This window comes from Atractosteus spatula, chromosome 6, assembly GCF_055471065.1.
Source record: "Atractosteus spatula isolate fAtrSpa1 chromosome 6, fAtrSpa1.hap1, whole genome shotgun sequence".
In the NCBI taxonomy this organism is placed as follows: Eukaryota; Metazoa; Chordata; class Actinopteri; order Semionotiformes; family Lepisosteidae; genus Atractosteus; species Atractosteus spatula.
In genome coordinates this window covers 46,982,399-47,270,756 of record NC_142711.1, presented here as the reverse complement: position 1 = coordinate 47,270,756, position 288,358 = coordinate 46,982,399, and the positions used below count along the sequence as shown (strand labels likewise).

The 288,358-nt window shown below is 38.6% G+C and overlaps 4 protein-coding genes across 13 annotated transcripts; 2 read left to right on the top strand and 2 right to left on the bottom strand.

The window, feature by feature from the left end:
- Nucleotides 1–45,898: 45,898 nt before the first annotated feature.
- Nucleotides 45,899–164,788, top strand: nebl (nebulette). 8 transcript variants are annotated; one of them, XM_088918315.1, is made up of 36 exons: nucleotides 45,899–46,200; nucleotides 49,252–49,346; nucleotides 87,969–88,053; nucleotides 104,032–105,899; nucleotides 116,331–116,433; nucleotides 117,356–117,418; nucleotides 117,547–117,618; nucleotides 122,074–122,178; nucleotides 126,446–126,556; nucleotides 127,831–127,941; nucleotides 128,192–128,302; nucleotides 129,030–129,140; nucleotides 130,114–130,224; nucleotides 131,447–131,557; nucleotides 133,033–133,134; nucleotides 133,726–133,830; nucleotides 134,534–134,647; nucleotides 136,990–137,094; nucleotides 138,111–138,215; nucleotides 138,310–138,417; nucleotides 139,561–139,671; nucleotides 142,194–142,304; nucleotides 142,416–142,526; nucleotides 143,386–143,496; nucleotides 144,345–144,443; nucleotides 144,657–144,761; nucleotides 145,072–145,176; nucleotides 149,195–149,287; nucleotides 151,640–151,732; nucleotides 152,178–152,270; nucleotides 152,681–152,785; nucleotides 153,435–153,606; nucleotides 154,976–155,068; nucleotides 155,555–155,689; nucleotides 158,409–158,527; nucleotides 160,087–164,788. In XM_088918315.1, the coding sequence occupies exons 6-36, from the start codon at nucleotides 117,377–117,379 to the stop codon at nucleotides 160,264–160,266; spliced, it is 3,360 nt and encodes a 1,119-aa protein (XP_088774441.1). In that variant the 5' UTR covers nucleotides 45,899–46,200; nucleotides 49,252–49,346; nucleotides 87,969–88,053; nucleotides 104,032–105,899; nucleotides 116,331–116,433; nucleotides 117,356–117,376; the 3' UTR covers nucleotides 160,267–164,788. The 8 variants fall into 8 exon arrangements, with proteins under 8 accessions (XP_088774441.1, XP_088774448.1, XP_088774445.1 ...); XM_088918316.1 differs by lacking the exons at nucleotides 45,899–46,200; nucleotides 49,252–49,346; nucleotides 87,969–88,053; nucleotides 104,032–105,899; nucleotides 116,331–116,433 and having other exon boundaries at nucleotides 117,272–117,418; nucleotides 160,090–164,788; XM_088918314.1 differs by lacking the exons at nucleotides 45,899–46,200; nucleotides 49,252–49,346; nucleotides 87,969–88,053; nucleotides 104,032–105,899; nucleotides 116,331–116,433 and having other exon boundaries at nucleotides 117,272–117,418.
- A 1,128-nt stretch (nucleotides 164,789–165,916) lies between these two features.
- Nucleotides 165,917–195,427, bottom strand: riok1 (RIO kinase 1 (yeast)). The gene is made up of 17 exons (XM_088918323.1): nucleotides 195,254–195,427; nucleotides 193,552–193,753; nucleotides 193,193–193,283; nucleotides 192,524–192,593; nucleotides 191,536–191,578; nucleotides 190,606–190,698; nucleotides 189,947–190,059; nucleotides 178,806–178,886; nucleotides 178,331–178,417; nucleotides 176,368–176,505; nucleotides 175,192–175,295; nucleotides 174,038–174,144; nucleotides 171,973–172,038; nucleotides 171,091–171,210; nucleotides 170,238–170,291; nucleotides 169,455–169,589; nucleotides 165,917–167,630 (listed from the first exon to the last, which is right to left on the bottom strand). The coding sequence occupies exons 1-17, from the start codon at nucleotides 195,322–195,324 to the stop codon at nucleotides 167,520–167,522; spliced, it is 1,686 nt and encodes a 561-aa protein (XP_088774449.1). The 5' UTR covers nucleotides 195,325–195,427; the 3' UTR covers nucleotides 165,917–167,519.
- Nucleotides 195,428–197,771: 2,344 nt separating this feature from the next.
- Nucleotides 197,772–210,861, top strand: ssr1 (signal sequence receptor, alpha). Its single transcript, XM_088918313.1, has 8 exons — nucleotides 197,772–198,089; nucleotides 199,437–199,549; nucleotides 200,292–200,388; nucleotides 201,359–201,621; nucleotides 202,500–202,576; nucleotides 203,200–203,278; nucleotides 204,611–204,704; nucleotides 209,061–210,861. The coding sequence occupies exons 1-8, from the start codon at nucleotides 198,014–198,016 to the stop codon at nucleotides 209,126–209,128; spliced, it is 867 nt and encodes a 288-aa protein (XP_088774439.1). The 5' UTR covers nucleotides 197,772–198,013; the 3' UTR covers nucleotides 209,129–210,861.
- Nucleotides 210,862–212,959: 2,098 nt separating this feature from the next.
- On the bottom strand, nucleotides 212,960–286,854 carry LOC148832965 (ras-responsive element-binding protein 1-like). Of its 3 annotated transcripts, XM_088918311.1 has the most exons (13): nucleotides 286,584–286,847; nucleotides 262,094–262,165; nucleotides 247,327–247,455; nucleotides 246,028–246,227; nucleotides 242,947–243,036; nucleotides 241,124–241,287; nucleotides 232,457–232,601; nucleotides 231,477–231,616; nucleotides 224,053–224,242; nucleotides 220,763–223,376; nucleotides 218,676–218,840; nucleotides 216,794–217,546; nucleotides 212,960–215,905 (listed from the first exon to the last, which is right to left on the bottom strand). In XM_088918311.1, the coding sequence occupies exons 3-13, from the start codon at nucleotides 247,451–247,453 to the stop codon at nucleotides 215,517–215,519; spliced, it is 4,977 nt and encodes a 1,658-aa protein (XP_088774437.1). In that variant the 5' UTR covers nucleotides 247,454–247,455; nucleotides 262,094–262,165; nucleotides 286,584–286,847; the 3' UTR covers nucleotides 212,960–215,516. The 3 variants fall into 3 exon arrangements, with proteins under 3 accessions (XP_088774437.1, XP_088774436.1, XP_088774438.1); XM_088918310.1 differs by lacking the exon at nucleotides 262,094–262,165 and having other exon boundaries at nucleotides 286,584–286,854; XM_088918312.1 differs by lacking the exons at nucleotides 262,094–262,165; nucleotides 286,584–286,847 and adding an exon at nucleotides 285,614–285,667.
- Between the last annotated feature and the right edge of the window lie 1,504 nt (nucleotides 286,855–288,358).

Below are 288,358 nucleotides of genomic sequence, written 5' to 3'. Positions count from 1 at the left end.
GCATGCGTGTCCGTGACCTGTTTTTCTTCCACCACCACACCCCCGCTCCAGAAAATAACTAGGCGCTTTTCGCCATCATTCCCAACCTCATATTGCTGCGCCTTTCCTAACTGTATAAATAAAAGATAATAGAAGGTTGACGTGGGCTCTTTCGGACCTTGTGTGTAAACAAGATAAACACAGTTCAGAATTCATCTCCAAGAGAATGGCTTTGGATTTTGCCTAAATACACACTTACACACGTACACACACACACGTGCAAGCATAATGAAAGGGAGTTGTGCAACACGTAAAAGGAAAATAACATCTTCTCAGGGCAGCGTGCCATCTAAAATCATTCACGAATTTCACTCTTTTCTCGTCTTGAACAGTCTTCAAAATGCGTGTGCTTTCTCGCACACATGGAGCCTAGTCGTGTTTCCTAGGCTTAATCGTATGACCGCGTCCTACATTTTCACTTTTATTCACCAGATTGAGGGAATTAAGATTGTTCGTGATTCAACAGGAACAAACACGTACATTCCGTCAATGCATTTGGTTGAGACTGAATTAAGCTAAGGTAATCATTCTTAAAACCCCACAAAACCTTGACAGTTTAGGTTATAACCCTAAAAATTACGGTGTTTTAAAGTGCTTTCTCTACCAAAAGGAACGAAAACTACGTCCCTCTGACCAAAAGAAGTTTAATTATGGGCTACAAATATAGGATGAAAATAAACAACGGCAACTTTAGGAGAAGCTTTACACAATTATTCACCCTTTGTTTTGATTCTCTTACCGAGCAGATGCTCCGTGCAATCTAGTTTCCTTTTTCCTGCCTCAAATAGCATTTTAGGCTCGGCAGATGAAAAACAAAACTGCACGGACTAGTTCATCTATCTTTTAGATACAGACTACGTTTTATCCTTGTAAATGTACATCTTGGTGGACATACATTCTTCAAAATAGTTTGATTTAACTTTTGGCCAATATTACCCGTTCGAAAACAAGCGGCTTGGACTTGGTACGGCCATTCATTATCGATCAGCTGAATCCCCAGAAAGAGCAACGTGATTATTGTCAGATTTACCAGCTCTTCAGACATCACAAAATCTCACTGAATACTAAATACAATATATACTGAATACTATATACAATCATTCTGAGACTGTCCTCTGTTTTTGTTATACAGCCCACGTAAAAGGCATCTTAAGCTTATTATTTATTTGTTGTGTCTGCAATGCATCGCATTATGCAGTATCCATATTAACAAATCTGTTAACCTGCTGTTAAATACCAAATCCATTCATGCCACGGATTGAACAAGGACGCAAGGAATATATTTTACTTCTAGGTTTTTGTTCTATTAACATTTCATTGTACATATTTTAGCAGTACGTTAATATGAAATTTATGTTAAGAGAGAAAAAACGTTACACATAGAGCCAGTATCCTGTCACAGAGTCCTTATCCTTTATGTTTGGTTACAATATACCATATAAACTATTCACTAAAGACAGGTGCAATTTAGCGGTAGGTCTAACCTTATTTAAGATGGCCAAAACGGTATTTATTCTTATTAATATAAAAGAAAACAACCAAAAAACAGCATTTCTAACATAAATATTTACATAAATGGTTAAAATGGCAAGATTTATGTATGAAAAGGACAACATTAAAAACAAAGCTTTGTCATAACACAAGTTAGAGAGATCGTATTCAAAGAGTGCACCCTGTTGTGGCTTGCCTATTGATGCAGACACAAAATTTGTGTTTTCTATGTCTGAACACAAACGTCTGTTCTTGACATTATTTTCTTCTTCACTATATAATGAGAGACATTTACTGCGATATCTTAAATCTTGTTAAATGCATTAATGCACGTTCTGCTCTCATTTGCATTCTTAAAATAACAGGCCATGTACTGTATACAGGACTAAATTGTAGAGCTAAAAACAGTCACTGTAAAATATTTTAAAGAAGATTCAGGGATTAATGATTCCTGTTTTATTTTTGTTTGATTTGGCTGACGGTAGCCTATTGCTCCTGATACGTATGTTTCACATTTTAAATGCAATAAATATTTACTTAATTAGCTCTGTTTCAACAGCACATCGTATGCTGTCTGTAATGAGCAATGCATTTCCTCGCTTATGATCACCGACAACATTCTAACTGGCACCTTAACTATTGGTAAATTTGTTACCTTTGTCTCTAAAACCAATTCGCCCTGTCTTTCAATTCAAACGAGAACGTCAAGCGAAGAAAAGCTGTACCATATCGACACAAACTATAATGCCTAAAGATGAATAAAGTTACTCAGTCTGAAGCTGTGAATAACGCAGACCTGCGCATTCACTATCCTTTGGCGGTGCCTTATGTGCATTGGAAAAAAAAAACATAACTTGAATAACTTTAGGGAATGTCCAGGTTGCTAAAGGATAGTAAACCGTGTGGACCTTTTATAGGAGTTTTTTAAAGAAATGGAGCAAGAGGGAGTCTTTGTGTCTATTTTATGCATTTTCTAACTTTGGCGCTAGAGAATCCCACATAAAATAAATATTTTTATTTGTTTATATGTTAACTATAAAACTAAATTGACCTTTACAGGAATGCAACGACCTACAACACTGAAGAATTATATTTTCCTTTAGCTAATAACTTAGCTGTGTCCTCGGCACACAAGTATATTTCCTCCAAAGTAACTCTCTTCCCTGCTTCTAACCCAACCTACAGTATGGAACGGGCCAACAGCGTAGGTTAGTGTACATGATGGTGTTAAAAATGAAATAACTGAAAGTGACCTAAGACGTTTGCTGTACACAATTGTGTTTCTTAGTTTGTTCATTATTGTTATAAAGCAGTAGATTTAGTTTGATGACACATACGCTTCAGTATTTCAAAAATACACCCAAAAACGTTTCATCAGGCTTTTCTTGTAACTGTGCCTCGACGGGTTCAAATTTCCATAGAAAAATGCCATTTCTATTCAGATATGTTGCCTGCTACTATTGCTACTATTGTTGGTTATGTTGAGAACAATTCCATTCTTGGCTCCGCAGGTTTAATCCTTTATGACGGGTATAAATCTTCTATATATATATAGACTGCATATTTGACCACCTTTACACTTCTTTAGGCAAATAGTTCGTCCGATCACTTCCCCCGTGCACAATATCTGTTTAAGGCCTTTTCGACAATGTTTTCCTTTGCAGTCAAGAGGAAAGCGCAAGGCCGATGACAAATGTTTATATTTAAGAAATGAAAAGGGTGCTTCTGGTTCACCGATTTTTTACTTGTACTTATGAAAAATTCAAAAGGTGCATTCAGTCCTCAGGTTTATGGAGATCAAAGCCCAAATCCGAGCCCTTTCGTTAGCTCCAAACAATAGCCTAACGTGCGAATCTAAACAGTCTTGATTATACAGTAGTTGCAAGATGTAACAAAACAGGGGGTCGCACACCTTACAATTTAAAGCAAACCTAGATAGAAGTTAGCAACACTGCGTCCTAAGTCTTTGCCCGTCAAAGTGTAAACTGTATATGCAATAGCATTTGCGCGCTCTGAGCCCGATTCTCCTCTTTTCTTCCAGTACCATCCTAAAAAGATATAGTGTTATTGTTTGGGAAAACAGATATCAGTTTTCTTCTTTTTTAACAAACACGTCTTTTACTACTATTTCTTTTTTTACAAAGGGGTGGGGGGTGGTATTTCAACATGTTCATTTGTTATCTTTATTTCACAGCCGAAAGCCCATTTAGCATTTAGGGTCTTCAGTAAGCATCTCCTCATTATCGATTACTTCAACTCGTGGTAACACAAGTATATGCAAGGCTGTGGTTAGTGGAAAACCGGTCTGATTACGATTTTTTTTTATCTGCGTGGATCAGTTGACCCGTGTCTCACAATTCTGTCATTTAGCGTCCTTTAGAGTATAAGACTGTATCCAAGCATCTTGATAAGTAATCCGTATTGTTTAATTTAAACACGTACAATTGGTAAATTACATTTCAGTTTAATTTCAATAGAAGACCCCCCTATATTCATTAACGATACTGAAATGCATTTTTTGCTAACTTATTTTTTACAGATTTGAACGTAGACTTTCTATGAGCACAATCGCAGAATTTCTATTGACGTTTAGATGGCTGCTGCGAGAATAGGTGCAGTTAAAAAAGTAATCCAAAGTAAATCAGTTGGTTTTACAGCACAGACCTTTGTAGAGAAAGCTGACAGTATTATCACCGAAAGGATGTTCAACGGTAAGGGCACAAATCTAGGGAAACTTACTTTATTAAAATGTGATTAAGCTTACTTGTTAATCGTGTTTTTAGAGCAGCTTATTAGTAACGTAATGCTTCTACTGATAATAATAGAAAGAAGAAAAGTGAAAACTTAGCTAAATAGCCTGTAAACAGTTTAATTCAATCCTTGCTTTCTCCTTCTTAATAAATTCTAATTTCAGATTTTTAGGATGTTGTATTTTCTGTTCTCGAAATTTGTGAACAGAAAACTCACAAAGGGGATGTTGTGTAGCATTTTAAGGCATTAACATTTTTAAATAAAATGTGTGTTTTACATTTTTGCCTCTCGATACGGGATTATTTAAAATACTTTCAGGTGGGGTAAAAAAGGCAAGACAATTTTATGAAAAAAAAACATTTAACTGTTTTATGAATGTAACTGTAAGAAAGTAGATGTAGGCCTATATATATATGATACACATTCCCAATATCCCTAATGCTCGTCTTGGGCTGTATGTTTTACTGGAAATCCCGTACAGCCTTGCTTGTTTTAAGGTAAAATGTTCAACTTTACAAAAAAAATAGTATTTTCTACATGTTCGGCTGGATAATGCTCATATTCCGAATGAGTGATCAGAGGAATTGGTATTGTTAGTGAAAATAAGAGCAAAGCTACTGACGTGATTCTTAACAATGGCATTTCTGAATCAGCTCCTTTTGATTGACGTTAGGGGGCTGTCTGACCTCAGGGGGAAAAGATTCATTACAGAGAATAAACCGAAACATCAACGCGGATTAAAGAATCCCAAACCCGGGACTCGAAAAAGAGGCAAGCGGTCAGCATCCGCACAAATTAAGCGATAGCTGGTGGAGTAAAATCGGCCTAAATTCTAAACCTTTGCGAAGAACCGTATACAGACGTAACATAAACCGATATTGTGGTATTGGAAACCATACTTGTCAATTGTAAAAGGTTAAACTTTTTTGAATTTCTGATTCTTGTTGTTCTATCCTAAGAATAAATCGTATTTTATTATCCATTAATTTTACCCCTCCAGTGTGACTGCAACCTGACAGAATATCTCTCTACGTACATCTCCCAGGCTATAAATGTAATATATTATAAATGTAAATATTTGTACATATACAAAGGTACATATGTTAAGGTTGTATTTATGCGTGTAGTCCATATTCTTTAAAGTATAAAAAGGCTGAGTGAAAGACATGGTCCTCGTAATAAAAATGCGTTTTAGGTGGACAAATTAAAAAATAACGTAGTGGGAAACGCAGATGTGGAAATCAAAAGGGGACACAAGTCTCTGGAAAAGTGCTAAAAATTATTGCGTTAAACACTCGTTTAAACCGGCAAACCTCGAGTCTTCGTTGGCTTCGGAACGTTTCTATGTAAATTATAACATAAAACTTACAATAAACTGTTAGTAAATACAGAAAAAAATAAATTCCCTTTATGTTTGGAATGCCTAATCCAAATATATTAGAAGATTCGACTAATTCGACTAAGCTCAATTGTCTTTGCAAAATCTGCAAGGAGAGCTGTTTTCTTATACGCAATAGCTAAAAGTTCATTCCTGCAAACAAGTCGGGTGAATCCCAATACATCAAATATAAATGACTATCACGACAACCATTAAGCTGATTATAGAGGTGGTTGTTATATAATTATAAAGATAAAAGGTCTAAACACTAAAATGACACAGGTATTTACTGCCTGTGTTGGTGCACACTAATAACAGTGGCAAATCAAATTCTTAACTCCCTCTATATCCAGGGTAGTGTGTAATTTGAAAAGTGTGTAATGTCTTAACAGCGCTTCGGCCATTTACAAATCTGTCTCTACGCGTCTTCAAAGATAGCATAGGTTAGAGTGTGAAGTTGTGTCAGCCTCAGAGCCGCACAGGAACAAACAGGGGTTAATTCCTCGCTGAAAAGTAAACCAAAAAAAGAAAAATCACATCACGTATCCACAGCCCATTCAGTGAGAAATTAACCTCCGCTAGTTGTTTAGCACAAAAAATAGGTTTACTTTAAGAAGACATAAAAACCTGCCTGTATTTAACAACAGCATCGTGTTGCCCCCATTTCAACATAATCACAGTATTCTACAAACACGTTGAACCTGGATGTTTGAGTTAAAAGAAAACAATAACAAAGTAAAGTGTTTATAATCAGATTTGTCTAAACTCATGAGGCCTAGATTTTGTTTATTGTTCCGTTTTTTTGTTTCTCTTGTATTAGTGGCACCAAATTGTGTAAGGTAGTTTATTTATTTTGCTTCCTAAGAATACATTCTCCCGAAATAATAAGACAACATATACACACAATGAAGCACTGGCTGAAAAGGGGGATGCTGGATTTGTGATGAAATCAACAAAAACACTCACAAAGATGTATTAAAGACGTAAAAGTCACAAAGATGTATTAAAGAGTACGTTTTTGAAAAAACAGTGACTAACACAAATAGGTTGAAAAGTGTAACGTAAATTACGTTCCAGTTACAGGAATGTAATTTATTTAGGGTTGTGCGTCAAATGAATTGAACTTTCAGGTTACCCATCGTCCACGTCATGTGCCCCCGTGTCTCTCGCACGCTTTTATTCCCGCGTTGTACAGTCAAGAATGGCTTCGTTTTTAACAAAGGATTTACCAGAGATATATACATACATTCCCACATACAAAAAAAAAGAACCGCCTCAGTACCCTTACTCTGTCTTACTATCTTACTGTGTGAGATGGTCATTGACTGTTAGTCTGACATTGCTGTAGTGCTTAGAGTTCCTTTTTAATTCTGTCTCTGACCTATTAAATCTGACAAAAATTCGGAAATTAAATGCTGAGCAAAAAAGGTTCATTTTGCGTGCCCCGCGGGAACTCGGGAGGAGAAGTATCAGAAGTGCGACTATCAGATAAAATTACTTGAAGGACCAGACTATACGGATGGTCCTCAGGTCCTCAAACCATAGCCCCACATATGTGGATATAAAATTACTCTTTCAAGCCTTTAGATTCATAGTCTCCCAACGCTTCAGTGGAAAACCTTTATTTAAAACAAATAATGCCAAGATGTTCTTTAGGATAAGACTGAAATGAGATTCACGGATCAATTAGTTACTATTGCGGGGTGAATCGGTAGAACGGAGTTCTCCCGTTTGTGCCCTTTCTCGTGTTTTTCATCTGCACGGGTTAGTTTGTCTTTCAAACAAACTGGGGTGTCACTATAGCTTTGTTTTCACCAGCATTACGGGACTAGGCCCGTCTTTGCCTCCATATAAATGCAATTTAATGTGTACATAACAGTGCGCAGAAGGCGATGAGAATATGTGTGATGGTACAATGTAGGTAACCCTTTTATGCTCTTCTAAAAACATCGACGTGCTATCCATGGCTACCTGATATTCATCTGAAGCGAATACAGTCTTATCCTAGCACAACATTAGCACATTAGAGTAATATTTTTGAACAAGCCCTTGCACGGTTGACCTTAGAAGACTACCATTTCACAGACTGACAGAATACGCAGCTGATTGCATTACAGAAGTCCAGTCCTTGGACAAACTCCAAAAGACCACATCCCAAAAAGTCTTTTATCATAGTCTATTAAGGCAGTGATAGCATCACATCTGGGACTATAGTGCTCTTTCGTATTCACCTGTCTTCATCACGGCAGGGTTGCGGGACTGCGGCGACACGTGGGAGGAAAAGAAGAAAAGTCTCAATAAGAGACTCTGGAAGATCGAAATTCCTAAGTTTTTTTTTGCCTGAGAAAAAAAGGCATCTGTTTTTCAGCTAGCAAAGAAACACGGAAACCCGTAAACATAGTTTCATTTTAAAAACGTCGCTATTCTCGTTATAAGCTATGCAAAGAACATTCGAGGAAACGAAACCTATGGTGCAAGTACATAACCCAAATGTACTCGTCACCCTGAGTATCGAAATTGGCTGGACTATTTAACAAATAAGAAAACACATCAGAAACATGAAAGCATTACTTTATACATTTTAACGACCTTCAAAATGAAAAAAAAATCCAATAAAATGGACATTTTTGTAGTCCTTCATTGGGTCAGCGATCATTATCGCTCTTAAAAAAATGACATCGTCTCAAGTTTTTCCATAAACCACGGTTTTATGACACTCCTGCTTTTGCTTTTGGTTTCTTTGTTTTAATCTAGAGAGTGGTCAGAGTGTAAAATAATATACTGACCCTATTATGTTAAAAGTAACACCAGACTAAGCCATGATATGAAACACACCCATTGTTAACACTAACAAATTACATCAATAAACATGTTCTTATTTTAACTGATGACAGTTATATCTAAAAAGTTTCTGGAAAAAATCTGAAACGCCTTAATTGCAAATCGAAACCTAATTCAGTCGCACATGAGATATTATTACTACCAATCACCAAATCTGACGATTGAATTGTTCAAATGAATGTTCTGTCCTTTCTTTTTCAACATAAAGAAATGTTTTTAAAGAACAGATATGGACTGTGACAAAACACACATGTGGTATAAAAAATAATTTTCTAAACCGGAATTCAGCTTGCTGGAAGCGGGGCCAGAGGACATCGAGTTTTGAAGCTACATCTTAATGCTTTAACCGGGTGATTGTAGTTTTCTTATTTTATTTGTTGCTGCTGTTTCAATCGAATACAATTTTTACTTTTATCTTTAAAACTTATTTTTTTATTATTAAATGATATATCTTTGCAAGATTAGACATAACCTATAAATATCTGTTGATCTGTTGAACTGCTTGTATATGCTGTTTTTCTTTCCCTTTCCTAAGACCTAAAATATTTGCAGAAGTACCCATATACAAAGACCTGTCTTCAATCAATGCAGGCCTTGAGAGGTTGTTTAAAATAAATCATTTCACAGAGCTGTATTTATGCTTACAAAAAATTAATCTGACGCATCACAGACAAAAAAGGATTGCCAATTGTGTAGCACCAGAAATAATATTTTTTAGTACTTACTATTATAGAAATCATCTACAAAACGATGTATGTTAGCCAGGAATCCAACTTTTCATTAACTAGAAAAAATGTATTCACACCAGCTGTTTCTGTTTCATTATAATTTTAAGTAATTGTCCCAAGCAGGTGAATTATAACCTGCAGCACATTATTATTAGAAAGACTTATTTTTATTATTTAAACGAGCAGACTTGTTTCTATTGTCTGAATGAACATGTAAATTATATGCTATGGAAATTCAGATTCCCTAAAGAGCTGCAACAGGGCGACAGAAAAATAGTGTTTTCTGGTTGTTACTGAAAGTGAAATGCTTTGCCACATTCATGGAATGCTGTGAAGAACTGAAAAACGTGATACGCCACAGCAGATTCCAGTAAAAATTGTAAAAATGTACCATAAATATGAAAAAGTAAATATGAAGAGATGAAGTGATCACACATTTTCATATGAAATGCTCCACTTGTAATTCAATTCCATTCAGATACACGTTTCAACGCAATAATAATAATAATAATAATAATAATAATAATAATAATAATAGATCTCGTTTTCTGTCAAGGAAAACAAATTGAATAATAAACAAAAATAAGACTTACATATAACTTTCCTGTAGTTTTGAGCATTACAACACAAAAGCTATGAACATTGTTTCCAAACAACAATGCAATTTTCAATGATTTTGACAATCATGGACTTCCCAGTAAATGTTAGGTGTTTGTTTAAAATGAAACTGCTCAAGCAAGGAAAACGTAATTTATATGTTAAAATCAGCCATTGATTTTAACACAATAAATCGTTCAGGGTTTCATAGCACAGCGATTTTTCCACTACAATGAATGCGTTATATGTTTAATTAACATTCATTTATTAATTGCAGGGTTTTTTACCCATGATTCACTCGTAAAAACTAGTGTTAGAAAAACTGCGCGAGTTTTCAGCACTTGTAAAACCCTAACGCAACGGTTTTACTTTATATGACGCGTTTTCATGTCAGTAAGCCCCATTAACACATTAAGCGTTACATTTTAGTTTAATCAACAAAATGTCAGCATCTCCAAAAAGAATATGGAGGATATATAGATGAGATCGAAAAGAAGATATTTTAAATCCGTTATAGTTTTGTGTAAACAACAGCAATAATTGTTTATTGAAACACACTTAGAATTTTACTGTCACTGAACTCTGAAATACATTTTATCATCGTGTTGGTTCATTTATTAAACCGCGATTTACGGTACAATAGAACTAGTTAGTTATAATATACGATAAATATTTGCACTGATAAAACTGACATTTAATGACATACCAGGTGAGTCGAGAATGCAGCTTGAGTGTTTAGTTGTTACATAAATTGGGCAAACTGTAGAGGTATATTAGTGACTAACACAATCTCTACGTATTTGTCTTGGATTTCCAGAAGGGGCTCTCGGTTTTGATATTCATTGAACATACTGTAAATAAACACTTAACAGAAAAAAGCCACTTTCCTACTTTCGGCTTCCTGTCAGCAGGAGTTTGTGAAGATTAAACGATTTTTTTGCGTTTCATCTTTAATTGTTTTATGTAATTCGATAAATATATGTATGCAGTGTATTTTCTACTTATTGTATAAGCACTCTGCATGAAGCGTTACAGTATGCAGTCAAACTATGAAACAAACGTGAAGTCAAAGCATTGCAAAGACAGCTATTGTTATTATTACGAATCAGAATTTCCGAAGGCGTATCATAGGTGCTTTAGCCGTATAAATTCAGGCAGCTGCGGTGAAGTGATCGGTTGGCGCCCCCTTTTGGCCATTTGAGGTTGTGAGCAAATCTCTTAAAGGGGAAGGTTGAAGACGCGGAAACAAAAATTTAAGGTGGAACTGAACTGTTTCGATCGTTCAGTTTCGATGTGTCGGGGTTTCATTTTAGTTTAATGTGCTCAGAAACTGATTAATATTCGAAAATAATACTTGTTCATTAAGACGTCAATGCAATTTTTTTCGGGATAAAATGCATGGGGATAATTACATTATAAAATTAGATTACATAGATAACTTAAAATAACTCAAATTAACGCAATTCAGATTGATTGAAAGCCGAACACACGATCTTTTACAATGAAAATATTATTGCCTCTGTTATTTTAAGTTTGCGGAAATGTCAGTGTTCCTGATGACATGACAGGTTTACTTCCTTCCCAGCTACTTTGGCTATCTTGTTTGAATTAGCATCGATTTAATCAGTTATTTATCGTGACCAACGGCGGCGATTGACCTATGACACTATAAATAATACGATTATTTTAATATAAAGGAACTGGATGCCTGCACTTACATCTTACAAAACAAAGTCAAGTTCCTTACAGACGCGCTGGAGATAACAGCTCACCTTGTTCCAAGTATCTGTGGAATATGATTCCATAGGCTGCAATATTGAATCCCAGGTCATAACCTACATTTAATACATTTACCTGCTTGTAAGTGAAACTCGTTAATCTCATCATAGTTGCGGTCACTACATTGAATTCAGTTAATGGTAAAAAAAGCAATAACATGGAGAACAAAAGAAACCGAGGATTGTGTTGAAGCGTGGGAATTAAAATGAAACGGGCCTACTGCTGCTTAGTAGTGTTTGTTTTGGTCCAGGTTAAATAAATTAAAAAAGCAGCTACTAGCGCCATTTGTCCTGGGAAACTCGGCATTAACACCAAAAAGGGAAAGCTTCATTCATCGATTTTGAACTTGACTGGTGGCAATAACTCAGTGCACACATACACACAATACAAAGAAAAGTTTTTTGTGTGCGATATGTCTTTCAAGTCCACCCAAAGTTTGGGCCATACGTATTTATATTTTGCTACGCGCAGATAAACCTCTTATTGTGTTTCATGGATGTCGAAGGAAATCAACTTTATTTTTTGTTCTGCTAATCAAGTCTTTTTTTTATTTCTTATACCACAGTCTGGATGTTTGATTCATACCCTTGCTACCTCATAATAATTATGAAAAATTATATCATGGTGGTTGAAAGCTGAAAGAAAATGTTGGCAAGAATCGGGAGAACATTTTTGTGTGAAAATCAACCGACAACAGGATGATGTTTTTGTTCGCGCACACACCGAATGGCGTTTGAGAAAGAAATGTTTTAGAATGTGTCAAAGGTACCACGACATTATTTATGGTGCTCTACACTATGTTTTAACCTTTTATTCATGTTGTGCTTGAGGTATTTAGCAGAGTTTTTCTTTCATGAAACAATGGACTGTAGAGGGAAAATGAGTACTGAATGTGCACTCTCCAATATTTTTAAAACTCACCTTTATGCTCGATTTTTTCCCAGTTTCTGACATTTTTACTGTATCGATGAAAGCTTTGTCATTTCGGGTCCATAATTATTTACCAAACTACATGCAAAGACAGGTTGAACGTTGGGAGAGAAGTCTAGAAAGAAGAGCAAGTCAGGTACAGAAACTACGTGAAGAGATGTGTACAGTTATTCTGTTACTGTTTTAAATACCTGGTTTCACGACAGAATTTGATCTCCCTTCTTTAATGTAACCAATCTGTCCGTTTTCTAAACCGCTCCGTGCAGTCCAGGGCCTGGGGGAACCGGAGACTCACCCAGCAAGCAACGGTCGCAGGGACGATACACCCTGGAAATGGGACGCCGTACACTCACTTCAGGGCCACTTTTACAGAAGCCAATTAATGTACCAATATGTCTCTGGACTGTGGGAGGAAACCCAAGCAAACACAGGGAGAACATACAAACGCCACGCAAATAGCACCCTAGGAACGGAGCCTCTACGACACCGTGCTGCGCTTAATACAACCTACAGAACATAAAATACGTTTTAAAGGAACAAGTAATAGGTTTATTCCATGCTGAAAAGCGAAGAAAGGAAACACAACGTTTCGGCCGTGAAGCCTTCTTCAGGTGTCAGGGACGGGTTGGTTACATTAAAGAAGGGAGACCAAAGTCTGTCGTGAAACCCGGTATTTAACACCTGAAGACGACTCCACGGCTGAAACGTTGTGTTCTCTTTCTTCTTTTTTTCAGCATGGAATAAACCTGTTACTTGCTCCTTTGCAGCCTACGCATGCTGACGCAGCTACCCACCTAAAATACGTTTTATATCTATAAGATAAAGATGACTGCAAACAGGTTTCATTGTCTGGTTTGTCTGGTTTGTTAATGGGTTCATGTGTTAGATGTATTGTGTATTTTGTGACGTCTTTTACCTGCCCAAGCAAATGTTTCCCTCTTGGACAATGAAGTAATTACGCTGAGAAGAAATTCAGTCGAACACCAGAAGACCCACCCTTGAAGTTTTCTTTTTCCACAGAAAAGCAAGCACAAATTCTTAAGAAGAAAAGATGTGTTAAACACCAGCACCGTGGCAGCAGCAGCAGCAGCAACAACAACAACAACAACAACAACAAGAATAATAATCGTTCTGTGAAAATGTTCCCAATTTTCTGTTCCACAGAAAAGTTTTATTCCGTTCAAAATGTCTTAGTTGATCTGAAAATAATTTTACATATGAGATTTACACGGGATATGCTTCAATTATCAAACCTATTAATCTACAAGGAGGTTGTGTTACTGTGCTGAAAACAGTGTATCTTATGTACAAGCCTTATGTCATATGGATAATGAAAAATTAAAATGATTCAGCTGAGTGCAAAATGTTGGTATGTTTTTTACAAAATGTCGTATATTTTTGGTATATTTTTTACTTACCCATGCCAAAATAAGATAGCTAATGATGCCAAAAAATACTCGTTTTTCAGTGTTAGGGCATGCTTTTCTTTGTCTAAGGCTGGAATTGATCAGATTAATGATGGCAGTTAGTTATCAGAGTCGCTTTCTTACTTCAAAACCCACATTTTCGCCTGTCACAGCTTTGCAACATGTTCAACACAGAAATACAGTTATCCGTAAAGCTTTTTATTGTGTATTGTGGCATTGTGTATTGTGTTTTCATGTAGTTGGTTCTTTAATGCTTAATCAGTAAGTCTTTTTATAGCCCTATACACAAATGAGTGTACGATTCTTAAAAATACTATAAAGAAATCCAAATTAAAAACAATAACCATATTTTTTAAATTAATTATATTAAGTTTATTGAATTTATGGAGTGTTAGGCCTATTGGCAACATAGTGTGTAAAAGTAACGGGAAAATGTTAACACCTACTCTCACAGCTCGCTGTTCTGTTTTTTGTTTCTAAAACCCGTCATTTTAAAGACGGTTAAAAGGGGAAAAAAACAACCGAACATCTCAAGACGTAAAGAAAAACTTCAGTTTTGTGTACTCAAATTTGTACGGTCGGTACAAGTTTAACACAGTGTTGCTTTGCAGTAGTCTTTTTTAAGGATACACGTCCATGTGAATACGTCGCTTTTTAGCTAGGCCGGCGATTTTCTGTTTTTCTCATTTTGTAACACAAGCGCCTAGGTCAGTGTGACGCCGTTTATAGTGAAGAAAAAATCTGAGTTAATAAACTAGTTATATCGGGAATTTGCTAAGTATGTTTTAAAGGTGGAGGTCATACTGCCAGAAGCTTTCGGCAATTGGAGACAATTACCCGGTTACACATGCTAATATAAGGGATAATGAAAAGCTAATAGATGCTATTTCAAAAATAGTTTGCAAATGTTTACATCTGCGCTTAACGCAAACCCTGACCAAAAGCCTTACATGTCTGAATTTACTATCCAGTAAGATGGCGCTCTTTCTATCTGATATTGGCCATTGACCATATTGCGGGCAGCTTTTCGGTCCGCAACACCTATCAGTGCCTACAGCTCAGATGCCACAAGGACTTAAAAGCCACTGAGTGCTTATTTTACGCAGAGTTGGCAAGTCGAGCATTGCCGTTGCTGGTTCATGTAATACTCTTGTTCTTTATTTCGACCATGCAGTTACTAAGCAACAGTCCTAATTTACCAGAGGTTTAATGCTCAGTTTACATGTTTTCTTTTTATAGCTTCGCAACCTCGCTATCCCTGACGTCAATGTGTTTGTTGTCCGAATGAGCCCTAGATTCCACAACTTACTAAGTCGTTTTCCTTTCCTAAAAGAAAAGCACATTTTCAGCTTACTTGCGCATTTATACCAATACATTGAGGTCTTTAGATAACTTACCGTTTTACATTTGAAAACAATTTAAAAAACCATTGACAGTTAATAGTTTAACAAGTTATTGTGGGTTCATCAACAGTAAATGCTCTAGAACTCAACAGAAAGCAGAAGAATTACAGAGACCAGGGTCAGTGTCTTATTGAGTGAAATCCACAGAAGTGGGAGAGATCAGCTAGAAACCATTTTAGTAATGCAATATTGTATCCTGCGCTTTTCTGAGGGAGGATAACTGACTGGGGATTAAATGGTGTTCTTTTCTTGGATCAACACACGGTTTTGGAAACTTTATCACAATCACAGCCCATATGGAACAAGCTGTTATTGTAATAGAAGGCAGTGCAGACCTTTTGTGTCATGTTTCTGTGTCGCCTGAAACTGTAAATCACAAATAAACATAGTAAATGCTAGCACAATACTCTCCATTTTCGAATGCATTTCTATTGCATCAGCTGAGTGTTATCAATTAGCCAATACAGTGATTCGGCCCCACTCCAGTCAATGTTACTTTGACCTAAATACTACCTTCAACTGCAATTATTTTGCATTACCATGGCAATGCTTTTTATTAGGCAAGGAAAGAAGCTTTATTGGGAACCCTGATTTTCCTTTCAAGACACTTATTAAATGTATTCAGGTTTACAATTGGTGACAAAAAAATGATTTGATATAACACAAATTAAAGGCTTAAACAACTACATTTTAAAAATTGATAAAATGCCAGGATTTTTTAAGCTCTGGATGGCAAATTCTTGTCTTTTCTTGAATGGTGAAAATAATCCCCATCTGCAGTTTCAAGGAAAAAAGTTGATCTAAAGAGGTGTTCTGTTTTGGCAGACTTGGCCTCTCAAATGATCTCGCAAAGATATATAAATATATGTATGTTGTATATACTGTATATCTGTCCACCCAATTAAAGCAACTGCTTTATCCTTGGAGTGCTGCTGTCAGCAAAAAAAGAAGACCTAATCCTGTATTAGACAGCAGTCCTTCTATATTCTATCTTCTATATTCAAGTCAATCAGGGAGCTACGCTAAAAAATGATTATTCATTTATTTGTATATTGTGTTGCAGGAAGAGGTAAAAATAAAACTGGTATGGATGACAAACACTTCAAACTGATGACTAGCTGCAGCCATGTGAAGTGTTTAACCAGCACTCTGTAGGAAGAAGTGGAGAAAACTAACTCAGTGGCTGAGAGAGGTCTTCAGATGACTTTAGTTAGATGGCTTTAGTTGCTGGTTTTTGGGATGACTCCTATCTCAAATAAAATATAATTACTCTGCATAGCATAACTGGAGTACCTCAAGAGCTAATACATTATGAAATAAAGCACAAGCTTTATCCACCAAATGTTAAAATTAACCTGAATTTGAGCAAGCTGTGATGTGATATATAATTAAAATGGCTCATTTTTTGGTACAAATTCTGTTGTTTACAGAAGTGTGGGAATTGGATTGGGACTTGTGAACTACATCATGGAGATGATGATAATTAGGTATAATTAATGAGCTGGGACAGGTAGTATGTCTCCATAACTTGGATTTTTCCAGTCCCTGAAAAGTTTGAGTAGCAACAGTATGATATCTTTCACAAACCCTTTAGCTGATGTTGAGGTGAAGCCCCTTTAAAAATAAACAGTTGTGCAAAAAAAAAACTGAACAGTCTTAAAATTAATCAAATGAAATCATGAATTGTCAATTATGTTTGATGTGACTCATATATAATTATATACCAAACCCTGTCACTTACATATAGTGGTTGACACGCTTCCTAAAATTAAAGTAACTCCTGAATAAGAATTGTAGCTTTTTAGAAATTAGAGTTAAATAATGAAACTTGACTGCTCAGTTAATTTTGAGAGCTGTTCTGGTAATAACAGCTGGTGCAACTAGTTATTGATAAAACAAGCACAGAGGCTGACCTGCTTTGATGATTAAATGACAGTTTACTTCTACTTACAGTTTGTAACTCTTGCATTTTTGAAAGAGTTTTAATGTTTCTCATACTAGTAAACTTTCAAATAGCTAATACATGATGAACGATGCATTTTGAATAAAATAATTATTATTTAATAAACATATAATAACTAAAGTGCCATTTAAATTCTTCTGGTGAATTTAGTGCAAGTTGTTTATAATTAAATATAGGTAAAACCTTTTATAACAAGAATGCTTACAGTAAACCATGAAAATCAGAGACTGGTGATATTTATTATCACATACATGTTGCAAACATTAATTGAAGTCCTCACATCTGCTTTCTGTTAAATCGCTGAAGGTCAGGTGGAAAAGTGTATAGGTCTCTTTTTTTCCTGAGCAAAATCCTTACACTGCCATGATTTTGCAGGGAGTGTTGTTGTAAGGGCAGATTAGAAAAAATCCAGACATTCAGCAGCCACTCCTGATAGAAAACATTGCTTTCAGTGAATACCAGGTATGAGACCACTGTTTTGGCTGCACTCACAACTCACAACTATAAATCCCATAAAACCCAATTTTCCTGTTTGTTTACACCTTCCATTTTGCTTGTGAGCTTTGTCTGCTTTTGAAGAGCCTTTGAGAATGAGTTGGAAATACAAATGCCCTTCTCTCCATTTCTCCAATGCATTTTATTTTGTCATAATGTTTCAGATTTGAGCACATGAATGAAAAATTAGTACCAGTTATGTTTTCACACACACCCAATTTGACACAGCTGCTGACCCCCCTGAATAATTACTGACTCCTCTTCAGTTCAATCATAATACCCACAGATTGTAGCTTTGTACCACTGCTCCTCAGACAGTCACTAACGTCTGAAACTGCAGTCCCTGTTGAACTGAGTAGGATTACCATTGCAACACCACATCAGAAGGGTAAATCTAATCTTGGCACAATTCTTCTTTTCATTTCTTAAGATCATGCAAATTTCCCAAATTTACCAATCAATCAACCAACTTCACAGTTGTACATCTCATATTTTAATATGTGCTAACATGGTGCATTTGCTTAAGGATCGCTATGCCAAAGTTTTAGAAACTCTACTAGAATGACTCTGCCACAAAAAAACAATACGACATGACAAGTGTCCCTTCACAAGCAATAAGATAAAATAAAGGCAAATATTTCAAATGAAACAAATAAAGCGTTTGTTTCATTTATTTCTAGGTTCTTCAGATCAAACATTTAAGAATAAAGCAATCCATTGACAGAAGTTTTAAAATGTACCTGAACATGTTTCACTGTGAAGCTTCTGGTTTCAGTCACAAGGAGTTCTCATGCAAGGAGTTGGCTTGGCAGCTCTAGATGCTGTGTAGCCTTAATTGAAACCAATTAGGATTAGCCAATGAAAACAACCTTAATGAACAGACTAGAATCAGATATGATATTTAGATCTTTTAACCAAACACATCTTTGTAGAGTACGTTCTATACCTCACCTGAGGTAAGCATAAACATATATCCTTAATCCTATATATAAAATATATATTAAAGGTAATAAACATATATGCTTTTCTATCTCTTGATAAAATCATTTACTATCACTCCGATTTTCAACTTTTTAACGTTTTAACAATCTCTTTAATACCCCCAAATGCAGTTTATTTGTTTTTTTAAATCTCACTGAGAAATCAGTCAAGATTTAACTGAAGACCTGCCTTGGAACTAATATTTTCAGCAGAGAAAGGTGTTAGGGTTTGGTTTGACTGAAATTGACATAAATGTGGGGTTTCTATAAAATATGTTAATATTATAAGACTGTTAGAAAGCCTGCAAATGAGAGGAAGTAATTCAGCACACCTAGTTTGTTTGATTGCTTGCAGCTAATTGATCTAATCCAAACATTTCTTGAAAAAAGCAAATGTATTGAGTAGCTTGTCCCAGATTACAGCATCCTGTAGTCCATAAAGTTAATATCTGTTAAATCATCTTTGAAATTTCTGAATACGTAAATTAGGAACCTTCAAGTCATAAAAGACTCAGTTCTTTCATCCTCTTGGAGTAGGTCATTCCTTTGAACCCATGAAGGTACCTGGTTGATCTTTGAGTTCAGGACTGGCTCCAGACCAGCTGTATCCTTTTGTAGTCTGGTGACCAAAACTGTAGAAAATTGTCTTATTAGTGCATGGTGTACTTTGAACATAACATTCTTTGTTTTATATTTACACTTTTAAGTATGTATACTAGCATTCCAGTTTCGTTTTTGTTGCTTTTTTCATGTCTAGAATTCATAAATATATCAACATAAACACCCAAGTGTCAGTGATCAAATGGAATTTGGAAGACCTTGCCTTTAATTACATTTGTCTGTGTTCACTCAGAGGAGTTTGAGTTTCATTACTCACTTTTTACAATTTGAAGACAACAAATTTAAATTCTAATTGTAGATACTAATACTATGGAGCACTCTGAAACAGGATGTCATAAACGGGATCAATTATTGGCAGGTCTAGGTAAAACAGACACACAAAACAGCCTTAAGGTAAAGAGATAACGCTCTCTTATAAATAGTGTGAGGCAACATAACCACAACTCCAGAACTCACAAAAGATAAACAAAGGCCAAAGCTCTTGTTTGAGCTTCTAACTAGAGTTCTCCAGGAGCCCCCTCTGAAAGCTCAGCCTGGCAGCTCCAAATGCTTAGAGACTCCCTTAGAGACTCTTCCAAAACCCATTTAGTCCACGTTCCATCAGTCACTCAATTAGTCAGGCTTTTCCCCTTCGCTCTCTCTGTCTCTCACACTCTCGCTCCCTCTCTTTGCCTGCCGAGGCCTCAGTTTTGTGTTTTTTAAACTGTTACCCAACCAGTTGTCTTACAACAATTGGTCAGGGGGCTGAAGATGGGAGGTCATGTCCCATAGCATTCTGGGGAATGGAGTTCAGACAAGAGCTGAAGTCTTGACAGAATCTCTCACATTACAGTTATGAAAATAATCTAAAGGTATGTATGGAAATAGCACAGTTCTCTGTAGAAAGCTATAAATGGCAATTGGCAACCAGCTGATGCTAAGCAGGTGTGAGCCTGGTCAGTACCTGGATGAAAGAGCTCCTGGGACAGCTAAGGTTGCTGCTGGAAGAGGTGTTAGTGGGGACCAGTACCAGTAGGCAGTGCTCAGTCTGTGTCTTTGTGGGTCCTTATGCCCCAGTATGGTGATGGGAACACCATACTGTAAAAAACCTTCAGATGAGATGTAAAACCGAGGTCCCAGCTCTCCATTGTCATTAACAATCCCATAGCTTTTCTGTAAAAGAGTAGGGGTGTAACCCCAGTATCCTGGTCAAATTTCCCCTGGCCTTTACCAGTCATGGGCTCTTAATAATCCCCATCTGTGACTTGGCTTCCCCACTTTCTCCTCCCCACTGATAGCAGATGTGTGGCGAGAGGGCTGGTGCACTTTTGCTGATGTCGCATCATGCAGGTGGGGCTACATACTGTATTAGTGGTGGTGGAGGGGAGTCCCCATTACCTGTAAAGTGTAACAGTGAATCATGTATGTCATTGAGCAAAAGCTGGTTGTTTTTGCAGCAGCTGGTCAGTACCCATTCCAATTGCGCACTATTGGTGTAAAGAAGATCTGATGATCACCATTCACCAGGCAGGTAAACCTCCATGAACTCTGTAAACAAACAAACAGCAACAAAGCTATACCTAATTCTTCAGAGTATCAGGTTATTAGGGGTTGTGGACTGGTTGAGTCTGTATATAGAGGTGTAAGCTGAAAAGAAATGCATGGGGTGATCGACTTGATTTTCTGATGTTTGGCAACATTGGACCATGGAAAAAGTACCTTCCAGTCCACATTTTAATAAAAACTTTCTAGAACCACAGATGGATTGTAGGGTTAGATGTGTAAAGCCTCTCCTTATGGGGGTGGTATAGTATTAAAAAAATATCTGTGGCATATTCAGGGAGCTACAACACAATACCAATTTTCCTAAATTATCCTGAACATTTTAACAGGCTCTACAAACAGCTAATTCATGTGCACCTTATTAAAGGGTTTCTGATTCCTGGAATATATTAAAATATTCATCACTTTAGAATTTGTATACTTCCAAAGTAATTGCACATAAAGAAGATATTATTTTTTACTAAGATTACCGTGATTGCATATTAGGGACTTAGGACATGCTGCCTTTTCAAAACTGGAACTGTAGTTTTTAAATAATATCTGTAGAGGACCACTCTATATCCACATAACACATAACAACAGATTTGCCTGTTAATGTAGAAATCCTCTTTTGCTTTAATTGTAAAATACTGTGCTGAGAGGCATTAAAACCACAAGTAATGTGAATTTATTTGTTTTTATGCCTCTCAGCATATTAACACTAATTTACTCAGTGTGTAGAAACAATGTATATTTTGGGGTGGGCAAGAGCCTACAGTCCATAAATATGTGCTAGACAGGTTAGTGCCATGCTGAAACACACTGTGCTTGTTTTTCTGAGACTCTAATTAAAAGCTGATGCAGCCATGAATGCCCTAACCTCTTTTTGAAATGGCACATTACTATTTGTTTCCTCTTTTATTTTTCACATCATCTAATTAACGAGGTTAGTGGAACCTGTAAGTACTTTTCACCAAAGGAGGCGATGATCTTTCTCGGTACACTTAGCAGCCCATTTTACTGCTGCTCAAAAGTGATTTTCCTTTTAATTTAATGTTCTAGCTGTGGACCCTTCATGCACATACATCAAAGTAATTTAATAGTGAGGTTACAGCACACTTTAAAGTTGTTATCCGTGCAGCGTATTAACAGTTTGACATATACAGCGTTATGGGTTATGTCTGCGGAATACTAGGTTGATATTGAAGGCTCTTTATTATGGTGTGGACCCCAGCTGTTCAAACTAAGCTGAAACAGATGGTGCTTGTAAGTTGAATTTGCTGCAATGATAAAATTATTTCTGTGAAATTGTTAAGAAAACATTCTTGGTAAATTGACCCCTGATAGCTAAGACAATGTGACCCTTCACAGGGCGCAGTGCCCCTGTTGTACTAAAATATCTCCAGAGATCGAAAAAGCAGAACGATTCATTATAATTTATGTGCTTACGTTCGCATGAAGGATTATCCAAGGAAATGCCAATGTTTTATAATAACACGAGAGTACAATTTGAAGAGTTTGGGTAGCTGGTTGACTTTTGGCTGGTTATGTGAAATGTTGAGCGTGTCCCTAGCAGGGCGATGCCAGGACGGCTCCTCTAGATGAAAAGCCTGCTGTTTGTGTTCGAGGTCTGCATTGAACATGCATAAGAAAGGTTACAAATGATTGGAGGCCATTGGGCCCACCTAGCTCATTTAGTTGCTATTAAAATCTGATCAGTGTGAAAACAATTGACGATGGCTTGATGATGCATGTTTTTGAGGATGTGTGTGCTTTTTCTTCATTCTCACTACTTCTGAGTGGGTAGTGCAGTACTCAGGCAAGACATATAAGAATGAGCTAATTCAGAAAAATGGATCCTTCGCAAAAGAATTGAACCCCCTTCAGGGGGTTTTTAAAATAAATTTAGAATCCCCAATTATTTTTGTTGGGTATTCACAGTATGGATTAGCCAATTGTGCATTCCATTATTCACATCACCAATAGCAAATACAGACTGTGGCACCGCAGACAGGTGAGAATGCATACGCAGATTCCTCTCATCCACCCACCTTCTAAGACACCAGCCATTTGACACGTCTTAGTCCCATAACTGAGGTTAAGTGCCGACAGGAAGAAAGCACTATAGTGGTAAAAAAGATGACACTCAGGACAACAGGAATACAGAACATATTCGGATTTATTTACTGCAGCTCAAGTGGTTTTCACCCCTCAGGCCTCTACTGGAGAGATTACTATACAGTAGAATTGTCTTCAAACCTCACAACTTTACAACCAGTTGGAGCCACTGGAGGAGACAGCTACTGAAGGCACATTTTCAGCAGCTTGTATGCACATATATTTACGTTTCTCAAAGTAGATATGGGAATGACGAGCACATTCAGTGATTTTCCTACTTCTCTGACCTTGGCTCTCAGACTAATATTTTGATAGCCAAGAACGTTTGTTCCTGCTGTCTGGCTTCTTGCAGTACTCCTTAAATCTTTCTTAGACAAATCCTATATTTGAACCACATACTCCAGTTTAACCCTCTGACTGCTAAACCTACCCAAAATCTTTCAAAACCCTTCAAGTACCTCCTGCCTGCAAGCGCCTGGGAGGCATCAGGGGTCTCTGTTCCACTGGGACCCTGGAAAGCCCAAGGTGACTGATCCCACCCTGCCCTCATTGTTCAATTGTTCAGACAATTGGTCATTGGGAATTCCTGGTAAGAGTTGGCTACTGACATAAGTGAGTCCTGAACCTGTCATCATAGAGTTCTGCCTGTGCTTGTCATACACAACAAAGCAGACAGCACTAGAATCAGCAGAACTGTCACTCAACCTGTTGCCAAAATGGCACAGAATCCGTTTGTAAATCACTCCGCAGTCTCTCATGTATCAGAGTTGTTCCTTAATTGTATGAAACTTTATTACGAGCTAGTGAATAATTATATATGAACAATTATAATTATATATGAACAACGAACATTTACTTTATTTAAATGTATGACCAGTGGACAGTTAACCAGGGTATTTAAGACCTGGTTTAAGACCTACGTCTACGACATGCCTATACTCGGTCTTTGTGATTTTAATACTAGTCTTGGCATCTTTGTGTGTTTATTTAAATCACTACTGACTTTGCTTGTTTTTGTTCCTGGATTTTTCCCTTTGGACTGTGTTTTCGTCGTTCCCTTGGTTCTAGGATCTTTGCCTGCTACAGCTTTGTTATGGGACTTCCCTGGTGCTCCTTTTTCAAGTCTCTCTGCTTTTGACCCATGCTTGTTTTTTCAATCACGGTTTGGAGTGTCTACAGTTCACTTGATTTTCACTTACCTGCACTTGGATCCAGCCTTCAGCTTCTGAACCAAGTGCAGCGATTACAGTTGTTCAGGCAATCACCTTGAAGTGTTGAGCTACTTGGGTGGCTCCAAAAATATCACTTTTTGATTAATTCCAAGTAAGTTATAAAACATTTTTAAATTTAACATTTTTTTATTCAAAACTGTAATGATCAAGATGAGCACTATATTAATAATTCCTTACACTACCTTACAGGTAATGGGGACTCCCCTCCACCACCACCAATGTGTAGCCCCTACCTGGATGATGCGACGATAGCCATAGTGCACCAGTACACTCGCCACACATCAGCTGTCTGTAGGAAGGAGAACAGAGTAATGGAGCCAATCCATAGATAGGGATTAATAAGAGGCCATGATTAGTAAAGGCCAGGGAGACATTTGGCCAGGGCACTGGGGTTAAGTATTTAGTCTCCTATGTACAGTATGTCCTTGATGAAAGCACCTCGGGCAGTAATTACTGCTATCTGTCACGATCATAATCCCTCCTCTTGAGGATGCTCCGGATCTTTCACATTTTAGTTGATTATGTGCACCTGCCTCCTATCTAGCCCCTCCTTATTTGAGCCAGACACTCTCACTATTCTGGGCTCAGCATTGGAAGATGGACACCTGGAAGCCTGCCTACCAGCGGGTCCTGGAGTGACCCAGTGGCATAGGCTTCACCACGGTGTCCTGACCATCTGGGTCCGGGGCTTGGAGCACCTGGCCTCGTTAACCCATTTTTATTCCCCGTCCCTGCACGGGATCCCGTTCAGGTTTTTAAGCCTTGTCTTGTTTTTGTCTTGGATGGATCACCCGGCTCTGGACTCTTGGACTTCGCCCTGGATTTTCCCTTTGGACTCTCTTGTACAAGTTCGCCGTGGCCACGCTCCCCCCGAGCACCAGTTCACTGTCATCATGCCTCCCTGTTTGTCAACCTGCCCAGTTCCTCGTCGTTTCCTCCCCGCTGTCCATTTCCACTTACTCCCGGATTATACTGTCTGCATAGGGTCCTGTACTACACATCGTTACACTGTCAGTATTTATTATTATAATTCTCCCATCACTGCACAGTGGGATGGTGTACATTTGTCCATTCTTTCTGGCAGTCTTGCTCCAATACTGACAAGCTTGTTGGGGATAGTTGTAATAGTAATAGTAACTGTAACTGTAACTGTAATAGTCAAGTTTTTTTTAGGACTCAAACAGCACCTTGTGTGGACCTCATTTCCCATGAAGCTGTTGGGAGTGAGCTGCTGCCTTCAGCAAACTATCCAGTAGCTATGCTGTCCGTGGTCACAGGTTTAAAAACCAGGAGCAGAAGCCTCCAGCTGGTGGTTATACTTGTTGCCTGGACGGAGAGCAGATTCTCTATGGTGCACAAGCACCAGAGGGAATGGAGAAGGACCAACTGTGGAGCTGTGAGTAACTTGTCAGTTCTGTTTTGGGATTTTTGAAGTGTTTTTGTTTTCCCTTGATTAGTCTCTGATAGAGGCAGAAGTTTTGAAGAACGTTTTTTTTTTTGAGGCTGGTAAGCAGCTTAGCTGCTTGGCACATTTAGGAGAGGGACTTTGTGAAAAAGTAAGCAAGGAGCTCAAAAGGGACCATAGGCTTTTGTGTTGTCTGGTACATTTTCCCTGTTCATTAAAAAAAGAGAACTGGTTTGTACGTGACAGCTGTGTTTGTCTGTTGTCCTATTTAAAGATTCCATTATGGAACGCCCAAGACAGTGTCACAGTAGTTTCAGCTTTTTTTAGCTTTATCAGTTTCATTCATTTTATCAGTGAGTTGTGAAGATTATATAAGATTCCTACATGTAACTGTCATGATGACAAGCTCTGACAGCAACATGAATAGTAATTTTGTGTGAATAATTTTGCTAGACACTGTGTATATATGTAAGGTTGTCTCTAAAATTATTTATAACTTGCTGTAACTGAAACTAAAAGCTAATTAAACATACATGTGTTTAAAATACATGCATTTTAGTGTTTTTTGACGAATTGTAAAAAATAAAAATATCTGTTGGTATCAATAACGTCATTTCTGTCAGAAACTAGTTAATTATATTACTAAATTTAGAAGTACGGCTCAGTCCACTCCATAGCAATCAATGCTTTGTAAACAATCACTTGACTTTCATAACCTCAAAAAATGCTACCCTGTAACCTTTCAATCATCTCCAGTCTTTCTCAGGAGGGATTTCTGACAGAGCCTCCACGGAGAAGCCCTCCACCTGCTCCGGATTGTGTGCCTGATCCTGGGATTTGCTTCCTTCAGATCCAGCAGCAGAATGGGCTCCTGGAATGAACGATGGTACCAGGTTTCCAGCCAAAATATGGTGGTACATTTGTTCAAGTCTACCACCACATTTTGGCTGTGAAAGGGAAGTGAAATGCCCTAGCTCAGACTTAATAGTGAAGTCTAGATTGGTGAATTTGACATTAAGTGGAAATAACTCTCATAGTGTGTCATTGTGCTTTTGAACAAAAAAGGCCTTTGTTTTGGGGGCTCCTGAGTAGCTCAGGAAGTAAAGGCACTTGTTCTTAGTGCGGGTTGAGCTCAACTGTCACATGTTGGAGCCTGAGCCATCAGATGTGAACAGGGTTCCCAAAGGGAGATCAACAGTTGGGAATACTCAACTGGAGGGGCCCCAACTTCCATATTGGGATTTTTAATGACCACAGAGGGTCAGGACCTCTGTTTTACATCTCAGCCCTTTTCATAGTATAATGTCCCATCACTATGCTGGGACATCAGGTCCCACACAGACCGTAGGGTGAGCACCCCCTACAGGTCCTGTTAACACATCTTCCAGCAGCAACCTTAGCTTTCCCAGGAGGTCTCCCATTCAGGTACTGACCAGGCTCACACTTGCAGAGCTTCAGTGGGCTTGTTGTGAGTTGCAGGGTGATATAGCTGCTGGCTAATTAATTACTTCATTGGTGAAGGGGCGAGAGTCATATTCTCACATGGATGTAATTTAGACTACGTTTGGTCTATAAAGGGTGGTTGGATGTGTGTTTTGCAGGACTTGGATAAAATAAAATGTTCTTGCAGATTATTTTTCATTCCATTGTGGTTTTTCCATGTGCTCAGGCCTAAGAGCCACCTGCTGAGAGGCAAGCCTGTCACAACAGGCTTTTGTTTTTAATGCTGGAGTCGCTAACTGCTTAATTAAAATAAGACTTCTGACTTCAAACCAATCATTTTGCTTGAAAGCTGGACATGTTTTATTATGTATGACCATACCCTATCTGTTTTACTAATGTGCATAAGTATGGCTTTAAAACTTTAATCTCCTTAGGTGCGGCAGGGATGTTATGGAAATTCGTAAGTATGAATAATTCAAAGAATAAGGCCATGAAACAGCTATAAAAAAGTCAGTGCTCTGCACATTTTTCTCTTCGAATAATTCTGTTTATGGAGTAGATTTACATTGAAATAATGTTGAATGATCCAGGAAAACACACAGATGAGATGTATCCTTTGGCATAAATAGGCTTTTCACATCTATAATGGCACAGAACTGATAAGTAGTAAGCATTTCCTATCAGCACAGTGGGGTTTTCTGTAACCCTTTAAACATAAAATGTTACATTTAGCAGTTTAGTCACAAGGGAAAACCTGCATTAAATGATATGAATAAAATCAGTCCTGGGGCTTAGATACAGTACACCTGAAAAGCACCTCATAATACTTTTCCTTGTGGTAAAGGACAGACATGTCTTTTAGATGGTGTTACTTCAAATGTTTTGAAAAGTCAACCACATTCACATGCTAACAGGTGCTTTAAAATACCATAGAAGCTGGACATGGAGGAAGTGATGTTGACTTACATAACTCCCCAGCACAACAGCAGCACCAGAGAACAAGTACTGATAGCAGAAACTGCTACAGGAGTAAGGAGAACATCTCATCATTTATCGTCACAAATGTGCGTTAACACAATTTTAAAAATAGACTAATCAGGACAAAAGGAAGGTGGGAGGATTTATTATATGATCTTAAACAGATCATCATTTGACTGTGTGCGTGCCTGTTACACATCAAGCTTCACGAGAAACTAATTTGTGTTAATTATGAATAAGTCAGCAAACAACTACTAAATTATCATAGAAATGCAAGAAATATCCCTCACCACATAAACACCCACTATCCCCTCCTATATATTACTAAGAATAATGTAATTTGAATGAACACACACTGTTTCTCTTCCTAGAACAGAAAGATTTGTTCTCATCTCAGCCCTGGTTCCTCTTAAGAGAAATGTTGTCATTAACAGGACTGGGAACATACTGTCTCTGCCCGTTGCTGAGAAAGCATGGTTTTCAAGTAAATGAAATTTACCTCACTAGTCGATGTAGGAAGTCCTGTTCTCCATCCAGTGTTTAACAAAGAAGCCCTAGTCACCCAGTCTCCAGGTTCATGTAACCCTGTCAATAGTTTTTTGATGAAGCCCTTTGAGAGGCCTATGGTGAGGTGACCAGAAAAGGCTAATTACCACATTTCTCTTTCAGGGAACCCGAATGAATGATGGGACAGATCATCAAAGGCTGGGTGTCATTCAAAGATTTTCTTTTGCTTTTTTTCTTCTTGGAAGCACCTGAAAAAAAAAACTCCCAAAGAATGGACAGACCCTGAACTGAAGTGACGTGGGCCCTGCAGAGAAATGGTGGCCCTCACCATATCTCCATCATGCATAAAAAAATCGTACACTTTTATAGCTCTTTTCTGGACACTCCACTCAAAGCGCTTAATGGAAACTCCCCTCCACCACCACCAATGCGCAGCCCCACCTGGATGATGTGACAGCAGCCATAATGCCCCAGTACGCTCACCACACATCAGCTATCAGTGAGGAGGAGAACAGAGTGATGAAGCCAATTCATAGAGGGGGATTATTGGAAGGCCATGACTGGTAAAGGCCAATGGGAAATTTGGCCAGGACAACTCTTTTCTCCTTTCAAAAAACGCCATGCAATTTTTCATGGCCACAGAGAGTCAGGACTTGGGTTTTACATTTCATCCCAAGGATGGGCAAGATAGACATAGGTTATGATGAGTTCAAGGCACATGATAAATTAGCATTTTAAAATAAAGGCAACGTTGAAGTTTTTAGAGCAAAGATTCCTTTAACAACTGGGATTCAACCTCCATGCTTGAGTGGGCTGCAGTCTACACTTTTGCTATGCTTTCCTCCTCAGCTTTGCCTTTTAATGACTTCTGATGCCAGCAGGTAGCCAAGCACAAAAACAACTCTGACAAGCTATCAATTTGCCCACAACAACAACCGAGCGACAGCTGCAAACAGCTGGTGATCAATGCATATTTTCTTTTTTTTTGTGTTCCACCAGTCCTCAAAGAGGGGGAGGTTAAACAAACAAAGGTTACTTTATCTCTCGGTGGATCACGGGTATATGTTATTTTAAACTGTGTTTTGCAAATGATTAAATGAAGGAGCTAGATTTATATTAATCAGTACCCATGCTGAAAATGTACCTGAAAAAAAAATCACTGGCTTAAGGAACAAAAATAGAGTATCTTGTTCACTCAAGTTTGAAATAGCAGACACATGTTTACTCTTCAGGTTACTGAAGCCATCCCCCATATGGTAGATTTTTTGTTTGCTTAAAGCTGTTCCCTGCTTATGTTTTCAATGTTATCTCAGTGTTTCTAGTTCACAATGTAATCCTCTGCTTGCATCATTTCTTACTGAGACAAGGAAGCCAAATTCATTGCAAACTGTATTAAGTATCGGGTTCACTCAACTGGGATTTTCAAATATTTCAGTCTCTTTTTTTTATTGGTTTGGGTACAGTCCTAAAATTGAAATATATTTACAACGTATTCTGAATATAAAACAAAATTCACTGCAACCAATTCATTCATTCATCCATCCATTTTCTAACTCCTTCATCTAATTCTGAGTTGTGGGGGAGCTGGAGTCTATCTTAGCAAGGAACCAGGACAAGGCAGAATATACAATGGATGGGTAACCAGACCATCACAGGCCAGACACAGACACACACTCACATCAGGGCCAATTTTTCCCAAAGCCAATGAACCTACCAGTACTGTATGTTTTCAGACTGTGGGAAGAAACAGGAGCACCCGAAGAAAACTCACGTAAACACAGGGAGAACATATAAACCACACAGGTAACACTCCAGGTTTGAGCACAGGGCCCCAAGTCTGAAAGGCAGCAATGCTAACTACTGCGCCAGCCACAACAAATTCAAGGACTAGTCATTAACAGGAAAATGAAAAAAAATAAATGCTTTTTTTGTTTGTCATTGAGTTGTCTACCATGAAAGCCACAGACTAGTAATGTGTATTCCCACCATCTGAAGTAATACAAACTGGTCATCTCTGACACTTTCTCTGCTCCAGGTTGCAAATGTTCTCTCATGAGATGCTCTCGCATGCATTTCATAGACCCTGGACAAGTTGTTCACTGGTCTCCAAACCCTATATGGTCTCCAAACCCACAATCCCAGTTCAGTTGTTCAATGAGGTTTGTTTTGATGAGTAGGACACCCACAGCATAAATGGCAAGTTACAATCTTACAAAAAAAGCTGTCGTCACGCTAGCAGAAGGTTGTACTGTTGGAATGTTGTCATATCAGGATGAAACCACAGTAAGTGAGGTACTTACCCAATGTATTACTATGTAGTTATGTAGCCATCAATCATCGTTGTGTCTTTGGAGATCTGTAGCAGTTGAACATTCCTGCTTACTCCTTCACACTTTAGTTTTCCCATTGATCTTAGCAAGGTGTGGCAACTCCCTGTCATCATTATGGCTGTGGTTGACTATAATACCAAGGCCTGTCTTGCCAGGTTAGGAATTGGTGGTTGAGAACACCCTACAGTGATGGTACAGCAGCAGCTGTTTCTGCAGGATTTCTGTGTTTTTTTAAATAGAAAGCGCCTGAAGAGTTGAGAGAAGCTGTTAAATTGGTCCAATTGAGCCACTAATGAGTTAAATTAAGGTCAGGGTGTAACAAGAGCTTGGACATACTGGCCGTCCAGCATCAAGATTGGACAGACCTGAAGCAATGTGAACTTAAGTTCTTTGGCAAACCAAAACCTAAGGAGGAGAACTATCTTAATGCACATTTAGGATAGGACATTTCCTAAGGTACAGGTTTATACAGTTAGAAACAAAACTAACATGTATAACAGGAGTTATGCAGCCCTAGCCAAAGATCTTGTACTTCTTTATTATTACTTTTTATTGGTTAATTGTATAATTCGTAGATGGAAATAATCTAATTAAGCTTTGAATGACTCAGAGGTATCTGCGATAACAAATGACAAAGTCAGCCTCACCCCTCTATGCACGATTTGTAAATCATTTATTTAAAGTAGTAGTCTTGCTATAATTTGCATGTAGCTCAGTCAGTGTCAATTCATGGGCTGACACAAGCAGAGCCTTAGATTATTTTGAATGGCAAAGCCTAGGAGCTGTGGTGGCTAATTAAGATCAGCTGTAGACTCCACCATGCACAGCAGAGGGAGCTGCAGCTGTATAAATAGATTGAAAGCAAAATTAATACAAATCTGGATTTTACCATAGTTAACAAATTACGAGCACTAGGGAACTGATCCTAAAGACAGTCCTGTTCTTTTATTTGGTGGGGATGCAAATTTGTCTCAGTGATACAGTGCATCTCGAAAGTCTATTGGAGTAAAAGGCAAATTTAAATGTACATTCATTGGACTAATTAACTTATTGATCTAAAAATGTTATCAAAGTGATTCCTTAAAATTCCACCAAATCACGGTTTAGCATTCACCTCTGAGGTGTATTTGTGCCAAGAATAGATTTATTGTATAGACGTGCAGCAGAGACTGCATGTAATCATTTATACATCAGGACAGGAGGCGTGTAAAAAAAATTAACATTACTCTAAAAATAAGCAGGTAGAGCCTGCGTAGCGCTAGAGTAGAAAACATGAGTACCAGGAAGCCACAGGGCTGCTGAGGGACAACTGACAGTTTCACAGGGTTGACTGAGTGCAGCTGTGTTTTGTTATCTCTGAGGTCCTGTGCGTGAGAGGTGTGGCAGATACAGATCCAGGTCTTTTGTCAGAGACCTGAAAGGGTGTGGTGGGAGCAAGACTATGGGAAAAGATCAAAAAGAGAGATAGTAGACATGTGAAAGGGATGTGTACAGCCCTAAGGAAAAAGAAAACTATCATAAGAAAGCATTGCCTTGCAGAGTCAGTGAAGGGATTGGAGCAGCTCATTGGCTGCTTAGATGAGCTTTTCAGAGCAGGTTAGTGAGGAACTCTAACGTGAGTGAAGCATTCAGGTTGGTTTTTTATTGACTGCTTTTCAATATGGGATTGGTGAATGAATTGCTGATGCAAATAGACACTAGAAATTCCAGTGCAAGGAAATCTTGAATCTTTGCTCTTCTTTTACGCATGAAGACACGTGAAAGTGGTGAACAGCCAACCCTAGAGGGTCACACCTCCTTTATGTCAAGCACATTAGGATTCTATGTGTATGAAGTGCTACTTGTATATAAACACAGCTGTTATATATCCAAAAATCAATAAAATGTATATTGGCCCACACTAGTCTTAAAAGAGGATGGCCCCACAATACTAATGGCGGTGCCACTTTGCTTTTGAGATCTAAACCAGTATAAAGTATATGCAAGAAAATTCTTATTGTATTGTTGTTGAAGACTCATTAAACAAGAAATAGCCACAATTCTTAAAACATAATGGCTAAACACAATCACATCATTTTCAATAACCATTTATTCAATTCAGGGTCATGGTGGTCCAGAGCCTATCCTGGGAGGTATTGGGCACAAGGTGGAATAAATCCTGGACAGGACACCTGTATGTCACAGGGCGCACTCACAGTGACACGTGCACACTCACATCAGAGCCAAGTCACAGAAACCAATTACCCTACCAGCATGTGTTTGGTCTGTGCGAGGAAACTGGAGCACCTGGTGGAAACCCACACGAAGACAGGGAGAACATTCAAACTCCACTCAGATAGCACCCCAGGAACTGAACTGGGGCCCTACACTGCAAAGCAGTGATGTTAAAAACTGTGTCACCATACCGTCCTGCTATTATGGATTAAAAAGTTTGCACATGACCCTATAAGACCACACATTATCACATGAGAGAAGTGTCCTACTTAACAGATCTGAGAAGCTACCATCGAGAGTAAATGTTGGAAGAGGGCCTTTTTAGTCAAGGAAGGAAGTCAGGAAGGAAAAACAAATCTCTCCGTGGTTATTGTAGATATGTAAATTCATACTAGAGAGGCCTCTGGGTAAGTGGAGGAAATCTAGCAGGAATCCTGCAAAGGCTGTGAATAAAAGGAAAAAAGGATTAAAGGAAGGGATTTGCATGGTACCTGGCTGTGACTCAGAAACAGCTTGTAAATATTCTTAATGTGAAGTCGGGACATCACAGCGGTCTGGTAGCACACAATAAGACTTACAAGCTTATAAGAAAACTGGGCTTCTTTTTTAAATGCACAAACCGAATTTTATATGGGTTTTAAATTTGTACAAGTTGACATTTACATTAAAATCTGTGAACTGACCCTGGCAGCGCAAATTGCTTATCATGCCAGCACTCTCACAGATGATCATCTGGGATACAGTCAAGGAAATTGCAATAAAAAAATAATTATACCTCAAAGAACAAAAAACGGTCAGCAAAGAAAGGAAAAACCACGTGATCAAGCTTCCTGTCTGTGACCCGCTTAGATTAAAGTGCAGGCCTGGGCATCTTTAACTGTGGAAAAAAATCATTGAGTTTGATATAAACAAGCAGTTCTTTGTGCTGTGAGAAAACGCGAATGCATATTAATCTCGACTGATTGTTGTTCTAATCGCACTAAAGGAGTATTTTTAAAATATAAACAAATCTCTGAGCAGTAAAAACATACAGATCATTCAACACATTCCTATAATCCAAAAGGAGGGGAAATAATACTGTACTTAGTTTTTGAAAGTCAAAACCCAAAAAATTAAGTTAACATTCCAAGTGTACTGCAGTTTCTATGCATCTACTATATCTTGATAAATTTCTCAAGCTGTGTGATAACGCAGACATACTTGTAGTTTATACCAATAAATGCAGATCATACTGCAGTCCCACAACCTATCTTAAGGCGCCGCAGAAGAGTCTGAAAGTTTCTGACAAGGTGACACTTGGGTTGAGTTCCCACTTGGTGTGAAGAGACAAAGTTGATTTGAAGAAATAAAAGTGCCACTGTAATTTAGTTTTGCAGATACATTCAGACCCTATCAATGGAACATGTCTTAAGCATTTTTTTTCTTAAAACAGTTCTCAAGAAGATTAACAGACAAAACAGTTTTAACTTTAATTCACCAGTTCCTATCGGCCATCATAAAATAAGGACTGATTTCCAATATTCATCAACTTGAGTCGCACAGGTTTACAGAAAGGCATATCTTGCAACGATTGCTTGTTCACCACACAGTGGAGATCTTAGCTCATATTTCAAAGCTGCAGTGGTGAGGCCTACACACTATTCCCTGGTTGGACACTGACACCAGACTAGTCAAAGACATTCGGGCTGAAGGTGTGAAGCTAATTGCTGTGGCTATTGAGGAAGATTACTCTGAATCTGGTCTTGTTCCCTTTACCCCATTTGTCAGGATATTCCTAGTGATTTTTCCTAATCTCTGTTTGGAAGCTTTAAATCATTCAACATCCAAATGCTCTTGGTTTCATTATAAAAAGTTATATTATAATTGAGATCTGAATTTGGTGGTCTGGTGCTTACTCCTTAAACTATACTCTTTGAATTCTTTCCCTGGGTCTGCCCATACAGAAGCCGAGACTTGTCTAGTTTGTGTTCTAGTGCGTGAATGTTCTTTCTGACAAAGAGTGCTACACCTTCTACACCTCCTCCATTGTTTCCTTCTCTCTGGAATGTTGTATATCTACAAATGTTAGATTCTTCACCATTATTCCTTGTTAGCCATGTTTCTGTATTTGCCATTGCATGATAATGACATGCCAGTGCATTCTGTGTAATCCCTGCATTTTGTTCCCAATACTTGTGGCATGTAGGTATGTGCACCTAATTTCATGACCCTTTGACATTTGTTTTTTTTTCACATTGTCTCTCTGAGTATTCTTCTGTGTATCGCCTGTAGATATTTTCTTTGAATTCCCAGCCCTATTATTATTCTTTAAGCTTTTTGAAATTTCTCTGTAGATATTTGTCCTAACCCCCCTAAGCTTCCTCCAGACATTATTCACTGCATCTGTTCAGAGAGTCTTTGCCATATAAAGGTTTCCTGTGGATTAAATTTAGCTGTAGTACAGCAAGATAGAGGTAGGATCCCTGGGATCATTTACTGTATGCCCATGCTGTTTGTCCTAGAATGAGCAACAACAAAAGGGTCTTCACATGCCTTTACTTGAGTTTGTTAAGGAGTAGTTAATTAGTGTTGGGATATGAAATGAGGTTATATGTCAAGGGGAACATGACTTAATTAGATTCATGTGATTTTTTTATGAAAGCTTCTGGGCTTCCATAATGGTTTGTTGTTAAAGATATAGTTTGCATATTAATTATTTGTTATAATTAATTATTGATTATTGATTATTGATGGCATCCTTTCTGATGAGAACTTTTAGTTGTTGTTTAATTATTAGGTTCAACCACAGAAACCTGGGCATTTTGTAGCGGAAGAACTCCTAGTATTCCTAGTTGATCATGGTAAAAAAGCTCTAGGGCTCTGGATATGTTGCCAGGGTGGTTTCTTTTGTAGGTATTGTCCAATTTGACTGGAGGTCATAATAATGTCTTCTGCTTCCCTCTTCATTTGAGTACCCTCTGACCATCTGAAACATTAGCTGTCCCCTCACAGCACTTCTCCAGTTCTCTATAGGGGAGATCTAGATGACAAAGAGTAGAGCGGCTGTGATATAATGTGGGATGTATTGTAAAAGCAATAAAATAGCTCCTTATTGTCAAAATCTTTAATGATATCCACACCCGTGGATCTCTTTCATCTTCATCACTGCGCACAGAACATGAGGGCCAGAATTTCAATCATTTATTGGCTGTGTGATGCGACATTGATCTAAATTTAGTGTGATTCAACCAGGCCTTGGTAAATTTGGTAAATCTTCTTGATTTTTTTCCAGTGTGCCCTTGTATTGCTTATCCTTGGCAGACAGAGCAAACAGGTGAAAAAGAAATATTCCTTAGGGCACTTCGGGCTTCACACATTTGTTATTATTTTCTGTTTGAACAAGCTGCCGCAATGTTAACACCAGCTTCTACAGCCTCCAAAGTGCTACCTGCTGCTTGACGTGAGCTAGATTTTTCATGTGTCTTATCACTTCTTTTCCAGTGTGAGAACCCCTCTTTGATGCACATCTCATAGGACTCACAGTCTCTTGAAGTAGATGGAAGTAGGAGATGCATTCCCAGTTACCAATCTACTGCTTTCACATTGTGTGAAACATTGAGGGAAACAATTTTTTTGCATCTACACTGATTAAAAACTGGCTATGCCGCTTTTTCCCATCTGTTGCCTCTCCTGCTGATGGTTCAGGGTTGTATAGCTGATCACAGCAGCATCAGGTGGTGACGTAGGCAGCACATCTTGTGGTCGTGCTCCGATTTTATCTCCTGTATACAATTCAGTTTGGAAGTCTGCTGGATTTCTTTTCTGTCTGCTTACAAATGTATCCGTTTGTGTGCCAAGCATACTAAATTATAGTTTTTTTCAAAACAAAAACTATTCAAATACCAGTTCAACTTATTTTGGGTCTTAGAATGGTTTTCGGGAGGGTGGGCGGGGGGCGGCATCTCCCACTGACTCGGCGCACATCTCCCACAGACATGGTCAAGGACAAGGTTCAATAACTGATGTCTGAGATTCCAGCCTCAGCCATTTCTTAGCTATCTAGACAAGGACAAATCATCTGAGCCCAGCCGGGCCCTGAAGTGTTGGTTTTCCTATTCATGATATTGCTGGAACTATATATAGGAGTTCACTCCTTCACAAGATAGTATTTCAGCTTTCAAAGCTTTCATTTGCTGTGGTGACACCATGCAGATTAAAGTAAGCCTTCTGAATGTCCCCTGATAAACAGGGGGGCCATAATGACAACACACAGGCTAAGTGTCAGGACTACAGTACACACTTCCAACTGGTTTGACCTTCATGATATATAGTTTTTCCAGTGCTATTGACAATTGGTTACTAAAACTATTTTTTTTTCTATAAATATTTTGATGTGAATTATATTCACTTTTAGAACCACAGTTAGAACCTAAACCTGAATATTACTTATGCAAGAGCAAATAAGAAAAAATTCAAAGGCTCAGGAGATTGTTAATTTACTATCTGAATCAAATAATATTCATTCTTCGATACTCTGTATTTTCTCACTGCTTTATCCTGTACAGGGTCATGGAGGATGCTGGAGTCTAACACAGCAAGCAACCGGTGCAAGGCAGGATACACCCTGGACAGGATTCCAATACGTAACAGGGCACACATGGACATGCTTACATTGGCAGCAGGGCCAATTCTTCCCAAAGCCAATTAGCTTACCTGCATGTGTTTGGACCATGGGAGGAAACTGGAGTACCCATGTTCAAACCTCTGTGAACATGAGGAGAACATACAAAGCCCTCACAGATAGCACCCAGTGAATTGAATCCAGGACCCCAGCACTGCCAGGCAGCAATAATAACCACTGTGCTACCATGCTGCCTTAACAAATAGCATAATATATCTAATTTAACTGTAATTGATTACAAATAACTATAATAGGAAATATATTCATATATTACAGAACCATTCACAGCACTGGCAAAAAAGCACTGGAGGCATGTATGATTTGTGGTAATGCCATTTGCCAAATTCAAAGTGTCCCCAGACTTACATATTATGTGAATGTAATTAGCAGCCTATTCCCAGTACAGAATCTGTATTTAGATGTTCCACTAAGATTCTGTTAAGTGCCTCTTTATCCATTATGAAATGTCCGTGTAATACACTAACATATAGCCAAAGACTGAAACTCCTGCCTCACTGGTTGAACGTGGACTAAAGACACTGGCATTGGGCATCTTCATTAGTATCTTCAATGAACAGCTGAAACATGGACTCAGTTGAAAGCCTTTGCAAAACTCAGGTGTCTTTGTCAAGATATCTCATACCTTTCAAATGCTTTTATCTTCACAAAAGAAAGGGACAATTCCTATGTTCTGTACTTTGAAACAGCAGCAATGACATCAGACCATTCTTGGATTAATTTCTGCTGTACTGGCAATGTCAGCTACAAGGCTCTAATATAGAATAGAGGCATTCATAGCCCTTCAGTGATATAGGATCACTAACTACCAAGTGGCTTTGTTACAGTTAAATCTGCAGTAATTTTGTCTACAAATGAAGAAAAATTGAGATCCTTGTTTTTGATATTTAGCGCACAGTGTGAAAGGCCCATAGTCCAATACAATTCAGATTTATCATTATATAGCAGGATATCCATCACTATAAACCGTTGTGAGGATAGTAATCTCCAGTCACAATGAAGTCACACAAAAGCACATTAATGACGATGATTTACTTAAAAGAGTGTCTTGCAATAATCTGCCATCTACAGGCAGATACAATGAGCAGAAGAGGGAAGCCTCTAGCCCCAGCTGATTACAATCAATGCTGTAGAAAGACCAACATATCTGCATATTGTGAACACATCTACCGGCAAATAAAACTTGAGAATATTTGGTAAATTAAAGTACCAAATGTGCCCAATTTCCCTTAGCATTTACTCGCTTATGGTTTGTTTTCTGCATGGTTGTCTGTGTGTCTATTAGGCCTTGCAAAGCTTGTATTAATTTCACTTTAAGGTTTAAATGCCTAAAAGCAAGGAATAGAAGAACCATGTCTGTTAACATGGTTGCTAGGCTGTTGTTGACAGCGAGACAGTGTGTGAGTTTGCCCTCACTTGAGGGTACAGGCTCTTGGGAGTTGTGCCCATGTGCAGACCAGTGTAACATCACATGAATGAGTCTGGAGTGTTTCATGGTCCCTGTGACCTGCTGTTAGACAGAGCTGCAAAACTAGCAGAGAACCCTTTGAAATAAAATAACAACAGCAATTAACTCTGCATCCTTTTTGTTCTGAGCCTACACAAGACACTTGTAGGTGTGACACCCGGTGTGAAGAAGCAGAAAGAATAGGATGAAAGCTTTGCTCATTTGCAGACACCAGAGCAGACACAACCAGGAACTGCAAGAGAGCACTGGAGACCTGTGGATATCATAAAATGGCAGCAGTGGGAGGATCATCCCAGCACCTACATTACCTGGAGCACAGCTGGTAGCAGGATGACACTAGTGCCGCATATTGGGAGCAGATGTGGTCTGTGCATGAAGGAAAGTGATTGTCAAAAGGGGTAGCAACATCAACTGCAGGCCTCCCTTCCAATGAGCAGCTGATGAATTGGCTCTGCAGGACTTAAGTGCAGCAGCAAGATTGTGCTTGCGTAGCAGCTAAGAGCCACAATGCTTCACCTTGCTTTTATTATAAATGAAATTATTTTGCAACTTGTATTTGTATATATTTACTGTACACAGCCCAGACTTTTACGGAAGCAATTTAAATGAAGTACGTTGCTTAAGGTTACAGCAGCAGTGATCCATCTACAATGTAAACCCACAACCATTAAGTTATGGTCCAGAACCCCCAACCAATACTCCACATTACTGCCTGGCTACTGACCCAGCTATGCTGCTGGGCGGATACTTCCATCGGTAACTGCTGATGCACCACTGCACTCAAGCCCTGTTTCTGGAGTCTAGTTCCCCCTGGGGAAAGCTGTTTAATCGAAGACCATTATTTCAGGAATTTACACTCAGCAACGATCAGGATGGCTGTGTTGGGGAAGAGGCAGGGCAGTTCCAGCGGATTGGCTGGACTGAATCCAGGGGACATTCAGGACAACAGTGCTAGAGGTGAGTGCAGAGGTGTGGTTTGACATCAGAAAGCCCCGATGTCAAGACAGCCTCTCACATCCTCCAAAGGGACACAAGTAAACCAGGTGACTTAACCCAGAGTAGGCTGTTGTGCGATAGCTCAAACACCACACAACCCCCCTCCCACCTTAAAATGTAAACTTTTTATATATCAGGATTTGTATTTTCCATATTTGTATTTAATTTTATGTAATACTTTAGCATGGGACTGCCTGTGGCTACAGTGCCCTTTTGGGGATGTAAGGAGAAGGAAATTTCAATAGGGCTCTCTAGGGATGGCCATGCAGGGGTTTCAGGCCATACCTAAAGCTGACAGGCTGCAGAGGCAGAGCTGTAGGGGCCACACTGTTGAGGAAACCACAGAGGCAGAGCTGTAGGGGCCACACTGTTGAGGAAACCACAGAGGCAGAGCTGTAGGGGTCACACTGTTGAGGAAACCAGTCTGCAGCCTTCACGTGTTACTGAGGATGATCCTTGCAAGACTCTCACCCACGGCTGCTCCATTATGTCCCCGAACCATCCACGGATTTCACCAGCTGCAGAATGGGACAGCAATCTGTTCTTGGCAGAGATGGGAACAAGGCTGTGCGCAGCGATGGGACAGGGGCATCTTTTGCTGGAGGGGTGGGCTACTGACATTTTAGGTCACCATCACGCACCAGCTATGGAGGGTGGAGACTTGTACATTCTCGACCTGGTCTTTCTAGAGTGGCTTTGGGCCTAGTTGGAGTGTCCCACAGCAAGGAAAAAAGATGACGGCCCTGCCACTGCCTGAGAACCCAACGTAGTCATGATGTGTAGTTTAGGACCCTATGCAGACGGTATAATCCAGAAGTGACTGGAATAAGACTTAAAGGGAAACACAGTAGGAGCAAGACGGGATGGCACGCAGGGGGGCGTGACTATGGTGATCTGGCACTTGGGGTGCATGGTGCAGGCGAACAAGTCCAAAACAGTCCAAAAGGGGGAATCTGGGGCGCAGTCCAAGGTACAAAACCAGGAGGTCCATCCAAGACAAAGACAAGAATAAAAACAGGGAACAGGGACATGGAACCAGGAACAAGGAAGTTAAAAATAGACTGACAAGGCCAGGTGCTCCGAGCCCCAGACTCAGTTTGGTCAGGATGCCGTTAGGAAGCCTGTGCCTTCAAGCAAAGGACATAGGGCGACTTGATGCTAGGCGGGCCTCCGGGCGTCCATCTTCTAATGCAGAGCCAGGAGTAGCGAGAGCATCAGGTTTAAATATGGAGGGACAAACAGAGGGCAGGTGCACATAATTGTCACGATCGTTACTCCTCCTCTTAAGGGCGCTCCAGCCCTTCCTCGTTCTGCCCCATTCCCCACACCTGTTCCTTAGTCCAGCCCCTCTTTAGTTCCACCTTTAAAGCCAGACGCAGGCGTTTGCCCGAGGCTTCTCATTGATTTCTGCATCGTGAGAGCCCGGGGTCCTGCCGCGTCTGGCTCCGTTATGGTTTTAGTTTCCTGTTCCTGATTCCCCGCCCCGCCGGTCCCGACCCGGTTCTGGTTTTAACTTCGGATGGATCCCCTGGTCTTGGACTAAACCTCCCGTCTTGAATTCCCCCTCTGGATTTACCCTTGGATTGTTCGCCTTGGATTCACTCCCCCTGGACACCTGCATTCCTCGGACACGCCCCCTGTCTCCTGACCCTTCTCCTGCATGACTATTTTCCCAATTGTATCCTCACATTCCGGATCGTGTCGTCCGCATAGGGCCCGGCAAGAACTGTTCATGACAATAATCAACTAAAGTACGAAAGGGCCAGGGTGCCCTTTAGAGGAGGAATTACAATCGTGACACCCTCCACCCAGAACAGATGATAGTGCCTGTCAGAAAGTCAGCAGGCAGAATGTCCGATGGCACAAAGGGAACTCTTCCTTAGGAGGCAGACAACAGTGCACACCTCAGATGCTCCCAGCACTGGGCACGCTGACCTCGATGATGACCTCTGGCCTGATTGAAAGCAGACTTTGTAAAATTGCAGTGAAAACCTCCCTGAAAAATGGGAATTCTCTTTGCAATCGAAGCAATGAGAACATCCACTACAGGAAGAGAAAAGGAGATGACAACACTCAAATACTAGAGAAGGTCAGCCAGGTGTGATTTAAAAGCCATTTTTTTCTCTTGGGCTGTGTTATTGATTTCTTCACCTTGGTTAACCTTTCAACAAAACCTTCACCAAACGTGAAACTTTCTCAGGTATGCTGCTGTGACATTACTGCCTGCAGCTCTTCTGGTTGTAATGCAGATCAGTGATACTGGATATTTTCCTACCTGAGAGGTTTTGCTTCATTTTATAAACTGGAACAAAAGAATTTATAATTCTTTATTCACACTGCTTGAAGTGCATTTGACTTTTTTATGCGTCCCAAAATTCAAGCAAAACGAAAAGGAAGCAGTTCACAATGTTGGAGGTTATGTGGAGAACAAGTAGCAATTCATTCTGGTCATGTCCGTAAATACAACAGTATTGGAAATTAATACATTTTGTATTAATACATTAATACATTTTGCACTTACTAATAGCGTAAACCTAGACATACCATTTGAATTCTCAATTATGTTTGGGTAATTTTACTTTTGACTACATGGAACTAATGGATAGATATGTGCTAGTAGCAGCTCTTTTAGCTGCTAGTAAGAAAAATATCACAAGAAAATGGTGTACTAAAGATCCCCCAACACCATAACAGTGGATCAATGTTGTGAAGGAGATTTATATAATGGAAAAGATCACCTTTTCACTTAGGTTACAATCAGAAAGCAAATACTGGCAAGCCTGGATTGGGCTTGTGACCCCATTGAGACCTGATTTTGTTCTTAGAAAGAGGTGGAAACAGTATTTTGTCTAGATTGTTGGTTATTTGTTGTGTTTCTGCTAATTATATTTCTAGTTGTAACCTCCTATTCATGCTGGCATAATGTAAATAGTTAATTATATAAAAATAATATAATAAAAAAATGGAAGATGAAAGCTGTAAATTATGTTACTTTGTATTGTATATGTTGTATTTGGACATTTTTTCATCATTAAATAAAAAGTTTTTTTGAAATAGAAATGCATTTGACTGCATAGTTTCTTTCTTTTCATATGGGGGTCTGTCTTGATGCACCCCAGTGCAGGTTTCTGTTCCTGTCCTATTGGATGACTGCACTTTGTGTCTTGAAAGCAGACTTTGTAGAACTGTAGTGATAATCACTTAGAAAAACAGGGATTCTCTTTGTAATAGAATTTAAGAGAACTTTGTCTTGCTTAGCTTGTTATAGCCAAAAAAATAAAAGTGATGGATGGAGACCACCATGTGGGGTGTAACTATATTCAACTGGATTAAGTCAGATGTTTCCTAAGCAAGGTATATTGGAATCTCATGTGATAATTTCCTAGCCATTAAAAAGGCCATCCATGCTGTGAGTCTGACAGACTAGGATCTTTCGTTATATAGAGATTCTGGAATTGATCAGGTATTAGTGACCAGAAAAACACAATCACTTAAATGACCTCGTATCATCTATAGCCTTTTGTTACAGTATGTTCTCTGTGACACAGGCTCAGCTCTAAATAGCAAGAAAACCCACCAGCTTTTACCACCGCTTACCGTGTCATGAATGTCAGCATCAAGCTGTTATGCCACGCCCCCGGAGGACTCGTCATTCCACCTCGAATTCCAACACGGTTCCCAATTAGCCAATTTACCCCAGACTAATGCTGCTTCACACTCTCCCCTGATCTCAATATTAGGGTTTTTCCTGTGTAGCACTACTTCCATTTTCGCTAAGCTCACTACTTTATTTTTGGCTTCCTAACCCAGGTTTGTTCTCCGACTACGTTTCCTGGTTTTGGTACTTTGGTTATCGTTCTGGTTTCGACTCACGGCTTACGGCTCCGCTTCTGGTTTTGTACTTTTGCACCGGCTTGTTTACCTACTGTTTTCGGACCTCGGATTGATTTATCGATTACGCTTCTGGAGATCGTCCTGGTTTTCTGCAAAGGGTCCTCACTACTGTTTTCTAACACAAGCTTGGACTGCAGGTTGAATCTGTGCGATAGCTCTAGGAAAAACCTAACGGCTTCTGAAGCGGAGAGGTCAGATCAGTTAAATGACAGGAGGTGGGGCCTTAAGTTGCTGCAGAAGCCAGTCAAGAGGACACAGGCCACACGCATACAGCCTTTGAGGAGGATTACCTGGTGGCCTCACAGACATGCATAATACCCCTGCAACAGCTGTCGCATGACTGAGGCATATGGGTTAACATCTTGTATGGCTGGATTGTTAGTATATTTAGTTTATGCTTGATAATATGATGGGCTCAATACCTTAAATATTATCTTCAGTATTGCAGACAATTCCTTGTCAAGGGTTGTTGTTCAAACAAATATCACTTATACTGACAAAAGTCAGTCCAACCTCTGTAATGATCTGAATCTACACATTCTCACATCGTTATAAAGACATTGGAAATTAAACCTTCCTATTGTTGATGACTGGAGTAGATTGCTTTAATTGTGAGTTGTTCAATCATAATTATTGTGGTGTAATTGTCTAAAATGCACCCCCCTGTGACATGATAGTTAACACGTACCTTTAGTCATGAAGCTGCATTGAAAAATACCTCCTTTTAGTATATTCAGGGATTAAGATACAGTGCAAACATTACATTGCACATAATCTGCATTTGTAATGTGGTTTTATATAATCACATTGCAATACAATTCAATGGTATTGATCTTATAGCCTGTATGTAATCAATACATATTAAAGTATTTCAAAGTGTATTATAAGTCATAGTGTATAATGGATATGTTATTAAACATATTACATTAAATATGTTTTGATGTGGTTTAGCAAAGCAAGGTGTACACAGGAGGTTTAAGAAAACAATCAGGAAGTTTATGTAAAATATATTTACATATGGAGTATTATTTATTTAATGTCTTCTACACAGGTGCAAGTAGGAATTAACAGAACAATTCATAATAAATAAATATACACGATTTCAAAATATAAACTCAAAATCCATAAGACTCATTGTTACTTTCTATCTAAGGAAGTTTATTTTTCTTCTTATGTTAACATTCAATGCACAATTTCTCCAGGGAATGAAGGAGGAATGATGTAGTATAAATAGTCCTTTCAGACTGAGGGGTACTGTTTTGAGAGTTAATCAGTAATCCAGAATTTGCAACTGATTTGTCCTATGAAATGTGTGGGTGTTAAATATTACTGTAACGTCTTAACTAAACGTTATTCCTGGTACACAACTCCACGATATGTGTTCAATATGTTGCTCGATTGCAGTTACTGTATATCTGCGGTATTTTCTTGAGTCCGGCCGGAGTAACATTGTAATTCGTAATTTTAGAATGGACTAATTTTTCCTGTCGGAGCTTGGAATTGTTCATTCGCGAAGTCACGCGGTATTATCCGAACACAAACGCAGGAATAAAAAACGGACTGTACTTGTTTAGTTCTGATTAGCTTCGTCTTGCTCTATTTTTCGCTTGGCCTATAATATACAGTACTGTATTACGTGCTCCCCAGCAGTTCTTCCAATGCAACGTTTAGTCGTGGGGGCTTGGCTTGGCGCTGTGGCGTAGCTGAGCTACAGCTCTGTACTGTGGATGCTGTTTGGTGAGTCACACAGCACATCTCTCGGAGCAAGTCTACACGTTCATTTGCGGCATCCAGAGATTGCAAGCATTGCAACTGCGTAAACTGTCAGAAAACTGTTGTTTTGCAGCGTGTTATATGAGGCTACGCGTCTGTAAAAGCAGCATCTCTGTAGTTTCGTCCTGTACTCGACATAAGGAAATTGAAAATGAACCCTCAGTGCGCGCGCTGTGGGAAAATTGTCTACCCAACCGAAAAAGTGAACTGCCTGGATAAGGTAAAACAGTATAAACGATACTTTATTGGTTTAATGAATTATGTTTTGGTGCAATATGAGCAGTTTTAGTGGTTTTCTAACTTCTTGTAAATAATGTTATTAGTTAGGGTGTGCGTTTCCTAATGCAGGAATGGGGCACTAACAATATCTGTTATATATCAGTGAGATGTAGTATTGAACGATTCAGTCGTTAAAATAGCTTAGTTATTTGCAGGGTTAATGGAACAATAATAAATATGCAGGGGCAAGTGTTCGGATAATGATGCTTCTGGTGTTAACGCCGTTCTTCTCTTTTGCCGACTTAAAATACACATCAATAAACCGAGAGAGAAAACACAAACTATCGCGTACCTTACAAACAAATTTGAGTTTCATCTATAGTACTGATCTTGGGTTATTTTACTGCTACGCTACAATCGGAATGTGCTTAGTAGCGCACTGTACCTTTGCATGCAAAACAGCATTGGTGTCACCTGGCTATGTGACAGCAAAAGATGACGAGCAGGTTTTCTTACAATGCATGCCCAAATTGTAAGCATTACAGTAGTCATGAAGCTAACTTGCACCTTTTGTTTTCAGACATACACAACACTTAAGCTATTGCCTTTGCGTTGCCATGTTATCTCCAGAGCTGGTAATTAAACATTATGTAATAAGGGATTTTGCATTATTGATGCTTTAAAGGAGCTGTAGCATGCGCTTAAAAAGATGTCATCCTGAAAAGGACTGAACAAACCGTCCCCATGTTCAGACACCTGTGGTTGCTTGTGAATGTGTGAAATATGAAATGATCAGAAAGGAACAAGGTAAGTATTAAAAAAACAACAGAGTGGTGCTTACGGTATTTTTCTCCCGATTTAAAAATGTCAGTAATTTTTGGGGCTCGTAAATCATCCTTATCGCTTATTACACAATACTCCCTTTCTCTACCTGACTGTGCTTTTCTTCTCCTTTTGCTGGTCATACCCGTTTCGTTCTGGCTACTCTCCTGACCTCTTCAGTTCTAATGTTTGTGAGTTTCGCTGCCCTGGAGAGAGATTTTAATTTAGTTGAGAAACCCTCCTCCAGTTTTCTGCCAAGCAGCAGTGCTTCAAATTATTCTGTAAATGAATAACACGATGGAGACATGGGTGACCTGAGCTTCTCTGCCCACATAAGCTGCTGACTTCCAGTAAAACTGGAAGCTAAATGAGATTTGTTGCCAACCTGCAGTGAGATAATCAGACTCTCTATTCTAACAGTATGCTTTTATTTAAAAAAAATAACATCTATCCAGGTGGCCATTGTGAAGTTCCTGTCTTGGAGTAACAGGACCTTGTTATAGAGTTGATGTGCCTGAGTCTCTTCCTCCAGGCAGTAGCCTCTGTTGAGCTAAGTTGCAAATGTCCTCTCGAGCAAAACACGCGCAGTGTGCCTAAAGAGACAGAGGCGTGCCTTATGGGCTCTTTGGCAACTGCATTTAGTCTGGTGAGTTCAGAATTGGAATGCTTCCAGAGAAGGAGACTACTTTTGTTAACAGGGACTTTAATTTGAACAGTTTGCATGCTGTCTCGCACATTAAGAGTTCCTTCAAGGTGTGGGAGTGCTTCGCCGTTTCTGGGACTGGAAAACATTGGGAGTGTTTAAAGCCAAGGAAGTACAAGGATGTGTTATTGACTGCAGCAATTCCCAGCAGTCATTAGTTAGTCAGATTCTGTGTCACATTTCGGAAGGTTACAATTCCGAAGCGCGCCCGGCCAGGTCAACAAAAGGATTTTCCTTCTGTTTTGCAGATTTTGTTTGTTACAGTTTCATGACAAGTATATGGAGGAAGGCTTAGGTGGATTCTTAGAAACCTTGGCAATCATGAATCCTTCCAAACTTCAGTGTAATCCAAGAAGGAAAAAGACAATAAACAGGAGATACATCAGCATCTTAGTCAAAGCATTATACTAACTGTAATGAAATCAGTGGGAAGATCTCTGCTACCTTTCTACAGTGCATTTTACTTTCCCAGAAGTAAACTAGTTCTGAAGCATATTATATTTTAGGTGTTGCTTAGGTCTTGCATTATTTTATTACACTGTCTAAGCAAAAGCCCTTCCTGATATTTTTGTTATATCAGAGGTGGAATCAGAGGTTTACCAAGATAATATTGTATCAAGTCAATAATGTCAAGTCAGTAAAACAGTACTATAAAGATCTGATTGAACATGAGCTAGAAAAACAGTTCTGGCTGACTTGGTCTCCTTTTGGATTAGTAAATCTCATTCCAAACTTGGCAGCTCAAAGCAATTAAATTGAGGCTCCTAATTTCTGCAGCCAATTATTATTTTGCATGTAATATAAGATTATTAAGATCTGTTTAGTGCATATGAAAAAGGAACGTCTGTGATTAGGACAACAATTGTAGTATCTTACATTTTGCATTGATGTACGAATAGAGTGGAGCTACTCCAACCCATATTCTAACATGGATGGAGTCAATACTGTGATTGTAGTAATAGTAAATACATAACTAATATGTATTCTGGACATTTATAAGGGGGCAGGGTGGGGTGGTGGCTCTGTGGCTAAGGATCTGAGCCTGTGGCTGGAAGGTTGTTGGTTCAAATCCTACAGCCAGCAGAGGAATCCTACTCCGTTGGGCCCCTGAGCAAGGCCCTTAACCCCAGCTCCTCCAGGGGCACTGTACAATGGCTGACCCTGCGCTCTGACCCCAAGCCTCTCTCCCTGTCTGTGTGTCTCATGGAACGCAAGCTGGGGTATGTGAAAAGATGAATTCCTAATGCAAGAAATTGTATATGACGAATAAAGTGATCTATCTATCATTTTCTGTATTCTTATTCTGTTTGTGTCTAGCTTTACAGAGTTAGATAAGGTGTATATTGCATGTTTTTCCTTTGCGTCTGTTGAGACAAAAGACCATAAACTACATTCGCAATTTAGAAAGTTGTTTAATAACCTCCTTCAAACTTTGCCGATCTATACTAAGTTGATGAATTTGTGTTATTTTTTTACGACTTGAATAGAAGCAAGCAGTTATTTCTTTTTTCTTTGTCACTTTTGCAGTACTGGCACAAAGGATGTTTTCACTGTGAGGTGTGCAAAATGACCCTTAACATGAAGAACTACAAGGGTTATGAGAAGAAACCATATTGCAATGCGTAAGTACTTATTTTCTTTAAACAGAAGTCTTGTTTAAGCTTTTTTGAGATGTCAAAGAAATGCCGGATTAGAGGCTGTTAGGGGTATGAGGTTTGTAATATCCAAAAACTCATCTAACTCATCTACCTTTAGTTACAAGCTGGGGAGAAATGATAATTTGAACTAAACATATTACAAGGACATCTAGGCACATGGTTTAGAATAGGCTGCAGTGGAAATATTTATCAAGATATTTTCTGACTGTACATAGAAAGTGAACACACCTTAACATGTCTTCATAATGAAAAGAATTTCAAGATGATGCACAGGTGTAGGACTCCAATGGGGATCAATAATGAGCTCTCCAAAGGGACTGATTTGTTTTGGTATTTTTTTATTTAAAAGGCGACTGATTAACTTCATTGTCATTTCTTACTTTTAACACTAGCAAATGACTTGGTTTTTACTTTCGCTGTGTGTGAACTTGGCACATTCCTATGGTCCTGTGACAGATTTGAAAGGCTTCCCTGACTTTCTGACCTGTAGCCAATTACAACAGTTACAATTCGTCTATAAGCTTAAGCAGCTCACATGATCAGTGCTTATTCCAGTTTCTGCAGTGTTTAGAAAACTCAGGCCTAAGTTCTACACCACAGTGTTGCTGAGTATAAAGAAACAACAATAAAAGTAGTTACAAAGGCATGCTTGGTACAACCATAAATTTTTACATCATATTTATTCTTAAAACAATAAAAATATGTGTTTTTCAAAACACATTAAGTCATCCTGTGGGTAGGTACATCATACTGCATATTTTGACAATGACTACAGTTGTAAGTCCTGACTCATGCTGAACATTAAAAATTATTTTCAGAATTTAATATTTGCCCTCTCTGAAGCCACTGCATTTGTAATTTATTTTGGGGATTAGGTACAGACCAGGAGGTAAATATGAAAGTGTTTCTGGGTTCTGTTAGAATTTTGAAATAATAAAGCTGCTTATCGGAATGATTTATTGTTCAGTGAGCCAGCAATGAGATTATTAAATATTGCTCTTATGAAAGTAAACTTTGAGCACTTTAAACAGGGTCAATCTGATCTTAAACATTTTGACAGCTGTTTCCTTTAGACTTCTGCTGGTTTAGAGATGCAAGGATTGTCACGTTTCTTTGCTGTAATTTGTTTCAGTTTCAGCCAGTGGTAGGAATAATTGGATAGCAGCCACTGACATCAATCACTAGTAGTTTATTCTTCAAAGAATGTATTTTATGAATGTGCTTTCATTTTAGGTTTACATCATAGTTTCTACTTCTGCTGTTGTATAGAACCTTTACTTTGATGGGCTATGTCTTACAGTGCCAAGAAAGTTTCTGAACTCCCTAGATACAATTGTACAATAATATACAATTATTGTACATTTTGGAGCTAAAGTGTACTGCAATTAGAGCTTCATGACCGTCATAATAAAAGATGTAGATCTTTAACCAGTTACTGTGGAATATCCTTGACCAGAAATTACTTCAACTAGATGTTTTCAGTAACTGTTTATCACTCTTGTATTGGTTTTTAGGACTTTTGGTCCGTTCATCCTTACAGAAGTGTTTCAGTTCTGCGAACATTTTTTTTATATTTATTTTTTTAAATATTTTATTATTTACAAAAATTCCAGTTTATCATTCTTATTCCACAAACCCCGCCCAATGCACGTACAGACAAATAACTTAAAGATATATTTTATTTAGTCAATGTACTGTATATGTAAAAGAGAGCTTAACATGTTTAGAGGTTCTTCACGTGTTACAGAGTTCATATATATCAGATGTCAATATGAATATACCTAATAATAGCCTCTCCAATATTATTTAATAATAAATAATTCTCTAACATCACCAATAAATTAAATAAATACTATAATACAACATTTCAATTATATACAGACTTACATAAAACATGACTGGGTAAGTAAAATATATTAATTAACTAATATATTACTGAGAACATTATTAGTCTTTACAGAGAACATTATTCCAGTAGTCTTATTGATTGTTAGGTACTTTTTTAATACATTTTGAAAAGGATGCCAATATTGATCTTTTTATATCTTATGTATATATCTTTTTAGAGAACAGTGGTATCTTTGCAGCTATCATCCAATGAAAACTGTTCCCATTTGGTATTTTTCTGATGGTTAAGGCGTTAACACTAACATTAGCTTGCATTCCAGATCCTTAGATTTTACTTTTGGGTTCTTTGTGACTTCTCAGGTGTTTTACTGCATTACTCTTGACAGGATAACCAGTCCTGAGCAACGTTCCTGTGGTACTGAATATTTTCCATTTATAGACTCTGATAGTGGGTGGATGGAGCCCCAAATGGTGTTTTAGAAATGTAGAAATGGTTTTGTAAGCCTCTCTGTTGAGGTTTTTGAAAAAATCGATTAACTTATTTCCGAGGTTCGCTGAAATCTCTTTTGATTCTAGTCTGACATCATCTTTGCACTAACACCTGCATGGTGAAGACCAGACACAAGGTATCTGATCTTTATATAGGACAGGGCTGCTGAAACTCAGTCCCTGTTTACTTGTTACCAATTAACTACCTGCTTTTAATTACCTCATTCATTGTGCTCAGTAAAGTGATTCACTTATCTCACATACACTGATTCTTAATTGTTCCGTTTTTGTGCTTCATGCTTCATTGCATCTCAGAAAACATCGAATTAGTAAATGAACCGTTTGGTTATTTAAGAAAAGGCTGGCTTTGATTTAATAAGAGTAACATAGAATAAAATATATTCTCCATGATTATATTAGTGATTCACAAACATCTTTTTGGCGCTGTATGGTATGACACTGGCAATCTTTGTCTAGATATTGATGTACTGTATATCTCAAGCATATTTGGCAAAGAAGTCTTGCTATAGTATAAACTTCTTAAATACACACCTGAAGAAGGCTCCACGGCCAAAACATTGTTTTCTTTCTTCTTTTTTTCAGCATAGAATAAACCTATTACTTGTTCCTTTGCTGTAGTATAGATCTTCATACTTAATGCACCCATGCTACACATATTGAAATAGAAGATACTGAGCCATCAGTCAGGCAAAAATGAAGATGGAAAGTAAAATATGAAGAACTGATTTGCATGGTTGTAAGGAGCTTTCTATTCTGAGTGAAACTGTATTATGAATTATGTGATGGGATCATTATCATTCCTCTTTTAACTGCAGCAAATCATAGCTTTTGCATGAACCAGGCACAAAACAACACTCATGATCAAAGCTACTCTATGCAAAAGGAACTTTATTTAACATTTCATCAGCATTTGAAGCATTATCTCACCCCACTCACAAATAATGACTATAATGTATGCACAAATTGTTCGCTTGTTAATTCAGCAAGATTATTGGTTTAATCTTGGAGACTCAAGGGGACCAAAATAATGTCCTCATAGAATGCTGTGCTTGATATTAACATACAGTAGTTGCAATGCATGTATAAAAACCTTCCGCCATTTGGGGTTAGCTGTATCATTACATTTTAAAAGCCTGTGTATTATAATTCATCTATACAACTGTTCCAGTTTATGCAAGAAACCATAGTGATTAACTCTGGAGGCCTGTCTATGCTTGGTATGTATACTTTATGTTGACTCAGAATTTATACATTTAGAAATTATCTCAGGATATACACAGGTTTTAGAAGTTAATTTTGGTGATCATTAGGCATAAGATGTACCATAGCCACTTACAAACAGATCCCAACAGCATCCAAATCAGACAAATACAGCCTGAAAAAGGCCACACCTGAGAAAACCACACTTGGGTCACAAATACTCTGTAAAGTGCAGCTAAATATGAGGGAACTATTCTATATTGAATAAATGTAACAAAATATAAAGGGGTATATAGGGGTAGCCTGTGGCTAGAAGGTTGCCGGTTCAAATCCTGCAGCCGGCAGAGGAATCCTACTCCGTTGGGCTCCTGAGCAAAGCCCTTAACCCCAACTGCTCCAGGGGCGCCGTACAATGGCTGACCCTGCGCTCTGACCCCAAGCTTCTCTCCCTGTCTGTGTGTCTCATGGAGACCAAGCTTGGGTATGCAAAAAGATAATTCCTAATGCAAGAAATTGTAAAAGGTTAATAAAGTAATGTTATATACTGTATATATATAAAGTTTTATTTTGCCTGGTAGAAGACAAAAATGATAAGACATTTTCTTAAGGGTAAGAACACACTCTCATTGTTAAATTTGAATCTGAAATTAAATTTGAGTTTCTAAAGTCTGTTCAGATCTCAAATAACTGCTTAATATCTATATGTGAAGGAAAAGGTGCAAAGCATTGGAAGTCTAGATTGGAAAGAGATGACACTCATAAATACAGTAACGATGCTTTCTTTGTCCAGGGAAGATAGAGAAAATGTGTTGATGGCCAAAGCGACATTAAATTGAGATGATCTGTTACATTAGACTGTTCAGTATCCATATATCAATATGGGAATTCCAAATACTCTTCTGTATAACACTATAAATAATTGTATTTTCTTAAAATATATTTAGGTTCTAGCTCATTTGACAGCTAATTTGTAGCTAATTGATCTGAGGATCTCATGCAGGTGTTACTTGAAGTAAGCCAAAAGTTTCACCTATATGGCTGGGTCGTTTTTGTTGAACCCTAACACTTTGTACAAGAATGTGCTTCCTGTTCTCCGTTTAGAAGGCACTTCCACATAGAATCCATGCATTCATTTGGTTGCTTACCTCTGAGCTGTTTCCAGGGCAGCGATATCTTTTTCTTGTATCATGTTGACCAATATTGTACGTTGAATTCTGTGTATGTGAGGTCTTAAACGTGTATTTTACAGTTTCTTTTTATTCTACACTCTTTTGACTGTGTTGAAATTGTCTATATTAAACACCTTCAAAAACAGTGTTTCTCATAAGTAACCTCTTCAAGCTCAGTGTTTCCTGTTTGATATCTGGATGTGTATGGTTGCTCTTCTCTGGCCTGACTGCAGAGCAGTAACACATTTTGTGTAACATGGTGATCAAAATTGTGCACAGTATTTTAAAAGTAGTCTGACTAGTACATTGCACAGGTTTGACTACTATAATATAACAACAATGAAAAACGGTGTCCTATTTACCGTTTAATCTCCTGATGATATAATATAGAAGTGACACATGTGATTCTATTTTATAGCCTCATTTTATCACAACTCAGAAGCCAAGCAAGGCAGGTCTTAGAGATCATACTGGGATGGGAGACCTCTAAGGAAAACTAACCTCCTACTGAAGAATCCATGCAAAGGAAATGATAGGTCTTGCCTGTCTGTAGGGGTTTTGGAAGTTCAGTGGAGGGAGCAAACGACTCCTGAAGCTAACACTGGAACCAGATAGTGAAGAAAATGCAGTAAGAACTCTGTTTGGCTCCAGTTTCCTCCCACAGCCAGGAGACGTGCTGGTAGGTTAATTGGCTTATGGGAAGACTGGCCCTGGTGTGGGTATGTGCATGTCAATGTCTGCGTGTGCTCTGTAATGGACTGGCATCCCGTCCAGGGTGTATCCTGTCTTAGGCAGATTGCTTGCTGGGTTGCGTTCTGGCTCCCCTGCGGCCTTGTATCGGGTAAAGTGGATAGAAAAAGGTTGGATGAATAGAACTCTGTTGACATAAGAAGAGAGTTCTATCAATGGGGCAATAATTAATGTGGCTTTTGTAGAAACAGCTGTCTGATGACTGTCAATGGAAATAAGTTCAACTTTTCTGTTTTTAGAAAACACCCTTTGGCCAGATCACAGTGTCAGAAGAAAAGGAGTGTCAATGCAGAACTCATTGCATCTGGAATCATCTGTATAATGCTAATAAGAAAAATAGATTTCAATACACGGACCTGCTAGCTAAATACAGAGGCTTTTTCCATGGTCTTTGGTGCATTTACAGTGGTGTGAAAAAGTGTTTGCCCCCTTCCTGATTTCTTATTTTTTTGCATGTTTGTCACACTGAAATGTTTCAGATCATCAAACAAATTGAAATATTAGACAAAGATAACATAAGTAAACACAAAATGCAGTTTTTAAATGAAGGTTTTTATTATTAAGGGAAAAAAAATCCAAACCTACATGGCCCTGTGTGAAAAAGTGATTGCCCCCTAAACCTAATAACTGGTTGGGCCACCCTTAGCAGCAACAACTGCAATCAAGCGTTTGCGATAACTGGCAATGAGTCTTTTACAGCGCTGTGGAGGAATTTTGGCCCACTCATCTTTGCAGAATTGTTGTAATTCAGCCACATTGGAGGGTTTTCGAGCCTTAACCCCTTTTTTAAGGTCATGCCACAACATCTCAATCGGATTCAGGTCAGGACTTTGATTAGGCCACTCCAAAGTCTTCATTTTGTTTTTCTTAAGCCATTCAGAGGTGGACTTGCTGGGGTGTTTTGTCCTGCTGCAGAACCCAAGTGCGCTTCAGCTTGAGGTCACGAACAGATGGCCGGACATTCTCCTTCAGGATTTTTTGGTAGACAGCAGAATTCATGGTTCCATTTACCACAGCAAGTCTTCCAGGTCCTGAAGCAGTGAAACAGCCCCAGACCATCACACTACCACCACCATATTTTACTGTTGGTATGATGTTCCTTTTCTGAAATGCTGTGTTACTTTTACGCCAGATGTAATGGGACACACACCTTCCAAAAAGTTCAACTTTTGTCTCATCAGTCCACAGAGTATTTTCCCAAAAGTCTTGGGGATCATCAAGATGTTTTCTGGCAAAACTGAGACGAGCCTTTATGTTCTTTTTGCTCAGCAGTGGTTTTCGTCTTGGAACTCTGCCATGCAGGCCATTTTTGCCCAGTCTCTTTCTTATGGTGGAGTCATGACCACTGACCTTAACTGAGGCAAGTGAAGCCTGCAGTTCTTTGGATGTTGTTGTGGGGTTTTTTCTGACCTCTTGGATGAGTCGTCGCTGCGCTCTTGGGGTAATTTTGGTCGGCCGGCCACTGCTGGGAAGGTTCACCAATGTTCCATGTTTTCGCCATTTGTGGATAATGGCTCTCACTGTGGTTTGCTGGAGTCCCAAAGCTTTAGAAATGGCTTTATAGCCTTTTCCAGACTGATAAATCTCAATTACTCTGTTTCTCATTTGTTCCTGAATTTCTTTGGATCGCAGCATGATGTCTAGCTTTTGAGGATCTTTTGGTCTACTTCACTTTGTCAGGCAGGTCCTATTTAAGTGATTTCTTGATTGAGAACAGGTGTGGCAGTAATCAGGCCTGGGTGTGGCTAGAGAAATTGAACTCAGCTTTCCAAAGATGTGATAAACCACAGTTGATTTATGTTTTAACAGGGGGGGCAATCACTTTTTCACACAGGGCCATGTAGGTTTGGATTTTTTTTTCCCTTAATAATAAAAACCTTCATTTAAAAACTGCATTTTGTGTTTACTTGTGTTATCTTTGTCTAATATTTCAATTTGTTTGATGATCTGAAACATTTCAGTGTGACAAACATGCAAAAAAATAAGAAATCAGGAAGGGGGCAAACACTTTTTCACACCACTGTATCTGGAAAACAAATATTCAGGGTTTGGTATGTTTAAACTGTAATCCCACAGTAATATTTTATACAATATAAATATCATATATCTGGTTTTCCCTATTAGCAACATGGTTTGCCAAGATACTGAGGGGGCAGTGTTTCATGTCAGGTATTTTGTTTAATAGTCTCAGGTAATCGTAAAATGTAATTCATGGCTTTTACAGGCATTAGAGGAGTGAATGAGTCCACTAATAAACTCTGGTTCTTGTGTGAGAAATGTAATAGACACCCCAGTATATACATTTAAAGTTCTAATAAAAATAGCTTTTGTTCACATACTGTAAGTCCTAAACTACCGTATATATACACTGAGAGTCATTAAAAACAATTAATGGTAATTTTATAACTCAGTTTATATCCCTAATTGAATGAAACTATTATAAAATTGTGAGGAAAAGAAGAGGTGTTTGCAGAATGTTAAAAATGAGTTTGTGTGCTGTATTTTATTATTGGCAACATATTGATCTCTTTCTCACAAGAAAATTCTAGGTTGTCTTTCTGTAAAAAAGCACACAGTGTTATGGTACAGGTCGGCGAACCACATAAGCTTTTTAAAAACAGCGGCATTTTCTGATGGGAAAATGAAAACCAAAAAAAAAGATTATTAAAAGAAAACAGCAAAAATGTTTCAGCTTCAAGCTGGAATTCTATGTGGCGCTGTGCCTGAACCTCAAGATGTGCTTTTCCTCTTTAAAATCCTGTTGAGAGCATGGTGCTGGAATCTTCTAGTGCCTGCTGGGCATTGAGGGGGCTGGTGTTAGAATAGAGGCCTGTGTCTCCCTGGATTATTACGGACAGCAACTCCCACACAGTTAACATTTGGATATGTACTAAATAGCTTACAACATTGAGCTTGTGTGGAAAAATAATACGGAATTGTATGTAATACTTTTCAAGTACTGGTACGTTAGATGGCCTGGAGTAAGAGTGGAAGGTACACTGTACTCCCAAACCTAATATAATGGCCTGTGCTTTTCAACAACCTTCTTGGTGTTTCTCAGGCAATAATGTTTTTATATTTTGCACTGTCATATCCCTTAGTACAGTATCACATATTCTGTTTTCAGCACTAGTGTGAGGTCTTCAATAAAACAATGTACTTAAAATTCTAATTACACCCTGGAAATATAACCGATTAAGGTCTAGCATCCTCACTGCGTTAAATCCCTGATGATTTTTGAACATTGTGGTTTATAAGCACTTTTTTCTGTAGTAATTTGAGCAAAGTGCACTTTAATTTCTCGGGTAGAAACCGAGAAATTGCATTGTTCTGTATACTTCTGTAGGATTTTCACATGAATCTAATGGTTTACCTTCTGCAGCAGTACAACCTTTTTTTGGGGGGGAGAATCTTTCCTTTTTAATCTTTGTGTTTTAAAGTGCACTTTCTTGATAAGAGTGGTGGTGTTCTCTCTTATACAGTTACAGTGGATATAAAAAGTCTACACACCCTTATTGGAATTGCAGGTTTTTGTGATGTAAAGCCAGAAATCAAGATAAATCATGTCAGATGTTTTTCCATCTTTAATGTGACCTTGCAACCCACAAAATTTAAGAGAAAAACAGAGATAATTAGTAGGAAAAATAAGTTAAATTAAAAAGCCTACAACACCCTGGTTGCATAAGTGTGCACACCCTTTTATAATGGGGGCTGTAGCTGTGTTAACCAATCCACTGTACATTATACAAAAGTGGTGGCTTTTAATGTGGTAGGTATTTTAATTAAAGGAAATGTATAATCTGAGCCTACAACTTATCGTACAATATATCCTGAGCACTACAACCTGTTTCATGCTTTAGCCTTGTTAATTAACCCAGTAATGGGTGGGAAAGGAAGGAAGTGGGTTAGAATCTTTAATTGGAATATGCTGTTGTACCCTTGAAGTTGCAATGAATGTTTATGTAGAATACACTATGTACTCCACAGAGTACAAAAAGATGATGTAAATAGATAATTAATTTGAAAGAAAAATGGAAAAGTCATAATCAAGGAGCCACACAATTAGTCGAGAGGCCTCTGTCTGTGTGTTATAATAGTGGTTCACATGATTTCAAAATAAATACACCTGTGTCTTTACGGTTCCTGTGTTAAGTTGTGAATTTCAATCAACGTTTCAGCCATGAAGACCAAAGAGCTTACAACACAATTCAGGGATACTGTTATATAAGGGCACAGATCAGGAGAAAAGTATAAAAACATTTCAAAGACCCTTTGTATATCTTTGACCATATTGAAGTCGATCATAAAGATGTGGTACGAACCTAGACACTGTCTCTCCAAATTAAGCAGCCCGGTAACGACATACTGTAATTGAAAAGGGATGCCACTGTGAGGCCAACAGCAACTTTAAATGGGCAACAGAGTTCCGTGACTCAGATGGGAGAGAATGTTCACAGGTTAACAATGTCCCAGTAACTCCAAAACGTAGCTCCATACAAGGGGGGCTTGCATGGAACTGAAAAAATGCATCTCAAGTTCCTCATGAGGTATGCAACAGCACCAGGGTTTACTTCAAAAATGTGGCTAAAGGCTTTGTGGTAAGGCAAGACAAATTTCAAACCTATTGGTCTGTACGTGCAAAGCGTTACATCTGATGCAAACTCAGTATAGTGTGCTCAGTTAACGCTATCTCTGCTGTCAAGCATGGTGGTGTCAGCACTGGTTGCTCTTCATCAGCAGGAACTGAACAGTTTATCTGGGCTGATGGGAACACGCTTCCACCAAATATTCACGTCTGAACAGTTGTGCAATCAACACCTTGTAGTTTTTTCTCTTCGTTTTTTTCTGAAATATACTGTAACTTATCTTTCCCTTAGTAAGTCTTCCATATGAGCTTTCAGGTTTCAAATAAAATATTAAATTTTCTATTTTGACAAAAGGGGACATCCTAGGAAGGGGACTGAATATGTGCACAAGGCACTTTATATGTGATAGCCGTAATATTCACCATATTATTCCTCCTGCTGGTCTTATTTTATATTTTGTTGGCCTGTGGTTACATCTCTCTTTTCATGTACATGATTAATGTAAATGTATTATGTAATGTACAATAACAAGTAAAATTGTATGTGTATTGTTAAGCTGTCCTAGATAGGGGTATTTGCTAAGTAAAAAAATAGTTATTATTAAGATTTTAATTATACAATTATATAACATGTAGTCTGGGAACATTCTCTTACTATTACTCTTACTATTGAGATAATGGGATAATAATAATACATTGCTTATACTTATATAGCGCTTTTCTGGACACTCCACTCAAAGCACTTTACAGGTAATGGGGGCTGCCTTCCACCACCACCAATGTGATGTGACGGTGGCTATAGTGCACCAGTACGCTCACCACACATCAGCTGTCAGTGGCGAGGAGAACAGAGTGATGAAGCCATTTCATAGATGAGGGATTATTAGGAGGCCATGATTGGTAAAGGCCAATGGGAATTTTGGGCAGGACACAGGGGTTACACCCCTACTCTTTTCGAGAAACGTTCTGGGATTTTTAATGACCACAGAGAGTCAGGACCAGGTTTTACATCTTATCCGAAGGATGGGCTAGTACGTAGGGGTGCTCCATAGACGCCACCATTTGCAGAACTATTCGCCTCGGGACGCATTGCAATCCCGGCGGTTTCTGGGCGGAGAGCTAGTGCCGGTTGGAGGAGGCGGGCAATTCTTAGTAACGTGTTTGTAAGTCATAGCGTTAGCTTGTTTGCTGAACTGAAAGCTCTGACTGACTCATGTCGGTCCTAGCCTGTGGGATCTGGGGACTCCCGCACACAGTAGTAGAAGATGACGGTGGTTGCCGTGGTGACACCTTGCAGGCTTGTACTGGCCACAACTGGATCTTAGAGCTCAGTGTGAGGGACTGTACTGGCTGAGCCCAGTCGAAATCTTTAATTTTATACCAAGAATTGTTTGTGGCTTCTTTCCATTTGCTTAGCTTTGTAAAACGGAAACAAATGGTCCTTAATTCCTATTTCCCATCAGGATGTAATGAGATTTAGATTTTTAAAACGCGACAACCACAAATAAAGTTTGAAATAAATGAAAAGATAATGTGCATGGGAAGGTCCTGAAGTGTTTTATTCAATAACCTGCGGTGCTAATATGTAATATATGTAATCTATAAAGATTCATTGCAGATTACTGTTTAAATAATTATTCTTCTATTGGTTTTATGTACTGGCATCTCTGGTTTATTTTTTGAGACCTTCCATAAAAGAAAACAATAACAGAGTTAGAAATTAAAGGGTGCTTGAAAATAATGCAAGAACCTTTCCACTTTATGTATATTTAATGTGTTTTTAAATATTAATATCTATTCTGTTAGACAGGTGTTAGCTTTGGTGGTACTGAGAATTTATATTCATAGCAGACACATTCCTAATAATGTGTGACCACAAATAAAGATCCAGCAATTACACAAGTTAAAATAGAGGTCTTTCATTGTTTTAATGCTTAAAGAGTTTTGCAAAACATAGATATAATCCTTCATTCAACAGTGTATGCAATGTTGTGAAGGCTGTGTTGGCTTTCATAGGTCCACTGCTCTAATATGTCCAGATCAAATAATATACAGGTTACAGTGGATGTTTGATGCTTAATTTTAAGGCTTAAAGACAGACAGGACACATTTTAAGCATGTAACATTAACTTCTTGAAGTATTAAAGTACCTGTACATTTTTAACTAAATTTTCAGATTAAATTTTCAGATTTTGCCATGTATCTGACAAAACGTGTGCAAGGTTAACTTGCTTGTAAAGGGCAGGGTGAGTTTTCTGGCTTTCCTTTGCAGGCAGCTGGAGAGAGAGGAAATCCTTATCCTTCACTAAAGTCAACACATGTGGTGAAAGACGACAGGCCTGGAAATGACTTCTAGCCTTAACATTATTAAAACTTCACACAGGAAAAGAAACAAGCCTAAAAAAAGAAAGTACAAGGAGTGCCTGTTATGAATATCGTAAATGTAAAACAATACTAGAGGCTATTTACAATGTACTAGAATCAAGGGACATTGTATGTTTGGTTATTTATGCTACAATTCATGATCTGTCTTAGTAAAATAAAAAAATAATTATATATAACTAACAAATAAATAAAGATGTGCTTTTAAACAACTCATTTATTTCATAGTCTTCACATTATAAAGGACAATGTTAGTGAAACCACTAAGCTGAAATACCTTCTCATAGGCAAAGAAGAGGTTTGCCAAGAATCCCTAAAGAATGACTGATAAGTATTTAGAGAAAAAAACACACAACCTTTATGTGTCCAAATAATGGATGGAGACTTTTCTACAAATTTTAGTCCCCTCATATACCCTCATGTATTTATGAGTACTCATAAATATTTATCATGTACTCCTGAGTGTTTAGTCCTGGGAGGATTGCAAGTTAGAATGGTGGAGGTGTCTTGTAGGGAGGTCCCAGGCAATAGTGTACAGCAGGTGAATTTCCATTGGGGCTGAATAGCTGTAAATTCATGATCCATGTCTTTGGTTGGGTGGTGCAAGCTAATAGAGTTAGCAATGAGAATTGCAAGAGACCTTCATTAGGCCCCGTATCTCTGGTGTTACCATTCTCGGAAAAGTGGGCAAGTCAGTGGTATCTAGGCACGTCTACACTTTTAATTGTGACCAGTTCCCATAAATCCCATTTTGGGTTTGGAAAAAGGCATGGTTTGTGGATGAAATCCCTCAGGTTCAGAAGTATGACAGCGACTTGTTGGTTTACAGGAAACAGTATGTGCATGACATGGACTGGGCTCTGTTCGTTGTGATACTAGACAATTGCTTCACACTTCTCTTGAGGTCTTTTCCATTTAATGTCTGGTGGGCAGAAGACTATTAGTAGAAGATGTCGTGTCATTGGTCATATCTAAATACCTTGTCAAAGATTTGAATTTTATACCATATGGTGTCGCGGGAAGCCGGAGCCTACCCAGCAAACAACGAGCACAAGGCAGGGTACACCCTGGACGGGGCGCCAGTCCATCGCAGGGCAAGTGTTAGCCAATCATACATGGGGACAATTTGGAGGCCACAGTAAAGGCCGAGGAGAGGAATTTGGCCAAGACACAGGGATAACTCCCTACTCTTATCGAGAAATCTTTAATGACCATTGAGAGTCAGGACCTCGGTTTAACGTCTCATCCGAAAGACAGCGCCCACTACAGCATAGTGTCCCAGCCACTATACCAGGGCATTACGACCCACACAGACTGCAGGGTGGGCGCCCCCTGTTGGTCCCACTAACATCACTTCCAGCTGCAACCATAGCTTCCCAGGAGGTCTCCCATCCAGGTACTGACCAGGCTCAACCATGCTGTGGGTAGCTAGTTGTGAGTTACAGGTTGATATGGCTACTGGCATTAGTAGAAGATGTATTCGTTTGCAATTTATAATACTCATTTAGTCCACAGCCAATTGTTGAGTCATGGTATTCAATTCAACAAAGCATCTCAAGCTTATTATCATTGTCTTTGATTACTTTAGAATGGCATTTTTTAAAAGTTAATTGGAAGAGATAAAATGAAACATTTTCAATTTTATTTTTAAAGCGCATTTATTTTTAATGTGCAGAAATCTATCGGTATACCTACATGTAGAAGTCCTAAATGACAAAGCATTATTCTTCTAAGCATTTCAGTTGAATTGTGTTCAGACAATTACTGTATATCAGCAAATACTGTTAGACTAAATACCTTGTCAAAGATTTGAACAAAAGTGGAACACATTTTTTACAGTTATCATACAAATTACTAAGTACTTTCCTACAGAACCTTTATTTTTAACAACGGTTATAAGAGTAACAAGTGTGTTTGTGTTTTGTGCCGGAGTGCTATTGTTTATTTTCCAATTTTTATGTTTTGAAAATTCTTTGCAAAGATCTTTCCCATTTCAGTGTTATTCTGATGCCTTCCAGCATACTTATTTTATCAGCTGCCTTGCTGTGAACCACATGGCCATATTCTAGCACAACTTCATGACACGTTCTAAATTGCTACTGTGCTTTGAAGAAAAATATTGCGATGAGCTTGAAATTGCATATATACAGTATACCTGACATCATTATTCTTTTACCTCTGTGTGCTCTTGTATTAATTAATCAATAACTTTATTTCACACCCATATTTATACACCTATGCCTCCGTGCGGTATAAGTATATTCTGCCAAATGTTTTTATGTTATATTTTTCTCTTGGTTGTTGATAAGTTAAGGACAAGAGTAAAGACATTCTTTCACTCCTTTTCTTTTGTAAGAAAGCAAATGAGAGATGGGGGAGAGAAGAAGAGATACCTAATAGACTGCTCATTATGTCTAGTCAGAGTCAGAGTGCTCATTATGTCAGAGTGAGTTAAAGTGATTTCTGGTGCCAAATGGCAATGATGCCTGATAATGATAAATCAAGTGATAAATTACAGTGGTATCTGATGTTTGATCATCGAAGTGGTGGATGACAAAGAGCTTGAGACCTACTGGGCTTGTGGGATGAGACTGTCCCACTACAGAGGCTAAAGATTCACATCTCTTTCACTCTTTCCTTTCTGCCAGCCTCCTGGGAGAGGGAGACTTGTTACTGGGATTTGCCAATTTGCCTTAGTTTCTTTAATAATCTTCCCTGTGTTTTAAGATGATAGCAGTCACTTCAAATAATAATAATTGCTTACACGTATATAGCGCTTTTCTGGACACTCCACTCAAAGCGCTTTAGAGGTAATGGGGACTCCTCTCCACCACCACCAATGTGCAGCATCCACCTGGTTTATGTGACGGCAGCCATAGTGCACCAGAACACTCACCACACATCAGCTATCAGTGGGGAGGAGAGCAGAGTAATGAAGCCAATTCATAGATGGGGATTTTTAGATTTTTTACAAGGCCATGATTGGTAAGGGCCAATGTTGGCCAATAGGACGCCGGGGTTATACCCCTACACTTTACGAGAAATGATCACAGAGAGTCAGGACTTCAGTTTTACGTCTCATCCGAAGGACGGCGCCTGTTTACAGTATAGTGTCCCCGTCACTATACTGGGGCATTAGAATCCACACAGACCGCAGGGTGAGCGCCCCCTGCTGGCCCCACTAACACCTCTTCCAGCAGCAACCTTTTTTCCCAGGAGGTCTCCCATCCAGGTACTGACCAGGCTCACACCTGCTTAGCTTCAGTGAGTTGCCAGTTGTGAGTTGCAGGGTGATTTGGCTGCTGGCCATATGGAAGGAACCTGTTTCCTTATTCATTGTGAGATGGGGTTTTTATTTTTTCAGTGCCTGTCAGTATCACTGACAAAGAATGTCTTCCGAGAATCTGACTGTACCAAATAATGCATTCCTGTATGAAGTATTAATTGAATCAATAGTAAAGACTAGCATGGAGGCGATTAAAAGAAAATGGATATGCAGTGAGCTCCCTTATTATAAGTACCTAACTTGGACCTTGTCAGCCTACACTGTTCAATTAGATGAAACTGAAAATAATGTGCCATCATGTCATTGAACGGTACTGAAAAACAAGTCCATTGATTGTAAAGGAAGCAGAAAGGCAGGGAATCTCAATCTAGTCTTAAATTTCTTAGAAGGTTCTTTTCTGTTTGAAGCAATACCTCATGGTTTAATATTGATACACAAGGATTACTGGAAAAATGTACCCTCAACAGTGCCCATATTTGCCACTAGTATTTCTTCTTTGATGCTCAGAAATATTCCAATATGACTAGCAGCAGGAGCCACAGGGCACACTCTCATATCAATGAGGATCTCAGCAGACAAGGGCTCAGGAGAAAGTAGATGGGGATTAAAAAAAAATTCCATTATCATTTCATTACGATCCTAGGGATCCCTTCAAGGAATGGTTGAATTTTGCTTTGCATCCTGCAGCTTTTTTTTTCTGTGACGAAGAACTTTCATCATTAGAAACAAGTTGGGACCACCTCTCTTATTGACGTTTGTGATGATTGGAAACAATCACAGCTGGAAGAAAATAGGAAAATTTTAAATGTTATATCATGATTACAGTGCCCTCCAAAAGCATTAAGGAAGCCAAGAGTGTTATTTTTGCTTTACTGTTAAACAATTTGTGTTTGTGATCACGAGTTTGATACGAGAGGTAAGTTCAATATAATATACATTTAATGTTCGGTTAATTCCATGTGCTGTATATATTGCATGGAATTATTTAAAAAGATTAGAATTTGATTGTATTAGAACAAAAACTTTATGTTCAACCCAGTGATTTCAAATGACCATAAATTGGGACACAGTCACCTGTTTTAGATTTCAGTGTGTAGGAATCTTTACTGTGAGGCAATAATTTCATGAATACCTGCATACCTGCACGACCAATTGAGCTAAACTCGTGGTGTTAACATTTGCAATACTTTATCAAGCCTTTGCTAGAGGCACATTGAACTATTTCCTTTCTTGTGGTGTTCATACTTCAGTTTCTTCTTTACAATGGAATATGCTGCTCAACCTCGACTGGGCTAATCTAATAATCTACATTCTGTCTTCCGATGAACTCCTTGGTTGTGTTTGCTACAGTACTGTAGATGTTTCTGAAGTAATTAAAGTTTTGAAAGCACTAATGTCCTCCAGTTCCTCTTTATATTTATTTCCAGCTCTGCTGTGGTGTGTTTTGGATGTTTTAGAAGAAACGCAAGCTTTATGCTAAAACCCATTAGAATGATGCAGGTTTAGGGGATTTTAATCCTTCATCATCATATTTCAGTAATCAGAATAAATACAGTGTATAAAAGACTTTTAAAGGTGGCAATATTTGTCTAACAATGTTTAGACCAAGAAGGAAGGTCCCAGTGTTCTAATATGTCAAGGTTATTTTGTGAAAGCAACACTTGTTCTTCTGTCACCATGAGTTACTCTGATTTCCCCAGACAAGTGCTTTAATTCAGCATTGTACATTTGGTGCAGTGCACAAAGCAGAAGTAACAACAGCTGCTTTGTTTGCGGTCCACTGCTGTATCTGGTTACTAATGAAGATACTGGGTTTATAATGCCATGGCATGTCTTTTCAGCACTCCTTGTCTTGTAAAGCCTTGTCTTTAATAAGTGCCCTCATTTAAAAATTTCGAAACTAATCAGATTAGATAGGATGAAATGTGTTTTAGACTAAGGTTGTGGGATAGTACTTGCAACTTGTTTGACAGTTCCATCTTAATAAACTAGTGATTTTCTTACTTATTTCAGTTATTTAATTTCTGATTAAGACAAATTGAGCAGCTTCCAGTCCTGGCGCTGTCACAGTGTCCATTCCTAGAAATAAATGATACCTAGTGTATCATCCCTTGTTATAGATATTGTTCTTTTCAGAAAAATCTGTTCCTAATGTCAAAATCCTCTGACTGGTGTAAAAATGTTTTTCATTGGGAGGAATTCTTTTGATTAATTCCACGTCTTCTCTGGTTTGCATTGCTTGAGTGACTGGCAGATTGTGCATTCAAGAGTAGTACTCGCGCACTGCAGACCAGAACAAAAAAGGTTCCTACTGATGTACAAGGCACGGATATTGACAATTCTGGCTCTAAACAAAAGATTCATTTGAATCTCAGAACACTCAAAACTTGTGCTCACAAAGTCAAATTTGATATGAAAACACATGTGGAAGCTAACTGATGAAAGGAGGTTCTGTTCTCCATAATGACAAGATATTAATCTCCATTTGATGTATGAAACTCACTTTCCCAGAGTAGCAATTTGTTAATGGAAATGTCTTGCTTGAAGTGTGAGTGGTTTCTGCTCGCTGGGATCAAACAAATCCAAAAATATTTATTGTCTGAATTTGAAAACTTAGGATGCCTGTTGGTGTACAAAAATAGTGTTCTGCAATGTGAACAGCTAGACAGTATAAAAAGAATGTGACTGTAATCTTGCTTAAGTTTCAAACCGATAAAAAATCTCTGATTACCATGTTGTCATCATTCCATAGTCATGGGGGCTAGACCAGCAATGTCATAATGCTTAGTGATGAAACTGGTAGTTCATTTGATGTAGGAAACCTAGGTTATTAACCTCAGGTCAGTGCTGTCAATGCTGTATTGCAACTTCTGAGATTTGCATATTTAAAAGCTTGACACGCATAAAGCATAATTGACAGTGAAAACTTTTACAAGTGACTGGACACATTGAAATACAGTCTGAGTCATGAATTGTGTTTGTTTTTGGTCATGTTTTCTCATGACCTTAAGACCAATATATCTGTGTATTCATCAAAATACGTTTGCAGCATAGTCCAGCAAGGAGCAATATTAAACTCATCGTCAATAACTAAGACTTTCAGGGTTTCTGTTTAGAAAAACTGCTAGCTGTTAAGAGTTAATCTGTGGCGATCAGACATATGCACAATCAATTAAGTAGGGAAAACATTCACATGCCATTTAAATCTGGTACAACCTTTTAAAGGGCAATTTAAAGGGGGAAATTATATTTAATATCATACTTAATACAGATTGTGATTATTATTTAATACTACAGTATGTAGATTTTGATTGTGGTTCTTTCCTAGAATACCAGGACTGAATGCAGTTATTTAAATGTTCCATGTTTTTGTGTTAAGACACATGTACTGCCTTTGTATTGAGAGGCTTTTAACCACTGTATTCCATTTATTTCTGTACAGTATTTTACATTCTTCTCCTTGTTTTCCATGATGATAAAATAATAATAAGTTTTATGTTTGAATTTTTATTCAACATTGTTAATCATCATGCTCTGCTGGAGACCCAAATAAGCCGTGATTTAGGAGATTTCACCTGTTACACTAATGCTAGAAAATAAGAAATTTCAAGTTGCAGGGCAGAGGTGTTTGAGAAACACAGACTGATATTTTTTGTGCTGCCTTGTTATACACATACTGTAGATGAGTATTCCGGTTCAGAGAAGTGTTTTTCCGTGAAGAATTGTCCCTTCAATGCCTTGTGGCTGGAAAAGAGTTTGTTTTAAAAGATAGACTCAAGTAGACACATTTTTAGGGTCTGATGTTGAGAATTATGTGTGGGCCGTCGCCATAGAAACTACAGGGCACTGGGAGGTAGATTTGTGCATTATGTACACGCTTAGTAACATTCTGGCATGTCAACAGTATCTGTGCAACAGGAGTGAAAAGAAAACCTAGAAGATTAACAGGGAAACAAATGTCAAAATGTTCTGCCATTTTAGCTGTTGAATGTTATATAGGGCAAAACAATGCCCTTATCAACAATTAAAAAATTCTCATGTACAGTATACATATTATGTTAGAAGTCTCCTGCGGTCGTTTTTGTTCTATTGTAAAACTGGGTGTTTTCTCTTACATCCTGGAGATCTGCTGGCTTGGTTAAGTGGGGTCTGTAAATTGTTTTTGTGTGTGGGCCCCAGGATGAACTAGTGTCTCATAAGCAGAAGGTTGTGGCATCTTTTATATATATATACTGTATGTGTGTGAAACATCTGGGCGGGATGCCAGTCCATCATAGACTGTGTCACACACAGACACAAACATGCACACACTCACATCAGGGCCAATATTTTTTTACCGAAGCCAATTAACGTGCCAGTATGTCTTTGGATGGGAGGAAACCAGAGCTGTGTGAAAAATAGGATAAAATATTCTTGTCAGTGAAACCCATTAATGTTTAATGTATCATTGATATGTTATCATAGTTCTTTGTGTTCATTTAAAGATTGCACTTTATTGCCACGTAAAGCTTGTAATGATTGTAATGCTGGGATGCTAGAAAGCTTTGATGCCGTGCTTGTGGATGTATTATTGTTTTAAAAACATATAAGACAACAAATAAGTCTCTGTACCAGGTTACTGCTCAGGGAAAAAAAATGAATAGCCTTAATCTTTATATAAACAGATCACTTCTAAAATACAGTATACTGTAGCTCAAATAAGATTCTTAAACAGCAAAGTAATGATTTGTCATATATTACTGAATACAATTATTAGGGAAATATTTTCCTAAATATTTTGCTAAAATATTAGCAAATATTTTCCCTACTTACTGCTTTTACTTTATTATGGTACAATACTCAATATTTCATACAGAAAAAAACAGCAGGGACTAACACCATTGGTTTTCCCCAGATTACACTTTTTTGTGTTAGTTTGATATTAGGGAGAAAATATCTGACAATGGTGTAGCTGTAAATGTTTCATGAATACTGACCCATAATATATGACCTTAGATAATTTATTTTACTGATAAAATGACCACTTGAAGCTGCCATTGGCTGCCTTTTGCAAGTGTAATCCTGGCAAATGCTTGGCTCTTTGTGTAAATTATGTTTTTGTTTAATTGTCCAACTGTCTAGTGTTAATTTCCAAGGGTCCTTGAGCTTTACTGCCATTGTGTTGTATGGCCAAACACCAATGACAATAGGTTTCGTATTAACAACAAATAGGCAATATAAAGAAATTACAATGTAATAAAACTGAGAATTACATATAATGTATTACTGTATCTTGCCATGGCAAAAATATTAACCTGCACTAGGATTGTAATGCAGGGATATTGGAAAACTCCTGTGCCTCCTTGTGGATATCGCTTTTTATAGTATATACTGTATGTAGAAACTGATGCCATGCACTGACAAACATGCATACTGTACAATAGCATGCTAATATAATAGCAATTATGAAGGCTAATAACTCAGTCAATTGTTGTATAAATAGTGATAAATTGTTATTGAATCTATATACATCCCAAGCAGACTCTGTGAAGATGAAACCAATTCTTTTTACAACAGGCAAGAGAAAAGAGCATGGTACAAAAATCAAATTATAAAGCCAAACTCAAAAGGTACACAAAACCGGCAGAAATGCAGCATTGGCTGAAGACGATCACTCTGAGCCATTAAGCAGCAATTAGCATTGATCATTAGCATATCATGCCAGGAAAAAGTGTCTCAGAACATTATGGAACCACCAGAATACTTTGCCCTCTTGATTACTGAAGCTCTTGCCAAAGGTTTCACAACAACCACCCTGCTTTCAAAGTCACTGTTTTTTTCCTTTTTCAGTTGTTCTAGCCATAGTTATAGGCAACCAGGCCTGTCCATTACTTTCATACATGACCTTAAGCATGCTGAGATGTTATTTGCTTTAGTAACACATGAGCCACATCTGTGCAGAAGCCCTTGCTGTTAATATAGTTGGTATCCCTTATTTATCCAGATTTTTCTATATGATCTGCTATAAGTATGCCTGACTATCTTGTAATTCCACGTCCAATATTAATTTCTGTACTTGCTTGATGAATCTCACCTTGCAGAGTTTCAAGCATTTTTTTAGCAGCTATCTGAAATGATCAATGAAGTGCTACCCACTGCATGTTCCTGCTATTTCATGTGACAGTGGATCATATTCCTACTTGCAATTCTCTGTCTGGTGTCACATGGCCCATCAGTGAATCATGCAGATCTTGAATTGTTCCTTTGGTCCTTAAACTTGCATTTTGTCAAACCAGCATAACCTAAACTCTGACATACTCCGTATTTACTAGCCAACATTAAACGTGGACATGTGGTGGCAAAGAATCTAGAATAAGCTTTTGCACTTGATTTAAAAGCACACTTATCGACAAATAAGTGTTTTGGCTTTATTTTAATCTGGGTACAGATCAGTACATGGTACTGAAACAGCTCCTGTTACTAGTGATTTCCTGATAACTGCTGATTCTGTTTTTTCCCCCACTCTTGTGCTGGAGTTCAGTGCTTCTTTTGACACTCTTGCACATATCGTTTTACAGAAGAGATTAGAGAGGGGTGTTGGTATGACTGGAAATACTTTGTTGTAGTTTAATTCTTATCTAACAAAACAAAACAGTTTTTGCAAATTGGGCTCACTCACCCTTGAAAAACTTGAAAAAATTAGGCCTTTTCGTCCTTGAAAAGCTGTCACATTTGGCATCCTGCAGTTTGCTTGCAGTCCTGTTCTTTTCAGTATCTAAGTGTTACCACTGGGTCATATTATTGCAGGTATAGTATCATTCTGTGCAATTGTGTCAACATTAGTTTGACTATTGATGGTGTTGGTATCGGTCCAAGGTCAGCAATTTTGGTATAATATTGTAACGCTAACTAGCCACTACATCTGAAGCATCTGATGCTAAAAAGATGCCCTTTTTAATCTTTGAAACATTACACATATCCATTCACAGATGCAGAAAAGTTTATGCATGCTTTTGTCTTTTACAGGCTTGATTTTCTAAATGCTATGCGTGCTGGTGTATATAGGTGCAGTAAATTCCTAACGAGTTGCAGCATATTTAGAACTCAGCTACGTGGATCTTTACTAAACATAAAATGCAGGAGGATCTATCACATGTTGTAGCTTCTTTGTTCTGGCTTCCTGTGGATTTCACAATTACATTTATAAATGGAGAGATTACAGTTCCAGTCCTGTTGCTCCAACGCTGTGAAGTGTTCACCTAGTCCATATTGGATTTTGCATATCTGTCAGCACTTTTTAATCCATAAAGCTGTCATAAAACTTGCTTTAATACTCCATCTTTTAAGCCAATTCAATTTCTAATCTATGCATATCTGAATTTTATTATTATACAGCAATCTGCAGGCTCAATTAAATATGTCTTTAAGGGTTACCTTTCATGAGGAGAATGATCTGCATGAATCTAGGTTTCTGAGGAGGAAAAGAATTATCTAGTGAAAAACACAATTAGCTATTGCATTCAAATGACGTTCATTTGCTTGGTGAAATAGAAAACTTTAATAAATATTTATGCATATTATCTGTTTTAAAAGAATAGTCATAAAGGATTATGCATGTTGTTATACTGTCATATTGCCTCAATGAAGGTGTTAAGCTGCCCACACAGTCACATTCTTTCTGAAAGTCCTTCTGGTAAGACATTATGTACAGCATCACACAGTGTTAAGAAATATTGAGTTTTTTAATCTAAATTTAGTATGAAATGTGATGCTTACACTTACTACACTAGATATGTGCTTTTATGTACTTTTCTGTGAAAGACAAGTACCTTTAACTGATATGTGCTTGATTAGTCAAGTTTGTCACTGTTTGAAATGGTTCCTTTCACTCCATCACACCTGTTGCAGCTCTTTATTTGCAGTCTGGAATGCATTAACCTCTGCTAGTACAGTAGCATGTTTTCTGCTGAATTTGTTAGGGTTGCCCCCGCGGCTAAGCTGCGAAGTGAGCTGGCCTTTGTCATGGTCACTGATCGCACCAGTCTCACAGTGCTGGTTACCAAGGAAACGTGTGCCAACAGGAAATCTGCACCACCTGTGAGCAATTCACATCCGTACCCCGTTTAGGGTAGGCAGTGTGACTGCTCTGACACTGCTCAGGGCTCCGCTATAGAGTTCCGACTCGGAGCCCCTTGAGATCCGATTCCTGTTTTCCCGAGCTTTGCCTGGTCCCTGTTTTTCCCAGTGACGCCTCTACTGTGGTCTGGATAATCGATCTTGGATTATGCTTTGGCTGGCTACCTGTCTATGTTTACCTGGCTTTGACCCTGCGTGAGATTCCAAAATGTCTTCTGGATTTGCCCTTTTGTGCTCTTGGTCTGTGTGCGTCTCATCTGCCCCGTACTCGACCACGGGCCTGAACTGCGCTCCCTGCCTGATTCACGACCATTTCTGCCTGCTACGCCCCCACGCAATAATTTATATATTATTTTATTGCTTATATATTTATAACTTATATAACTGACATGTTTTTAAAAGTAAGAAACTGATTACATTATGCATCAATTCGAATAACAACTTTAACTGATGTGTGGTGAGCATTCTGGCGCACTATGGCTGCTGACGCATCATCCAGGTGGATGCTGCAGATTGGTGGTGGTGGAGGGGAGTCCCCATTACCTGTAAAGTGCTTTGAGTGGAGTGTCCAGAAAAGTGCTATATAAGTGTAAGCAATTATTATTGTTTTATTATTATTACCTGTGTGCTCAGCACAGCTACCTATGCAGATCCCTGGGTGTCTTGTGTGCCGCCTGCGCAGTCCCGTTTACTGCATAGTTCTCCTGTTACTGTTTGCAGTCGTGCCCAGCTCTTGGGTTCATCCTCGCCTCTCAAGATCCACTTCCAGTCCCCATCAATAGCAGGATCTGACACAGTTACAGTGCATGGGATAGATGAACTGCTCTGAGTCATTTGCATTCATTCATTGAGGTTATTGGCTGTGCTTCAACTTTGATGTGTCATCTGAGTTTTTGAGAATGTAAACAGGTTTTGTTGTACTTTAACACACCTGTTTCCTAGAATGCCACGCAAAGAAATTCCACACATTGGTGGCATGTCTCTTGTGGGCCAAACCCCTGAGCTGTTTAATCTGGAATACCTATATCATGATTAACACCCTGAAAAATTCACAGGTGACCTCACAACCTGTTTTTTAGTCCAGAACCTCAAGCTTCACAAAAGCTTGTTTGATGTTATATCATGATTATCCAATAAGTGAACGAAAGGGAAAGAGAGAAAGGTGAGCAGAGAAAACGAGAAAGTCTTTTTGTTGTAAATTTTGATCTGTTGCATTTTCAGTGTGACAAGGACGAAATCCAAAAGGCATCCAAAATGAACACATCACAAAACTGAAAAAAGTGTAAACTGTGTTTCTTATTTCAGGAATAATCTCACATTTCACTGTAATGTTATAGCTGTATCAGGTTCCCTAAAAAAATAAAATAACCCTCAGGTCCCTTTCCTACTCATTTTCTGGTGATTTCAAGTTGCTTTTGGATTTTCAGATTATTTTAATTTTATATTTGATTGATACCTCGTTCTAATTAAAGCTGTTACTATTACTGTGGTGATAAAATAAAGCCAAAATTGTGATTGTGAAAATAACATTAAATAAATTGGTTAAATTAAGAGGAGCAGAATGATCACATTTAAAAAGCATTCAGTAAAGTGTAGAATTCACTGCACTTCATTCATAGTTACATCACAGTGATCCAGTCTTTTAGGCCACATAGTTACATATAATTTTGTAATATTTGTGACATGTTAGTAATGGAATGTGTTTATTATATCTGGACTTAACCTAAGCAAAAATTCCAATCTTTAGTTTATTATGAGTTATCATAAGCTATCCTGTTGCCTCGTATTGTTCTACATTGAAACCAATAACAACAAACAGGCCTGATTTTATCACTCTAGCTAAATGTTGCATTTTTTGGAGGAAAGTAAATGTGAAAGAATGATTAACCTGCACAAAACACACACAGGATCACCCAGGAAGTTACACAAATTCACAACCAGTTCAGATAGGAAGTTTGTCATTGTGACCTGACCAAAAAAAAACATGTGTGGGAATATCACTGATGAATGAATCCTTCTTACATGATTAGTAAAAGATCAATTAACAGAACCAGGCAATACTATGGCAGGCTGGGTGAAAGGGAGACTTTCAGAACTGCATGTGCCCTCAGACAGTGACTTTCACTGGTCAGGCAAGTTGTGCAGTTAGACAACTTGTTGTTTGCTTTCCAACAAAACAGGAATTGTTCAACCCACATCTATGGAATTGTCCACACTGAATTGGTCCTTTTTCATCCCTGTATATTTGCCTAAGTATTTTTAGTCACTTCAAGCTATGTTCCTCCTCCCACAGTATAGCCTATACCAAGCCTGCACTTGACAATAGATACTTATATATCTTTTCAAATCAACATCCAATACAGTTGTAACCTTACATATTAGCAAGATGAAGGAGTTGGTTGATTTTCATAAAGAAGGTATTTCTGCCCCAAACTAACAGAATTTTAAGGACTTCTGTTAGATTTTTAAAAATTCTGCAGAGATTTAGTTTTAAGCTATCAATATTGTTCTTTTTACATATTACCATGTGACCAAAAGACACAATAGGAATAAAAGAGAGTGGAACATGATTAGCTGGGATGCCACACAGCAGCTGTTTTATTACAATTGTTCTCCCAACTATTATTAGGCTATTAAAATTTTTTTTACAATGGACAGTGATTTCTCACATGTAATATCGCCTAATCTGTAATAGCTGTTATAGTCCATCATTACTCACTCAGCAGAAAAAACGTTCGTCAGAGCTGGATTGTTTCATACAGACCTGCGTGTACAGACCTCCAATGACGTGTTCATCATTAAGCAAGGTGAGACTGAAAAGGAAGCACAGTGGCTCTTACACATGGAGGAGTGGTACAGTCCTCACAGATAATACCAGAATCATCTATACCCTCATCTGTTAGCTGCCTCCACTCTACCCATGACTGCTGGCACAGGTCCACTTTCACACCACTGTCTTGGATTTCCTGACCACGGCTGGCTGGTGACATAGCTTGGATTTAATCCTGCAACCTGGCAGCTATGGGTCTCATCCTTAGAGTGGAGACTGTGTCTGCATAAGCCACTGAAAGACATCCTTTCATTTTACCGCAGTGAAGTGTGGTGACTTTCGGAACAGTCGCTGCACTGAGGCGCAAGGCTTCTCGCGTTCATTCCTCGGACCTGGGGGTTCATAGTGTTTTGGTTTTGTTTGCTGCGGAGCTCGCCGTAACATAACTAAACCAGCCATATCACTCTGCAACTCACAACTGGCAACCCACTGATCCTCGTTGATATGAGAGTGTGCCCTGTGGCTCCTGCTGCTAGTCATATTGGAATACTGAGCATCAAAGAAGAAATACTAGTGGCAAATGTGGGCACTGGTGAGGGTAAATTTTTCCACTAATCCTTGTGTATCAATATTAAACCATGAGGTATTGCTTCAAACAGAAAAGAACCTTCTATGAAGAAGGTCAGCAGCCATATCACCCTGCAACTCACAACTGGCAACCCACTGAAGCTAAGCAGGTGTGAGCCTAGTCAGTACCTGGATAGGAGACTTCCTGGGAAAAATGAAGGTTGCTGCTGGAAGAGGTGTTAGTGGGGCCAGCAGGGGGTGCTCACCCTGCGGTCCATGTGGATCCTAATGTCCCGGTATAGTGACGGGGACATACTGTAAACTTTTTACTGTATACTGTAAACAGGCGCCACCCTTCGGATGAGACATAAAAACCAAGGTCCTGACTCTCTGTGGTCATTAAAAATCCCAGGGCGTTTCTTGAAAAGAGTAGGGGTGTAACCCTGGCGTCCTGGCCAAATTTCCCATTGGCCCTTACCAATCATGGCCTCCAAATAATTGCCATCTATGAATTGGCTTCATTACTCTGCTCTCCTCCCCACTGATAGCTGATGTGTGGTGAGTGTTCTGGCGCACTATGGCTGCCGTCGCATCATCCCGGTGGATGCTGCACATTGGTGGTGATGGTGGGGATCCCCATTACCTGTAAAGCGCTTTGAGTGGAGTGTCCAGAAAAGTGCTATATACTGTAAGTGTAAGCAATTATTAATTAATTATTAAACCAATATATTTTATCAGTTTCCAGCTCAAAGAATTGTGCAGATTTCCAATTTGCTTGTGAAGTTCGAGATTTTCTAAATTTCTAAGGTCAAGTGTTCTGAGCTTTTGGAGAATTGGCTATTAGGTGTTTGGTTAATTACATGACCTATCCTAGAACAAAATCAAGTTTATTCCTGAGTTAAACTCCATCCTCCTTCCTGAAACATTGAGTTTACAGGGTTTTGAGAATTATACATATTCCCTGTCATTTGTAATTACAGTATTTAGTTTAACAATTGTAGCTGTTTCTCCAGCTTGGTCTCCAATGTCATCAGTGTGAACTAGACATGATGATTCAAGATGCAGAATTTTGGGATCCATATTTTAGTTTGAAAACAGTGATTGTTTCTCAATTTTAAATATATTGTAAATAACCTAAATTATTTTGGAATATATCTTTTCAGGAAGCTATATACATTTAATGGTATCTCTTTGGGCCTTCTTTATTTCTTTGAAGTTTTAAAATAAAATATATATGTAATCCTTAAAATTTTGTATCACTTGAATCACTAGGGATCAGAAAAATATAATATCCGCAGGACCCTAATAATACCTCATTTTACAAGGATTAGTTTTTGGAGGAAAGATTAAAAAAAGCAATCCTTTTTAATAAGGTCTTCATTACTTTTAAAAAGGCTTTCTCTGGTAAAATTCTGGAATTGATGTTGCCGAGTAACATGAATTTTAGTTTCTACTTCTTTGTGACAAAATAAATGAAAGAAACAATCTGTAGTGGTGTTTGCTGGATAAAATCTAGATTCATTTTTCCATCTCTTTCTGCCACCTTCTTGTGATTCCAGAGAAGGCAAAATGTATTCAGATGTGTTCATTCTAAAGTCCACCACACATTTCTTTTGGTAAGTGACGTGAAGTATAAATAAGCACAACCACAAAACCTTAAACAGAAAATTAACTGAAATAGGCCTGTTTTGTCGATCAAGGGTACACTGTATAAATGTGCTTTTGTTCTGAACTCAGAAGACGTGCCTTGGCTGCAACATACCCTAACTGTACTCCACAGAGGACCCCAGTGTTCACAATGGGTAAGTTGCTAGTGGAGACACTTTGTGGTTGAAGTGTAACTCTAAGCCTGTAGAGAAATATAGCCTCACAGTTTTCAATGGATGCCTGCTCATTTTCCATTTACTTTAGTCCTGGCTTTTTGTAGGAGTTGTCTTAAAAGAAAGCTCAGCGAACTGAACATGCGTATCATAGGTTTAGGAGGGGGACGCACATGTAATTTTTCATTTGTGAAAATTTAGTGCTCTTACTTAATTGAAGGTGTTGTTCATCAAATCAAATCTAAAGAGGGATTATTCCCCTGTGTTTCTGCATTAAAATCCTTAACAGTTCCAAGAGTCTACAGTTTGACACTGGTTAAATGTTGATTGGAGTACATCAGAGCATGTTTGAGAAAAGAATGACAGATCACTGACTAATTTTCCTGCCTTTAAAAATGCCATAGACTGAAATGCAGGGTCAAACTAACTGGCACAGGTAGTAAATAATTAACAAACTGACCTGACACAGTGTATGGCATTGCTGCCAGGCAGCGCTGGGGCCCCAAGTTCGATTCCTGGGGTGTTATCTGCGTGGAGTTTGTATGTTCTCCCTGTGTTTGTGTGGGTTTCCTCCGGGTGCTCTGGTCTCCTTCCACAGTCAGAAAACCTACTGGTAGGTTAATTGGCCTCTGGGACAACTGGCCCTTCATGTCTATCGTTTGTTGTGATAGGCTCTAGCTCCCCTGTATTAGATTATAATACTTAGATGGATCTGTAAGGGTCTGACTATGGAATAGCTGTTCTGGTATTTCTTGTAGCCACTCAAAAATGACTTTCAAAAAATGAAATATTGCAATCTTGGGGCCTTTTCACACTCTTTCACTCTTTGCTGTGTAAAACTTGTAAAGCAATAAATAAAATAATTGATTTGAATGGCTAATTATATTTAGGTTTTAATTATAATATTATAGCAGAGTAGATCTCTTTGCTCCACTGATCTCTGCCTGTGTGACTGATATGAATTCAGACTGGGCCAGTTGACTCCAGACTCTCCCTGTACTGTCCTTCGCGACTCTGATAGAATCCGACAGAACGTCTAACGTCATTTGCAAACGCAATCGATTACTCAGCTTGCTATAGCTCCGGTATGTGCATGTGCTGTATGTAACAATCTGGGTCAGATTAAATCAATGTTAAAGCCTTGCTCATTCCAGTTCATCGAGAATTACTAATGGAGTCAGAACCTGCTTTAGCTCATTGTTCTGACCAATTCAGTGTGGTTTTCAACACATCCCATCTTTGATTTAAAGGTTCCTGCCTGCTGTTTTTGCCTTTGCCTAGACTACATGATTCTTGAAAATAACATATCTCTTTGTACAATGTATTGAAAGTATTATTACTAGGTTTACATTTTAATGGTATGTGCCTTATTTATAGGTTTTTATAAGGGAAGTGGTTAAAGAAAATTATAATTAGCTCTATTTATTAACAAAAATGCTTTACACTGTATTGATCAACGTTGTAATACATGTTTATTTGCATATCTGTTTATTCATTCAACTGTTCATTTATATTCAGGCCTATTTATCTGTAGGTTTAAATTAATGGTTGGTTCCTCATCCACAATTTAAATAGGTCTGTGGCTGATCTGTTGAAAGTGGTACAAGGCAAGTGGTCCCCAAACAAATCAATGTTAATTCTATTCATTCAGTTTCCGTATTTTGTCTCTTTATTCTTTGTTTATCTCTGTGTTTATGCTGTCACAAACACAAAGATCTCCTCTGAGGACTATTTTCCCTTGGGAAACAGGCCTCTCACTCACTACAAAACAGTACACTAATGTCAGAAATGTTTATGCACTGTGTTCTTCAGCAGTCATGTTATATTGATAACCTCTAGAGAGGAAGGTTAACATTAAAGCACTCGGTAAAGTAATAAGAAATGACATGTTTTTAAGAGATGTGAAGTTATGAAGTCTTAACATTGCTGACTAAACCTTCCAGGAATCTAAATTGTAATCTAATTTATACATTGTAATTCAATTTATGCAGATAAATGGAACCGAATATTTGTTTATTGTAAGGAAGAAAGCAATTGTTTGTACAGCAGTGTGCATGTTATGACTATTCACAGAGTACTTAATGTCAGGTTATTAGAGCTGACTTTTGTAAAGAAAGTTAGTCCTTTACAGTCTTGATGACTGAGAGTTAGATTGGATGCTGTTTAGTTTCTTCAGTTTCTACCAGTTTTCCACATTTTTTCCAAGTTCAGCAGGTGGAGAATATGGACATAATGGAAACCAAAAAGTATATTCTGCAAAGAGAAAAAAACGTAGCAAAAAATCATATTCAAAACTCCCAAAATTCCCCAGCAACACCAAGATGTTAATGTATATGGTACAGCTAGTACAAAAAAACAACCGAGCGCTCTAGCACTCTAGCATTAGGGTCTCATTCACTAAAGCCTGGTAAATTTATGTAATTACTGCATAGTAGATGTAAGCCATTCTGTGTGCAACAATTAAGCACATTCTCTCATATTGGCAAAACAAATGTGTCCAACTGTCATTTGGCAAATGTATATTATAATGTTGTCATTGCAGAGACAAAAACACACAATTTGCAGACAGCAAAAGCACTCTAAGGCGATGAAAGATAATGTACACATGAATAAAGTGAAGAAACACTAAATACTGCAATCCATTGAGGACAGATAATATCACTGAGTGCCCCAAGAGAACTCCCACAAAATTATAGCATATCTTGGGATACTGATATTTTATTTAAACCCATAAATGTAAAGAAAGCACTGCTGATAAAAATAATACTCAGCATGACTGAAAGGCTTAGGTTCACGCTGAATCACCGGACGCACAATTGTGGTGTTTTAGGTAAATATTGAAAAACATCAAAGCAAAGCTACTATACGGCACAGTGGCGCAGTGCTTAGCATTGCTATCTCACAGCGTTGGGTTCAATTCCTGGGGTGCTATCTGCACGGAGATTGTATGTTCTCCCTATGCTCATGTGGGTTTCCTTGTTTCCTCCCTCAGTCTTAAGATGTGCAGGTAGGTTAATTGGCTATTGGGAAAATTGGCCCTGGTGTGAGTGTGCATGTCTGTGTTTGTCTGCCCTGTGATGGACTGGCGTTCTCTCCAGGGTCTAGCCTGCCTTACGTCCTTAGGGTTAGGCTCCAGCTCCCCACGTGACCAAGTACTGGATAAGTGGATTCGAAGTTGGATGAATAAAGAAGCTATGGGTAAATATGGCAGATTTACCATAAACTCTATCCACTTTGGTTGATCATCTGCTATAGTACTGGAATCATGGAAAATCTGCAATGAAAAACAATCTTATTACATAATTGTGTAATAAAACTAATAGTTTCAGTAAAGTTTCGGTAAACTAAGACTAGTGGCTGAGTGAGCTCTAGACAAGTGAATACTGTAAACCAAAGAGAAAATAAGGAATCCACTGCACAACAGTGCTCAGAGATGATCATTCCTTCTCCAGCAATAAGCCAGTGGAGTGGCTACACACTTACAGACTTACTGGGAGGAATATCACTGAAAATCACTGATTTAAAGACATCTACGTGAATATCTGGAAACATCTGAGCTGTTGTGAAAGAGGCCCAGAGTATACAGAGCATACCTGTTATCAAAGACACATGTTTTCTAATTTATGGAAGTTCCCTTTTATAAATTAGGTACAATAGTGCTCCACACATTTCCCAATGTGTGGAGGAGTATTGTATTGTGTTGTGTTTGCTAACTACAGACAGCATGGTCACCACCCCAGAAATAGATCCCGCAGTCTGGAAGAGGAGGGCCTTGCCTTAAATACACATTCTCCTGCAGCGCAAAGCAGAGGAAGTCATTGTTTTTGCAACCGTAACATAATCAGTAAACAATTTTTATTTATCAGCTTATTTTCCTCCGATAATTCTGTAATACCCACTCTTTCAGTAGTGATTAAGATCACTATATTATTTACCAACATTTTGCAAAACAGCACTTTTTAAATGGAGTTTATTATCATTTTATCGTTTGCAATTTCCACCACACCTCAGTGTTTATTCTGCATATTTTCAATTATTGAACCAATTTTTAAACCATTGTTACCCTCCTTTATATAACAAAAGTTCAATATTCCTTGAAAAACCCCCACACATAAATCAAGTTTTATATATAGGCTCTCTTAACTCATTAGGACATGAACTTATACCATCAGCTTACTGGTTATTTTTATTGTAGGATTTCAGTAGAGTTTTTCTCATTTTATGGACTAAAAACAGTATACTGTAATTTTAGACTTCAGTGAGATCAGCAGTGATCTGTTCATGGGCATACTGGGGTAAGAAAAAACAGTCTCATAGATATCCTTGGGAAGTTTCTTAAAAATTATTATTTGTAACTTTGTAGTAATAAATAAGTAATTCATGTATTTGCAATAAATGTCAGTAGACAGTACAGTGAGTTGATGATCTTTGACATTTTGGCATGATGCTGTAAACTGTTCTGAATTTCCTCGTAGAGTGTATAGCTGAGTAAACAAGATGCACCATTACAAAACCAAGTATGTAACCAAACTGATTTACTCTGTATAGACAGTATAATATAGTGTGTCCTGAATTTTAGTAAAGGGAACTTCTTTAAGATAAGATATAAGATCACTTTATTAGCCATATACAATTTCTTGTATTAGGAATTTGTCTTTTCAATTACCCAACTTGCTCTCCATGAGACAAACAGACAGGGAGAGAAGCTTGAGGTCAGAGCACAGGGTCAGCCATTTATACGGCGCCCCTGGGGCAGTTGGGGTTAAGGGCCTTGCTCAGGGGCCCAACGGAGTAGGATTCCTCTGCCTGCCGAGGGATTTGAACGGGAAACCTTCCAGCCACAGGCGCAGATCCTTAGCCACAGTGCCTTTAGCAGTAGATACCACTAGATATGAAAATAGAAGAAGATCTAATACAATTTAAACTACTGCCCGTGTAGGTTAGGTGTTTATACTGTAGTCACTAGCAAAAGGATTATACTAGGAATCTGTAATGAATTTCTTTTTCAGATGTGGAGTTATTACACAGTGGTTGACAAAGTGACTGTGGACTTTTTCTCTGAGAATGACTGTGAAGCTTCCTGCTGTTTCTTCAGCATCTGAGTCGAAGGTGTGAAGTCACTGAAGTCTGGCTGAGCTTTTTCATTTTGACCTTCATGGGGCAGCAGTTGTCAGTGCATCTTGGAAATTTCCATTGTTGGGTTGTTCAGCTAACTTTGAGATTCGCAGTGCCGATAAGATCCCTGAGAATAGAGAAAACTCATTAAGTGTATTGATACAGAAAGATATAGAAGTATATATATTTTTTATTAATCTAAATGTAGAACAGAAAAGGTTAAAAGAGTATTTTTATTAGAATATCACAATCTGCACAAATGAACCTCTTCCTTATTTTTAAGATGTTCATGGTTCATGTTTTTTAAATGTAAGTGGATTTTGTAAATGTCAGCCAGGGTAAACTGCTAAGCAGACTGCAGAGGCTGCTGAAAACTTTTTAAGGCCATTTCTGTGTCCTGTGAAACTGCTGTGCATCTTGTGAGATTTGCACAATCATGCACAGAAAGGTAGCTTGGTTGGAGATTTGGAACCTTCAGCTGGTTTGCTTTACACAATTCATGACAGAACACCTAAGTAAAAGACAATACACCATCATAATACTGTACATGCCTTCCCCTAGGGCTTGGTTGGGCTGTATGCAGTGTTTGCCCACAAAAGAAGGTACTAAAGCATAACTGACTATATATTAGCATTAAAAGATTAAACAACTGGTGAAAACAGTGCTGATTACAGTCATGTTCTTCCACACTAAATGTCAAGGGCATGCTGTTGATGAGAGAAGAACAGCACATCCGTTTTAACTCTTCACTCACAAGAAAGATTATTTTGTCTTAATCACATTTGAGCACTCTCATTTACTGTATGCCTATGGTATGAGAGAGTGAAGACAAGGAAGAGGAAGGACAGAAAATGTATATTAAACCAAGAACAATGTCTCCATATACCATATTTGTGGATCTGATTTGGTATACATTTTTTAGAACATTTATTAAGGAGACATATTGGCAGTAACAGACTGGTAGTGCCATTCCTGTACGTACACAGGCTGCAACAGTCCTGTGCTAAAAGTGTTTCTGGTGTCAAACAGACAGCTTGATGAAGGCTTTAATCGACAGGTTGTGGAATATAATGGGATCAAATGAATTGCTGTGATACGTCATCCATGTATTCCAGGCATTTAAATAGGTTGATAACGTGGAGATCAGAAGCCAGAGGCTTACAAAGGCCTTTTTCTTCAGAGCTAGGGAGGCAATTACATTTTTCACTGGAAATAATGGAGTCCTGTACTCTCTATCAGTTACTTGTCTCCCTGGGTGAAGTATGTGAAGAGATTACAACTTGATATTGTGTTGTAATGTTCTCAATGAGCGTTTTATGACTATGTAACAGTTTTTAAGGTTTTGCTGCACTTAATAATTTTTTATCACTCCTTTTGACTTTATGGCAATTTGATCACATCAGTTTATTTTTACGGCAGTGATAATCCATCCATCCATTTTCTCAACTGTTTAATCCAAGACAGGGTTGTGAGGGAGCTGGAGCCCATCGTGGAAAGCAGTGGGTGCAAGACAGGATACACCTTGAAAAGGACTCCAGTCCATTGCAGGATACACACAGATACAATACATCCAATGTATTACATTGGATGTATTTAAAGCTTGTAGGGATGTTAGAAGTGAAAGAGCAACTAAAGTTGGCCCAGGCTAGCAGCTATATCACCCTGCAGCTCTCAACTGGCTACCCACTGAAGCTCAGCAGGGTTGAGCCTGGTTGGTACCTGGATGGGAGATCTCCTGGGAAGCTATGGTTGCTGCTGAAAGTGGTGTTAGTGGGACCAGCAGGGGGCGCCCACCCTGCAGTCTGTGTGGGTCTTTATGCCCTGGTATAGTGGCAGGGACACTGTACTGTAGTTGGCGCTGTCTTTTGGATGAGACGTTAAACCGAGGTCCTGACTCTCAGTGATCATTAAAGATTTCTCGAAAAGAGTAGGGAGTTATGTGTCTTGGCCAAATTTCCCCCCTCAACCTTTACTTTGGCCTCCAAATTGTCCCCATGTATGATTAGCTTGCATTTGCCCTGCGATGGACTGGCGCCCCATCCAGGGTGTACCCTGCCTTGTGCTCGTTGCTTGCCGGGTAGGCTCCGCCTTCCCACGACACCATATGGTATAAAGCGGTTTGGCATATGACATGACATGTTCAGGCTCTTTTTTAGAGAGCAATGACAGAGATACAGAATGTATCTTCTCCTGCTACTGTATGCTCTTAAATACAATAATTCTCAAAGGCCTTTTTATAATGCAAGTGCAACCCGACCTATTTCATGTTTTGCCATAAATGTCAAGACAGAAAATAACTAAATATAAAAACTGTATATAAACACACATACTGTATACTGTACATACTGTAAATGGTATAGTTTGCAGTTACAGAATGCATATTCTAATGTCCTGGTGTCCAGGAAAAAGTCACAAACTGAGCTGAGCAGTTACAATGGTTACAGATGGATTCAAAGGACTGACCTGCCTGCCAGGGTCAAGCAACAGGCCTGTCTGCCTGAATTCTACAAGTTGCTTTTCATAGCTTTGATTAAACCGATTTCTGTCACATTCACAGTCAACTACAAGTACTAATTAAAAAAATTATATGGATGGACTTGCTTGTAGAGTTTTTCACTAAATCCAAGACATGTCAGTACTGTAGTTGTTTCAAATAAATTAAGGATTTCATAGAATGTGGAATGTAGGAATGGTAAAAGAATGATGTAAAATCCCATGAATAGAATGGTTGCAATTGTGAATCCTTTTTGATAGGGGAAGTCGGGATAAGGAACTCTAAGTGAGACCAAGAGGCTTCCCTGGAAGTAAATTAAGTCTTTTAATTTAAGCCGTGTTTAAGTAAATATTGATGTCTTCTGGTTGAGGACTTCAAAACAATGTATTGTTTCTGTTTTTATCAATATCAGACCCATGAAATTCATTGTGGAAGAACATGACTGCTGTCAACACAGCTTACAATACAATTTTCATCAGATTGCATATACTGTACAGTAGTTCTGTGCGAATAGTACTAATATGACATCAGTCTGAGCCTTATAGGATGGCCTGTTCCTGTTTACCCTTAAGAGGTCTGAATGTATTTGAAAAAGAAGCAAAGCCTTTGAAAATGACTGTCAGGTTTTGTTTCAGATAGAATTAGACAACACAGCTGAGGATCAGAAACAATCTCATCCAGTAGAAGATTGGTTTGGATTACGGCTGAAGGGCTTATGACAAAACCTTCATAACAATCAAGAGTTACAATATGTTTCTGTTGACTTGATAGTGGAGTGACGGGAGCTCTGCTGTTTAAGTTGTTAAAGTGCATATGGAAAAACACAAACATTGTGTTGCAAATTATTATCCTTTTGAATCAAACCTGTTTTTTTTTGTATTCATGTTTCTTACTACTCACTCTTTGGAATTACATATGAAAACGGGATGCCACTGTGGCGTTGTGTTTAACATTGCCCCATCAGTGCTGCATGTGATTCTAGTCTGGGGCACATTCTGTGTGGAGTTTGCATGATCTCTCCATATTATTATTGTGGGTTTTTTTCAAGTGCCCAGTTTTTCTTTAGCTTCCCAGAGACATGCTGGCTAGGCTAATTAGTGTCTCTAAATGACCCCCGTGCGTGTGCGGTGTGATAGATGTGAAGTGTCTTGTTAGGGCTGTAGTTCTGCCTTGATTCCTATAATTTGAAGATATATGTTGGGTTGCTGAGACCCTTAAGGAGAATAAGTGGATTTCTGATCATGGCTGGACAGATATATCAAAGCTGTATGGTAGCTGTTACCCAGGCTACAGTCATTTCACTTGGATCATTCGTTTTTAAGAGAAACTCACAAATGATTATTTTATTTAATATTATTTTCAAAGTATTGTCACAAAAATACATCTAGCATTTTATTCTTATCAAAACAATGCACTAACAAAAACAAATATAAATACAAAAAGGAGAGATACATGCTCAAATCAGTGTTATGTACTCTGAAAATCAGGTACAGTAGTGCTAATTTGGTTACTCAGTGTGCTTATTATTTCTTAATAGAGACAGACACTGCCCAGATCTTTTGGCTGCTGATGTCATCAGGTAAAGCTGTTGGGTGAAACTAGAGCTTTCAGAACTTAAATTAATTGTAGGTTTTAACAGAATGCCCTGGGTTTTCCAGCGATGCTTTTTCAGTCAATATCTTTAAAACCAAGAACAGAAATGGCTATTTGCTAATGTATGTACATGTTTCACATTTCTCTTTCTCCTTGTTCATTATGGCTTTTTCCTCATTGGTATGCTACCCATGATTTGTAATATGCAAGTTAATTATCTGTGACTCTATTAGACTTATTTGCCTTAAAAAATTAACTGCAATTAAAGGGAAGGGTCAGACTATAAGAGGGTGATTCGTTTTTCTAGATTCCAGTTTTTCTAGTAAATGTGCTTTATTATCATTAAAATATTATGAAATTTGTCATTGTGTTTGTTTTTTAGACACTACCCAAAGCAGTCTTTCACCATAGTGGCTGACACACCAGAGAACTTGCGTCTGAAGCAGCAGAGTGAATTGCAGAGTCAGGTACCTTTACCTTTATTGTTATTATATATTAGTATTAATTCTGTTGTTTGTACTGTTTTAATGGTGTTGATGTCATCACTGTTATGCGATATTAAACCATATTACACTGTATCATTATACATTAGTATCTTCATGGAGAATAATGTCTTATGTTCAGAAACACAATACATTTAGTTTAAGAAGCACATTATTGAAGTGTAATGAGCTTCCTAATAGAGTTATATATTTTAGTCTCAGGGTTTGGGTCTTTATATGACATGATTAAAAAAGTATATGTGATAGAAAAATTAAAGTGTTTGCAGTGTGGTATAGCTACAAGTATTGTAGGCTCAAAAGTGGGACGTTGTGGGTCAAAATCCTGGATAAGGCGCTATTTTATTATCCATCCAGGAAGGATTTCTTATTTGCCAGACAGTGTTAGGATAGCTAATAATGTTAGTGATCACCCTGGTCCCAGTGTCCTATCTGACACCACATTCGACTGTTATAGATGCTGTTGTCAGGCCAATTAGTGATAGAACTGCAATGTCTGGCACAAAGACTGCGGTTTGTGGAGTTTGAGGCCTTTCTGTGGCTAATTACTCACTCCTCAGCATCACGTCTACTTTGGGCAGCAAATGGAAGCATGTCACAGGTGAATTACACACACCTCCAAAAAGTGTTATCAAACTAAAGAGTGCAGGTTAAATGTAAATATACAGTAAATTTGTCTTTACACTTCTCTAGAAAATTGTTTTAATTATTACATCAAAAACATTAAGTTAAGAGTAAACATTTTGATAGGGAAAGAAACAGCAGTAAAGGCAACATTCGGTTTTTAGTGAATTTCGCCTGCAGTGAGTCAGGTCTTTGAATCAGTGAAAATAGGATTATCTGTTTCATTAGGTCCTGATCCACATCCTCTGTGACAAACATTGACTAATACATTATGTCAATGCTTCCACCTTTCCATTTTGTAACTGCTTACTCCTGGTGAGGGTCGGTGTGGCAACAGGCTGAGCAGGGCATCCCAGAATTCACTTTACCCAGAAACCCCCCCAGTTCCTTCCAAGAGGTTCCAGACTAGCCAAGAGAGATATAAACCCCCCAGCATGTCCTGGGTCTGCCTTGGTGTCTCTTCCCAGTGGCCTGTGCCCGACGGGCATCCTCAACAAATGTCACAGCCACTTCAACTGGCCCCTCTCGATCCAGAGGAGCAGCGACTATCACTCTATGGATGTACATAATACATAATTAATTATGTGTTTATTGTGATAGTAAAAGTGTATTTTTTGTACAAATCAGTTAAAGTCTGCAGGTAAATGAATTTTTCAACAAACGGAGCAATTCTTGGTCACAGAATATGGGATTTTCTCTGATAAATCAAAGTTTAATCTGAGCTGTTCTGATAGCCGGCTCCATGTTTATCAATACCAGGATGAGCGATTTGTATAGAACTTTGATTTGGAGTAGGAAGAGTGCTGGTGTTGCTCAGTTTCTTATGATACAGAGTACTCTTAATGCCCAATGCCTTGTGGACAATATCTTGTAACCAGTCGTCCTTCCACTTTAGTGCAGCCTAGTGGACACAGAAGCTCATTTTCCACACAAGCTATTTTGCAATAGTCCTTGAGCTGAATAATGTTTTGAGAATTCTGCAGTGATTCAAACTCCTCTTATTGTGTTTGTGAAACCTTTCCTGTGGGGTGTCAAGCGACTGTCTTGTATTTGTTTTGTGTTATTAGGAGAGATGAGATTTGCTGTAATTGCTCCACATAACGAGATAGAAAATGCTGTGGCAGATTTGGACTATTATGCACTGCTCTGAATGAGAGTGCATATGTGTTTGTACAGGGAAGGTTCTAATAAACTTCAGTCTAAACTCACTGCATTGCCGAATAAGAAGACACCCGTTTGAGCAAAGTTACAAATATACATAGATATGTGGTCTAATAATATATATTATATATTCTAGTAATATATTACTTAGCTGGTTAGAAGGTTTTCACTGATGTACAATTATTGGACAGAATTTTTAAAAGTTTAGTATATGAAATCAAACCACTGTAACTGATAAATCTCTAAAACAGCTAAAGGTAAAACCTGGTGTTGACTTTTAATGTTATTAATGATTTCTGTTCCCTGTGCATGTAATGAAGTTAACTTAAAATGAGAATATGGCCGAAGTTTTTTTTAGAATTTACATCTTCACAAAACAGATGAATGGATCACAAATGGTACTAGTAAATTCTGATTATTTGCTAGATTATAACTGAAGATAGGGACAGGTTTATATTTCCAATAAACCTTAGGCTTCTTCATGTTACATTAATGGAAATATAAATATACCGTAAATGCTGCTTTTGAATGTTTTATTTTTCTACTCCTAACCCTATCAAGCACCATTTCTAAAATGTTGTGCTTACTTAACACTGGTTACAATAGTAATCCAATTTATAAGCAAACGTGATTCAAAATCTTCAATTTTAAAATATAACTATCACCTGAAGAAATAGGTATTGAAGCTGTTTTATACCAGTTAAGAAATGACTGCTTCTAATGTATTTTAGCACTGAATTAAGTTCACCATATTTGGTAGGTTAGGGTTGGGGTTATACAATACTTCTCCTTAAACATAGTCTATGATAATGTTGCATCAGCTGCCCTGTCTTTCTTACAACCGAAGAAGGCTCCGCAGCTGAAACGTTGTGTTTACAATCTTCTCTTTTCATCCTGGAATAAACCTATTACTTGTTCCGTAGTCAGCATATGGCTGTCCCATGTGCAGAATCCCACTAATGCAAACATTTTAAGATACAGTAAGATATCACACAAGATCCCTACACCTAAAAATATGAAATCAAGGTACTATCACAGGTATTATTTCTAACCCTAAATGTTGTTCTCTTTTAACATGGTTACAATACTAATCCAAAATATAAGCAAAGGTAATAGAAAATGTTGAAAACCTTGTGAAAATATGACATTAGTAGCTCAAGAGCAATTTTTTCTTTAGTGGAATAACCTCATACTGACTATGTCCCCAACTGCAGCCTGCCTCAAAATTTGTACAACTATATTTTAGTAGACTGCTCTGCTGTTCTGTGGAATGAAATAGAAGAGGACTCATATCGCCAAAAGACAAGTGACTTAAAGCACACTTTCAAGAAATGCCAAAATATGCTTATCAAAACAGACATTGATATGTAATTTTATTCTGAAACAATTTTAATGCTGTTTAGAAGGTGGGATCGTATTGCGTTCATTTTTTCTAGCGAGAATGTAGACTTTGAGCCTGAAGTATTGAAGTATTAAGCAAAATGTTTTTATGCAGAAAATCTTACCCCAAACAAATAGTCCTTACAAGCTCTCTTTCGCATAGTCCTTAACATTTTTGGCCCAAAGCTTAATTGGTAATTGGTGCTTGAAGCATTTTTACTTGCACAGGGAACCTTTGTGCACCCAGCTAATCCAAGCTGCAGTCGACCAGCCAATAATGACCATCTGTCAAAAAGGCTACATGCTTTGGGGACACATGTTCCATACACAAGATTTGAACACTTGAGCACAGGGGGCAATAAAGTCTGGGAAAAACAACTAATAATTCAAATTCATATCTTCTTAAAAGATACAAAAGAACAAAGAAACAATCTGTATATTTGCATAACTGTCTACAGTGTTTAGAGTTGCACTCTATCCTGCAAATATAGTTATCCATTCTGAACAACTGCGCATTATCACTGTTGATCACTGACAGGGTATAAGCTAGTGCTGCCATATTAAGATACTCCTAAATACACAGGACTGCCTAATTTGCTTATAAAAACATCAAAAGCATTTACTGAATCCCAGTAACAAAGGGCACTAGGCAGGACAGGAAGCACATTATTACTCTCCATGTGGATGGAAAACCAGCTTGTCACTGGATCATGGAGAAATAGGCAGTACAGAATAGAATAACTACTTTCAATTAATACAAATGTATACTCCCCAATATGGAGTTTTTCAAACTTTCCTGTCCTTTCAAGCCTATTTAAAGAAAATAAAGGCACTCCCAAATAAATGTTATATTATATGTAAGTTTGCTATTATTATAATAACTACTGCTCAACAAATCTACTGCACTGTAAGCACTGTCAGAGCATATCAACAATGTGAGAATTCCGAGTTTATACACTAGTAGATTGAAAGTGAAATTTGTGTCTGGGTATCCTCTGGACAGCCTCTGAGAACTCCCAGGGGACCCCTGGTTGACATCACTCTTAATACATAATGTGGCAGAAGGGACCATAAAATGGGAAAAATGACAGAGAAATGAGGGAGATCATTTCCTCAGCCAAAACAGGAAATTCATTCTCACAAGGCAATTAAGGAAACCAGCCTCCACATGTGGAGTCCCCAGTATCAACCACAGTGGGTGAGGATCAAGAAAGCTGGAATAATAATAGATCTTGATTGATCCAAACTCCCAAACATGACACTCTGGACTCCCAACACTTTTTCTGATATGAAACGAGTCTCAACCAAAAATTCCCATTTAGTTGTGCCTGGTTTTAATGAGAGGTTTATTTTACAGACTGACACTTCAGAAAGATGGATCAGAGCAGAGTGATCCCAAATGAGGGATGGAACTAATTGCTAACTCCTGTATCTCAGCTGTTAGTTTCTGCTAAGACACCACAACTGTACCGAGGTGCAGAAAGAATGCCAGAGTGACGTGATAGGTTCTTGCCCTATAACCTTACAGGTACTTTGTAAAGCACAGGGCTGGGGTGTCCCCTGTGAAAGCAGATGTCTTATTTACAATTCAGTGATGGGTGGTCTAAGCTGTATATGGAGGAGATATGTGACTAGAAAACTGTGAAAATACCCAATGTTTTGTTATTAACAATACTGGCATTTTCCCAAGACAATGAAAGAAACAAGCCTCCATCTATGGTTGAGACCAAGGGCTGAAGATAAAATGGAGAACAAAAGCTAGGAACAGCGTCAGGTTGGCCCAGAGGTTTGGAGCTCAAAATGAGTAAGAGAGAAAGTGTGACCCACAGATATGATGCAGAAACTCCAGGAAGCCCTCCTGAAGAGTGTGAATCTAATACTCGGAGGAGACTTTGCATAATGTCATCAAAGTACAGTAAATGCATCGTACTGTACCTTTTGGACCAGAGATCATAAATCTGTGGTAGCTTAAAGAAAAAAAGGACACAGGTGAAAATGTAGGACAAAGTGAAAAAGTAAATAGATACTGTAACTATCTAGCCTACTCTGGTAACTGAACTAAAAAAAGTTTGAGTGTTCACAGTATGCATTTTCTACATATTGTGGAGAATTCTAGAAATTTTAGTGAAATCTTACTAAGAAGGGAATACCCACTTGAAAAGGAAATTAATATTAGATACACTACTGACATTATAGCTTAGTTACTATTAATATTAGTATAATCTCTTGTAAATAGAGTGTACATTTCACTTTCTGTCAGGAGATTGAAGGCAGCATTCACACAGACAAAACAGATGTCAAAATCTGAGAGAAGACAGCAGCCGTCTTCTCCCAGATTGCAATCAGACTGAAAAAGTGTAGAGGAGTAGCGTACAGTAAACAAGTTACCAAGGAAACAAGGAATGAGTTAATAAGATATGATCATCATATTTGCCCTTCACAAGGAATGGAATCCAGAGAAGAAAATTGTGAAAAAACGTTTACATCATAGAATGCAGATTCTTCATACTAAAGAAATTATGGTTAATAAGAACCAAAGTAGCTGACACTGTAAATGAGGAAAACAACTAAAACTTTCTAAACATCTAAGACTAATCACCTCTAGTTCAACACGCAGATAAGTGACGATCTCAATTCCACATTAAAGAACACCACAGAAGAATATTACAGACTGATCAGACATGTTTGAACAAAGAAAGCTAGGTAACAGGTGTACAAATGCTGTATAGTTCCTGCAATAATCCCTGTTGCTGACTTGAGGGTCTAGAATTGTTTTATTAATGCACAAGCTGGTTATAGAAGCAAAACAGAAGTTGCTTTCGAACAGAAGTACAAATAACAGGAGACTATTTAACCTATCTAGCTTGTTTTGTTTGTGAATGTCAATTTGTTATTCCATTATTCACTGTCGAGCTGCTGTGAGTCTAGATGACTTGTGGGTAAAGAGTTTGTTTTCAGTTTGATAATGATGGAGAACACAGCAAGATTCGATATTCGATATACATTACAAAATCTTGCATAAAAGAAGGATAAAAGGATTGAAACCAATGCACTACCTACACTCTTCAGACAATATGCCCATTGCTAACAAAATCAGGAACTGAGCAGTGCATTTAAAAATATAATATAACTGTCAGAGCAGATAACATTAACTAAATAACTAAAAATACAAAAAGATAATGCCATATGTTGCATAGAATATCTAGGATATGTGCAGAAGTGCATGTACAGTACATACAACCTCTTAATAAGAGTATAGTTTGATGAGAAATCATTTTAGTAAAAAGCAATCATCCTCTCGTGCTTTTAAAAATGCGGAGATTATAAACATTTTTTCATACAGATCAGATTCATAAAGATTATTTTTTCTAAGATTAATATTGGATTTGTATCGATTTTTAAAAGTTTGTTGTATTTATATAGTATTTTTCATTCTACTGGATCTCAAGGTTATGACTGAGGACCCACATCATTCACTACCAATAAGGTTCCACCTACGATTTATATTGTATGTTCAACCATCCATTTTCTAACCACTTTTCTGAGTCAGAGGAGCCTAATCGAGCACATATAGTATGTATCCTTTTAAAAACATTTCAGGTACAGTTAAATGCCATTTGCCTGTGTTTTACAAAATCTCTTCCTTTACCTTTTCTGAGCTGCATCAAACATATTATTAAGTTACAGTATGTATGCTTCAACTACCTAGTTTTAAAGTCTGACAGCAGGATTAATCCAGAAAGACTCCTTAGGCAGAGTTGAGGAAGCAGTAACTGTACTATTTATGTTAAAGCACCATTCTCTGACTCCACCGTAGCATATATTGACTTAAAATATTAAGGTGCAGATTAGTTACCAAAGACCCCAGAATCCACAGAGGTCTGGGAAGAACATCATAACATCTGTCCAGCAGAAGTCAGCAACACAATTTCAGTTTTTAATGAAATAAGATTTTTTTTTGTGTGTTTGTGAAGACAAAGCACTCAGTGAGCCTGCTGTTTTGTCCTGCACTGCGTGGACTGAGGCATCAGTTTTCATGTAATGTCAAGACAGCGATCTTCAGATAATTCAAGTTGAAATGGTTTTCTGTGCATTTTGGCTAATGAGTACAAAAAGATAAAATCTTTGACATGTCAATAGCTGGTGGTTAAATAATGAAGTTCACTTACTGTACTTCTCCTCAGAATTGATTCACACACAATAATGTACTTTCATTCTAATTCTATATAAATCTGAACCTAGTTGATGTCTTGCTCTCTGAGCCTGCATTCGAGCAAGTTTTATTTTACTCCACATCGATCTTATACTGTACATTGCTATTGAAACACTGCAGTGTGGAGAGATTTCATTAATAGATGCTACCTGCAGCCTTTTAACAATTTGAAGCCTTGTGCATTATGTAGGTTTGTGTATAAACAGTCAGAAAATAGACATTGTCAAAATATATCTATGGCCTCTTCTCATTTACTGTATAACCTGTCTTAAGTTCTTAAATAAATAAAAACAACACCATACATGAGTGCGTAACAGACTGTATGGTCAGTTGAGAAAGGCAGGCAGCTGTCAGCTCTGCAGTATTCACAGAGATCAAGCTGGTTTTAGCGCCTGATAAATGGAATTGGGCTGGTGTGTTAGTGTGAGATTCTTCCCTTGTAGTACAGCCAGGAACCGTGAGAGATCAAAACCTGGCAAAAAGGCCAAATTCTGAGCACATAAAACCTGCCTTGAACCAGTATTTTGCCCAGTCTTAAAAACTGTCTATGTGCAGCTCATTGTATAAAAAACCTGTGTTGCTCCAGGTGGAGTGGGTGTAGAAAGGTGTTTTGCGTGGTTTTTATCAAGAGATATCTCCAAAGCTTGTGACATAGTATATAATCAGAATACTTCAAACTATGGCAGGAGTTTGGAGTCTAGTGTTTAGTTCTGTAGGTGTGTAGCTGGAAGGTTGTGTTTTCAAATCCTGTGGCAACTCCTTTTGTTTTGGCCATGTGCATTGTACTCTAATTGGACGAGTAGCAAGGCCAGCTGCATAAAAACAGGATTAGAGTGTCCACTGATTTTTATATGCTTAATTCTTTTCTCTTCTTTTACATTTTCTGTAGTAAAAATAGGTATGATAGCTGCCGTAGCCTCTGGCATTAGTCTAGTGCTGTTTCAAATAAAAGCTGTTGAATTAAAGTTGTACCTCTGCGTTATTTTTAACTTAAATTATATTAAATATTGTGAAAAGGCTTAATGTGGCATATCTGTGTGGTTTATCTAATACCAGACTCAACTCGGAATGCAGGATGCGCCCTCTATCTTGGTGATTTTTGGATCTATTCTACTCCGTCATCTTGCAGTGGTACAGTACTACTTTAGCATTGTGTCAGTTCTCTATTTCTCATTCAAGTTGTGGTGTTTACATCGAAAACCCGACCTGCATGGTGGAATTGGCTTGCAGAGTAAAAAAAAAATAGAAAAAAGGCTTGGTGTCACTGCCAAATTTTGAATTTGAGTTTTAACATGTTCTATTCCAGTCTCATTCTTACATATTCATTCTTGGTGTTTTGAACTACCTCTGAATTTCAGTGTCATTATCAAAGGCGATTAATAACTAAGCTGCTGATTACTACGTTACAAAGCTAAAACTAATTTGACGTTTTCCGCAGTTGAAATAATATACAAATTTTATCGTCCTGTTTGGAAGAAAAAGATTACTTATAATACAAAATAAGAATGATGTGGTTAAACTGCCTCCATGCCTTAACTTGGAATGCTGAAGGCTTTCCATTGCATCTTTTGAGTTGTTTTCTTATTAGGAGCAAAACAGTATAACTCCAGCTTTTTTTTTTATTAATTTCTCCTTCTCAAATATGTTGTTCTATTTGCAGAATACTTTCTGAAAGCAGACCGTAGCAAACAGTTAAACATATATCCAAAATATACAGTAGGTGTTGTTTTCTTGTAGCCAAATATACAGGGTTGAACTGGAAAGACAATTAAGAATTAGTCATTGTTCTCCGAGTGAGTTTCTGACCCTGGGCTCTTCAGGCAACTCTTCTCAATAATTACCATTCGTAGGTTCTCTTTTCTTTTGCTCTCATCGATCCGTCGCACAGTCCCAGAGCTCTTTAGAATTTCATTTCCCTGTGGATTGATCGCCTTGGCCGAGGGGCCTGTTCAGTGAGTTTACATGAATGACTTCACTTGTTGTCTGGCTGTCATGGTCCAAGCATGGCCCTACTGCCCCACAACCACCATCTGTGCCTATACAGTCTGGATGGATTTGAGCAATCAGGAAATAAATGGCTGCATTATGCTATCGACTACAACAGTGACTGTTAAATGTTATCTTAATAACCCTCAATATTATGCTGAAATTTAATTCTTATTAGTTGTCTGACTTGAAACTTTCACAATTCATAGCTGTTTTTCTCTCAGTTTTAGACCTGAACCAGGCCTCTGCTGTGTTTTGTTGTAGAGATATAATAAAATGTTTAAGGGGTCGGAAATTCCAGGCAGAAATTGGCTCTGGAGGGCAGGACCAATAAGAGGTTAAACCCGATATGCTATGTTCCTATATATCTTGTCAGTGGTGAATCACAGTTACAGACGGTACACCAAAGTATTTTTCAAATGCTAAACAGAAACAGTAGCAAGGGGAGTCTTGAATGAAGCCTGAATACTTTCATCATCAAGATGTCAAACAGTTACGTTAGTCGCGAGTCATTAATTTAGTTAGCAGTGTATCGGGAACTGGGTGGTATGGTGGCACAGTTGTTAGCATTGCTTCCTTGCAGCGCTGGGGCCCTGGGTTCAATTCCAGACCCTTTGGTGTGGAGTTTGTATGTTCTTCTTGTGCTTGTGAGGATTTCCTTTAGATGCTCTGGATTCCTCCAGCAGTTATAATTTAATTTTATTTTTATTGGAGAAACAGAATGATATATTTAATCCTGCAGATAAAAATGAGGGGAAACCTGATTCCAGTTGAGCAGAATGTAAGGTATTGCCATCAGCGCAGTTAAATCCAATGTGCCTGGATGTCCCATGTGCTGTTAAAAAAAGTAATGTTAAGGGAAACTCATTAGATGGGTGGGATCCTTTAAAGAATCAATCAACAATACATTTAAAAAAGGAACCAGACAGCAAAAGAAATCATTATATTAAAGTTGGATCTGGTGTCTTTCCTGTTGACTGAGTCTTTTTAAGCCGTCTTGGATACCTTGGTAGTCATGCAAGAGTCCTATATTCTAATATCATGTTGAAATTATATTGTGAAGTACAGTACTTCTCCAGTATGTTTTTAAACAGGCGAGTGCTCATTTCTTTCATATTCCTGAAGCAAGAATTGGGACCGGGGGGAGTCTGACATTTCCTGTTCATTCTGTATTATCTTTGGTCTTTTCTCTTTGTGGAAAAAGGAAGCACTTCTGCAGATATAAAGGTTGTTACGATGGAGGAAATGGAGACCTTAAAAGTGTTAAATCTACTGCACACACTTCACTGCCAATATCCATTCATTCTGAAATTGGTATGAGGCTGAAAGGTTAAGAAAAAGACATAATAATCACCTTGCACTTTCAAAAAAATTATGCCCCTTGAGTACATTTTGAGCCTGCTGCTTTCAGAAAAGTGATGTGAAAATTACATGGTAAGGAGCCATTGTCCATCGTTTTCTGACAACCTTGGGTGTCTAAATAGGGTCTTTGTCTTTGAGCTTCGACATAAATTCATTTAATAGCAGAGTTATCTTTTGTTTAAAAGTGCTGAAAACTATGGGGCAAAATTAAAAAGAAATGGAGCATTAAGGTGGGATTTCAATTTTTAATATGGGTTTTATTGAACTTTTAATAATCTAGTCATCTTTGTAGTCTTTGTTACAGAATTGTTAACACAACTGCCTGTAGTACTAGGGGAATATTTTAAGGGAATTAATTCTGCAGGGTAAGTGATAATAGAAGAGAGTACTGTCCCTCAGTTATGTCCAACAGGAATAACTTCTATGTTTAAGACAATAAAGACTCGTTGAAGGATAACATCTTTCCCTAGCAAGGTCCTGTATGATTTTGTAAGAAACAGTTGCAGTAGGCTTCTGAAATTTAAATGAGTCCTGAACGGGAAAAGGCAGTAAAACTATTTGTACTGTATATTGTGCAGAAAAATCAAAATTGTGTCAGCAAACGTTTTACTACAGTTGGACACAGATAAAAAGTGGAGCCGCACATGTCTGATTTTGGTTGGCTCCAGAGACTTGAAGTTTTCTTTTCACTTAAGTCCTTCTTAATTTAAACAATTATTGGCTTGACTGGACCAGTTAACTGTCTGTTTCCAGTCCTTGCAACTCGAATACACCTGTAAAGTGTTGTGTGTTATAACCCTCCAGCAGCAAGTTGTGATGTCCTTTTATAGAGCATTAGAAATGTCAATTATTGGTAATGTATATTTAAAGTAGCTTTCCCTTTTTGGCCGTGCATTAAAGTATTCAAAGTTTTTAATATTGACTTAAAAGTCCACCATGAGATTAATTTGTTTTGTTCACTGTCTATAATCTCAAGGTCACTGAACATTTATCAAATATAAAAGATTTAAAGGTTTACAGTACAACTGTATGAGATAACGGGTAGGGCTCTGGATTTATAATCAGAAGGCTGGGGATTCAAATTTATTTGGGGGCACATCTGTTGTATCCTTGGGCAATGTTCTTTGATAGGATGTCTTTGATAAAATGTGCTCCTGTATTAATGTGAGTTAGTAATAATGAAGAGCTATTGTTCATTGGAATTAAATAACTCATAAATCACTGTCAGTGTAAAGTTTGCTAGCATCCGTTGACGTAGTAATGAAAGAGTTGATGTTTTTAATAACTTAGAAATCACTCACTAAATTTAGAATGGCCAGGGTTATCTTTTCATCTCGGCTCACAGGGATGACCGCTGTACCCAATGAGCTGCTCCACAGTGATGAACAGGAAGCTCAATTGATCAGCAATGTCTGGAACCCAACCTTGACTCAGAGTGAGTGCTTTTACCAATTGAGTCACTTAATAAGATGATCATCTAATATAGATAGGCACTTAGTTATTTAAAGAACATACTGTACATCACATGATATTTATAAAGCAACAAGTCATACAAATCAGGCAAGGCTATGAATTTTATTGTCTTTTTTAATACCTCATTAGGATTAAAGATTAGAATGTCCAATTCTTTTGGGAGTGTAGGGCGAACCTGAAAGTTAACAATTAATTGTTAAGTGTGTAAAGTGAACTTGGTATGGACTGAAAGTAGAAAATGGTTTCCACATAACATAAGCTAAGGATAATCACCCCCCCCCCCCCAGAAAATTGATCCAATAGGGAAGTACCTGCTGCATTGTATTGGTCACAATGGGTAGTATCAAAGGCTGCCGTCTAGCCCATTCATTCCCACAATATTCCGATGGAGTCCAGGATTTCAAATGTGCCTCTTAACCACAAGATCACTTGAAGTGTTTATAAAACAATAAATATAAAAATGCTCGTTTGTGAAGCAGACCTTACTGTATAATACAGTATAATCTGGTTTCCTGACCATACCATTCTTTGTTACAGCAGATTTACTTCAGACCTTCTTAGCAGCTAATGAATTGTTGGTCTGTGAATATTTGGGGTTTTGTTTGGAATCACCGGGTGGAGAAAGTGGGGATCAAATTGGCAACTATGTAAACAAATCTACGTTAAATTATTAGATTATAAGTATCCATCCATTCAACATCTCCTTATAATTGAAGGTTGCGGGGGAGCCAGAGCCTATCCCTGCAAGCAACGGGTGCAAAGCAGAGTCCACCCTGGATGGGACACCACTGTGGAAAAAACACAAGCACTGACATATCCAATTTTCCCAGAAGCCAATTAACCTATCAGTATGTCTTTGAACTGTGGGGGAAAATCGCTGCAAACCCATGTGAACACAGGGAGAACATACAAACTCCACACAGATAATTGAACCCAGCTGAAATTGAACTGAAGGTCCTAGCACTGCAAGGCAGCAATACTGGCCACTGCACCACCGTGCTGTTTGCATTAAAATTATATAATAACAGGATGGGGGAACAGAGATTGTTCCTCCAATGTGCCCACAGTCCAACCATCTGACTGCAGCTGGAGGGAGAGGAGTGTCGTCAGTGCTGCTATTGCCAGCTTGCAAGTTCCCAGCAGGCCTCTGTGAGTCCTGACATGTGATAAACTGAGGATAAACTGGCTGTTTCACACAAGCCCAACCCTGGTAGTTCTCAGTCATTTATGCACCTCTTTGGAAATCCCATCACAGTCACTTAAAGTCATGGCTCGAACCTGAACTGATAATATCTGGACTTTAGGTGGGAAAAAAAACACTTTAGATAAGCACATTTACTTGTTGAGCAACTGAGGACCTCTCAATGTAGTGGATTTTAGACACAACTAATAACTTTGGAGGAAAAAGGCACAAAAAAGGAGAGTGATCTTGAACCTTCAAAATCAAGAAGAAAAGGGTCCTGAGTTGTCTTAAGTAGTGCAAACTGGTTTTACTATGTGTCCATCAGAACTTGTACTTGTGTGGACAGTGGTTTTCAGGTTACACATTGCAACCTGGTGACTGTTTTCTCATGTCCTGCAAATTTCTATGGTAGTATTCTATTTTTTTAATTCGGTGTTCAAAATCAGCTATTCAGCGCTGATTCCCAGAGAAGGGCTTTGTGTCTTTGGTTTAAATTAGTGAGCCACCCAATTAATCAATTTCTATTAAGGACCATATATGCCTGCTTTTAGCAATTTAATGGAGAAAAAAATCAAGCACAACATTTCAGGACAAATATAGTTATGTTTTATAAAACTGTTACTGAATTAAACTGCAAATATGTGGTATGGTTAAGAAAAAAATATCTTTGAGTATTTTTGCTTCACAAGCCTGCAAAATCATTTTTCTTAGAACGTGTTTAGAACATGGCATATTAAAGAAAAACAGACTTACTCCATTTATTTATTCGTATGAGCTTAACATGCAGAGGTTACATAGTTATATTGTCACAGTCAGGTGCCTCAGCCAGTCGCGGCTGGCATCATCCAGATCGATAAAGTTGCCGGGGCATCTGAAGCGAGGGCAGGAGTATAGGATGTGGTCGGCCGTCTGCTCCTTGCCATTGCCGCATTCGAAAATTGGGTCATCAGTGAGACCCCACTTGTGTAGGGTGGCCCGGAGTCTTAGTCGGTTCAGCTTGACCCAGGCTTGTCTGGGTAGGTCATTTCCAGCGGGTTTGTTAGATACTTTGTCAATAAACTGTTTCAGTCTGTGGTTGTTATTCCACGCGTCTTGCCACTTTTTGTTAGCCCAATTGGTGCCATTGTCGTTGTTTGCTTCTTTCATAAGGCGCCTCATTGTGTTAGAAGGTGAGTGCCGGTTTTCTAGTTGACTTACTCCATTATATATACTAAAACATTTATGCTTCAATTGGATTTTGATGCTAGGGCCAGTAAGAAATACAGGATACAACAGCTTGTCCAGACTGAGTACTTTCATTGGTTCTTAGTATTTACAAGACAAATTTCTTTGCTGTACAGTCCTGGTTGGCTTTAAGCCTCAATTCAGTCATGATGTGCTTCTTATCAATTCCGTTGGCTTGAGCAGTGCGTTATGGTTCTTGAGCAGTAAGTTTCTACAAAGGAGAAAACTGATTTATTGCTTGGAGCCATTGGCTTTTGTTTTTCATTTGACATCAACACATTTAAAATATATTAATTGCAACAAATGTATTAATTTACTGATTGTTATACCATACAGCTGTACAGTATGTGTGACTGTATAAATCTACTAAACATTTTTGCAGAGAAATTCAAGTCTTATGATAGGAGGTTTGTAAATGTACCCATATTCTATAGGTGGGCAGCTGCCTGGGTAGCTGATATTTCGATTCATAATCAATCGTCACTGTTCTGTAAACAGATTTGCGCCCTGCTATCCTTCAGTATTACGCATACCAGTTTATAAATGTTTTAAATGCATTTTAATAAAGCATTAAGAAAAGTGAAAACATAATTACATATTGACCTCATCACACAAAATTTAAAATGTTGTGTAACATCTTTGAAGATGTGTAATATTTATAATAGCATTTTTATTACTCTTAGACATACTGTATAGCAGCAAGCTGCTTAAGAGCTTTAGAAATCAGAAGAATATGTAGATTTTTTTATTTTAAACAATTTTCTCCAAGTCTAAACCTTTTTTTAGTTTTTCGAAATATCCCCCTGAATATTAAAACAGATATATATATTTTAAAAATAATTTCCTAGCCAGTTCAACAGTTCAGTGGTTAATGTGTTGCACATCCTGTACAAAGCATGTACTGGTATGGTCAAACCCATTGAGATGTGAGCCATTCATTAGCATGACATTTAGGTCAGAACCTCTTAGGTTCTGAAAGAGAAAGCCGCATCGTGACAGGATTACTAAAGGCACAGAGGCTGTTGTTGCATGCCACCGCCAGTTTTCTTGAGAGGTGAGTAATAATCCACAGCTTTTAACTTGTTTTCCTTTGGCACATAATGGGACTTCCTCATACGTTACACATTTTAGTGGAAAAGTGGGCCTACTAAAGGAAACGTTCCCTTGAAATGAATGAGTGGTTCGTTTACTCACTGAAGATTAAAAGATGTGGCACATTTAGAGTTTGCGTTGCTGTTGATTTAATGTACATTTGTTCTTGCTTGTTTTATTACAGTAGCAAAAGAAAAAGAAGATGGCTCTGTAGATGTGTAATAGTTAATTGTTCTCTCCTTGTCAGGTGAAATATAAGAAAGACTTTGAAGAAAGCAAAGGGAGAGGATTCAGCATTGTCTCAGACACACCAGAGCTCCAAAGACTGCGAAGGACGCAGGAACAGATAAGTAATGTATGCACCGGTTTAATTTTTGCTTGTTTTCTGATTGTGACTGAGAGATATATTTGTTCATGAAGCAACCTGACCGAATATTGCGTGAAAATGGAGTAAATGCGTGAGTGAGACTGGGTGTCAGCTGAGAGGTGCGTTTGAAGTGGAGTGTAAATTGCATAAATGTGTGTCAAGGGTGCATTTTGATACCCATCTTAGACACACAGGCTCATCATTTACGTGATACAGAAAGGTGTTTCATTATTTTCTTCTCATAATTCACTTTCTCATACTTTCTTACCAATGTGTACTTCTCTAGCTTTACTGGTCTCTTGCATTTCTGTGTTTATGTATGCTGTGTGCAATTTTTTTTTTCCCCACTTGACACATGTTAAACGACACAACATTAAGCTAAAAGGGTGACGACCACTAATAAGTGTCAGAATCAATCAATTTCCCTTGGAACAAGAAGAAAAATAGAAGGTGAAGTTGGACCCCCATGAACTTTTTGGAACATAAATCTAAAATGAAATTTGCGGTATATTTAAAAAAAAATAAAATCGACCAGATCCTGCAGAGTGAAGCCAATGGCTGGACCATGTCTGAGCTGGCCTCCACAAGAAGACAATGAACATCTTCCAGAAATCCTGTTTTCCTAAAGAGTGCTTTGATACACTGGAGCCTATTTCAAGGGCACAGGGCATGAGGTATAACTGGGAGCACATAGCAGCTCCCAAATTTCACAATTAGCAAAATTCACTAAAGCAGGGTTTATTGATTGTTTACGAGGAAGATGATACAGTGCTTAAAGGTAACTCATTCTGCAAATACATCATACTATTATTACATAACAAAATAATAGAAATAAAGAGGCTTTCTATTTTTGATACATTTAGTCCTGTTTCAATCAAATGTTCCTCAATTGACACTTTTGTATGACAAATAAATTGTTTTCTGCCCTGGCCGTGTTTGAGCATGTTTTTAAAAAAATATTTCTAACCTGCTTCTAAAAGCTATTATTTATATTTTTAATTCAAGGGAAAGGGAAAAATAAACTCCCCAAAGGCTCTCTAATGGGACGTTTTACAACCAGAATTCTGCAGAAACTTTTGGCCATGATGAATGCAAATAAGGGAAAGCTACATTTCTCATTTACTGGTAACAGGAGGTAGTTCAAAACGCATTTTGAAAGAGCATTTCTAAGTATTTTTGTTTCTCATTTCATCACCTGACCTCTGAGGTCTGGAAGGCTGCTCAGACACTTTAGGCATGTATCATTTTTTAGAATTATAACAAATGTGTTAGCAATCAATATTTATAAAAGATAGAATATCGCTGAAAATGTTGGATTCTTTTTAATTAGTTTGAATTATTAATGATCATTCCCCAAAAAATGATAATAATTACCATTATTAAAGGGCACACAGGAGAGACCAATGGGAAACAGGAGAATTTATACTGTAAACAGTAGCTGTAGCATTGTATGCTTTTTATTTTAGTTTAATTATTATTTACAAACTTTTACCATATGGTACCCTGGACCTCATTTCCAAAGCAACACATGGATTTGGGAGAGATTTCTCAGACAGGAAGGTAAGACATTCCATAGTATCCTTATTAAAAAAAAATGTAATTTCTCTTTCTTTATGTGTACTGTATGTTTTAATTTCTTCAACTGCATCTGTTCCTAGTTGTTCAGCAAATAGTGACCTGCTAACCTTCTGGAGCCAGACAGATCCTTTACCTGCTGAATGAAATGAAATACCTGTCAATAGCAGGAGGTGAGTGAACCCAGAGAACCCCTTTTGTCTAGAACAGAATCGATCCCCCCTCCTCCCGTGTTAATAATGAGATCGGAGAGCCATTTCGGAGCAAATTCTATCCCGATATAGGAAATTAATTTGCAAGTCAACGGGCAGGAATTATTTTATTAAGTAATCTAGCATTTGACAAAACCGTCAGAGACGTAATTAACAGAAAAAAAAAATGGGCCACATGTCCAACATTGAAGTCAATAACAGCTCAGGTTTCTATGAATAAAATATTTCTGAAGTAATTACCCATTGCAGAGTGCAAGGCCGTGTCAATATCATGGTCTGACACTGTCTGGATGTAACATTAAATTTGCAATTCACAAACTGACTCAACAAATGCCCTCCAGAAAAGTATTTTTCAGACAGCTAATCAGTATCTAACTGTTTGGCAATGGGATAGCAGCAGGGATGTCTGCAAATGGCCAAGTAATAACTATGAAGCATGCAGCTATGTACTACGTTTGTGATCTAGGGCCCTTTACAGGAACTGTAGGTTAGCATATTGCGGATTATGATAACACTCAGATACTCTGGTGAATCTTGTATTGGCGCCTCAATCCCCATGTGCTAACTAGGTTTATGCTTGGTACAGTATAACCCTTCAGCGGTCATTTTCATCATGCTGTGCTCTGCCAGACAGACCTGTAAGATCACAACATGAAGAGAACTTTGGAACCAGTGCCGGATTTCCCATTAGGCCCATTTCTTTAGGGCCTACGAAGGAGGGAAACGCTGGTGACTAACGAAAAACGAGCTAAAACAACATGCTTATCGATCGGCTTTAGGTGCTCCAAATCAATGATCATACGCTATCTAGCAGCTGTTCTAGAAACTAGAAGTATCGAAGAGACGGTTGCTCGACTCACTCCATCAATCACGTGGTTTAGCATTAGAATAGTTTAAAGTGCATCACGTCAATCGAAGTAATTCAATTGGCGTTCACTGATGCCATTGTGGCTATCCTTATTTCACATGGACTATGGTTTTAAGAGTTTTGCATCATATGCTGTCTTGAGGTGCAGGATCACTAATTCAGGTTGAAAGAAATACTGTTTCATCCGAGATGTACTCCAGAATTCTGTGTTGGCAATAATGTGAAAACTCAAAAGCTAGTCAAGAAATAGAAAAACATTTTTGATAGTTCCGATCTGATAGTTTTGAGCCTTTTTAGTTTTCTTTGTAAGGTAAAAATGTTATTTAGTAGTGAAAATATACAAAAAACATAAATATGCATTTTTGTCTTTCACCATAACAGTGAATGTTATTTCATTTTGATTTAGGATATAAACTTTCCAGTTGAATTGACTCTCCTTTTCCACCATTAAAATACAAAGCTTACGGAGAGAGAAAACAAAATGCCTGAAATCAAATTAACTATAAGGCGAAAAGCTCTTGTTGTTTTACACAGCAGATTAGCATGGCACTGAGATCATTGCTGTAGATTTCCATTTGTGTTATCAATTGATTTTTATATTAAGTGTCGTGATGCTGTTTTGTTCTTCCTATTTACCACGGTTAGCTGAACAGAATGGACAGATGGTAGCTTTATTTAGCTAGCATCTTATATCCTAGCAGAGGCTGACAAAATTGCTTTTTATACACCGTACATACGCACATGTTAATAAGTAAGATATTTGTTCTAATATGCCATTTATAATTTATTTTGGCACATAGCTGATTCCTAATTGTCTTTTTCTTGCTGCTGGGATTGGGTTGTCATTTTACACAGTATGTGCTGTTTTGCTTCTTTCATTTATTGTGAGAGACAGAATGAACATAGTTCAGGTTTCTAATGCCCAGAACAATCATCGGCATTTTGGATGATGTTTCAGCTGTCACTAACAAATTGGGTCTCACCAATTTAATGGTGTGATGGTTATAACATCAAAATACAAAACGGGGAGCTGTTTGATTGGAGGTTTCCTTAAAGGTTATAAAAGCTAATAGACGGGAGGACAACATCCAGGTTGTGCTAATTGCACAGGTATCGGCAACTTGTTGATCCAATGTAGTCATGTAGTCTTTGAGATTCAAAATCTGTCATGACTGGATAAAGAGACTTAAAGAGATCTTCTTCCACACACCTGGCTCTCCGCCTGTGACAGGGATCCATGGGCTCAAAGGTGACCTGTCTCATTTCTTTAGAGCCCATTGACCTGCTATATCTGGTAGCTTTCCCTTCGTGAATCATGCAGAAAGCTGATATTACATCAGGGGCAAAAAAATTATATGGCAAACTGGACCATTAAACTATGTTTATTGGTGTTTATTTTAATAAGCAGAAATATGTAGCTTTTGTTGTATTTTGAGCTAATTTAATTTCTGCATAATATGTATAATCTGGATTTAGGGTACTTATAAGGTAACTTGACTTGTTCAAATAACCATTTCCTAAAAACCACTGTGACACACCCTGGAGCAGGGAGTCATTAATATACTGTGGGCACATTGATTGGTAGACAAAACAGACACACAAAGCATCCATGAGGTAAAGCGCAGGTGCTCTTTTTATTTACAGTGTGCAGAAAAATACTCAAAAACATAAACCAAACAAAAGCTCCATAATGAGTTATTGACTAGACTTCTTCAGTCCCTAGCTAACACTGCCCGGCCAGCTAAGCAGCTTACCAGCTCTAAACAAATGTTTCTTTATCTTTGGAACCTTTAAACACCTACAGTACAATTTGTTTCCTGTGGCTCAGTCAGTCAGTCCTTCCCTGTGGTGCCTGTTTGCAGAACAGAGGATCTACTGTCTTTTCTGACAGTAGATGTAGACTGACACTGAGAGCCTCCGTTTCCAGGTGGTTAAATTGTAACCAGAAATACTGTCTTCTGCCAGCTGGTCAGGTGGCTCAGGGTGGTAGTTCATTCTCCACAGCATGCTGGGAAATGAGCTTTAGGAAAGGTAGCTACTGCCCTCTAACAACCATGCACCATGAACCTCTCATTGATCTAATAACACATACAGATTGGACCTGGAGTTGGACAGCACACACCAGAGTGCACTTACAGTATATCACTCATGCCCTAGGAATACACCATGTGTGTGTTCTGGTGGACACCAGTGACATTAGTGCCTGCTGTTGTACTGCAGGTGCACTATCATTGTCCAGTTTGTGTGCATTACATATTTTATTACTCCACAGCTTGAGTTTGTCACAGTTATTTAGAACACGAAGCACCAAATATCCTAGCTTTCAGACTATAGTTTATTCTATGCTTATTTCGGCTTCAGTGTTTTTTATTTTAGACATAAAAGTTCAGACCGTTTTCATTACACAATGCACTTTGGTACTGTGACGCTAGGTTGTTAAACACATTCATCCATTTTTGAATCGCTTGATCCAATTCAGGGTCGCAGGTGGGGCTGGAATGGGTGCAGGGCAGGGTACACCCTGGACGGGACACCAGTCCATCGCAGGACACACAAAGACACAGGCATACACCCACCAGGGCCAACATTCATAAAAACAAGTTAACCTACTGTACCAATACGTCTTTGGGCTGTTTGATGAAACCCGAGCACCTGGCAAACATGGAGTATATACAAACTCAGCACAGACAGCACTCCAGATTTGGAATTGAAGCCAGGTCCCCAGTGCTGCAATGCTGCACCATCATTGCATGACGCCCTAAACACATTCCGAATTACCTAAAAATGAAATAAGCTGTTTCTGTAGATTGATAATTCTTTTGGTCTTTTTAAATATCATGTTGCCACTATATCACCCCTATACAGACATTTTGGGGCATGTTCAGTGGCTGATTGTAGAGCCTTCTGACTGTAGAGCATATCTGTGTATGACCAGAAAGCTCAAATGAATTGTTTACTTCTTTAACTTTAAAATTTGTGGGAGTACCAATGTGCCTTCAAAATGGCTTATTATTGTCTGCACAGGAAAACTAACTGGAGTTCAGTCAATTCCATGAGTTTCTGACTGAGGAGATCAGCATCAATGTTATGTTATTTCTGAACAATTTGTGTGGATAACACAACCAACAGTTCTGTTGTGCTATTGTAAAGAGATGTAAGGAATGTTTTTGAAAATGTATGAATATGTGAAAAGAAAAAGCCCAACACATTCAGACATTGGGAAATATATCCTCTTTTTTCAGATTATATTTTATATTTTTTCCTTTCTTGAAATGCTTTTAATGTATAACCTTAAACTTATAGAGTAATATTGACATTAATGTGCATACAGTATATACAATAGTCACATTATTATAATTATTAACCATACAGTAGATAGTATGGTAGAATCAGGCAGTTTTTTGAATTTTTTTAACATGGTCATTTGTATTTTCCATACATCAACCAATGAGTAATTAATTTTAGTGTAAGATCTTTGCTGTTCAAACTGCTTATATGATTTTCAAGTGGATTACAATCCATGCTTTTTGAAAGCTGTCCTTCCTTTCACTGAAAATATGCCACAGATCCTTTCAACTGGTGCATGAAATGGATGCATTGCTTCTTCATTTTCTATTTAATACTGTATGTGCAAGAAAAAAGTATTTTAGGCTCTTTTGTCCATTGATTCGGCTAATTTAGGTGCGGAAGTGCAGAAGAACATACTTTATCTATTTATGCAAGGTCACATTGAATTAATTCCAAATAATTTGCTGAACATGAGTTTGAATAGGATAACCAGGTTAATATTGCTTGAATCAAAGAAGTTTTTAATGTTTTTGTTTTTATCTTTCCTGACATGTTATGGCTAATATGTGTGTCTCAGATTCGTGTGTTAAGTTACTTTTTTGGAGGGAGGGATGTTAAATAGATTCTAGAAAAATGTCAGCATCATTTTACAATAGCGTGTTTTGCATTTAGTTTGTATAGACAGATATTGTTGAAGCACTCGAAAAGACTGCAAAAAAAAAGCTGGACTGAGAAATGGAAAACTATCTAATCCCTTATCTAGTCTATCTGAACTGTTTGTTTCCTGGCATTGTCACTGTGAAAAGCAGGAAAGCACTTTAAAGATTTCTATTCACTGTTAAACTGGGAGCTGTTCATCTCACGGTTTATTTTTGGATGAATACTGTACCTTCCGGATTTATCTGGAATCACTGTATGGATTCTGTGAAGTTAAACTACACTGCTGAAAGGTTCAAACCAAAAGAAATGTTCAGTATGTTTCACAAGTGGATAATTCTACTGTTTGCATAATTAAAGTGTAAAAACATCACATAATAACTGGAGCTCTAGATTTCTGATGGGGACTTACAGTGTAATTGATGCAGACAGTGAATCATTGGAACGATTATAAGAACTAAGGCATTGATTCACTTGATGGAATCAGTGCAGAGGCTTCCGGAGGTGTATTGTGATTTTTCTGCAGTAAAAAGAGTTTTGATTTGTGCATTTTTACCATTTTCCATTACTGCACCAAACCTAGAGTGAAGTACATTTGTCCATAATAATTATGGACATAAGTTTGGATAAACAAACTGATATTCTGAAGTTAAAAGTAAAATTTGTCAGCTTGATTTATTTAGTGTCTTAACCAACTACTCTTAGTAGTCTGGTGTATGATTACAGAAAAAAACAAATGTCTTACAGTATGTGAACCACTGAAATAAGAAATAATGCTGTGGATGCGATCCTCCTTTAAAAAGTATGCAAATATATGAATATATTTCACCTTTGCTATTTTCACACTTGAACCACAAAACATCCAAAGTTTTGTGTGAGCATGGTAATTATTTTTGTATAATGTTACATGTTTGATTTTACTACATTGCATAAATCTACAGTATGAATAGTTTGTGCCAAATTCTATTTAGTTATTATTTCTACGAAATGTTTGAGTGAATGAACAAGATAATTATGAATGAAAAAGATATTTAGGCCTTTGCTTTGTTCTGTGCTGTTATAAATCAGTTAAATAAAAACCTTTTTCTATGTGGTTTGATCACAAATATTTTTTTAGTTTTACTTTTAGTTTTATGAATGGAGCGCCACTGCCTAGTGTGATTTCCAAAGGTTTTTTCCTCCCATTGTGCACACAGCCATCCTCGTGTCTATCCTTGGCTTCACCAAGGTGCTAATCAGACTCCTGATGAGATGATCAAAGCCCGATAAATATTCCCCTCCTCATTCAATAGTGGTGTGAAGGGCAGTACAGAGCTCGCCTTCGGTGAAAAGCAAGGAGCGCTGTGTCAGGAAATGAATTACTAATGGAAAATTTGCATAATTCACGTCTCTCCCCCTAGAGTGCCGCTTAGACAAGGGAGAATAGCCTCATGCAGTAAAAAATACAGTTACTGTACTGAAGACAGTTTTCTCTTCAATCAAATTAATGTGCGAAAGCCCCGAGTAAGCATTATACGATCTCAATTTAAATTTAAATTGCAAAGCCATTCCAGATGTCTTTCAAAGCCGAATAGTTTTTGTATAACACTCACCGTGGCCTTACCTTACTCACCTTACTGAAATACAGTAGTAGGGTTTGGTGCAGAGAACTGTTGTCGTTGTGATTAACCAAATTCCCATATAATGAAGTCCACCCCTATACTTTGGCATAATGTATTATTGTATATAGTATATATGGTTAAAACATATAGGTAACTTATAATTAAAATACTAATGCATTGGCTTTATGTTAATTTAAATAACATTGATTAAGTAAAACAAACAACAGTAAGTACAAACTTAAAAACTCTGATTCCAGTGGATGCCTGCTACAGTATTTCCCTGCTCTGTCATTAGCACACCCCCACTGTAATAAAACTGTCAGAGAGCCTGTAAAGGCACCTAGAACTGGGAGCTCTTGTCACAATACCAAAACAAGACCATGTTGAGGTGCAGACACTGGGTCGTGGGTACTTGGGCAGGGGGCAGAGAGAGGCTTTCTCACTAGCTAGATTCATCGCATTATCCCAGTCTGTTGTGCAGCTAGTCTGAAAGTTGGACTTAACTACCTTCCGCCTGGATTCATCCTGCTCTGCTCTGCTTCCACCCGAAACCCCGTCGGCCAGGCAGAATCGCAAATTTGCGAATGTTAAAATTGCAGATGTCGAAACCGTGCTGTATTCAAAATGGTCAAAGGCGTTCACAAAACCAATCCCATAAAACTGCCTTCAAAATCAAAGGATAAATACGAACCAGAGGATACTACAGTATGTAACAGTGTATTTGAAACTGAGAAGAGGGGGTGCTTCATGTGAAGAGTTGTGGCAGTATGAAACGAGCTAACCAATCATGCTGTTGAAGCTAGTACCCTGGCTTCTTTGAATAAACAGCAGGATATGATGCTATGGTTAATTTGGGTGATGACATGGTTATGGTTAATTTGTTAATTTGGGTTATGTTTATGGTTAATTTGGGTGATGCACACTCGAAGAAGGCTCCACAGCCAAAATCTTGTGTTACCTTTCTTTTCTTTTCAGCATGAAATAAACCTTTCATTGTTTCTTTGTTATGGTTAGTTAACTACTAACTACCAAATGGACAAGATGGGCCAAATGATCTCCTCTCATTTGTAACGTTTCTTATGCTCATATGAATTTTTTTTCTGAAACATGATACTCCTCTTCGTGATTTGATAATGGAAACAACAGTCCCATTGTCTTTTTACTCGTAAAAGTCAGAATTAGTCAATTTGGGAGTAAATATCCTGTTTACTTTTCCCTTCTTCCTCAAACCCACAAATGAAGAAAAAGATGATCTAATCTTGTAAACTGTAGCTGAAAGAGGCTGAACCTGTCTTCATGGATACCAAGATAATTACAGAAAAATGTGGGTAAAAGGACAGTATTTGTTGTGTTAAAAAGATTAAGTGAGGCAGCCAGCTAGATGCAGTTAAAGTTTTTAAAAGGGTAATTCACTCCCGTTTTTTTCTTTTTCCCTAAATAGAAGATTCTTAAGCTTTCTTGTTTGAACTTCCCACTGTGCTGTTTCTGTAGTATCCCCCAGGACAGTTTTTTTCTTTATTTGTCCTCATGAAAACCCAGTTGAGTGACGAACGCTTCCTGTTACATCACTATTTAAAAAAAAATGGGATTTCTTGCTTTAACGATGTCATAAGGCACATATGTTTCCTTCCTACATGTTTTTAGAAGACATTTTAATGTCAATAAATTGTCAATAAAATGTCAAAGAAAGAAAAGGAATAGGGACTGTTCCGAGCGCAGCTGGCCCTAATTAACTCCCATTACCCATTTACCACACCACACCCCTTCCCTCACTACTTAAACCCACTGCTCACTTTGTTCACTGCTCGGCATTAGGAAACCAGCCCGCCTCCTGAGCTCCTGTTGTTTTCAGCTAGCTCTCGATCGACCTCTGCACTTTGACCCAGCTACAGCCCTTTGACCTGCCTTTTGCCTGCTCCTTCAGATTTGTTCGCCTCGGCCTTCATAAACACTAACCTGCACAGGGTCCTGAAGATTCTGTCTAACAGGGACAAAATATACAGATGAGGGAATAGATCGCAGTATTTCAGAAAAAGGACATTTTTGTTGTTACAGGACAGTTTGAGGGCAGCATGAGGGTGCAGTCAGTGGTTAGCATTGCTGCTTCGCAGTGCTGGGCTTCTGGGTTCAGTTCTGGTCCTAGTGTACTGTCTGCATGGAGTTTGTATTTACTCACTGCGTTTTCTCCAAGTGCTCCAGTTTCCTCCCTCAGTCCAAAAACATACTGGTAGATTAATTGGCCTCTGGGAAAACTGGCTGTGGCGTGAGTGTGTGTATATATTTATGTCTGTGTGTGCCCTGTGATGGACTGGTGTCTTGTCCACTGTGTGTCCTGTCTTGCAGCCATTGCTTCCTGGGATAGGCTCCGGGCCTACGTGACCCTGAATTGGATAAGTTGATATTGAAAGTGATGATGTAATGATGATGTGACTGTACTAAGTAGAATTTAACTTTACATTTTAATAACAATGTGGTCAGGACTGTTTCATATTAAGGAAACAGTGTCCTCTAGTTACTGTACCAGGGCAGTAGTTTTGGAAATTCTGGTCCAGAGAGAAAGGTGCCACCTACTTAACCACCGACACTACTTACAGGATGAACTATTTTTTCTTAGCAGTCTCCTATCTCAGTACTTGTTGAGTCCAATCTTGCTTAGCTTGTGAGACCTGATAAGATCAGGCCAGAAGGCAAGAATTAATTGCATTTATATAGCAATTCCAAAGGATTCTAAAATGCTTTGCAAATTCTGTAAATGTATCTGTGGGCTGCTTCAGTAGAATGCCTAGTATTCCTTCTGGCAAGCATTGTCAGTATGTGAGTGACCTTCTATAGTAACTCTCACTAAGATTGTCACAAACTGCTGTTAGGCCTTTTTGTAAAATTACCTGGGAAAAAGAAAATAGGAAAATCAAGGTGTGATGAAGCAGCAGTCCACTTTGTGAAAGATATTTTAACCTTGCAGTGATTCCTAAAAACATTTGAATATATGTTATTTTATATTTATAAAGGTGCGCATTGGAAATCTTTTTACATTATAGGGTAGTACCATGAGAAAATAAGATTTCTTCATTTCCCGATCCAGTCTCTTTCTCTGTCAGTGAATTGTTCTCATCAAGAATGCAGAAGAAAAGAACAGCAAGTGACTCCATTTAAAGCACAGATGACTGTCTTTGAAATGTCACAGAAGCTTCTTGTGTGACTAAAGAGCTCAGATAGATATGAGCTGTACAGTTTAGTCATGTCGAGATAAAAGCATTCACATACCATGGCAGCTGACATCACTGCCTCTGTGTTCGGTGAAAGTTCTCTGTCCATCGCCCTGGAGGGCATTGATTAAGCCTAAGCAAGCTTCTCAGTGAAGAGCAGAATCTAATACAGTACATTGGTGTCAGTGATTAGAGATGTGTTGGTTTCAGGTAGTTCCTGATGCTTATTTAGTCAGCTCTATGGTTTTATTGTTGCACCTAAGAAAATTTGTGTCTAAATGAAGGCTTTTTCTTTGCCATATGCACGCTGAAAGCCAGTATCAATCAAATAATTAATGCCAGGTGAACTACATTTACAAAAGAAAAGCCATTTGCTGTAGCTTTACAGCATGGAATTGTTTTGTGAATTTAAACAATCAGTGGACCCTGACTGGCTCAACCAACCGGTTGTTCCAGTGGGCAGGAAGGGCTCTATAGTCCAGGCATCACTGGTGTGATTCTGGCCTGTCCTAAGAGCCAGCTGAGGCAGAGATGCCCAAGTAGCTTTGCACTGGCCACAATTCGTTTGGCCAGCCATGCAGAGTATCCTTGCCTTGTCCATCAGCAGCACCCCTTTGCTCTACGAGATACCTTTGCAGGGGAGTCTTTTGTGTCATTGCAAGCGTTCTAGCAGTGAGTCAAATTGAGAAGGAATTGGGGATTTCAGGCTAGGAGGGTATTAAAGAGATTTCTTGTGTTTGTTCATCCATCCATCCCTTTTCTAACAATACAGGGTTGCAGGGTAGCCGGAGCCTATCCTGGCAAGCAACAACTGCAAGGAAAGGATACATCCTGGATGGGACATCAGTCCATAGCATAGGAAAATTGGCCCTGGTGTGAGTATAGTACTGTACGTGCATGTCTTTGTTTGTCTCCGTGTGCCTTGTGATGGGCTTGCATCCAGAGTATTTCTGGCCTTGATTAAAGTGGTTAGAAAATGGGTGTATGTATACTGTATGTGGTGCCTCTTTACTTGTGAAATTTAATTCTGGTCTGGAACTCAGGTTAGCGAATGCACGCTGTCATAGAATGATACATTTAGTAACACTCAAGGGAGACGTTGAAAGGAATGAAGTTGATAACTGTTAGAGTGGGCAGCTATATCGGTCTGGGAACTTCATTCGAACATGTTGAGTTTAATTCCACATTGAGAACATGAAAAGTAAAGCATTTCAGCTGTGGAGCTGTCTTCAAACATCAGTTAATGGGTCCAGTGCATTCTTTGATTTAGCTTTTCAGTGTGGACTTAACCTTATGTTCTTCCTAAGATGGTAAATGAAGTTTTTAGCAAATATATAGTATTAACGTTCAGTTTTAAACTCCTTCTAGACAGTCCATATATTGTTCATTAGAGCTGAGTGACTTATCAAGGCTTATACATACTATATGTCATAAAATGTTGATATGGGTAGATTTCATTCAATCTTTTAATGCATTTTTAAAAAATAATTGCAGAAAAGGTATTTTTTATTTAAACCAGTAGGGCACAATGTAAAAGGGCAAGATACGTTGTGTTTCAGAATTGTTCCTTGTTTGTTTCTGAGGTTTCAGGCAATGTGTTTCTATTGGCATGTAGAGAATTGTGCAGATAAAAGCTGTCGAGTGAGGTCTAAATTAGGAAGGTGGTTTGATAAAGAATACTGAACGAGCAGAGTTGGGTTGGGCTGAGGCGCTCAGAACTGCCATCGCAACCCCTAAGGGAGAAGCAGAGCACACAGTTACCCAGAAAGTTCTTTTCTCTTCTGGTTTAAAATTCAGAAGCTGTGTAATTCCAAGGACATGTCTGAGGAAGATACTGGGGTAAACATGAAAAAGGAGGAGGTATGTGTTGTCAGTTCTTATGTTTGTGCAGGGGTGGGGAAGGGGGAGCATAGTTGTTTTTTCTGATGACCTTCGTTGAAATCAATTTTGAAATGCATTTGGAAACGCTTTTCATTTTTCTTCCTCAGGCTTTCAGTAAGCCCATTGTTGAGGACAGGAACTTAGAATTTGCCAAGAAGTGCAGCGAGTTGATAAGTGATGTAAGTATATTTTGGTATTTACAATGACTAGACATGGCTGCACTAATTTGCATTTTGTATGGGTGTTATTGCCATTTCTAAGCCTGCCATTATACATGAGACCTTGATTTGAGAAATCCGAAAGGTTTTAGTGACAAAGCCATTGTGATCAAACCTTTGGCTTTTAGCCATTAATCTGCGTAGTGGGGAAAAACCTATTTAAATTCCCCATTGGTCCAGCTCATGAAAAGAAAGGATGCTTGTTATGTGTATGGTGTAGTGCTTAGGCGTGGAGTTGGTTGAAATAGTGTTATGAGGGAAGAAGCTGTGCAGAAAAAAGGATAATGTAATTATATCATCACTTGTTGGCGTCATTTACTAGAAAAACCTATCATGGTGCCAGGACACTCGCCAGGAAAAGTAGACTATGAAAGGATGAATCAATGGATATCTTTTATGGCTTTATGGCTAATAAATGGAAATATCCCTAAGTACAACACTGACCTGTAGAAACATTGCAAGCCAGTGTTTAAATCCCATAAAAGCATACCTCATTACATAAACTTAGAGTGAAAATGCGAGTTTAATTCACTAATAGAACACTTCTCAAAATCTGTTGGGCACCTACAGTAGTACCAGTGCACTTCAAAGTGCAACACCAAAAGCCTTTGTAAGATAGTCAGCACACAGCATTTACTGTATGAACATGTTTTTTACATAACCGAAGTTATATTTAAATAAATTTTCCCTTCGATGGAGAGTTAAATCCTGTTTTCCTGTGTTCTCACTACTTTGTGTTTAGAACCTCATCTTATTTCCTAAAAATAGATAATGACTTCTGGAATATTGCTGTGGGGGCATTGTTCATACAGTCATACAGTACATTAAATGTTTTTAATGATTGAAACAAGCTAAATGAGAAATACTGTTAAAACATGCAACATTTCCAAAAACATTGTGAAGTGATGTTATTGTATTATCTTTAAAAAGATTATTTAGTTTGGAGAAACGTCTGGACTCCTTTAATGGCCTGCCATTGCATACAACACCAACATTACAGTGTACTAACCACAGAATTATTCATGCTCATATTTTGCTCACAGCTTTCTATTAGTCAAAACAGGTGGTATGTGAATGTTAAATTAATATCCCCTTAAAAGTTTAAGGATAGATTCAAGACGTAATCCATAGAGAGAAACTTTTAAAGGCAAACATGGGGTAGGTCAATTACTTTTCATCTACCAAGTGAAAAGTTTCTTTTTTTGCATATTTTCATACATTGGAAGTTTCCCTAATTGCTCTCTATGTGATCCAACATTACTGAGCAGTTATTAAAAATCCTATAATTAAAATTGTTTGCTGCTTTGCAATGCTTAATGACATGCTGTCCTCCTCCAGTACTGTGTGTGATCAAGTGCTTCAATAATTTTGACACTCCTCATCAGAACTGGTCTCCAAAAATGGTTTGAGTTTACTTACACAATATAAAACTGGGACAGTGAACTCAGGGACTGCCGTATGGCTACTGGGAATTAATCAATCAGATCAAACAGTGATCTATAAAATACAAAGAATACAATATACAAAATTATATTTTATTAATAAAGTAATAAAACATGCAAAATAAACTAATGGAAGATTATACATTTATAAATGTATAAAATACAAATGGATGGTTAATCATTCAGATTTAATATAATATGGGGTTAAGAGATGCTATAATACTTTTATTACTGTAGTCAAAGTCATAATAATCATTCTCTTATAAACACATCAACATTCATTACTGCTTTAAAGACAAGTAAATATTCAGTTACCTTCCTGGATTAATCTTAATCAAACATATTTTTCAATAATAGTTTAATTTGTGAATGTTATAATGTGAACATTGAATGCATACCCATGGAAATCAAAAATGTTTAGCCCTGGGCAGTCCAGATGAGATTTTTATAATTGCAGAAGGGAGAGAAACCAAAAGACCCATGTCATGGCTTGTCCAGTATTCATTTGCTGGCTGTTCTCTTGGCTCAAAATGGGGGACGTTTTTCATCTTAGCGTCAAGAAGGCTGCAAGCTGAAACTTAGAGAGAAACATAGAAGGTCTGCTCGCCAATATTTTGTAGCTGCCACACTCAATATTTGTTTATATTCAAGTGGCGTTGACAAAAGTCCAGCAGTATTATTGAATTGATTTGTTTTTCATTTATCAAGCTACATTACAACTAGGAGCTCATCGCACGGCTTTTCTTGCAGCAGGAAATTCTGGTTTCCGTAGGTCTAGGTCTCTAAGCCCGACATTCACTTTCAGCTGGTTTTGTTTCAGTTGCGGTTCGGGCAATCGGTGGTGGTAATTAGTTTGCCAGGGTCTCGGAGAGCATCATAAACTACTGTGCTGAGGCGTTTAAGACTCCGGAGGTGACTGGCTGTGACGTCAGCAGGTGGTGCAGATGGAGTTGGCAGCCCCATGTGACAAACTCCTCAGTGGAGCATCACGCTGGGCCTGTCAGTGCAGTTATGACGGGTGCCCTGCAGTTGTTGTTTTTTAAATGGACCCACCTCTTGGAGCTGTAGACTGAGAAGCATCAATTTTAGGCACTTGATTACTGTGTCAAAATGGACATGTCCTGCTTGTCAGAGTCCCCCATCTCAGCAACATTCCTAAGAAGCTCAACTCAAAGGCGTTCCAGGGTACTTTCAGTTCAAGGCAACAGAGAGAGATTATTATTATAAACTTTCTGAACACTTAATTCTAGGCGTAATCGGGGCCAGAACATACGGTTCTGTGTTATGGATGTTCTACGTATTTTTTATGGAAGAAACCAAAAGTAAAAATAATTTTGGCATTTTGTCACAAGCACTTACATCTAGAGAGACTTACAGACTTATTTATGAAGAAGAAATGCTAGAAACAAGGGGACACCACTTGACCATCTGATTTGTTTAGTTGCTAATAGCTAAATCAACCCTGAGGATCATCAAGAACGTAAGACTGGATTCGATTATGAACTTTGGGTCAGCAACTTTGACTACAAGTTGTAAGAATCGCTCGGGCCAAACAATGGAGCACAGGGATGTAAAGTGACTTGATTTGAGTAACACACTGAGTCAGTGGTAGAACCAGTGCTTCAACTGGGAAGCTTCTTACTCACTGTATCACTCATAAGTGTGAAAGAAAATGTCCTAAATCCTGACAGGGGGCAAAGCATTTCAGAGGACATTTAGAAATGCTCACAAAAAATAACAGAGGTAGGCTGGGTTTTAGCAAAATACATTTTTAAAATTCAATAACTCAGTTCAGTAATTTTATTTTAAATGACTCACTTGTAATATGAATTTAGGATTGTACTGCTTATTACAAAGAGAACATGAGGGAAGATATCAAACAGATTAAGAAGGAGCAGGGAATTCCAGTCAGGAAATTGAAAAGATTAAGATTAATTGTGGGGGGGTTCAGAATTGTGTACAAATAATTTATTTAAAGAATATATTGATTGTAATTTCAATAAGAATTTCTCTAATAGAAAGTTTAAAATGGACTAATGGTCCGTGTATCAAAAATATTGAATCTACAGTATTTATCATTCATCACTTGTCAAAGCTACAGGTTTCTGAAGTTCCTATCCATTTTATGTGATTGTTCTTTGACACACCGTTGACAGAAATAGACAATGCATATAAAAGTCATTCCAATGATAGACTGGAAATTATACTTGAACAGTCTTGAAATAAGGCTATTTGAATAATTTAATAACTGTGTTGAGAAGGATAACAATTACATGGCTGTTTTCTACATCTGGTGTCCTCTTATGACATTCAAGCAATTTTCAAAGAGTCCAATATCAAATTTTAACTCTTTCTTTTCTCACAGTTTCTAAGCAAATAATATTAACAAAACTAGCAATAGAGGGTGGAAACATTTTAATGTTGTTTGTTTATACCATTATTTGTTGTTTAGATTTGTTTATTAATATTCTGTTCTCTAACTTATATTTGAGCAAGGAAAGATCAAATTAGCTGTTCAATTACTAGAAGAGCTTCTCTTCATATAAAATAAAGGAATTATTTTGTGTGGAAATGTCCAAAAAACAAATCATCATTCTTTCCAAGTAAGGTCCTTGTAAGGAATCTGTGTTTTATGGATGTTAACGATTAGCTGCTCTAGTGTGATGTGATAACATTTCTTTAATGGCTATAATGCTTGGGACCAATATCAAATAATTGATTAATCATTGCTGTCAAATCAGACATCAGCATCTCCCGTCCTTCTGACAGTATAAGCTGGGCTATGGCTTAGATGGTACCTCAGGTTCAGAGGTAACACTGTCATCTCCTGGTTCACTTTCAGCAGTAACTTGGTTGTCCTCTGAGCTCTCCTTTGAAGCACTAACCAGTTCTTGAATTACTGCATAGGATAAACTTCAGAAGCTGTTGTTTTAAATCACTGGTGTTTTATACATTGTTCTGCCTTGCTGTACAGGTCAAATATAAGGAGGAATATGAAAAATCCAAGGGCAAGTGCTGTTTTGTCCCTGACACACCTGAGTTTCAGCATGTGAAGAATCTGGGGGCATTTATTTCAGAGGTAAGGCGTGGTGGGTGTCCTCATCAGTTTAGATATTTTTAATTGCTGTCACATTGATGAGTGCACCTTTAAGAATGCATTCCAAAGACTTTTGTTACCTGGGCGGTGTTTGTCTTTTGTATTCTGATTTATTCATTAACTGAAGCACTGACATGCAATATGATTATTTCATCTGTGCAAATATCATCCCTTCGTGGATGTCATCTTATAATAACACCCAGTGAGACTGCATTCCAAGCTTGTATGACCTTAAATGGATATAGTACGTTGACAAGTACATCGCCACAGTACATCATATTAGCAGAGTACAGAGTGAAGAAGGAAGATCTGATAATTATACAGACCTCAGGGAATCTTTACCAGGCAATTACACATATGACTCCAAGCAAGAGTGTGGAAATTAGTATGATAAATAGTTAGAAGATAACCAAAATGGGAAAAAAATCAGCCTAGCAGCAGCACCTGTTAGTGTTATCTGAAATTAAACTCTATAAAAATAAGCACTTCCAGACCTTAGGAGACAAAAACTGTAGGTTCTTTGCATACAACCATTGACAAAGTATTCGTTTTAGGAATGTGAATTATACTTTCTTTTTTGGTTTTAGGTTTAGGTTTTTCTACATTTAACTCTAGATAAAGGGTGTTATACTGTATATAAATGGTGTGAAAATACAGTTTATAGTTGGGCCAAATGTAAAAATGTTTTTGCATTTATTAGATCTTTTCTCCTATCAATATCTCCTTTTTTGAGCAATAAACATCATTTTAAACCTAAACTTAAAACCTATCTTTCTGTCTTAGTACTTACACAATCTTTACAATCTCAAAAAGGAATTCAAAAAAAGGAACTCAAAAAGTGAAAATGTCTTTCTTTATGTCAAGACAAACCTTTTGGTAGCGTTCTACTCATTCGTGCCAATCTTGATAATGTTACAATATCATTGTCCAGCTGTTTCCTAACTGCTTCATCCAATTCAGGGTTCCAGGGTAGCTGGAGCTTATCTCAGCATGAAACTGGCACAAGATGGGATACACCCTGGACAGGGCACCACACACACAAACACACCAGGGCCAGATATCCCAGAAGCTAATTAACCTACCAGTACATTTGTGGACTGTGGGAGGAAACCAGAGCACCTGGGGGAGACCCACACAAAATGCAGGGAGAACATACAAACTCCACACAGATAGCATCCCACATCTGGAATTGAACCCAGGGCTCCAGTGCTGCAAGGCAGCAATATTAACCACCGTACCACCCACAATTGCATCTTCAATTGCATTGATGTTATTTAAAACAGCCGGTTATTCTGCGATCTATTTAAAAATGTATGCCTCTAATCTAGCGCATTTCACCTTTGAAACTCTCAAACTGACACAGGAGAGACATAACCAATTCACAAAGCATCCTCTAGATGCGCAGTTGTGAGACCAATATTCTGCTTTTTCACCAGAGAGCTAGGGCACCTCAGGGAAGACAAGTGCTATTTTCGCCACTAACCACAAAGGATCCAGGGAAACCTCTGGGATCCGTGTTGTGCAGTGTTAAGACCTTACAAAATATGTCTAGGGTTTGACCAAAAGCTGCGACATAAAGATTAGATTCCCCTGGGAAAACAAATCAACTTTATTATCATGACAAATTCAGGGAACCAGAAGTCAACATTCATATTCAAATCGGGAGGGGAAAGCCAAAAAAAAAGAAAAGCAATACCCAAGGAAAGCTAACTGACTATAAAAGAAAAAATAAACACACTAGATAGACTAGAACCGGGACAAAAAAAGGTGGGCGTGCCTAAAGAATTAGGCCGTACCAAAAAATAAGTCTTCCGCATTCTATACCTATCTACACTAACTAACAAAACGAAAACAAAAAGAAACAACACGTCTTCCCCATCCCAAAAACCATACATCCCATATCCAATCTCTCAGGGTCCCTCCCTCTGCAGTCTCATCTTCCCCTTTTAATTGCTCCCACCTCATCCGCTTAATTAATTGGCAACACCTGGGAAAAGAGGAGAAAGTCATTCAAAAAACAAAAATAACACTCCAACCAAGGACTGTAACAGCAGTGATTTGAGGATAACCGGGCTAATATATTAAAGAAGAAATAGCTTGCGTCAGGATCAGTATCCCTGCTCCGGAACTATTGCCCAGGAGAGCTTACAAAACAAAGACTATGGAGCAAAGGTTTCCAAGCAGCTACATTCACATTGAGACCATTAATAAAGTGATGACATTTTTCAAGAAACATTCACCATTTTTGTACAAACGTTCTTATCCTGTAAGGTGCAAATTGCATCAATACCCACTTTTTCCCTTTGTTTTTGTAGTTATTTCCAATAAACTACGGTATGTACTGTATATTACATGAACTAGGAGCTCCTAAAATGAACACATCTACCAGACATGTTAAATTAATTTTAAACTATACATGGGTGGTTTTCTGGTAGTACCTAAGGGCATTAAACATTTATACATATAAACAATAAGATTTATTATCACAAGAACGGTTGATTGTGAAATTGCAAACATTATGCAATGTATACATGGCTTAAGCAAACTAGGTAATTACAGACCTTACTTATTTCTTTTATCTGTCTTCAAAAGGTTAATCTGATATAGATTTCTAGAATTCTTTGACCAAACAGTGACTGTGGATGCAGGTTGAGTCTATGATATGTTGCTGGGGTCTGTAAGTGGGGTCCCTTAGTAAGGTACAGTACTTAAGCTTAATTCTCATATTGAGTTCTGTAGTAATAAAAGGCAAAGTCTGTATGGAAATCAAAAGTTGTAGGAGGGAACAGTTACTAGGCAACAGCTATTCCAATTGTTTTAAAAAAGTGAATGACGTAGAAACAAGGGGTGTATAATCACCGTATAACAAAGACTACAAAATCAGTAATGGGATTTTAAAAAGACAGCATTCAGGACTGGATGAAAACTGGATGCCAATAATACAAGGAAATGTATTATTGGCAAATCCAAAATAGCATCAGTATTACTTCCTTTTAGTCTGATCGTGTAATTTCTCAGAAACCAAGCAATGTTGGGCCAGTTCAGGCCTCGAATTGGAGACCTCTAAGGAAAACATTAAATAATGCTTCAATTTGTCACATGCATATTCCGAAACAAAGGTTTGCAATTTGAGGAAAGCTAACAATGAAGGAATGAGGTAGAGTTTTGGAAAAGAAGGGGGACAAAATCTGTATGGAATCAATCAAAAATAGATGGTAAAAATGTAAGGAAACTCTGCTTGAAGCATTGAACGGAAAAATCCCTAAAGCAATTAAATCAGGGGCTAGAAAGAATAATTTATGACCAACAAATCTCTGGTATTGTTCCATATTTATAAGTGAGGGAACAATTGGTGTTCCTCATAGACCATTAACAAAACTCTTCTGTCACACAAGTCAATGGTCATAGCCATTGACTGGAAATTTGCTAATTGAGCACATAAAAAGGCAACCAGATTCAATCAAGTAATAATAGACCAATAGGATTTGCTTCTGTTACTTGTAATATTATGGAATGATAATTAGAACTAAACTGGAGGATGTTCTGTATGGAAATAGGATTCTATGTGATAGTAAACATTGATTTATTAAAGGCAGGTTTTGCTTCATTAGAGTTCTTTGAACAGGTAATAGTTGTAATTGAAAAAAAAACATAGCTTATGTTTAGATTTTCAGAAGGCTTGAGTAACAAGAGTACCTGAAGAAGGTTAATTCTCACTTTGGGATGATGCAATTAGGTGAATACCATAGGGTTCTGTATTTGGACCAGTTCTAATTTACTGTATATCAATTAATTCAATTCTGGTATAGTTAGCCAATTAGTTAAATTTACAGATCGTATCAAAATAGGAGGAATAGCTAACACTTTAAGCTATAAAGAAAATTACAACAACGTTCAATACCTGACAGGTGACATTTATATGTAGACAGGTGCAGTGTCACATGCAGGTAAAACTATTTATGAGATACATTTATTATTATGACAACCCAGGGTTCCACTGTGGGGATATTCCTGCACACTTTGGGTCAGGTGGTGTAGTAATTTCTCTCAATATTATCTAAATGAATATTCTGGTGGTTTGTTGTTCAGGGGAAACGTCTGAATACATTAAACCTCACAGTTTACACACTGATTCAAACTACTCTGAAGCTATTTTATCCTTCTGATGCCTGTAAACTTTAATCCATGAGGCTGCAGAAGTAGGAAAGTGATTTCAAATCCACTTTAATATTTTTTGTTTGTTTTACAGAGTAAGTATAAAGAGGCTGGAAAGAAGGACATTTCTAGCTGCCTGTACTCTCAGATGCCTGAAACCAATGAAACCCAGCATGCCAAGGAGCTGTCTCAGATACTGAGTGAGGTAGTGTGCATATTTCCACTTTCCACTGAAGAATTATATTTATATTCACATGAAATCGAAGAAATTGAATTGATTTGAGTCAAATAAAGTTCAGACATTATATGAGAACTCTGTGGGTCAGCTAAAGTGGCGAGGGAATTTTAAAACCGCAGTGTTTCCTTCGCTAGTGGTAGTGATTGGACACCCTGCTTAGTTGTAAGTAATAGAAAGTGTTTACTATAGATAGCAGTGAACAAACAAACTGCCTGAACGTCTGCTGAACAATGTGATCTTGAGGTCCAACCTAGAACACTAGTACGACAGAGACCTAGGATCACATTATCAAGCCACCTTTTACAACCTTTCTTAGCTCAGAGCGAGCTCTGCATCTCCCTGCTATGGTATCTTCACATGATCTTTGTGCCTGTATCCTAAAGTATTCGCCTTATTGCTAAATGGTCCCTGCCCTGCTCATGCAGTGAATGTTGTCCTCTGTCTCTGTCTTGGGTCAACCATTCACTTTGACATTCAGAAGAGCCTCAAAAGAGGCTCACTGGTGCTAAGCACACTTTGCTTGATACAACAGTGTGAATGCATGCGTTATTTCCAGAAAAAGTAATACCCCTTGAGGAAGATTACTGGATGTGTCTGACCTAACCCTAACCATCCTGGAAAACTCACATGTGTGTGATCTTTGTGTGCACTGCTCCAGAGGTCTTCAGTCCTTGACAACTGCGCTCAGTTTTTTTCTGGATCTCTTTAACCTGTTAAGAATGGCTGAGTTAGGCCATAGAGGTCTATATGAGACTGCTTATTTTCACTTAGTATATAAGAACCATTTTGGTTTTGTTGTGTTTGAGCTTCCCTATGTTCAAATAAAGTAAGAAAAGTGATCACTACCTAGAGAGAGACCTAGGGATGATGCTACAATATGTGTCATTATTAAAATCACTGGCTGCTGGGTTTTAAGTTTGCACTTATTATTCTGATCAATTGTTTGCTCTCCTGAAAATCTTTTATTTGATTTTTTACAGTTGATGACAGAAAATATTTGTGAAAATACTGTTTATTTGAAAGACTTTTAATTCCTGCAATTAAGTAATTAACTTACCTTTCCCTCCAGCAACAGAGAGTGACACACTACTGTAGGTTTGAGTCCAGACTAGAGTCCATCCAAAAACTCCGGACATTTGCCGTTTACATAAATACTGCTTTTCAGCAGCATTATTTAAAAAAAAATTAATGATAGCACAAGTAGTTTTACATCTTAAATTCACTTTTTGTTCTTTTTTCAGGCTAAGTACAAAGAAAATGGGAAAAGGGAGTTTTCCAATTGCCTTTATGCTAACCTACCAGAAACCTCAGAGATCCAGTTTGCAAAAGAATTGTCAGAGATCCAGAGTGAGGTACAGCACTCACATTTTAAGAGATGAAGTATTATCGCTTGTACAGTATGTGGCCTAGTATATTGTGAATGGACCCAAGTGTATGCTTACCATACTATAATTCCCTTTGTCATCTGAAGTAAAGAAGACACATGTCAATAAAAGCATAGAGAATGTATTTGAGTCAGGCATTTAACATATATTTTCTGCATTTAATATGAGGCATTTCATTTTCAACCAGATAAACTTGTCGTTGGGTTTAAATTTTCAGAGAAAGTACAAAAAGGATGTGAAAAGAGAATTCTCCAGTTGCCTGTATGCAAAGATGTCCAACACAACTGAAACCCAGTTTGCAAAAGAGCTGTCAGAGAATCTAAGTGAGGTAAGCCCAAGGATTCCAGTCACGGAATCTGATCGGTGTTAAGTTTCACAGGAAGAGTAGAGTTCACCTGACTGTCTGGTAGTTAGCGGTCTTTGGAGGTTGAAGAAAAAAATTTGAGATTACTTTTAGTTTCAAAGGATAACAAATTAATCATTAAGCAAAATATCTAAGTCAGAAGGAAAAGCATTTGTAATAAACTTGTATAGCATGAAGATCTGTTTCTGAGCTTTTGTATTTTCTAAGTTTTAATTTAGAATTTATCTCACTTTTTAAGTTTATTCTTAGAATTAAAGTTATTAATCTAACTAACTATATTTAAGGACTTCACAGTCTTACTCCTGAGGAACACAGTTCTACTGGAACCACATTGAAAAGCTTGGAAGCAGTGTTAATTCAGAGCCATTGAATCAATAATTAATTAATTGAAACAGTTAGGTTTGGTAGAACTCACAAGACCCTGTGGACCTCCTTATTTGAGAGTGTTAGTGGTACAGAAGAAAGGCTAAAAATTGTACACAGATCAGTACATCAATCCACATTACCCAGTCTAGACCCAACCTTACAGCTGGTGTTCGTATGAATGAAGACAAAAGGCATTTAAGTTTAATCTATTCATTGTTTGTACTTGGTGGCATAGACTCAGCTGCAGTTGAGAATGGTTCTTCTGAAGACACGTTTACTGTACATGTAAACTTAAACTGTATTTTAACTGGTGCCCTGTTTTCAGAGTAAGTATAAGCAAGCTGGAAAAAGAGAGATGTCCACTTGTCTTTATGCCCAGATGCGAGAAACCACTGAAACCCAGCATGCCAAAGAGCTTTCCCAGATTCTGAGTGAGGTACAGAACACATACTTCTTGTTATTTGTGTTTATATATTTATTATATTCAATGTGTATGTACTGTAGGCTTCTTCCAATGGTATTATTGCATTGGACAAAGTATAGATTTGTGTTTGTCTAGTTTTATGAATGAGCACATTGAAATTGAGAGTTTATTTTGGATGTGATTTCTTTACCTTAGTTCTTTGTGTCTCTGTACGTGCTCTACATCTTTACGGTGCACACATTCAAATATAGGTGAATAAAGCAAAAGTCATCACATATCTTCTGATATCAATTTATCCACCAGTATCTGGTTGTTGTGTGGGTTTGAATTGCCATGGTAACTATAGTAAAATACCTTCTAAAATGGCTGCTTTGGGAATATTGTCAGGAAGCAAGACTGAGACAGATGTTTTCATTAAACATTGTCAGATACAATAGTTGTCATCAGAGAGACCCCTGTCCATAGAATAACTTTCTAACAATTAATTCCATGGATCTTAATTTTTGAGGTCACTAAGCTCATTTATAATGCAAACCATATAGCAGATATGGAGCATCTGACATCATAAGAAATGTTTGTACTGGGAGCTATTGTGTCCCAATTGTAGAGCAATGCAGATCTGCTTCCTCAACTCACTTCCCCCTATTCAAAGTCTGGAAAACCTTTGCATGAACAGTTTGCACTGCAGTACTGTGGTAGCTAACAAACAGCACAGTTGAAGCAGAAACAACACCCAAAACCTTCACTTAACAAACAGAAATAACAAATAACAGGAAGGTGCACAACCTATAGAATATTAGTCCAAATCTGTTCAAATCAACCTTTCTTTGGAAAATTGTTATTTACCACCAACTATTAACAAACAGTACTCTGTAAACAAAGCATATTTTGTTGCCTGATCGATTTTTAAGACTGAACTTATATGTATTTTCTCTGTGCAGATGTTTACCCATAAAGATTTACTGAATGTTTACGTTTTTTTTAGAAAAATTATAAAGAAAGTGGGAAGAAAGATAGCCCATTTTGCCTTTATGCACAGATGCCACAGACCATTGAAACTGTATTTGCAAAAGAGGTAGCACATAATCAAAGTGAGGTAGGTATGCAACAGATGAGGGAGGCAGGGGTAGACAATCGATTTCTAAAAGGGGGACCACAATTTAAGATAATTTAAGATACACTAAAATACATATCAGATTTAAACAAGCACGCTACCTATCCTCTGTCATTCCATATGACCTTTTGTTTATAATATCTGTCAACTGTTTAGAGAAATCAAACTGCCAAACAAAATATTGGCCTGTACTAAATATGTAGCATTGGTATTTAGTGACCAGTATGAGCCAAGAAAATGAGACTTAATAAATAACAAAACAAAATGTTCTTGTTCAAATGAGTCCCTTACCACAGATCATAATACAGATTAGAATTCTGGCACATTTGAAGGATGCCAGGTTGCAATCTCAAAATGAAATTTCTGCTGTTCAACATAACATTGTATTTGAACTTACAGTAAGTATAGTTAGCTCAGTGGTATTACAAAGAATACACTACATACCCTGAGAATGTAGGAGTTAGAAAATTGAAAGACATTCCACATGCATATTTGGTAACACATTAGCAATTCGTTAGTGAAATAAATTCAAATTGAACAAATTTACAGTATTTTTCTAACAGTGTTGCAATCACTGGAGCATAAGTTTCAATGTAGACCAGCTAGACCAAACAATACCCATTTTAATATTGTCCATCAAATTTCATTCCATCCAATAACATGAGATGAAATCTGGCAGCTCTGTTGTACATGTAAGCTGTACATATAATTCATTAAACAGTATCTTTTCCACAGAGGGTCAAATTAGTCCGTAGTGTCAGCTCAGTGACACTTGTATGAATCTGAAATTAATTAAGATTCTCAAAGTTTACTGAGAATGTATCACAAACATCTAACATAATACTAAATAATTTGTATCCTTCAGAACTGCTGGCAATTCTAAGTAGCGCCATGTAGAAAACGGTTGCTTCTGCTAATGTTTATTATTATACCAAAAAGCATGTACCAAGATTTTCACTTTAATTCGCATTAGAATTCCAGTGCGTAAAATTCTCTCTTCATCTCCTCATCTTTTCTGGGACATTTACTTTTAGGTGTGTTTTCTGTGTTATAAAAAAATGTATATCAATATTAAAATATTAAGTGGGTGTTCCATGTAATAGTTGGTATGTAACAGAAACCAATGAATAGAAAGTAATATTCACACACCACAACCAATCATTGCACAGAGGTATTAATGCTGTCTCTTTGCTCCATTGCACAGAAACTGTATAAACAGAAGTATGATGCAGAAAAGGGAAAGTCAGATTATTCTAATATGAAAGAACCCCCAGATGTAGCTCATGCCATGGAAGTTAATAAGCATCAAAGCAATGTAAGTACCCACCCGTTCACAAAGAATTCACCTGAAATATCATGTGAGTCATTCCAAACCATGTATTTCACATTGTTTCTCATCCACTAAATAGAAGTTTTATTTATGCTCTACTGGGAATGTTAGTAAGTGAGGAAATTATACCTAGGGTAAGATTACTAGACATGTTCGTTTGCAGCTGAACCTCTGGAGAACTTAGTTCAACAAAACACGCTCAACAGTCTGGGTAGTAATGTCAGCCTTGATGTCTTACAATTTCAGTTCTACTCCCAGTCATCCAGATGGATCCAGTTCTTTAAAGAAATAGAGTTTATAATTTCACAAAGGAGAAAAAAAATACACCACTTGTTTTAAATCCAAAACCTTATTTTAATTTAAAAAGCCAAAGTAAAAGTCAGACGTTCCTCAGAGATTGAAAGAAATGCTCTCTCTATCCTTTACAGTCACTCAGATGACAAACATGAATATTGAACTACTGTTCTATTGCATTTAGTCAAGCGCAACAGCAAAAAGAGGTTGGAAAAATTGATAAATCTAAGTTATTTTTACAAATTACAAGTTAATAGAAATCTATCATAAAAATAAATGTGTTATTGACAAGAAAGAACACTTACTGTAGGTAAAATAAAAAAAGAGGTGCAGTAATCAGTCTGCACATGTACACCCTGAAACTGAAAGTAAAATAAAGCTTTGGATTTGAAGTGCATGGAGCACTCTTTTATTTCTTTATTGATTATTTTTTGTTTGCCCTTCCACCCTATTGTTGTAGATTGTCTCCATATCTTTTGTACAGTATATACTGTGCTGTACAAAGCCCATAGCTTTGTTTGCTTATGTCTGAATTTATATAATTTCTACCCCCATTTCAATATTGCGTTACATTCAAAAACAGTAAACAATGCCACTGTTACAGAAAATTTGCCTTTTCATGTATACTACTGAGGCGTCCTATGATAAACGTGGTTATAAAATTCCAAAATTATTAACCGAATGACCTTTTGTTCTTTCAAAAGCGGGTTTGGTCCACTTTAGTTATGTGCCATTTTTATTGATCTAGATGATATGGTGTTTTTACAACATGATTCTACCCTGAGGACAGGAAGACAATGTTTATTTGCAGCTTATCAAGAACATCAGAAATGAAGGCTATTTGAGGTTTTACAGTTTCCCTGTGAAACAAATGAAAAAATGTGTTTTTATTGTGCCCTGCTATTTTATTACACTTTGTGGGGCTGTTGTTTAATTCTTCGCTTCTCTTTGGAAAAGCCTTTTTTCATTTTCCCCCAAGGTTAATGCTGTCTACTGCCAGTGCTACAGAATTCATAACAGTGTAACATGATGCCTTAACGTTCCTGGTGAACTGATTTCTCCATAGAAAATCATTATCGGTTCCCTTCACAACGTAGTGTTTTAATTGAGAGATTAACAATTGTTAATCAACAATTGCTGTCTAAGATAACTGTGTTTTTTTTAAGGTTACATACAAGAAGGGAATGCAGGACATTCACAAGTATAAAGACGTAGCTGACAGACTAGACATCAGGAATGCAACAGAGACTACAAAGCTCATCAGTGATGTAAGCATCTTTTCTTTATTTTTCAGTTTACCTACTGTATGGAATGAAATACAGTTTACTGCAGTTTATTAATTCCTCTTGATATAATGTTTTACCTTTAAAGAAGACTTTGTCTTACCAGAATATTGCTACTGTTACAAATCTTATTTATTGTAAGTGTGAAATGTCACATAGTTCTTTAAGGGAGCCATGTCACAATTTCTTATGTGGCAGTTTGAATGTTCCTTCAAAAGTCTCAGGAAGACTACATCCTCAGGAATGTATCCCTGCTATGCTGTAAGGAAGTTATCTATCAGACCAGGATTTCCCTGGCTTTATAAATTTGAATTTATACATCAATTATTATTAAATGGGCAATGAAAAAAAATCACTGTTGTACTTTACTGTATCAACATAGTGATCACGCAAATCTGCAGTGTCAGAATGCTGCTAGTTACTTTTGAATAATTAACCATAACAATTACTTTAATGTCAATGTGTTGTGTTACATGATAGTGACACTATTTTCTACTAGCCTGTTCTGGAAATGAGCAATACAAACTCCTCAGGTGTTTACCTACCTGAAATACTTTTACTTTGTATTTGATTCAGGTGGCTTATAAGAGCAAAATGAAAACAGATGTCTATAATCATCAGTCGGTCTTGGGAAGATCTGATATTGAGCATGCCAAAGAGGCATCCAAACTCGTCAGCCAGGTAAATTTGCCATGCGTTGGAAAAGACTCTCCAGCTTATTCCCATTCATAGTGTTGTTAAACAGAAGTTTGAGAGGAAGTCAGATTGTAATTTTGCACATCTGCTGTCTTACATATAAATTCTTGCCTGCTGTCAACATTTCTGCACACAACTTTTCTGGCCCTCCTCCCTCTACCTCAGCTGCACCCTCGCAGCTGCCTCCCTGGCTCATTCCTCCCAACTGAGGGGGGTTGTGACAGCGCTGATCTGCTGCCAGAACTGTCATTTTCTTCAGCCAGTGTTAATGCCAAAGTACGCTTTCCCTTCATACTGTATTTGTCAACTCCTTTCGCCATAATGAGAAATAGACTGAACTATTGAATTATAGCCAGGTGAAGCTTCTTAAGGACTGATTTGGGTATTATTACAGCTTGGAATCTTTTCTTTTCAGTTACTGTAGTTAATCATTTTTTTATATCTTGAGCATTTTTCCTTTGGGAAACAAAACTGTCTAGTCATGTCAGACATGCCCATTATTCATTCTATCACCTTTAATAAGGACATTATTTTTCCTTACTGTGCCATTGAGGCTTCACAGCAGCTCAACAGCAGTGTTTTGACGCAAGCTATAGACAGAAATAGTTTGCTGAAATGCAGATTTGGAGGCGTGTTGGTGTGAGTTCTGAGGAAACTGTCTGCGTCATGCCGATATCTTTGGTAACAGGTGAAATACAAAGAGAAGTTTGAGAGGGACCTGAAAGAAAAGAGGCATCAGTACAATCCCGGGGAGAGTGTGTCCTTCAAACAGACACAGGCTGCTTCGGCCTTGGCAAGTCAGGTGAGTCATATACTGTAGATCATACTCAACCAGCAGTGCTGACTCAGTCCAAACAAATCTAGGGTGTCAGGACTGCAAATGCAGAGAATTTTCATCGAGGCCTCAAGGCTTTTCAGAGGAAAGATCACAAGGCTCATCTTGAGTGCCCTGTCACTGAAGGCATTTTATTGTCCTAGAATAATCTGTTATTTTGTGAAAAGCAAAAACTGTTTACAAATGTCCTGTACATAGGAGAGTTGTGGTGTGATGCTAAACCACTTGGATGCTGCTAAATAACCTTGAATTAGCAATAAATGGCATTTAGCATGTTAATTGTAAAGTTAGTGAACTAGTGAAAAGAACTAGTGAACTAGTGTTGCCAACACGCAACAATGTGTTGGATGTTACAAGATAAATTGCACTTTTCTCAGGTTAATGGTATTACTGAGCTGTTATAATGAAATGCATGATACTGGTGTTATTTACATTGTGCTGTAGAGGTGATTGTTTATTTGTTTATCCATATTTACAGGTGTTAATTATATCACAGAGTTAATGTTAGAGAAAAGCAAAAACAACAGGAAATCATGGTGAAGAGCATTATGAATGAGAAAAGCTTGTTTGTCTGTGACTCTAGGTTTCAAATTGAGAATGCTAATTTACGGCTTCATTCTGTTTTTTCTGTGAACATGTGTCATGCATCCAGAGCATTTTCCAGTGCATGTATTTGAAATCCTGTAGCCAAGCAGCAGTCTCCATGGAAACCTTTTAATGGAAAATTGCGGGCTGTAGGAAGTCTAGAAGTTGTGAGTGTGTACGCAGTTTATTGGCAAAAAGTGTAGTGTATGGCTGAGATAACATAAGCTCCTTGTGGCATCATATATATATTAGTGCTTCTGGATTCAATGGAGTTTTTAAAGCTAACTGCATGCTCACTCAATTTGCAACATCTATTTTTAAGAATGACAGAAAATACTCTAAGAAGATATTTTTTAATATGTATTGTTTTAAAGCAAACTCTTACCTGTCATGCATTAATTTAATGTGATGATTTTCCATTACAAAGAATTTTTGTACATCAAATACAGGAGCTGTAGTGATAAATCTATCACAGCTTAATTTGTGATAATGAGAGTGTGTTGTGCATTTTGTCGTCTTTCTATTATGCCATATATCACTATTCAAAATGGAGATAATTATTAAATCTATCCCTCCTCTTTTCTGAATTTACTATAGTTACTTTACAGGGGTCTTAATTTATTTCAGCCATGCTATCAAAAACAAATTGCGATCTCTTGGTTATTGACAGGCTTAAACTGATAACTTTGAATTAAACGACCAGTGTTTATTATGATGTTGTCATGTTTCGCGCTGCTGAAGCTTAGCTCTTTGGTTCTGGGTTTCATTCTGGCCCAGTGGTTGCGTCACCCCTTAAGCTGTATAAAAGATGGATGGATTGAAGTTTTTTTACTCTGATTACTGCGCATTAAAAATATAAATCCTGAAATACAGAGAGCAATGCAGTAATGCTGGAGACCAAGTCCAGTGACATCAGAAGATCAGTATTACAGCGCAATATTTTTGTGAAGTAATAAGGCAGTTATATTTGCGTCATTATAAATCATTCATAATGACAATACTGTATATGGCGTGGGATGTTGCAATACTGACTCGGTACATTAAAACCCCAAGGGAGTTTGCGCTGAGTGTGATTTAAAGAAATCTGTGTAAGCTTCCTAATACAAACTAACTGAACAGTTCTGATTGCCATGGATTCCAGTTTTGAAAGGCGGATTTTGGGCTTTTTCCAATTATTAAGATGCACAACCTGGAAATTGTAAACAAGGAAAATTCAGACTCTTGTTTTGCAATAGCATTTTTGTCAAATTGCACTGGATGCCAGACAAAATGTTTTTAGTCTTTTACCCAGAGGTGGTAGTTTAGAATCTATTGCGGTGCTTCCGAGTGGCACAATGGTGAGCATTGCTGCTTTGCAGCATTGAGGCCCTGGGTTAAGTTCTGACCCTGGGGTGCTGTGTGTCTGGAGTTTGTATGTTTTCCCCATGTTTGTGTGAGTTTCCCCCAGGTGCCCTGGTTTTCTCCCACAGTCCAAAAGCCATAGGGGTAGCTTAATTGACTTCTGGGAAAACTGGCCCTGTGTGTGTGTCTGTCTGCCCTACAGACTGGTGTGCCATCCAGGGTGCCCCTCCCTTTGCCTGTTGTATGCTGGGATAGGCTCTGGCTCCCCTGCGACCCTGAACAGCAAAGAAGAGGTTAATAAAAGGGTAGATGGATACAATGACAATAGCGGCAACTGAAACTAGTGACCTTATTTCAGGTACCTTTATCCCTCTTTCTCTCAGGTGAAATACAAGACCGGTTTGCAGCAGATGCATGAGCCCTCTACAGATCTGCCAAACACTCTCCATCTAGAACATGCGCTACAAGCCACCAAGCTGCAGAGCGCGGTATGATTTCTGATCTCCCTCACTGATAATTGGGACAATGAAATATCCTGTTCGTTGTCCATTGCTTCGCTTCCGATCATTAGAGTTGTGGATTGCCTCTCGGAATCATGCACATTGCCTTTCCATCTGCTTTTTTTATCGCACTGCGATGCCTGTGAAATGTCTGCCAGAGCACAGACTCAACTGTCTCTGGTTTGAGGCTTTGTGGTAGCCTTTTGGCCAGCACCACCCCCACACAATTGTCGCAGCTTTGAAGCAAACCAGATTGCATAGTTCTAACCAGCAATGCTGAGGCTCCAACACTCAACTCTGTACTCCAAGTGTACAGTTTTGTGAGGTGCCAATCATGAGACTAATTGTTAACCCTGAAAGAGAGAGGCAGGAATTTAATAACTGCCAAATAGTCCAGAAAATCCAGTTAATACAGTACGTCCTTCAGATTGTGTGAAGGTTTACACATAAGAGGAGGCCTATTTAAATGCTTTTGGTAGTTTGTAGTTAAATGACCTAAGAATCTCTTTCTACTGTTCCTTGAAGAACCCAGGGTGTTGGTTTTTATAATATGGCTGGGAAGATTGGGTAGAAAGCTCTTTGTCTACAAAAGGTGTTACTTAGATCCAGTTTGCTTTGGGATAGACACAGACCTAATTACAGCACGAGTTCACAAACCTCTAATTCGGGTGCTCCAACAATAGCAAAGTTTTCTGAAAACCATTGAATGTGTGGGAATGGATCTACACATCCACCCTTTAGCTGGGAAAGAGCTGAAATATTCATGAGGAAGTGTTGGATGTGGTTATTATGCCATTAATGGTAAACTAAGGTGAAAATGTCACAATGTTAATGTGTAGAGCTTCAAATGAGAAAGGCTTACTTGGCAAAAGATTAGTTAGAAAATGTGTGAAACTACTCAAGATGGATGGAAAAAGATGAAAATGAAGGGAAAAATAAACAAAAGCACCTCTTCTCCTGCTTTCAAGTGTATTCATTGCATGCAGTTTGCGGTTCCCTTTCAGATTGAATACAAAAAGCAGTATGAAGAATCCAAAGGTCATTACCACATAGCTCTGGACACAGCTGAGCAGCTTCATCATAAAGAAAATGCAGTGCTCCACAGTCAGGTACTGTACGTCCTCTATGAGATAAAGTGTGTTTGAGAGCTGGAGACTGTGTGAAGACTCCTAATGTGTGGTTTCTACTGCATTATTTTCACAGGTCAAATATAAAGAAGACTATGAAAAATCTAAAGGCAAGTCAATGCTGGAATTTGTGGACACTCAGACTTATCAGGTTTCGAAGGAGGCTCAGAAAATTCAAAGTGAGGTACTGAAAAAAGACTGCTTTTAAATGGTGGAAGGACTTAGTGAAACTTCTCACCCTGAATACTGGACCTTTCAGTATTACACATAAAAGAGCAGTTTATTTAACAGGTCAGAAAAGCACATTAAATTTACACAGGTAAAACCAAGGGATCAAGTGTAGTAAATTATACATTAGAAGCTCAAGTGAAAATGTGTTTTTAAGCAAGTTTTATAACTGTTGACAGTTGCAGAGTCTTAGAGGGGTTTGAGCAATGGGTTCTGCAGAGGTATTACTGCACACAGTGCTCTGTTGCCCACTATGGCAAACCTGACCTTTGATAGACAAAAAAGTCCTGAATGAGCAGATCCTATGTATTAGTGTTGCATATATATATATTATATAGTTATATTTATACATATATATTATTTAACTAATAAGTTAAATAACCTGGACCCAGACCATTGATTGACGTATACTGTACGTATGCTGGGAGACCTAAACATCCTGCTTGAATTTCACAAGGATCCATTACAATTTCAAGAGGATAGGAATTCTGTGCAAATGCACAGAACATTTAGTTCTTTACGTTTCATTCCACAGTCCAAAGACACACTAGAAGGTTAATGGCATCTGGGAAAACTAGCCCTGGTGTGAGTGTGTGTACCTGTCTGTGTTTGACAATGGACTAGTGTCCCATACAGGGTCACTATCCTATTGCTTGCCAGAATAGGCTCTGGCTCCCTTGCAACACTGATTTGGAAGAAGCAGTTAGGAAACAGATGGATGAATTGTAAACTGGAAATCCTCCAGAATACTACAGATACCCGTAGTTGAAAAAGCAAAACCCACTATTCTAGGTTTCTTATTTTTGTCGTGTATTTTTCAGCAATCTGTCCTTTATAATGGAAAATAAAATTGAGGACAAGGGTGCTCTATTGAATTTTTTTTAATGCCAGAAAGCATATTCAGTATTCATAAGTATTATTTGATTCTGTGCTCCCTAATTTCATAAAATGGGATATTAATGCCTGAAAAAACATTTGGAATAAAATACCAGTACAGAATGTTTTGGGAAAGATATTTGTGTTTTGTTTGTTAAGTGCCTTCATAAAGATGCATTTTTGTAGATGCATAGTGTCCACATGTATCTTGGTTTGGTTTCAGAAAGAATACAGAAGAGAATACGATGACAATATCAAAGGCAAGGCGATGGTGGACCTGGAGTTGACTCCTGGGTACTTACACGCTCGACATGCCAGCACACTTCTTAGTGAGGTGTGAATCTTTCTTTCCATATTCAACTGACATCCAATTTCTTACTCGCGGTGACAAGAATAACTCTGCTGTAGTCCAACGTATCTGTTTTATGCATTCAGTGAGAGGCCCGAAGAGTGGCTCGCCCAAGGAAAGGTAGACGTTTGCTCGTCTGACTGAACCTCCCCTGATGAAAGTGTGGGATTAACCAGTCTGAGCTCTCAGTGACACAGCGACCCCTGTGGTGTCCTAGGGTCCTGCAGTAATGCACTGCTGTCGCTGACTGATGCCCCAGGCCCTTGTATATGGAATTGATGAATTCAATATAAATTAAGACTCATGGTGAAAGCTCCTTGTTTTAGACAGCCTGAAGATTCCCTGTCCACTTTTCAGACATTTTTTGTTCAACTTTTAACTCTGCTCAAGCGAACAAAAGGCGCGTACATATTAGGCAGTGGAATGCTTAGTGTTAATATTTAAAAATATATGTATTTAATATCTCTTTGACATGTACAGTATGTAGTCCTTGGGGATCAAACAAAAAACCGTCAGGGTTCAGAAAATATGGTGTTATCCTTCTCCACCTGTTGATGTTTAAGTACCATATAAACCTCCATTACAGGATATTTTCATTGTACAGTAAAATGCTGAAGAGCACCTCAGTTTTACTTCAAAATGATTTTTCACTTCCACAGAGTTCCCATAGTACAACCCTCTCATGTGACTGTCGATTCCCTCCGGTAAAAATAGTTTTGCAAAATATAAGAAATGCATTATATTGTCCATCTACTATATCTACTGTAGTACCCCAACTGCAGCAACCCTTGATATTACAGTACAGTATATTGAACAGAAAAAAAATATTACTGTACTTTTTGTCTGGAAGGAGAAGAGTAAAATTGCCAGTTTACTAATCAGTGGCAGTGCATAGCAGGGGGACTGAGTGATATCAGCTTCATTGGTATGTCTTGTGATTGACAACAAACATTGAGATAACTGGATTGACCTATTTATCAATAATTTTGACTTTGCAACCCTGAGCATAGTACTTTTAAAATGTGAATCGAGAGTTCAACCTTTAACTATGCTGTAAAAAAAGGTTCTGTTCAACAAAAATACTTTGGTTGGCATAATGGTTTTGGAGAGTTCCATAAAGGTTGTTCTGAACAGCTTCCCTTTGATTATGATGGCTTTTGTCAGAAAAACTGTGCTACTTGAAATTTACATTGAAGAATGGCTCCTTCTAGTGGCTAATTTTAAGAAAACAGGAGTTTTCCAATGAGCTACCTCTATTATGGCAAAGTATCCTGTGCCACTTTATTTGCCCTGCTGTTCAGTTCAGAGCTTAAAGTACATTAACGACAGTACAAAAAAGTTCAGTACAGACAGGAAATCTGACATCCTTTTAAAACTATTAGGTAAACGGGATGTTAGTAGCACTGTATTTTATTTGAATTTTGTTAGTAATCCTACTTCCACACCAAAGCCACCCCACCTACAGTTTTCCAGTTTATTAGGTTATTAACCTTTTTTCTTTGAAGTAAACCTTTAAAAATATATTTTGTTTCCTGAAAAGTTCCTAAGCCAATTTAGCAGACACAATTCTGAGTTTGTATTCTCTTCACTTGATTAATAATCAATTCATAATAATATATTAATAATTGGTGAATGTTAGAGAGCAGACACCTCTCCTGCAGCTTCAGCATACTGAACTACACTCACAGAAGCTGTATGAAGGGCAGGGCTCTTTCTGATGATTTAATGGAGTTTAAAAAAAATGTTCTGGAGGAAGAGGACAAACCCTAATTTTGTCTCACTTCTTGCTTAATGGCATGCATATTTTCACATCCTTCTCTCCACCCCATCTTTACCCTTGTAGCAGCTCCCTGGCTCATTCCTCATTAAAGGAAATTCAAATTACACCTCTTCTCTTCCTTAATAAGGGCTTTGACCAAACTACTAAATACAGGTTTGGAAGAAAAGTCCAAGAAGAGATCATTGCTACAACTGCAATAAGAGCCCACAGCAGTATAATATTTGTGCAAAGTACTGTGCATTTAATGAGCATGTGCTGCAACACTTATTGAATTGGAAGTTCAGATATCATATTTTGGTGTTAGTTATTTTTGATAGTGATCCTCCTGGTTAGGAGAATGATAGCCTGACGAGTGTGGCTGAGGCAGCTGCTGGAATGAAGCACGGAGCCGTCGCACAGGCAGAGATCTGGAGGAGGGCCTTGTCTTTCGTTGATGATTATCCAAAGCAAGCAACACAGAGGCCTTAAGAGTTCACCACTGGCATTCGTGCTTATCTTTAACAAGACAAACTTCAATAAATAATATGTTAAAATAATCTGTGAATGAAAAACGCATTGAGTCATTTGTCATGTAGAGATTGCTCTAGGAAATGTGTTAGGAGAATTGCACATGAACAGATGGAGCTGTGTTTTCTTTGTGCTAAAATTGTAAAACAAATGGCTCAGTTCATTCTTGGAGGGAATATAATATTATTCTGTATTATATTTTTCCCTTTTCCTTATCTAGAAAGAATATAAAAAGGACCTTGAGACAAGTGTGAAGGGAAAGGGACTGACAGGCTTGGAAGAAACACCAGACTTCATCAGGGTGAAAACTGCGGGGCAGATACTCAGCGAGGTGCTTTTATTCGCCCACATTGTGCTATTATTCGTGATGAGTGTACAGGGTTATTGCTGGGGTGGCCAGAGCCCTATCAGGGGAGTTAATGGCGAAATACTTGTATTTCAGAAAGAATACAGGAAGGACCTGGAAAATGAAATTAAAGGGAAGGGAATGGAGGTCAGCGCAGAGATTCCTGACATTCAAAGAGCCAAAAAGGCATCTCAGATGGCCAGTCAGGTGGGTTGGTATGGCTGTCATATCCCACACTCTTTTGAACAAGCACCGAAGTCGTAGTGGTCAAGCTGTGTGATTGAGTGGGAGCTCCAAAGTGTCATACACATACAGCTGGACAGATATCACTAGGGCTCAAAGTCAGTCAGGGTGCCAAGCTACACCCTTAGTTTTTTGGGTGTCTATGAGTTTTGTCAGTGTGAGAAGCTGGTTTTCCACCTGCTGCTTAACTCTGCTGCTTATTCTGTGGGCTCACATTGTGAGAAATAATTATATCTAGATAGTTTAGATATCTGTTCCTGGCTTAGACAAGGATTATCGCAGCGGGTTGAATAGTTTTATATTTAGCAAATCCAAAGTGCATTTAATTATTTTTTGACGTATAAAAGAATTTGTATGTATGACACAATAAACGTGTGATTTCCTGTTTTATAGTATTTTCATATACAGTAAGTATTTAACACGTATCAGAAATTATGCACGAAAGGCTTCACAATGGTGGAGGCATGAAAGTGTGACCAAAAACAGGATGGAAATAGTTTTCTTTAATTTTATATCACACATTTTAAAGTGAGGTGGTTTCTAAAATAATTAAAAATATGTTTTTCAGACTCACAGAGTCTCCTGAATACCACAGGGAATCACCAGACAAATGACCTCAAAATCATAATATAATACATAAAATCTCAAATAAAGAGGGAGATGCACACGGCATTCACTACTTCATTACTTACAAGTTTTGACTTCTGTTGGAATTCTCTGATACAATAATTCTCTTGCCAGCAGTGCGCTTTCAGAGAAATGCCATGTGTCTAGGAAATCAAGTGGCCACTTCACAGGTTTACCTCTGACACTGTCGTTATAGAAAGAATACAGAAAGGATCTTGAGACTGAAATCAAGGGCAAAGGAATGGAATTGAGCACAGATGTCTTGGAGATCAAGAGAGTAAAGAGAGCCTCGGAGATTGCCAGCCAGGTCCGTGACTGCACATCTGTGATGCTCTGCTGTTTGACTGCTCTGTTCCTCTAAGATGTGGCTACATTATATTGAGAAATGTGCACGCTTCCAAAAGAGAAAAGGAAAATTCTGTTTTATTCCATTTCATTGTAAAATTGCAAAAGTAAATAAAATGGAGATTGCACTGCTTTAATATAAGAAATTAATTGTTGCATTTTTGTTTTTGTTTTGTTATACCTTCATACTGTATGTAGGACACAGTAAGAAGTTCTTGTATTTCTTGGTGAAATTAGTCATTTTTAATTGGAAGTTATTTTACTGTATGGTGAAGTGCCCTTTAAAGCAGTCCTAAAACCTTTGTGTCTGTGTTTGAACTTGTGTGCCTTGCTTGGCAGGTGTATGAATCCTGTGAATACATGTAAAAATGATATCCACTTAATAGAGTTTAACAAAAGGCTTGGGAGGAAAAAACGGTATAAATCTAATCTTGACCACTTCCACCTATCTTTCTATAACTAACTTATTTCTTGCATATTTCATTTTCACATCCTTCCCTCTGCCCCATCTTCACCCTTACAGCAGCTCCCTGGCTCACTCCTCATTAAAGTGGAGTGGTGTTCTTCTCAGCTGGGAAGGTTACCTCAGTAAAGCTTACTATTCAAATTACACCACTTCTCTTAATTAGGGTTTGACTGGACAATCAAAATTAGTAATTAGAAGTAGAATTACTTGTGCTATTTTTTCAGTTGTTCTGATGCATTCCTTCTGGCAGTCACTTAGTATTTGCATTTTTAGGGCTCACTGAGGTCAGGCTGGTAACTATACGGGACACTTTATCTATTCTTTATTCTATGTGCATCTTACAGGCATCCTGTAAGCACCAGCTACGAGAGAACACGTATGGTACAGTAACAGACACCCCTGAGATGTTACATGCCGCATACCTGAAGGATATGTATAGTCAGGTAATTACTTGTACCTGCACAGGGAGACCATGCTAGTCAGTATGGTCAATGGTATCAATACAAGATGCTTGGAAAGAGCAGTAATAACCTACATTAATCATATGCTTTGAGTTGACCAAAGTGTGATGATGTTTCTTCTTTTTTAAAATAACTTTTAAAGGTCTGTTTTAGCCATGAGTTTGTTAACACCAATTCTGTGTTTCTATTACATAGAAAAAGTATAAACATGAGGCAGAAAAATTAAAAGGCTCATATGCTGTGGTGGCAGATACACCAGAAATGCAGAGAGTGAAGACCAGCCAGAAAAACGTCAGTTCAGTAAGTAAAGTACATATACTGTATATTCCTGGCTGTAGATCACAGATCTGAGTCATTATACAAGAAATTGTGGTTAATTCTTGTCTTTCCAAGGAAACCTAAATAGTGTAGTTTAGTCTGGAAAACAGCAGTTATTAACACATAATGATTTTATTTGGAACATTTTTTGGAAAATTAGCTAATGTGAATATTAATTTCAAACATTGAAAAAATGACAGCTAAGTACTGTAGCTTAACACTTAAACCTTAATGGTTTGCAGTCATCCTTCAGTCTGCTTTGTGTTAATGTCCTAAATCAATGTGTTTGCAGTTGCAGTACAATAAGGACAAAATGTTACTCAAAGGCACATTGTCTTCTGTGGCAGAAACTCCAGAAATTCTCCTTGCCAAGGAAAACTCTAAGAGGATTAGCAATGTAAGTTCTTGTTTCAGTTATTGAGAGACATCTAAATGATATATCATTAGACTTTTGTATATAACACTGTCAACTTAACCTTGTTTGCTGTTACATTAAATATTTTCTGGGTGCATGTTGAAGTGTTCTTAATAACAAATTGTTGCTGCTCATTGTTGTTCTTTACTGTTCTATAGAAAATAGGTGAATGTGAAATTGTTCAAAGTTGTTGACTCAATCTGAAGTGATTAGAAGCTAAAACACATTTTCACATAGGTTAGTTCTCTTGAATTGATTTGGAAAACTGTGTACATTTAGATATCAGGATCATTAATCAGGATTTGAAGTTGCTCACTGTCATGTGTTAACTGGCAGTGTTGGCACATACTTTAGTTAGACTAAGCAACTAAGCAAAAAACATTTAGTGTCCAAGCACAATTTGTCCAGATAGGAAAAACTGACTGTGGTGGAAAGCAACAGAGATGGGATTCATCCTAAAGGAAAAAAGGTATCTTTTACCCATTTAATATGAGTAGACTGTCAGGTTTTTTCATGTTTGTTATAAGGTCCCAGCCATCTTTGTAAAGTAGCCTTACAACAGATTTCAAGCATGAACTTTTAAATAAAGTGTGACGTGTGTAGTGCATCACAAAAGTATTCAAGCCCTTCCAATGGTGTTATAATATGTGAAATTACTATGCATACACATTTTTTAAAGCTTAAAATTCAAAACCTGAATGCTCAGACTGAAGACTTCGAAAGATAAGTTATTGTAAAAGTCATGAAAAATTAAATGACATGTTGATTGTGTAAGTATTCAAACCGGTGAAATCAATTTCAAGTAGTTTTGGCAGCAATTATAGCTGCAAGTACTTTTCAGTTAGTATCTGTAAGCCCTGCGCACCTTCTTGGTAGAATATTTGCCCATTCTTTTGGCACGTTTACTCAAGTTTGAGACTTTGACTGGGCCACTCAGGAACATTCATTTTCTTCTTTTCCAGTGTAGCTTTGGCCTTGTGCTTTGGCTCATTCTCCTACAGGAAAGGTGAATTTTCTTTCCATTTGTAGGTCTTCAGCTTACTAAAGTTTTCCTCTACGATTTGGCTGTGTCTTGCTCTATTTTTGCTTTGGTTCTAACAAGCTTTCCAGTCCCTGCTGAGGAGAAGTTTTCCCACAGCATGATGCTGCCACCACCATACATGACTGAAGGGAAAATGTTGACTGGGAGATGTGCTGTGCTGAGTTTGCACCAAATGTAACACTTGGCTTTAAGACTGCAAAGTTCCAGTGTGGCTGAACACAACATCTTTTGCACATTTTATCAGGATCACTCTGGGGCTTTGTTGCAAACTTCATGTTGGGTTTTTAGATGGCTTATTTTAGTAATTGCTTCCATCTTCCCACCTGGCCATACAAGCATATTTCATGAAGTGTTCTGGATATTAACTGATGCACATTTTCTCCCATGTTGGCCATTTTCAGTGACTTCATAGCTACATCTATAACCAGTTTTCTCCTTGCCCAGCTCCTCACTTTGGAGGGACAGTCTGATCTAGGGTATACAATTCTAGATCTTGCTGATTAAGTTGATAGTATTCACGGAGATATTCAAAGACTTCAATATTTTTGTACCCTTCTCCTGATCTGTGCTTTTCAGTGACTCTATCCATGACTTACTTTAAAAGCTCCTTCATGGCTGAGTCTTTGCTTGAAATCCACTATCTGACCGAGAAACCTCACACAAACAGGTTTTTATTCTATAATCATGAGAACCACTATTATTGCACACAGCCAGAGGCCACTCTACTAATTGTGCAGGTCATTAAGGTAATTTTGTACATCTAAATTAAATTAGATTTGCACATCAAAGGATTTGTATTCTAATGTAGTCATGATTTTGCCATTTTCCTTTCACCGTAATTTACTTTTATTGTATGTTTTGCTTTGAATTTGCAGAGTACATTGTACACCTAACACATTTTAATTACAACTTCAAGGTGCCTTACTTTAAGTAGTTTAAAAGCAGCAAAAACTGTGAAAGGGTCTGAATACGTTTGTGGAGCACTTTATGTATAATTTTATTTGCATTGACAAGATCTGAAAGTAGATAATACGTGTATTACCACACTAGGGAGTCTGGAAGTTCAGAAATATTTGAGTGAAATGCATAGTTAATATGGACAACACAGTGGTGTGGTTGTTATTGCTGCTGCTTCACAGCTGATGCATCTTGTGCTTGATTCTGGCTTGAGGCATAACATAGTGGCTAAGAAAATCTATGGATATGAATGAAGATGAGTGTGTTTGACACTAAATTATCGTTTCATAGAACTCATACAAATTCAATAAAATAAAGCAGTTTTATTAACATCTTGGCTAAATGAGTACTTTTTGCTGGTGTATGTACCACTGTATTCTGGGCACAGTAGCTTATTCAAGAAACCTCACATCCATGCTAATGAGATCATTAATTATTGTAGTTATATCCTAACCTTGCTGCAATGAATATTGCTGCAGTATTCCTTATAACAGTTTCTTTTGCGGAACGAAGGTTTTCAATGATAAAACCAATAAAGAAATTCTTGAGAACATGTGTGACTTAGGACCGCAATTCTAGATTTGGCAATAACAGTTGTTATTGTCATACAGACTTACAGACAGGGTAACTTTTAACCTTGGCAAAGGTTTGTTTATTTTCGCCCAATACTGTTCATTTCGCTGAACATGGATTATTTAACAAGTTTATTAGTTTAGATTCTGTACATGTGTGTTTTTGTTGGGGGGAGCAGTCACAAATATACCTGTTTTGGGCCTCAGAACAGCTAACACCAACTCTGTTTGGAGATTGTGGAATATTTTTTTGTGGGGCCTATTAGTGTGTTTAATATCCTACTTGGAATGCTATTATCAGTGATTGGCAGAGTCCGTGACTGGATAAATTGAATAAATGGTTCGTGTAATGAAATTCATGAAATTACAGAAAGGTGTTATTAGCTTTTCTGAAATGTTTTTTTTATATTAATACATTTATATAGTGGGCTTATAATTGAATAAACTGTTTCTGTCAAACTCCATCAAATTAAACTATGTACTGTCTGGTGGGGATCTTGTAAACTGATATTTTAGGGCACTCACTTAGCTGAAGCTTTTGATAAACCAGTATGCTCCTGAAAATTTGCATGCTTCCAGCAGAAATGTTTTTGCAAGTTGATGCCTGTCTGAGGGTTGGTAACATCAGGGGTCGTCTTCAGATCTTCAATGGGTTGTTTGTGTAAAAGCTTTCATCTGCCGTTTGTGTTTGATAATGAGGGAGGCACTTCGCTTAGAACAGCAATCATGTCTCCATAGATTCGCTTTGTAGTGCGTCCTTCCTTTTTACATACTTGTCCCTTGAAATCAATTTAATTGGAGTTTACGAGCCTCTGGATCAATTATGTGTTCAGGCTAAATCTTTACTTGCCCTGAGTTGTCTAGCTAGTTGTAGCCAGCTCGGGAATAGGATTCATCATATCCAAGTATTAACCAGGCCCTGACTTGCTAACATTTAGGGTTTGCAGTGGTGTGATTTGGGGCTATATATCAGAAAATCTCAAAAGAAGACTGCCAGGGAGAGTATCAATTTGTCGCACAAGGTTTATATTAATAGTTCCACTTTAAATCAGAACTAATTATGTTCTATGTGCATGCGCATGTAGTCGTGGCTGAGTGGTTAAGGCGATGGACGTGAAATCCATTGGGGTTTCCACAGTGGCCCTGTGGCTAAGGATCTGTGCCTGTGGCTGGAAGTTTGCCGGTTCAATTCCCATGGCCGGCACAGGAATTCTACTCTGCTGAGCCCCTGAGCAAGGCTCTTAACCCCCACTGCTCCAGGGGTGCCGTATAAATGGCTGACCCTGTGCTCTGACCCCAAGCTTCTCTCTCCCTGTCTGTGTGTCTCATGGAGAGCAAGCTGGGGTATGTGCAAAGACAAGTTCCTAATGCAAGAAATTGTATATGGCCACTAAAGTGATCTTATCTTATCGTTGCTTCTGTGATAAAGGTCTGCTATAAGGAAGGAGTGGGCTCTGGTACTGCGGTAAAGGACACTCCAGAAATAGAAAGAGTAAAGAAAAATCAAGAAAACATCAGCATGGTGAGTGAACAAGCAAGCCTCCATTTAGTTTACAAGGAGAGTCAAACCCACTTGTGGAAAATAATGATCATGTGCATTTTCAGGTTCCCTCAACTGTGTTAATGTGGATCTATCCATATTTTTACACATGTATATCCTATTTCATATTGGTACAGATAATGTACTAATACAAACACTGCATCTTTATTTCTTAAAAAGAAGCATTTGATCTGAAATTTTAAAGCTCATCTAATATGCTTTGACCTTTTCATCTGTGCTGAAGGACTATAATTTATTCAATAATCCAAATTATTCAAGAAAATTCAGTTACAGCACAACATTTAAATGCTAAATAAATGCTGACAAGTAGTGCTACCTTTAAATGAATAATTTACTGCATCATTAATATTTTAGGCTGCTTCTGTCCAGATCACGTGTTATTTAAGATTATTACAATGGCTTTAGAAAGCAATGACAGTGCTTCAGCGATGATTCTGCTTCAAAATTGGCTCAGGTATTACGGAGGAGCCAACACAGGAGCAACATCCTTAAAAAATTAAATATGATTACCAGAAAAGAAGATGTGAGCCTCTGATACTGTGAGATGTTAAAACTCTCCAGTCACACCCTTCAAAAGAAAAGCATGCATACTGTAAACAGGCAGCTCAGATGTCAAGGTGTAAATAAATAATTACTACCTCTGGTATCTCATATCCTGGAGAATTGAAAGGAAAATCTGACCACAAGTTACAAAAAAAGCATTAGAACAAAATAATGTCTACAAACCCCTAAGACTCACTGATCACAGCCTAAAAGATATTAGACCAGTGGTTCTCAAACTGTGGTACACCCCCAGGTGGTATGCCAGATGTCCCTAGAAATGTATTGTGTTCACTGAAAAATTGGGAATTAAAAATGGAATAATTAAAAATTATGTAAATTTTTCATCTGTAATTTACTTAATCTGTTTCAGAAAGCTTGAGACTGCTTTTCATATTTTCTATTTTAATAAAATACGTTTGTGTCAAATACGCAACCTACGTACTTAGCTGGTGATACAGCAAGCGCTTATACTTGAGTGTTCATACTTCTTTCGAGCTTTCAGAGACACAGCTTAGCGCCACATTCCCCAACAGAACAAGTGATCGAAAATGAACACCTCACAGAAATCAAGTATAATGTCATGGCTGAAAGGAGTAGACGCCAAGAGTACTGACGCCAGCTCCGATAGATCACGCACACCTGATGAGAACGAGGAGGATTATACTGTACATCAGCCACTGACACTAGCTCTGCTGCTGAACCTGACACAGACAGCACTGCTACTGTTAGCAAGCGTCGGAAAATGGCTACAAGGTGGTACGATCCAAATTACCTAAGTGCTCACTACTATTTTTATTATATGTGTGTGTGCGCTCATGTTGGTCATTGAGATTTTCTGTGGTTCCTATGAGAAGATGACTTGTAGGTGGTACTTGGATGCTTTGGTTTGATCAGGGGTGGTACTTAGTACAAACAGTTTGAGAATCACTGTACTAGACAAACATACCACAAAATACTTCTGGCCATGAGGAAGTTGACATGCTGACACAACATCCAGGTGCTGTAGCAAATCCTGCTCAAAGCCTTCAAACGTGTCCTGAGAAGTGGGTATTTCCTTGACTTGTCTGGAAGGAAGGACCATGTTTTCTACTAACTACCAACAGAGGTGTTGTGTGTAGCTCCTGGCATCACACAACACAAAACAGACATTGAGTTCTCGGCTGCAGCAGATCTGATACAGCACTGAATTGTGTTCATTTGCAGACTAGGATTACACCAAGTGGGAGAAACACCCCATAGAAGCCCTGCATTGAACATCAACATTGTATTTACATAGAATACCATTATTTGCATGTTCTATGTAACACAATTTGTGATTGGTGTCTTATTCAAATGTTGACCAAAGACACAGGCTTTTTCTAGAAGCCATTTGGTGTAATTGAATCCAACCAGTAATTACTGTAAAGGAACAAGTAATAGGTTTATTCCATGCTAAAAGAGAAGAGAGAAAACACAACGTTTCGGCTGTAAAACCTTCTTCACCTGAAGCCTGTGAAGCCTTCTTCACCTGAAGAAGGCTTCACAGCCGAAACATTGTGTTTTCTCTCTTCTTTTTTCAGCACGGAATAAACCTATTACTTGTTCCTTTGCACACTAAGCATGCTGACGCAGCTACCCACCTGAACACCAGTAATTATGGTATACTTATTCTTATTTTGTTGAAAGTTTTATTGTATCATTTTTATTGTTTTATTGTATCTTAGAAAACATGTTACACCAACGTATAAATACTTGAACTGGCGGTCTGTGTAAAGCGGTTTTCTTCTACAGGTCAAATACAAAGCCAGCGTTGGGCAGGCAACAGCAATCCCAGACCCTCCAGAGCTAAAGCGAGTGAAGGAAAACCAAAGGATCCTCAGTAACGTATGTTTAACCAGCTGGTTGTTGCTCCACACTTGCTTTCTTCCCCCACTGTTGCGCAGTTAGAAATTTTACTGTGAGGCTTTATTAAAAGTGCGGGAATTGCTGTCGGTTCCAACTTTCAATTTTGAATGCATGTTAGTATTCAAAACATGTTTTAACTTCATCCTCCTTGTTTCACAGTTATGAGCGTGTCCTGCAGCTGAGCGCTGCAGGAGTAAAGATTTTTAAACAGGACTGGATGTGATTTTTCTAGAAAGCACAGGTACAGCCTAATGAAGTGGGCGGTGTGTTTCGCTTAATAAATGAAGTAGGCAGCTGTAAAAAAAAAAAAAAACAGGGTACTAGAAAACGAGTGAAAGGCATAGTTCTGGAACTGTAGACATGGCTTCTATGTGTGGTTTGTGAGCATTGCTTCAGTGCTGTTTGAATGCTGGCCTTTCACCAGGTCAACTATAAAGCACCGATGGGAAGAGCAACAGCAGTGGAAATGACTCCGGAGATGGAGAGAGTCAAGAAGAACCAGGATAACATCAGCTCGGCAAGTTTCCTGCCCTCTGATAACTTTACCGCCAGTACAAGTATTTTTACGTCTGTACATTTTTCAACCTCTGAAATTGTGTAGGTGGGTCTTTCTAAAATTCAGGGAACCGTTCTTAATTGCAACATAGATGGTAAGTGCAGGACGAAGGCAGAACAATCTCTTACCAATATTTCTTATATTTCAGTTACTCAGAAGGAATACTCTTACCTGATGAATTTTACTGACTTTCTCCAAATGTCTCTTTTTGTCTATTAAAAGTCTTTACATGTTTTCAAGAAAAAAAGAAATACAGGCTTGAACTAGAATATTTATTGATAAACAGCTGTGTTTGCAGCCACTTTCACAAAGATGTGTGAGAGGATGTCATCCCTGAGACATTGCGGTGCTCTGACTGTGTTGTGTTTCAGGTCAAATACCACAGTGACCTGAAGGAACTGAAAGGCACAGCCTGTGCAGTGACAGACACCCCTGAACTGAGGCGTGTCCGCAAGACACAGAGTGACATTTCAATGGTAGTATGAGGGAAGCCCTGCTGCAAGAGCACAGCAACATAACAGCACTTACAGCCTCACTTTTCTGACTGTGGCCACATCTTAGTCTTGATTGAGAACCCAAGCCAACAAGTCACAGCATAATGTAATGGGTCCAGTGTGTTCAGAAGAAGAAAAAGTGATTCTTCAATTGTAGTTTACTGTGAATAATCTGTCAATAAAATATTTATCAACTTTGTTTCTTGTGTGGAGTTTGTTGCTAATTTTACTTACAAAATGCACTGTGGCGAGACTGGGAGTTGCTTCGTATGATGTGTCAGTGTGTTTGTTGCATGTGCTTGTTCAACATGTTCTGCGTTACTGCTTCTTCTTTACTGAACACAGTGTAGCCTGTCTCTTGTTCTTATGACACTGAATTATTGATAAAAATAATGGAAATTGTAATTTTGTTACTATTGTCGTTTTTTGACAATGAGCTTAATCTTCTAGTAATCTGTTAGAAGCTTTTGCTAAAATATTTGATAGAGACCAGGCTTACAGTATGTTAAGTCTAGCATTGACCTAAGCCAGTATGACCTTAAAACATTAGCTAGTCTCTTATTTGTAGGTTTTCAAAACCCTGAAAACATCAAAGCATTTTGCAAACCTCTTTTGTTCACATTTTCCTTAGGCAAAATACCATGAGGATTTTGAGAAGACTAGGGGTAAGGGGTTTACACCAGTTATGGACGACCCCACTATGGAACGAGCCCGTCGAAACCACCAGATGGTCAGTGATGCAGCTTATAAGGGAGTCCAGCCACACGTAGTGGAAATGGACCGGAAACCTGGAATTATTGTCGGTGAGTTTTTGAACGAAAAATTATGGAGATGTTGGTTTCCTTAGTCCTTTCTAAGAATTTTCTGGTTGTAATGATTTTTTATTAAAATCTGAATCAAATTTAAATTTTACTGATAGAAAACACATGCAAGATCAAATTGCTAAATTGTTTTAATCAATATTATTTGATACCAGATCACACAACGTATACAATGTTATACAGTTACTGGATGCACACATCTAAATAATTTATTTCAGAGCCTATGTATTTAAGGTATGCTAAAGCATATAGCAGTATACAACACCATATTTTCATTCCTGTGTAGTATGAAGATTTCTACTTCCTTTTCCAGCTGTTTTCCCACTGTCCTGAGAGGCACAATCTTTAAGAGCCTCTACTTGCAGGCTTGGCCCTGCAATCTGAATTGGGCTATTTCTAGCAAACCACATCTGAGATTCCCCAAATGGGGGCACACAATTGACAACCTCCTCCAGGGTTTGGTGAGAATAAACTAGCTGAGTTCTTGTCACTCTACGAGGTCCCTGTGGCTTGTAGATTTCTTAGAGCTGCATTATACCTCTTTTTGCCACTTATTTTGCCTGTTTGCACAATGGATTTGCAGTATAATAGAGAATCTGAAAATGGTGACACTGCACATTGCAGAGAGCTTGTGCTCATAGTCTACATCTTTCTGCTGCTTCACTCATAAGCTACTCAGTGTATGAAAATACACTTCAGTTACATCTGCCATGCCATCTGCCATAGCGTAGGTGTCAATAAGGACTAAAACTAAGCATTTTAAAGAGTCTTAAGCAATTACTACATTTAGGTTTGAATTTCTTCTGTATTTTAAGAAACCAGTAAAGGTGCTTGTACCAAGTGCAGATTGATTTCTGTGGTTGAGACATTATGGTTTCAAGCATGGAGCACATTACTGTGGCTGGTGTTCAAAAGTTTATATGTGGACGAATAGACAAAAATGTATAGTGTATGGTTTTACAATACAAAAACACTGCAAGCTTTAAAGGAAATGGTGGCCAAATATTTAAAATTATTATTTTAGAATATTCAGTTTCACTCACAGTACAGTATGTGGCTCTTTTGCTTTTTCTTACTGTTTATAAATAATGGGGGTTCTGGCATACTACAGTTATGAATAATATTTCTGACATTTTTCCAGAATGTTCCATTACAGTGCCACAGTTACATATGCACCACAAAATGAAACTGCCGCAGTAGTATTTTGAAATATGAGCTCTCTTGAAAGGAAATAGGAAGAAATACAGCAGAAGAGACCAACAGGGTCTGTGTAGTTGTGTGCATGAGCTGGCATTCATACATACTGTACAGTCCTTCCCTTCTCATCACGCTTTTTCTTTTTCTGTGGAAGACCTGAAAGTCTGGCGCACTGACCCGGGCTCCATCTTTGACTTTGACCCTGTGGAAGACAATATCCAGTCAAAAAGTCTGCATAAACTCTCTGGTATTACTCACCACTGCTTCCTCCTTTTGATTTTCATGTTGGCACTTGTTTTCTTCTTCTTTTCCTCCTCTTGTGCCTATGATAAAAAAAAGAGTTTCAGCTGTTTCTTTTCATGTAAAAACTTGCAGAAAACTTGCAGAAAAGATTTACAGTACTCCAGTTCTGAAAAAGCCATTTTTTTTAGCAGGCGACACTAACGTTATGTTGTCAAGTTAAAATAAAAACTACTACATTTTGAACAAACACTGCTTCCAGGGAACAGTCTTAGTTCTTATTTTCACCCTCAGAATAAGGAAGTGTACACTTAATTTTGTTTTACCTGGAGAAAACAGCCCAGCAAATGCCTTCAACCTGATATCTGTTTTTAGATTTCTGTTGCAGGATTGCACTACCCTCACATTTTTTTTATAATACCTACATTCCCTGCAGTTCCTCTGTTCTTATTTTTTGCTTTCCTTCCATGCCTTTTCTCTTTTATGGCTATAGAGAAAGCAAACCGCATTAATAGGCAGCGCTCTCAGTCTGTCAGCACAGTGGAGGACGACAGATCTGAGCTGTCAGAAAAGCTCCTGAGTTTTTCGGGTTACAGCACTAGCACAGCAAGGGCGTCTGAGGACAGAGGTACAGACAGCACTGTGATCTGTGCACCGTGGTGTTCCTAACCTCACTATAGCTCAGGGGACCCAGCATGGCTTCACCAGAGATCTGACGTGTTTAATTGCATGGCTGTAGTTTTAGAATGAACCATGTACAAAGTGTTAATTCCTGAAACCTGCCTGTTTGACTTCTGTAATGTTACTACTCTGACAAAAAAATGCATCACTGGTTCACCTGGCTTCCACACACCAGTCTGCCTCATTCATTAATTTGATTAGAAAACATGATGCCAGTTTAATAAGCAGCCAGTATTTTCAGATGCGGAGAATCTGGGAAATTTTGAATTATATTAAAATGACCTCTCGGTTCTCGGTTGAGGAATGAAATCTGTACATAAGGGAGGCTTGCACTCAATTTCCATTGCTGAAATTTGACTATTCGTTTCTAAATCTACTGTGTGAAGCATCCTGGAATTGTGGTATGATGCCATGTTGGTGGGCCCTACTGTAGCGACAGGTAAAACAACTCTTCACAGTCGGAAGTTAAAACTGACCATAACCTTTTTCTCTGGAGATGCAGCTGTGAAGAACAGGACATTTAAGAAGCATGGGTTCCACACTCCTTTTAACCCTTTTGACTCTGGTAAACACTTTACACATTTCAGGGTCTTAAACCTTTTGTTCTAATCACAGCCACGAGAATGTGTAATAACACTTTTTCACCACTGTTTTCTAAGCAGAAATATTTTGTTGAGTTTTGGGATTTCATTTTGTGTTGTATTTGGGGGGATGGCAATGGAGGAGGGGTTTGCGAATCACAGTAATTGATTTTTAGATATTTTCATCAAATGTTTTCCCACAGGTGGCATGTTCTTTTACTATGCTATCTTTTTTTATTTTGGTATCTTTCTACTTCTGCGTAAATTTGGACATTTTAGTCCTGGAGCCTGTCATAGAGAGGAAAGCTGCAGTGTTAACAAACAACCCTATAACAGCTGTGTTTCACACAACTCATACTGTAGATGAACTCATTGCATGGTTTAGGTTTGTACAGGTGTTGTCTGAATTCACACAAATTGCAGATTGTGTTCGTCAGTTTTGTTTTCAAAAGTGGATTTAAAGGAAAGAAGAGAAAACAAAGCAAAAAGTGGATTACAAAAAATTCAACCAGTGCCTGAGGGGCAAGCCAAACTATATAAAAACTGCAGCAGTAATATTGGGTTTGTTAAATCTGTCATCTGTACTTTCCTATCAAATTGAATTTTTTACATTTCCATTGGTGAAAGAATGCTCAGACGTGAGCAACTTCCCTGTCCACTCCAGCTTTTTCAATCCTGTCTTAACTCTTACTGTTAAAAGCAGAACAGTTTTTGCCACAGTTTTAACTCTCGTATCAATCAGCCAATTAATTAATTCATAATGAGTAGTGCTTTAAAATGATAAACTAGGACAAAATCACAAATACCAATTTGATTTCAGTTACATAGTTTAAATATCCTTTTGTGCTGTTGTTTTTTTATAAAACATATTTAAAACATAAATCATGTTTAAAACGGTAGATACTGCAACCAGTGATGTAAGTAAAATAGATGTATTAAGGACATTTGCTAAAAATAGTCATCTATAGTACTGCAACTGGTTTCAGCGAAGGTTTACAAAGAATTTAACATAAGAAAGGTTACAAACTAGAGCTGGTCCTTCAACCCCAACTAAATCATTTGGTTGTTGGTAGCCATTTCTTTAAAAATGTCAGAGTAGCAGCTTTGACAAACTAATCATCATTTCCCCTGAAATGCATAGCAACGATGATGTATTAGTTTCACTGAACATGATTAGCTCTGCTGAGTGGTATTTCAAGTTTAATCCTCTCATTGCAGCTGGCTAGGCACCTGTGGCCCTGTTGTATAAGCAGTGATGAGTATTGCATTAATCCACTTTAATTATTATTTTTTTGCCTGCAGTGTGTGCTGTAGACTTGCAGTGTGGGAAGATGGCAGGTCTCAGAAGACACTTAATGTAGTCTACCTTTCTCCTATGTTGATATGAGGGGTTGTAGTGAATGCTTTTAACCTATGGTGGTGTTGAAACTTGGAGAAAAAAATGGCAATTCGAAATTCAGTTGTCCTCTCAGACATTTCTTGAGTTTTGTAAAGTGAATGCAGATCACTGGATCAAGTTGGGTGTGTTCAACACCGGTAACTTAATCCATGCTGTGACAGAGTTTCAGTTTTGTATTTTAAGACCAAACATTAGACCCTTCCAGGAGAGGAAAAGGGAAATAGTCCTTATGAAGCACTTTACCTGTCAGACTCCATACCTTATAAATAAGGACAGAAATCCATAGTACAAAGGTAACTGGAAAGTTAGTTCGCCTACACATTGAGCTGTTTGTTACAAAGGAGAATACATTTGCTGTGAACAATGACAACCTTCACACAGCTATACATGTAAGTGTTTATCTGCATAGGCAAGCCCTAATAATCACAAACAGTTGGCACATTGAACATGAAAGTGCTGTCTATTGCTCGTCAGTGCTGTTTTTTTTATGAGGCTGTTGTTTGCAGAGTCCCAAATGTATACAGTAAGGACCGTGTGTGTGCTGAATATTTGTATTTGTTCCCTATTATGAAATACAGGCTGTCTCCTGGCTAAGTTGGTCTTTTCTCATCCCGAGTGATCTGAATTCAGTCCATGTGTTCCATCTTTTTGTTTTTGTATTTTGTGTGTGTACTTGTGCTTCGTAGCCCCGGTTCTGCCTGGAGCTTACCACCCTGGAGGGCACTCTCAAGGGTACAAATACATGCACCAGACCAGCGTGTCCTCCATGAAATCAATGCAGTTCCCTCCTCACTCTGCCCCCATGGTGAGTAATTACTGCGAAGAAAGGATTCCTTTGAGCACTGGAATTTAAATTGTGATGTGTTGTCTCCTGGGCTGAGCAAGTGGCGAGGCTCTTCAAAATCAATTCCCAATTATTGCGTTTTTTTTCCATTTAAAAGCTCTAAAAGAGACCATTAAATGAGCCATCGTTCACAAATTATGCCTGGGAAGGTAACTGAAAAATTATTGTTGGAAAGAAAAAACAAGGAGAATTTTTCAAATCACTGCAGTTTTCCATCTACTGAACAATATAATGTGATTAACGTGCTGTTCTGTATATCTAATATTTATACTCTAAAGGCTCACTTTGCTGGCTGAGGCTTGAATATAAGTTTATTTTATGTTGATTTAAAAGTGTAGTTATACAGGAAGCCCTCAATTCTCCCTCCCTGAAAAAGGAATTTAGCCCCCAAAAAACAACAAAACTAAACAAAAACAGAGCGAAGTTACTAAATTCAAGATTTCAGTCTTGTACTGGTTGTACCAGGATTCTCAAAGGGAATATGCAGTTGGCAGACTGACACTAGGGTTAGCTGTTGGCAAAACTGCAGCTTCACCCACAGATTTACAGTAATATGGAGGGATGTGCCTCTCTTCCAGTCAGCAACCCTCCAATAACCCTCCTGAAAGTCACTGTATACCTTGTTTAAAAGATAAATAATGAGCAGGCAGGTTAGAGGAGCTTGTCTGTGGTGTTCATTCTCTCCGAGCAACAATGCAGTGATTCCTAAACAGACGTTCTCAGTCTCCAAACTTACTACAGTAGCGTCTCGACATTAACGAGGGTTTGGTGCAGAGAACTGTCACCAATTGCCAAATTTGCATCTAGCCAAGTCCATCCCTATACAGTTGCATGATGTACCACAGTAGATAGTGTCTGTGGTTGAAAGACATAAGTGACCCTCTCTTATATGATAATTAAAGGACTAATGCATTGACTTTAATTTAATTTAAATAACAGTGATCACCTAAAAGCAACAACAGTAATCACAAACTAATAGTAATCAGATCAAATACATTTGAACCCTGCCTCTGTGTCCAAGTTTCACTTTCTCTCCCTGCCTCCATGATTATCATGCCACACTGTAACGAGAAGGGCAGTGAAACTGTCAGTGAGCCCGTAAAGTGGTCTCTAGCCTGTCACTGCTGACACAGAACCAGGAGCGCTTGTCACAATATAAACACGCTGCGATGCAGATTCTGGGTAGTGGGTACTAGTTTCGCCTCAATATCCTAGTCTGTTATTAATTTGAAAGCCTAAGAAGTTTCATCCTACTCTGCTCTTTTATCATTCAAGACCCCATCAGCCATGTTAAACCACGAATAAGTGAATCTGTGGGTATTAAATGTCGACGTCAAGACCCTACTTCATTACCAGTGACTAGTATAGAAAGGAGAAGTGTAGAGTCACATCTTGAGCGGAACGTTTTGTAACCGTTTCCCCCCCCCCCCCAAAGTCATATGTTGCATCTTAAGACCTGGAAGAATATGTGGCATATAGCATCTTAAAATCCTCACAAAAACTTGGTTTTTGTTTTTCAGCAGCGAGTCTACAGAGCGATCTACGACTATGCGGCACAGGACCACGACGAAGTGTCCTTCAGGGATGGAGACGTCATCATCAACGTGCAGCCCATTGACGAAGGCTGGATGTATGGCACTGTCCAGAGGACTGGCAAATCAGGGATGCTTCCCGCCAACTACATTGAGACATTCAACTAAAGGCATATGGCTCCTTCTGTACTTGTACCATTTTTAATGCGAATTACTGCTAACCTCTCAAAAGAGGGATGACCGTAATGAATATTATGACTACTCAGTACTATACTGTACACCTAGCTGGTCTTTGTTATCTCTTAACGCACTGCTTCATCTAATTCCTCATTATCGGACACAAAGGTTTTGTAAAGACCCTGAAACAAAAATGATTCAGTCTCAGTGCCTGTGTGAAATGTCGTTGTTGCTACATATTAATTCAGCTTTGCACCAGTGGTATTGCAGTTTAACGTCACCAGAAATAGTAGACATCTTACTTTTACAGGACACTCTTGAGAACACACAAATGGCTACAGTTGTCCTTACACCTTGACAACTGGATAACTGCAAGTAGCTGCCGGAGGAAGGGGGTGAGCAATTTACACTTGGCTACAGACTCACAGAATATGCCACACAATGCCCAAGCAATATCTTGTTCAAAATTGCCATTTAATTTTATTTAAATGTGTGGCACGCTAGACAGAAAATGCGCAGAAAGGAAACATGCAAAAAAAGTAAGTTCCAGGCAAATATAAGTTGGTTTTTATTTCATTCACACAAGCTCACAGTACAAAAAGGGTCACAGTATTCTTCTCAGTTGTTGGTTTGGAGGGGACACTGCTAGCAAGTTGCAGACATACATTCAAATCAGTGTAAATTGGTTCACATCAATGTTTAGAGACAACATTAATTACGGAAGTCTCATTACTCAAATCATTAACTGATTTAAGGGTTCAATTGAATGAAATGGCCTACACTATGGAAATATTTACATCGGTTTTGACATATTACTTCACAATGTAGAAGGGTAGACTGTAGAGGGGTTATTTCTGCTCTGGCCTGCGTTATTTCAGTAGCTGTTGGTTATGTGACTACACACAGTGCCAAGAAACATAGCAGAGCAGTTACATGCATCAGTCCCTGAAACATTCAAATTTATAGCATATTACAGTACATCATTTACAAACCTTTTGTGTCTCCAAATGTTCACTTTTCTTCACTTCAAATTAACTATCTTTAAATACTACAAGGGGGTTCTTTCAACGTAGGAACATAATCACTGGTATTGTTTTGCTTTAAAAAATATAGAATTTGCAATTGTTGCATTTGATAATGGATTGTTATTAATTGCAGTGTCTTATGCATAGAAAATTGGCAATAGAAAATAGCTTTTCCAACCCAAGATTGTTTTGGGGTAAATCCATATTCTTGTGAATATATTGTATCAGCAGCCCATACAGATTTTTCTTTTACTTATAGAACATTTCCAGCAGATTCCATCTCATTTTGATACTGTGTTTTTAAAGGGGTTTCCATCTTGTTCTGAAATGTGAATTTTAACTTTCTGAGATATTAGCTGAGGGGCACAATGTGCCCTCCTTATTAAAGAGTGGAAGAGTGAATTTCTAATGCAAAGATAACATCGGCAAGACACAACGATGTATGACACTTTGTGAGACAAGGAGGTGCTACAGTGCTTACAGCTAGTCCAAATTTCTGTGTATTATGGCAGTGCCATCTGCGTTCTGTGTGATTTTAACAAGTCCTTTAACACATTCATATTTGAAATTTCGACTGTAATGCAACAAGTGAAACATGGCTAGGGGGTCTTCACACTCTACTGTTACATATGGTTCATTAGTTTTGAACAGCAATGCAGAATCAAAGTGCAGTCCAAAAATAAACCATTTCAGCGCGAGAGATTATTCTCATAGTTGCTATAATGAAATATAGTCATGTCCTAAAGTCATCAAGATCAATCATCGCTTTACATTGCAGTGGTATTGGTGCTGCATTATTTGGATATTTAAATGTTTTTTTTTTACTCTCAGATTGCTGTACTGTGCTGCAAACACAAATGTAGCCTCCCATTCAAACATGCCAGAAATAAGGATGACCTTTGGTACAATTACAGAAACGACACAAATGATCACTGTTTTGATAGAATTACATTGTGCCGATTGCTAATGAAAAGAAAATCATCGCGGGTGGTGGTAGAGTGTGGAGAAACAACTTGTAATGCTTTTCTTACTTTCACACAGTAACATTCTGGTAGGGAAACCCTGGGGCAATGTTCTGTGCAACAGAAGACATTGAATTTTTGTTGTTGTTGTTGTTGTCTTTTCCACACAGTCATGAGAATGATTTTCTAGGGAAGCCAGGAGATAATATAGCTCAGCTGTGAGAGGTATGAAGAACTGGATCGCTTCTTTTAAATGTAATACTGGTGGAGGTACTATATTTTTATATGTAAGAATGTAAATGACTGTTTTACTATACCTGGCACAGCTATTGATGAATAATTATGATGCGCAGGGTTTGCTGTTGTGAGAGAAGTTTAATTTAATCCTTACGGATTTTTCCTCATGTGTTAGGGTTTTCGTATGCACTTTGAAGAGAAGTCACCCTTATTGAGTAGGTTAAGATGCTCTGATCCTTTAATCATAGCACAGATTACATGGGCACTCATACAGCTGTCAAATGTCTAATTTCAAGATATTTGTTTTTGCCTTGTTTGATCATTTTATCAGTTTAACAGTGGCAGGGGTCACACTTGAGAATCCTACTTCTTAAATACCGGCCCCACATGGTGTCTGGGAAATAATCAATTTGCAAGCAAACATTTTTAAACTAAACCTCAAAATGCTGACAGAGCATTAACTAATTACTGATTTAACTTGACTTAACTGGATGTATTTAGCAGCTTGTCTCAGCTCCTTTAAAATGTTCTGCAAAGCCTGCAGACACTCTGGACTCACCCAGGACTAGGACTGGATATTCCTGACCTAGAAAGAAGTTTATGTATGCACAGAAATGCTAAAAGGTAAAACCATTCACTCACATATTCGTGGAACAACAGAAATCTCTTTGTACTGTGAGATGCACTCAGTTAAAAAAAAAATATGTGGCAAGCAACGAAAAAGTAAAATGCATTTTTATACATGGATATCAGCCCTAAAATGTGTCTGGTAGAATGTAGTTGAAGTGTTCTGCTGACAGACTAAAAGCATTTTTGAAATACATTTTGACTCACCCAGCAATCTAAAACTACACACCCAGTATCTGTTCAAAGGAGATCCCACATCAAAACCTGGGTGTTTAAATTTATGACTGGGACATGGGCTAAAGATTTGATTTAACCCCAGCTTGAACAGGGAAGTCCTGTGCTTAGGCCTGTGTCAGTGCGTTTAGTCAGATGAGAGTTAGCAACTTTGTTATTTTAATTTTGATTGTTAGGGTGAATTAACTGTATTTAAGGTAATCATCTTAATGTGCAGTTTGTATATTCTTTATCAGTGACATCTTGCATGGGAAAAGAAACAAGTCAAGGAAGTAAATAACTTGAATGTACATCAGTGACCTTTGGTATACATCCTTATACAGTATGTCCTATCTAGGTTTTTATGATTTTCAGCTATGCCTCTTTTATACATTAGTAGTTCAAGTAGGTGTCTGTATCAGCATGCATTAGCTGCAAAGGAACACGTAAAGGTTTATTCCATGCAGAAAAGAGAAGAAAAACGTTTTGGCTGTGGAGCGAAAATAAACCTTTACTTGTTACCTAGATATTTCAGTTGTGCTCAGACATTCCTAATTCACTTTTGTTTTCTCTGCCATATATTCACCTCAAGTCACGCGCTCTGTACAGCATTTAACTTTCAGAAATCAGATCCTATGTGTTTTGGGATCCCAAGGGTGTGAGGAACAATTTCCCCTCATTATTATTTCAGGTCCCACCACAAGGCGGGAGTCGCCTTACTTTAAATGGCACTGTGAAACAAAATTGTTTTAAAAAAAATACACCCGTAACTTCAACTGGAAAGAAAATAAAAACACTGGTAGCCTTAACTTGCTCTCCAATAGAAGGAGCTGGTGACCTTGTTGTTAACTGCAAATGTTTCATATGTATTCAGCATAAGCTTCATACTCCTGACCTGCTGCTTGTTGCCTCTGGCATACAGCTGTGACTGACAAGTACTGTAGGTCACTTGTGCCTTGACATTATGGCTAGCATGCATGCCCCCATTGCAATGTGTTGTTTAAATTTTGATCCTTGGATAAGTTGTCATAGTTCATGTTTAATAAACGACTATCCACTGTGTGAGGAAATTTCTGAATTTCTCATTTCTTGGTCGGATCTTTCTGAACATGCATTTGGAATGAATGAAACATTATTCTGAAATGCCAGCTGCGTATTTTACATTTTTAGTGATGACCAGACAAGGCAATCTTGCGACATGCAATTTGGAAGTAAAGATTTGTGGGATTTCAAAAGCAACAAGGCATACTTATTGCTCTTCCATGAGGAATGGAACAAAGTAAATTTAACTGTCATGCCTAGTTCTTGGTTTGTACAATACATAGATTGAACATTTACCTTTACCCTGGAAAGAAGTGTATGGGCTCAACAACTGGTAGAAATTATTGCACCCAATGTTATGGCGAAGAAGACATTTTACATATTTTAAATAAAGTTGGAAAAACAAAAGCCTGATTCCTGTTTTATTTAATATATACTATCAATAAACTGGACTGACCTGATTGACAATGCTGTTTAATGAGGCAGCAGAAATCCTTTCTAATCTTAGAAGGAATCTTAAGTAGAATAATGGAATTTCTGCATAATTGTATGTCATTTAATGAATCCTTATTACCCTTGACATACTCATAACTTTTCAAACTGAAGAAAAACTATTATAGATAAGGCTGTAGTTTTTTCAAATAACAGTGGCACTTGCTACCACTTTACAGAGCTAGTCTGGTTTAAGATGTAAGCAGACAGACTTAAAACAAATATAAAGGATTGTGGTTGCCTGCCCTGTTTAACAGCATATAAAACACTACATTGTTTAAAACAGAGACCATGTAGATGCATGATTATTTATAGATCATGTATAACCATCCATACATAAGATGTCTGTCCAAATAATTTTGATTACTGTATTTAGATTTCAAATATTAAAAAGTTTGGAAAAACTTATGAATAAGCAAATGATTAAAACATCTTCAAATACATGTGCAAAAGCAAATCTTGTTTTTTTTTTACAGTTTGTTTTAGAACATTAAATTGTACAAAATTTAAATGACTATTTTCTTATGCTAATGGCCCCAAATGTAGCCTGTAACGAAATCAATTCTGTGAACATTTGCACTTGGGTTCAGTGCTATTGCTGTTTAGATCTCTTGGCTCTCGATCACATACTGCAGTATGTTCTTGACTCTCGGGCTGGCTGGTTGCATTTTATAACTCACTATTTCAGCATCGGATTGAAGGGAGGGTACCCCATGGACAGGATGCCAGTCCGTGACACAGAGACACACCAGGGCCAATGTTCCCAGAAGTCACTTACCTACCAGTATGTCTTTCAGATGTGAGAGAAAACCAGAGCTCCTGGCAGAAAACTACATGAATTGGGGAAAACCTACAACTCCACACAGACATCACTTATCACTTACCTATTGTATTGTAAAATGCCCTGGATTGGTCCTCTACTAACCCAGGTATAGTGAAACACAAGCTGGACATTGATTCAGAAAATGACAGTACATCATTTTTTAATTATTTTCTTAATTGGGGGGGGTCCTCATGATAACTTAGAACATTAACTGAGATTCGTACCATTTCAGAATGAGATTTATTAACAATTCAAAATGAGGTTTATTAATAATTCAGAATAAGATTACTTTATTCAGAAACATCATAATTGATGAGTTAGGAGAGAGTAGTTAATGAAAGAGTTCATATAATGTCTCTATTTGATAATGTTAGATTAAAGCTGTATTGTACTTTGAAAGGGGTATTTAGGTTTCAAAAAGGTATTCCAAAATTAATGATGACAAATTCTGAAGATAATGAAACATTAAATAATTTTTCAAATCTATCATTGAGATATTATTTTTTAAACACATATTTTAATGTTTCTGAACTCTTATATTGAATAGTAGAACATAACAGCCTTACAACTTCATCAGTTCCTACTGCTGGGGCCACTTCAGGCTGTACCTGGAATTCATTTAAATATGCTTTTTTATTTTAAGCAATAACAAAATGTATCAGAAAAAAATGCTGTCCATGATTTCTCTAAACCACGCAATAATGTTTTACAACCAGGACATCTCTGCCAAGAAATACCAGTTTGGAGTAATTAAGGTCCAAATTTAGAAGCAACAAATGTCACTTACATCCCAAAATAACCAGGTATGGGTTTAAAAATGAAGGGGTCAGAACATATTAGCAGCTTTTGTGATATACAGCTGCTTTTTTCACATCATTATGATGCATGAAGCAGGCAGCATGTGATGATTTAGGGCAACTCTTGAATAACTACAAAAGGAATTCACAACTAACTCATTTTAATAGTGATAACAGGGCCAGAAATCGGAGAAGCGGATTATATCAAGTTACTGCAACTTTCAAGACTATAAAGTTATTAAACCATGACGCTTTTTACCCCAAAGTGAGGCATAATACGCTCGGGAATGGAGATGAAAAGTGGTTCATTGTTAAATATGAAAGGAACTGAATGAACTGGTATTTAATTTGAAGTATATGTAGCAAACAAAGTGTTCCCATAATGCCTTGTGGGCAAACTCTAAACCATTAATTTTCTAAGTTGGAAAAAAAAATCAAATAAAAAACTACAAAAGAACATAGTGAAAAGATCCCAGTATCTGTTTTTTTAAGCTGTTTGATAGCACATGAGAAAAAGGCCCTGTTTTGCTTACACTCTATCACTTGGATTATTTGGGAAGTACTGCTGACAAAGCGTTCAGATGCAGCAGGATGTGTATTGATTAAATGCTCAATTTCTCCTTGAAGAACAATGGATCCTGCAAAGGATAAAACATCCCCATAGGCCCAAGGCAGGCCCTAGTGAGCAGCCACACGATTCCCGAACAACACTTCAAACTGTCTTCTGAAAAGACGGCACACTCTTTAAGATCTCATTATCTTTTAGGTTCTCATGTCTCAGGATTTGGGAAAGTACCGCATTGCACACGGTATCCTTCTGTGACAGAGAGAGTAAAAAAACCAAGCACATCAAAGGGCTGTATAAATACCTGTGTATTTAGATCCATAATAGCAACTTTCTAATGCTATAAATGGAGAAGGAGGAAAAACAAACAGTTGTCTTGGAATGTAAGGTGAAATGATTCCCCCTCTGTCACCTGAATGCTAATCCATTGCACCAGCACCCAGCTGTATCGTGTTGATCCTTCTATCTCCCCTTCTTCATTTTGGCCACCTTCTCTTTCCGTTTCTTTACATGCTTTGGGACCTTGTTCTTCCTCTTCTGTCTCTGAGCGTCCTTCACCATTTTCTTCCTTTCCTAAAAATGGAAATGGGAAATTGAGCAAATGGAGAATACCTCTTCAGAGCTCTACAGTTCCGATGTAGACGGCGCAAGAGCAGATTGCAGTTTATTCCTCGGCGCTCTGCTCCAGACCTGTCTGTTTACACTGGCTCCCTGTCGGGCTCAAGATGATTTTAAGACCAGTTCATCTGAGTCTTAATCCTAGAAAAATTCAGCTAGAATCTCTCCTGAGGCTGCTGTCTGCTTTTGCTTCAGTTCACACTCTGGGCCTCCTTAGCAGTTAAAAATTCAAATGCTTAAAAGGAAAAACAGGTGCTTTTTCGAATGGCAATATTACACTAGACTATGAGAAAACCAAGGTCATCTCAACTTTTAAATTCAGTGTACTACTTTAAAAAAGGCTGACAAAAAATCAAATGGATATTTTTTAGACAATTCTTTCTGATTCTGGTGTAATCATTGTGATGATAAGGTGGCGATATCAGTGATGACCTGATTAATGGGATCCCCTAGACTAGTGTTTCCTGTCCTGGTCCTAGTGACTCACACACCTGAATTAGATAACTGAAGCCTTCAGTGATATAAGAAATTGCTTCATTGAAATATTTGTATTTTGTTTCTGGTTACAAGTTTGGGATTTTATTTCACTTACAATACAATGGTTGCAGTTAAAGGCTCCAAGAGCTGGCAACAAACAGTTCAAATTAATCTTCTGACAGTAAGGCAATGCAGGGTTTGATTGTCTAACTGGTGTGTGGGTCACCAGAACCACTGCCCTAGACGCTGGGGTTTCACGAAGTTGTATAACTGAATAGTGTGCCTAACGGAGAAAAGATTTGTTCATTCTTCATCATTATCTTCAGGTAATCTCTAGCAAGTGTTGCTTTTTCTTTGCCACCTCATGACACTTTATGTAAATTCACTTACTATATATGAAACCTTCTCTGTTTTACGCATTCAAACATCATTCACTTGCAGTAGCAATATTCCAATCCACAATTTCAGAATACAGCCATCAAATGCTGATCACAGCACAGCTGTCAACTTAAATAAATAACAAAACAGCTGCAGAGTACCTTGAATACTAGTACCATGAATGAATCAATAATCACTCAAGAGATGTGCTGTCAACCTGGAACTCTGGGGAGTAGCTTAACCAATTCAACACAATGGATCTGCTCCAATTAGGCCTGTGATGGACCTGGTGAGCTGGAGATCTGCCTTTCATTAACGGTAGTATTATTGATAATAACTGTGACGTTTTATGTTTAAATTGGGAATTTGTGTGATGAGAGGTTCCCTGAAACGTGGTCTTCTAGCCCAAAAGGTTTAAATTCTAAACACATGAAATATAGTTTTACTCCAATCGCATATATTTATTACTTAAAATAGATGAATACGTATGAGTTTCTGCATTTTGTTCAAATATTGATAAGTGGACTATCCACCCAACCTCTTTAGATAGAACCTCTAAATGTTTAACTCAGGCTCCAAAGAGAACTGGGCATTTTTCTCTATAAAATCTTTATGGACCATGTGAAAAGATTTTGATGTTCACAAAAAAAAAAAATCACTTCTAAAAATATTAATTTGGCACTTTCATTAAAACTCCTTCATAAGAATAGTCCTTCCACTTATGCTAGACGGTAAACCTAAAAGAGCCTGATTAGTGTGACCAGTTTCATCGAACTGTCACTACAAAGGGAGATACGAGAAATTCTAAAAAAATTCTAGGATTTTACCCCTCCAAAGATAACTGTACCATACAGAGCTATGATAAAGTTCAACTAAAGCCAAGCAAAGAAAAGCTATCATATTTCTCTCATGTTTGAAACACACCTTCTTGTCTAAAGGAGGCTGCTGCTCGGGATCTATAGGATGACTCTCTTCCTCAGATCCAGAATCTTCACTTCCATCATCCTCAGAGTCAGAGCTACTCTGCTGGGGTTCTGTGCTTTCCAAGAGAGCAGGGACCTGGAGGAACAGGGGAGACACATCTTAGGGCAATCACAACTTGGAAGTCGCAAGGACAGTAAGAAGAAGTGAAAATGTCCTTTCCACATTTTTTCTCAGGTTTTCTTAAATTTTACAATGCATTAGCAGGACCTCATTCAGAATAGTGTGTATAATTGTGGTTACTACAACACAAAAAAATATATTTAGTGTAGTCCAGTCCATATATATTTCGCATAAGTCAGAGAAGAGCCACGTGGCTTATTCTGGGGCTTGGAGGAATATCCTATTCTGACAGGCTGAAGGAATCATTTTAGAATCAACGCGAGAAGGCTACAAGAGGACCTGATCCAAAAATTCAAAGTCAACTCAATGGGATTTGTCAGAAGCAAAAGTAAAACATCAATCACAGTACACAAGTGAGTGGAAATGCATTTAAATCTCAACAAGCAGAACAGCAGGCACTTTTTACACACAGGGATATGGGAGTCTGGAACTAACTGCACAGCCTTGTTGCTGAGGCCGATAAAATTGCTTCTTTCAAAAACAAATGGACGAGATCCTCACATCAATTGGCTACTAGCCGACCAATGAACCAAAGGCCTCCTCTCATTTGTAATCTTTCACATGTTTAAAGAAAGATGAATCGGGCACAAAGATTCACGTTACCTTCTGTACTCCAGATAAATCCTTCTTCAATCCTGTCACTGTCTGATATAAGATCTGAAAGAAAATACATCAGTAGTGTCACTGAACCAATTACATCCAGAAAAAAAGTAGTCACAAGAACTAAAGGTTTAAGAAAGAATCAATAACACAGCACAGAGCACTATCATTCATCCTATTTAAAGTTGAAAACACCATTACTGTGTGAAATTTCACTTTGATCATGTTTATCTAAAGAATGTACGATACTACTTCATGTATTATATACGATATTGTATTGACTTTCATGACTTTCTTTACTTGTGTGGCTTCATAGATGAATATGGCGACTGCTCAATTTTTTCAATAGGTTCTTATACCAAAATATGACAAATTACACATTATAAAAGAAGAACAATCTGAAGGATACTTTGGGGCAAGTATAGAGTGGTACAGAAACATCTAAACTATAAAAAAGAGCTCTTCCAACCCTCTCCACCTGCCATTTGTCAAGCTAAAATGCTGCAGTGTAAAGCAGAATTCTGGTCAACAAAACTAATGTTCAGCTTCTTCCATCAATTTCAGCTCAGCAGCAACACAGTCACCACCCAGAGATGTCCTCCCACCAACACAGTTGCTATTTAGTTGGAAAGGAGACAGACCTCAACCACTATAACTAGAGATATTAACAGTAGCACTTTTAGATCACTGTGACAACAAGTTATGCAGGGATAACACTGGTGGACTTACCAATAATTTGGAACAGTACCGTGACTGAAATAAGGCAAGAGATTTGGGGCAATGAAATTGTGACGTGTCCAATTAAAACACACATAAACCTCACACAAATTCTTGACTGTCCTCTCCAAAGACTCACATTATCATTCTGGACATTGAGAGAGATGTCCTCTTCCTTCATCTTCAGCATGTTATCCACATCTCTCTCATAGTTGCTGACGTCATTGAGTGTTCGAGGAATGTAGGCTTTTTTAAAAACCTGCAGTGTTACAATAAAAGAGAAAAAAAGACGCTGTGTTCGACAGAAAATGCATTTGCTGTATGCATATCTACAGCATTCATATCTATAGAAGTGCTATAGAATAGCTACATTGTAACAAAACATCCTGATGTGAACTATAGAAGTACAGAATGAATGCACCACAATTTTGTGATTCAGATCTGGACTGCACCACAAGTCAACAGGGAATATGAAATAAATGTACACAATTGCTTGCTGTTATATATATTTTTTAGAGGCACAAGTCCTGTTGTTCAGACTTAATCTTAATTACGTGAATTTTGAAGTGCATGAAGACAGATGCTTCTTTTAATAGCTTGTGTTTTTATGATATTTGTGGTGATATTCTGGTCTAGGGTTAGCAACTTTACTAATATAAAACAGATTTCCTGAAGGATCTCGTAGTTACTTTGCTCCCGAGGAAAAGTACCAGTTCTACGAGAATTCACATTATAAATTTTTCAAGAACCACTGCCCATTACTTTGAGACTATTAAAAACTGCATAAATAGTGCTCTTGAATGGCCTTCATCTTGATCGGTGGTTGAGCCAAACAATCCACAGATCACACATTGAGATCTGGGATTTGTCATTATTTGTGGCATTCCCCACTTCACAGCAAAAATCTTCTGTCTTCAAAGCCATCTAAAAATTACCATACCATACAACGTTATTTCCTGTGGCTCACAAAACAAAGAGTCCACTCTATGCACAAAAGAAAATCCCAAAATGGAATGGTAACCTCTTCATCAACTCTGTCCTGGTTGGATCTTTCCTCCGATGTTCTTTCAGAAGCTATCTCCATCGCCTGAAATATCACAAGGCAGACAAATCAAATCACACACGGAGATGAAAAATATATTATACGCAACAACCAAAGGTTCTATCTCAGCCAACCTTTCTGTTCTCATTCAACAGATTTTTCACAAGCCTAAGTTTATAACCCCGTTCTCAGGAGTACATACAGCAGAGATGCTGCATGTGCAACAAGTGGAAAATGTAAAACCATCTGTTTCCGAACTTAACCTCTGGGAGACACTACCGGTCAATCAGAACTGAAATTGTTCAGCATCTGATCTGAACTGCGCCTTCCCCAGGGCTGTTACTCTGCTTAAGAAGAACGCATGAATCAGGATGCAGTGTGTATATACAGTAATTGTGGAACTGTGCATGTTCTTTGTGTCAAGTGTATACATGTATTATTAAATCGTCTTTGTTTTTTTTTGCATGAAGGTACCAGATTAAATTCCTTGTACATATAACGTCCTTGGCAAATAAAGTGACTCCGATTCTGGGTTGGTAAAAATAAAGAATGAAAAACAAGCACTCTACTCTAAATAACAGTTTAGTTGAAAAAAAAAGTCTAAAATGTGACAAAGACATCAGTTTATTTTAAAGTTACGGTGCTCTATGTCTGTGCAACAAATCTGAAACTGTAAAAAGTCACACACAGCTCGGTTCAATCTGAGATAATGAAGTAATTTGCCTACTGTACACACCAGAAAATTTACCACTATTTTTTTAAATGAAGACAATTATCCTGTCATCAAGAAACCTGTGGAGTGAATTTATGAGTCTGAAGGAGAAGCAAAGTTACATGGTTACAAAGACCTATATCATAAATCTTTAAATATATACAGCAACAACTCATTTTTCTAATATTAACTGTAAGCAATTAAGAAACTTGTTTACTTGATCAAATTTTGAAATTATTTTTTTTTAATTCACACTTCTCCAATCTGGGAGACGCCTCTGTGCCCCCAGGTGTAAAACCAACAGACTCAGGAAATCTTTCATTCCCACTGCAGTTATACTCTTAAACAATGCAAAGTAACTGCCTTGTTTCTTTACTCCTGTTACACTACTGTATTCTCTTCCCTTTTGATGTTTATTTGTTATTGTGTTGTGTTTGACTGTGCCATAAAACAAATTTCCCCTAGGGGACAATAAAGCTTAAATTAAATTAAATTAAAAATGTAGAAATATAAAATGCCTGGATTTGTGTTGCTTTTGGCAGTGCCTGAGTTTTCCCACAGGTGGCAGCACTCCTGGGAAGTGGCACAAAGCATTTGAACACCCCCACCTCTACCTTACATTTCTACTGTTCTCTTCACCTCTGGTTGTAAGTACAAATGTGTGATTCTCTTGAATAACCACTCAGTTGCACGGAAAAAGCAGATCACACACTTTATACACAGCAAGAGAAAGAAAGGGTTGTACCAGGACATTGTGGGAAGGGGGTCAAAATACTGTGTGCAGTTTCCTTAGAGTCATTTCATTCAATGAGACCACAGATTCTGCCACAAGAAACTAGCATACACACTTTCCAGGTATCAGACATTGTTTATTATATAAACTATACTGTATTCAACAGCCACTTCATTTGTCACCTCTGTTCTTTAACGGCAATTAAGATTATTCTTAGTATCATCAAAATTAGGGCAAATTTATACCAATGACCTGCTACAAACACTGGTCAGCATTTAATTATATTGGTTTGTTCTGTTAGAGGTTTTACACATGGCTGTCTGCCTATTGTATAAATTGTACTGAGGATGATCAAGAGTAAAACTGACCCTCAGTTATATGACATACAGATTATAGCAACAGAAACTAAAAATTGTGTTCCAATATTTTGAGTTACATAAATGCTACATATTTGTAAAACACCGACTTTCCAAAACTGTTGACTAACTGGAATACGGTTTTATGTTTTGTAAAACGTGTTTTAGAAATACTAATGAACAAAAGAATGTGTTAAAATGTTGGCCATATTTAAAAATTTGAAAGAAAAACTGTGCTCTCACTTTTTCCAAATAATCATCGATGTTGTCGCTGGTGATGGAAGGGTCCGTGACAAACTCAAAGAGTTCTCGTACAGTCATCACGGCAACACCACGTTTCAGGAAAAAGTCTGGTAGAGAAGAAGAAATAGTGGGTAACAATGTTAGTCACAAGAAAATAAAAATCTATGGACAGCACACTACATCTAAGCAAATATTTAATGGTTTGTTACTTATTTACAACCCGACAATTAGCTACCAACCAAACAAACATTTAGCTATTTGAAAAAAAACACATTAAAAAAAGACTATTAAACCTGCTGAACTGAAGAGAAACATACTTTTTTAAAAGCAGTTTGTTAAAAAACCTAATTCTGGGCCTATGTGGTCATTATGATAAAAAGGGGAACGCCAACTCAAGAAAGAACTGCTGATTTTATGAAATGTGTGCATGCTATTTATACTAGAAAGGAAACCACAAGATGAATGGTAAGCTCGCAGGGGATATGCTACTATTCCCATACAATAAAGACTAGGAACTACAGTAACAGACCACAGATGGCCATGTAACACGCCCAGTGCCCAGGCAGGCTGACACTCAGGCCAGCTGTGGAAACACTTTGATAAATATGATAATGAAGCTTAGACTTCCACAAGCTGCTCTGAGATGCTATACTTTCTGGATTTCAAACCTCAGCAGGTTTAAGTCTGTTATTACTTACTGGGTAATCAGACAAACACACATATGTGAAAGTTAAATTAAGTAGCAATCATGCACATACGGAAATTTAATGAAATACAAAATAAGGCCATATCACTACATACAGATATGCACATAGCAAGGAGCTACGAAGGCAGCTTGAAGACTGTGTTCCTCTTTCACATTCAACAGATGCACAAGCTGAAGCTGATTATGGTGGCTTGAGAGTCAAGGTAGGTTCTAGTTCAAGCACAGATGGAAGGCCCCATCCTGCACTTAAATCTCCTGCTTGTCCCTTGGACCTGCTCAAGAATTAGAAGCCAGTGATGAAGGTCTGCTTTCTAACAGGAGGTGTGCGTGGAGAGGACTATGTTTTTTCTCATGCTGCAGAAATGTATGGCAGTAGTGGGAAGGTAAAACTGATTAACAAGTTGCAACAGCAAAGGTGTGGCGTGTGAAAAAAAAAAGCCTTCCCCACCATTAATATTGGTGCAGTCCTTCCGAAGGAACTCCAAGGCATGCGGGTGATCGTGTTCCACAGACTGAGACACGTCGATAATGTAAGCATCTCCGTTATGGTACCTTAAAAATACAAGACACCAACTTTTCCTGTACATTCTTCAGTCATGAGGAAAATTCATGGTTTGAAGTACATCATCACAAGAGAGAAAGTCCTTTCCCATCTAGTGCAGAAAGATGTAAAGCTTCAATGGACTAGTGTCCTTGTGACAACACGTACAAAGGTAAATAAAAATCTGTGTTCTTATGTACAGATCAAACTTTTCCTATACGTTCTTCAGTCATGAAAAAAATTCATGGTTTGAAGTACATCATCACAAGAGAGAAAGTCCTTTCCCATCTAGTGCAGAAAGATGTAAAGCTTCAATGGACTAGTGCCCTTGTGACAACACGTACAAAGGTAAATAAAAATCTGTGTTCTCATGTACAGATCAAACATCAATAGTGTTGTTCATCACTTAAAGGCATGTTTTTCCCTTTCAGACCTTTACCACAAACTACATTTTCCTACAGTATGCCTCTTGCTATGTACAAAATGCAACTGCCTCTCCTTCCCTTCACCTCTTCACTTTTATGCATCTCTCTGGGTAACTAATATTGTATAAAACCAATTCCTTACTATCCATGTTTGCAGGATTTCTACATAGCCAAACATTTCAAAAAGAGTTTGTGTGTTTTGACTGTGCAGAATTTTTTTTAAAAAAGGATTAAATAAGATGAAACAGAAGGTTTTGATTAAACTCATTAATTCGTTAACCTTCTTGGATGATTCATTGTCAGCCTAATCTGGTCCTTTCTCAGAATTATACATTATATATCAGAAAGGTGTGTCTGAGACGTAGCTGGAGAAGATTTCCACTATCCCTCAGCTCCATGCGACCATTTCAGCACAGAGAGACAGTTTTTCCTTTGGCTTAGAGTAAACAAACATGAATGCACTGCTGGAAATACAATTTCTAAGTAGATACAATCTTGTAAATTAGGCAAAAAAGCAGAGAGAGAAGAGAAAAACTACAGTAGTACTAGGAAATTCTGTAAGTGCTAGTACAGGAAGCTGAGACACAGATCCAGGAACTTGTCTTTAAATGGTGAACAGATGCCTGAAAAGGAAGAGGGATGAAACAAAGAGACTTACAGCATGTTGAATTCACTCAGGTCAGCATGGACAAGTCTGGCCTCCTGGTACATCCTCCTCATGTGCTGGATGACTTGCAGGTACAGCTCCCTTGCTTTGGACTCCGACAGCTGTACGTTCTTCAACAAAGGTGCTGGCCTGTAATTTTACAAACATCACTACAGTTCCAGTCTGCAGATATCACCTGTTTCCCATTTACAGTCCAGCTTATTTGTGTAATGTCCAAATATAATACCACCCACTATAAAATTCACATTGTTGCTTATGTTATTACAGGTTTTGTTTAAGAAAAAAAGATGCAGATCACAGGTACAAAGGTAATGGATTGTTACTATTTTATATTAACAGTTACAGTGGCCCTGGAGAATTTGCATACTTCATCCAAGTTACTCTGCATGTCCATGTCTCAGAACACAAGAAGACAACCTCATCTTATTTCTCTAAAACAAAGCTTGACGGTTGTAACTTTCAAAAGTTATTTTTGTCATTTTATGTGCGCTGGTCATGGAATTTCCACCAATCAGCTAAATTCATTACAAACCATAGATTGGCGTGGAAGCTCAGACAGCTTAGATCTGAACGAGCAATTTCTAGACTGGTTGCAACACATGCTTTAAAGAAAACCTTTCCAGGTGAGTTTGTGACACCCTATATTCAGATTATAAAGCAGTTCATTTCTTTTCAAAAGGTAAGTGAAGCCAGTATAAGCCCTGTCAGTTTGGTTAACTTGACTAGCCTCTCATTACTATACAAAAAATATGGTAAAAACAGGAAAATGTTACTAGCCAGCTTCTGATTTATAGCAAAAGATACTTTCAAAAGATAAGAGCACAGGGTCAGCCATTTAAACTAAAACATTGTTAAAAAGTTTAGAAATCTTTAGTTTCATGCTTTCACATATATTACAATGCAAATTAAAAAGAAAAATATATCTCTATAAAACAGTATGGAATTTTCTTCTTTAACCAAACTGAACAGCTAAAGCACATTCTTCTTCGGTTCTTTCTAGGTTAACTGGTGATTCTAAACTGCTCATGCGTGCCTGACAGTCTGGGACTTGATTCAGTCCTGCCTTGTACCCTGAACGTTCTTAGTAGACTCTGGGTTGCCAATTCCCTTGAAGCAGCTTTCTGATCATAGATGAACAGAAGATGAAAGATAACTTAACTTAAAGATCTGACTATGTTTGGTAACAACTTGAAGATCTTAAAGACTACAAAACTTTATCACCAAAACTGTTGCAATGAAAACAAGAACCAAAGTAATGTCACTTAGTACCTTTCTACAGTCTTTTATAAACAAGGCATTTTATCACAATTCAGTATTATTCGAATTTTGAAAACAACTGCTGAGTTTTATGTTTAAATCTAAAGTTTTAACTAATGACCATTTCCATACAAACCCAGTGTAATGTATTTTTTCATACAGTTCAATATATTAGTCAACTCTCAGAACCAGCACCACCTTGAGATATTTGGGGGAGCCCGAAAGCCCCTTTTCCTGAATGCAGCTAAAATGAAAAGCCGCCCTGGTCTAACACAAATCTATCCTTTCCACTTTTCTAATATTAATAAACCACACTTAACATCAAGTACAGTCAAAATCCACAAACGCAAAACCCTGATTTTAAAGTAGTAACTATACATGAAAAATAGTACCAATAATGTGGTAGGGAATTAAATATCCATCTTGTTTACATTTCAGTACTGATTCTGTCTCCGCTTCCCATCATGTTGTTTTACCATTCAATTCCATTTTACATTACAAAATGCAGCAGATCAAAGTTTAAATCGGTGTTTAAGTCACAAGTAAAAAGGCACTAGAATGTCTTCATTCTCAATTGTTAAAACGCCAACATAAAATTAAGGTTTTTGAGGGTAAGCCAAAGGTCAGCCTAGTAAATGTCCTCATAGGTAAGGAGGCAGAGAAATCATGAAAAATGTAAAGAAAGGAGAGGACTTACATTTCATTTTTGCCTATGAAGCCCATAACAAGAACGTGGCTTCTCAGCATTATTGGTTCTGGACTGGGTATCTGGGCCACCTGCAATCTATAATTTGTAAGTGATCATTTTACAGTTAGTATCAGAAAAACACATCTTGTTCTCTAAAACAGGTCAATAGCTCTTACACTTTAACTTTTGGGATTTACACATTCTAACGAAGTAAGTCTCATTACTGAAGTGGAAAAAATGCAAGGTGTTAGTCTTCATTTACTCATCAGATGCATTACTTATTGTTCAACAAATACATCATATCTGAGTTCCAACTGCTTAATTAATTAATGCTATCCACACATTTCTGAAACTACTGTAGTTCTATGAATTGTGAGCCTGTAAAAGTTAACATAATTACATTCTTTAATAAATACTTTTAAACCACTACTAGAAAATCAAACTTTTAGTGGGACAAAGGCTTTGTTCTTTTAAGGATACTCACCTAATTAAGTTTCGCATTTCTTTTTCAGCCCAAGTCCTCACCATTTTTCTAGGATTACCTTTACAATAGCCGTGACGAAACCTAGAGAAATGCAATAGTATAATCGGTAACGAATGCACGAAGGTCTTGATTCTAGATTCACTAATATATTCAGCGCAATCTTTACTTATTTATGATTGATTCCCTCTTTTTAGTTTGAGCATTAACCCAACACTAACCAGCAATAATAAAAGACTAAAGTGAATATACTAATTTTAGGATGCAAGGCACTAACGTTTATGGCAGCAAATTAATATTATTAAGGCTGAACTCTTTATTATAGTGGTATAAAATGAAAAACATTAGTAATTCATATGCCTTTGCTGACATTACAAAAACACATTGTACTTCATATTTAAATAACATTTACAACAAAAAATCCAAATAAAAATGAGGCTGCCCCAGTAGGTTAACAAGCAACTGTAAAACGTACACTGTTTCGGTCACCCCTTTATATCATATCACTATAAACCTGACAATCATTTGATGCACATTCCAGTTAGATTTGCTGACATGAAATATGTAGAAATGTTATTCTAGTATCTGCACATTCACAGAAGGAAATACAGATGTTGAGGTGTATGCAAGAGTAACAGGTTCCCTTCTTCATCCCAGAAAAGGGATTGAAACATGAATTAAGAAGTCAGAAGTGGAAACTACATGGAAGTGCCTTTAAAATCTGAGAACAGAAAGCACTTCTTAACACAAAGCTACAGATGCAGCCATTCAAAATGCGTGCGTTATTTTGCGGCATACCCCGGTGGGCGTGTCGCGGCATCACGCAGTGTCACGCAGTGTGACGTGGTTAATCGCGCGTCATTTGACGCTCTGCCGGAAACTATCCGGCGTCACCTTGTAAAACCGCCAGGGGGAGCTTAACCTCTCATGTACAGCATTTGAGCCTTTAATTTTGAACAGTGTATTACAGCATGTTAATCTTCAGTCATTAAAATGTTGGTATATTTTATGAAAGCAAGATTGCTCAGTTGGACAAAAGTACACAACCTACCTTTATCAGAAATATTTATGCATCAAAGCCTTTACCGAAGATATTACTAATAGTATTAATAATGGATGACTTTGGACAAGCTGTATACTCAAAGTATAATTTCTTTAGCACATTTGTACAAGCACTTGGAATCTGTCCAAACCATACTTTGTCAGGCATTTTGTTTTACTTCAACGGGCATAAAAACTTCCTTGCTTTTAACAGGGCGTTTCATAATTTCTAACTACGAAAATGATTTAAAATGCGACACCTATCATTCAACTAGAGCTTAAAATATCACAAGGAAAAATACACACCGGTATTCCATTTCTCCCTAAACATTGTAAGCTTCGAAGTCTTTAACTAACGTGATACCGGAGTCAACAAGCATACTTTTAGAATTTGATTAAAAGGGAATATAATATGGAATCGCGTATCTCAAGAATTTAATAACGGTATGATTATATCCGTGTACTGCGGCAGGGCTGTGTAGGGCTGTTTCGCCTGCCTGCTCATGCGAGCTGACTGTAGCCGACTGGTCTAGGTGCGTGCCTGCCAACGGGCAGGTTGTGTGCTCGAATCCAGCTGGTGCTGAACCTTCCAGTTTTATTTATTTATTTTTTAATCGCGTAACATATTACCGTATGCAAACTGTACTGTATACAGTATGTATATGTATATTTAATGTCTTAACTGTGCCCGTTTAATTGAATTTTAAAAAATTATTTAACACGAACATTAAGCTGTTTACATCTTCCGCCTGAGAACAGTCACCCGTTGCTACCCAATGCAGAATGGTGATTGGCTGACACCATCTGACACCCCTCTGATTGGAGAAAAAAGACGTGCTAGTTTGCTATACATACTGTAACAGGAAGAGGATTTCTTTCTATTCAAAACGTGTATTTTAAAAGTTTAAGAAGTAAAAACCTTACAGCGTACACAGATTTCTAAACTGATCAGGATCGTTATCTTTGTCTTATGCATAATAATATTCACCGCTCTGTGCAGCAAATTAATAATAAACTTTATTTTATATAGCGTTTTAAACGAATAAGTAATTAGATTGCTCATAAACCTAATCACTTGCTTTTTCTTTTTATTTAGGCTCAGATTTCAACTATAGATCGTATTATTAATAACCATAATAACAACCAACCAACAAAAACAACCATATAAACATAATACCAACCAAAAACATAGATAACAACCACAATACAAAATCAAATATATCAAACCATTTTACTCTCGCAAAGTCCTCCAATTATCATAATCCCGCCCCTTATGCAAAACCAAACCTTCCTCCCATCCCAGTTTATCCTGTTTATCATAAACAAAATCCACCTCAATTTTCAACATAAAGCATTACACAAAATCAATACCTCAACACTCCATACTCAACAACGATAATTCACAAACAGCCAGAACATGTAACTACACATTCCCAAACAGACCTAATTTCCATAGCCCCGCCCCTTATGCAAAACCAACATCCCTCCCCTGTTCTCTCTCTCCCCTGGCGGTTGTAATTGTTTTTATTTTCAAATAAATTTTAGCAAAGTCATGCATTTTAAAAATCTTAAGATTTTTATATTTATGTCTTTATTTAGTGGTTTCATTAGTGACAAAGGCTAAACTTTCTTGGAAAAATGTCTTTTATGTAAACCATGTTTGCTATTTATTCATTCAGGGCTAAAATATGTTCATTGTATTCTAATGAAAGAAGGGTTCCTTTCGCCGTAGTCGGGAGCCTAGCCTTTAACTAGTAAGTACTGTACTTACTGGGTTTTTGAGGGGGGGGGGAGAAAAATCGTTTTCCCAGCCTAACAGTATTGTTTTTAACCTGTAAATTTGCTGGACAGAGAGGTGAACATTATCACACAGAAGACAAAGATAGCGATTTACGTTGCATTGTGTATCGTGCTGCTTTAATACAGTTTTAAATAATTGGAAGTCTAAACAGTATCAGCTTTATTTATGGGTTTTAAATAAAGGTGATTTAAACGCGATTTAAATCAATATAAATGTTTATATTGTAACGCATAGGTGACTATTCATTGTTATTAAAATGACTTAAATTCGATCATGTTGTGATATTTAGAAATATACATTTGTTTGGTGCGAGTGAAGTTTTATTTAATCTCTGAGCCATACTGATTCTTCTGGAAGCCAGTTTCCGCCAGGGAGTAAAAAAAAACACACTATGGTATTCTCTCCAATGCAGTGCAGTTAAAAACATACCTCTGATGCTGCTCCTAAATGAATATCGTTTATGACCATCAGAAGCTTTATGCTCCTTTTCTTTTTTCCAGTGGATTGAACAGGGAGAGGCATTTCATGATGTACTTTTCACTGATGAAACAACAGTGGCTCTGGAACAGTTTTCAACCATGTCGTTTTATAAAAAGGGGAGATATGTACACGTTACTGAAGCTAAACGTTTAGCCTTTGTCACTAATGTAAACACTAAATAAAGACGTATAGAAATCCCTACGTTACAGACTGTATATGGCTGGTATTGGTAGTTTAAAGAAAAAATACACACCAGTATTCCACTTTCTCCCTAAACATTTTAAGCATCAGAGTCTTACATGTGGTTATTTATTGCATAATTTAATTTTGAAAGCCACTGAGACATCAGGTACTACTGTTGTATGGTACAAGTGTGGTACTTTTAGGGGTACCACGGTACAGAACACTAGTTATTTAAATATGATTGATAGATAAATAGGCCCACTTTATTCATCCTGAAGAAGATAGAAGACATCCTGATGTCTTAACACAGATACTACAGTGCTTAAGTACTACTCACGTATATGTTTCTAGGTTTATATTATGCATTTCATACGGTCAAATTACTTTTGAGCAACTAATAAGAAGCGCGAAACGGTATGCGTTTTAGTTTCGTTTCGTGCTGGGACCCGTGGATTGATTAGAGATATCAAGTACATACAAGTCATTTTTTAAATGTTGTAGTTCGTCTTGAAAAAATGTTACGAGTACATCATCTATCAACAATTACACAGGTTCTGTTTCCATATTGCGGATTTTGGTTACGTAATATTATGTTCTAGATTTCACGTTGTGAATATATGATTTGGGCAAACAGAGCCGCAAAGAAGTACATTATGGGTGGTTGTTTTTTTTTTGCAGTTTTATCTAGAACAAGCGATGCTTAAACCTTTGTCTGATTCTTGTGAAACTATCCACACGACAGTTACAGTACCTAGGAGTTGACTTCAATGATGTCACTGATGGGATGTTTCTAAAAATCCATCCTCTGTAAAACGTCTTCTCTAGTTGTCCTGCATATGTATTCGCTAATGAAGCTGTGTGTTCTGAGCCTGGATCTCTACATTTGTGTATGAACCAGCTTAGAGGGCTAAAGACAGCTTGTGTTTAAATTGAGTGTAAGGCAATTTATGCTTCTAAAGTCATGGTCAGCATTTTTGTACTGTGCTGTAAACTTGTTCTGTGCCAAGTCACATTATTTTATAGCGTTTTTATAGCGTTATCAAATCCGGTGGCGCGGTGTTAGTTTCCTGACTCCCATGTCACATGGTCTGTGATTGAAACCTGTAATACCGGTTTAATTCGTCACAGCCAGCACTCCGGTTGTAAAGTAGAAGCAGGCGAGATTTCCAGCGAAAAACACCTCCCCCTTCTTCAGGTGTGAGGGTCTTCTGCTCAGAATGAAACGCTAAAATGTAATGTAAGCTCTGAATGGGTTCAATTGTGATTTGGGCTTGATTAAGGTCGCTGCCTTTCATCTAAAACCCTACTTGAATCCTTCTAAACTAAAAATCAGTGTTAGTGAGTTCTAAATAAAGAGGTATCCAGGTAACAGTGAAACGGGCGGACAGTCTGGGGAGATCGCCCGTTTTCCATGTAAATAGTTCCCTGGTTCCGCACCCCTTGGTGTTTCTCTCGCTCTCTCTCGGGTCACCTGATCATTAGCTCGAAAGATTTGAGTGCTTTGTGTATATTCTAATGGTAGTGGGGGCAGGGTGTGTGGGAACAGGTTTGGTTGAAATTGCATTGGAGATCTATGTTCTTCACACCTGAAACATTTTCTCTGAAAGCATTTTCTTCGCTGTTTAACCGATCTTGTTACAGCATGTTACAGTTTACTATTATTAACCATATTAATTTTAAGTGCTTAATGTAAAATCTTGTAAAAATATATTTTCATTGTTCAAATATACATTAAGTCTGACTATCATATAATAAGTTAAATACAAAACTAAAGAAAAAATAGGGTTAAATATAATTCAAAATATTTTGCTAACAATGTTAACTGTTTATGAATAATAAAATGTATTAGCTAAGGAGTAGGATGGCACAGTTGTTAGTATGTTTTTTGTTTTGTTTCTTTTTCATAAATACAACAGTAGTACCTGATGTCTCAGTGGCTTTCAAAATTAAATTATGCATGCAAACCTGTGAACTAGAAAGATAACTAAGATATTCATCCATTTATAATGGTGGCAAAGTGGTTAGCATTGCTATCTTGCAGCACTGGGGTCCTAGGTTCAATTCCTGCCATCCTGTGTGTGTGGGGTTTACATGTTCTCTCTGGGTTACATGGTTTTTCTCCATATGTGTGATATGACTCCCTCTCGCACTCCAAAACATACTGGTAAGTTAATTAGTTTATGGGAAACCTGGCCCTGGTCTGTGTGTGTTTGTGTCTGTCTGTCCTGTGATGGACTGGCACTATGTCCAGGGTGTATTCTGCCTTGTGTCCGTTGCTTACTGGGATAGGCTCCAAATCCTCTGTACTGGATAAAGAGATTAGAAATGGAAGTAAAGGCACTGTGTGGATGGAACTATACACAGTGTTAGAAACCCACTATGAAATGGCAGCATCTCACTGAGAATAAAATATTTTATACTGCTGGCTTAAGGAAACAGCCTTTCCACCTCTCTTGCACATCAGTATCCATACCTAGTTATTTAAACAAATTGCCTCTAATTATAAACATCTTAATATGCTGGCTCTGTGGATCCGCATCAGCTATGTTTGCCCATTCCTTCAATTCATGTGCATCCAACACACAGTTCAATGCCAGCAACTACACATAATCTAAAATACAATCCTTATTTCAGTATCTATGTAAACATATAGTCTGTTAACTTCATCATCTTCATCAAAAGTATGCCTAACCCCATTAGGAAGTGTTCTTGTTATAAGTGTATTCCTCAGCTTTCCCCAAACTATCTTCTTCTTGCCAACATCTCTAGTCTTTTATCCTGCAATAACTCAGCCAACACTTAAATCTCCAAAAGCTGCTTGTGTTAATTTCTTTAAATCACAAATATCATGTGTAAATACTGGCCATGTAATACTCTGCATTGTGGAATAATAGTTTATTTTAAAGGGAACTAGAGAAACTAAGAACTAGAGAAATCAAGAAAGGCTTTTTTTCTAGAATTAATAAATGCACATCCTGTTCACTGGGGAAATTAAATCCACACTGAGCAATCTTCAATATGTTCAGAATATGACAGCAAGAATCCTATCAGGGATGCATTACACCTGTTTTCAAGTCCTTGCACTGGTTACCTATCAGATTTCGAGTCAACTTCAAAATCCTTATCCTCCTTATATACTGTCCTACAACTGGTATTATTGATCTCCGAATTATTGTACTTGACATGACTTCATTCAGCCTTTCCTGAACGTCTATGACAGGCAGAGAGAGTGCTGTTTCTGGTGCGATCTTTTACAGCTGACATTTCACTGTTTTAAACGAACAAGAAATTAGATTGCTCATAAATCACCTATTCTATATAAACACAGCGTAATTGCCCTCCGAAAATCATCTTTTTCTTGTTCGTTTTAGAGACCTTGATCGAAACTGATTTTAGATGTCAGAAAGGATTTATTTTCTCTGTATTTCCTACATTGCTTTGTCGAGATTTTAACTTTATATCTAACTTTATATCTAGGCTCAGATTTCAACTATAAATCGTACAGTAATTAATAGCAGTAAATACTGATGTTTATACATAAAAAAGTCATGCCTTGGAGTATAGACCCCCAAAGGAATGCCATAGACTCAAACTGCAAAATAAACACATACAGAAAGAAAGTATTTGTATTGTAATTGCAAATCCTGGTACTGTATGAGTGATTGGTATGACTTTCCTCATTACAAATCTCTTATTAGAATTTAAATTTCTCTGTAACTCCAGGTCAGAACAGAGAAAATGTAACTGCCTTAAGGAGTTTACGATTATGAAAAATAGAAGGATAAGCATGATACGTATGTCTTCTGTCATTTTCTAAGTCATGTTACTGAGCACCAAATCTTATTGAGAATATGAATCCATTTAAGGTTTATACCATTAAAGTAACGGTTTATTCCATGCTGAAAATGTTTGTACCAGACTTTTTTGAGGCCTGTTTAATTGTGTCTGAAGTCTGATGTTGTAAATTTTATTGTTAAAAAGATCCATGAAAATGTCACTACTAAAGTTAGCTGGTACTGTTGGTACTGTAAGTGGCAAGTAGAGCTCATATTTTAGATTTTGTGTAGTTGCTAGCGTTGAACTGTGTGTTGGATGCACATGAATGAAGCGACGGACACAAGGCAGAATACACCCTGGACATAGCGCCAGTCCATCACAGGACAGACACAAACACACACACACACACACCAGGGCCAGTTTAAATCTAACCTCAGAACCTTTCTTTTCAGAAGACTTAGTGTCTGTATCTGCTTCATTTTCTAATTTTGGTAGCACCTCTACCTGCTTGTCTTTCTTATATGCATTTACTTTGTAATCTGTGGTCCTTTTATCTGTTTTTACATCTACTGTATTGCTTTGAGATGCCACCTTTAATGGTGATATATCAAATAAAGTTTTTTATTATTGTTATAGGGAAACATGATCAGATTGTCCCTGGTTCAGAAAAAAAAGATCTAAAGTATACTAGTTTGTCACTCTTCTAATTCCCTTTGCTAAATGACTTTTCATACTAATCTGATCAATCTAACTGCCAGTTTTCTGTGCTTTCTCTATCCTGCTAGATTTGCAATTATTCTGAAAATTTTCATCTTGAAATAACTCATTTCTAAATACCTTTTTCACTGTTAACATCTTGCAGCAACTCTGCGACAAAATATACACTCTGACAGTTCATCCTGCTACCAACATTAAATAAAACAAATCTTAAGATTTCTATATTTATGTCTTTATTTAGTGATTTCATTAGTGACAAAGGCTAAACTTTCTTGGAAAAATGTCTTTTATGTGTTGCGGAAAAAACTGACTTGCTTTAACAAAATATGTTTACAAATCCTTTCACCTGCCATTTTCGTAGTTAGAAATTATGGAACGCTCTATTAAAAGCAAGGGAGTTTTTATGTCCGTTGCAGTTCTTTTGCAACATGAATATAATTATATCGTTATTAATTTCTTGAGATACGCGATTCCATATTATATTCCCTTTTAATCAAATTCTAAAAGTATGCTTGTTGACTCCGGTATCGCGGTAGTTAAAGACTTCGATGCTTAAAATGTTTAGGGAGAAATGGAATACTGGTGTGTATGTTTTCTTTAAAGTACCGATACCAGCCATATACTGTATGTTTAAGTTCCAAAATTAATATCGTTTATGGACTTCACACGCGTTGCAGTATGCTCCTATTCTTTTTATGCTCAGGCACAAAGTAAAAGGGGATGCTTCATATTGCTTGACTAATTTTAAAAACTAAGTTAGAAATGCAGACGCTCCCTCGGTGCGCTGCTCTGGTGCGCCGGCTCTTACACAGTGCCTGTCTGCCGTAAGCGTTACAATATACATACCCAACACTGCTTGTACCCATCTGTCATGCAAATAAAACACCTTGAATTGAATTGAATTGAGGGGAGAGGGGGGGAATACTAAAGCCAATACTGGCTCAATACCCTCGATGGGCTTTGACGTGCTAATGCGTTGGTTTAAGAGTCCGGGTGTGGCAGGCTTCCAATGTCAACTCGACTCGATTGGAAGACAATGAACGTATTTTGTGATATTTAGAAATATAAATTTGTTTGGTGCGAGTGAGGTTTTATTTAATCTCTGACCAAGGGAAACGTTTCATTTTTTTCAAAGAAATGTTTGTTAAAAAATAAAGTCATAGTTCTATGGGATTCAATCACAGACCATGTGACATGGGAGTCACGAAACTACTGTAACACACAGCGCCACCAGATTTAATAACGCAATAAAAACGCTATAAAATAATGTGACTAGGCACAGAAAAAGTTTACAGCACAGTACGATAATAAATGCTGACCATGACTTTAGAAGCATAAATTACCTTACACTCAATTTAAACACAAGCTGTCTTTCTGTATGAACCTCTAAGCTGGTTCATACAGAAAATGTAGAAATGCATTAGCCTGATTATGATTAAAAAACACATAATTAAACACGCGTTTGCGATTTAAATCAGAACACGATTTAAATCAATATAAATGTTTATATTGTAACGCATACTGTCCAGCCTCCATTTCTCTATAAAAATTTACTCTGTTGCACACACACACACAATAGAAGGAGGAACCGCTGTCAGAAGGGAAGATATGTTCAAAATATCGCAAATATCGATCATGTTGCGATATTTTGAAATATAAAAGTCAATTGATTGTCCATAATATCGCTATTCTATTTTTTCGAAGAAATGTTTGTTAAAAGAAAAGTCCGGTACCAGCTGGATTTGAACACACAACCTACCAGTTGCTAGGCACGCACCTAGACCAGTCGGCTACAACACAGCTCGCATGAACAGGCAGGCGAAACAGCCCTACACAGCCCTGTCGCAGCACACGAATACCATTATTAAATTCCTTAGATACGCGATTCCATATTATATTCCCTTTTAATCAAATTCTAAAAGTATGCTTGTTGACTCCGGTATCACGTTAGTTAAAGACTTCAAAGCTTAAAATGTTTAGGGAGAAATGGAATACTGGTGTGTATTTTTTTCTTTAAAGTACCAAGACCAGCTATATACTGTATGTTTATGTTCCAAAATTAATATCGTTTATGGCCTTCACACGCGTTACAGTATGCTCCTATTCTTTTTATGCTCAGCTACTAAGATTTCCCTTCATTGGTAAATTCAATATCTACAACGGGCACAGCAAAGACGTTTTTACTGTAAGTCTTTCTACGACAGACCAACGGACCACGAGTGCCCCTGTCGGTCAACCAATCACTTACTGCGGTGCCACGCGTCATCTTGCGTCATACTGAGCGACGTCACCTGCGGTACGTGTCTGTGACGCACACTTTGAATGGCTGCATCTGTATGTGGCAGTATGGAATAAAATACCCAACCAAGTTGCAAAAGCTGAAACTCTGTCTCCTTTCAACAAAAGGCTGGATGAGTTCTTCTTATGGCAGATGATTACAGTACTCTATATATCCTAACTCTCCTAGACTTAGGCACTGCTTTTGACACTTTTGATCATGACATTTTACGCTCCCTTTTTGAGACTGTGTTGGGAGTTTCTGACATTGCTCTGAAACAGTTCAACTCTTATCTGAGTGATTAACGACACCTTGCTTCTCTTGGGGGGTTTTAGTTCTGAAACTGGGTTCACTGGGTTTCTTATTTTTGCAGTACCGCTGTATGAGCTAGTATTCTATGTCTAGACAATATTTTGTTCAGGTAGCTGTTGCAGTAGCTGTTCCACTGATGCTTTACAGACTGCATCTGGTACACCATCACATCCTGAATTCCTGATGAGGACCCAGGAAGAGGTTCGGAGGTTCATTTCAGTTATCTTTAAGCTCATACACAGGAATACTAGTATGCAAATGACTTATAAAAAGGAAAGTAAATTCTCTAACAATGAGACCCTATTTCATTGCTCATTCAATGTTATACATTACTCTCCTATGTGGGGATTGGTGCTGAGCAAAGACAAAATTATACAGGTGCAGGCAGGAGCTGAAGTGATCTCTCAGAGACATCTCAGTCAACACTCGAACTGTCTGCACATTTATGAACAATTTAACTCCATATCATGAAAATTGAGGAAATTTTATCCTCAACTATTATCTTGTAGAGTGCTTTCTTGTCAATTAATATGGAAGACTTTAAAAAAAAATTACCTGAATTCTCCACTGACATATTTGTCACGATCTTTGAACAATAAAATGGAGGTTTTGAAGATCTTTATGGCTCTGCTGTCTCCCTGGGAAGTTGTGGCGTGGTACACGTTAGCCTGAATGACAAATTCTGGAGTTAAAGATAATCAGGAAGACCCATGCCTCTGTATGAATGAAAGCTTTTTTATAAAAAAAAAAGTTGCACACTAACAAAAAAATACCAAGCAGCAAACACTCTGTTACCTGACCTGACTTCCTGTTTTTATATTTGACCTTTTCCAAAAAATGCCTCACCAAAGAAGACAACAGCATAATTAAGATTCCTGGGTTTGTTTTGCTCGTTAAATGAACTCTGTTACTTGCATAAGAGGAAACCATTCAAAGTCACCTGGGTTTTGGATGCTGTCTACAAAATCATTAAAACTTAAAATGTTGCTGTTCATGCAATATGTACAAATGTTATGAAAAAATGATGCAGTTCAGAAGAGATCGACAGCAATCTGCAAAAAGTTATAAATAATGTGACTTTTTGGAGACTTATGCGAAGGTTTAGTCACTAAAGAAGACACACGGTGGGGAGTTAATTACAGTTTCTTAATGTATTAACAGTGCGCTCTCCCTTTGCAGAGGAACACGACTCTGGACAAGAATCAGAATCTCACCTCCTTGCCTGTGCTGATGCAGCCATTGATTTCAGAGAACACGCCTCTGCTCAGCATTTTGAAGAGAATCATGCGAGTTCTTGGATCTAAAACCTGGGAAAATCAACCGATGGGAAGAGTCAGGAATTCGTTTTATGCCCAAAACCAGTATACCTCCTGAATCCACAACATTTCTATTCACAAGCTGGAAAAACGCACAGAACCAGCAGACTAGTCAAAGAAACTCAAAAGGCCAAATGAATGAAAAATATCCGAATGAATAAAGAATGCAGGGAGAATGGCCGCAATCCACATGAGTCCTGATTCATGCAAAAGCCCTACATAGAACTCAGAAGGCTAGAACAGGCAGGCAGAGACCAAAGTGATACTTCAATCATTCAGACCATTTTAATAAAGACCAACACTTCGCAATGTCCATTGAAAAGGCGGAAAAACAGACTAAAAAAGTAAAAGAAGACAGGTAAAGTGTAGGGCTGAAAGTAGTCTTAAAAGCCTGCATCCTTGCATTTGACTTTCACAGTATGCTGCATAGTTTCAGAAAACAACATTGTTACAGGTTGCTGTTAGTGAGATTAACTAATCAACCCAATAAGATCCAAAACTTTCAGGAAATCTTATTTCATGGCTCTATAGGTTAGAGAACATAACTTACATTAGGTTCCAAGTGGATCATTACTATACATTATTTCAAAATATTCATACATTTCTAAGATGTAAGGCTCATTTTAGAATGCTAGACGCATTTCCAATTTTAGCATCTAGCTACTGAAGACAGAGAAAATGCTCTCTTTTTCTCAGTCTCAGATGTACTTTAAAGCTTAAAACAGGAGAGATCTGTGGGAAAACATACTCTCACTGTTGATATATTCCGAACAATGTACAAGGATTATTAAGGGGCTTACACAAATTATCACTTTGGAAAACAAATACCTGTTCAACTGTAGCTCTGTCAGATTTGTCCTTAACGCGACGCCTGCAAAATCATTCAGAAAAATAATATATTTATTCAGCTTACTGATATTTGTTTGCTTACAGTTACACTGTATACAATTCTTTGGATGGATTCCCTTCTCTAGACACAAATGAATGCTGGTCTGCACACGTACTTTCAAATGCTTTTTTCTAAAGAGTATGTGACAGTCAAGCCCCTAAACTTTTCGCAAAGCAGTTCAATTGTAATGCAAAGTTGTTTCAGTTATTCAGTCCTTACTAAAACAAATCTTAAAATGCAGTTCTGTTCCCTTGTTATAGCCAGCAGCCATATCACCCTGCAACTCACAACTGGCAACCCACTGAAGTTAAGCGGGTGTGAGCCTGGTCAGTACCTGAGTGGGAGACATCCTGGGAAAAACAGAGGTTGCTGCTGAAAGAGGTGTTAGTGGGGCCAGCAGGGGGCACTCTACTGTAAACAGGCGCTGTCCTTCGGATGAGACGTAAAACCGAGGTCCTGACTCTCTGTGATCATTAAAAATCCCATTTCGTTTCTCGAAAAGAGTAGGGGTGTAACCCTGGTCAAATTTCCCATTGGCCCTTACCAATCATGGCCTCCTAATAATCCCCCTCTATGAATTGGCTACATTACTCTGTTCTCCTCCCCACTGATAGCTGATGTGATGTGAGCGTTCTGGCGCACTATGGCTGCCGTCGCATCATCCAGGTGGGGCTGCACATTGGTGGTGGAGGAGGGGAGTCCCCATTACCTGTAAAGCTCTTTGAGTGGAGTGTCCAGAAAAGCGCAATATAAGTATAAGCAATTATTATTATTATTGTTACTTATTTTACAGTTTTTTTAAAACATGAAGCTTAGTATAATCTTCACAACAGTAAATGAGATCCTTAATTTTGAGTTAATTGTATTTTTTGTTATTTCCTAATAAATACTACTAACATCAGTATAAATAATCAATGGTCCACTTACGTGTCAGCTTCTTTTTGTCTCTGCATTTCTGTAACTTTGTTAATGACAGAATCAGCATAGTTGAGTTTATCTGGTTACATAAGAAAAGAACAAAAGCAATAATAAACATTAATGCCGCACAACAGACAGAATGTTGTACTTTCTCAATATCAGATGATTTCAAATGCAAAATCTTAAATGCAAGCTAAACAAAAATACAGGTATTTCTATCATAAGGCAGAATTATCTGCCTAGAGATTAAGATGCATTATATTAACTAATTCTTGAAAATAACATTTGTACCTTCTTTACAAGAAAAGCAAAATTAAAGGTAAAATAATGAAAAGATTTTTTTATTCACTGTGTACTTCAAGCTAACATTGAAATGCTCAATTTCAGCTCATTTAACTTTACTTTCTAAAAACAAAGTATAGCTTGATAGTTTTTAAAATACCTTTATAAACTAAATTACTTTAAAATATTTTCTAATCAAGTTAGTATTTTTGTAATATTAATTTGAAAATTAATATCTTGTAATATAGGGAAATTATTTGGCTAAAATCATCTAACTGTACACAGACCATTATACAATATAAATATAACCTGCCCATATTACCTTGGACTTCAATAATGAGGACTATAATCACATATTCACTGTAGGTTTATAAAACAGCTGAAGGTCTTTCTTACCTAGGTTGATTTTATGTTCATATTTTCTCAGTGCCTTGTCTGTTGGAGTTGACATCTTCAGTGATTTATTACTTGGAATCTGTCTGTTTGCCTGTCAAAATCAAACAATCAATAATACAAATTATTTGATTTATTGACTTAATATAGGAGTTTTATTATATAATATATACCTTATTAACCCCCACACACAGGGCAGCTTGTAGAGTCAATTTTACATGTTCCAGTTTATGCCCTGTCAGGATACATTTACAAATGACTTAGGACAAAATTCAATTTGATCAGCCCTACGTTTTACAGATCCCTGGTTATCAATATTTAATACATTTTATACATTGTCTCCACGGCAGTGTATCAACTACCTGTTGGTTGTTCATGCAAAAGGCTGTGTAACGTTTGGTGAGGTCTCCCCCAGCACTATTCCAGTCCCACTCGTCTTCCTCATCCTCTTCATCGTCCTCTTCCTCGCTGCACTCCTCCGTTGTTGAACTCAACCCCACTCTGCTTAGCTCATTCTCCAGTGCTGGTACTGCCTTAACGTCTGAGGCATCACTTCCATTCTCGCTGTATAAGCAAAGCACACTCTGCTTTCAGAACAATACGTACAGATAGGTATGGAAGTTCCAACCTCTGCCTAAGTTTTACAGTACAAAAGAAATGAGAGAAATGAGAATTTGAACAAGCTCAAAGTGGTAATGTGAACATTGCCTTTAACACCCCTACTGTTTCAAACAGTACTTCCTAGGCAGTTTTTTTAATAAAAAAATACCCAGGATCTCCACTTAACAGCACCGTGTCCCCTGTCACAATACAAAGGCATTGGAAGTTGTGGTCCAGAGGGCAGAACGTCCACCAGCACCAGTTACAACACAAACCTGGCTTTCCTTGAAGTCTCTATTCCATGGACTGGCCAGGCCCAGACTTGCTGGGCCTCTGAGAGGACCAGACTAATGGTCACACAGCAGAGCTATCAATGCCCAAGAAGGTCATTCCCGACGTCCATCCATTTTCTAACTGCTCTACCTAATACAGGGTCATGGGGGAGCCGGAGCCTATACTGGCAAGCAATAGGTGCAAGGAAGGATACACCCCGGACAGGACGTCAGCCTATCACAGGGCAGGTGGACACAAACATACACACACACCAGGGCCAATTTTCCCAGAAGACAATTCATCTCCCAGTATGTCTTTAGACTGTGGTAGGAAACCAGAGCTCCCAGAGGCAACCCACAAGAACAAGGGGAGAACATACAAACTCCATACAGACAGCACCCAAGGCTCCAGTGCTGTGAGGCCGCAATAGTAACAGTGTCTCGTACCTAACACGAACATTGACATGGTTTCATTCCGACACTGTGATGTTTCATACCGAGAAATGTATCACAAGAACATAAGAAAGTTTCCAAATGAGAGGAGGTCACCCCTCGCATGTAGTCTATTTGGTCGTCAGTAGTTAACTGAATCAAGGATCTCAACCAGCCGTTTCTTAAAAGAAACCTAGGTATCAATAACTTGGAGGAATAGCTTGTTTAACACTCCTACACAATCAGGCATAATTTCTATACAACACACAGACTGTATAAAGTAATTGTAATTCAACGTATGCAGTATATCTTACAAATGGGTATAAAACGCCAGTGGGAGTCACGTTTTAAAGTGGAAAATAAAAAAACGGTGTACAAGAATATCTGGAGTACTTTCTGGTATTTAATGAAATAATTAAATACCAGTTTTGAAAAAACACGAACACGTTAATGCGGGGGAATTCATCCTTATAATTTGCTAAATGACTCAATGTAATGTAGTTGCGATTTCAATACGCAAATATGCTAAGCACACTGTAACTGTAGAACGTCATCATTCCTAACAATTCGTTAGAAATATGAATCTCTTTTAACTGTTGAATATTCTGTTTCACTCATTTAGTCAAATAGTCGTTTGAGCTATTTAATTTATGTCTTCGAGCATGTTTGTGTTATGTGGAAGGCCGGGCAGAACTACTGTTGTTCTCACGACTACTGCTCAACAGCAGAAATATTTAATTTTACAGAATAGATTACATACCCTTCCGATATTTCGGCATCGTCAAACTGACCCGGAACAACCGTTGTTAATATGTCCGCTGGCTTTGACATGACAAACTAGTCTGTAAGCCACACAGTACAAATACAGTATTTCACCATCCACAGCCCTAAAACACGTTCCTTCCGCAGGGCTAGCAAGAAACACATGTTGTACGAGAACCGGAAAGGATCAAACCTTCTCAAGAACAAACAAAACGCGTTTTTACCCGAGTCGTTCATCTGTTCGGATAGAGACGTGGGCATATTTTTGTAATATAAGTAAGGCTCCCTTATTACATAAAAAAGAGACATTACAACAAAAGCTTTAATATTCCATAGTTAGAATTATTATAGTTTATTTGGTTTGTGATTCATCCTTCACAGTAAATGTTTTGGCATTTTTTTTTAACTTTGGAATGTTTAAATCTTCCTTAATCAAAATGCTGCGTCATTTAAAAATGCTTTATTTCAAGGAAATTATAGGCAAAGCCAAGTCCAATGGTACATTTCAAGAGTTTTTCTCTATTTTGTTTACATTGGCTCTGAATTTAACAGCTTTTACAGTTTTATATGACATTTTTAAATGCCTGGAACTATAATTACAGTATTCATTATATTATAATCTATACAATGAAGGTTTCATTCTGTTTTTAGAAATGTATTCTATTTATTAGTATTCAGCTTATTCTATTTATGAACAATGTAAGTATTATTGTTATAAAGAAGAGAGTGGTGTTAACTGCTGACACAGGACGATGTATTTCTATTACAGCTTTCCTAGCTGAAGTTTAATTCATGAAGAAAATCTCCCTGCCCTTTAGGGCTAGTTGGCTGCGAAGGGACTGCTATTTTGTAAAACAGTCTCGTAATTATGGTTAACACTGCTAGAGGAACACGGCACTAAGCACCCTTCATCTAGGACCAGTTATAAATGTGATGAGAACTCCTGTCACCACAAGTGAAAGAGTTAGATAAGACAAGATCACATTATTTATTAGCCATATACAATTTCTTGCATTACAAATTTGTCTTTTCACATACCCCAGCTTGCTCTCAATGAGACACACAGGCTCATTGAGAGAGGCTTGGGGTTAGAGCAGAGGGTCAGCCATTTATATGGCACCCCTGGAGTAGCTGAGGGTCAGGGCTTTGCTCAGGGGGCCCAACAGAGTAAGATTCCTCTGCCAGCCACTGGAATTGAACCACTAACCTTCCAGCCACAGGCGAAGATTCTTAGCCATAGTGCCACCGCACCACCCATTGCTTGTGGTTAAACTCCTGCATCATCTTTTCCGATCAGGGGAACGGAGATCTAATTTACTTCAACTTATATCAGCCTCATTCTTAGAATTATTGTGTGCCAATGCTATAGACAATTTTCACCTCAGAACATTTTTTCATTTGTTCTTCATGGAAGAATTATATACAGTATACATGGTACAGTGGTTAAAATTCCTGCCTTGCGGCAGTGGGGGTCAGGGTTCAATTCCAGACTTGGGGTGCTATCTCTGTGGAGCTTTATGTTCTCCCTGTGTTTGCACGGATTCCCATCAGGAGCTCTGGTTTCCTCCCACAATCGAAAAACATACTGGTAGGCTAATTGGCTTCTGGGAAACCGTTCATGCTGTTTGTGTGGGTGGCTGTGTTTGTGTCTGTGTGTCTGCCCTGCAATGGCAACGTGTCTAGGGTGTACCCTGCCTTAGCCCAGTGTTTGCTGGGATAGGCTCTGGCTTCCTCATGACCCTGAAGTGGAGTAAGCAGTTAGAGAATGTATTTGATGGGTGTTTTATTATGTTTTATTCCCTGATTACGTGCCTCTCAGGATGAGGGAGTCTGTGTCCAGTAGAATGCAGAGGTTGGAGAAAAGGCCCTGCCGTGAAGTGAAAACAATGGTCGTATCAAAGTTAGGTATTGCTGTCTAAGAAGAATAAGTCCTTGCCTTCTATAGTGACAACATGGGGCAGGCTGGCCTTCAAAAAGACATAACAAAAGGCTCTGTAAGATACTGCAGCTCAAGGCTGTGTTGTGAAAGAAAACAAAGTGCTGTCAGTCAAGGCTGCTAACATTGGATATAAAACAAATTCAGCAAGTTCAGGGCTTGTGAGAAAAGACAAAGGACCCCCATCACTGGAACTCCACAGAATTACTGTTAGTAATAAGCTGGGGTAAAGGACAGTGCCCTGAGATGTCATCTCTCTGGGCAGCACTCAGACTAGGAGGTTTAATACGGTAACTCTGATCTAAGGGCTTTTAGTAAGGCCTTTGAAAGACAAGCATAGCTACAAGGAGAAAAGGACAAGGAGTGTTACCCCATTTTCATGGTCAGATTTCCCCCCTGTCCTTTACCAGTCATGGCCTCCCCACTATTAATTGGCTTCATCCCCACTATTAATTGGCTTCATCCCTCTATTCTCCTCCGCACTGATAGCTGATGTGTGGTGAGTGAACTGGCGCACTTTGACTGCCTTCGTATCATCCAGGTGGGGGCAACACATAGGTGGTGGTGGAGGAGAGACCTCATTGAATGTATTGCGCGTCGAGTGGAGTGTGCAGAAAAGCGCCGTGTAAGTGTAAGGGTTTTTGGGACGGTGTGACACAATGGCTCAATGACCCGGCGTAGAGGTGTGGCTGACAGAAAGCAGTGACGCCAGAGGCCATGGCTCACTTACCCGGATGAGAGCTGTGCGCCATTACTGAGTGAAAGAAACAAGGGGGTGGAGGCAGGAGCGTAGTGCGCACAACCGGCCTGGAATCGGCAATCATGATGAAATTTCTGCCCAAATTATTTTTGATCGCGTTGCTAGCTTTTCCCGCAACAATCCTTATCAACTGCAAAGGTGAGCCGCCTGTGCTTTTGTTTGTGGGCATACATGATAAATGATTTTTGTTTTAACTCCTCCGCGGTGGTCTGTAGGTCCTGATTGCTTGTGCTTTTCCTCCAGAAAGCTAATAACACACACAGAGAGAGGGGGTATGGGCATACATTGTAGCACGATTTTGCATTTAAAATGTTTTAATTGTAACCCGTTAATGCTCGACTGTTGATTAAGGAGTCACAACGTCTTGGTCCTTCGTTTGGAAAATTGCAAGAGTGGGAACTAAAATTAAAGGGGAGCACGTTGTAGGAAGGACAGGGAAAGTGATCGTTTTCTTTGGAGCCTAAAAAGGATCAAAATTGTCGAATTATATTCTGTACTGTGAAAACGATGCAGACTTTTCTTATGTCTGTGTTTTTTTATACGTGTTGTGCATGCAATCAATATACGTTATTTACAGTTAGGTCTACGCACAAACCCATTGTATAGCTGACGTGTCCTTAACATGCTACCCGTCTCGGCGATTTCATTTTGTCTACCTGTTTTAAATGAGTGTCTGTTTCTGTAAAGTGCAATGTGTAACTAGTGTACTGGAATCTTTTGTTGTGAACAGTGTTGTCGATTTTGAAACGAAAGAATCAGTCCACCCTCCAGTAATCCGAAAGTAGTTTAGAAACATTAAAACCAAATATGTTGAAATCTACGGAGTGTGGTTTGTAACATCCTAATGTCTTCGCACAAACCACGCTGAGAAGGAAACTTAGCCAACAGGCCTGGAAGTCAGCGCCGAGCTCTGTGTAGCTATTGTAACTTTGAAATACAAAGTTACTGTAGCATTATTTAACAAGGGCAGAAAACGTGTCTTATAACATATCGTACGTGCATTATACTAGGTTTCGGTATTCTAGGTGATTGAACTACCAGGCAAGTCTTCAAGTTCTACTGAAAAAGTCGGTGTCTCATTTAAAATGGGAAAAGTTTGAAAACTGATTTTCTCTTAATAGCTATTGAATAAATACTCTAGTGAGATTTTATTTATGTTCTCCGTTTTCATGTTTAGTTAATTTCGTTGCTCGTTAAAAACATTCGGGAAATAGTAATATATTATGCTATTGAGTATGTGCATTTAATCAGTTAAGCTCCGTTTTTTTTTCTTTCAAAGTTATTGTGAAATCAGGACAGAACAGCTTCCTGACCTAGTCGTGGAGTTTATTCTGATCGCTGTATTTCTTCTGTCTTTTCAACAAAGGTATTTCTGAGATCACCTGATTCTGTCTGAGAAGACAGGAGAGATGGTTGAATTGGTGGAATTTTATGCAAGAAAAATTACAGCTGTTTTTTTTTTGTGCTGATGAAAAATATTTGCAGGGCCTTTAGTGGCAGCTCAAGATGCAACAGAAGATGAAGAGGCAGTGGACGATGTGATCGCGGAGGACGAGGATGATGAAGCTGAAGTGGAAGATGATGAAACAACAGAATTGGTAGGATTGCACTGCTGTTGGGCTGGGAGAGATAACATTGTCATGCCCCAATGTCCACACCAGCATGGTGGTGAGACCTCACTGAGGCTCTTGAACTGTTTTTCTAATGTCTATTAAATATCCTATAATTGAGAACTCAGTTCATGTGCAGTAAACCTATTTTTTTTTTTACAATTTGTTTTCTTTTCTGTTAACTTTATTGGCTTCAGAGTCAATTGCAGCAAAAAAATATCAGGCATAAATTGTTGTAATATCTTCACTGAATTGGCTTCTGAGTGTATCATTGCTCTTTTTAAAGTGAATGTATAAAAACATGGTAATATTATTGGGTCTAATCTGTAATTCCTGCCACAACCTGCAGAAATAATTTGTTAACACAATGTTAAATTAAGTGCTAACTGTAAGGTTTTCAAGTCCCAGAAAAACTTGAAACTGATTGCTCTGGGACAGTCTACTGGAAACCATATCCAAGTCCAGAAGTGAGATACTTTACAGAATGATTGTATGTACTCCACTTACACATTCAGTGAACTGCAGAAATTGCATTGCACTGCTGAGATAACAGAAATATGGAGCATATGAGAAAAATGGTTGACTCATCTTGAAAATCAGATGGCAATTAAGCCTACTGGGAATAAGATGGTTGAAGCACTGTTCTGTTGCAAAAATGCATGCCTCTTCCTCACTTCGCGGTAATCAACTGTAGTGTTACCCTCTGAAATGTACTGCCATCGTCTTCCAGACAGAAGAGAAGGATGAAGAGGAAGAAGATGTCACCTCGGGGGAAGCAAAGGCATCTCCCAACGCTGATACCACCATCCTGTTTGTCAAAGGAGAAGGTACAGTTAGCGCAATGATGACGACTCTTCCATTTCCTGAGTGACTTGTGGGTAAAAGCCCTGTGAGAGGACAGATGCCTAGCCAGTGGGTTGCTGTTTTGGTCCTGGGTTATGTAGTCCATCCTTTGTCAGTAAGCCAAGAAGAAGCTGGAGTCTGTTCAAGTTGCAACATTAGGGGTTATTTTGAAATTGACAAAAATACCTTCATTTAAAGGTTACAAATGGAGAGGAGGCTGGTTTGCCCTTCCGGCCTGTTTGGTTGCTGGCAGCTAATTAATCTTAGGATCTCAGCCAACCGTTTTGTGATGGAGGCTGAGGTATGGGCTTCAAAAGCAAACGTTAGTTATTTGTTCTAAACCCTGACACCTATTTGTGTAATCGCCAGCTCTTGAGGTGATTAATGCTTGCACAGTAGTCACTTGAGCAAAGCAAGATACCTTACTGGGGTTATTAAGGTTATGATCGTAATATGGTCATGAATGAGCAGTTATTCAGAATGACCACAGTTTAGTAAGTATCATTAACTGTGTGCTTTTTTTCTCAAAAACATATTAACGTCAAAAGGAAAAGTGTGTGTATATATGTATGTATTTCAGTTTCAGATTTTGTTGATTTTATTCCGTAAAATGCAAATTGGGCAGGGCAGTCGTTAAAAGTGGTTGCATAGCTTCACAGAAGAAACTGCTGTTCCAAGACATCTGCATGTTTAAGGAAGGGGATGCTTTATCAGGTTAAATCAGATGGCCTCCCCAGTTGTGCAGCTGTCCTAGTAACAAGGAAGACAGTACTGTTGTGCCCATGAGATGTCTTTAAAAAGATACTGCAGAAGAGATCTCTTTAGAGATGCAAGTGTATGGCTCAGGCTGGCCAAGAGTTTTAAATGCTGCCTTTGCTTGACTTATCTTACATCTTGCACCATGTTTGCCTTTCACGCAAACCGAAAAGCAGATTTGCCTTTTGCTTCAATTAGATTTCCCTGCGAACAACATCGTGAAATTCCTGGCCGGCTTCACCAACAAGGGCAGCGAAGACTTTGTGATCGAGTCCCTGGATGCCTCCTTCCGCTACCCCCAGGACTACCAGTTCTACATCCAGAACTTCACCGCCCTGCAGCTGAACACCGTGGTGCAGCCCCTGCGCCAGGCCACCTTTGAGTACTCCTTCATCCCGGCGGAGCCCATGGGGGGGCGCCCCTTCGGCCTGGTCATCAACCTGAACTACAAGGACAACAGTGTGAGTGTGGCAGCTCCTGACCTCCTCCTCCTCCTCCTCTGTGGGGGGAATCCAGCTCCAGCTCCACTGACGTTGAGCTGTGGTTGGGTTTTTTTCCCCCAGCGTTACTGAGACATCTGCACAGATCTGTTCCAGCCTTGTAAAACGACACTGTGGAGAAATCCAGCACTCGTATAAGAAGAACTGCAGGGAATATATTCTGTCGGGCATAGACATTGGACACCAAACTGCCTTTTCGTCATTCATACTGAGCTGAATGTATGAGGCTGGGTGCTTTTGATGTGGTCACATTGAGCTCATGTAGCAGTCTCTGGTCTGTACTCTGGATGACTAGATTGAACCTTCACAGCAGCAGTAATAACCCGGACATAATCATATCCATATTGATGAGGTTTGTGCACTTAAAGGGCACCTTTATAGAACCATCTGTGGTAGCATAGGAATATTTGAAAGACGTAAACACTGGTTTGCAGAGAACTGAATTTGAATGCCCTTAATTATGTGTATGGGAGGGGCAAAAAAAAAAAGGCAAAAAACTGTTGATTTAAACTATTTAGAATCCAAAGGAAGTTTTGTGTGTGAACATGTCTGTGTTTGTTGCTTAAGGCTCCCATAAGGGGGTGGGGACAACCCGGTACTATCCTGGGATCATTCCATTCCATCACTGGATATCTGCATCCCCCAAAGACTAATTTCCTGTCCTAGGGTCAGCCAGTCTACCCCAGAGTGTCTCTCGGCACATTGTTTCGTAGGGAAAAAATGACCACATATTGTGGTTGGCAGACTTTCAGCAGGAACAACCTGTTCTGCAGTGATTAATTTTGCATTAGCACTGCAGATGGAATTTTTATGCTGTTTTTTTTTGTTGTTGTTGTCAGGGCAATGTTTTCCAAGATGCGGTATTCAACCAGACTGTTACCATCACTGAGAGAGAGGATGGCCTGGATGGTGAAACGTAAGTGGTCACCCAACATCGTGAGGAACTGCTCTAATCAAAATTTTTCATGCCATTTGGAGCAGGAGTCTGAAACTGGACATCTGAGAGATTCTCGGAACAAAACACCGTTAATGTCTGAACACAAGTAAAATTTAAAGTAGGTCTAAAGCTGTTTAGTATTTTCGGTTTGAATTTCGGTTGAAATTACAGACGCCGATTTCAAGGGTCTAGTTTTTTAATTATTTTGACTTGGGGATTAGTGAGACATTCAGATTGAGACGTACAGTGAGCTCATTCTGAAGCCTTTAATTTTAACGACTTTATACTGTTGTTTCAATTTGGCAGTCGTGGGTAAAACTTCTCAGCCAAATTAAATGGCTCAAGAGCTTGAGAATTTCATTTGTGTAATTTCTTAAGTGTGTAGTTCAGAAAAATCTGAAGACCATCAGATTAACTCCTAGGAATGAATGATTTTCTATTGAACTTTGCTCTTATCATCATTTGTTTGCCATCTGATTTGAAATGGGGGGAAAAAAATGAATAAATGCAATAGCTTTAGGTTTGTTTTTAATAATCAGTCCAGATTTGATTTCCTTGGTCTCTTGGATGAAAGTCCCTCATGGTGAATTTCCCCTTTGCAGGATCTTCATGTACGTCTTTCTGTCGGGTCTGGGATTGCTTGTCGCCGTTGGGCTGCACCAGCTCCTGGAGTCTAGAAAGGTAAGCAAGGAAGACAAACCCAGCTGACAGAACTTCTGCACCTCCAGGTACTTTGGGCAGCCTTGTGGCAGCACAGAAAGTTTTAATTTTTGTCAATTTTAAGATGGTATACATGGGAAAAGAGCAAGAACTCTGTGACTAGCTCATTAAAGAGTGAGGTATGACTTCTTTCAGCAGTTTGATGAATTATCAGGTGCTCTGTCATCGAGGAGCATGTACCCGGTGTCCCTGAAGGCAGAAACAGAGCTTGTTAAACTGTCCTGGGGACAGTTATAATGGGGGTTTCCAGTCCTGGTCCTGGAGAGTCACTCTCTCGCAGGTCACCATTGAATAATCTCTTTTACAGCCTTGAAGCTTGAGAAGTAATCCGTTTTAGTAAGGTAGTTGGTCCAGTTAAGTCAGGAATGCACAAATACGGACCTTGAGATCTCCATGGTCTTGGTATTTTTATAGATCACGTGCTTTGAGTCTTTAGATGCTCATGTGTTGAGGGCGGTGTATTAATAGGGTGGTCATGGGTACGTAGAAGCAAGGTTGAACATTTGATTGCAGCCACACTGTAAAGTGTGCAATAAAGGTTACCCATAGTAAACGCACTTGGAGTTAATCTGTTGATAAAATGTTGCAAAAATTAATTTGATCCATTGTACTGAAGAATACCTCACTTGTGTGCTTTATACAAGTAACAAAAACACTGAAATGCTGTTGAGGAATATAGCTTCTGACTGATCTCTTATCTTGCAAGGTCAGTTCAGCCAGGGCAGGGATAACGTGTGTAAAGGTCAAGCATCTAGAAACTGCTGATTGAAGCTTCTGGCCCGTTTTCCTCTCTAATGCAGTATTTTCAGTTCCTGCTGCTAGGATTATTAGTGTATATTGCTATTTGCATTAAACAAAAAGCCTCACTTTAGAGTACAGATGTCATTAGGAAATTCTGTCTAACGAGCTTTAAAAATCCAGTGTTTTATGGTTAGTGCCAGGCGTTATTGGTAAACAGAATCTTACCAATAAGAGGAGGGAAGTCTTGAGGAAGCCTGGAGCGATGGTTTGGAATTTCTGGTCCAGGAGGAAGACTGCCACCTAGTGCACCACCAACACCACTAACAGCTGTCCAGTTTTCTTTAAAGCTCTCCCAACCCAGTACTGACAAGTTTTAGTCTGGCTTACCTCATATTGAAAATCGCCAGTCTGCCAAATATCCAAAACCATATCCATAATATCCAAAAATGTCCTTGAAGAGGTGGTCCGACGTCCTGCTCGCAGTGAGAAATGCTAGACTTTAAGTGTAAATTAGTAACTCAGGTTTCAGTCATTGTCGTCTGATTTTTACAGAGAAGGAGACCTGCTCCCAAGGTGGAAATGGGGACGTCGAGCCACAATGATGTGGACATGAGCTGGATCCCACAAGAGACCCTGAACCAGATCAGTGAGTTCGACTGCTAGCTTTTGCACCGTTCTACAAAAACGTTTCTACAGTTGTCTTTGCCATCGAATAGTCCTCTCAGTATTAACAGATACTGGAATTAAGTTGATCAAGGCAGATTTTAAGAGACTGATGCTTTCGTCGGAAAGTTATGCATGTGGGGTCACCCATAAGTAAATTTGTTTCTGAACAAAGGGTAGTGCTTGTAAAGACGAGGATTCAAAATCTGAATCATTCAATTATCACACTGACTGTTGTATGTGCAGAGAGCCCACAGACGCGGTCTTAAGGGTGCTGTCTCTCAGACATCACTTTCACTAGCTTTGTAACTGTCCCTCACGGACGTCTCCGTCACATTGGGTGTGCAAAAACCCCTTTGCTGCCACTATAGGAAATGCGAGACAGGAGTCTAAATTTGCCGCTGTTGTATGAACGCTGGGTTATAGTGATGAGCGGGTCGGGTTGTTTTTGACCCGCACCCACCTGCAGTTATGAGAAACGAACCCGCACGTGCCCGACCTGATTTCAAATCTTTTTTTTTTAACCCGCACATCACTACTGGCTACATCTTGAAATAGAATCCACCACACATGCAGGTTCAGAAATTTGTGATGGATGTGAACAGTGTACTGAAAGTCTCCGCGCACTCTATATGAAGTGCATCTGCACATGGTTGTTGTGCTTTATGTGGAATCTCTTTAAAAGCCTCCAAGTTAGTTAGATTCTTCCCCTAAAAGGGATTTACTTGACACTTAGAAGCTTAGAAGCCTGACCTCTTGTGATCTTGTGTCTTTGTGTACTTTTTCTCTACCTAACATCTTTATTTTCCCCTTGCATATTTTGTGTTGCCTTTACCAATCCTTGTAGATCAGGATCAGAAAATTTTAGCTATACTGTACAAAACCTTAATGTCTGGATTTCTTCAATGCGGTGTCCTGCTTAATGCTTAATATTGCTGTGTAATGTAAAGCTCATTTTCTTGGTTACCAGTATTCTAACCTCTTTGTGCTCTTCTTACTTTGCTCGTCTTTCCTTGTGCCTTCAGTGCAGAGCAGACGAGGTGAGATTCCAGCCTTTCTCTGAAGGGTGCTCTGTACTATAGTGTTTAAAAGTCATTGCGAACGCGATTTTGTGCAAAGGTTTGCGGTTAACTCCTCCGTTCCTCACTGGAGTGATTGGATTTTTTGTTGGCCCTATAGTGTGCTGTTTACAACGATGCCTGGATTTATCGCACCATTGTTTCAACATCTGATTTGCATGTCTAATATTTTAGTCTGTTTTTTTTACTCCCTTTTTTGCTTTAATCTGTGCTTTGCTTTTAGCATAATGTAAGTTGTTTTTTTGGTTAATTTCCAAAATTGCATGACCCCCCCCCCCCCCCCATAAAAAAGCTTTTGTTTATTTAAAGCTTTGTCTTGTGAATTATTAAGTGTGCATCTTGTTTTGGCGTTGGGCTTTCATCTTTTTCAGTTTCCTATAAAAAGCAGATGTTACACTTTTGAATACAATTGCAATCCTAAAATTTCAAACTAAGATTGAATTGAAAATGAAGTAAACACTGACTCACTGTTTTTAGGTTGTAAATGTTAAGCAGTTAGTACTTTCGCAGATGGTTTACTTGGTGCAATGTACAGTACTTCCACCTGCCTGAAGTGAAGAAGTGAAATCACTTTTTTGAATTAGTGGAACACATTTTTGTAACTAGATGGCAGAATGTGTTCTCTTCCAATTTAAATAAACCAAAAACACTAACAGTTGCAACGGATGCTTCCATTTTCTGGCCACAAAGGTCTTAGATGGGCTTCTATTGAAATTTCGGTATTTTTTTTTAAATTTAACTTAACCCCATGCACACATCTAGACTTTTTTCCGTTTTCGACGTGTTGTATCCTTGTCTCTCATCCAAATTTCCTATAGGTTTTATTTTGTGTGCTGTGTTCTGTTGAAGCACAGCACAGGCTTGATTGAAGGACATCAGGTGAGTCTTGTGAATGTGTTTACACAACTAATACAATTAAAGGTTTTATTTGTAATTAGGCATACTCTCCCTTTAATATCTGCAGTGAACTGCAGCAGCAGTATGGATTTTGTTTTAATTTAATTTATCACGGTTGTCCATTAACACAAATGACTAAAACAGTATTGATTTTCCAATTTAGCCAAGTTGAGCAGGTTCCCGCCTGTTAGTTCTCTGACTGAAGTACTGTTTTCTTATTCAGTACTTTAGAGCCCGCTGATAAATACGAAATCAGTGAACCCCAGAATGTAGGGCTTGATTGTGGTAGATTTCATCAGCATCGGGCCAAATATTTGGTCTGATCAGGTTTGATCAGATCAAAAATCTACGTTTGGGTGATTTTGTTTTAGGAAAAAAAACATTCACCTAAAGTGTTAGGCCAAATTTTAAAAATAATGCATTACCCTCTCTTTGGGCAAATTTCCAAAAAGGAGTTAGGCACTGGTGGTGTTCTTTTTGAAATAAATACTTGTTCATGAAGTGTCGAAGTTGGTGCTACGCAAAATGGCATCTGTGTTGAGCCCAGGGTGTCTTGTGGTCAAAGGTTCTAATTCATTTGGCTGAACTTTTGAAGTTTGAAGGGAGTTTTTTCTTTAAAAAAAAATCTTTAAATGAAGCTGGAAAAGCACCAGTGAATTCTTCTAGGATTAATTGGACATGATCCAGCAATGACTCCAGTAGAGCTGGTTTAAAATGACCCATTTTTAATTTTGAAAGTACTTACTTGACTTTTAATTCTTGTCTTTCTTGTTCTTTAGTGTTATTCGGGGCACATTTCAGGTTCCAGCTGCAGCAGTTCAGTTCAGCTGCTAAGTAACAAGAGTATACCTAATTGCAAATAAAACCTTTGATTGTATTAGTTGTATAATCACATCATTCACACATGATGCTCTACAGAATGAAACTTGCATTAAATGTAAGTTAGGATCCAAGCAACAACACATTGCAGAAAGAAAGTTTGTGTTATAAGCTGTTAGGCCAATGATCACAGAAAGAAAGCTGTTTCTCAGAAAGTAACGATATTTACCAAAAAAATCACCGGCAGACCAGGAAGTAAAGTTCTGGGCTTGATTTAATGTGGAATGACCTGCCTTTAAAACTGTAATTGGCAAGGGGTCAAGTCAGTACAGACTGAATATCCCTTTTGTGGTGCTTATTCAGTGTTTAGTGAGGAAAACGAAAGCCTAGATGCCCTAATTATAAATCCAGAGACATAACTGTAAGCCTACTGGATCTCCAATGTTTTTAAAAGGTTCATATGTTCCGAAGTGTTGCATGTCTGTTTACACTGTAAAATAGGAAATCAAGCATATGTTCTGTAGCTGGTATTTATAATGGCTTGTATGCAGCACTTTCACAGCAGCTGAGATAGTATAAGGTGATCATTATTTTCAGGCTGCTGACCTTAATTGTAAAGTCTAATGACCTTCAATGGTAATATGTTTTGTAAAGGGCCTTTAAAAATTCTGAATTCATGTGAGATGGTTAATTCAAAATCTGATTGCAACTGCAGATGAAAGCTAAAGCTAAAAAGACTGTTTATTATGAAATGATACTTGGTGTGCCTTTTTTTAAAAGAACTGCACTGCTGAAATACAAGAGTAACACTGTGCTACTTTTAAAAGTAACCCACGAAAGAAGTACCCAATCTTTTGGATTTTTGGTGCTGAGATTCAAACAATTTAATATTTGAGTCTTGTCTGCAAAGTATTACTCCAGCAGGCAAAGGGGGAAGTTGCATCTGAATGTTCAAAAGTGTGGTTAACATTGTGGAGGTTTGGTACGTTAACTGTGCTTACTGATTTTTTTTTTCTTGTTGTGCAATGAGCTGCACACCAGCTGAGAGTAATATTTAAACAAGTCTTGGACAGTTTTCTTACTGCAGTTTGTTACTACATGCTTGGCATGACAAGTTCAAATTTCAGCATTTGACATTAAATAGACTACACAGTGAGACCAAAAGGGATACTCGGGATCAGACACTTGGTACTTGTCCATGCACTAGGTAGTCACTAGTAACAACAGCTACTTTAAAACTGTGAATGATGGTGGCAACTCAGAAACCTAAACTCTGGAGTGACCACCTACAGCATCTTAGAATAAATGCCTGAAGCATGCAACACTGAGCACACACATCTCTGCTTTGTAGAGCTGTGAGGAAATGAGACACAAGCTGTTTGAGGAGTACACATCTTAATAAGGCATGAATGATGTGGCCCCTGACAAGACCGTGCCATGTTACATTTAAGGATGTGCCGCCTTCTTTTTTTAAAAAAAATTCAGTTTGTAGTTCAGCGCCATAGCCGGTTAAACCTGTTCCAATTTTTTTTTCCTTCCTGCAGACAAAGCCTCCCCAAGAAGGTCACCCCGCAAGAGAGCGCAGAAGAGATCAGCTGGGTCAGACGAGTAACTGTGCCGTGACGACAATGCCCATCTGTCATGTGTCCTGTCCGTTGTGTGAAAGAGCGCCGGTGAGGCAACTAAGCCATACGATCCATGTCCATTAAATACATTTCCGGAAGCTGGACACTGTGACTGCAGTTGCCCATGAAGGCTAGATTCCAGTCCGCAAAAAAAAGTAGTTTTACACTTTAAATTGATGCCCCTTTTTTAACAATTTTATTTCCTTTATTAAGTCCTAAATGTTGGTACTTCTGGAGATCTAACAAGACTGGTTTTGTAGTATCGGTTGTAGTGAGAAGAGGAGGAGGAGGCGGGAGGTGATCTTTTAAATTTGCAGTTGCCTTTTTGGAAAAAGGGGTGTCCACTGAGATTCATGATTGTAAGCAGACGCATCTGCAAGAGCCCTGTATTCATGCGTTTATTGTTTTGCACTGGTGTGTGTTCAGAGGATTCCTCCTTGCAGATTCAGCAGAGAGGTGCCTCACTATACTGTGGATTGTTCTTGCTGAAGCAGCCACAAGCTACAAATAGCCCCCCCTCCCAAGTGCTGTACCCTGAAGTAAAAGGAAAAGACTCGAGACTTCTGAAAAATAACTGAAATCGAAAGATTTTGAAAGGAATCAGGCTTCCGTTTCTCTTGCCAAAAAAAAAGTCCTTTTACTCCTTTGTTCACTTTAGTGTAGTTTTTGGAGCAGCTTCATAATCCTTAATTTTGTCTTGAAATATTAAAGGTTCTACTTTTTTAGTTTCACTTGGGTTTTTTTTCATTGCGAACAGCACTGTGTACAGACTGAGAAGGGTAGTGAAATTGTGAAACCGTTCAGGCAAAAACGATGCTTGTTCAGGGGGTTTGTTAGCTTTTACTGTGACCTCTAACCCAAAGTCTTTTTTGAGACTGAAAACAAAATGACATGGAGAAAATAGTTAGCTTCAAGTGCCATTTATTACCAAAAAATCAAGATATTTTAGAATATTGTGGTGTGGAATAGTAAGTCTGCCTGTCTCTTGTTCCCATAACCTGTGTATTTTAACTCATTTTGGTTTGAGCACCATTAACATCTTTTCTTTGCGAAATGTATATTTTTCTTATTGATGTTTTTTCCACTTACGATGCTGGTTGGTTTCAATTGAACACTGTAAACCGCATGTTCATGTCCAACCTTTGGGGGGAGAAAATGTACTGGAATTCCAAAGATGGTCAGAACTTGGAACTGTGCGCATTTAGAAGTGTGTTCACAGGACTTTGAAAAAGAGAATGGTCATAATTATCACCCAGGTTCACAGGCTCAATCTTCCAAGTCTAGGGCTAGTAAATTCATCTTGCAATATCCAGTGTTGTGGAGATTGAGGCAGAAATTGAGAAATTCTCATTGTGTTAAAAGATATTCAGGTATTCAACATCTCTGTGGTATGTGAGGCACACTGAGTAGTTATAGTTCCCCACTAAATTGACCTAATGGCATTTGAAGCTTTCTGCTTTTTAACCTAATGTGCTGTTATTGTAATGGCCAACGCAGGAAATGTCATGGCCTGGGAAATGCATTTGTTGTCCCTCTTCTAACAAATTGCAGAGGAATAAAATCCTGACTCTTAGGGAAAATGATTAACTGGACTGATTGATTTTCCTGAACATTGTACAGTCTGATTTAAAACAAATGTGCGTTTTTGAATTTTGTGGTGGGTGTGCAATGGTTTGATTACGAACAGAAAGTAAAGATTAAATTAACTTTTTCCACTTTGGTTTGGTTTATTTTTGTGTGTTTTAGAAAAAGTACCAGGAGAACTAAAAGCAATGGAATTCTTCACATACCACATGCACTCCATTCACTATATAGAGAACTAACATGGGGTAGAATAGTTGGTCTTGAAGTACTGAGTCTAGGTAGTCAGAATAGTAAGAGTTGACTGTTAACAGTAATCTCTGATGTCAAGTTATCTAAAATATTAAGTTCTTTTCTTTGCATATGGCTTTCAGTGGCCAATCTTCTGATCTCTTTCTGGGACAGTTATATTAGTTATAGATATTCATCACCTTTGAATTTGATAATTTTGTTTATGCTTTTTTTGTTCATTTTACATGGATCAAATTAAAAAAACATCACTTTTACCAGCTTCTAAGATCACTTTATTGGCCATATACAGTTTCTGGTATTAGGAATTTATTTTTGCATACCTCAGCTTGCTCTCCATGAGACACAGGCAGGAAGAGCAGCTTGGGGTCAGAGCGCAGGGTCAGCCATTTATACGGCGCCCCTGGAGCAGTTGGGGTTAAGGGCCTTGCTCAGGGACCCAATGTTGTAGGATTTCTCTGCCGGTCGCGGGATACGAACCTTCCAGCCACAGGCGCAGATCCTTAGCCACAGACCCACCGCTTCTAGCCTGATCCTGTCAGATCTCCTGCTTGCCGAGTTAGGCTTCAGCTCTCCCACGACTCTGTACTGGATAAAGCAGTTAGAAGATGCCTGGTCTCATCTCAAATGTGTTGTGGCAAGGAGTCAGCGGGCCTTTGCCCAGTCTGTTCTCAGTAAGGCCTGTTAATCTCTGACCTTGATTAAGGAGATTACAGATAGAAGGAGTACTTTGAAGAACCCCTTAATTGAGTGGACAAGGAGGCAGCATCTTAAAACCATGGGTGAGAATGGCTCCATCACATTCTTCTGGAGTGCTGAACAAGTTTGGGGTATCATTGCTAATGCACTTTTCATGCAAAGGTGAGTGTACATACTGTGTGTTGTGAACCCACTTTACATGAGTGCATATCTTCACAAAAAGGCATGAAAGGGTTTGTTTCGTATAGGGGCTCCCCAGTGAAACCTTTGTGAGATTGCTAGAGAGTAGCACTGGTCTCCTCATTTAACCTCATATTCAAGAGTAATAGGGCAGATTCCATCTTGGTTGTGGAGCAAAAGACAAGCTCTTTACTGTACTGTACTCAATGGGTGTGTGTGATTTTGACAATCTGGTCTATTACTGTTTTTTTTTAATTTGGAGAATGCATCTTCTGTTTATAATAACTTAAACGGTTATCAACAGAAACATGGTTTCTTCCAAAGCACCTCTTAACTCAGGGTTCCTGTCAGATTTCGTTGTCGAATTAAAAAATCCAGAACCTACAAGGCCCTGCATGGCTTGACACCTCAATACCTGTCTGGGCTACTATCGTCCTACTCCCCACCTCGCAACTTTCGCTCTTCTAATTCTGGTCTCCTAACTGTCCCCCAAACCAGTCTATACAGGGCCTTCTGTTATGCCCCAAAGCTCTGGAACTTTATCCCTAAGGAGATCAAAAATTCAGCTTTCCCTTAACTCTTCCAAATCTAACCTCAAAACATTCTTTAGAAGAGCCTTTACCTAACTGGTTCTGTTATTTACCCCTTTGCTTCTATTGTATTCAGTACCTCCATTTACTGTCTCCTCTCATTGTGCATATCTTGTCTATTTTTTTGTTGTCATTCTGTAATTATTATACGTTTTGCAAGAGGTGCTGTGCATAACATTCTTAGCATCAAGTCACTCTGCTGCCTAAAGTGCATCTTATCTCTCTGTTCCTACTGGTGATTTTCACAGACAGGACGTCAAGGTACAGCCTTGGTACAGAGCTATCCGATATGGGAGGCTGTGGAGTTACAGTTAATAATAGTAGTTAATTGGCATCCATCAAATTATAGCCGTGTACATGTGTGCGTTCTGCAGTGGATGGATTTAATACTGTTGGCAGGCAAGTATCATGATTTCTCTGCTCTTTGGTAACAGTATTTTGTGGAACAACTGTCATGTTGCATTTTATTTCTTCTAGATGCAATAATGGAGTAACGTACAGCCCACACAAACAAATAAGCACCGTTCCTTAATATATCTTTATTGCTTAAATGTTTTCAATACAGAACAGCTTACATTTCTGAATTTGAAGCACTGTACAACTTAATACAAAGGAAAGTAAAGTACCGACGCACAGCATTTGGTTATCTGTTGTAGTCTAAACCAGTCTTGATACGGATGTAGCAGCAGTGCAAGTTCCCTTTACAATAATACAGATTCTGAACTTCAACAGTGATATAATGGCAATATCATTGGTTACACAATCATATTGATTCCTTCTTGACTAGAGAAAATTCAATAAAAAAGCCTTTTTGAGGAAACTGTTAAAACGCAGTACAGTGGAAAGACACGACCACCTTCAGGTAGTCATAAACCAGAAAGTTCTGTTATGCTCTTTCTCAATCTGTCGAAATGATTTCACAGTCAAGTGCTAAATGTAGTGATTGAAGTTATTTTAAAAAAATGGAAGAAAATTTAGGAACTTAGGAAAAAATTAAAATGAAATATTGAATAATGCATTCTGTAAAAGCCCTGAGAAGAAAAATAAATGAATTAATAAAAGAAAAAAATAGGTTAACATGCAAAACTAGCCTACAATTCACCCATAGCTGAACACATAATAAATTTCACAGTTTTATGTATATATTTATATATATTTGAGAAAACAAAATAATTCCTCAGTCTAATAATAATAAAAATGTGAGGAGACCACAAAATCTACTAACATAGATAAAGGTCTACATAAAGCTTCAAATCAATAGTGATTATTACTAACATGAATCCCAATTTGACACAGGGAGGCTACTTTATTTTTATATATTTTGCAGCATACATTGATTAATGGCTTCTCCTCAGGTTACCAGGCATGAATATCTCAGTACTTTATAATTACTTTAGGAAGTTATATGTATCTTTGTGGAAATTACATACACACTCACACAAATCAGGTGATGAACAAGCTGGTTACTTATTTTTCATCTGAGCAACCTGTACATTGCACATCTGAATCATGTGTAAAGTACAATTTCTTCACTCCAGTGGTATGATGCTACCACTTGTTGATAAAAAGCCAAATTTACCAGTAATATAAAAAGATTTGCAGCCAAGTTTGTCCCGAACACTTATTTACTGTTTAATAGGTCGCCTGTCGTTTAAAGAACCAACTTCATAACCACCTGTTCCATTTAAAAATGCACCCTTTCTCAATTGTTAATTTACAGCACCCTAGTCCATAAAAAAAGTTTTTTTTTTGCTTTAGTTTATTGCTTGGGTGTCTTTTTGGTAAATACCAGTTTTAAGATCACTTGAACCCAAACCTAGCATGAATCATTTCTGCTGGTGCGAAAACAAAACTTACCAACATTTAGACATATGTCTTACAGTTTTCCTTTTTATGAGCCTTGAGGTTTTGAGGTTTATTTAAAAATAAAACAGAAAATACAAAAAAAAAATCCAGACCAACATCTGGATAACATCTCTGCAAGAGTCAATATTTTGATTCCAAAAGGCAACATGCACAGGAGAACTGCACAGCTGATAATGTACAGGGACAGTAGGATACATTGTTCAAGTACAAATACAAAAACCTCAAAAAATAGTGTTTCTCCATGCATTCAGACAGAATTAAAGAGGAAAGATTCCACTTAAAACTTTGCAGAATCTCTGATAAGGCTTTTTACAACATGAAGAATGATATGGAAGACTTCTCGGTCATTTTATTTCCAGCCACCTGGTCTTGAACAGATTCTGTTCATACAGACACACGGAGACTGCTCTCAATGCTACCCCAACCTTTCTCTCCCCAAATGGAGCTGTAGGTGACAAGTGCACTTGGTGACAGCTGAACAATATTAAAATCCCAAGCCACCTGTTCTGGAGCTCCTAATCAAACCAATTTTAAACTGTCACAAAAAAAGTCGTTAATGAAGTAATGAAGTTCAGAATACACCGGACAAATATTGCCCACATTTCTCAAGTGACAAGAGAATACCAAATCTTGACATCAATAAAAAAGGACATTTAAAAAGAACAGCTGGATTGTTTTAAAGTGGAGAGTTCGGGGGGTTTATTAAGAAACAGATCCCCCCCTCTCGTTAAAACCCCACTTGAACAACACTGGATTCGTAGTTAACAGGAACAGGCGGTCTTTCGGTTGTTCCCATAATGTTTAACACGCTGTTTTTCCAGTTACAGCTGGTAGTATTCAAGCCTTATTTTGCAGCCTTTGACCAATGAAATTGTTTTATCATCAGATAATAGCAGCTGCATTTAAATACACAAACACATTTTTCTGTTTTAATCAAGCATACCAAGCAGGTATGGTAAAACATTTTAATGCTATTAATTAAAGTACATTTCTTTAGGAGGAAAAAAAAACATTAAAAATGCTACTCGAAAAAAAAAATATTATATTATCTGTAATATGTAACTTGATACAAAGATCTAGCAAAAGTAGTAAGGCACTCCAAAAAACAAGATTACAGTCCGTTGCATTACAAATTCATGGCACTGTCACAGAAGTAACACAGCGCGCTCTGCATAATAAAAAGAAGGCTGTAACAAAACACGCCTCCCGGTCACTCCACCTTCACAAGCTGGGGTTCAGGTGAAGGCAGGATGCTGTCCAGAGGGGTCTTGGTGTGAATCTCCAGCCGGCCTTGAATGTAGTTATCCGAGGGCTCGACAGAAGGTCCCGCTGACCTGTCTTGCTCGTCCGGCTTCGCGGCAGAGGTAGCCTGGGCCAGGCTGGCACTGGCTCCTTCGCTTTCATTCTCCGAGGGGGGGCTGGTGCTGCTCTGCGTGGACTCGCTCTCGCTGCCCGAGCGGCCGCCGCTGCCGCCCCCCTCCTCCTCGCCCCCCGCGCCCCCGCCCGCCCGGAACTTCTGGTGGATACGCTGGTGCCGCACCAGGCTGTGCTTCAGTGTGAAGGTGCGCTCGCACGTCTGGCACTTGTAGGGTCTCTCGCCTAAGGGACAGAGATCAACGGGGGGAAAAAAAAGCTCCATGTTAAGCAGGACAGAAAAACACATTCTCACTCCCCCCCTTTTCCTGTTTAGAATAACCATTTTTCAGGTCTCCATAGTTTGAGATTCCCCGCCTTGCTATTAAATCCTTCGGAAGAGCACCTGGCAAGGTGGGGTACATTTCAGAGGATGCATCGTTATCGGGCTGTGCGACTCTCTCGCACTGCAAGCTCCATCCCCGCCCATTAAATCTAAAGCATCAGATGGGAGGACTGACGCAGCTCTCGGCAAGCAAGCTCACAGGCAACTGGCCGGTTTTAGGGGCTGCTGTTGTGGGACAAAATAAAGGAACCGTCTAGCTTCAGTATCTCAGAAAACCTGATAGTGCTCAGTCCACTGTTGGCTGAAACCCAGTCAATGACAGACTCACTCTTATCTTTTGACTGAAGCTCATCTCGTAGTCGTAAAGGATGGCTTTATAGTTTTAGCCATTTTGAAGTCCTCCCAATTCTCTTAGCCTTTCCTGTTTGCTGCCATGCAGGGAATTCTCCATTAAATACAGTCCCTTGTAAAATCCTAGACTTATCCTACAGGAATATGAATATCCTACAACACTGCAGCAACTGATACAAACATCAGCATTCTACATTATTATCTGCATTAAAGTGATGCACAGCGCCAACATCCCAGATACCATCCTGGTATATTCGCACCTGCACCATTTTGTGCTGGGTGTTCATGTCGCATTTTGTTTCTTCCTAAACCAAGCTGACTCCGCTTAAAAAGGAACAGATTATATTATCTTTTGTTGTCAATTAATGGCAGCAATGATAACGACAACACCATTTCCTTTACAGAGCACGCAGAATGAACTCGGTGAAGGCGTTTACCTGTGTGCGACCTCATGTGCCGTGTCAGATCCTGCAGTGACCAGAAGCGTTTGTTGCACACGTTGCAGATCTTCTTCCGCTTGTCGGCCTTGCTGTTGCCGCCCCCTTCGCTGCTCTTTGGTTCCTTGTGGCTGCTCTCCTCGTCGCTCTTTCCCTCCCCCGCGGCCTTCTCCTCCTCCTCCGAAACGCTCTCCGCCCCGCTCCCGTTGTTCTCGGCCTCGCGCGCCGCTGCCGCCGCCGCCACCGCCGACTTGGGCCCATCTTGTTTCTCCGCTTCTCCGCTGCTCTTGGCCACACCCTGCCCGGCTCTGCCTGCCTCCGCAGCTGCTTCCGCGGACCTCCTGGTCACCTTCCTGTTGCTCCCGGCCTGGCTGTCCGGGATATGGGCTTTCTCGTGCCGCGTGAGCGTGGCTGCGTACCTGAAACTCTTCCCGCAGCTCCTGCAGATGTGTTTGCCCTCCTCCTGGGAGCTGCTCCCCGCTCCCTGGTCCCCCTCAGAGAATTTGAAGTCGATGAGCTTGCTGGCAAAATTCAGGTCCAGGCTCTTGTTGCTTTGGGCATCGTCGTCGTTTTCCGTCCCCTCTGGGGCGGTTTCGGCAGGCCCGGTCTCCTCTTTCTTCTGCGTACTGTCCTTGGTCGTCTCGGCCTTGTTCTCGCAGGTCTCCAGTTTGTGCTCTGCTGGCTCCTTCGCGGGTTCGGTAGTGGTCAGGTCCAGCACTTCGGCTGATGGAAGCTCTGTTTCTGACAAGCTCTCTGAAACAACAAACAAATACAAACAAACAACAAATAAGTCTCAGCTTGGAGTTATGCAAAAGGGGACAAGCTGCAGAAGTCACCTTTATGTACACTTCCTTTTTCAGGCTGGTGTGTCACAGAACTTCCTTCGATTGACGGTTGTCCATTTTTTATAATTATTGAAATGTTTAAGAAATTTTAAAGCGATATCAATCAAGTGATGCCCAGTCAAAAGTAAGAGAAAGCTTTTCAAAAGTTTCAGGTGCTTGAGTGATTCCATTCTATCATTCATATCCATTATATAAGATCTGTAACTAATATGGAGAAGAAAACGTAAATTGAAAGCATTTTACCACGGAGTAATGAATATTTCAACTGAACTACCTTAACTGGGTTTCTGAAAAATGAAAAATGCACCTTCAACTACTTTACACCAGGTACCACCTACAGTTCCGCTATAAAGATTTATCTATATTCATCAAACACAAACAATTTCTGATAGCACACCAGAGACTGATAGGCCATAATCCTTTGCCCTGGACATACTGCATAAATCTCATAATGGTACCCCATACAACCCACTAGAGGGCAGCACACAATTGTAGAAGACAGGATCTGACAATGTCTTCTCAAATTACAAAGGTCATCTATAGATATTCACAGCCAATTTTATTAAGATTTATTACGATAGCAGAAATCACAGCTTTTTTTCCGGACTGTGAAAGACCTTGTTGAACTACTCGTCTAAGGAGTTTCAGAGAGAGGCATGCTCAGGTGAGACGGGCCTGACCTTCAAAGTCATACATTCTATAGTCTGACACTGATTACAAATGCAAAAGTTCAATATGAAATGCTGACCGGATCTTTTTAAGTATGCTTCAATTTGTTTAGAGAGGAATTAGGTACCTCCATTCCAGCGATTAACGTTTGTCTTTTGGTGCAACATTTGGATGAGAATGAACTTGCGCCAACTTTTTGCACAGCTACACAAGAAGACACTGTGAGAATTCAGAAGATTACACCCTACCCACATCCTTAAGGAGTGGCAAGGCAGTGATTCATTTAGGCCAGATGACGTTGTGTGATTTGTGATGGTAATTTTTTTTTCTGCTGAGAAACGGGAAAAAAAAACAGCCGTCGTACTTACCTCCACTTTCATGTGATCCTTCATCCCCTGTCTTGGATTTTGGGATGGTACCATTTCGTCTCAGGGTACGATTGGCAACTCCATGTTTACGCAGTAGATGGCGCTCACAGTTGGACTTGGTTGAAAAAAAGGCATCACATTTTGGGCAGGGGTATGGTTTCTGACCTGGAGCAAAGGCACAGCTTGTGAGTTTCTCAATGGCCTGTTCCAACTTGCTTAGTATCATATTTGTTTAAGGAACACATTATTGCTAATAAATACATTTACAACTATGTCCACACTGCAGAGGATGCCTGAATTACCTTTTTCTGCTATGAAACACAATGTTATTATTGCTGCACTGACATAGGCTGAACTAGTCAAGTTTAATGCTTTCAGGAGATTCAGATCGTGTGAAAGTGCTGTGTGGGTTTTGTCTGCTCTTTTTGAAATTTGAATTCACCTGCAAAAAGATATGTAAAAGGCATAGCCTTTATCCATAGTGCTTCCAAGAGCCAACATTTTTAAATTCAATTAATCAGTTTTCATGATTTAATTTACGTACTGTCAGGTCAATCGGTTTCTCCAAACGTTAAGCTCCAGTGTGCATTATGAAAGTGCTGGCATCCATTGAAGAAGTGATCTGGCCCTCAATGGCCTGCAGGTTTACATATTCCTGGTGAGCTCAAAGACTTGAACCTTTACTAGCTGAACTAGCAGGAGTAGCCCAGTTTGGAAAATCTGCTTAATAAAGGCCCAGGAGATAATGACAAGGAGCTTTTCTTAATGAACAGTGTGAAAAAGCTTCATGAAACTAATGAAGACAAGATCATCTCCCACCTTTTAGAAACATTAGATCTAATTACAAAACTGCAACTGAGTGAGTATGAACTATTTTTATATTAGTTAGCTATTGTATAGGAGGGTTTTGCCTTGTATCTGCTACCTATAAACACAGCAACAAAGTTCACTGGGATGCTGTGAACTTTGAACACACCAGAGATAATGTATCAGTTCTTTCTCAGGTTAATGATTTATACTTGGCTCAACGGTCACAGACATGTGAAGTACCAAGGGGTACAATTTATGTCTGGGTACTACAGTTTATGACGCACCTTAAAGATAGAGCATCTAACATAAAATATCTTGTACATATCACATGCTAACAGATAATAGCAGTGCCTTCTAGCACTTAGATGAGGTGAGAAAAATAATGGCATTCCAGCTATTATCTACTTGACCACAAGAGAAACCTACGATAAAACAGGCCTTTTAGTTCATCAGAGCTCTCACTAGCATCCTACAATCTAAGTAATCCTATCAGCTTCTGACTAGGTACTTAAGAGGTTTCCTGTTTGAAGAAATTCAACCACATGACTTAAAAACAAGTCCCAGCTTTCTAAGTCCTTTTGTTAACCCTTGGAAAATAAAATTACTTGTGTCAGTGTCCTTGTGTGTTTTTCACATCCTGTTCTGGACCATAATATTGAATGATTGATAAATACACAAAGGCCTCTGTCTTGAGAAGTACAATCATCGACACTGCTATCAGGAGTGCTAAAATGCTTAGTCACCTCTGTACCTGAGCCAAGTGCAGTACCATAAGTTCCACTTTGACTTTCACTCTGATAATGCACACTGAAGTAAAGGGTATAGCTTAGTGCTTAATACTGATCCTATCAGATATATAAGTATTATAAGTGTTTATTTCTGCTCACTGGGACGATGGAGTGTTCAGTAAATGTTGTCATTAATATCCTTTATAGGTACTGAAATCAGGTAACCTCATGAAAGGATAGGGCACCTTCAAGTGGTCATTATCATATCGGGTAGGGATCTACGTCAGCATGTGCAGGCTGCAAAGGTACAGGTAAAGGTTTATTCCATGCTGAAAGGTAAAGAAAAGAAAACAAACACTATTTTTGGCTATGTTGACACCTGAAGAAGGCACCACAGCCGAAATGTAGTGTTTCTTCTCTTTACCTTTCAGCATGGAATGAACCTTTACGGCTTCCATTATCATCATATCTCTGACGCTTGTGCTGTTATTTTAACATTGTTGCTTTGTTAATTATACTCTGGTGGCGCTTTTACAGTCCACAACTTACCCGTGTGAGTCAGCATGTGGCGCTGCAATGAGCTGGCCCATGGAAACACTCTAGGGCAGAAGGGACATGTCATCTTCTGCAAGGAGTTGGCGTAAGCGTTCTTCTTCCCTTTCATTTGCCTGTCCTCCTGGGTCTCCTTCTCATCCTCACTAGTGGGGCTCCGCTCTCCCTCCTCCTTTACGCTGGCAGGGCTTGACTGCAGGTAGGGACTGAACTTGTTGGCATCAGTTGTGGCAAGCATCTTTTCAATGCTGGCAAATTCTCCGCTGGATTCCAAGTCAATCCCACCGCCACCGGTGATATTGTTGAGGCCCTCCTTGCTCCTGGTTGGTTTCTTCTTGCATTTTTTCTTGGAGACGCCTGGTGACGCCTCGTCCATGGAAGCCTCCAGATTTTCCTCGGCTGTGGCCCTGGACTCAGTGGCTGGCTCAGAGTCCACCTGGGGACTTGAGAGGAGCCCCTTCAGGTTGGCACTCTTCTCTGGTCCCACAGTGCCACTGCTGGGAGGAGCTTCTCTCTTTAGGAGAGCTGGAGCAGATGACACAGAGGAGATGATCTGAGCAATTGAAGCCAAGGGGGGCAGTTCCTTTGCTGCAGACAGTTTTGGCAATGGTGGTTTTGGCCTGATGGGCCGGAGTACAGAGGAACTATTGAGAGCTGCTGCAGGAGCTACAGTGAGGGCAAGCTGAAACGGGGCTTGTAAGGCTGGGTATTGTTTCTCCTCTACTGGTTTGTCCACATCAGATTTGCCTGGGAAGCCTGATGAATGAGGGAGGTCGGAACTTGGAGATGGCTGCTCTTTCTTGATCTCAACAGGCAGGACTTCCTTTTTCTTCTCAGAGTTCTTGGGAATAGAGAGGTCAATGGGCTCCATGGAACATTCATACTGTGAAAGCTGGGGTGCATGGAGACCCTCCAGTTTGACAGCCATGGTACTGGTATTCCGGCTCTTGCTGGAGAAATCCAAAGGCTGGTCCAATTCAGGTGAGTAGAAGCTCAGGGTTTCCGATTTGATGATGTGAGGGACTACAGGAAGAAGCCCATTTTGATGGAGTGAGCTAGGTTGGGGAGAACCACCTACCTTGCTGGTGCTAGGGATAAGGGTGGCAATTTGGTCCTCTATTTCCTTTTCCTGTACCTGTGGGTGCTGCTTGAGAAGGTGATGGATGCAGTTCCTCTTGGCAAGAAAGGCAGCACCACACTGCCGACATTCAAAGGGCTTTTTCTGGCAGCCGTTGTGGGTCCTCATATGGATCTGCAGTGCCCGATAATTCTTGAGGTCTTCCCCACAGTAGCGGCAAACTGTTTCTGTGGCATCCAGCAAGTCGGAGGCAGTGCTGGACACATATTCGATATTCTTTTCAATCTCCTTGCGTGTAGCCTTCATGTGCTTCTTGCGGAGATGCCGCTCACAGTTGGCCTTCACGGTGAAGGGGTAGTGACAGACACGGCAGACGTAGGGCCTCTCACCGCTGTGTGTACGCAAGTGGCGGATGAGGGTGGCCTTATCTGGGGCAATGTAGTCGCAGATATTGCACTGATAGGGCGAAATCCCCAGGTGATAGCGGATATGAGCTTGCAGGACACCAGAGAAGGCAAAGACCTGGTTGCAGAATCGGCATGGGTAGAGCCCCTTCCGCCCACCCTTCTTCCCACCAGCCTCACTGCTGCCTGCATCCTTTTCCTCGCTCATCTCCTGTTTGATCTTTTGCTCGCTCTCCATGGTCATCAGTGCATCGATGATGCCTTCTTGTTCAAGCTGAGTCTTTGTGTCCGCCTGATCTGCTTTTAACTCCTGGGAGCTAACAGATTCCCTCCCTGAACTCTGGCTGCTGGAGGAGGACTCATCGGGCGATTTAAGGAGCTGGTTGGGGGGAGGTGGAAGGCTGGGACTGATACAGCCTGGTGAGGCCTGCTGGGCACTCATAAGTGGGGGTGGGGTAGATGTGGCCACTGTGGTGCGGGGTGTAACCAGGGGCTTTGGCTTCAGAGGAGGCATCCGCTTGTAGACAGACTGGGTGGGAGTGCAGGGGGCTTTAGAAAGAGGAGGAAGAGTGATCTGTTGTGGTGCAGATGAAGCCATCTTAAGAATCTGCTGGATGTCAGCTAATTCAACACCGGTCTCACCGCAGATAGGTTTTACTACGACACTACTGTCCGGCTGAATGATGAATCCCTTCTGGAAGGGCTGGAGGGAGAGAAATTTTAAACTGTTTTTCTGGGTCACCTGAGAGAAACTAGTGAGAGAGGTGGGATCAAGGAGAGGGAGGTTCAACCCAGTGATACAGCTGGCCTCCTGAGGTAGGTTAGACTTGGGTGGCTCAACCCGTATGACTTTGATATTCTCCAGCTCTGCAAAGGCCGCCTCCTCCTCCTCCTTCATTGACTTGGCCTCGGAGATGTGCTGCAGCCCCAGAGATGCCATGTAGCTCTTCTTTTCTGGGTTTTCCACTGGAGCCCTTTGGGGCTTGACGTTTTCATCTTCCTCGGCTCCTTTATGGGTGTGCATGTGCAGATCCAGGGCAGACTGCAGGGGAAAGGCCTTGTTGCAGGTCTCACACACAAACCGATGAAACTTGCTGGTGCATCTCCTGAGGTTGGTCTCGCACCACACCTGTGGGGAAGAGCAATACAGTCACGACAGGGTTATGTCAACAGGCCAAGATATTTATTGGAAAGTGATCATTTAGTAATCTAATTATTCGAGAGGGTGAGACAATTTTAAATTCAGTTCTAAATTAAAACTACAGCAAGAGCTACCACCCTCAAGAAGAGATGCTCATTAATGTAAATTAGACTAAACTATTAACTTCAATTAAAGGTAATGAAACGGCATCGTTATAAAGCCAGGAGAACGCAAATAAATGTTAAAAGTTATTTTATTTATTCTACGATCTAGGAGCCTAAACTGCAGACTAAAAGAACCTATTTATCCACCATTACATGGTGGATTTCACAAATTTAGCTGGATGCAGAAGACTCACGATAATTAACAGAACAACTACCAAGTTTATTCACGATTTTCATACCTTTTGCCCCTTTTATCAGTATATCTCACAGGGCACTGTACAACAATGACTAATAAGTATAATTAATAACTGATGAAATAATGACTCACATAAAGCCAAAGAAATAAGATCAGGATAAAAATGTTAATTAAAAAATGAAATAAAGTAGAAACACTGATAGACCCTACCTCTCTAACAGTAGATCTAAGATCATTTTACCATTTAATTTATAAACTGTACATAAACTACAGTCACATATGAAATGCAGATGAAACCAGTTACCTGAGCAATGCGAGGAAACTTGCGGCAGGAGAAATCGATGAAGGCCAGGTCATTGAAGCCCACGGAAATGGAGGGGTTGTTCTGGATGAAAGGCTTTCCAGAAGGGTCAGTGGGCAGCTGCCTGTGGACGACGGCGTTGTGGCGGAGCAGGCCGCGGTGAGTGCGGAAGGAGATGCAACAGAGGTCACACCTGGAAGACACAGAGTCTCAGCGTTAGCTGGTCAGCCGGTCAGGGTACAGGCCCTCCTGCTCCAAGCTCCGGCTCGGACTCAGTGGACACTTCCCCATGCAAGTGAGTTACTGCCATTTAATACTGAGGTCCTGCTTTCAGAGGCTCTACAGCAGGAGGCCTTGATTTGCACAGTGTATGTAATACTTGTCAGATTTTTCAGTCATTTCAAAAACTGCATTAGATTATAATGATCAATTTGCTGACTTTTAACTTTTTACCTATAAAATTGTTCATAGGTGATCTCAGTATTTAAGATTTTATTAAATATATTCTCCTAAAAACTATGCATACAGCATTGATAATTCATCAAAACAGAATATCACTGGAAGGGAACACTTTTAAAAAGGTACTCTATAACAGCAGTCCACTGCTTTGTTTCTATGCACAAGATTCTTAGGCTATACAAGTTTGCTAAAATGACTGTCACTCGTAAATGAGATACTTTTATGAGATCCTTTTTACATTTTTATTTCACCAAATATAACACTAGAGTGTTGGCTTCCCTCTACATATACACACTTGTATGATGTCTGAAATGACATATTCAAAAAAAGCAGGATTCTTGGAAACATCAGCTGATTGATAGTAATGATTAAAAAAAGCGTTAGAAAGCAGACTGTCACTTCTATCAGTTCCACTCCGCCAAGGACCTCAAAAGCAAAGAATGTAAGCAAATAAACCTATTAGCACATTTTTACATGTTATAAATTCTCATTCTTCCTCAGCACTTTAAACCATATTTCTCCATGGAGGTACTGCATTAGCTGAAAAAGGAACAAGTAAAGATTCGTTTCCAAATAAAAAGTAGAAAGAAAAAAGTTACATTTCAGCTGCTGAGTCTCCTCTAGGCTGAATGGGATGTCTTTAGATGCAAAGCCTTCCTCATACCAAAAGGCGGCATACAGCCAGAAGGTGTTTCTCTTTCAGTCTACGTTTCAGCATGGAATTAAGCTCTACTTCCCCATTTCGCTATGAAGAGCAGAGTCTAAAATAATGGAATTTGAAAATCACCTTTTTATTTATTTTCTTTGAAATTAAAATGAATAGTATACATACATTTCTAAGCATACAAATTAAAACAGCTCAATGTCTGACATCATGTCTACACACCTTACTTTCATTTGATTAAAGATAAAACAGTTAATTTAAGGAAGATTAAGACAGTATTGGTAAGAATGTAAGTAAGCACTGTGTGAATAGCAACAGAGCAACTGACAGGCTTTACTTTAATTAAAAACGCAGCCAAGTGTGAGAACCAGACAAGGAACACCCTTTGTGAATATGACTGTGTTTTAAGGGAGATTCTTAGAAATGCCTGTAGTGATTCCAGAGTTTTGTTTTCCCACTTAAACATATGTATTGGACATTGTCCTTTTCTAGTATGATTATATAAACTATCAAACCATGCTCAAACACTTCTGAAGTATTTTTATTGGAAAATATTAAGAGATTTTCTGAATGCATTTCTAAGATGTAGATGTTCAAATAATTCTATCACCCCTGCCAGTGCTAACCTTGTATTCATTAAGTGCTGAAAGAGACCACTGTGGATTGTTTATGACACGTATGCTCCTATTATCACCACGCCACTTATACAGGATATGAATAGGTGTCTCTAGTGCCGTAATCTGTTTTATCTCAGTTGACACTTGCTGTGACTTCGCCGAGGTAATATTGTGTCTAATCACTGTTTTGCTTCCCAAGGGACCCAACTGCATTTAGTTCCCTGACCTCCTAGTGGGAGCTGGTGGCTGCTACTGATTTTGGAGCTCAGAGTTCTCCCCCTTGACAAAATATAGCAGATTTTTGTGCGCTGTTAAATACGAAGCCCACCACCTGAGGGGCTTTTGGAATTCCCATGAAATACAGAGCCTTGAAATCACCTTCCAGTCACAATGAGCACCACGATGCCGGCTACTGCTTCTCAACAGGCAAGGCCGGACTTTTCCCACCACCTAAAGCACAGTGAGACACTTCCCCAAAAGCTACATTTTAAACAGTGCAGCACCTTGTCTCTGTGCTTCACTTGGAGGACAATGGAGGTCATTGTAAATCCTGCTCTGCAGCAGTAGGTAGCAGTTACACCATCAGGCTCCTGAGCCCTCACAGGATTAAGCCACCTCAGTCAGACCTGCCACTTCCAATTAACAACAGGTTTAACATCAGCTGTGAAAAGCCAGATTACTGAACAAAAACAAGGCAGAAAATACAGCTCTTGTTCTCAACATACTGTAGCAAGGATCTCCATTTCTAGTTTTGATTCCTGAAAGCTACCGAGTGGATTCAAGACAGGCACTTTCACAGAGATGGTAGGACTTCGGTTTTGCAAACAAAAATTCTTTCTATGCTATTTTGTCAGAGCCGGATATTTTCTCATCTACTTTCTGCCACTGCATCAGACAGATGCTGGAATATTTGTGACTCTGGCACAGGACCAGCAAAACAGCACACATCTGGTTTGTACAAGATGATGCAAAAGAAAAAGTCAAGCTAAATGTGTTTTTTGCACAATAAATAGTTAGTGGAATCAGGAGATGGCGAACTATTGCTGTGGTTTTGCTCACTCAAGCAAAGTCGTTCTCTCTGTATTTTCAGCGAGTTTAAAACTGAATCAAAGCTCAGTCAAACAGAGCTGGGAGAGGCTGTATCAAGTCATTCTGCAGCTTGCTATCCATCTCCAGGGCCAGTCACCAGACGACGAGCAGCTGGACTCATCAGTCCCAGACGTCTGCTGCTGGAAAGCTTCCTTTAATACCACTTCAGCTCCCACCCCCTTCCTCCCTTTCCCACTATTCACCAAACAAGCACCGCGATTCAGGCCTCTTCGGCACAAGGCAGAACCCACACAAAGAGCACGACTGTCTGCTCGCAGCAAGACGTCGTTTCACCAGCGAACAAACCCTTGTGCGTAAAAAAAAAGGCAAAGGTAAAAAATTCACGCCCAGAACAATAAAAATAAAAATGGAAATGAATTTTATTTTTAATGGCTGAGACAGACATGACAGAGTAGTGTCTTTACTCTAACTCAGGATTTTTAAATCTTCAATAAATCCTTGCTTGATTAGCAAAAATGAATGTCCCACAAACAAGACTGTACTGTAGCATCCGTCCAAATTTTAACTGCTTTATCCAGTTCAGGGAAAGACGGAACCTATCCCGGCAAGCACAGGGGGCAAGGCAGGAAATACCCTGGACAGGATGCCAGTCCATCACAGGGTACACACACACACAGACACGCACACACTCTCACCAGAGGCTAATTTACCAAAGCCAGTTAACCTACCAGCACGTCTTTGGACTGTGGGAGGAAACCGGAGCACCCAGAGGAAACCCAAGTGAACACGGGGAGAACATACAAACTCCACACAGACAGCACCCCAGGGCCGGAACTGAACCCAGGGCCCCAGCGCTGCTAGGCAGCAATGCTAACCACTGTGCCACCGTGCCACCCTACACTGAAGTATTTTTATCCAAAGACGGCAGGTCATCCTGTCTGCAGAAAAAAAAAATTGATAATGTTTTCTTCCTTGAATTTTAATGGTTAAAAAATGTCACTAAAAAAAGAACCAGTAAGTAACAAATGACTGTTGTCTCATATGCTGATTGGTATGGTGTCAGAGGCAGAACCTAATAATTTAAAATCCCTGCAGGAAAAAACTCACATCTTGACCTTATTTAATGCCACATTCCAGTCATATACATAGAAAATAGTGTTAGACTATTTAAAACCCATGTCAGTCTCTTCTGTGAATAATGTTTATGTAAACATATTACCAAACACCCTTTCAAAATGCCTTTTCCATGGGCTGTGTGATTCCTGCATTTTCAGGCACGAACAAAATAGGGGGTAATACCGTCTGCTACCCTACACAACATCGAAATATGACACCATTTATAATTCCTTGAATTCCTTGAATACATGAAGAAGGGATAACTGCTCAAAAACTACTTGCACTTATGACATTGCTTTATAGAAACGAGTGTCATAGAGAAGTGGTTCTCAAACTGTGGTACGTGTACCGGCAGTGGTACGTGGAGTGCCGCCAGGTGGTACGCCAAATGACCCTGGAACTGTGTCGTGTGCGCTGAAAAATCGGGACGGGTTTTCATATTTTGTATTTTAATACGTGTCGAATACGCAGCCTACGTACTACGATACAGTGCGCGCTAATACTTCAGTGGACACAAGAGATACTCTGTAATTCTATACCACTCTATAGGAATGCGTGCTACGGACGCAAGTGACCAATTGTATTTAAAAAAAGCTACTGTATCTCCAGCAAATAAGGAGAAAGGAGAATGTGCGTGATTTTGGAACAATGCCAACGTTGTAAACACAGGAATGCATAGAAATACGTGCTACGAACGCAGGTACACTTGTGAGCACACGAAAGCGTGATAACAGAAAAATATTTAAGAACTGTTCTAATTTGAGAAAAATACACCAAGCGTCTCTGTGTTTCGCTCCCATGCGCATGAAATAAAAACTTTAAATAAATACGGAAATAAAAACAGAAACGCGGAAAAATGCAAGCTTGCGGATTGCTAAAGCAGGTAAGCTACACTATTTTTGAAGAACCTTATTTACCGTTGGCAAAAGAGCTGACACGTATTATGTGTAGAGAAAAAGCTGCTAAACAGCTCGACCTGCTGCCCCCCTCCCCCTGAAAGACACAGTCATTCATAGCATTATTGAAATGAAGGATTATATCAAAAGTACACTGATAGAGCGCGTTAAGATGAGCAGATGTTTTTCACTGCAATTAGATGAGTCTGTAGTCGATTTGGCCAATTTGCTCGTTTACGTTAGATACGAGTTTGAGGGTACGTCCCATGAGGACTTTCTGTTCTGTAAGCCGCTACCAACAGGAACTACAGGAGAGCACATATTTCAGCTTCTGAATGAATTTATCGAAGAGAATGGCCTCGACTGGATAGTTTGTGCAGACGGTGCTAGAGCAATGACAAGCCGACATAACGGTGTAGTTGCACGAATTAGAGAGGTTGCTCCAGAAATTAATGTACGCATTACAACATCCACCGCGAGACCTTTGCCGTCAAGAAAATGCCTGACGATTTAATATCTGTTAGACTCTGTTGTGAATTGTATCAAGGCTCGAAAAATTAATTCACATCTGCTTTGCTCAACTAAACAGGCTCACCCCTCTCACTGAAATGGTGCTTTTGTATTAGTTGTTGTTAATGTTTTTTTTTCTGTAAAACACTTTGAGAAGCCACCTTTAAAGGTGCTATATCAAATAAAGTTTATTATTATAATATGTATTATATGTATGTGTGAGTGTGTGTGCACGCACGCTCATGTTGGTCATTGAGAATTTCTGGGGTTCCTATGAGATGATGACTTGTAGGTGGTACTTGGATGCTTTGGTTGGATTAGGGGTGGTACTTGGTCCAAAAAGTTTGAGAACCACTGTCATAGAGCATACAAAGGTTGTGTTCTTGTTCTTGGTAGAACAGGAGGTGGCACTCTTTCATCTGAACCAGAGGTTTCAAGAACAAAACAGTGACAGGAAGGTGACAGGCTGCAATGTGCTCTGGGAGGTTCTCTCATTCGGTTGAAATGTTAAACTGAGGTCTTGATTATTTGGCCATTGAAGATCTGCAGTATTGTTTGTAAGTGCTGGGTTTGTAGTCCTGGGCTAAAAAATAACTCTTGGTTCACCCACCTAAATTCCCCCTTAATTAAACCGAAGAAGTAATTTCCCCCTTCTCTACCTTATTTACTGTATAGTGGAGTTGCAATGCATGACTCTAGTGGGGTTGACATAGTAATAAGTGTCTTGTACTTTAAGAAAGAATAACTGATATTTCAGACCTGCGGTTTAACATTTGATATACCTAGACACCTATCTTTTGGCCTAAAAGGGCAAAACTGTTCGGAATGTAAAATTTCATATGATGGCTTCCTACTCACAAATTCCTATTACCTCACAGGTAACATCTTAAAACTTGCCCAGGGTCTAGAAAAGTGGCTGTTATTACTACCTTTTATCATTGCGTTAAGAGTACTTAATTATCCATAGGAGAACACTATTGCTTACTGTAAGTCAGTTAATTAGCCCATTTAACTTTGTACATTACTTATCAAGACAAAAAATGTGTAGAAATTGTGAACTGCTCAACAATAGCACAGAGCAGCTAAGTTTGTTTATTCTGACTTTCTCCTGTAAGTGATATCAAATAATCTGTTAGGAAATACTGCCACTATACCAACCACTGCCTGTGTTCCTAACGATTTCTAGAAATGCCTTTGAATACCTAGCTAGCAAACAAAGCTTCAAACTACTAAACTGAATACCTAAAACAGAGAAACAAAGTTCACACTGAAGGAAAGCTTGTTTCACTTTTTGTTCACATTAATCAGGCTGTATGTCCTTGAGCACCAAATATTTTGTAACAAAAGGCAGATTAGTGAGTACTAGACAGTGTTTTTGTGAACGAGAGAAAGAGTGAAATGTATTGCCCAACACAAAGAAAAACCTAACAGGGAAAAAAATGTGAATTATGATATAGTGGAAACTGATACCTCTTGCTTTACATAAACCATTTTAGGTTTAAAATAAAATGTTTTTTTTTTCCAATTTGTAGAAAATCCCATCCATCTCACCTTTGATTATGCATTTTGAGGTAACCTTCTGATATAAGCTTTTCAACTCTTCTTGGCTTTGTTATGACTACTGTGTAACAGAAAAATGATGCAGTGCCCTGAGACAGTTTTTTATGCATGAAACTACAGATGACAGCCGTTAGCATTTGGGTTTCAGGAAAAGCACCAAGCAGGTCAATGCAAATTTGAAATGTGTAGAGACATGTCTAGCCAACATTACACCCATTCACTAATTTCTCAACTCACGAGACTGTGGAGGGAAGAAATGGATAGGGTGGAATTAACAGTTAATTAAATTAGTGGGGGGGGGGGGGACAGCAATAACAAAACAACACAAAAACAAAAACAAAAACTTGGGGCAGAGTATAATCGCCAGAGCTTGAATTATTGTTCATGTCTAAAGTGAGAAATCAAACTACCCATTTGCTTGCTCCAAATGTAATGTTCATGTGAAACACCAGGTGAGTTTTCAGGTTTAGGTACAACACGCAGAACTCCGAGTGAAACAAACCAAGTGCCCCTGTGTCCACACACACACAACGGCCTGACTGAGCAGGGCGGTACCTGAGAGTGGTGTCTGGATGAGTCTCCATGTGGGTCTCCAGCCCATATTTGCATATGAACGTCTTGAAGCAGATGGGGCAGTGCAGTAGGTCCTCCTCTACTTTAGTGTCCTGCTCGTCTCCTGGGCTCTCTTCTGACGCCTGTGGGCGCGAGCACACAACCCTCTTTTAGCATACTAGCAGCTAGGCTTTCCAAACTGCCCCCTTTACTTGTTGTGCTGTACTGCATCACATTGTCAGTCCAGGGAAACTACATATAAAGAGGTGCACAGTTACAACTGTCAGGAGTGAGGTTTCTCAATAAAAGGAGACCTTAGAGGAAATCTGTAACTAAAGATCTAGATTGTGGGGAGATAACCCGTCCATCGACCTGTCCAGGAAAAGGAACCAAAATAAGGGAGACTCCTGATAAATAATGGAAAGGGAGCAGAGATGCAAAAAAGAACACAATCAGGTTCAAATTCTCAAAAAGCTTTTGAGAAGGGGTATTCTTTAACATATGAAAAAAAAATTGGAAAACCAAAGAGTTTTGAAAACCTTAATATATATCAGAAGAACTTGGAAGCCTTTTGGGATGGTTGTTTGTTATTAAACCTCTCAAACCGTTAGGAGGTATTAATATCAGTTGGCCTAAACCGAAAAAAGGAATGACTTCTACAGTTATCGCTCCAGTATAAAATCTGCTCCACCTTTTTTGAATCACCTAAAACTTTTCTTATTTCAATTTTTTCTTGCAGGTTATTCACATTTAAAGTTTTGCAGCGTCTTTCAGAAGGTTTTGATCAGGAGCAAAAAGGCTTTGAAAATCACCATGTTAGAGCATAGTTGGTCACATGATAGCTGTCAGTCAAAATTCAAGGGTGATTCAAGGATTCCAATGAAGGAGTAAAGGAAGAAGAATAAAGGAAGAACTCCCTTCTTTCTTCCTCGGCTGAAAAGGCTGTGGCTCTGTGCCACTCCTCTGTAGGCCGAGAAGCCTACCCTTTTGCTGGGTGGATCCTCTGGCTTCTCTGTATCGCCCTCTTGGCTGAGTTTCCTCTTTGTTGACAGTCTCCTTCTCTTTGTAGGGGAGGGTGGACTGGAGGGCACCACACTGCTTGGGTCCTTATCATGAATCTTCATATGTCTGAAAAGAAGATGAGAAATCAAACATACAGTATGGACAATTCAGAGACACAAGACAGGCCTCCGTGTTTTTGGAAGGTGAGAGGAAACCGCACCGCCAGGAGAAACCTCACATGGACACACAAGAGTCACAAGCAGACTCTAGAACACACCACCAGGTGAGAATCAAACCCAAGGCCTAAGAGCTATGAGGCTATTTTCGCTCTAAAAATATTTGAGCTCACCAACATTAAGCCCCTAAACTTTTTATCACATTTTTATATGTAGAACTGACTGCTGCAATGCTGTATTTTCCAGCACACTAAAATCTTAAAATCACCTAGCACCCCAAAATCTGCAAGATCTTCTCATCCTAAGCCCTCAACAATTAATTCTGAGTCAGTGTTCCTTAATTCAGTAACAAATTGCTGGCAGCAGAAATCTGAACTTCAGATCTCCTAAACTGTTGAACCTGGTTTGTACAAGATTTTTGTGTGGCTGTTTTAGAACATACTTTTATGGCTTGTCCTATGCTTATTGATTGATGACATGAATATTCTGAAGTTGACTAATAGAACTGATAATTACTCATTGTTTCTATGGTATTTTTGAGTGTTTAATATTTGACTTTTCGGCAAATAACTGAGGTAGTGTTCCCTGCTGTTTAAAAAAGTGATAGTTTGCCAATGCTATATATACATATATAAATATATAAATTTCTTGTTTTTTCACACTGACTAGACATGCCATTGTACATTAATACTGCTTTATAATAATACATTAAATGTGTTATAATCTATTGCAATTACCTCTTCAAAAGGTTACAAAAATGCCTTACAGCATCCAAAGTGAAATCATTCATTGTAAAACTCAGCATTACATGAAAATAAAATTGTATGCAGATAAATATGAGCTTAATGCTTTCTTTCAAGTTTGCTTTTTTCAGCCTTGGCCATTCATTCTACTTATAGACAAAGATAAACTGCAGCCACAGACATTTTTGCCCCTAATCTGGACAATCTTCTCTTTTGCTGATGAACTGTATCGATGTAAAAATTGTAAAACTGGGAAAAGACTAAACAAAAGCTGAAGAGCAAATGTACAGCCTTTGGCTTACCAACCACCTTCTTCTGTTTTTAAGCTTTTAATTTCATTAGTTATACATAGAATATTTACAACTGTTAGGGTGAAAAGCTCTCTGAATGGAAAAAGCCTTCTCAGGGTTAGGAGCTATTTATCTTCTTTTAGTCTTCTATAAATATGGACTCTATATTACTATATCCATTCATAAAAACTCAAAGGGAAGCTTTTGTGTCTTGTAATTTTAAAAAGCCCATATTTTATTCTCAGTAAATTCCACCATGAAAAAAGTACACATTGGTGACTTTCAAACATAACCAGGTTTCAGAAGAATAACCACACAAGTACTCTTCAGGGTTTAGATCATATTTTAACACAGAGAAAACAAGTATGTATTGTTCATAAGTAGTGTATAATATAAAGAAAAACACTTTTCAGTTCTATGCTTGCTCCATTGAGTCTTATCTTATATTTATAAACAAAAATGCTTTAGTATGGTTTTGCTGTAAAGTATTTCCATAATCAGCCCCTTTAAGGGAACAACTGTAGTTCCTATAAAGCGAGCTGCAACATGCTGCTACAGTATTTTTGGGGTATTTGTGAAAAATGTGAATAGCTCAATGCAATTCATCCCTGACTTCCAATCTTCTGTACCAGAGATAAAAAGAATACAAGCTTTTCACATGAAACAAGTGCACTATCAGGAATACTGACTTCTTTATATACAGTCAACCTCAAGTTAGCCCAGAGAACGTACTTACCCACAACCCTGGGCTAGCTCAGCAAATTATACCCTGCACCCCTGACAGCTCTCTACTGCATTGTAAGAGGGCAAATTTGTAATGTTAGATGTTCTATAAAGTAAGCAAACTGACACATGCCCAAATAACATTTATGCATATCCAGTCTCCTGGTTTTAACAAAGGTGTGGATAATTGACAACAGCTGTCATTCCCTTTGTCCTATGTCTTAAAATGCTGAAAAGTTTAGCTGCACTATAGCAGGCCAGTTGTCCTTTACAGACTGCCTTAGGCTGATGTTTATTTTTATGTGACAAGACAGTACAATTCAAACCGACGTCTTTGCATATGCAAATTTAGTTTGAGTAGGCTTTTACATTACTCCTGCCAAGAAAAAAAAAACCTTGTCTTAGGTAACAGAAGGCAAAGAGAAAGTTATGTTTAATAGAGTCAGAACATGTGGGTGGGGCAGCATCTGAGATGAACACGACTCTCAGGCTCATTAAGTCATCACAGTTCTAATCCCTTGTGAACCATAATGAAGTCTGTAAAGCAATTTCCACACCAGAGCTTTGAGTGGAGCTTTTAGTCAGCTTAAAGCATTACAGCTTTCTTTTAGAAAGTTAGTACAGGTATCGACCTCTTTCTGACAAAGTGAAAAGGAACCACTATGCAAAATAATGTCTAAACAACTACAGAAACAAATAAAATGTGCATAAGGGAGAGGTTTAAAATCTTTTTTAAAAAATGATTTCTATTGGACTGTCCTTTTGTGTCACCAAAATGATTTGAACAATAACAAAAGTAAATGCAAAAACCAAACAATAAAAAAGTAAAGGCAACATCTGGGAAATTTTAAACAACACTAGAATCTTTTTTTAATTGATTGAGATTTTTATTTAACAAAATCAAGATGGAATAAGAAAGCACTTTGTTCAAATTATTTGTATTAGGGATTTAAGAAAAGGAATGTAACTTGTGGGTAATTCAGCTAGAACACTAAAAACAAAAATGAGGAGAATACAAAATGTGTTCCAGCTCCAATGAGTTCTTACATTTACTTACTAAAATGTGCTTTTGAAAAAATGACATTCTGCACACTCCACTCTGCACAAATCAAATCTACGTACCATTTGCTTTTCAGGAGCAAGCTAACACAGAGACAGTATCAAGCAACCTAAATTAGGTTATGAAAAGAAGGATCGTATACCTTTAACCAGACAAGGTGAGTGGGAGGGACTGTGTTTTGGATTTGGTTACTTAGCGTCTTGGGTTAAAGGTCAAATGCAGATGGATGACAGATTAAAACCAAGCAGGGCTGGAACAAACCATGCTGACTCGCTGGGACACGTTTCTCACCTAAAAACCTGCCATCCCGGTTTTACAAGGCGTGCGTGCTAATGGGAAAACAGCAGAAGGTTAATCTGTGAGGCCCTGTGATTATGTTTCTGTGAATGTACGTGTGTACGTGTGCTTCTGTGTAAAGCAATGGCAGCTAGCCTAATCTTTCATCATCTTGGTTTTCACTTCCCAGCTACGTTATTATTAGCAAGCAAGTCCTGGCTACCCCCCCCCCCCCAGCACACTGACAGCAACTCTGCTAACTAACTCAGAAGTCTCAGGCCCGGCTACTACCTTGACACATGAGAGAGACACAGCACTGATGGCCACAAGTTTTTAATCTTCATTTCCTCTTTAGAAGAAATAAGTTTCATATTTATGTAGAGATTATTGAAAGTAGTTTTTTTTTTTTTACTTTTTGTGCTTAACAGCTTTAACAAACTTTTCAAGAGGCTGTAATAATGAGGTTTACAAAGGAACAAATAACAGAAGAGCTGAAATAACACAGACGTCCAGCAGAGATCTGCTGGGATGGATCCCTGCCACTACCCTAACGGGCTCCTCCAGGAATCTTTTTTTTTTCTGAATTAAATGATTTCCTCAAGAAATTCAGAGTTGTGGGAGTTCTGATAAATTTGGCCTTGAAAGACCTACACAATTTTTATTTTCAAAAGGTAATACATTTCCACATATATTCATCAGAAATATCCACCATCTTCTAACTACTCTATCCAGTACATGGTCACGGGGGAGCCAGAGCCTATATCGCCACGGACGCAAGACAGGGTACATTCTGGACAGGACGGCAGTCCATCGCAGGCCACACACAGACACAGAGTCACACACTTACACCAGAGCCAGTATGTCTTTCAACTGTCTAGAGGAAACCCACTTGAACATCTAGTATACATAATACATGTATATACATAAGCTTGGCAAACAGCAAACCCTAAAATTACATTTCATTATTTAAAATGTTTTGTTTTTTTCTGGACATTTTTATGGAAGTGGTTTATAAAATGAGTAAAAGATGAAGGAGTGAAAATGAATGTGCATATTCCAAAGTGTACATTAAAAATCAAACAAAGCGAAGAGCCTTTTATGAATTTCGTCACCTGAGATATACATAAAAGTAGCAGTTCTGGTATTTCACGTATTGTAAGAAAAAAATAAATAAATGCAAATTATGGATCCTTCTTTAGCTACTGAAAACTGAACCTTCCAAGTTGCCATTCATTTGAGCACATTAACATGCTCTAATGACTGGATATTAAGGAGACAACTGTATTTGAGGAACTAATGTCAAAGAAGCGCTTCTATGTAGTAGAAAGTCAGTAGGACTGTGAAAAGCATCTTAGGCTCAGTACAATGTGCTCTTTTTAAGACTAGCATCCAAATATAGTTATCCTTGGGGCAGGTTCTTACAGCTGTTACAATCTTGCCTAAATGAAATTCTCTGTTTAACAACAAGCTTCAGGGGTAAAGGTACATTTACAGGAGGAAATAAAACGCACAATGACTCCTTGTTCACACTGGGTTCACTTGCAGAATTATTCCAGACTGCCTTCTGATGTTTTCATTTAAAGTGCAAAGCAAAAAAGCAGACTTAAAAAAAACTCCACGGTACCACCTTGTGCTCACTGGCAACTTCCCTCAATCTGTTACACTTAATTCTTAACAAAACAGAGATTTTTTAAAAGCAGACTTTTAAAGTAAAACAAGGCTAGGCCAGGTTCACACTGTAAAAGATAGCCTCTAGAACACACTAAGCCGTTCTTGGAAATGTAGCTGGTCGACCAGCAGGTGGTGCTCTTTCCTCTGGATGAAAAAATCCGAAGCAACACCTCTGAAACTGTTGGTTTCTGGAAATCACTGGATGCTGAAGAAAGAGTGCTTCATGTCAAGTGAAGCTCAAGGTACCACGCCTTTGGGAAACAACATGTTAACACCTGCTGCTCTAAAAGAAGCTGCTCAAAATGGCAGGCAGCCTACTGCACATCATAAGGCAGGTCCCCTTAACTTTACACTATCAAATCTAAACTGTTTTGTTTTAAATATATTTTGGCTTCCTTAATATTGTCATTCTTATTTTTCACGTGATAAAAAATCTATCCAGAACTTACATAAATACAATTAAAAAATAGAATCAAATTGTTAGAGTTTTCCCACAAACACACCTTAGACGTGATTTAGAATTTCAGCAAACAGCTAAAAACAAACAGCTCATATGTGCATGCCTGCTTATTAACAGACAAATAACTTTGCACATATATATTAATATTACAAGATTATTATTCTTTTAAAAATACAGTACTTACTCTTGAGTTTACACCTATGAAAATACAAAGTGTCGGAAGTAAGAGTAACTGTATTTGGCTGCTTTTTGAAGTTTAGTCTTGCATGCCTTTTACATCAATGTCTCATTTAGGTGTAGGTTTAAGGTGTAAAATGTTTAGCCTCACAATATGGACTTATCACAACAATCAACAGAAGAACTTTTTTTTTACATTTCTACTAAAAAATACTACACTGCTCTTTATTATTTTTTTATTTCCATATTAAAGAGTGTTCCACTACAACCATGAAAATGAATTCATGTAAACCCCACTCATGATTCTCGGCCTTCTGTTTATGAAATCGCGTCTGTTAGTCGGCCTTTTTTAGCTTTGTCAGAACTGTATCTTGACATCACCTCCCCCCTGTCTCCCCACAATAACAGGAACGCCAACATGTCTGAACTGCAAGGAAATGCTTCCTCACACACACAAAAAAAAGTGAAATGCAAGTCTCTAACCCCATAAGAGGTACATAATGGCAAAAATACCAAAAGCGCCCACTGTAAAAAGAGACTGGTACTCTCCGTTTGTTTAGCCCTGCCTTCTTGCTTCTTGTGTTCCATTAAGATGTAGGTAAAGTTCTAGCTGAACAGGAAACTGGTGTTTATCTATGGGATCAGTAAAGCCTGCTGGGTGCAGATACCATTACTGGGAGAGTTCAAACCCATCTTCCAGTTTCCTTTAGTCTCTCTAACAAGTGCTATATCCATTACGTCCAATTCCCCAAACTTCTCTGAATGTGTTATCTTTGAAACACACTCCTCTCAATACAAGCGAATAAGAAGCAACAGAAAATGTACAGCAGCTCCTCTTTTCTCCATTGTCTTCTGTGCCAAGAATCTCTAACAGTGAGAGAGCATATCAGGCAAAGACAGGAGTTCATTTTCTTCCACAAACAACTGTACAGTTGCCATCTTATCATCAAGACATATCTCAAGTCTTAACCTTTTGCCACTTGAGCAACATACCCTCAAAACAGTTTAGCGCAGTTTAAAAGTTAAAATCCCATTTTTATATGCGATTGCCATTAATTAAACAAAAACATGGTGCTTCTGTGATTCACAACATCCTCACTGCTGACAAGCCAATGTTTAAAATCACTGTTATTTTCAGCAATCATTTTGAAAGGCTAAAAAAATTGTTTTTGGACATTAAATCAATAACTAAAAACACATTTTTAGATTTTCATTTTAAAATTTTAAATTTTTAAGACATGTGGAGTGGATCCTTTTTATCTTCACTTACCAAATCACTTTCTTACATTTTCACAACTTACAAAAACAATCACTTGAAAAACTACAGCTCAAACCTTTTGCCGCTATGTCTACTACAATGAAATGCTACTTTTCCATCACGTATTTTGGGGAGTTTGATTTTCTTTTTACACAAACACAAACTAATGTCAGGTATGTTCAAGCTCCTCCCTGTGCCTTTGTCAAACAGGTTAACAGGCGACAAGTTACCTCTTCATGAGAACCTAACCAAGCAACAAGTGTTACATAAGTATAAAAAAGCAAGAAAAAAAAACTGATAATCTAAAGCGTCGTCAAGGTTAATCGTGACTTGGCATAAGAGAATTGTATGAGTATTTGAATCACTGCTAAAAAACAAAGAAGGCCACATTCCTTAATTATGAATTCGTGGAAATGATAATGGATCTAATGCATGTCTCAAGTCTTCAGCTGTTTTAAATTTCCAGTCAAGAAGTGTTAGTTTTTACAGGTACAACTCAAAAGTCGGACACACAGCAGCATTTGCAATAGGGGTATGAGGAAAATAGTTTTAACTGAATTAATCGGTTAAAGCTCAATACTTAAGGCATTTGAACTTTTCAAATGAAAGCTTCACTTTGGTTTATTTTCTTGACATCTCTACACCCCTAAGGGATGTAGTAGAAAATACATTTAGCTATGGACTGAAATAACTGCATAAATGATAGGGTCTCTAAATGACAGAGGCATTTGTGAAATGAAGGTTGTACTGCCTGCAATGAAGTACTGCATAACTCAGCATTTTTTCACTAAAAACCCCTTTGGTGGCTTACACTGCTCTGCACTCCTCCCCCACTCCTGTTAGGCAGTTTTGCAACACTTTGTTCAGATGCTATACAGTTGTGAACTGCATCCTGGTAAATAAGGGAGTACAAATTATAGCTGTTATTCTCAGACAGTGCTGTATGGCTGAGAAACTCCAAATTACCTAAATGGAGTGTAAAGAGTTTGTGGAATCACACTGTTCCAGAGATGGATCTAACAGAGGGAGACCTGAGGTAATGCAACCCACAAGGTAGTGCATTTGGATTGCTCTTTTTCTCTGGTTATTTTACTAACAGAAATGTCTTCTTTAAATGCTGTTCCTTGACAAATAAAGTGTAAAACACTAAGCGCTATATATATATACTAGAACCTACATATAATATAAGACCTAAAACCAAAGGTCAGCAATTTATTGATGAAATTCTATCAGATGTAACATACAAGCATCAATTTTCTCCATAGATACGCCAACATGCTACAATTAGGTTCTGAAAATCTGGAGATGAGAGACATTTGTGGGAATATGTTAACTGAAGGATAATCCTGTGTCATGTGCCACCAATACACGAGACAAATCTGAGGCACCTCCAAGCATAAGGATTGGCTACAAATCACAAGCAAGACACTCACAAAAGCACGAATGGAAAATTGGAGCAGGACAACATAGCTAATTTCGAAACACACAATATTCAGTTAGCCTACTAAAAGAGAGCAAGGAGGAAATCGGGGAAAATGAAATGTCTCAGGCCAAACTGACACACCACGTCATGCTTTAACATGACTTTTGAAAATCAGGCTCGTCAAATGCATGGGCAAGAGTCGTCCAAACGAATGGTGGACAGTCACAGGCGGTTGATAATTGTGAGCAATCAGCAAAGCATAATTTTCTCCTCCCCCAACTCTGGCTTGTTTTTTTCCCCCTGAATTCTTGCACATCACAGCCGTGCCACAGATCCCCTGCCCCGATCTCAATGCCTTCTGCTCAGAGCGACTGTCGGGATATTTGCTGACCTGTGCATGTTGCCGTTGGTGGTGAAGGTCTGTCCGCAGACGGAGCACTTGTAGGGTCTTTCTCCGGAGTGCACCAGCATGTGCCGGTCCAGGGAGCTGGCCGAGCTCAGGGACTTTCCGCAGATGCTACACGAGTGATCCGTGGCACCGCTGTCAGAGTTGTGCTGCGGGGGGGGGCAGGAAAACAAACGTTTAGCGCAACTCCTGGATCAGAACCAGCTGCTCCGGTGATTGCTTCATTAGCTGTCCATTCAGGACTTTGACAGTTTTAAGTGGCAGCAGTGGGGAGTAGCAGTTAGGGCTCTGGACACAGACCTGGAAGGTCACAGGGTTCATATACCCTTGAACAAGGTATTTCACACTGTGCTAAAATGCCCAGCTGTATAAATGGATCACTGTAGATAAAAGCATGAGATAATTTGTTGTCTAAATGTGGATAAACGCATGAGATTATCATAGTCTCTCAGAATGTGAAGGTGTTCACAGAAGTATAAATGTTTAAGAGCAAAAACAAAATGCTTAAAATTAAATAAATTTTAAAAAGGGCACCGAGAGCACATTTTGATAAAAACACTGTCCAGAGAACTGAGAATGCGAAGCATTTTTTTTTTGGCTGATTCATGACGGATGTTTCTCCCATCTACAAAACTCTTGCAGCGCTTTATATTAAAGTGAGAAAAATAGAAAAAAAATAGATTCAAAATACATCAAATGAAAAAAATGCTTTGTGTATAAATAGAGAACTGCTGTTTTCCTCACCAGATTAGCGCCGAGATATTAAATTTGTAGATACATGTACGTAATACATGTAAGTGTATTAATACCATGTCCTTGTCTTAATATTCAAACAGCAAAACACACATTTTGATCTGTGACAATGAACAGTAATCCTTGAGAATAACTATTTACCATACAGTAATTAAAAGTATGATTTTGTATATTGTACAAATGCACTGATCTGCAGCACGTTATGTGCAAAAAACAATCATGCTGGATGGCAAAAAACCACAGTGGACAACTCCAGGTCTGGACAAGATGTGAGGGATGCACTTTGACAAGGCAGTGCAGGTCAAGCGAGAGTTTACTGGGGTTTAGCCTATTGTTGACCTTCTTTGTGCTGCTTATAAAACAGAGCACCTCACAGGCAATGTGGAGGTCGCCCAGCAAGGGTTTCGTTGCCACATCAACTGATGGCAAAAACATGTAAACGTTTACTGTCCTGTTGATATTTTTTCAGACGAGGCAATGAGTCACCAATGAAACGGGGGAAAAGTCACAAACGCACAGCTAAAGGAACAGAAGATTCTGCCACCTTTACATAGCTCACAAAGGATATATTTTCTGCATCATGCTTCCATTTTGGTGTCATCACTGTGAATTCCAGGTTACTGTTTTCCTCTATGTGCTTTTAGAGACGGATAAGCATATGATACAAAAATCCCAGACAAGCTATTTTGTCCTGACATGGATGAAAAAAGGTTTTTGACACTGTCAATAACAGGCTACCAAACTCTTTAACTTCAAACATCACTTATTAACTCTGCCCTACTGTGTTCTGGAGCTTTGTCTTTATTGACTGTAAAATACAAAAATGTGCCAAATCCTTGTTAGAAAGCTGAATGTGCCATGGTGACATTTTAATGATAACACTTCAACTGAAGGTGCTGGGACTCTGTCTGAAATGTTTCCTTCCATATAGTTTATCCCTCCATTTTAGCTGAGCTGTTGAATGCTAAGGACTTACAAAACTCTAAAAGGGTTCTCAGAGACTGGGTATGATACTTAAGATACCGTATGAACAATGTTCAGGCTATTTTCTGTACCTGTCGAATGTGCATAGTGAGCTGATGCTGTGTTAGACAGTTCTTGTCACACAATGGACATGTGAACGAAGACTTATCTTCTTTGGTTTCCTGTAACACAAAAAGCAGAATCGCATATTGAAAATTGCACATAAAACAGAGTAAGACACTGAGCAATCATGAAAAGTAATAAGACTTTCTGGAAATTATCCGAAGGCTTTACTATAATATTTCTAAACAGCTTTTCTGGCAATATCTCAGCTAAACGTTCCAAAACATACATCAGTAGAACACAGCATAACACCTTTCTTTAGTAAATATAAAAAATATATATTTATATAAATTATTTGTATATATTTTTATTATTTTAAACACAGTAAGTTTTCTCCTGAAATGTTAAGAACAGAAGAAAGTCTACAAACAAGGTGAGCACATTCACCACATCTAGCTAGTTTGGTTAACAGATCTAAGTATCTCATTCAGTTTCATCCAAAAAGCCAGTGCATCGTCTCCCACAGCTGAGTTGCTTGTTCTACACTCCTACAACCCTTTGAGTAAAAAAGAGCTTCCTGTTCTCGCTTTTAAATGCACTTCCTCAGAGCTTTCATTTGTCCCCTCTGGTTCATGCTTCACTGTTTTATATATTTTATATTAACATAGCAGATCTGGCTTAATTGATTACATTCACATATGGTACTCATCTTTGTTGTATCTGTTTAACCCTTCATGGAACCTACTTCTCAGTTTTGATACGGTCAAGTGTCATTTATCTCTGTCCTCTCTATGGCCTTGTGGAATCTACAGCATCAAATGTAGTTTTGCCTTTTCGAACATCCATCCAAACCTTCCTTCCACTCTGTAAAACACAACAAACCTAAGATATCTGATCCATTTTCAAGTGCGTGGAATAGGGAATACACCACCAGAAATTCCCTATGTTCTGCTCTGTGGCGACAGTGTGAATTAAAAAAAGAAAAGAAGCTAGCTGTCACTGTCACTAGCTGAAATCAGGAAGTATTCTGTGTCTTTGATACTTCTGTGAATTCCTGATTCTACTGAATGTGTGCTTGAAACGATCTTTGTGTGAGGAGCAAGAGCACTAATGCATCTGTATCTTGTAAGGTATCCAAGTTTATTACATATAGAAAAGGTTTTACACTATTTTAAATTATATAGAGAGATACTGATATAAATAATGTTGCCATGAGAATCCCCACTGAGCCCACAGTCTGAGAGCGGAAAAAAACAGTTCATTCCAAGCTTTGTGAAAAGGACAACTATAAAAGGCCGTGGGTATAAAGCAGCCTTATTTGCCTCAATCCAATCGTTTTCCAGTCTATTAGCTATTTGGGGTAAAACGGGCAGTTCTCTGCCTGAATCTGCCGGGATTAATTCATCAAGCCGGCATTTGTTGGCCACCTGCCTTTTTTTAATTCGTTGAATGACCCTAATCGAGTCTGGTTACTGTTTCACCTTGAAGAGCAGATCAGAGCACACCACAGAGCTCAATCTCATCCTGCTAATATTGACACAAGGGCTGATGATTAACTTCACTTAACTCCCATACCACAACTGGGCACAGCACATACCTCCATCCAGGTCAGATGCACACAGCACTGATACACAAAACTACAGATGAAATGGGTGGGGGGGGGGGGGGTGGTGGAATTAAGGGGCTAGAATAACTACTGCTTTTTGCAATAAAGCTGAGCTTTTTTCTTCATTTTGATTGCTACATCATATCGATCTACTGCTCTCTAACACTGTTAATTAACATTCTTGTGGATCAAACTTCTGTAGCAATAGCTTTCACTAAAGTTGGAACAAATTATTAATTAATAATTATAATTGCTTACACTTATATAACACTTTTCTGGACCCTCCAAAGCGCTTTACAGGTAATGGAACTCCCATCCACCACCACCAATGTGCAGCCCCACCTGGATGATGTGACGGCAGCCATAGTGCGCCAGAATGCTCACCACCCATCAGCTATCAGTGGGGAGGAGAGCAGAGTAATGAAGCCAGTTCATAGATGGGGATTATTAGGAGGCCATGATTGGTAAGGACCAATGGGAAATTTGGCCAGGACACCGGGGTTACACCTTTACTTGTTTCGAGAAATGACCACAGAGAGTCAGGACCTCGGTTCTACGTCTCATCCGAAGGACGGCGCCTGTTTTCAGTATAGTGTCCCCGTCACTATACTGGGGCATTAGGACCCACATGGACCGCAGGGTGAGTGCCCCCTGCTGGCCCCACTAACACCTCTTCCAGCAGCAAGCTTAGTTTTTCCCAGGAGGTCTCCCATGACCAGTACCTGGATTACTTGGTCATTAAAGATTCTCTACCCACCTGAACTATATTAATAACATTTCATCTTCATTTCACAAATACAACTGTCCAATTAATAAAATGTAGTCTAAACGTTATCAACTTTCTGTACTCTTTCCCATCACAGCAGTCCTAACTCAGGGTGTTCTTCGTAGGCTGATAACACAAGTTTCCCTGGACAATTAATAAGGATGTAAAAACACCGAACAACTTGCGATGACAGAAAGAAATCATTTCAAGGAGATAATGAGGAATAATTTTTAAACAGATCAATTCTATAGTTGCTTACTTTCCACCGGCCTGCTAACTAAAAGAACTTTCCAAAACAGGAATGCCTCACATGCAAAGTCTACGCATTTCCATTTTGATGATTTTAAGACATAATTTTGCGTAATGGATAGCCCTGGATTTACAGTGGCAATCTGTGATAGATGACAATCTAAGCGTCGTCCAAACACAAGGGTCACGGTTTCATGATAATCAGAGGAAATTATGGCCTCAGCTGGACTCAATCAATCCCCCTGGCACTTGACTATTCAGACACCATGAGAAGTTCTGATCACAGCAGGCTCATAACTACTGAGCTAAGCGTTAATCTACTGTAAGACATTAACTGAACACACATGATTGGGACACTCAGAAGCCCAATAATGCACTGTAGATGCATACTAAGAATGATACCGAGGCAAGTGGACAATCATTTTCATTATTAACACAAATCAGGATCCAGGAGTATAAGTGCCACATGAACATGTCTTCTGTATGTACCTGGTTTCTCCTTCCAATCCGGCTGGGCCCAGGAGACTTGGTGGAAGTCTTGACGGGGGAGGTGTCGCTGGCGCCATTCATCTTGCCCACACTCATCACAGTTGACATCATGGCGTTTATGGACGACAGGTCGATCCCGTCTGAATTTTCCCCACCTCCTGCCTTCTCCTCGCCCCCACAAATTGGATCACCATTTTTACCTGCCAAGATCCAGCGCTTTCATTACTGCAAACAAACCAATCTTAAATATACAAAAACAAAATGCATTTGATATTTCATGTGCAATCTAGTTATACTATACAATCTCCTGATATTTTACTGCCCAGTATATACATCGGCCTTGTAGAGTTTGTCTGCTTAACCTCTGTTAGGATCTGAACATCTAATACTTTAAGATATTTTTGCATACTATTAATAGATGCATCAGAAAATGTTAGTTTTAAGATAATTTATCCTCTAACACCACCCAAGAAAAATATGAATTGCATAATATCATAGCCTTCCAGTTAAGATGTTCAAAATGCTTGCTTCCTTAAAGAAACATGAACATTGGCTTATCTATAATACAGTAAATCTAATGAGTGCATTCATCTTCCAATTTGGCCTAAACCACTGTATTCTTTAATATAATTAAATATAATTAATATAATATAGGTGTCTTCTGCAAAAATTAGAATATCCTTTCTGTATTCAGGGATTTGTTTTTATATTTACTTTTATGTGCTTCCCCTAAAGTGAACCATAATGATATCTAAGTGGATTTTCACTGGGGCAGTCGAGGGGATACCAAAAAATTTCCAGTCTACCAACCCCTGGAGCTTTAAAATACAGATACCTCTGTCCACGGAGGCGAATACCAAAATAGAGTCAAACTGAGGTTTCAGGGAGAGGTTAACTAGGACTTATGTGTCTGATTCAGTACTTCCTCTGAAGAGCACCTGCTGTACTACTAACTGACCTTTATAAAAAAAAACACACTGATGAAAACCACAGCTGTCCAGAACAGAGGGACTTGATCAAAAGCTTTAAGATCTGTTAGGGGAACTTCTGACTGCTGGGCGAATGTCTTTACACATCAACACTGCACACAAAAATCTCCTATTCTTCCTATATACTGTATATAATTATAGCTAAATCTTTTTATATCTGCATCACATGCTGAGAACGTCCAGATGCAAAGAAACCAGAAAAGCAGTTTCTCCGTTTTCTTCCAAGAAATATGCTGTGCCTTACAAACTTCAGTTTCCTCATGTGTGAGGCTTAAAGAATGGGACTCGCTCTCGGCGGCCCATTGTTTACCTCTTTGTTCATCCTGCGTTTGTGTGTGCGCGGAAACATCCTCCTTCTTGTCCGAGCTCTCGGTGGCCAGGGCTGCTGCAGCGGCGATCCCTTCGCCATCCTTCTTGTCCTCACAGGCACTTTCCATTTCTGCAAGGACGGAAAGACCGAGTGTTACTCCCAGCGCGCTCACAGGCCAACGGCTTTGACGGATCAGGATAAAAATTGGACAAAGCCGCAATTCTGATTGGAAATCCATGGACAAGCGCGTATGACACCAATAATCCATTTTTCGAAGACTTGTCATTGTTTAATTCAGAAATTAATAATATGTCTAATAAGACATACTATTGCTGTTTGCAAGTGAGTTTTACACAAAACATGTGATTCAGACTTGATTCAACAGAATTGCATATTATTAAACTGACAGATGTCCATTACATTTTCAAGTACATTTATTGTTGGAAGATCATTGTATTTGTAACCATTTAAATACTGTTATTGTTTTCTTTGCAGTATCTTAGATTTTATTTTCACAATAAGGTTAAGATGTTAAGGTTAAGGTTACTTAAGTATTTCCTTTTAGGGTATAACTTATAAGGATCTTCAAGTACATTTTTAATTTATCAAATGTATTGCAAACTACACTATGTGAAACTTTCAAAAAGAAAAAAACTTGAAGTACCAACAGGATACCACCAATGTAATTTTCTTAGGCTCATTCTTGTTTAATACAGCAAGTGCACTAAACATAAACCTTTGTTTCACTGTAGAAAAGCTTTTCCAGCATCTGTAGTTACACTTCAATTCCACATGGCTTACAAGTGCATACTTACAGTTGTTTGTATGAAAATGCAATGTAATTTACAATAAACTATTGGAAACAAAATCTGTTTTTCACAACGTAAAAATGTAGGCTAGATGGCTGCTTGTGTGAGAATAAAAGAAAATGAAACTAACATCCATTTATATGCTTATTTGGAGGCCATTATTGGTGAAGGCTAGGGGGCAAACGTGGTCAGGATGCTGGGGTAATACCCCTAATCTTTCAGAGAAACACCCTGGGATTTTTAATAACAATAGAGAGTCAACACCCTGGGTTTATGTCTCATCTGAAAGACGGCACCTTTTTTACAGTATAGTGTCCCTGTCACTATACTGGGCCATTAGGACCCACAGAGACCCCAGGTGAGCTCCTCCTACTGGTCCCACTGAGACCTCTTCCAGCAGCAGCCTTAGTTTTTCCCCAGAGGTCTCCCATCCGACTGGGCTCACACCTGCTTAGCTACAGTGGGTTGTGAGCTGCAGGGTGATATAGCTGCTAGATACTCTTGACATGAAAGCCTTGCTGGTGTTTTATGGTGTGGACACCTGACTAGGCAGTGCTGGAACTTGGATCCATCAGGTGTATGAACGTCAGGCTAGATGCAGGTGCCAACATACAGATGTTTGTTACGCCTTTCTGTAGTTATTCATAACGTTTGAAGAATAAAATGTACACAATACCAAGCCAAACTAAATCTATAAACAGACACTTCAACCTTCATCTATTTCAGAGAGGGACATATTTAGCAAAAGTTTTGCTGCTACAGAGGACTGGGAGGTTTAATTCCATTCCAGGAACACCAGTGTCTCTGCAGGCTTCCTAGAGCTCTTTAAAGCAGCACCACCTGAAGACCTATAGAGGTTCAAAAAGCTTTTTTTCTGGGAGTATCAATTTAAACATAAATCATTTGAGATGTCTATATAATTGTATAATTGTATTCATCGTATGAAAGAAAAAAATATTTAGACTATTACTACTATTATTTAGAATTACTAAAATTAATAGACCAATTAAGCCCCATAGAAGAAAAAAAATGATTTTTCAATGAGCTATAGGGACAGAGAAGCGTATCAATATTTCAATGCTAAGAAAGCATTATTATCAAAGCAGAGTTTCAGGTGGTATGAAAAGTGGCTTTTTTATAAAAAAGAGCCTCTTTTAGGTGTAATCATATAAGGAACACACACTTGTCTAAGGAAAAGGCAATTGCAAAATTCTGACACTTAGCTCGCAGCTACTTTTGCAAAAAGAAAAAAAATTGTGATGGTGTTGATCACCTAAAGAAATACATCAATGAAAGACCTAGAATAAAGGAGCAATTTAGCCTTCACAAGACCTTACCCTTTGGGAAGTTGAATTTGGTGTAACACATCAAAAATAACACTCCTTGCTGAGATGTGCACATGATTTCTTTTTAATTGGACATACAATTCATTACAAATTATATAATTAACTAAGATTTAAATGACGATAGAAGATAACGCCCATTTAATTGCAAGTGACTTGAACCACCTGCGGATTGATTATTTGAATTTTGGGTGTGGAACCAAAGTAATCTTGCTCTAACCCACCAACCCCCCTTCCTCATGCTGTACAGTGCTCCCAGGATGTCCTGTATTTAAATCCTCAGCTGTCCCCACTCTCTCATGCACTGGTTTGTCACTCAGCCTTAATCAGAAAAGCCTGCTTCTTCTTGCTGGCTTTCAAAGCTTGGCTAAGCAGGGATGGGCCTGTTCAGCAAGCAAAATAGGGACCACCAATGAACACCAGGTGCAGCATTCCCTGAGGCTGCTGCTGGTCTGGCAGGAAAAACTGTTTTTCAAAACCAGTGAAGTAAGAACTATCAAGTATGGAGCAACATTCGAGGACAATGCTCCTGTCCAGAGTAAAGTCACCTGTTAACACCTGTTAAGGTGTTAAGTCTCAACATCAATTAAATACAACAGCACAGCTATATTTTAAGTAAATAAAACCCTAGGAATACTTCAAATGAATCAAACAGTTCCCTTTAACATTTATCTAAAAATATGATAATTATTAAATATTTGCTTACTTAAAAAAATAAAGGACTTGAATCTCTTGGTAACTCTCGTGCTCTCTCGCAGTTGATCAATACCAAACAAGTAATTCCGAAATGGTCCAGAACTTAACATTTTGCGAGAAGCAACACAAAGCAGTACACACACACTGCGTTTTAAGATTCACTGCCCTGTGGCCCTGTGCCCACAGCACTTGTTATGGGGACTATGTGGAGCTACTTCATTGGTAATTCAGTAGCTCCTCCAGCTGCTGATGAGCCTGCTGAGCCTGGTTTATATCTGGCCCAGGTTAAATGTGAAAGGGAGGTCAGCAGCCTCTGTGTATTTGTAAAACGATGGCTGTCTAGCCGTGCTAGAAAATAAAACATTTCACAATTTCCAATCACAGTGGCCTGACAAAGCAATGTTGGCTCTCAAATGGTAGTAATGTGTTTTTTTTATCCTGAAATACCTTGGATTTGTGTTTGCTGGGAAGCATTTCATATACAGTTTGTTCCTCAGTAGAAGTGACATAAAATGGCCACACATAATTTTTTAACTTAGGCAAGTGGTCAGAGGATATTTTACAGGGAGTTTCAAAGAATTATTAACCATTAATTATTGAACTACAATATACTACCTTACTATTTAAAAACAGCGGTATTAAAATAAGCAAGTATCCTTATCAGCAGGTAACAATATTTTATATATGCCCACAGGGTTTATGTGAGCCTTTAAGATTTGTTCGTTATCAATAGAAATCAAATCACAGAAACCTAAAATATTGTTGATTAAAGATGCTTAAGGATGCAAGAATACTGTAAGAACACTGTGCATACAGGACAATTGTTTGAATCCCTTTACCTAATTACTTTTAAAAAATCGAATAAACTGAAATATTTGTGTTAAGTGACAATCAGCATAATGTTGACACTTCAATAAAAAATATTTAAACATGAAAGACTAATGCTACTTCTTATTTCAACATTCTATTTCTAAATAAACCTAAAAAAGCCTTTTGAATTAATATTGTAGTTTCAGAAAATGCAGAGAAAGTATAACGAGCATTGTAAGAAACATACAGATTTTGGTGAAGATTAATTTGCCATTCATGACTTTGATGACTATGACTAAATCATAAAGGAGGTTGTTTGGGTAGGCAGGTGATGAGGTGATTTAAACTGTCGAATATGAATCCCAGTGAAGCACAAGCAAACAAGAAAGGAACCAATATGCTCCACATATCGAGAGAAGAATGCCTGCGTGCCATTAATGTTGTGGGATGGAACTCAGATGAACTTGCCAGCAGCGAAGCCAAGTTCTGAAGTGATGAATCAAGGTTTTGCGACCGGTGTCCCCGATTCCAATGATCATGGTACACACATGCAGAATGACACACTAATTGTGTACAACAGACCAATTGCTGGTTGCCTCTGTAAGTGTGATATTCTTTGCAGGAGTGTCTAGTTGCTACAGAACTCCTATTCTAGTGATCCATGGCAATCTGACTGCACAGCACTATATGATGTCCTGCTGCCCACAGCCATCCTGACACGACAATATTCCAGCAGGACAGCACACATCCTCATGCTGCTGCTGTAGCAGCTATGCCATGGATGCCCTACTCACCACTGTGAACCCCAGTCAACATTATGGGATGAGTAAGGAGGACATGTGACAATCAGTCATGTCACAGGCATGTGATAGTGCACATGTTTGTCCAGGCTCTGCAGGACGAATGGGAAAGAATCCCACAAGAGAATGTCTACAACCTGGTGCAAATCATGTGTTGCACATGAACTACTTGTCTAAAACTCATAACATCTTTTACAGCTACAAATCTAGTACAGGTGATATATATGCAAATGAGCCATAAATGCTTACAGACATCATCCTTCCATTTATTTTCAAATCAGGTTCACAGGGGTAGTACACTATCACTGCAAGCAACAGACCGCAAGGCAGGGTACACCCTGGATGGGACGCCAGTCCATTGCAGGGCAGACAAACAGACCTAAATACAGACACGCACACATTCACACCTAGGGCTGATTTTCCCAGAGGCCAACCACACTACTAGTATATCTTTGGACAGTGGGACAAACCTGAACGCAGGACCCCAGCGCTATAAGGCAGCAATAATAACCACTGCACCACTGTGCTGCTCTTACAGACATCACTGAACAACAACTACTGACATTGCAAAATGTTTCATATGGTTCAATAAATCAGCTTTTACGTGAACTGAAGAGTATTAATAGAGACTAGGTAAAATGTTTGGCAAAATTTTAAAAAATTCTAGCTGATTTTGTCTGAACCCAGATGAAAGTACAATCAGTTCCCAACTTCAACTCCTTGCTGCAACCTGCGGCAAATCTAGATTTTTGCCTACACAGCATAATTTTTGTTTGCTTTGTATCTGGGTTGCACTCTACACCATAACCATAAAAAACATTTCAACGTATTTGCATCGTAGGTATTCTGTGTGCCAGATAAAGATAACCTATTTATTTCCATAAAAAGACAGTTTTGTGGCCACCATAGATCAAAGCTAAGCAATGGCTGAACTATTTAACCAAAAAAATATATGGATGAAAAACAAGTCAGGGTATGGGTATCTGTGAAGGAGGAGCAAAGTTCCGAAAGATGCAGACATTTATCCCCATGCTAATTGCTGCTTCCCGTTCATTCTGAACAGGAAGGCCTTTGCTGAATCCACTTCCTCCTTTTGGAAAGGAACGTGACTGCTTCTCATCCCCAGCAGCTGAAGCTGTCAGCATTTTCTCACCGAAACTTGCTTAACCTCCTTTGCTCTTAGCTGTACTGAAAGTTAACAACAGAACAAAACAAAAAAAAGTTGCTTGAAGTGCAAAACAAAATGTTCTTACAGTAGAGGATAGTAATAATAATACCACACTGGACTGGAATGGTTTGGAAAACTGTTTCGGAACAAAGAAAAAGAACTAAATTAAGAGGGCTCAAGGTCCAACATTCAGAAATGGAAATTACACTGTTTTAGCATTCTGCTGTACAAGAAGACAATGCAAAGGTTCTGTCTAATTTCTAAAACAGAAACAATCTTGCAAGGAAAAAATCCTCCTACAGACATTTTTTTTAAATCAACCCCTCCCATTTCAGCTGGAAAACAGCATCATTTACCAAAAAAATGTTCCTTGCCGGTAAAACCATCCATTCATATCTCTGAGAGCCCAGGGTGGCTAAAGCAGATACTGCTGTAAATCTAAAAAACTGGTTCCAGAAGCTGTAATCACAGGTCCACCCCCTGGCCATCCAGAAAGCCTTGGAACCTTGTGCGCACAAAAGCTGCAGTAAAAAATGGCTAAGGGCAGCAGCAACAACTCAGGCTGCTAAAAACAAACTACAGAGATGACTATCAGACTATCACACCCTTAGAGTGAAAGGGGTTGGGGGTGGGGGAAGGACCCAAGGAAAACTTTGGATCCGTCTAGAACTGCTTCTTCCAGTTACAGACCTGCGGGACCTCTTGCTGTCCAGGCTTTCGATCTAACCAGCCCAAATCTTTCTGTTAAAGAGTCAAGGAAATGTGGGTAATTGTGGTACAGATTCAAAAACAAAGCTCTGGGGTCCAGGTTGGATCAATAAGAATAGAAGACAATAAATGACACAATCCAAATTAATTTGATTAAAACAGGAGCCTCCCTGTGGTAAAAGTGTCGGGAAGAAGCTTTCCTTTGTTATTTTTTGCTTTCCAGCAAAAAATAAAAATAAAACTGTGGGGTATTGAAACGCTTAACTGATTGTTAGAAAAAAAAAACAGCCCTCAATCATATAACAGCTGTTCATTGATGCTTTGGATTTATTTCCATCAAGACAGCAGTTCTCAACAACAAAAAATCTAAAGATTATCCCTGGATTTAATCTTTATTTCATTATCTGATCTGCCCCTGCTGATTGGTGAGTAATTAACAGGAGCACAACATTATTAACCACTAATCAGAGCAGACTGGAAAAAAAGAGCTCTACCAAGAAGTGTGTGTAGGGGGAGGGGATGAGGGGGGGTGAAGCTGGGCTATGGAGGGCAATTTACTTTGCTGGTATGTCCTGGCCAGGTTGGGACTTTTTTCAGCTCGTTACACAGGGGGCTCTTTCACATGGGATATTGACTGCGCTTGCGAGGGAAACCCCTTCAGACTTCACAGGGCCGCATCTGCTGCTAGCCATCACTCCCGACAGCCCTCCGAGTTAACGCGTCCTTGTGAAACCAACCAGGAAGACAAAAGAGCAACAGCGGCAGCATGGAAACTTTCTCGGCGGCCCTCAGTGCCAGATTACCAAACAGGAATCACATGTTCCCGAGATGGATTCTGAATGTTTCTGAGCGGCCTCTGTGCACAGCTGAGGCCCACACTGATGCAGGGCCTGAAAAGCCTCGGCTTTTCAAGAGCTGCCCTCTCACAGCGTCAAGCACGAGGCAGGACGGGGAACGAAGGGCTTTTTAGACAAAAACATCAACAGTTTAATGGCCTACTTTAAAGAAAAAAATGATGGTGGTGCCTTGAAATACAATGTTCTGGTTTAAATAGACTTGTCAATTTAACAATCTACTGTGTCAGTAACTACCGTCCTTGTAAACTGCTTTATCAAATTTATATTTTGCTTGAATAAATCAACCCCCCGGCTTCTACTCCTGCAAAAACAGACATGTTTCAGTAGTGGGATGGAAGATGCACATATTTGGAAATTACACCCTGTAACATCCAAGTCCAATTTAATTCTTTTTTTTTTTGGCTTTTTTGGTTCCAAAGAAAGCAGAAGTCAGAATACTGGTTGCTTGTAGTCGGCAGGATTGTTAAACCCGTTGTCTACAACAAAGTCAAAGCAACATGGAGTCATTGTGAGCAGGATCTGCTGCTAGTCTCTGCTTCCACACTGTTGGGCTCATTTCCAAGGTGACAGGTTCAGCACCTCCTGAACACTTCCTCTTCCTGCCGGGTCCAGCCAACTTAATTTGTGTTTTACCATTGTGTTCTCGTTTTCAGGCCCAGAAAGTCGCGTGAAAATGTTACACTGTGTGGTACGTTACTGTAGAACTCTTATGAGATGTCACTCCACAGTGCACATTTAAAGCAACAGATGGATTTCTTTATATGTAAATGCTCCTGTCTTTAAAGGTTTTTTATGCTGCAAATATAAGCAAATTTCTCTGTCATTCTTCTCAAAATTTGCAACAGAACTGATGATGTGTGCTTGGCCATTTTGCAGTTCGCAGCATATACGTAGTAGGCAAGCTTTTACAACTAATGAAAGTGTGTGTGAATCTCATCAGAACGTTTAAAATATTCAATAGTTTCTAGTCTATTCAAAGTGCACCGTCCTAGATCAGCAGAACACAAGAAATACCTGATAAATATTTCAGCATTTTCAATGTTGTGCTTCTGGGCTGTGGCAGTGTGCTTTCTGAAGAGGCTGGCTGTCAGTGGCCAGGTTGAGGTGTTATCTCCTGGGAATGTGTATGAGGGTTTTTCTGACAGGATTAACCACTTGCCAACAAAGCAGGCCTGTGGAGACAGCCGCCACATGGCAGCTATTTATTCCACAGCCCTCCAGCACTGCCCTTCTCAGCCACTGACTGCAGCTAAGATTGCACTGTGTGATAAAGGCAGGGAGGAACACTAATAAGACATTCCAGCAAACAAACATCAAACAGACTAGCATTAGAAATTGCTATGTGGGTTGCGCGCTGTTAAACATCTAGGTCAAATGAAAAGTATCTTTTACTATTGTTTTTCCTGTGTTCAAACTATTAAATACACACCGGACATTCTTTAAAGGTTCAGCGTTAGCATCCCAGGCAGAGCCTCATTTTATTTCCTGATTTGACTCCCTTGTATGTAAGACACATAAGATTGCACTTTATAAAAAATCAGATCTGAACTCATACTGTAAATAACCATACAAATTTTCAAGAGAGAAAATTTACGCAAAGTGGCTTAAAATGCTACAGGGTATATCAAATATATAGTGCAGCACCCATTATAAACCAGCACAGTAAACAATGTGCCAGATTATAATAGACGTTCAAACAGCAAAAATCAATTAACTGTGCTTGGTATCTCATGATGATGCAATAGGACTTAAATCAATGATTCTATAAACACACTTGTTCATTTCAGTTTGTTTTGTTTAATCACACACTGGACAGAATGGTTTTTGCACATCTCTAGACATCTTCTTCAATGTGCAATTTAAGGTGCTGTTTTTGCTCAAAATGACAATCAAAGACATCCTGAAGACACTCTGTTCCTTTGTCGTGGCACAGGACTCTGTTCACACACACATGCCAGAAACAGCATGTAAACACATCTCCTGGTCAGCTTACAAGCTACGTAAAGCTGAAAAAAAAGGAAGTAACGTTTCTAAGAAGGATCTGAACGCTGGGCATAAAATGAGGTTTGCAAGCTCTTTTTAAAGCGTTACGTTAAGCGAGGCAGAATAACGAGAATGCCGCCGAACTGATGAGTTGTTTTTCTTTCATTGAGAGTAAAAAGGCAACTCAAATCACCAATCTGCTTTTATCCCTTGTAACACTCATTAACGGCAGCATGCGTCTGTGCTGCGTTATGTGTGATGTTAATGGTTAATACAGTGTCTTCTAATGGGCATGACTGATGGGCCTTTTCCTCCCCGGCCTGCCCTGCTTTCGTATGAAAGGACCCCCAGCTGCACAAGTTTGTTCTCGCAACAATATTCCCTGGCCCTGCCCTGACTTGCAGCACACTGGAAGATTTCCCGCCCACTGCTTTGAGCAAAGTTCACACAGGCCGATAATTCCTGTTTGCAGAGTTGGAGTTGGGCCCAGACAAAGCATCTTTTGCTCTGAGCATCCATTTTCTCCGTTTCGAACTCTGCAGACAGGAAAACGCCCTGCCAAACGCTTCTGGTGTTGGGTTGCTAAAAGATGCGCTGCCGCATCACGACAAACACTCTGAAGCAAATCAACAGCTTTGTTTGGAAATCCTGCGTAACAAAAGAACCACAGGCACTTCGGCGGTAATTACAGCAACCCCTCCATCCCCAGCAGCAGCACGTACCTACCAGCCTCCATTATCTTAACATGTCACAAGACACTAAACTTCTTTTCAAGCTGCTTTTGTCGAGACCCGTGGCGTGAATGAAACATCTCTGATGCACATCCTCAAACTTGATTCACGTTTTTAAAGACCTGAGTTGGCAAGTTCCAGTGTTTAAAAAAATACTGCTGCTATACAACTGGAACACATCTCTATATTTAACCATGACATTAACATTGAGGGGATAAATGTGTTTTCAAAAACTACTGTAAAGATAGCAGGTGACACCCCTTGATTTTACGGCTTTTCACAAGCCATAGTGTCAATGATTTCATATTTGTCGAGCCCCTTGAAAAAGAATACTTGATGCTATCTTGATCACATGGTCAGGAAAAGATCTCCACAGACCATGGTCATTAACATCAGTATTCATATTTATAAGCATTAACATTGGTCGTTCACCCACAGGGCAGTTTAAGATGCTTAAGAAAGGAACAGCCAAAAAAAATGAATTTACAGATTCATTACAAACAGCCTGACTCGACCATGGGAATACTCGTGAACTTGCCAACGTACTTTAAAAGTTCAATCAAAAATAAATACAAAATGGGTTTGCATAGCAAATTATAAATATTTTTTGTGAAGTAGCAGACCTGCATGTAAATAAACACACTGACATTTGTTTCCACTACGCAGCAAGTAAACATTTTGCTATATAAAAAAATAAAATACAGCCTTAAGTAAAAATGGTACATTTAAAGCATGGAGCAATGGTACAGTTCTACACTGGAAGCTCGAGGGCTTATCTGGTATGGGACACTGGTGTTCAGCTCAACCCTTCAGCAAAGTACTTCACACCAAGTGCTTGCAGAAAATGCCCTGCTGTGTAAGAAGTTCTCCAAGTAGTCATTGTAAACAAGAATTGAACTCATTTGACTGGCATTGTAAAACAAACATTTGAATTGCATATTTAAAATTGGAAAGTGTCTGTTAGAAACCTAACTAGCCCTACTAACTGCTTAAAGGGGAACTGTAGTCCCGATTTCTCAGACCCGCTATTAAACCTTGGCAACAAAATCAATTAATTGACATTAATAGAAAAAAATGACAAATTCCAAATTAAGCACAAAATCGTGAACTTTGTGCAAGTCACCATGTTGTCGCAAACTCGCATTAGTTCCCTTGAACTGCGACGTGGTGTGACCCTTCCTGCTCACTAGTCACCCTAATGACTAATGTAATGCGACGTACAAGCGAATAAGTACAGGCTGTGCAACAGACATTTCACCGCAGAAATGTTCCAACACAAGAAGTATTTGTTGGCAAAACTGTCTCGAAATCAAAAGCAATATTTCTGTTGGATTAAAAGCAATGTATTCACAAGCCTGCTGGACTACAATTTAATAAGGCTGCAACACGTCACTGGACGTTTTGTTGCCTCATTCTGAATCGCAGAATATGGTGCTGCATGTACCTGGACATTTTTGTGTTTGACAAGTTTTATAAGTTACTGTGTACATTTTACATTTATTGTGGTTTGAAATGTATTCATCAATGCTGATTTTGTCTAGCCCTGCAATATAAAAATAGCGCTGCAGTTCCCCTTTAAAATCCAAGACTTCGTTTTACAAGTGGAGTACCTCTGGTGAAACAGTGATGTTAGACTGAGAAGCTCTGTGGAGCCCTGCCATGTTCAAATACAGTCAAAAAACCAGGACGCTGACCAGCTCTGTTAAACAAGGGCACAGAGCCTCTCAAAGGAATGGTCCTTAAGATGCTCTGCTGCAGCCAACTACAAACACTCGACAGAATGGCCTGACAATAACAAGCCTGAGTTGCGGGAGATTTCATTCTTTGAAATGTAGAATCAAAGGACCTACACGAGCCAGCAAGGAGCATGTAAGCGCCGAGTTCTGTGGCACGGAAATAAGAACGAACCATTCAATTCTCCCACGTTTCTGCACCAGCAAAATAAATATCAGCCTACAATGTAAGCACATGCAGTGGTGAAAAAACCACATTTACAGGCATAATAGATACTTCTTGGTGTTACATCATTTGAGTTATGATCATCTTGTCAAGGCAGCTCAGTTTAATATAGCTAGGCACTGTCCAGCTTTACAAAAAGCTCACTACCTTAACTTTAACTGCTAGCTATATAAATTCTACCAAACAAGATTTTAATAATCTGGTGGTGAACAGTCACATTCAAGTTACTTTTTAGCAGTGCAGGTAGGAGTCCCAGCGCATGAAGATAATGTAGTGTGTTCTCATTTGCTGGTGCACTGTCTGTGTGATAACCACAGATCAGCAAGACTCAAGAGTTATTCAATAGACACACTGGAAAGATTCTCTTTGCACCATGGATGGCTGTCCTGAGATAAAAAGTAATTTTTATGTTTTCTGTTTTCGGTTTATGCCCACTCATCTCCTGGGCCTTATCGTGCTGAATAGAAATGTTATTAGCCTCCAGACACAGAGCCACCTCCTCTAAGAACACAGACACAGAGGACCGTCTTTTGGCTTTCTCCCCAGTAAAAATGACAGTATCCACCGACACGCTCTTTTCTCTACTCCACTAAAAATGAACACTCAATAAAATAAGAGTTTAAATTAATAAATAAATCGTCCCATCTTAGCAAGGGTGTGGTGTGGTGTCAGTGAAACTAAAACTTGCGAACAGCTCTTTGTCCTCCTGCTATATTTGCTGTGACTCAGCCAGTCCAGGTTCAGACTAGAAATGAAGGAGGAAGCACTGTCACTGAAAATATGCTTTCTATTTGATCTCCCCCCCCCCCCCCCCCAACAATTGCTCTTTTATGAATACAGAGCACGTGACATGTTGCTGCTGTACTGCACAACTCTTTGCAGGCATTGTGGGATAACAACAAAGAATCTCACGAATTTCTTCGAAGAACTCAAGGGAGATTTTAAACGAAACTCTGTAAGTGAATAAAAAAGCAGACAATGATAAGGGAGCACGTCCTTTACAAGCTGATAGAACCACTCCTGCTTGGTAAGTGAGGAGCAAGCTGGGTTCTTCTGCACATTTCAGTCTGGCCTCAGGCATGGCATGGCATTTAGCAGGGCATCCCTGGCACAGTGCGGCCTAGCAATGCAGAGTCATCCCACACATCCTGTCTCAAATCTGGCATTTAACCCTCCGGTAGAAAATGGTCGCCTTCTGTTGCCTTTTGAAGGGTTATGTCGTTTCAAACTTTTTTTTGTACTCAAAGACATGAATTTCACGCTACTGTGGAGACGAAACACCCCCTCTCAAAAAAAAGGGCAAAAAGATAAGTGCCAGAAAGCACAAGTGTAACAAAACACGTGCCATAAAAAGACAAAATATAGCCATGTTCATCCGGTAAACTCTATAATATGAATAAATGTCAAGGTTTTTTTTATACTTTATTTGATTTCATGTCACAGATGTCAACAAACAGAACATTAAAATATGGCCAAAAAGTTAAAAGTACAGAGTTGAAAACAAGGAATGTTAAGTAGTACAATGCAGTACTGACCTCACTTAAAATTGTATGTACAATTTTAGTTCCCGGATACAATAAGGATTCAAGAGCAGCCATATCAATCCATAGAAGAGAATTAAGGTGCATTCCTGAATTCAAAGCAAAGTCTTACCCTGGCAGCCAATCTGAATCATTTTCATCTAAAACCCACCAACATCTTCATGCACATTGTGTCAAGATTTGGAGAAACTGTGTCTTTTTCACAGAGAAGACTATGGGATCTGACTCAAGTTTTTGAAATCCTCAATGGTATTAACAAAATCAACCCAGTGGACCACTTCAGTATCAAGTGTGAAGAAGAAAGCAGAGGAAACAAATGGGACCTGAGGGGAAATGCATCTTAAACTGAGAAGAGAAGCATTTCCTTCCACAAAGGGTTATGGGAATCTGGAACACGCTACCCAGCTGTGATGTTTACTTCTTTTATGAAACAGTTGGATGAGATTCTCTGATCACTTAACTGTCAAAACCAAACAACCTAGATGGGCCAAATTGTTTACATTTCTTTGTCATATTTTTGGTTTATAAAACAGGAAATGATTGAAAATTGTAAAGGGTGAAAAATATTTAATTGAACTGTTTTTATACTCTTCATACCTCCACAGCTCTGTACATTTTGCCTGGTGGAGGAACCACACATTTCTTCATACTTTTGTTTCTTTTTGGTAAAAAAAAAAGCAGCCAGCTCCTTGTGCTGCTATGATCATCAATTACTATGTTAAGGCAATTACACAGTTCAAACCTTAATTTCAGCAGAAAAGTAAACGCAGGAAAACAAAGAAAATACCTTACACTGCGTGAATATTTAAATCGTTCGGTTCTGTTCTGTAAAAGTAATAGACAATCTGACAACTTTCTTGTCTGGAGATGCCAAACCCAAACTGTGATAAAACAAGTTCCTGGCTTTGGTAATTCTCAGGCAGTAAGTGAGCAATTTCTGCAATATTTCATACTGAACAACACAATGTTTTGGACCTAAAATTGTACGACTGTTGCAAAACGCTAATAATCAACACTAGATCCATCCACACTGCAGCTGCTACAAAATGCTAAATAAGTCAAAGTGAGAATGGGATAATTCATCTCGTTAATCTCTTTTCAGCTGTTACAAATTGTAATTCAAGCAAAGGTTACACTAAAATTTCAAAAAACGTGGATGCATACTTAAGCTGTATTATTAGTGCCCTTAAATGCAAGACAATAAATTAAATTCCCTGAAGAACCGCATGCATAGTATGACATCCTTCACTTGGATGTTGCTCAAAAAATGATTTAAAACTACAACTATTTTTTTCAAGAACTTGTTGCAAAATATATATTTGGTACAATTCTGAGGTGTCGGGTGTCTCACGTTATATTTACCCCTCCAGAGACCAGGGTTATACCGGTCAGGTATCAGTCAGGGTTGGGCACATCATACTGTGATTGTTCATACTGTAGAAAATGATAGAATGTTTTTTATTATGATAGTTATCATCCATTTAAAAGAAAGAAAATATTTAGGTTTAGCACATCAATGATATTTCACAACATGCTTTTCCTTTACACCAGATTTTACCTTTTTGCCAAAGGCACTATTTATAAGCGAGGAGAAGAACATACAGCTTTTTACCTCTCCTTGTGTTGTGTAACAACTGCAATACTGTTGTTCGCATCCAGACAAGTTTTTAAAAATCCATTTTTAAGCCCACTGCAATCACTTTCAAGATGGAGCTGCACTTCAATGCAGGGCTCTGTTCTCTCAGCTGTTGCCTGTCTGATGTTACTCACAGCTGGAGAAACACCCCCAACAACTTCATGCACATTGTGTCAAGATTTGGAGAAACTGTGTCTTTTCCATCTGAGACTGACTTCAGGGATAACAGCTTCAAGATGCAGCCTGACACAAAAATGAAGTTGACATCTTGAATGCAAATATGGTCAACCTAAAAAAAATTGTGTCAACCCTGAATCGGTTATATACTTTTTGGGATGTCTGCTACTTAAAAAAAGCATTACAGGAAAAGGCCATTAGTGTAGGATTCTGTACAGATGCCATCAATAGTGCTGAATGTTTCAAGTGACCACACAGTCTAAATACTTTCTCATTTGGGAGAATCATCTATTTTAATTTCAATACAGTTAGTACAAGGTCTGACCAAGAAACAATTCAAAATTCATCAAAGGCAGTTTATTTTAGGTGTAAGTTCTATATATGTTAATCTCTTAATACATTCCCAACAAAACTTCACAGTTACAGCACTTAGCTAAGATGGCAGATATACTTTTTTATTTTTGGGGGGCTGACTACATAAAAAGAATATGCAAGATATGTATAGTAATATATAGAACAACTAAAAAAAACAGTTTCATAGTGAAAAGGCAAAACTGTAACAGCTGTAATACTGCAATCAATTCCCCTTGAAGGCAAAGAGATGCAGAGTAAGACTTGATTGATTTCTACATAGACATGTCTATAGATTAAGAAAAACACAAAGGTCCACATTAATCCCCCACAGCTATTGCCTCCCTAACAGATTGAAACCGCCAGCACTTCATTTTATGCAGCATTTCAAAATTTCAATTAACTGTACAAACTCATGTGATTACTGAAAAATTCCCAGAGGTGCTTTTAATCAAGAAAATAAAATACCTGCATAAGCGTGTTCAGACAAGTGCTTAAGCAAAACTGCATTTAGGCATGAAGCAGCTACTTTATACAAGACGCTTGAAAGAAGGGGAAAAAAGGCAGACAGATAGAGATTATCAGATTAGATGGTAAGAGGCTCCAGTTAACTGTCATGAAGGCTATTATAACCGGCCCTGATGGGGTGAGGAGACATTTTAGGTTCAGCTGCTACTTGATTTGCAAACATCCTCAGCTTCCTCCACCTCAATTTACATGCAGTGCACATTCAGCTTTGTCATTAGTCAATTCACTTTTACTGTTAAATTACTATTTGATTCTAAGCTGTTGCTTTAATACAAACCTAAAGACACTTTTTAAAGGACTACAGTGCACTTCATAGTTACTGCAGTATGAAGCCTCTATTATACAAGGTAATAACAGTGCTACCAACATGCACATTCACCTTATCCAAATATCAAGGAAGACTTTGAATAAAACCATGAGAAAATTGCTAAAGAGAAACCATCAGATGAAAATCAGTTCCAACTGAAACAAAACACATTTTAAGGAAAAAGAACATTTTCATAATTTCAGGAAGATCTTTAAAAGTGGGTAATAATAATAATAAATAACAAGCTATCTTAGCAAGCGATTCATATTTCAATATGCTAAAAAAAACATTTTCTTTTGTGTAACATTTAAAAAATGTGTCCAGTTCTCGACATTGCACAATGGAGTTATCTGTGCCTGTGCTGCTGAGAAGAAAAAAAGCAACAAAGCTTAAGGTCTTTAAACTGATTTAAAAGGATCCCCTAAAAATACCAAAAGTAAAAAAAAATCTGCTTTAAACAAGAACTAGGGCCCAGAGCTTGCAAGTGGATGTTACGTACTGTATCAGCAGATTCAAGTTCGAAAAATGGGAGGCACTTCGTGACAGTTGGGAGAGCAAAGCCTACTTCACTGCTGTGGGGCACAAAAGTAAGAATAGTTTATTGTGCCCCTGCAATTTACCACAGATAATTGCTTTTTTTCAGAATAACACTGGAGAACCTAGAAGAGTTTCTGATTAGGTGACCCTGTGACGAGTTGGAAACTCTCCTTGAGCACAAAATAAAACACACCACACAGTATCTATGTCCCCTACACTTTCCAAAAAGACTATTAACAAGTAAAAGCTTTAGGAGTTTATTCTGTCTCAGTGTTGAATAGTGCCATTTTTACACCTTGTCCCCCTCCACCCCAACGCCAATATTCTTTGTTGTTCGCCAAGGGAAAGCCAAAAGCCTGAGTATGTGTGAAAGAATGCTGTGGTGCTGCTGCTCTGCTGGATGACAGGCACAGACAAGTGCAAAATCCAAGGTTTCAGAGCAGTTGGCACTGTGAGCTATCGCTTTTTGCTTGCTCTACATCATGCCGAATATCCATTTCAACATGGAAAAGGTTAAGACAAAGGGGGGGGGGGGGGGGGGGAGGAGGAGCTGTAGAGACAAGACAAAAATTAATGGCTTCCAACATGTAAAAAAAGGCAAAAGATGCCTCGAGGAGCCTGTAGAACCAGTTCTACAGACTCCTTTTTCTGTTTAACCCTCCAACATCCTGCTACCAAGATCACCTGGGACATTCCTTGCATAAAAACAGGACTGTACCTTACCCTTTATTATGAACAGGACACACATCCCAAAAAAATGTTCATGAAGGACTTCAGTCACAAGCTCTCAATTTAAAGCTGCTGAACTGGTGCTTTCACACCAATTTCATCAACATTATCACAAAGATGAAGGAAAAGGCTATTATAACCGGCCATCAACCAGCATACAGTAGGCCTGTTTTAAAAACAGATAAAAGACTTCATCTCAGCTATATACATATAGTTGACAGGACTGAAAACAGTACATACAGCTCTTCATATTGGAATGGCACATGTATCTGCCAGTTGTTGTGTGACTATGAAAGGAAATGCCCTGGTCAATCGTGGGTTAACAGGCACAAGCTGAAGCCAGTGAATGACTCCCTTGGCAACAGACGAATCAGCTGTCACTTTGCACAGGTGGTTTTGACAAGAGCTTTTTTGCTTTTTTTCATAACGCAGATTTTGTTTTTGGCTAAACAGCAGGATCACTGATTTTTACTAAACAATATCTTTCAGCGTTAGAGAAACCTGCAGCATCTGAGCAAACCCCAGCAAACCCATGCAGTGTCCTGATGTCTGCCATGTTAGACTGCAGCTGCCACTCATAAGTCTGCAACGGACTTGTTGTATCATTTTACCACAGTTCAGCATTTATCCTTTTCAGCATTTCACCAAACGTTTTTCAAATATTTCCAAGGTTTTCACATTTTGGAGAAGACTATGATTGAAGTGGGAAATGCAAAAAAAATCCCATATTACTATTTTAAGCAGCTTCCCTTCATTACAAGTAAATATAGATGAGAGAATTTCTGCACATGTAGGGAATTTAACTCTTCCCAAGAAACTGCTCGCTCTGCCTCTGACCTGAATTCTGCTCCTCTGCAAGATCAAGATTTTGAAAAGCTTTACACTTTTTGCACGGATCTCCCTTGCATTTATTTATCTCTGTTAGAGGAAGGTAAAATCCTAAACACGGTAAGAATGAGATCGGGCTGATAATCAGCTAACTTTCTTACCCAGTCCCAAATTCCCACTCCAAAACCAAAAGAATTCGTCAATGTTTACATTCTACTCAGCCACCAGAGATATGTTTGCCCTGATTCCTCTGGACGCAAAACATGCACTGGAGAAAACAAGATAATTTACTCTTTCCTAAAACAACGATTTAATAACTGGGAAGGGTTTCAACTGCAGACAATCTTTGTTCATTTCTAAATGTTATTCACAATTTGCTGACTATCAATGCTCGAGAACTGATGATTTACTGAAATCTGGAAAGTCCAAAAATCCAAAAGCACAGTTCACAGCTGGCAGGTGCAATCAAAGAGTGACACACTGCACTGTAGCTCTTTTGGCTGAAACTGGAAGTCCTTTAGTGGATATCCCCCCCCCCGCTAACTTAAAGATTAATTAATTTCACATAAATGGTTATGAAATACTATGTATAGAGAAGACAAAACTATTTTTGTCAGTCCCACTGTCCATCTCACATGATACACAGATTTCAAAATAAGTTGGAATTTGTCATTACTGGATCTCTCTGAAAAAGATTTGCGTAGCGGTTTCAGGAGTCCCTGCTTTCTCTCTCCCTTTCTCCCTGTCACACTAACACAACTCCAGTTGCAAGGCTCAGCTGCAAGAAGTATCATCTGAGTTTTTATGGTAGTCACAAGCACAGCAGGCTGCTGCTGCTTACATCTGGCAGTTGTCCTCACTGCAACAAATGGCACATTCATGAACCAGAGCTCAGTCAATAAATTCTAGAAGGACATCAATCTTTGGCTGGCTGGCCTCACTTTGCAGAAGTAACTGGTCACTGTGTCAAGCCGCTTTTAACTTAACAGGAAACTGCTTCAAGAAGCTGTGCAATATTAAAAAAAAAACGCTTGTTACTTGTGCTCCCGCATGTGCTGTAAGTCTGCAAAAGGCCACAGCACATCCTTATTCTACATTGTCAATATTCAAACGAGTCAAATCACCAGAGGTTACATAACTGAAAGTTGAGTTAATGACTACTGGTGTAGTGTAAAATAATGGCAATAAAGGTTCTTTTTTTTAAATATGCTTTTTAAATGAACCTATCCTGATGGTGACTGTGAACAAACCAACAAAAAAATCCAAGGAGTAAAGAGCCCTTTGTAATACCCGCTCTTAAAAACTAAGATGTGCCTGTTTCTTTAGGAGAAACTACTAGAACAGACCATTGGGTTAGTAAAAAAACATCCCAAGAGCTGCACATTATCCTCTTAGGCCTCATCTTCCTTGTCAAACAAGAGAGTGCCTGCTGTCAAGCCATAGAGCTGGGAATATCCTCACTTATCTCCTCAGCCTCTGTCGTCAAGCATCACGGCAAAATATAAGAGGAAGTGGTTTTAAATTGTTTTTTATATAGAAAATTTAACTTTTTCTATGGTAAGATGTGACTTTTCTGATGCTAAAGTTTTTTTTTCCATTTTCATTCCTCAACAGCCAAAATCAGTCAATTACCTTCTCGAAATTCTTTACTTTGTCTTCAGATTTTTGTATTATTTGCTCAGCATTTTCGTTTCCTACAGGGAATGAAAAGCTCCCGATTTTGGGATTAACATCATATACTTGTGGCTTTTCCAGAGTGGAGCCTTTTGTTGTGATGCAATCTCTTGGATACTTTAATTCGATTTGAACAGGAAAGCCCCACAACACAGCATGACAAAACAGTTCTTTTTCTGTAATAAAAGATAATTTTTTTAGTTGCAAATAAGCTTGACACCATCTTCACTGATGAAAATCAAGCTCAATAAAGAAAAAAAAACTTTTATGGAGCAACAGTGAGAACATTTTTGAGCTGTGTGAGAAGATAATCTTCTCTTTCAACACAAATTGCTATTTCATCTTATAAGTTCAAAGAAACAGCAATGCCAAGCAATTTTGAGCTAGGTATCTCTAAACTGCCTAAGCAGCTACAGTATTATCCTAATGTCCTCCAAGCTAATCTCTCTCCCCTGCACTGCCAAAACACAGGCCTGCGGATGCAGGCCAAAGTACAAGGCTACAACATCAGCCAACTGTTGCCGTGGTAGCTGTACCCACCTCCCCCCGCTCCCCGTTTCCCATGTGCTACGCCTAGACCAATCAGCAAGCTCCACCCAGCTGTTTGAGCTCTGCCTGCAAGAGCTCAGTGATTGACAGCAGTGCTGGGCTGCAGAAGGTGTAATCCATCACAGTAGGACGGGACTGCTGCTCTTCACATACAGACAGAAACCTCAAAAGCACATCACATCATCCTCCATCCCCCCTCCCTCTACCCTCCAAAAAAATAATGGACAAATAGTTACGTTTTTTTTTTGTATAGAGTAAAAGTTAGAAAGTCAAACACTGATGCCAGAGGACCCAGGAAAGTAATGACTAGAGTACACACAGGAACAAGTAGAAGTTAATTCCACGCTGAAAAGAGTGGAATTAACCCATACATACTCCTTTACAGCTCACACGCTAAGTGAGCTCACCACTCTAACTTCTTCAGAGTTCATTTAAGAAACATAAATATCTCAATTTAGAAACTTTTTTTATTCGAAAAAGCTATGGCTAGAAAATCAGCTGTAACGTTTACTAGTTCACTGGTATCCAACACGTTTTGCTTTGATATTATTGTACTGTATCATGTCCAACTCAAGAAGGTAACAAATGCATACAAGCATCTGTTTGCTATTTGTTCTGCTTGTGGTACAGCACAGTTATGGTATATGGTGCAGCTAATCATATTTTGAGTTCGATATAGTGCTTAAAAAAACCTCAGGCCTACAGTGAAGCTGTAAAACTGTTCAGTTCAGTTTTGGGGCCAGTTTTCAAAACACTTATTTGCAGAAGTGAAGAGGACATATCAGATGCTTTAAATATTAGAGCACATTATTTGCTGAAGCTAAAGATGCATTCCACAAATACCTGAGAATCTTAGCAAAAGGTATTCTTGGAAATCAATTTTAAAAATTTTTTATGACAAATGTATTTGCCTGAGAGCTTTGAAAACATTCCCAAAGTGTAGTGAAGATGTTTATACCATCCTCTGTTTTGCCAATTTATAAAGAATGGGAAAAGACAAGACATACTGAAGGGGCTCTCACACCTGAAGAAGGCTCCACGGCCGAAACGTTGTGTTTTCTTTCTTCTCTTTTCAGCATGGAATAAACCTGTTACTTGTTCCTTTGCAGCCTACGCATGCTGACGCAGCTACCCACCTGAATTGTTCAAAGCTGCCCTCTACCACCAAAAGCAATCCCACCACATGACACCTGACAGTTCAAAAGCAATAGTAATAAAATCAAACCTAACATTATAATCCACGATTTCCTTTTGACAATCTGCCACAAAGAAAACATTCAAAATCACAGGGATGGTTTTTATGTATTTGATCCCCCATTACGGACATACCCACGTCTGCAATACCTCAAGTTCATTATTCTATTGCATAGGCTATGCTGAAAAATCACAGGCATTCCCTGCTGGACACCACAAAAAGAAAAGGACAGTTTTTCAAACTGTGTTAAGGTCAAAGGCTTATTTTTGTAAGGCTTCTCACAACTGCCAACAGTGGTGTCTGGCTATAGTCTTTGGGAAGTCTCGTTCCAAACTTAGCTGAATCTACGGAAGTAAAGTCCAGGACAAAAGTGCTCCCCCCTTCTGGTACAAACACGGAATGCTATAAACTCCTGTTTATTTCAAACATGCGCAGAAGTCATACTCCAGCTGTTCTTGTGTGTACAGCAGTCGCTTGTTACATATGCAAATCTTTGCATTTTGAAATTGTCTCCTTGCAACATTCTTACAGTTAATATTCACATGATTTGTACAAGATCTTTGATAAGTGTCGTCGAGTACGTTTTTTTGTTTCTGACCACTGGCAGGACACGGATCTGGAAAAAGGGATAACTCTGTCCTAACCCCTGGTGCACATTTTCCACAGAGAAGGTACGTTCAACTGGTATCACCATGGAAAATGAGAGACGGCTTTCACACAGTTATTTTTATTTCAATCCACATGGTGTCCTCACTTACTACTCTTCACTGGTCTAATTTGTGTGTTTAGACAACGTTGGTTGTCTACAATGGTTTTTAAAGTTAAAAAGATCATCTGGTACCTAGAATAAAGAACATCAAATGAAAAGATGAAAAAAACAACTAAATATGTAATCCTGACATATAACTGGTGAATTACTTGAGAGCTTAAGTTAATTATTTTGTCCTCTATCAGTGTTACTGGAAAACTTTGGTTAACAGTGCCATGGTACCCAATCCAAAACAGTACAACATAGGCAGAGATGCAACTGTCTTTTCTAGAAGTCGCACAAAAACCAAAGGCACACACCATAACTGAACGTGCACAGACAAGACCTACAGAATCCTCAACAACAGCAATGGTCAATTTTCTTCCTGAATTACCACAGGTTTTTGTCTGCGTTTTATTCCATTTACAAGGTCTTTTATGATGAGTAAGCATGAACCCCCATGAGTTCTTCCTTCCACATAAGATGCAAACCGGGGTCTTATTGTAAGTGATTCCGGACCAGCAGTCGATGCTTAGTTGACTTTGTAAGTTGCTTTGAATCTGCAAAATTATTGATTTGAAACTTTTTAATGTGTTTATTGAATAACTCATTTAGAGTCTCTCCAGATTTTCGATACAGCTTTAGAAAATGCTGTCATGATACCTTGCTCTGAGCACAGAGCTTCTAGTCACTACCCTATGAGGTTCAGAAATAGCAATTTCCAAAGTAGTCCCTGTTTCTTCAAAATGAATCATGCTTACAGCAGTGAAAAGGATTTGTAAAATTGACTGCCATACCCCCTTGACGATGCGTGATCAAAATAAATTGAAAAAATGCAGCAAAACTGAAATAAAGCCTTTGTACCACAAAGTAAATTTTATAATGGATTTTACAAGACATGGTTTCAAGAACTACATAAGCAAGCAGGTAACTTAACCAGGTTTAAGACAAAAATTATATTTGCTTGCGTTGATATAAATGCAAGGGAAAGAAAACACAAAGTAACTCTGTGAACTTGAGCTCATACAGTTTTTTCACACTACATATAAATACCATCACAGATGGGTATATCAAACCTAAATGTATAAATTTAACACCTGACAAGCTGCACTCATGGCAACCGTGCAAAAAAACAAAAAGGCCTTCCTCCACTTCAGCAAGACACAGGAGCAGACAAGACAGCAGTGGATGCAATGAATGGGCAACGCCATCAATCTCAGCCACCCCAATTAAATGCGAGATGCCACACAAGGAGTGGTGTTGGCCCAGTCGCTGGGCGGTTCACAGCCCGCACACCCTCCTGGAGCCATGGCAGCTCAGAACTCAGGGAGTGTGGAGCCTCACGGGCCCCAGGCTGAATACCCTGCAGGCGACTGCCCCATGCACCAGCTGTCGAGGGCCGCTGGAACGCCTAGCCACACCTCACGACCCCAGGACAAGGGGTGGCTGGAGACCGTTGGGTTCGCCCGCTGATCTGCTCAGGAAACTAAATGAAAATCTGCTTCTTTCCAGAATTTACAGCAGGAAACTCATCTCCTGACTGTCCATTTCCCACTGGGCAAGCACCAGGTGGATGGGCCTAAACATCTGCTGGTTACACATTAACTGCACTGGACTCTTCATATCCCTTCTTCTCCATGCTGAACATACTGTAGCAAACCGTTACCTTGACCCCCTTCAGGCCTGCTGAGTCAAAAACCCTTCAACTGTTTTCAGAAAGAAGTATAACTGTGTTTAAAAAAATGACAATGACTGCAAATCATTTTTGGAAAGTCCAAATTAACTTAAGAGTAAGGAACATCTGAAACAAAAAACACCATTAATGTTAATGCTTTGTTTTTAAAAACTGATGACTAAATATCCTACTTTTAAGTGCATGTTGGGTAAATGGTAACTGAACTTTGCAATAAGGCTTTGTATCTTTGTAGTCAGGAACCTAATAAATCTAATGTAAAACAAAAATATAAAAAAATACTAATGCTTCTAAAGAATGAAAATTAAACTTATTTGTTGTTACAATATTTTTCTTTTTCTAGAATTCAACAAAACAGTTTTTACAAAGCAGGTTTAACAAGAATCTTGATTTTGAAAATGGGTCTATAGTGTAAAAATGTGGAAAAAACAGTATTATTATTCTTTCAAACAGTATTATCTTCTTTCAAACAATTAACTGTGCAAAATACATAAGATGATGAGTGAAATCTTACTGCACGCACTGATGAAAAATATTTGCAGTTTACCCCAAGTTACAAAAATCAACAACATTTGTACTGGAGCAGAAAGGTCTTTACATGATTGCATGAATACTTGCCGGATAGCATAAAAACAAAAGCAGCACATCTCAAATGCATAAAGGACACTCAACAGGTAGAAAATATGTGCAAGTATTCATCTTCCCTTTTTACTGAATGGGTTATATAATACCTGAAGCTTTTATAAATCTGTTTTTTTTTCTTGAAAAATAAACACTGGTTACAATAGCTAAAAACAAACAAGACAAACGTTCCTGTGATGTTCAACCGACGTTTGTGCCTACAGAAAACTTTAATCCTTCCAAGCATGCATGCTATTAGTTTGACTTAATGTTATTAGGAAGCTGTAGTGTGCGTTCCAGTGAAATGAAGAAAATAGTAAAATTACAACACTTCAGCACGGAGCATATCAGCTTGATGAGCTCAGACCTCTGAAGGAAAATTAACGAGAAAAAGTATCAGAAACACTGACAAATGCATATGAGTGAGAAAATTCAAAGCAGTGTTCCAGACTTTGCAAATGAACACTAGTGAGGGTGTGTGAGCCTCCCAACAATATAACTCCCTCTACAGCGCAGAGTTTTGTGTTTCCTGCCAGAGAACTTATTCCTATCAGATGCTAAAGTATCTCAGAACCCAATGATCACTACCATAGATTAACAAGACATTAACACCAGCGAGATTTAAAGCACAGGACTTCCTTTTATATTTAGTGATTTTTTTTGTTATTCATGCACTGCTTTTGTAGTTTTTAAAGCAAATGCCACACCTCTCATCTCGTAGCGTCCCCCTTATTCCTGCAGCTCACATAACATTGATCCCCTTAACCCAAAACTCCTTTGTTACCAACAGTTTATCCTTAAGGGATAAAAATAAAAGTTAAAGTGTGGTACCAGGGGATGGCGATACCTTTTGAATGAGACTCCCACAGCTTAGTTACGGGCATTTCTTTGTCCTGCGCCTCATGATGGAGAAGGGCAGTGTTTCACTAGAAGAAAGGGATGCTCTTTTCCATTGTTTGAATAACCTGAGGGCATTTTGAGAATGGCTGCAAAATGAAAGTACAATGTCTGCCTCTGTCTCGGTAACTGTTCTGTGGCCTAATGACACTGTTCAATTAAATTCTTCACAGCTGCCACCAGACACACCTTAGAAACTGATTTCACCTGCAGCCCCTAAAGGGACGTTATATCTACGCTGTCCATCTCACCTTCCCCTTTGCTTCTCAGGAGTTTCCATGGTTGGTGGCCCTTTTTCATTGGTAATTCAAAAATGTATTTTGGAGACAAGGAATTGGGCATATGACTGTAATGTACCGGTGGACATTAAAAGAAAGGCACACAAATTTTCTGTTTCTTTTCAAACGTCTTCTAATGTTTCCTACTGAGGTAAACTACACACTCTGATATTGCCTTCTATTTTGTTTTTTCGAAAATTCCAAATTAGTTTCAGAAAGGTGTTTTCTTGCCATGAGTCAGCTGTGAAAATGAATGCTGCACCTTCCTTGTCTGTTGCGTGGATGAGACACACAGAATGCAGTTCATGTGATACCCAGACGACTCATTCACAGAGATCAAAGCAGGAACATGTGCAATGACTGAAACACATTTGACATGAGCTACAGACACCTATTTAAAAAACAGGGCACAGGGGTAATGTCACTAAAATGTATACGTTATAAGCATAAGACGAAAACAATGAATAAATCAAGGCCATTAAAATGGACTACTTTATTTAAAGCAATCTAGAATCCTAGCTTGGCGTGTGACAAAATGACACAGGAAAGAGAAGTGTGTACAGCTTTGTGAAACTCTGACTAATTCTTAAACACAGAGCTGTTAAACGATAAAAGGACCCTCATTCTTTCATGTTCTTTAATTGAGAGAGGGGGATGGGGAAAAAAGGAAACACAGAGATTTCAACATATAAAGTACATTTAGCAGGAAAGCAAAAAAAGAAATACAGAAGTTTCTCAAAAATAAACATGGCACAATACACATACTATAATTTGGATATTATATTATAAACCTAATATACTAAAAACAGCTGTAGTATAGATTAAAGCAAAATAAAGTTGATCATTTACCCTACTGCAGGTATTTCTTTATTTACAGAAGCTATACATTCAGCACAACCGCTACGCTTCAGAAAAAGCAGGATGATTCTCGTATTTCTCTTAAAACATCTCGGCAGATTTCTGTCATTCACCGAGGAGCTTGTGAACACAAACTTTACAGCCTCAAGTCTCTTGTCCCTCCCCCCCCCCCCCCCAGCTCCTGTTCACTCCTCCGAAATGACCCCCTCCCCCATTGGAGCTGGATGCTCTCAGGTGTGTGGAGCGAACTTTTTCTTTTTTGCCAAGAAGCAGCAACAAGATTATAGTCTCCTTGGAAACAAACTGCGCCCTGTGTTTGTAGAACAAACAATGGTATCTTTTTGAGTACAACACTAAACAGGCGGGACAAGAAGCAGCCAATTCCTAAGCATGCTACAGCACAAGAGTGTAGGCATATATTTATATATCAGGGCCTGTGTGTTGGGTGGGGGGATCCTGAAATATGAATGAATTCCAAGTGGAAAACACTGTAGAGCTTGAGGATGCTCTGGAATGTTCTCAGAAAATGTGGCTGGACATCACCCTCAACACTAGCAGTTCCAGTGTTATCTCTTCATCAACACTTTTAATTTTCCCTTTTTTCTAAAACACTTCACTATGGGGCCTTTTCACTGGACTCTTTTGACTGACCTGTAACTTTAAAGGCATGATGTACAAATAATTCAATTGTCCCCCCCCCCCCCAGACAATTATACTTGCAAGGAATATTGTTGAGAAAAAAACCCATCTGCAAACAGGTATAATCAACGTCGATAACAAGCAAATAAACTGAGAAGCATAATTGTGGTTAAAAAGGGACGACACCAATAAAAGAATTGTGCACACTGATATCATGTACGGTTTACTGTGTTCATGGAGAGCTTCTAACTATTTCTACAGATTAACTTTAGGAGTGACTGAACCTATTGTCGACTGTTTTTTCCTAGTCAGTAACAGTCACTAAAATCACTCGGTTAAATTTTCTTTATTAACTTAAAAGAGGTAAATACAAGCCAGCATTTCGAAAGGTTGACTTCATCCAAGCATAAAGCTTCTGAGTTTATGTATAACAGAGCCTGAATGTGTTAAGAGTTACTAATGGGAACTGTACTGCAATACCCAGGTTCATTGTTAGACACTAGCTGTTCTCACCACATTAATCAAAAGTAAGTAAAACCCATTTTGCAAAAGCATGGGATATTAAAATTTTAACTCTCCAATTTTACTCCACTGAGTTTGAGCTGTGGACATTCAAAATACAAATATTCAATAAATATTCAATAAAAGCTTTCCAATATGTCAACCAGCCCTTTTGTTTGTTAAAGTACATCCCAGGAAAAAGATCTACGGCCTTATCAAACAGATTTTCAGTATGCTGTAGTGATGCACTTAGGCAGTCAATCAATGTTGTAGCCTGATCTAGTCAGAGCACAGAAGACAGGCAAGTCTGGGCGTGGTCACTATCATGATGACAGAACTCCAAGGAAAAGCAGGTTGATGCTGAAAGTAATGTTTGTGGACCAGTAGGTGGCACTATTGCCAATGGACCAGAAGTCCCAAAATTATGTCATACACATGACTATGTGGAAGTAGAGTGTTGTAAGAGGCATTGTCCTTTGAATGAGATGTAAAACCGTGGTCTTTAAAAACTCCATAGCACATTGTCAAAAGAGTAGTTAGGTTAATCCTGGTACCCTTTCTAAATTCCACACGGGATTCATACCTATAAGTTCACACCTGGTATCCCTACGAGATTCCACTCAACTGGTGAAGCTATTTCTCTCATGTCTTGAGCTGATCTAATGTGAGTCCCCCAAGTGACTCCCTTCCTACATGTAAAGCACATCGAGAGGGATGAAAGACTCTGTACGTAAATAAAAGGAGTTGTTATAAGACAGGTTTCGACCACAAGTTGGCAAATGTCCTTTAAAAATTGCTGCAGAATACAATGTGGTAATGTGGCTGCCATCAAGCACTCACAAGACCTCATCTCACTAGGCTATGTATTAAGAGCACATTCATTAAATCTTTTCATCCTGCACTACAGAATTCTATTAGTTTTTAAGGTTTTTCTATAATCAATAAATAATTGATTTTTTTGATCAATTTAGAATTAATTAATTTCCATTATCCCCAACTGATTTGGAACTGTCAAGTGTGTGTTTTGTTCACGTATGGTTCACTGATACAAACCAGACCTACCCCCCCCCCCCCCACAACACACTTTGACAAGGTGAATTTATTGCTGTACTTCGTGTCCTATAGACCTGTTTCAGCTCCCTGACATGGTACAACATGGTATGCAGCAGTTCTAAAAGTGAAAGGACTGCTGCCAAATGGAAAAGATTAATTCAACAAGATAAGTTTTGAAGAGATGATTATATAGTACCATAGAAATGGAATAAAGAATTACTAATGATATGAAAGTAGAAGCTTTCAGACAAAAAAAAAATCTACAGCAACAAAATCCACATGCATAGTCCTGAATGTTTTGGAAATAAGTTCACTCCCCATTTTTCCTTCGCACTCTTTTCACTTTTGTCCCACTCCTTCTCTCATTCTCAACCAGCACTGTTACACGCTGTGCTGCAATTCGGTAGGTAAAATGACAATAAATAACAGTAAACATATGAAAAAAGCAACGCTCGAAATGGACTGCCCGCACAGCAGTAAGGACGCCCAGATAGATTTCATATGATGAAAACGCACCCTGGTATTCGAAGGCCTAACCTCTGTTGACATTTAATCCCAGAATACACCATACAGGTAGTGTGTCAGACTGGCAGTTAATGATTCTATATTTGCTACACTGACAAGCTGTAGAAGCCTTATGAAGGATGGCCCTCAAATCGTGGCCTTTTGAATATGGCGTTTCTAATGTACCATTAAATATCTGTGAACCAATCTCACACAACACCACTGAAGGAATATTTGTAAATATTCAGCACTGGTCAGGTTAAGGCCTTTACCAATGCAAGGTGTGGAAGTGTGAATATGGGTAAGGATACTGAACTAATTCATTCAGCTGAGTAATGGAACTGAAATCACACATGAAACACTGAACTACTTAGCCTGACACTGCTTTTGGAACTGCACTAATCCGTTTCAACATCTTTTTGTAAAAAGAGCAAAATCTGCCCAACAACATAAAGTTAGAGGGATCATTATTCCAGGGGCTATTCTCCAATCCCGCACATCTTGAAAACCGAAAAGAAATGGCCCACATGCAGGGGGGAAAAAAAAACCCTCCCGAGTTTTGACATTCAGGACGCAGGAAGGCACACAAGCCGTGTTGTTGCAAATAACCGGGCTGTAAAGCCTGCAGGCAAGCGAGCTGGCGACAAACAGGTTGGACGATGCTGCTTTGCGCTCCTTCCCTGCCTGACTCGACAGAGCAACAAGTGCTGGCTGCGAGTACCACCCCTCCCCCCCCCTTGCGCTCAACCTCCAGAAGCTATCGCAAATCCTCAGGCAGCAGCAACTGCCAGCTGACAAAACTGTTTAGTCAGCAAGAAAGCAGGGGAGAGGCCGCCATTCTGTTGCGCGCGCTCAACTCGACCTCTCTCCATCCCTCCTCAGGAGCTTTAACCCTTTCCTGTCGGCACCAGGCCTCCCGGCTGGAGGGGCGTCAGGAGCACGCGGCGCCCTCCCCGCGGCAGAGAAAGAGCAGCCGAGCGCGGCTGGCGCGAGGCACGGCAAATGGCAGCTGTGAGGCAGCCTCCCCCAGCTCCATGTGTCTGCTGGTTTTTGTTTCACTTAACAGGCCTTCGCACTGCAGCCTCCCCTGGCCGGAGCAGAAAGCCAGAGCTCTTGCTTCATGCCATTGTTTTTACACTTCCTCCATCTTTCCACCATGTGCAGCCCGTTTCACTTCCTGTCTTCCACACCCAGTGGAACCCAGGTGCTGGCTTTTTTTCTCCGCTGCCTGTGCATTCTTGCACACCAGTGACACAGACAAGAGACTAGACTTTGAACCCGCTGTACTGTAAAGACCTGGTTTATTTGCTTCTTGTGTTAGGGGGTGGCAGCGGTTTGTGTCATCTCTGGGAAAGGATGTACAGTACTGTAACACACCCTCCCCCGTGCTTACAGAATCCACACCATGTCTTTCTAAGGGGGAAACAAAGACACTAATTGACAAGGCTATGGTAAAAATCCAGTTTCAGTACTTTATGGCAAAATGTCCTACTTATCTCTGCGAAGGAAGGGGGTGTATCCCTGTATGCTGAATTTATAACACTGTGATAAACCTTTACGCTTGGGGAGTTATCATCACGATAGAAAACCAAAAACATTTGCTACATGCAGAATCATACATCTTGTGATACACACTGTATATTAGTCACTCAGGAATATTACACAAATTGTGATTGACTGTTGTGTATAGGCATCCTTAGAAGGCAGCATGATGAAAACGAGTGTTTGAGTGTTACAGAGGTGGACACGCTGTTCGTGTAGATGAGACAGCCAAGAGTCTCTACTCTAAACAGATGCCAGTGTATTTCTCAAATGAGTGAAGTCATGTCAGGCCTAAAGGGAATTAAGTCAAAACTATTGAAGAGTTTTGTTTTATTTGTAATACTCAATCATATCTACAGCAGTACTGAATTTTCCAGTATTGAATATTTAAAATTTAACAACCCTTATTGAATTAAAAGGGGGTTATCATAATCCTGCAAAGTGGTTTTAAAAACAGAACGAGCTGAGATGGTTTTCACACAAAAAAATCAAGTTTAGTTTTACTTTCACTGTACATCCCTGTATTAAAAACGTCAGGGGCATGATAAAATAAAGCAGAAATATCCATTCCCCAACAAACCAAGCAGAAGGATTTGTGTCTAAACAATTTTTTATAAAGTAAGTGACTGAACAAAATGAAAAAAGATCAGGACTTGCATTGCAAATGCCATTTAGTTCTTATTCAAATGAACACAATATCCAAAAGCATCTTTGCCCTTCTCAAGTACTACACTTGATGTTGGTTTCAACTTAAGAATGCTAATTTAGAAATTGAGTGACAGGACTGATGCTTTTCTTGAATTACGTGGGTGGTGTATTTTTGGTTTGACATCATTTCAGTTCCAAGACACTTACTTAATAAACATAAAAAATGTTCAATGCCAATTAGTGAACAAGATATTAACCACACAATTTCAAATGAATCTTTCTGAAGCAAAGAGGTGGTGTTTCAAGATTTTGTCCAGCAAAATTCCCCCTTGAGCTCTCCTTGCTGAGTAACAATGAAGGACTTTAAAGCAAGAAATTAGAAACATTTACTCAGTCCAAAAATACATTGTATGCAATACAGAATATATTCACATACAGTAGTTTATCAGCAAACTATAAGTAATTTCCAGACATCAAACAATACATGACTGAAGCTTTTATGCTTTACTTCAGATCAACTTTACTGTATACAGTCCATATACAGCACAACACCTGAAGCAACATACCCTAAAGAAAAACTGCTGTATCCTTCAATGCACTGATTATACACACCTTCTCTCCAAGTCTGCAACATCTCTCTGAGACGCAAATCTGACCGTAGAATTAGGCTTAAATTGTAGTACCTCAAGACATATTACACAAAAGTGTTTCACTCTCCATAAATATCCAAGCTCCTGCCACTATATTTACACAAAGCCTAATGGAGACCAGCCAGACAGAACACTTGGGTTGTCTGGTTTTCATATACATAATAGTGAGGCGCAAAAGAAATTCGACAAAATCTTTATTTCAGCTGCTCAACAAATAACAATTTGAAGGAATATTCATCACTGCCAAATCCTGAAAATAAAGCAATCTATAAAGGAACTGTTTTAATTTGGAAATGTGCACCGACTGTAGTAGGAAGTTGTGTCTCCCGGCCTGTTTCAGTTGACTCTTTGCCATTCCTAATTGATCAGACAGCAATCTAACAGTCCGGATCTGCGAGGTTGCAGCTTATCAGCACAAAGGTACCTAGAACTCCTATTACATTTCCAGGAGATAAATCAAGTTATGAATAAGGCCTATCCCTTTAATCTCTCATTGAACAAATTATCCAGAAAGAAAAAAGTAGGTACATCAGACAAAGCTGCCAGTGCAGTTACAAAATAAAAAAAAGGAAAATAAGCTCAAAAACGTTTACAGTTTGCTTTATGAATAACTTAAATGAAGTGTTTCAGGGCACCAGGTACCTCATTCCACACAGACCTCATCAGTGCTGGGTCTTACATCCACACCCTGCTATGGAACATAATCTTATCTAAAATAGATGGGATAAAAATAGACCAGAAGCCAAAGGGGGAAGCCCATCTGGACCTCTGGGCTAACAAGGAAGGGTCTTCTTCATCTATAAACCTACGTTTAACAACAATCGCCTCAATCTGTTCAGTGCTTTATGTACAATCTCTGTAAAACTGCTCTTGAAAATTGCTGCTTGTTCATTTTGCGACTTCATGTTTGATTATCTGAGTCTGATGGGAACTAGGACTGAAATGTTCAAAACCCAAGATTTTCACAATTGTACTTCTAAACATTCAGATATTTTAAGGATTCTGAGTTAGTGACTCTTTAAAATGAAAAAGATGCTACCCTTAACTGCACGGTATATGAACTGTTCCAGTATTTTTAGGAAAGCTATAATCTGAAGACCACACTACAACAGTCCTATTGACAAATATTTCGTTCTTATAAACCACACCATCAAGAAACACCTAAACAAGTGAAACTGAAATTAAAAAAATAATTTTTAAATAAAAAGCTGTGCCTCCACTATAATACATAAGAATATAGTTGCTAATTATCTATTAGCAAAAGGCTAAAAGGCCCCAAAGATGAGTTTTATACTTCTTCTACTAATCTGATTACAGTAGTAAACTAACTTAAGATGCCCATCACTTTCCCAAGTCAGGAATATTCAAGTCAAGAAGTTATTTCTCGTCCTCACATGCCCATACCAGGATGCAAAGATTGCACACGTTTGCACATGCAAAAATAACACTATTAGACCCAAGCTTCATTATTCCGAATTCTGATTATGTTCAGAAACTACATAAATACTCACAACAGAGTTTTATGAAGTCGTGACAATCCTGCATTCTTCTCAGCATTCATGCATAACTGTTATGTTCATGAAAAAGCACTGAGTAGCTTGCAGGCCTTTTGTGAGTGCATTTTACAATGGCTTTTCCCACTGCTAATAGGACCACCCTATTGAAGTCTGAGAAGATTATAGGTGAATCCCAGTTGGGCTATTCAGCCTGCTTGTCTCTGTGACTTTTCAAAGTCTCCTAGCTTCACATGTCTGAATCACAACGAGCAAACAATCCCCACCCGGCACCTACTTCTTTTGTATCAGGAGCCTTTTCAGGAAAATGTACTCCACCAGTTACAAGGCAACACAGATAGCCGTGCTCAGATTGAAAGCTTTAATCTAAAGATTTGCATGCTCCCATATTCCATCACCTGCACTGCGAGAGTTCAATTTAAAGTTTCGTTGTGGAAATCAAAGAAGGCGAAGAAAATCCCCGACTCTAACCTGAAGATTTACTCGACTGCCATGTCTGCTCGGCTCTCCACCACTATCTTAACCTTTCTTCTTGTGATGCAGCACCTTCAATCGCCAGTGTAAAAACTCATCCCAAGTCCTTTAAAAAAATGCAGTCTCCATACTTCAGTGTAGCCTGTTACAAATGATTAAACAAAATTGTCAATCTGTCACTACTGGCCCAGCAGCGCAAGCTGATTTGTCTGTTTTGCCCACATAGGGCCACCGTCCAACATGCATCAGATGCTCTGAGATCAGCAAACTAGAGTGAGTCAGAGAGCCAAAGCAAGGTCGTCTGCAAAGGACACTTTCTTCCCCTGCCATTCAGCTAACCCCCCTACAGAAACATCCCAACCTTTAACGGCTCCACTTGAGGTGTCTGAGTGCAGAATTAACCCTTTGCCTCCAAATACCTGGGGCCACAGTACGGTATCAGGTGTTCAGGAGAGATACAATGGAGGCCTACTTGCACGTCGTTCTTGTGGGAATGAAAGCACTAACAACACAAAAAGAAAAGAAATTTCAATAACTCCAACTTAAAGGTACAGAGCCTATATGTTACTTAAAGTAAAGTAACTTAAAGTAACTTAAAGTGACTGGCACGATATCCAGTGTAAATAGGAAATGGTACCAAAAAAAAAAGACATGAGTGTACTCACTGAATCATTTAAAAGGGCAATTTGTGCCGGCAGTACCTCCGTGTTTATCGTCCTCCCTCACACTTCCATCTGGCTAATTATCTTAGTATCTACAGCGGCTTAGCTCTTCACATTCAAAAACATTCAATTATTACATCAGAATTCACCCCTCCCATACTGCGTAAGTATCCCTTTATAGGAGAATCCCCCCCCCCATACCACATTACAATCCCACTATTTAAGAACTTATCCTACATGAGAGTCCCTATATATATGAGAATTCATCACCCATACTGCACTAGTATATTATTAATTTACCATTGATCATTTTCGTTACTCATGAAACGGAGTTACTGTAACAATCAAAGGGGAAACACAGCATTTAGGATTATTACCCATAACACTGGGAGATAAAATAATATACACCGAGAGGAATTAAAAATGTAACAATTGAGTATTGGAAGTTGTGTTGTATTTGTAATGCCTCTCAAAATATTTTCCGTAGTGAAGTAAATTAATTGTGTGATAAGGAATTGTTTGCACTGCTAGTTATTATATGGCAATAATAATTAAAACACCTAATTACTATAACAGGGTGCCAAGATGATCAACGTGCCCAGGTAGGGTGATCAGTTACTTATCTTAATAGTCACCTAGTAACTATATAGGAATAACTGTATTATACTCAAAAGTTCCGTTTTATTTCCGGTTTAAGCATGGAAACAATAACAGGGCAATGGAGGGGGTCCCGTTAAATTCATGGGTTCATTCTAAAAACTCACCTATAAATCATAACATCATCAATATGCTGATCAAAACATTCTGCTGAATTAAAAAAACAATTGCTTAATCGACATCATCTGCTGTCTAATTGAACAATTTCTAAAACTGAGCAACTGTATGGGCTATTTCACAGATGATGTATTGAAAGATAAAGCCTAATTACAATACTGGAGCCTGATACTGTTGGCTTAGTTGGGGGGTTGTCAATTCTCCGAACAGATTACAAGAAAGACGTTTAAAGGCGTTTGAGGTGGATTTCAGTAATGCCACTGCAGTCGTGTCTGACAGTGTGGGTTATATGAACTAAGCTTATGACTGCATTTTTCAAGGTTTGTTGTCAAATTCAGCACATTTAACTTCTAAACCCTTGCTGTTTCATGAAGGACACAGTTGAAAGCTCAAGTCTGCTTGATCTCAAAGTCAGGGCCTATTGAAATGGATGAATGTTTTGCCCAACATTTAAAGCACTAGAAGTCCAGTATGCAATATATACAATCACAGATGCTAGTATCAATATACTCCTTCTCCAAAAATATTCTATGAAGTTGATTGAATACAATAGTGTTTGTTAAGCCACTTACTTAATGACAATGGTGATACTGTATCTTTTCTAAGCTTACTCAACATCTAAAAGTTGGTAGTTAAGATTTCTAGTAAATGCTATTAAGATGCAGTGTGCAAATACTTGTTTCTAGTACATGGCAGATGTCAAAATGCAGACATACATATTGAAAACTACAATACTTCATCTCCCTAGGATAAAAGTTTCAACAATTTCAGAAGATATGTTACCATTCAATGAGTGTACATTAGCAAAAGCTTTATTACAACTGATAAATGTGTTGGAGAAGAACACAAATACTTAGGCTAAATTCTAGACAGCTATCATTAATTCTGCAAAAGTATAACCATGATGTGGGCCTACAGCCTATTTCTTTAATGAGTAACGACATATCAGAATATGGCACAAAAGCCATATCATTCATGAAATGAGCAGTAGTAATGCTATTACTTTTCCATAAATATTTTAGAAAAACTCGGTAGTTAAAACCAATTTAGAGAGTTATAAAGCAATAAACAAAGTAACCTGATTGAAAACACAAGGTTTTGGTGTGAAATTGGGGTTAGCAGGGCTTCCCCAGTCTTTAACCATCTCAAGATGTGTATCTGTTCTGAGATCTTAAAGTACCCAGTAAGACATATATCTCCCAATCCATTTTCAAAACTGTGGAAAAACGTATAACCAGACTCCAAAACCCGAGCATTGAACACAGACATCACTTGCTGAAGACACACCCTTCAATACGATGTGCATCAATGCAAAAAAGGAGTTGGTACTCCCTACAGGCCATCAACTAAACAGCATATTTTTATATGGATCTGTATCAAAAGTACAAGTTGAAACGACCTACTAAGGTGCTGTTTCTTTGGTTGCCTGCTTCACCCTCCTCAGATGATGGGGGGGGGGGGGGGGGGGGGGGGGCGTCTGAATTAAGAATATCAGCCTGACAAACACGCCTTTAATGTTATTAATCTTTTCTCTTAAATACGACCTTTAATACAACCAATAGCACAGTCGCAAACAAGTCAAAACTGTCTCGCCCAGGTAAAATGGGAGTAGCCTCTACAGTAACTGTATGAGAAAACCTTCAGTCAAGCCCACTAATGGGATGACGGATCCCCGCTGTTTCCAGTCTATCGCACTAACATCGTTAAGTGAGTCAAACAGTCAGTCACAATGGTTTTCTGCACCTTACGAGATAGAAAAAGAAAACTAAGTACCAGAAACGCTGCACGGTAGTTCAGCAAAAAAGTTTTACAAAAAAAGATCAAAATTGAAACAAACTAAACTTACTGACATCTCTTCTCTTTCCATTTAGTTCCCCCCCAAAAAAATAAGTACAACATATGCAGCTTAGTAAAGTTCTATTCCGTCAAAATATGTAGATGCAGAAAGTGTGTGTGTGTCGTGTTTCTGCTGCAGGCCGAGTCGAGAGCCGTGTAGAATTTCGTAATGGAATGTGAACTGCTCATCCGGATAGTCTCTTACTCTTAGTCCTCATTCTGTCTCCTTCCAAGCAGCAAAAGAAATGCACGTAAAAAACGCAACGTGAAGGCAACCGCTGTTTTATTTCACACACCCCGACGAAACACTCTTCATCTTTAGCAAAAAATGACAAAAGTTTTTTTTTCTCCGAGCTAAATAGTTAAAAGATCCTAACTAAATACTATAAATTAAAAGAACATGAATTAAACACTTAAAAATGTAAAAACGTCACACCCCGCAAAAAAACTAAAAAGTTATGCAAACATCGCAGACTTACCCTAAGCAGCATCAACTGTGATAACGAAATGCTAATATGAAAAAAAAACTTGCTTAGCAACCATTAGGTTGCAGTCTCCTAAGAGACTAAAACTTATCAATTCCCCCTCTGTGTGAAACGTCTGAGCGTCCCACATCAGAAGTAGACTATATCAAGCAGAGTGCGCAAAACTGACCTTTGAATTACTGTATTTGCGATGCTACCCCCTCGCCCCCCCCCCAAATAAAAAGTAGCACGCAAATACGCAACTTATGAATGTGCGTATGTTTGTATTCTTAGTGGTGATGCTAAGCGACCCATCACAATTTTAGGAGCACTCTTCAATTCGTGTTGGTTGTTTTTTTTTATCTTAACTTCCTCCTTTTGACGATGCCTGTATCCTAATTATCCTTAAAAACATGTCCGACTGACTAAACGTCATATGACGGAAGGTAATTGGGGGATAAAAGAAATGCCGAACATATTGAGTTTATTTTTTTTCCTTGATTTTGCAGTTAAAAAAGTAGCTGCTTCTCTGCAAGGTCAAAACGTAAAAGGACGCATGGCCCCTAAGCCTTCTGTTCCGATCAAAGTACATTAAAGATATGGATGCTCCGCGCGACAGAAGTAATAAACTTTGTACCTTTCGCCAAACCGCATCCTTCCAAACTAAACTTTGAAAAAAGTTCGTAGCCGATCGATGGCTGCTGTTTTTCTCTTGCATGAGCTACATGTCCAGGTAGTTAAAAATAAATGTGCATGAAGGAGACCCAGTCAAATTCCAGAGCTCAGACGGTTTAATCATGGATGAGCATCAGGTCCAGGCGAAACTAGGAAGCAGAGAAGTGTTGAGAAAACTAAACATCCTCTACATCTTTTCCAACTTTTCTCAACTTCGGTGTAGCAAGATAGTTACACTGACGCTTCTGAGGAAGCGAACCGAATGTCTGTAACGAAAAGCGGAGTTTAGAAAAATGATCCGAGTACTTACGTTTGACTTTGTTGGGGTTGGGCTGCTTGCGCCGAGACATGATGATGATGGTGAATGGTGATGATGGACTAAGAAAAAAAAGCTGCAAAGTTGTTCCGGAGAGGAATCAAAATGGCGTTTCTGAGGATGTGCAAAGTTCCCCAAACTTTATAATTCCCTTTCTCCCGATTTCTTCCTGAAGAAGGAAGATGGAAAGAAAGAGTTGAGAGACTGGAAAAGTCTCACTTATTTAGCTCTCCTCTCTCTCCCTCACTCCGTCTCTAAGCGCAGCGCTATCCTCTCCCTAAACCTGATAAGTAGACACATCACGTGTTGCTCCTGCTAGTCTCCAGGGGGACGTGTTACTGAGGCTGCTGCCACTACATTACAGCCAGTTACAAGCATCTCTTCATACAGGAGGGGTCTCTATCGAGCAAAAAGAAGGGGGGAGAAAAGTTTATCGAACTGCCTGGTACCATCCCACCCACCTCCTTTGTTGCTGAAAAAGAGAAGGAAGTGTGTGCGTTTTTTTTTCTCGTTGAACTTTACTTCGATGTTAAACCGGTGTGTTGCAGCCTCCATCTCCCTGAAACGTGCTGAAGTAATATGAGACAAGATAAACAAAAGCAGGTAATTTCAAATCACTACTTTTTGTGCTAAAAAGAGTTTGAGCGGCTTAAAAGCATCACTAAAATTGCCCAAGCATCACTGTTATGACATTTAACTGGCCAGATGTATTCAGGTAATTCTTTTTTTATTTGTATTTACTAAAGAAAAAATAACTTTTCTACCGACCAGTGTGAGATTCAGAGCTGATTTAAAGTACACGTGGCATAAAACTTTTGACGCACATTTAAAAGCCACGAATTCCTTTCTTCTCGAACAACATATATAACATTTGGCATAATGTTGTCCATTTCTAATATAGACGTATTTGACGGAAGTAAACAAAATTAATATTATAAAACAGGGCTAGTGGGGAAACTACAACGCAGCTTTATACTGCGTGAGAAGTGTTAGTCTCACCAACCTTGCATGATGTTTAACTGTCTTAACTCTTCCTTCTTCTTGTTTAATAATGATATAAATGCAATAAATGAATGGTATGCATCCAAATCACCTGTCAAAGCCACAGTGATAGATGCGACGACACCTACATGTAATTTGAAACACTGGCCAAGAAAGCAATAGATACGTGTGATAGACTTGCTATTGAAAACGACTGATGTGTTTTTTTTCCTAGTCCCTGATTAGACAATACATTGTCTAACCTAAACAGATAACCCTGACTGCTTTAAGACACCCACAAAAGCATTGATGAAAGTGAAGAAAGTGTTTCAAATTGCAGAGAAAGCCTACTGTCTGGAATGCAGAATGCAAAATACTGATGTGCAAAATATACATTGGACCATACACATCCTTTGGAAAAGTGATGCTTTCGGTTTTTTAAATTCTAAATATAAAATTGTATTCATTTTTAAATTACAGAGTTCTTAAATGTATCTAAATATAAATTAACCATTCCAATATGGACTTGCACCCCATCCAGTGGGATCAGTGTATCCTGTCTTGCCCTCGCTAGTTGTTAGGATAGGCTCCATCATCCCTGCGACTCTGAAATGGATTAAGTGCTTAGAAAATGTATAAATGGGTTTTAATATGCAGTATTTCCTCACATTATAATTATGAACCCTTTGCTACCATTATTATGTGAACCAACAGTTCTTTCACTTTCATTTCATCACAAAAAAAATATGTTACCTGTCCAAAATCTCGCACTATATGTGTTTTTACAT

Bases quoted from the DNA above. Each gene is read 5' to 3' on its own strand.
- nebl (XM_088918315.1), top strand. From the start codon at position 117,377: ATGTCTGAGGAAGATACTGGGGTAAACATGAAAAAGGAGGAG. The intron at 129,141-130,113 runs GTACAGAACACA...CGTTTTTTTTAG, and splicing joins TTTCCCAGATTCTGAGTGAG to AAAAATTATAAAGAAAGTGG. The intron at 130,225-131,446 runs GTAGGTATGCAA...TCCATTGCACAG, and splicing joins TAGCACATAATCAAAGTGAG to AAACTGTATAAACAGAAGTA.
- riok1 (XM_088918323.1), bottom strand. From the start codon at position 195,324: ATGTCAAAGCCAGCGGACATATTAACAACGGTTGTTCCGGGTCAGTTT. The intron at 174,145-175,191 runs GTGGGGAAGGCT...CTTCTCTACCAG, and splicing joins GGACTGCACCAATATTAATG to ACTTTTTCCTGAAACGTGGT. The intron at 167,631-169,454 runs GTGTGTTTCAAA...TTCCATTTTTAG, and splicing joins AGCCTCCTTTAGACAAGAAG to GAAAGGAAGAAAATGGTGAA.
- ssr1 (XM_088918313.1), top strand. From the start codon at position 198,014: ATGATGAAATTTCTGCCCAAATTATTTTTGATCGCGTTGCTAGCTTTT. The intron at 199,550-200,291 runs GTAGGATTGCAC...ATCGTCTTCCAG, and splicing joins ATGATGAAACAACAGAATTG to ACAGAAGAGAAGGATGAAGA. The intron at 201,622-202,499 runs GTGAGTGTGGCA...TGTTGTTGTCAG, and splicing joins TGAACTACAAGGACAACAGT to GGCAATGTTTTCCAAGATGC.
- LOC148832965 (XM_088918310.1), bottom strand. From the start codon at position 286,623: ATGTCTCGGCGCAAGCAGCCCAACCCCAACAAAGTCAAAC. The intron at 223,377-224,052 runs GTAACTGGTTTC...TCTTCCCCACAG, and splicing joins AGTTTCCTCGCATTGCTCAG to GTGTGGTGCGAGACCAACCT. The intron at 218,841-220,762 runs GTAAGTTGTGGA...CCTTTGCTCCAG, and splicing joins CCACATGCTGACTCACACGG to GTCAGAAACCATACCCCTGC.